The sequence below is a fragment of the Triturus cristatus genome, chromosome 8 (assembly GCF_964204655.1).
Source record: "Triturus cristatus chromosome 8, aTriCri1.1, whole genome shotgun sequence".
Lineage (NCBI taxonomy): Eukaryota > Metazoa > Chordata > Amphibia > Caudata > Salamandridae > Triturus > Triturus cristatus.
This window is the reverse complement of record NC_140591.1, coordinates 1,663,923,837-1,664,212,194: the sequence shown is the minus strand read 5'-3', so window position 1 is coordinate 1,664,212,194 and position 288,358 is coordinate 1,663,923,837. Positions and strand designations below refer to the sequence as shown.

Below are 288,358 nucleotides of genomic sequence, written 5' to 3'. Positions count from 1 at the left end.
AGACCATAACCTCCCCTTTTCTTACATGTGAGTCACACCTAAGGTAGGCCCAAGGTACCCCTGTGGGCAGGGTGCAGTGTATGTGAAAGGTAGGACATGCACTGATGTGTGTGACATGTCCTGGTAGTGAATCACAGTGCATTTCGTTTTTCACTATTGAAAGGCTAGCTTGCCTATAGGAAAGCATGGGAGTTCATTTATAATATCTTTTAAATATAACTTTCCGTTGGGACCAAATAGGAAAATGCAGTTTAGTATGCCTGAAGTCAGAATGTTAATATGCATCTTTTAGTGGGGGTGATTTTTACATTCTGTGTTTGAAAATACCACTTTTAGGAAGTAGGTATTTTCTTGCTTAGCCATCCAGTGTGCCTCTGCTAGGATGTGTATTGACTGTGTGGCTGTGGAGTGACAGGTGCTTGGCATGTGCAGTGGCTGAAGAGAGTCTGAATGAGTCAGGGCTGGGCTGAATAGACCTGGGCTGCATTCAGAGTAGTTAGAGTAGTTGTCACTAGCACCTGAATAGGCCCGGTCTGCATTTAGAGCGGTGGGAGGAGATTTCCCTTTCACCTGAATACACCCTGTCGGCCTTGGACAATGCTGTCTCCGCCTCCTGCTGGGAAACTGGGCCAGAGAGGACCAAACTGCTATGGACTAAGCACAGACATTCCCTGCCTGAGAGGACACAGGATTTTGGCCTAAAAAAAGTGGGGCCTAAACCCTTAAACTTTAGAACTCTAGTGGAACCAAAAGACTTCCAAGAAGAAGAGCTGGGGAACCTGTGAGGAGAGGATACCATTTTGCTGTGTGCTTTGCTGTGTTGGCCTGCAGTGGCTGCTTCTGTCTTGGGCAGTGAACGGACTGGACTGAACTTTTTACAAACTTCTAGGGCTTGAGGTAGAGCTTGCCCCCTGTTCAGAAAGTCTCTGGAACAGCAAAGACTTCAAGCTCTTCTGCCCTCAGCACTGGGGACTGTGTGTTTTGTGCGAAAACAGATGAAAAGCAACCAGACGCCGTCTATGACACTCTGCCGACTTTGTGTCCTGAAGGCACCACAGAGGGCATTGCCGCAATCCCGCACCTCAACCCTGGTCTCACTGACGACGCCATCTGACACCGCCACCGAGCTGCTGCTTGCACCACGACCTGTGGGCACTGCTCTCCGCACCACCTCGCTTCACACTGTCGCCCTGGTATCCCTGACAACACCAATTCACGCTGACATCATCACTGCTGCTTGCACCATGGTTCGAGGGCACCGCTGGTAAGTTACACAATGCACCTTCCTCATCCCGCACTGCAGCCTTGGCCTACCGATGCCGGCGCCATTGACTCCAGTTTGTCAGCCGATGACACGGCTTGAGCAACAACAACACTGCTGCTAGCACTATGACCTGCCACGAGCGACGAGCACCGCATCACTTCGGCACTGCAGCCCTGGTCTCACCGATGCCGCTTGCCGACTTCACTGAGCAGCTGTCGGCACTGCGACCTGAGGGCACCATACGCCACACCGCTGCACTTTGCACCGCAGCCCCAAAGGCTGCTCACACCGGCGCTCCCGACATCAACTGTGAGGAGTTCGATCTGCAACACATGTGACTTCAAGGGCCCGTCTACTCCTGCACCGACTTCCGGAACCGAAACGTGCGGACGCCGTGCTTTCAGAGCTCAACGAGAGGTCGCCGACATCCTGCATTTCTAAAAGTTACTGTTTTGCGGGTCTTCCCAACACCGTAGCTGGCACGCGAAGCTGCGGTCATCCTGAACTGTTTTGGATTTGTTGTTCACAATGCCGTGATATTCCTAGAAGGAGCTATCGACTTCAAGGAACATTATTTCAAGTCTATTTTGATAACTGAAGATTTCTAAGTATGGTATTGTGGATTTTTATCGGTTTTGGTCTTGTTTGAGTATATAAAAATATTGGATATTTTTCTAAACTGGTGTGGTGTCCTTTTGTAGTGCTTACACTGTATTACTGTTGGTTATGTGAAAATGCTTTACACACTGCCTCTAAGATAAGCCTGACTGCTCGTGCCAAGCTACAAAGAGGGTGAGCAGGGGTTATTTTAGGAGTGTAACTTCCTTATCCTGACTAGAAGGAAGGGTCTGTATTTGGACAAATGTGCAAACCCTTGCCAACTAGAGACCCCCATTTCTAACAATAACTCGATTTATTGGTGAATAAAGAACAAACGTAGTGTGAATCTGTGCCACCTGGTGCATTTTTGGTCATGCCCAGACTTTCTCAAAGGGAATATATAGTTACTCATTCCCAAGAATAGAATTTGTGTTGAAAACATGGCCTTCATTGATGGTGTGTCTTGTTACAGATTTTACACCAGCCATTGTGACCTGATTTGAATGCACTTCAATCAATCAATCTGGGGAATTGTAAGCGTGCTAATCACCCGTGTGGGTCTCAAGGTGCTGTGGGGGTAGAAGTCGCAGTTCGGTTCAGTCGGAGCCAGGTCTTCAGTTTCTTCCTGAAGATGTTCAGGGAGGGGGCACGTCTGATGTCAATCGGGAGCCCGTTCCAGGTCTTGGCCATGAGGTAGGAGAAGGCTTTGTGGATGCGCTGGATTTCAGCGAGGGCGAGGTTGGCGGATCGGAGGTTTCTCTTGGGGACGTGGATGGAGATCTTCTCATTGAGGTATTGGGGTCTGGCATTGTGGAGGCACTTGGAGGCGTGGGTGAGTATCCTGAAAGTGAGTCTCTTCTCTACGGGGAGCCAGTGGAGGTTGTGCAGGTGTTGTGTGATGTGTTTGTGTCAATAGATGCCGAGGATGAGTCTGGCTGCAGTGTAGAAGCCCATGTTTACACCAGAACATGGGCTTCTATGGGAATTCTCAAGGGCATATTATCAAGCCCATTATCGCCGCTTTAGCAGCAGTTTTCTGCCGCCAAAGCGGGGATAATTGTAACGCCATGCTTGATAATATACCCCTATTTTGCTTGATTTGTTTAATGGGTAGTCCTGAGCTCAGTCAGAGCACATTGATCATAGGTGACTTCATCAGTTTGAGTCTGTGAGTCACCCTGCCCAGACTCTACTGGCGCTATGTGTGCCCCAGACCACACTGATTTGCCCCACCAGGCCATTTGTGGGTCGTCACCCCCTGTAGGCCCTCTGTGCTCCCACCCCTACAGCTCTTGTGGGGCAACATCCTCCCCTCCTGCTGGAAAAACTATGTGCCACACTGCGCACTACAGTCCCTCTGCATGTCACCCACCTGATGCTGCTCTGTGTCTCTCACCCCTCTTTAGCACTTTCTGTTTTGCCTGCCTGCACCACCAGCCTTTCTTTGTGCCTCTATCAATTTTCAATGCCTCCTTATACCCTACTGCCTGCAGTCCTTGTCAGTTGCCCTTCCTCAACTTTCCTCCAAAAATGTGCATCTTTACCGTTCACAACCCGCTGGAGTGCTCCCACTGCATCGCTAAATACTTATAAGGTCCCAAAGGGAAGACCGATTGCATTGCAAATGCTTGTTTATATTTTTAGCAACTGCCTCTATTTAGCTGACTTCATGAAAAATGTAAACTTACAGAGATGGGTAACCCAGTTTATCTGAAACACAATTTTTTTATGAGATACATGAATGTTTTGATGTATCCCAAGCGAGTGAGCGGATAGCACCCAGGTAAATTAGTGCCCATGCCACATTTCTTGAATTCTTTAGTATGTGTCTTTTAGATTAGCGATAAATGTGGATATATATATATATATATATATTACCTATAGTTAGGACCAAGTTTCCATAGGAAGAGCATTTTTTGTTTTGCTTATAACTTTGGCGTCGTTTGATGAACCTTCATGAAATTTTCAAAACTAATTTTCTGTTCATAGCAGCTCCTATGTGGGAAGTTTGGGGGTGATTCGTCAAGGGGGCCCGAGAAAAAAGGGGGTCCCAAAACGTGTTTTCTCCATGTAAATTTCCATAGGAAACTTTAGACAAGGCTACAGACCGAACGGGTGAACGGAATTACCCCAAATTTGGCAGGGAGAAGGGTCTTGGTCTAGAAAGCACTCTTTTGTTTATTTGGTGTAAATCTGTTCAGTAGTTTTTGAGAAATATCGAAATTTACAGATATCGATATTTGGGAATTCTGCCATCTGATTGGCTGAGGTGTTACGAGCACACTTGCTGCTTATTGGTTGGGAGCGCTGCGAGCGGTTGCAACTAGGAAGTGTTGGCCGCCATTTTGTGATTCCGTCGAAGCAAGTAAGGGGAAAAATGGGCGAAAAAAGTAGGAAAGAGGACGGTAGCAGCACTGTAACCTTTGTGGGGGTGTTTAGGGTGTGCTTTAGAGGGGATGCGAGGTGAACTACTCATAGCTACCGGTCTGAAAGTGCTGGATACGGAAATTAAGTGAGGTATTGTTTAGAGTCTGATGCTGCTAAGGTGAGCTGGTGCAGGAGTCGGGGATGAAAGGGTGAGCCTAAACTGTGTGTCTTATGGTGTGAAGTCATGTGACCTGGCCGCTGTGCCACACCGTCTAAGTAGTGTCAGTAATATATTATACGTAGTAGGAGGAAGTTTTGTTTGGAACACGGTAATATGTATATGGTGCTTAGGTGGTGTTATACAGGGAGTGCGAAGGTAAATCAATAGGGTATTTGTAAAGTGCAAACTACACAGAAAACGATAATTGATTCGAAGATAAGAAGCATTGGGTACTAAAAACTAGGGTGCATATTAGTTGCGTGAAAAAGCATGTTTGTCGTTGGTTAATAAAGAGCAGTCTAAACGTGGAGTACATTCAATAGGATGAAATGTGCAAAGCTCAACCCTACGTGCTAATTGCATTTGGAAGGTACATTTGGAACTTAAAACAATGGTGAACTTTTAACCCGCAGGTGCTGATAAATGTTCGAGAATATGCTGAAAAAAAACCCATTATGTTTAAAAAAATCATGAACTTTTAACCTGCAGGTGTCATAGAATGTTCCGGAAAGTGTGGTGATAAAATAGGTTGAACTTCTGACCTGTATGTGGCGTGGAATATTTCAGATGGAAAATTCAAAAATAACCAATGGAGATAAGTTTTGGAATGTCAATGAAGGAATGAAGTATTCTGATTTGTTCTTTACATGTATTTATATGTGGAGCGACAGGGAAATTGTGCCATTTCTGGTTCCATTCTTGATGAAAGCGGTGCATTACATGTACTGTGTGACAAAGAAAGAATTGCATGCGTGTGTGACACTTGAAATCTGCATACCAACTACAAAGGTGAGGTACAAATGAACAAGGTGTGTTATGTGTTCTGTAGTGTACTAGTAGAAGTATTTGAGGTGATATTTTTAAGTTTGAAAGTATTTTTTATTTTAAAATAATATCCTGTTAGTAAAGTGTGGTGTTTCATATTGGTTATAAAATATGCATAAAGTTTGACCTGTTGTTACATAAGTACTTTATATATGTTTAGGAATTTTTCACAAAGAAGAAATGTAGTTTGTCATCTTTAAAGGACTGTATGGTTTTGAAAATGAGGTACAGCGTTAATTTGGATTTGTTAATGTATTCAGGCGAGATAAACAAAATGTCCCACGTTTACAAATTATACTTTTTGTGGAAGTAGTGGGGAAGGAGGGGGGGAAGGAGATGTATGTGTTATTAAGTTAAAAGCGATAAAACCAAAGCCAGAAATGTTATGTGGACAGGTTGTGGTCTCATTTTTGACAGTGAGAGGTAGATTTGAATATAAGTCTAGGGGCCATATTATCAAGGAACGGCAATAACATTATCGGCGTTTTAGCTGCAGGAAACTGCCGCTAAAGCTGCGATAATGGGCTTGATAATATGCCCTTGTGAATTCCCATAGAAGCCCAGGTTCTGGTGTGAACCTGGGCTTCTATGGGAATTCACAAGGGCATATTATCAAGCTCTTTATCGCCGCTTTAGCGGCAGTTTCCTGCCGCTAAAGCGGCGATAATGTTATTGCCGTTCCTTGATAATATGGCCCCCTGTAGGTTGTTGTAGTGTGAGGCCGTCTACAGAGTTTGGAGATTACATGGTGAGGAGATGGAGATAGTAAAAGTGATATGTTCCTTTTATATGTGCGCATAGTTTGAATCATTTGAATATAGGTTGAGATATAATATGAACATGGTTTCTGGTTTGCATTTGGGTATAGTTAATAGTTTTAGATGTTTGTGACTAATGAATAATAAAAAGGTAGATATACTAAAATATATGGTAGTAAACGTATTAATTATTGTCTGTTCTTATGAAATAGAAGTGGTTAGGGAGTGTTTCTTTAGAAGAGATGTTTTATAAATGTGTGAGAGATAAAAAAGAAATGAAAATGTTCGGTATATTTTCTGTATGACTTTCTTGACATTAGTAAACTAAATGTGATTATAAGTGACACTAATTGTCAGGCTGTGTCCCTGTGCTGAATATACGTAGGTGTTTAAGTGATCCGGGTTTTACCGGTGCTCAGTTTCACAATCTCTTTTGAGACAATCGTCAATTTTTTCATTCAATTTAATGTCCTTAATATACACACAGTAAAGGGACGGTATATCAAAAGTTTGCGAATTAGAACTTTGTTTACTCTCCCCATCCTCTGCTATACACTGTATAGATTGTTTAAACGACTTTATTAACATACAGATGTATAGCTAGTAAAGGTGGTGTAGTGCCACTGGGCCCATTTATAAACCGTGCTATGGGATGGTTTATGTTTTACCCTCCAATTTGCATGTTTGAATACTTTTTGCTGATAAGTGTTCCGGCAGACACCTGTTAAACTTAAGCCCGTGTATGAGTATACTGGCACTACTAGGAATGTTGGGGGTTTCTGTTTGATTTCATACGGTTAAGTAATGGCGGGGGTGGGGTGGGGTAGGTGGGTATGTTGGTGATTAAAACACAGACTTTAGTAACGTGCAGATGTCTAGCTACTAAAGGTGATGTAGTACCACTGGGACCATTTATAAAGCGCCCTATGGCATGGTATATGTTTTACCCGCAAATTTGCATGTTTTAATACGATTTGCTGATGAGTGTTTCGGGAGATATCTGTTGAAATTAGGCCTCTGTATGGCTATAGTGGTGCTTCCAGGTTTGCTGGGGCTCTTTGTTTTATTGCGTAAAGTTAAGCAAGGGCGGGTGTGGAGGTGGTGTAGTGGTACTGGGACTATTTATAAACCGCCTTATGGTATGGTGTATGTTTTACTTGGAAAATTGCAAGTTTCAATACCTTTTGCTGATAAGCGTTCCGGCAGACACCTGTTGAAATTAAGGTTATGTATAGCTATAGTGGCGCTAACGGGAGTGCTCAGGCTTGTTGTTTTTGATTTCGTAAGGCTAAGCAAGGGAAGGGGTGGGGGTGGGAGAGATTGCTGATTATAACCCAGACATTTGTAACATGCATATGTGTAGCTAATAAAGGTGATGTAGTACCACTGGGTCAATTTATAAAGCACCATATGGCATGGTATATGTTTTATCTGGAAATTTGCATGTTTTAATACCTTTTGTTGCTGGGCGTTCTGGCAGAGACTTGTTCAAATTATGACAGTGTATTGCTATAGTGGCTCTACCAGGTTTGCTGGGGTCTTTCTTTGATTTCGTAAGGTTAAGCAAGAATTGGGATGAGGGTGGTGTAGTGGCACTGGTCCCATTTATGAAGCGGTTTATGGTATGGTATACGTTTTTCTCGCAAATTTGCATGTTTTAATACCTTTTGGTGATGATTGTTCCAGCAGAAAGCTACGCAAATCACACAACATTTCTGTGGATAACAAATCTTCTTTGTGAGAAGGTGGCCTGATATATGTTGCCCACTAGTTCTTGTGGGCACCTTGTATAAGTCCAAACAACCCCTTATGGTGATACGTTAAAGACAACCTTTATTGAAAGCTATCCTAGTGGTAGCTATGGAGAGCAGCCTTCCGGCTAAGTCTTGAAGGAATGTAAAGCAACTTGTTTTACCAGTCTATAATCTCTTGAATGATCAAATGAAAAGACAACCACACCAGGTATATATTTAAAATATATTTATTTAGTTTAAAACACACCCCTCTTGTCTTTTTATGAGACTGGAGTTCGAAGTACTTAGTTTACAAGTCAGCAATTATCAGTAATAGCACAAATACACGTTTGGGCCCTAGGGGCGTACCAAACCATATACCAAAAAAGTGGTATAAGAACCACGACTTGAATAGACACTAGACCCAAGGTAGTGACACAGAGGACCCACGGGGACTGTATGCAGTGTGTAAATTCAACCGCGAGTTCCTGTTAGCTTCGATGGGCAATGTCGCGGTTGGAAATTTAAAGATTAGGGACACTTCTAATTGAGTCAGGACCAAACCCTTTTGGACTTAAGAAGTTCTAGGGCTAGCATCCACGAAAGCACCAGAGTACTCGACTTACCTCACCCAGGGAAGCCGGGTGCATAGGTGTCTTTTGGTGTCGGGTCGCGTTGTCGATTTCAATGGGAGCCTGCAAAGAACTGCTGCTGCCGTGAAGAGAAGTGTCCGCAGAGACCAAGCCTGGATCTGGGATGGAAGGAACATGAAAGCAGAGGGGACAGAGTCTGGGTCACTTGCCAGTGACCTAGGGCAGGATGGACCAATGCCCACAGATGTCGGGTGCTTTAGGTGAGTTGATGGGTGTCTTGACTCTTCAGCCACGAGGTGCAGGAGGTGTTGAGGAAGTCCATGAGCCGGATTCGAGCTGTCCCATGAAGTCTGTCGAGTGCTGCGGTATCTGTGACTAGAATGGACCCGCCAAGCCTTGGCAACGGCAAGTCACTGGAATTTAGAGAAAGGACTGCGGTGCAGACCAACAAGGTCTGAGGGACTCACCCAGCGAGGGTAAGTCAGGGCACATCTGGAGCAACCAGGAAAGCCCAAGCAGAAAAGGAGTTGCCTTCGTGGGGACCTGCTAGTCAACGGGTTAGTGATCGCGAAGGAGCCTCAAGCGGTCGCACTTGAAGCTGCCCCATGGATCACTCGTGGAGTAGAGGCCAACAATCTTCGGTGCAGAAGGTGCTCGGGCCTGGGGCTACTCAGAGCCCAAAGCACAACTTTGAGGAGGACCAGGAAGATAGTGTTGCTGCAAAAGTTCACGGTGTCTAGGGGTCACGGTTTCACATCACCCACAATAGCCACGGGCCTCAGCTTTGCTGTGGACTCAGGGTAGCCTCGGGGAAGTCTGGAAATCCCCCTCTGGTGATGCAAAGACTTCAGCATTCACCGGGAGCTTCAGCGATGCAGACCGGTCAGTTGCTTCTTTGGTGCCTGCCATGCAGGAGAGTCACTCCTTGACCCCAAGGGAGATTTCTTCCATCTTCTAATCGTGATAGAAAGTCGAAGGTCCAGGATATATGATGCAGAGTTTCGTCCAGGGTAATCTAAAGTCCTAGGGACTGGATTCCTATACTTATAGTAGGTTTAGGGGATGGACTAACTCTAAGGCCCCACCTATGGGTGGGCCTGGAAAGAGGGGTGGTTACACCCATTTCCTTTGTCCTGTTTCGTGCCAGAGCAGGGGCAGGTAGCCCCTGCAACCGGTTTGAACTGGGCTATGCACAGGGACAGAAAACGTGCCCCCAGTGCAGGACTCCAAAGCACCAGACAGTGCTCCCGCCCAGACCCAATACACATCTGCCTGTCTGGGGAGGTGGTCACACCTCCCTTCGACAGGAAACCTATTGTCCAGGCCTCCCCTGCCGGAGTTTCGGTCAGCAGCAGGAGTCCAGACCCGTGTCCGTGGCAGTGGCATCCATTTTGTGATACCTGGGCTCAGGAAAGTCCTACCGGGTTTAGCCAGTGTGAACATGTCTATCCCTCTAGAAGGGTGGAATGCTACCCCCGCCACCAGAACTGGCGGGGGGTAGTATTCCAAAGCGTTTGACACAAAACACGACATGTTTTGATGCAGCCATTCCAAAGTTAGCATTTACCGCGAGGTTATAATGCACTTAAGAGTATATGGTATGGCTGTATCACAGAACAGCCATAAGGAAGTATTTCCGAAAGCTGCAGAGGGGCTCAGCTCATGCTTGGGCACCCTCTCACACAAAACCAAGCACTCTGCCTTCAAGATTGTCAAGGCCTGCCATAGGAGTGGCTTATAGGTTTATATGTGTCTGTATATAGGTGTGGATATAGGTAGCCTATACCACTGTAAGGGGTGGAAGCACACCCTTACCCAGGCTGCAGTAGCAGACCTGTGGTGCCATTTTGGAGTGATTCCCAGGGGTGGCATAATATATGCTGCAGCCCCTCGTAGGCCTCTGAAGTACCTATGCCCTAGGTACATAGTATACTATATACTAGGGGCTTATAAGGCACTCCAGAATCCAATTAGATATGTACCTAATGTACATGGAAACCATTTTAGAGAGAAAGCAGCTAGGCTGTGGTCCTGATTAGCAGGGCCACAGCCAGACTAAGGTCGAAAAACAGTGAAACACCAGCAAAAAATGGGGGTACCCATATGAAGCAGATCCTATTCTCCTACATTCGTGCTGATAGACACTGTTGCACTGTGGTAGAAGGCTGCCAGCATTGATTGCAAATTATGAAACTTGGTGCTATTGTACATTTAAATGGAAGCTTGGATCATTTCTTTGATACTATGGTGCAGTGAGGGCTTTAAGTGGGGAAAAAACTGGGGGTGCTCTAAAAGGGGCAGGGCAAACCTGTTAAAGGGGTGTGGGCTATCCAAGTAGGGGCATGGACTACATGAAGATAACGAGCATTGTGTGCTTAAGAAAATCCCCTCGAATTATCCTACGTTCGGGAAACACGCTCTTTAAAGGATTGCCCTTCCTCCTACAACGTGGCTCACGTAGCATGATGTCTCCACTTCTCAGTAGTGAGCAAAATGAGCATGCACACATCGATGTGCATGCTCTGACTACAGTGCAATAAAAAAAAAAGAAAAATTGACTATCTTTGCGAGGGCCGAAAATAGAGCCAGATAGAGACCCGTTTCGAGTTTTTCTGAAAATAACTGCCGGTGCTCAGAGCCGGCCCACTTAAAGCCCTGCATCCATTCATCCTAAGCACTGCACCATCCAACCATCTTTCAATTCATTCAGACATTCCTACCTACATACATACATAAATCTGTCCCTGCAGTTATTCTAAGTATCTATCAGCCCACTCGCCTATAGTAAGCACTGCGCCATCCATCCAGTTATAGGTCCATATATTAATACATACATCTGTCCCAGAACCAATCCTCTGCATCTATCAGCCCACCCGTGTATCCTCTGTACTGGCCCATGCATCCATTTATCCTTCCATTCATCCATATATCCATCCATCCATCCATCTAGCTATCCCTTCATCCATCTGGCCATCCACCCAGTTGTCCTTTATTCAACTATCCGTCCTTATTTCGTACACTCTCCACCGCCGATCCTAAACACTGTCTATTATACTCATCCACCCAGCCTCTTAAGGGGCCGAAAAGGCTGGCGATAATCATTGAGAGGCAGATGAAGTTTCTGATAAAGAACAAGAAAGCTTGGAGTTGCTCTTTGTGGACCAGAGTTCACCACCCTTCTCTGGTGGTGTTTTAAACAAAGGTTGATGTAGGGAAAGAAATATAAAGCAGCTTTTCAGTGTAAGACGTTAATTTAGAAAGATAACGGGTTATATATTCAAGAATGGCGAAAAACATTGTTACCGCGTTAGCAGCAGGAAACTGCCGCTAAAGCGCCGATAATGGGCTTGATAATATGCCCTTGTCAATTCCCATAGCTGGCCAGGTTGTGGTGTGAAGCTGGGCTTCTATGGGAATTCACAAGGGCATATTATCAAGCTCATTATCGCCACTTTAGCGGCAGTTTCCTGCCACTAAATCGGCGATAAGTTTAATGCCGTTCTTGATAATATGCCCCTTAGTGAGCCAGGCAAAGCGTGTGTTTTTGTAGCTCTACAACAACACCATGTGAAAGGTGAGAGCAGGGTTGTGTTGGAGTTGGCTGCGTTTGGTCGTCTCCAAAGGCGCAACCAGAGCGAAATTTGGGGGGAGGCTAGTTCTTTCAGCAATAGGCAGAGTGGGACTGCAGGGGCTCTAAAAAGGGTTGGAAAAAAACAGAGCATCATTTACTAGCAAATAGTCTTTTGAAGACCTGTGAAGTACTCGGGTGTGGCTCTGTGTGTGCTATTAGGAAGCTGTCTCAGGGAGTCCGGGGCAATGGGCGTTGTGCGCCTGGTGGTGTCTCTGCTAATCATGCCACGATGATGTTGCTCCTGCACTGCAAAAAGAGAAGGGAAATCGTGAGAGAAAATAGCTCTCTTTAAATGATTTATTTTCTCCTACAACGCGACTCACCTGGCATGATGTCTCCACTTTTTAGTAGTGAGCAATGTGCATGGTCTCACTGTCTCACTACAGTCCAATAAAAAAAAAACAACAGACTACCTTTGCGAGGCCCGAAAATAGAGCCCCGAAGAGATCCGTTTCGAGGCCCCCGAAAATAAACTGCCGGTGCTCAGACTCCCTCCCCTCCAATTAAAGCTTTGGGTGCAGTGTTATGTTTGCGAAGTTGTAGATAAAATTGCTAGGCTAATAATGGTAATTTTTCTGTGTGCCGTTTGGTTGGTAATATCATTCTAAGTATATAGATTACAATTCTTTAAAATATTATCTATAAAGTTGTCTGCGGTGGGTTGCAGAGGGAGTGTGTGGGTTGGTGGGGTGTGGTGGAGAGGTGAAAAGTATGAGGTAGTGCAGTTACATGTAAATTGTAAAGGTGTATGTAAATAATTAAATAAATACTTGCTGTATGTTCTATGGCACTAACCGTCATCCTACTGCTCCCCTGTCCTGCTCCATCACGTTGCAGCACTGCCTCTGGAGGCCGTCAGTAGAATTTATATAATTGTATGTTATTATTGTAATATATTGAACTGATGTAAAAAAGAAATGAATCTATTTTTTTTTTTCAGGATAAAAATTTGAAAATGCCTAGCAGAACTGAGAAAAAAAGTCAAGAAAAGAAGCATTTATATTTGTAGAAAAGGAAAGATTTTGAATTACAAACAAATGAGAGCACTACACAGTTTCTTCTGGTAAAAAAACTAGACAATTTCTGAAAAAAATATTACGAACATTTAATGAAAATAACATCACACAAAGGAAAAAGAAGAATTTTTCAAGTAAGGAGAAGGAGACTTCAATTTCAAATACAAGGAAAAGAAAAGATGATAAAGAAACAGTATCTGTTACCCGTAGACAAAAACAATTTCAAGAAATTCGTCAGAGACTTTTATCGAACTAGAGTGATTCAGAATTTAATGAGAACATGCTGCAAATATAAAAAGAAAGTGCCGCAATTCAAACAGTAGCAGCATATCGAAAGTATTGTGGATACTGCCTTTACTTTAAAACAGAAGTTATTCATTGTGATTTTGAAGTGGATCAAAGTATTAGATAAAGTGTTGAAAGAGGAAAGTAGAAGAAAAAGACTTGTGAACAGAACCAACTTTTGCAAAATCTTTAGTGGACATTGGAAACATACTTCTAGTAGTGAGCCTTTTTTTTATTGAGGAAAGTTACTTCCAGGAAAATAGTTTCCCATTTGCAGTTGATACTGGAGGTCATTACGAAGTTCAGGATGGTTGTTCCCTTCCAAAAGAGGAATTGGTTGGTAAAAGTGCAGAAGAGTTAATAGTTGAAGAAGCGCAAGGGAAACGTACACAAGCTCCTGTGTATAAGTGGGGTTGTAGCAGTATTTGTAGTATTCAACAGGAATCTATTGATATAATGCGAAATTTGCTACGAGAATATACACAAAAAGTATTAAACAGAAGATTGAGTTGTTGCAAGGACTAGATCCATGTAATGTAAAAAAATATACTGAGAAACATGGGCATTCTCTGGCTTGTCTTTCAAGAAAAGTGTTTAAAAGTGTTTTTCATCACTTGAGGATGTTAGCAGTACACCATTCAGAAATGTGGAAGTTTGTAAGGAAACTGTACTATGTAAAAAGTCCTGCATTATGTTTAAGTGAACTGAATACAGCTCTTTTATATTATTCTTTATCAGATGTTCAAAAAAAGTGTGATGATATTGAAATGCGATATTTTGGTTCAGAAGAGCAGTCAATAGAAAGTGAAAGTTTGACAATTACAGATGTTGAAGGAGATGAGATAGTGATTAGCACTGATGAGTTTGAAGAAGAAATTGGAAGGTTTAATGTAGTGTGCTCTGAAATACCAAACTATATTTGTGTTTGTTGTCGACATACTCATTATTAAAGCAAACTAGGAATGTTGATTTGTATTTGAAAAGTGAAAAGAAGAACAATAGCAAGTGGGAAGAATTCGCAACTTACTTGTTGGTGGAAGTTCGATTTGAGTTAGGTAGTGATCAACGTATATGTAAATATTGTTACAACAAATTAGAAGAGAACAAAATGCCTGCTAGAGCAGTACATAATAACTTAGAATTAGTAGCTATTTGGAGGAACTGGCAGAATTCAACACATATGAGGCGGTTCTAATTCAATCTGTTCATCCTTTTCAAACTATAATTCGGATGGAGCCTAAAACAGGTAAACTGCCACCAACAGACTTGCAAAGAGGGCTGAAAGGAAGAGTGGTGTACTTACCTTTGGTTTTTAAGAAAAATATTGAAACTATTGCTGGAGAAAAAGAGGAAAATGAGACAGTAGTCATTCTAGTAAATGGTGTACCAACAAAGAGTCAGAAATTATGGCAAGAATTTGTGGATGTTAATAAAGTTGAAAAGGCTACCTTATATCTTATAGAGAACAATATTTATTACAAAACTGTAAATGTGGATGAACAGGTAATAAGTTTAGAAGATGAATGTGAAATTTCAAGTGGTCAAATAGAGAAAGTTGACAAGTCAAGGATTGAAGAGATTTATGAACATTACACAATATGTCCTTTGCATTCAAAAGAAGTAATAGGAAGCAGCATTGAGTAATTTCAAAGGAAAAAAGCACAGGGAACTCCAATGAGTGTATGGGAGAAGAGATTGGAAGCTTGTTGTTTTCCACAGCTGTTTCCTACTGGAGAAGGTGGACGATATGAAGACCGACCTGTATGGATTCCAGCTTCAGAATATCGGTCAGCAAGATTATATTCTGAAGATCCTAGATTTCGACAGTGCATCCCATAAATATTTCACCTTTTGTTTGAAAGTGATTTATCTTCTCTGTCGTATGCAGTGAACCCCATACTTAAAACTGAAGTTCATCAATCACTTCTTTCTGCGAAAGAATTTGTGGAGAAAGTTGAAAAAGCAGATGAAAATTTTGAAGCACAGTTAATCAATTTGATGGCATGTCAACGTGGAACAAATGAGTATTGGTATCGTCGTCATGGAGAACTCAAGTGTATGTTACGGAACTTAGGTACACCAACATGGTGTGTCACACTTAGCTGTGCAGAGTATGCATGGGAAGATTTGATTGAGCTTCTAAGAGAAGTGAATTCCAATATTAAAAATGTTGAAATAAAGTCTCCTGGTGAACTGTGTACATTGGATCCTGTAAATGTGTGCAGATATTTTAATCATAGGTTTCAAGCTATGATGTCTTTTATCTGCAATAAAAAGAATCCACCTCTTGGAGAAGTTACCGATTTTTTTTGGAGAAAGGAGTACCAAGGAAGAGGTGCACCTCATATACATATGCTACTATGGGTCAAGGATGCACCTAAATTTGGAACTGATTCTGATGAAACAGTATTGTCTTTCATCGAACAGTATGTGACATGTGAGATTCTGAGAGAAGAAGGAGATAGAAGCTTGAGACAGCAAGTTTTACGTTTCCAAAGTCACCGTTGTGGAAAGTACTGCAGAAGAAAATACAAGTCTAAAGGAAAATTTTACACCAAATGTCGGTTTGGTTTTCCACATCCAGTCATTTGTAAAGGAAGAGTAAATTCTTTTTTTCTTCTGTAAGGCACACAATAACTCGGAAATCTCCAAAGAATACCTACAACTTAAAAAGAATAGAAGTGTCAAAGTATATCAATGACCACAATCCAGTCATTTTAAAAATGTGGAATGCGAACATGGACATCCAGTATGTTGCAGATAACTCAATTGCTGTTGCTCGTTATGTTACATCGTACATGACAAAATCAGAAAAAACAGAGATGAAACAAATGTGGCAAGAAATTGCCCAAGAGAAAAGCGTTAGCAAAAAATTGTACAGCTTTACTTTGAAAATGCTTTCCCACCGAGAAATTGGATCCTATGAATGTTCAGACTGCTTCTGCTCTTCAAGTTTATATTCAAAGTCTCGAGGAATCATCTGGGTAAGTTTAGGTCTTGCCTGCTCACGGAATAGAGTGTTGAACTCATTAGAAGAAATTTAATACTTAGCAGCAAATGAAGCAGACAGTACAGACATTCTTAAAACTAATATGTTGGACACATACTATCCGAAAAGGAGTCGACATCTGGAACAGCTATGTCTGTATGAAGTACTTCAACATTACAGCTTCAAAAGAAATGTTAAACAGAATTTAAAAGAAGGAAAATATGCAGTAGTTGGATGTCATGGTTGTTTAGTAAAACATGCAAAGGGTAATCTTATAAACCACAAGAAACTCAGTTGTGAAACTCCAGATAAGCGAGAATTTGAGTATTTACCACTTCTCCTTCTCTTTAAACCATGGTGTAGCGAAAGTGAATTACTTGGAGACTTTGACTGCTATGAAGATTCTTTTTACCCCTTGCGTGCGCATGACGGAACCACGCCGTCATGAGCCACGGGCGGCGTGTGCTCATGACGGCGTGGTTCTGTCATGCTGTGGCCGCTCCGCCCACGCATCACTGATTCCCCGCCTGTGCGGGCAAAATAACGAGTGGGCGGAGTCGTGACGGAACCACGCGGTCATGAGCACAGCTCACCTGTGACTCATGACGGCGTGGTTCCATCACGAGCATGGCGGCGCCACGCTCACCCCGCACCCCCCCAGCGCCGCAGCGGAATTTGCGCCGCGGTGAAGGGGTTAATACATGTAAAGATAGCGTTGCATGTACAATTTTCCCTACATATTTAAAAATGTTGAATGATGAAGTTGAACAAGAAAAGACTATTACAGCTGAAATAGCTTATGAAAGTTCTCAAGATAGTCAAAGTAGTGGTCAATGTAGTCAAGATACTCTTGGACAACCAATACTGGAAAATGAAGCAGTGTTTGTTATGCATGAAGACGAAATTGCAATGCAACAAGCAAGCAAGGAGAATATTACATTGGAAAAGTTAGAAGAGCAACTAAATGCTGAATGGAAAGAAATATATGTACAAGCGAGAGAACAGATAGAACAAGGTTTGTTGCATGAAAAAAAGAATGTGTTAGTTCATCTTTTAAATGCAAATACAACAGTAGATGGACAGAATGCAGAACAATATCATACATTCACCCCAGCACAGAGATCTGGGCCTAAATCCATCGTTTGTTTTCTCACCATGCTGTTCCAGTTTGAACCCAGCCATATGCAAATCAGTCTTGACCCTGTGCCGCATGGGAACAGTACAGCCCGAACTGCCAAACCAGGTCCTCCCTGGACTGGAAACAAGCATCCTAGGACCGGTTATAGGGTTCCACTTCTCTTCAGCCAGGATAGCTTGATTCCAGTGGCATGGAGAGCACGGGACCCACATCTGAGCATACCCTTCCCACTCGGGGTGACAAATGCAAAAACAACAGTAGATGGACAAAATGCAGAACAATGTCATACATTGACCCCAGTACGGTGATCTGGGCCTAAATCCATTGTTTTTTTGCTCACCATGCCGTTCCAGTTTGAACCCAGCCGCATGCAAATCAGTCTTGACCCTGTGCCTCATGGGAACTGTCCAGCACGAACTGCCAAGCCAGGTTCTCCCTGGACTAGAAACAAGCATCCTAGGACCGGTTTCGAGGTTTCACCCCTCTTCAGCCAGGATAGCTTGATTCCAGTGGCATGGAGAGCATGGGACACACATCTGGGCATACCCTTCCCACTCAGGGTGACAAATGCAAAAACAACAGTAGATGGACAGAATGCAGATCAATGTCATATATTCACCCCAGTACAGAGATCTGGGCCTAAATCCATCGTTTTTTTGCTCACCATGCTGTTCCAGTTTGAACCCAGCCATATGCAAATCAGTCTTGACCCTGTGCCTCATGGGAACAGTCCAGCCTGAACTGCCAAGCCTGTTCCTCCCTGGACTGAAAACAAGCATCCTAGGACCGGTTTCGGGGTTCCACCCCTCTTCAGCCAGGATAGCTGAAACCCCGAAACCGGTCCTAGGATGCTAGATTCTGGTCCAGGGAAGACATGGCTTGGCAGTTCGGGCTGGACTGTTCCCATGAGGCACAGGGTCAAGACTGTTTTGCATATGGCCATGTCTGAACTTGGGTGGCGTGGTGAGCAAAATAACGATGGATTAAACCCAGATCTGTGACTGGGAGTGAATGTTTTGCCAATGTGCAACATTCCATCTATCACCTTGTGTGTTTTGCTGTTCATCTTTTAAACCTCTTCTGATGTACATCAGTGGTCAAGCTGGGACAGGGAAAAGTTTTTTGATTAAAGTTTTGACCAGTTGTCTTAAAAAAACTACTGGTCACATTCATGATCTGGGGTAACAGCTCCAACTGGATTAGCTGCACACAATGTTAAAGGATTTACTTTGCATAGATTACTAATGTTACCAGTTGAGCATGATAGTAAATTACAATATCAGAAGTTGTCTGGAGAAGCTTCTCATGAAGTGTCAAGAGTGCTAAAGAAAATGAAACTAATAATTATTGATGAGGTGAGCATGGTCTCAAACTTAATGCTTGCTTTTGTACACTTAAGATTGCAGCAGGTATTAAAAACAGATTATGACGTTCTCTTATTAGGAAAACATTTAATTGTATTTGGAGATCTGCTACAAATAACACCTGTAAAAGGAGAACCAGTGTTCAAAACTCTTCTACATGAAGACACAAATAAATCTCTGGGAAGTATTGGAAATGTGAGTCTGTGGTTAAATTGTGAATATAAAGAACTCACTCAGAACATGCGACAAGCAAGAGATGAAGATTATGGAAATATTCTAAAAGATGTAAGAATTGGTATTCTAAGCAAACATGGTAAAGAAGCTTTTCAAAGTTGTCTACCAAAGAACTTGTTTACAAATGAAAACACACCAGCAGAAGTAATGTACAAGAAAATGAAAGAAAGAAGTCTATAGTTTGCTTAATGCCTACAGTGGAAGAGTGTTATACATTTAATAGAGAGCTTATGAAATTGGAAAATGAAGACATAGTTCACATTGAAGCTATTGATAAAATCGAGCATCAAGGAATAACAATTCTTCTTTCAGAAAAACTACAGACTAAATTGGATTCTTTGGAAAAGTCTGTATCAAAAACTGCAGGCTTAGAATTTTTTTAGATGTATGTTTAAACTGTCGGGTAATTTTGAGGCGTAATCTGAATGTAGAAAAAGGTTTAGTGAATGGAGCAATGGGGAAAGTTGTTGATTTTGTGAAATATCAAAATAGAAATGGAATTGAATTCTTGAAAGTTAAATTTGATCAGATTACAGAGGTAAGACAGAATGCGCATTGTGCTGTACGTTTTTTGTTTGTAAAAGACTTGTATGTTCGTAGAAAACTGTTTCCCTTCTGTTTAGCATATGCAATAACTATTCATAAATCTCAAGGTTTAAGTGCAGATAATGCTTTGATAAATGTAGGAAGAACTGTGTTTAAAGAGGGAATGGTATATGTTACATTATCTCGAGTTAGAATGTTGTCTGGTTTGTATTTAATTGATTTTGATGAGAACAAGGTTAGTGCTGATGTTAATTGTGTAAGAGAATATCATTGGTTGAGAAGGCTTTATAGTCCAAGTTTAGGTGAATATCCTATTTATGAGAAACGTGTTGTATGTTCAAAACGCTAACATGGTGAAGAATCAACTATGGTTGGAAAGCAGAAACAAAAACAAGAGAAAAGAAAAGATGTAAAGAAGCAGAAAACACAAACAAGTGATGATGTTGTCGGATTCCAATTATAAAATGCTTATGGTGTCATCTGCTATGGTAATGTTATTCTAAACGTCATATTTTATCTTGAAGATGTTTATTGTGAAATTATGGAAAGTCAGGAAAAAAGATTATGTTCGGCATTTTATACTTTATATCAAGAATTGAGAACTGATAGAAGTAAGATCCATTCTGCTTCTGGTATTCGCCAACTGTTGGATATATGTACTGGATCTTTAACATGCAGTGCTAATATACAACAAGATGCACAACAATTTCTGATGGTTATGCTTGGAGTACTAGAAGAGGAAGGAATTCAGATTGAGAATTTATTTGGACGCAGATACAAATGGGAACATAAATGTGAACAGTGTTCGATAACTTCAAGCACTATAGTTGACAGAGAACGATTTCTATATTTGACAATACCTGACTGTAAATCTGTACCATTTTCCAAATTACTAAAAGAAGCAGATCACAAGATGATCTGTTCTTGTTGTAGATCAACAATGCTATCTACATTATGCCTACAAAGCTATGGAAAATATTTGATTATAATGCTACAACGCTATATTCCAAATGGAAGAAAAGTAGAAACCAAAATTAAAAATGTTGTTGCTAGTCAAGTATCTATTTCTGGAAGAACTTTTGCAACAGTTGCTATTGTTTTCTATGCTGGAATACTACCGCAAGTGGACATTATACAGTTTATTTAAAGTGTAATAATGGTTGGAGTCACTGCAACGATACACACTTGGAAATGAAACCGAGATTGCCTTATGAATTACCCAACTCATACTTGATATTTCTGAAACAAAGATTTTAGATACACCAGTCGGCTTTGTGGGAAGGTGTAAAGATAGTTTAAGGAATTCATACTGGATGCTTTCAAAGTGAAATTTTTGATACATTATTTGGTGTATTGGGAAAATGTTCACAGAAACTACGAAGTAAAGATAAGATTTGAAGATTGGAAATAGTATTGGATGTGTTATTTGTGTTGATTTTGCATGATATTTGTGAGCATTAGGGATTTGGGTTTTTTAACAATCTAGTTGATTGTTTTTTTTCCTGCTGTTTATGATGAAACTACTCTAACATCACTGTGAATAGTGAAGTTAAGTAGTAGCGGATGACAGCAAAAAACGGAGAACATTTGTTTTCTGAATGTTAAATTATTTTGTATTATTTAAAAACTCACTGTAATTTGTGAAATATATTACATTACATAGTAGTTTTGCAGTTTATTTTATGTAGTTGAAAAGTTAGAAAAAACAGTAGTAATGACAAATAGCACAATAGTAGTTCGATATTTAAAAAACCTGTGAAATTCACTGAAAAAAACTATAGGTTTTCCAGACGTTATAGTTAGAAATTAGCATTTAAAAAACTTAGAAATTCACTGAAAAAGCCATAGGTTTCAGGGACGTTATAGTTAGAAATTAGCATTTAAAAAACCTTTGAAATTCACTGAAAAAACCATAGGTTTCAGGCACATTATAGTTAGAAATTAGCATTTAAAAAACCTTAGAAATTCACTGAAAAAACCATAGGTTTCAGGGACGTTATAGTTAGAAATTAGAATTAAAAAAACCTTAGAAATTCACTGAAAAAACCATAGGTTTCAGAGACATTATAGTTAGTTGGACATTTGACTCATATAAAACCAGAGAAATTCGCCTGTTATATTTAGTTGAGCTAACTATGACTCACGCGCTCGCCATGCACTGCTGATGATGTCACATATTACATCACTCATGGCATGGTCAGTGACATCACTCATGACATCATTGATGACATCTCAAATGGCATCATCCACATAATAGTCTGACACATCTCTTCACACTCTAATATAACCTTTAATACACCCACTCTAAAATACAGACTACCATTTTCGAAAGCATAGACACACCAATACCAGATACTAGATACCCATCCATTGATTCCTATCTATATTGTGAGCTGGACATACACTGATACAGTCACTCATACATGCTGTCACTCATCATTACATCAGTATAATATCCACTCATACACCTGTACATACATTCACACAGTGCTACTGATCCATAGAATTACTCACACATCTACTCAGTCATGCCAAAAATCCATCACACACCCATGTACTCACCTATGCAGATATATACACACCACCTGACTTATTTATACACACACCACTTCCCTTATTTATATAGATAGTATCACATACTTACTCTCTTATACAATCACTAATACAAGTACACATTTGTGTATGTAGACACTCTTGCAATCACTCTCTCTCACATAAAGTCAATTATACACCCCAACACTGACATATACTGTCTAAAAACATATATAGTTACTCACATATATACAACTGAGATATCAATTCAATAATCAACACACCTGCACACACAGTTAGCTACCCATTCAGCTCTTCCGAAATGCAGATTTGAATGTATAGAACCAGTGAAACAGCTATTCAGACATGTATGCACAGAGTCAGACACCCCCCTCCCACCCTGATAGACACTCAGACACCCATACAGATACTCATACAATCAATAACCCATATAGACACTGATGTAGCTACTCACCAACCCATGCGCCTGCTTACACACCAACTGAGAGACTAATAGAGACATTCACACAGTTTAGTCACTGATCCATGCATTCAGTAACATACGTTCAATCAGTGACTTATAGAGTCAGTCATGCATCTACTAAATAATCCATTCAGGCACTTATACATCGACTCATTCTTCAATAGACCTTGGCATAGATATATAAGAAAAATATTTACAGTTTACAGAAAAACACATTCACTGGAGGATGTCATCAGTGATGTCATCAGTGATGTAATTTGAGATGTCATCAGTGATGTCATGAGTAATGTCACTGACCATGTCATGAGTGATGTAATATGTGACGTCATCAGCAGTGCATTGCGAGCGCGCGAGTTATAGTTAGCTCAACTAACTATAACAGGCGAATTTCTCTGGTTTTATATGAGTCAAATGTCCAACTAACTATAATGTCTCTGAAACCTATGGTTTTTCAGTGAATTTCTAAGGTTTTTTAAATGCTAATTTCTAACTATAACGTCCCTGAAACCTATGTTTTTTTCAGTGAATTTCTAAGGTTTTTTAAATGCTAATTTCTAACTATAACATGCCTGAAACCTATGTTTTTTTCAGTGAATATATATATATATATATTATCTACTGGCGGTCGCCAGTAGATAGTTATAGTTAGGACCGTGTTTCCATAGGAAATCCGCATCATTCTATTTGGAATAGCTTTGGCGCCGATTGACGAATCCTCGCGAAATTTTCAAAATAGGTGGGGCGCTCCGCTCCGCTTGTATCCTAAAAGTCTCGGGGGGATTCGTCAAGCGGGGGCTGAGAAAAAAGGGGGGTCCCAAAACGCGTTTTTCCCATGCAATTTTCCATAGGGACCTTTAATCCAAGGTACAGCCCAAATGGCTGAACAGAATTACTTTAAATTTGGCAAAGAGGTAGTCCTCAGGTCAGGGATGTGCCTTTTGCATATCTGGTGTCAATCCGTTCAGTAGTTCCTGAGAAAATCAAAAGTAAATTCATATATATATCTGGGCGGAGCCTAACCACACATCTCATCGTGAGATCTGATTGGCTGTCAGCACTTCATCCAAGAAGTGTTGGCAGCCATCTTGGGACCAATATACATGATAGCACATCATTAAAAAGCCTTGCAGTTAATAGAAGATTTTAAGACTTTAGTTACATTATAAATCATTTGTTGATGGTACCATACTCATTTTAGGAATTGTGGTGTGTTCTAAGGTGATTTTACCATATGAAAAAGCCTTCTGCTGTGATATCATGAATCATGTTTGAGAGAAAACTATTTTCTCATGCTTTTCCCACAGAGGTTTGGAAGGTGATCAATAAGCTAAACTGAGAGCATATTTTCTGTAAATTCACATTATCTTTCTCAGTCATTGGAGAATGAAGTCTGACATTCTCAGTAAAACATGTACATCCAACAAGGGCAGAGACTGTCAGTTGATTCCTTTGTGTTCTACTGCAGCTTCCCAGAGTGTTCTAAAGAACAACTAGAGCGCTAACAATCCTACTTATGACAAAAGTATGGCACACCTGAAGCCATCTTGGTTGGAATAAAGTGGTAACTCTTAAAACATTTAATTTAAAAAGGAACAAAATGAGGGGGTTCATTTTGCCACAGAAAGTATGATTAGTGCTGCAGAAAGAAAAATTAGGGCACATTTTGAGTGACTTCTCAAATCATCTTCTATTTCATTAAAACATTCTGACATGCAGACTGAAACATGCACTTTCAATACCAGCAGCAGACTTCCCTGGTGAGCAGTAGCTTTACTACAGTGATCTAATAAGCAACTAGAGTGCTAACATTCTGAATTTATGGCAAATGTGTGACACATCTGAATGCCTTCTTGATGGAATCAAAGTAAAAAACTGAAAGTTTTTCCTACTGAGGAGACTGTAGTAAATGAGGAAATTAGGAAACATCATAACAAATAAGTCTCCCAAAATGACAAAACAGCCCAAATGTAGCCCAAATATCACCGAGATGTAGCCCAAGTATAGCCCAATAACAGAATGTCCCAGAGTGTTCTAACGAACAACTAGAGCGCTAACAGTCTTACTTATGACAAAAGTATGGCACACCTGAAGCCCTCTTGATTGGAATAAAGTGGTAACAGTTAAAACATTTAATTTACAAAGGAACAAACTGAGGGGGTTCATTTTGCCACAGCAATTATGATTAGTGGTGCAGAAAGAAAAATTAGGGCACATTTTGACTTCTCAAATCCTCTTCTATTTCATAAAAAAATTCTGACATGCAGATTGAAACATGCACTTTGAATACCAACAGCAGACTTCCCTGGTGAGCAGCAGCTTTACTACAGTGATCTAATGAGCAACTAGAGTGCTAACATTCAGAATGTATGGCAAATGTGTGACACATCTGAATGCCTTCTTGATGGAACCAAACTAAAAAACTGAAAGTATTTCCTACTGAGGAGACTGCAGTAAATGAGGAAATTTGTAAACTTCATAACAAATAAATCTCCCCAGATGGCCACCAGAGACAAAAGAGCCCAAATGTAGCCCAAATATCACCGAGATGTAGCTCAAGTATAGCCCAATGACAGAATGTCCCAGAGTGTTCTAACGAACAACTAGAGCGCTAACAGTCTTACTTATGACAAAAGTATGGCACACCTGAAGCCATCTTGATTGGAATAAAGTGGTAACAGTTAAAACATTTAATTTACAAAGGAACAAACGGAGGGGGTTCATTTTGCCACAGCAATTATGATTAATGGTGCAAAAAGAAAAATTAGGGCACATTTTGACTTCTCAAATCCTCTTCTATTTCATAAAACAATTCTGACATGCAGATTGAAACATGCACTTTGAATACCAGCAGTAGACTTCCCTGGTGAGCAGTAGCTTTACTACAGTGATCTAATGAGCAACTAGAGTGCTAACATTCAGAATTTATGGCAAATGTGTGACACATCTGAATGCCTTCTTGATGGAACCAAACTAAAAAACTGAAAGTATTTCCTACTGAGGAGACTGCAGTAAATGAGGAAATTTGTAAACTTCATAACAAATAAATCTCCCAAGATGGCCACCAGAGACAAAAGAGCCCAAATGTAGCCCAAATATCACCGAGATGTAGCCCAAGTATAGCCCAATGACAGAATGTCCCAGAGTGTTCTAACGAACAACTAGAGCGCTAACAGTCTTACTTATGACAAAAGTATGGCACACCTGAAGCCATCTTGATTGGAATAAAGTGGTAACACTTAAAACATTTAATTTACAATGGAACAAAATGAGTGGGTTCATTTTCCCATAGAAATTATGAATAGTTCTGCAGAAAGAAAAATTAGGGCACATTTTGACTTCTCAAATTCTCTTCTATTTCATAAAAATATTCTGAGATGCAGACTGAAACATACACTTTAATACCAGCAGCAGACTTCCGTGGTGAGCAGTAGCTTTACTACAGTGATCTAATGAGCAACTGGAGTGCTAACATTCAGAGTTTTAGGCAAATGTGTGACATATCTGAATACCTTCTTGGTGGAATCAAAGTAAAAACCTGAAAGCATTTCCTACTGAGGAGACTGCAGTAAATGAGGAAATTAGGAAACTTCATAACAAATAAATCTCCCAAGATGGCCACCAGAGACAAAAGAGCCCAAATGCAGCACAAATATCACCCAGATGTAGCCCACATGTAGCCCAATGACAGAAGTGTGCAAAACACTTATTTTTTGTGTATTTGCAGTTTTATATAGTGCAGACTTGTCAGGTATTGGAGTGCTTTACATGAGCATTGGTTACATCACACAAGATCAAATTCATTCTGGTTGTAGACATGGGGAGATTAAGTGATTTGACCAGAATCACAGAATGTTGAGCTGAAGCAGAAACTCCAACCTGGTTCCCCAGTTGCAAAGTCTGCAGCTCTGGAAGTAACACCACATCCTCTCCCCTAGGTGCAACATTTAATCAAGTGGTCAACTGGATAAAAAAACATAAAGATTACAAATAATTTAAAAGTTCTTTGTCGCTATTTGAAAACTCAGAAAATATGTCCTCATTTTAGTTTTTTAGAGCACTAACCATAATTTTGATGCAAATAAGACCCTCTCATATATGTAATTTCTAAAGGAAATACTCTAGGTATTACAGTTTTGATTACATCAAGATGACGTCAGGCAATCCACACTTTTGTAATAAATATAGAATGTTAGCAACCTAGTTGTTCATTGGGATACTGTTGAGAGGCAGAGGCCAGGGGCATGGACTCTGAAAATTGAAGGCAGGTAGGAGAGTGCAGAGGCAACAAATTGACCACACTGGGCAGGCAGGAAGGGCAGTGGCAGCACAACAGACTATGGAGGGCAGTGGAAAGGGGGGCAGGGGCAACAAACCAACAATACAGGACTGGCAAGAGAGGCTGTGGCAATATAATAGACCATTGTGGGCAGAATGAAGAGGCAGTGGTAGTACAACCATACATGCCAACAGACCCGTTTCAGCCAGGAAACGTCCAATGTTTTTAAGCTCAAATGGGCTTTACTTGATCTGTCTCCTGTCTACAATCTCCTCTTTTTTAATGTAACTCAAAGGGGAAAATCAATACCCCAGTTTTCTTTAAAAATCTCCCTCTTACCAAGTTCAAAATGTTTGCAAGTATGGTACATTGGATCATGGAAGGAAATGGGGTAGGGACATGGACTCGGATAACAGAGGACAGGAGGGACATGGAGAGGTGCACCAAACTGACCCTACAGGGCAGGCATCAGGGAGTGCAGCACAACAATCCATGGAAAGCAATAGGGAGGGGACAGGACCATGCACATGGACAACAGAGAACAGAGGGGAAAGAGGCAATGGTAGCTAGCTGACCATAATGGACAGACAGGAGAGAAAGCTGCAGCATAACAGACCATAAAGGGCAGTAGGGACGGATCAGGGGCATTACAATGGAACAGGCAAGCCAGGAGGGAGGGAATAGGGTTCTGCACATGGAAAAAGAGGGCTGGGGCAAGGGGGCAGGGCAGGAGCAGCAAGATGACCATGGAGGTCAGGCAGTATGGGCACTAGAAACAAGACACACCATGGAGAGCAACAATGAGACTATGATGTCATACACACAGACCATGGAGGGAAGGTGGGAGGGGGCAGGGGCAGCTAGCTGACCACACAGGGAAGGTGGGAGGGGCCATGGCAGCACAGAAGACCATGCATGGCAAGCAGGAGGGTTAGTGGCAGCACAATGGCTATGATGGGCAAGAAGGAGGGTGCAGGGGCATGCACAAAGGACCATGGAGGATAGAAGGGAGGGTCAGGACCTGGGCACAGACAAGAGAGTTCAGGGGAAGGGGCCTCACAACAGACCACACTGGGCAGGCAGGAGGAGCAGTTGCAGCACAACAGACCAGGGAGGGCAGAAGGGTGTGGCAGTAAAATGGACCATGGAGGACAGGAGGAAGGGGATAGGGGCATGGCATGTGGACAGGCAGGGTGGAGGTGGCAGGGACAGGTTACAGTCATCTGACACTGCTAGGCAGGTGGGAGGGAAGTGGCAGCTCAACAGAACACTCAGAGTAGATAGGAGTGGCAGGTCCATGGGATGGAGCAGGGGCATGCACAAAGACATCGGATGGCAGGGGGAAGGAGAATAGGGGCAGCAAGCTAAGCACAGAGGCTAAGCAGGAGGTCAATGATGGGCCATAGAATTGGGCAATGGAGGGCAGGAGGAGTGGACTGGTACATCATGCTAAATGGAGGGCAGTGGCAGCACATCAGACCATGCATGGCAGGAGGGAGGAGGCTAGTCCATGGATTCAGACAGCAGAGGATAGGGAGGAGGTGGATGGGGCAGCAAGCTAACTGTTCAGAGAAGGCGGGTATTAGGAACTTTATTGTTTTTAAAATGTATGTCTGTGCGAACTACTTAAAATATGAACAAGTATGCAGCATAATCTCACTTTTATTCAGGAAGAAGAGGACGTTTGTGACTGTGACTCTGGGCTCACTTGGCAGAAACACCCCCTGACCCTCCACCCCCCATTGCAAAATGTAATGTCCGTGAAAAGGGTAGGTGGACGCAGTGTTATATAGAACATAGTCCTGAGAGCACGATTGAAAATGAAAACTAGATATAGTATATGGTATAAACTATGCACCAAAAAGTGTGATATAAGATGAACCGGGGCGTGAAATATAATATGCAATACATTGTGCGCAATGACAGATTCATTGGAGAGCGCGAGATAGCACAGGCACTAGCTCGTGCTATGCGATATGCGCCTTGGAGTGTAATATGCACAGGGCAGTGTTGTGTAACCTAACCAGTCTCTAAAATTGTAATATAAAATATGTGCTGGGGAGTGTAACGTTGCATATGCACTGTGACAAAGATATGGATCCCAGATTGTAATATGTATGGCATAGCGCTGTGCGTTATAACATAGGCATCGAGGAAGGCACGTTAGATGGGGCAATATAACCCGTGCGAAGGCAGTGTGGCACGACATATTCACAGGGTGGTGTTACAGTGCACATGGGCTAGAGAGTGTCATAGCATATGCACTAGCTGGTGGAATACAACACAGAGGTGTGAGGCACTCGGCGGGCACTGGTGGGTGTAACACAGCATTGGGCTCAGCCAGGAGCACACTGTGACTCTCAAGTGAGGTTCGTCTCCTTTCCAGAGAGTAAAATAAAAAGTATTACACATCCGGCGGTGGATGTGTGTTTTATTAACCGTGAGGGGGGTTTCTTGCATAGTTTGGTCAAATTTTTGTGGAATCCCCTTTGAATGGCTTGGTGTGCGTGTATATTAAATGTGCCCGTCAATAGCTACCCATGTTTGTATAAATAAACGACAAGGGTGTCTACTTGGAGAGTACCCACCGGCGAGGGCGCCGGGATTAGGCACGGTAGGGCGTCAGACACGTCAGAGCTTCACTAGTGGTGTAAATACATTCCATGTGGATTCATTCTATGCATAGTTGCCTTTTAATGATTATCACGCAAATCGTCATGGTGATAGGTACATACGGTTTATCCAGCATGTCCTAAGTGTTTCTAAAAATATATTTTTTTTTAAAATAATAAAAAACAAAGGCCGGCCCCGGGGGATGGGGTCCCCGGGGCCATAAGTGGCCTGAGGAGGGGGGCAACGCAGCCCCTCCTAAAGAATAAAAAAAATAAAAGGCCTTAACCCGGGGGTTGGGGTCCCCGGGGCCGATTAAGGCCTTGGGAGGGCCAAATTTTTTTTTTTTAAACAAAAAAATTAGTGTGCAGGCCCTGGGGGATGGGGTCCCCAGGGCCAGTACATTAGAAAAAGAAGGGGGGCCACACAGCCCTCCTTCTTAAAAAAATAAATAAAAGACTGGCATCGTGCCGGAGGCCACGCCCCCTCCTAGCAGCACTCTGCAAATGCACCCCCTGGCCAGTTGTAAGTTGGGGAATTAATTCCCCTTCAATAATGAGGGTCCCTGAGGGCCAACTAGCCCAACAGGTATCTCCAGTATGCGCCAGGGAGCTGCATGGCAGACAGGTGTTCTGAGACCACGCCCCTTTTTACACCTCTATGCAACGCAGCTCTGTGGCGCTTACTTTAGGTACTTATAGGGCTAGTTTGACCCTAGGGACCCTTAGGATTCAAGGGGACTTAATCTCTCAACTTAGAACGGCCACAGGGCGCGTTTACACAGTGGTGAAGGGAGGGGACGGGGCCTGAGGTGACATGTGCAAACACGCCCTGTGGCACGTTTTAAGTTGGGGAAATAATTCCCTTTCAATCCTGAGGGACCCTGGGGGCCAACTAGCCCACCAGGGGCTTCCAGTAAGCGCCACTGCTCTGCGTTGCAGAGAGGTGGTGCAGGCCGTGCCCCTTTTTACACCTCTCTGCAATGCAGCTCTGTGGCGCTTACTGGAGGTACCTAGTGGGCTAGTTGGACCCTAGGGACGCTCAGGATTCAAATGAACTTAATCTCCCAACTAAAAACGGCCACAGGGCGTGTTTACACAGTGGTGAAGGGAGGGGACGGGGCCTGAGTTAACGTGTGCAAACACGCCCTGTGGCGTGTTTTAAGTTGGGGAAATAATTCCCCTTCAATCCTGAGTGCCCCTGGGGGCCAACTAGCCCACCAGGTGATTCCAGTAAGCGCCACTGCGCTGCGTTACAGAGAGGTGGTCTAGGCCGTGCCCCTTTTTACATCTCTCTGCAACGCAGCTCTGTGGCGCTTACTGGTGGTACCTAGTGGTCTAGTTGGACCCTAGGGACCCTCAGGATTCAAGGGGACTTAATCTCCCAACTTAAAACAGCCACAGGGCGTGTTTACACAGTGGGGAAGTGAGGGGACGGAGCCTGAGGTGACATGTGCAAACACGCCCTGTGGCGCGTTTTAAGAGGTTGTTTTAATCACCTGCCCTATTATATACTAGGGACTTACAGAGGAGGTCATGCTGATCACAGGGGGACCCCAACGCATAGTGTTACCTAGTGTATGTAGGTGTTTTCATTGTATTCTGAGTGTCTTTTAACATAGCACTGGCTCTAGGACTGGTTAGTCAGACTCAGTTAACACCAGTATCCGTCTGAAAAAGTTGAGGGTACAGGATGATTTTGCAACAAGGCTTCTTTCTGTTCTTCTGTTTGTTCTTTCTGCACGTTATTCTTCTTCCTGCACTTTTCTTCGTCTTTGAGGACTTCTGTTGCTTCTTTCTGCATTTCTTTTTTTTCTTTCTGTGCGTTTTTTCTTCTCTCTTCACATGTCCTATCTCTGTAGCCATAGTTAGAAATTAGCATTTAAAAAACCTTTGAAATTCACTGAAAAAACCATAGGTTTCAGGCACGTTATAGTTAGGAATTAGCATTTAAAAAACCTTAGAAATTCACTGAAAAAACCATAGGTTTCAGGGGAGTTAGCTGGACTTTTCACTCGTACAAAACCAGTGAAATTCCCCCGTTATAGTTAGTTCAGCTAACTATAACTCGCGCGCCCGCAATGCACTGCTGATGACGTCACATATTACATCACTCATGACATGGTCAGTGACATCACTCATGACATCACTGATGCCATCACTGATGACATCTCAAATGACATCACTGATGACATCACTGATGACATCATCCAGTGAATGTGTGTTTTTCTGGAAATTACATATGTTTTATATATGTATATCTCAAGGTCGATGGAAGAATAAATTGGTATATAAGTGTCTAAATGGATGATTTGTTTTTGAAAAATAGATTGTATAACTGACTGATTAAGTGTATCTTAGTGAATACATGGCTTAGTGAGTAATGTTTAAATATGTAAATATCTGTATCAGCTCTCACTTTGTGTATAAGTGGCTGCATGGGTTGGTGAGTAGCTACATGAGTGTCTATATAGGTTATTAGTTGGTTTTTTGAGTTTCAGAATGAGTGTCTGAGTGTCTGTATGGTTCGGTGGGGGTATTACGTAGTGCATAAGTGCATGAATGAGTGACTCACTGTTTGTATGTGTTGAAGACAGCATGTGTGCAGGACTGTATTGGTGGATGAGTGTGTGCATGGGTGTGTTAGTGAGTGAATGACTGTCTCAATAGTGTCTTTATGATTAACTACATATGTTTTAAACTAGTATATGTGACTATTGGTGTATATAAGTGAGTATATGTGAGAGTGAGAGATTGAAAGAGTTCCTGTATGAATAAGTATGTGTTTCTATAAGTGATTGTTTAAAAGACTAAGTATGTGTAAGTTTCTGTAGAAGTAAGTGTGGTGGTGTGTGTATAACTGTATATGCAAGTAAATGGATGTTTGATTCTTTATTAGCATGAGTGACTATGTGTGTGAGTAACTCTATGGATGAGTGGCGTTGTGTAACAGGATGTATAAGTGTATGAGTACATATGATGAGTGAGTACATGTATGAGTGACTGTATAGGACTGTTGGTGAATGAGTGGATGTGTATGTGGATCTTAGAATTACTGAATAGGTTGTTGTAACTGATATTGGTATGTCCATTGTTTTGAAAATTTGAGTTTCTATTTTTGAATGTGTGTATCAAAGGTTATATTAGGGGGAGAGGAGGTCTGCCACTCTATCACAAAGATGATGTCATCAGTGATGTCATTTGAGATGTCATCAGTGATGTCATGAGTGATGTCACTGACCATGTCATGAGTGATGTAATATGTGACGTCATCAGCAGTGCATTGCGGGCGCGCGAGTTATAGTTAGCTGAACTAACTATAACGGGGGAATTTCAATGGTTTTGTACGAGTGAAAAGTCCAGCTAACTCCCCTGAAACCTATGGTTTTTTCAGGGAATTTCTAAGGTTTTTTAAATGCTAATTCCTAACTATAACGTGCCTGAAACCTATGGTTTTTTCAGTGAATATATATATATATATATATATATATATATATATATATGTATTACCTACTGGCGGTCGCCAGTAGGTAGTTATAGTTAGGACCCTGTTTCCATAGGAAATCCGCAACATTCTATTTGGAATAACTTTGGCGCAGGTCGACGAATCCTCGCGAAATTTTCAAAATAGGTGGGGCGCTACGCTCCGCTCCTACCCTGAAAGTCTCGGGGGGATTCGTCAAGCAGGGGCCGAGAAAAAAGGGGGGTCCCAAAACGCGTTTTCCCCATGCATTTTTCCATAGGACCTTTAGACACAGCTACAGCCCGAACGGCTGAACAGAATTACTTGAAATTTGGCAGAGAGGTAGCCATAAGGTCAAGGAAGTGCCTTTTGCAGGTCTGGTGTAAATCTGTTCAGTATTTCCTGAGAAAATAGCATTTAAAAGCATATATATATGTGGGCGGAGCCTAACCACACATCTCATCCTGTGATCTGATTGGCTGTCAGCACTTCATCCAAGAAGTGTTGGCAGCCATCTTGGGACCAATATACATGATAGCACCTCATTAAAAAGCATTGCAGTTAATAGAAGGTTTTAAGACTTTAGTTACATTATAAATCATTTGTTGATGGTACCATGCTCATTTTAGGAATTGTGGTATGTTCTAAGGTGATTTCACCATGTGAAAAAGCCTTCTGCTGGGATATCATGATTGAGAGAAAAATATTTTCTCATGCTTTTACCACAGAGGTTTGGAAGGTGATCTATAGGCTAAACTGAGAGCTTATTTTCTGTAAATTCACATTATCTTTCTCAGTCATGTGAGAATGAAGTCTGACATTCTCAGTAAAACATGTACATCCAACAAGGGCAGAGACTGTCAGTTGATTCCTTTGCGTTCTACTGCAGCTTCCCAGAGTGTTCCAAAGAACTACTAGAGCGCTAACAGTCCTACTTATGATAAACGTATGGCACACCTGAAGCCATCTTGCTTGGATTAAAGTGGTAACTCTTAAAACATTTAATTTAAAAAGGAACAAAATGAGGGGGTTCATTTTTCCATAAAAAGTATGATTAGTGCTGCAGAAAGAAAAATTAGGGCACATTTTGAGTGACTTCTCAAATCCTCTTCTATTTCATTAAAAAATTCTGACATGCAGACTGAAACATGCACTTTCAATACCAACAGCAGTTTTCCCTGGTGAGCAGTAGCTTTACTACAGTGATCTAATGAGCAAAAAGAGTGCTAACATTCTGAATTTATGGCAAATGTGTGACACATCTGAATGCCTTCTTGATGGAATCAAAGTAAAAAACTGAAAGTATTTCCTACTGAGGAGACTACAGTAAATGAGGAAATTATGAAACTTCATAACAAATAAGTCTCCCAAGATGGCCACCAGAGACAAAAGAGCCCAAATGTAGCCCAAATATCACCCAGATGTAGCCCAAGTATAGCCCAATGACAGAATGTCCCAGAATGTTCTTAAAAACAACTAGAGCGCTTACTGTCTTCATTATGACAAAAGTATGGCACACCTGAAGCCATCTTGATTGGAATAAACTGGTAACACTTAAAACATTTAATTTAAAAAGGAACACAATGAGGAGGTTCATTTTGCCATAGAAATTATGATTAATGCTGAAGAAAGAAACTGAGGGCACATTTTGAGTGACTTCTCAAATCCTCTTCTATTTCATTAAAAAATTCTGACATGCAGACTGAAACATGCACTTTTAATACCAGGAGCCGACTTCCATGGTGCAGTAGTTTTACTACAGTGATCTAATGAGCAACTAGAGTGCTAACATTCAGAATTTATGGCAAATGTGTGACATATCTGGATACCTTCATGATGGAATCAAAGTAAAAAACTGAAAGCATTTCCTACTGAGGAGACTGCAGTACATGAGGAAATTAGGAAACTTCATAACAAATAAATCTCCCAAGATGGCCACCGGAGACAAAAGAGCCCAAATGTAGCCCAAAATCACCCAGATGTAGCCCAAATATAGCCCAATGACAGAAGTGTGCAAAACACTTATTATTTTGTGTTTTTGCAGTGTTATATAGTGCAGACTTGTCAGGTATTGGAGTGCTTTACATGAGCATTGGTTACATCACACAAGAACAAATTCATTTTGGTTGTAGACATGGGGAGACTAAGTGATTTGACCAGAATCACAGAATGTCGAGCTGAAGCAGAAACTTCAACCTGGTTCCCCAGTTGCAAAGTCTGCAGTTCTGGAAGTAACACCACATCCTCTCCCCTAAGTGCAACATTTAATCAAGTGGTCAACTGGATAAAAAAACATAAAGATAACAAATAATTTAAAAGTGCTTTGTCGCTATTTGAAAACTCAGAAAATATGTCCTTATTTTAGTCTTTTAGAGCACTAACCATAATTTTGATGCCAATAAGACCCTCTCATATATGTAATTTCTAAAGGAAATGCTCTAGGTATTACAGTTTTGATTACATCAAGATGATGTCAGGCGTTCCACACTTTTGTAATAAATATAGAATGTTAGCAATCTAGTTGTTCATTAGGATACTGTTGAGAGGCAGAGGCCAGGGGCACGGACTCTGAAAATTGAAGGCAGGTAGGAGGGTGCAAAGGCAACAATTTAACCACACTGAGCAGGCAGGAAGGGCCGTGGAAGCACAACAGACTATGGAGGGCAGTGGAAAGGGGGGCAGGGGCAACAAACCAACAATACAGGACTTGCAAGAGAGGCTGTTGGAGGGAAGATCTATTACGGGTCAAGGAAGCTAGGGGCGGTCCCCAGATCCCCGGGAGCCACCACAGAACTGAGCAGGAGAGTGAGTCAGGGACAAAAGGGGCACCTTAATTTGAGCCGGGGTGCCTAGGAACGCTTGCTCCAAAAATGAAGAAAACAGACATATGAGACATGGAATTGGAGGCAGAATACAATGGCAGTTTAATGAGAAGATGCAACTTCAAAGAAACCGCAGAATAGAGACATAAAGTACAAAATAAAGAATCCAGATAATCATACAGCTGTCATAATATTCTCTGTATCTCAATTAATGTACTGACAGAGAGAGAGAGAAAACACATCTATAAATGCATCATGAGAAACAAGTTACACCAAGGAAAATGTTACCTAGGAACACTCACGTTTACTCTTAGAGCAAGCATTCCTGCAATTACAATACAAAATCTTTTAAATGCAAAAGTAAAGAGAACAATGGTTAAACATAACATGACATTTCATATAGGTAAAATAGAATAAGATACTTCAAGCAAAGCAGAGCAAGACATTTTAAGCAAAGGAAGACAAGAGCTCCCAGCTCTTGGGGAAAACCTGCACTGCCTGTTAACCTACATACAGACGGCGAGGTAGTCTGTCGATATCTGTGGGTGCTCCCTTTTTATATCATTTTGTGGGCTCCTTTGCACACTACATCTACCTACGTATGCTACCCAAAAGCTTCGTCTGCAGATTTTACCAGACATTTCGTCATTTACCCACTTAATGCTGACAATGGACTGGGTGAAAAGGTCAGTCTCTCAGGCCAATCGCTTATCGTAAGTTCCATAGAGCAAGCAGAAAATAATGGGTATTGTACGGGAATTCAATATATTCATGTATAAAATCTCCTCAGTTCTCCTAACTTGACGCTCTGCGGTTGCCACTTCCTTAAAAGCGGGAAACCTGCCCAGGAAGCAAGTACCAGTCCAGGATGCAGCCTACTGTATGTCGACAGCTTCAGGGGGATGTTGAACTTTGATACCGAGCACGGAGCACTCGGGTAGGGTGGGGGCTACTAGTTTAGATCAGAAGGCCTCGCAGACCTGCCTTCAGACTGCTATACACTAAAATTGCAGAGCTATGGTCAATTTAACAAAGAGGCCTACATATTGAACAGAAGGGCCTACACAGGGGTTTTATGCTGGCTGAGTGGTAAGGATGTCTCAGGATAATTATATAGCAACACAGGACCCGCTGATCAATTTAATACGGCCTACAAATGCAGCTGGCAGGGCAAGGACAAGGGTCTCATACTTCAGGTGTGGACAGAACGGGTCAGGGGCCCCCTGTGATACAAAATCTACCCTCCTTCAAGGCTGTGGCAATGTAATAGACCATTGTGGGCAGAAGGAAGAGGCAATGGTAGTACAACCATACATGCCAACAGACCCGATTCAGCCAGGAAACGTCCAATGTTTTTAAGCTCAAATGGGCTTTATTTGATCTGTCTCCTGTCTACAATATCCTCTTTTTCAATGTAACTCAAAGGGGAAAATCAATACCCCAGTTTTTTTTTCAAAATCTCCCTCTTACCAAGTTCAAAATGTTCGCAAGTATGGTACATTGGATCATGGAAGGAAATGGGATAGGGACATGGACTTGGATAACAGAGGACAGGAGGGACATGGAGAGGTGCACCAAACTGACCCTGCAGGGCAGGCATCAGGGTTTGCAGCAGCACAATACACCACACAGGGCATGCAGGACGGGAGTGCAGCACAACAATCCATAGAAAGCAAGAGGGAGGGGACAGGACCATGCACATGGACAACAGAGAACAGAGGGGCAAGAGGCAATGGTAGCTAGCTGACCATAATGGACAGACAGGAGAGAAAGCTGCAGCATAACAGACCATAAAGGGCAGGAGGGACGGATCAGGGGCATTACAATGGAACAGACAAGCCAGGAGGGAGGGAGTAGGGCTGGGGGCAAGGGGGCAGGGCAGGAGCAGCAAGATAGCCATGGAGGTCAGGCAGAATGGGCACTAGAAGCAAGACACACCATGAAGAGCAACAGTGAGACTGTGATGGCATACACACAGACCATGGAGGGAAGGTGGGAGGGGGTCAGGGGCAGCTAACTGACCACACAGGGAAGGTGGGAGGGGCCATGGCAGCACAGAAGACCATGCATGGCAAGTGGGAGGGTTAGTGGCAGCACAATGGCTATGATGGGGAAGAAGGAGGGTGGAGGGGCATGCACAAAGGACGATGGAGGATAGAAGGGAGGGTCAGGACCTGTGCACAGACAAGAAAGTTCAGGGGAAGGGACCTCACAACAGACCACACGGGGCAGGCAGGAGGAGCAGTTGCAGCACAACAGACCAGGGAGGGCAGAAGGGTGTGGCAGTACAATGGACCATGTAGGACAGGAGGAAGAGGATAGGGGCATGGCATGTGGACAGGCAGGGTGGAGGTGGCAGGGACAGGTTACAGTCATCTGACAATGCTAGGCAGGTGGGAGGGGAGTGGCAGCTCAACAGAGCACTCAGAGTAGATAGGAGTGGCAGGTCCATGGGACATGGTGGGCAAAAAGGATGGAGCAGGGGCATGCACAAAGACATCGGAGGGCAGGGGGAAGGAGAATAGGGGCAGCAAGCTAAGCACAGAGTTTAAGCAGGAGGTCAATGATGGGGCAAAGAATTGGGCAATGGAGGGCAGGAGGAGTGGACTGGTACATCATACTAAATTGAGGGCAGTGGCAGCACATCAGACCATGCATGGCAGGAGGGAGGAGGCTAGTCCATGGATTCACACAACAGAGGATAGGGAGGAAGGGGATGGGGCAGCAAGCTAACTGTTCAGAGAAGGCGGGATTAGGAACTTTTTTGTTTTTAAAACATTGTGTCTGTGCGAACTACTTAAAACATGAACAAGTATGCAGCATAATCTCACTTTTATTCAGGAAGAAGAGGACGTTTGTGACTGTGACTCCGGGCTCACTTGGCAGAAACACCCCCTGACCCTCCACCCCCTATCGCAAAATGTAATGCCCGTGAAAAGGGTAGGTGAACACAGTGTTATATAGAACATAGTCCTGAGAGCATGATTGAAAATGAAAACTAGATATAGTGTATGGTATAAACTATGCACCAAAAAGTGTGATATAATATGAACCGGGCGTGAAATATAATATGCAATACATTGTGCGCAATTACAGATTCATTGGAGAGCGCGAGATAGCACAGGCACTAGCGCGTGCTATGCGATATGCGCCTTGGAGTGTAATATGCACAGGGCAGTGTTGTGTAACCTAACTAGTCTCTAAAGTTGTAATATAAAATATGTGCTGGGGAGTGTAACGTTGCATATGCACTGTGACAAAGATATGGATCCCAGATTGTAATATGTATGGCATAGCACTGTGCGTTATAACATAGGCATCGAGAAAGGCACGTTAGATGGGGCAATATAACCCGTGCGAAGACAAGTGTGGCATGACATATTCACGGGGTGGTGTTACAGTGCACATGGGCTAGAGAGTGTCATAGCATATGCACTAGCTAGTGGAATACAACACCGAGGTGTGTGGCACTCGGCAGGCAATGGTGGCTGTAACACAGCATTGGGCTCTGTCAGGAGCACGCTGTGACTCTCAAGTGATGTTCGTCCCCTTTCCAGAGAGTAAAATAAAAAGTATTACACATCTGGCAGTGGATGTGTGTTTTATTAACCGTGAGGGGGGTTTCTTGCATAGTTTTGGTCGAATTTTTGTCGAATCCCCTTTGAATGGCTTGGTGTGCATGTGTATTAAATGTGCCCGTCAATAGCTACCCATGTTTGTATAAATAAACGACAAGGGTGTCTACCAGGATTAGGCACGGTAGGGCATCAGACATGTCAGAGCTTCACTAGTGGTGTAAATACATTCCACGTGGATTCATTGCATGCATAGTCGCCTTTTAATGAATATCACGCAAATCGTCATGGTGATAGGTACGTACGGTTTGTCCAGCATGTCCTAGGTGTGTCTATAAATATATATTTTTTAAAAATAATAAAAAACAGTGGCCGGCCCTGGGGATTGGGGTCAAAAAAATATAATTAGGAGACTGGCCCTGGGGGATGGGGTCATCAGGGCCAATAAATTAGAATAAGAAGGGGAACCAAACAGCCCCCCTTCTTAAAAAACTAAAATAAATAAAAGACTGGCATTGTGCCGGAGGCCATGCCCCCTCCGTGCAGCACTCTGCAAACGCGCCCCCAACAGGCATCTCCAGTATGCGCCAGGGAGCTGCGCTGCAGCCAGGTGTTCTGAGGCCAAGCCCCTTTTTACACCTCTCTGCAACGCAGCTCTGTGGCGCTTACTGGAGGTACCTAGTGGTCTAGTTTGACCCTAGGGACCCTTAGGATTCAGGGGGACTTAATCTCTCAACTTAGAACAGCCACAGGGCGCGTTTACACAGTGGTGAAGGGAGGGGACGGGGCCTGAGGTGACGTGTGCAAACACGCACTATGGCACGTTTTAAATTGGGGATATAATTTCCCTTCAATACTGAGGGCCCCTGGGGGCTAACTAGCCCACCAAATGCTTCCAGTAAGCGCCACTGAGCTGCATTGCAGAGAGGTGGTCCAGGCCGTGCCACTTTTTACACCTCTCTGCAACGCAGCTCTGTGGCACTTACTGGAGGTACCTACTGGGCTAGTTGGACCCTAGGGACCCTCAGGATTCAAATGAACTTAATCTCCCAACTAAAAATGGACACAGGGCGTGTTTACACAGTGGTGAAGGGAGGGGACGGGGCCTGAGTTAACGTGTGCAAAAACGCCTTGTGGCCTGTTTTAAGAGGTAGTTTTAATCCCCATGCCCTATTATACCCTAGGGGCTTACAGAGGAGGTCATGCTAATCACAGGGGGACCCCAACGCATAATGTTCCCTAATGTATGTAGGTGTTTTCACTGTATTCTAAGTGTCTTTTAACATAGCACTGGCTCTAGGACTGGTTAGTCAGACTCAGTTACCACCAGTATCCGTCTGAAAAAGTTGAGGGTACAGGATGATTTTGCAACAAGGCTTCTTTCTGCTCTTCTTTTTGTTCTTTCTGCACGTTATCCTTCTTCCTGCACTTATCTTCGTATTTGAGGACTTCTGTTGCTTCTTTCTGCACTTCTTTTGTTTCTTTCTGTGCATTTTTTCTTCTTTCTTCACATGTCCTATCTCTGTAGGCATAGTTAGAAATTAGCATTTAAAAAACCTTTGAAATTCACAGAAAAAACCATAGGTTTCAGGCACGTTATAGTTAGGAATTAGCATTTAAAAAACCTCAGAAATTCACTGAAAAAACCATAGGTTTCAGGGGTGTTATAGTTAGCTGGACTTTTCACTTGTACAAAACCATTGAAATTCCCCCGTTATAGTTAGTTCAGCTAACTATAACTCGCGCGCCCGCAATGCACTGCTGATGACGTCACATATTACATCACTCATGACATGGTCAGTGACATCACTCATGACATCACTGATGACATCTCAAATGACATCACTGATGACATCACTGATGACATCATCCTTGTGATAGAGTGGCAGACCTCCTCTCACCCTAATATAACCTTTGATACACACATTCAAAAATAGAGACTAAAATTTTCAAAACAATGGACATACCAATACCAGTTACAACAACCTCTTCAGTAATTCTAAGATCCACATACACATCCACTCATTCACCAACAGTCCTATACAGTCACTCATACATGTACTCACTCATCATATGTACTCATACACCTATACATCCTGTTACACAATGCCACTCATCCATAGAGTTACTCACACACATAGTCACTCATGCTAATAAAGAATCAAACATACATTTACTTGCATATACAGTTATACACACACCACCATACTTACTTCTACGGAAACTTACACATACTTAGTCTTTTAAACAATCACTTATAGAAACACATACTTATTCATACAGGAACTCTTTCAATCTCTCACTCTCACATATACTCACATATATACACCAATAGTCACATATACTAGTTTAAAACATATGTAGTTACTCATAAAGACACTATTGAGACAGTCATTCACTCACTAACACACCCATACACACACTCATCCACCCATACAGTCCTGCACACATGCTGTGTTCAACACATACAAACAGTGAGTCACTCATTCATGCACCTATGCACTACGTAATACCCCCCACCGAACCATGCAGACACTCAGACTGATACTCAAAAAACCAACTAATAACCTATATAGACACCCATGTAGCTACTCACCAACCCATGCAGCCACTTATACACAAAGTGAGAGACTGATACAGATATTTACATATTTAAACATTACTCACTAAGCCATGTATTCACTATGATACACTTAATCAGTCAGTTACACAATCAATTTTTCAAAAATAAATCATCCATTTAGACACTTATATACCCATTTATTCTTCCATCGACCTTGAGATATACATATATAAAACATATTTAATTTTCAGAAAAACACACATTCACTGGATGATGTCATCAGTGATGTCATCAGTGATGTCATTTGAGATGTCATCAGTGATGTCATGAGTGATGTCACTGACCATGTCATGAGTGATGTAATATGTGACGTCATCAGCAGTGCATTGCGGGCGCGCGAGTTATAGTTAGCTGAACTAACTATAACGGGGGAATTTCAATGGTTTTGTACAAGTGAAAAGTCCAGCTAACTATAACACCCCTGAAACCTATGGTTTTTTCAGTGAATATATATATATATATATATAGTCACTGAAAAAAACCATAGGTTTCTGACATGTTATAGTTAGTAGTTAGCATTTAAAAAACCTTAGAAATTCACTGAAAAAACCATAGGTTTCAGGGCTGTTACAGTTAGCTGGACATTTCACTCGTACAAAACCATTGAAATTCCTCCGTTATAGTTAGTTGTACTCATTATAACTCGCAAGCCCGCAATCCACTGCTGATGATGTCACATATTACATCATTCATGACATGGTCAGTGACATCACTGATGACATCACTGATGACATCTCAAATGACATCACTGATGACATCATCCAGTGAATGTGGTTTGGTTCGTTAGTTAAATACGTATTATATATGAAGCAATCTGCATTGAAGAATGGGTGGATATATAAATATAAATATCTAGATGGAGGATTTAGTAGCAGTGTGATTGACTGTTTACTTGACTAATTTATAGTGTCTCACTAAATATATTTAAGGCTCCCTGTTTTCCGTTTTTACTGATTTTTACAGATAAATACAGACAGAAAACATTTATTTTTTTGTCTGTATTTATTTTTAAATGTGGATAAAAACAGAAATTGGGGTGCTTTTTGAGTAATTCTAAACACTGTTTGCCATGACTGCCAGGCCAATAGATGCGTGGATTGATCGATAAGGGGGTTAAAAAAGAAAGGAATTTTAGTAAAGAGGCTTTAACAGCAGTAGTTATGCACAAGGTTGATACTGAAATTAGCATATTTTCATATATTGCACTGATTTATCTTCTGCGGGTGTTCACAGCACTGAAACCTGGCACACATTCAAGCAAGAGCGCATATTTATCGGTTAAATAAATGTGGAAATATACTAATTTCAGCTTAATTTTTCCACGAAACCCAAAATAAATATGGATAAATACAGATAAAAGTAGCAAAAAATAAATATGGATAAAAACAGACGGAAATGGCAAAAAAATAAATACCATAAAACCGGGAGCCCTAAATATATTGCATAGTTACTAAACTGTGTGAATATCTGTATCACTTTGTCAGTTGTTGTGTAAACTGCTGTACCAGTTGGTTACTAGCTATGTGAAAGTCTATATGAGTTATTGATTAGTTAACTGAGTATTTGTATGGGAGAGTGAATGTGTGTGTGGTTCGGTGGGGGGTGTGTGACTGCCAAAAGATGTGTGAATAGATGATTCAATATGGGATATGAGGTATACATAAGACTCAGTGATTGTATGAGTGACTGTATGGATAACAGTATACTTGTAATAGTGATTTTATAACACACTAAGTATGAGTTACTATCTATATGAATAAATGAAGTGGTGTTTGTATAAGTGTGTAGCTGAGTAAATGTAAGTATGATTCATTGTTTGCATAAATGAGTAGGATGACTGCATAAGTGAATAGGATGTGTGCTGGAGTGTAATGTCGATATAGGTGTATAAGTATATTTGATAGTGTTCTATTGATCATTGACAGCATGTATGAGTAAATCTATAGGTAAGTGATTAGATGTGTGAGTAGATCTAGGAATCACTCAGTGGGTTTTTAGAAACTTGTATTGGTGTGTCAATGGATTCAAATATGGTACTCTGCATTTTACAGTGAGTGATGAAAGGTTATACTAGTGTATGATGAGGTGTATCTGATTGTCACGAGGATGATGTCATCAGTGATGTCATCAGTGATGTCATTTGAGATGTCATCAGTGATGTCATCAGTGATGTCACTGACCATGTCATGAATGATGTAATATGTGACATCATCAGCAGTGGATTGCTGGCGCGCGAGTTATAGCGAGTACAACTAACTACAACAGAGGATATCAATGGTTTTGTAGAGTGAAATGTCCAGCTAACTATAACAGCCCTGAAACCTATGGTTTTTTCAGTGAATATATAGATATATATTACCTACTGGCGGCCGCCTGTACGTAGTTATAGTTAAGACTTAGTTTCCATAGAAAAAGCGTTGGTTGACGAATCTTCGCGAAATTCTCAAAACTAATGGGGCACTCTGGTCAGCTCCTGTCTTGAAAGTTTTGGGGTGATACGTCAAGTGGGGGCCTAGAAAAAAGGGGTGTCTCAAAACATGTTTTTCCCATGTTAATTTCCATAAGAATTTTGGAACAGGCTACAGCCCGAACTGCTGAATTGAATTACACTAAATTTGGCAAAAAGGTCTATCTTGTTTCAGAAAGCGATTTTTTTTTAAATGGTGTAGATCCGTTCAGTAGTTCCGGAGAAATTCAAAAAATAAAAATGTCGATATCTGAGCACCGAGGAGGAGTCACAAATCCTCACGAGCTTCATTCTTATTGGCTGCCAACACTCTAAACCAGAGTGTGTTGGCAGCCATTTTGTGACTTGGTACCGAGTCACAAGAAAAAAGGTGAAAAAAGATGTAAATCAAGAAAAGGGGGCAGGGTAGAAACAAGGGACCCCCTAGGCCTGCTTAGGGGGTCCCACATGGAACCACAGGGCAAAAGAAAGCATTTTTGTTTATAATTTTGGCCGAATTTGCGGTAGGCTTTGTTTGTTTTAAGCCCCTGGGTGGACCAGGTCCTAGTGGAAATTATTGATTGTGGTGCACAGCCCCAGGCGCCGCCACCACCCTGGGGCTTTTTGTTAAAAAATGCATGGGGGTGCTCCTGCCCCCCCCAGCAGCCCCAAGGACGCCACCTCCCCGGGTCTTTTTGTTCAAAAATTTATGGTGGGCTCATGCCTCCCTGCAGTCCCGGTGACCACCACCTTCCCGGGTCTTTTTGTTAAAAAATGCATGTGAGGCTCATGCCCCCCCACAGCCCCGGGGACCCCCACCTCCCCAGGTCTTTTTGTTAAAAAATGCATGGTGGCTCCTGCCCCCCATGCTACCCCAGGGACTGCCACCACCCCGGGGCATTAGTAATTATGTGTGGATGGGCCTCGTGGGCCCCCAAGCCCCGGGGACCTCCACCTCCCCGGGGCTTCCGTCATTAATTGTGGGGGCCTCGCGGGCCCACCATGCCCCGGGGTCCACCACCTCCCCGGGGCTATGCACATGTAGGGAGGGGGGCCTCGCTGCCCCCCTTCTGGAGCCCTCTATGGCCCTGGGGACCGCCAACCCCAGGACTGGCTCCTGCAATGTCTTTGATAATCTTCAACATAAGCATAGGTAGGGCAAAAAAAAAGACATTGGAGAAAAAGACAACCGTATTTTCAAAGAAGAAACAAGAGAAAATACATTAAATCCCTAATCCCATTGGAGACAGACCATATCCTATTGAATATTTGCCGGGACAGATGGCTTCGAGCTTTAACTAATGCCATCTCCATTTCATAAATTTCCCTTAACAATATCCAAAATTCATTAATACTTGGACTCTTACTTTGAATACAAGAGCGGGTAACACAAAGTCGTGCACAGGCTGAAATAGAAGCAAAAGGTTTCGTAAGACGACCCAACTCATAAAATATTCCTAATATCAACTCTTTCCCAGAGATAAGAGAAGGGTTATCATATCCAGCTCAGATCTCCAGAGCAAGAGATATATTGGACCAGAATTCCTTCAACATTGGACATGCAGACAACATATGATTTAGATCTGCAGCATATTCTTGACATTTCGGGCAAAATAATTTATCCGTGATGACATTGTTACTCCATTTTGAAATTCGCTCTGGTGTATAATATAGCTTTATAGCCCGCCGTAGCGGGCTATATCGACTATTAAAGGCCTGCTGCAGCGTTAAAGGCCCGAGCCAAAGACTTTAATAGCCGGTATAGCCCTGCTACAAGGGCTGTAAGGCTATTAGAACATTCTGCCACTAGAGGGCAGAATGTTCTAACAAATTAAACAAAGCCATCAGGGAGCGCGAGGGGAGTGAAATCCCCTCAGGCTCCCTGAAGCCTTTGTTCACAGCCAGAGCTGTGAACAAAGAAGCATTGGAATGTTGGAGCTCATTATAAGCCCGGAGCTACTCCATTGTTTTCAATGGAGCTCCCAACATTCCAATGTTCTAATAAAACATGAATATGGTTAAATATTGCTGCCGTTTCAAATTGACTGAATTTACGGCTGAGTCAATAGTTTCTAAGGATTCCTGTATCTCTTCTACAGTTATGTTACAATTAAAAATCCTACTAAGTTTAGCAGCAATTTGTAGACCGTCATCGCTTACGACGGCTATAAGCTTTTGGTAAATTTTGTCTATAATCCCCTGTCCGGTAGTATTGAAAAAAATTTCAGATGGACTATTCAGCTCTAATAACCCCCGTCCGCGAATAAAGTAATCCCTCACCTGTAGATACTTAAAAAAGTGAGTATGCAAAAGACCAAATTTTTCTTTCAATGATGTAAAAGATCTAAATTCCTGCCCGTCATATAATTGACCCAACCACATCATGCCTTGACCTTGCCATTCCTGCATGAAACGGTCATCAATCAATCAATCACATAATTTGTAAAGCGCACTATATACCCGGTAGGGTTTCAAGGTGCTGGGGGGGTGGTGCTGTTACTGGTCGAAGAGCCAGGTCTTGAGTTGTCTCCTGAAAGTCAGCAGGTCTTCGGTTTGTCGCAGGTCGAGGGGGAGGGTGTTCCAGGTCTTGGCGGCGCGATGGGAGAAGGATCTGCCTCCAGAAGTGGTTCTCCGGATGCATGGGACCGTGGCCAGGTTGTGGTCAGTGGAGTGGAGTTTCCTGTTGGGTACGTAGAAGGAGAGTCGACTGTTGAGATAGGCTGGGCCGGTTTTGTGGAGTGCCTTGTGTGCGTGGATCAGGAGCTTGAAGGAGATTCTTTTGTCGACGGGGAGTCAGTGCAGGTTCCTCAGGTGGGGGTGATGTGGTCGCGGCGCGAGACGTCGAGGATCAGGTGTGCGGAGGCATTCTGGATTCTCTGTAGTCTGCTGATCAGCTTGGACGGGGCTCAGGCGTTTCCATAGTCGAGTCTGCTTCTGACTAGGGCCTGGGTGACTGTTTTCCTTGTGTTAGTCGGGATCCATCTGTAGATCTTGCGGAGCATGTGGAGGGTGTTGAAACAGGTGGAGGAGACTGCGTTGACTTGTTTGGTCATGGAGAGTTTCGAGTCGAGGATGACTCCCAGGTTGCGTGCGTGGTCGGTGGGGGCCGGGGGGGACCCCAGTGATGTGGGCCACCAAGATTCGTCCCATGTGGAGGGGTTGGATCCGAGGATGAGGATTTCCGTCTTGTCTGTGTTCAGTTTGAGGCGGGTGTCCTCCATACAGTCGGTAACGGCCTTCATTCCCTGGTGGAGGTTGGATTTGGTGGTGAGGGGGTCCTTTGTGAGGGAGAGGATCAGCTGAGTGTCTTCAGCGTAGGAGATTATGTTAAGGTCATGCTGTCGGGTGATGCGTGCTACTGGTGCCATGTAGATGTTGAACAGTGTCGGGCTGAGGGAGGATCCTTGAGAGATGCCACAGATGATCTTGGAGGCCTCGGATCGGAATGGGGGGAGGCAGACTCTCTGAGTTCTGCTGGAGAGGAAAGAGGTGGTCCAGTCCAGGGCCTTGTTTCGGATCCCTGTGTCGTCGAGGTGCGTGCGTAGTGTGCGGTGGCAGACGGTGTCGAAGGCGTTGGAGAGGTCCAGGAGGATGAGGGCCACTGTCTCGCCATTGTCTAGCAGGATCCTGATGTTGTCTTTGGCGGCGATGAGGGCGGTCTCAGTGCTGTGGTTGCTGAGTAATCCTGATTGGGACGGGTCTAGGATGTTGTTGTCTTCGAGGTGCCAGGTGAGCTGGGTGTTTACTATCTTCTCGATGACCTTTGCTGGGAACGGAAGCAAGGAGATGGCCGGAAGTTCTTGAGGTCGCTCAGGTCTGCCTTGGGTTTCTTCAGTAGGGCGTTGATCTCTGCGTGCTTCCAGTTCTCAGGGAAGGTGGTGGGCTCGAAGGAGAGGTTGATGATTTTGTGCAGGTGGGGTGCGATGGACTTGCTGGCTTTGTTGAAGATGTGGTGCTGGAGGGGGTCGGATGGGGAACCGGAGTAGATTGTTCCCATGGTCTTGATTGTGTCCTCGATGCTCACGTCGACCCAGGTTGTCGCGGTGGGGTGCGGTGGGTTTGGTGCGGTGCGGTCGGCAAGGGTCGTCCGGGGTCTGAAGCTGTCATGGATGTCGATGATTTTCCGGTGGAAGAAGGTGGCGAGGGAGTCGCACAGGGCTTGCGAAGGTGGGATGTCGTTGGCGTTGGAGCTGGGGTTGGAGAGTTCCTTCACGATGGTGAAGAGCTCCTTGCTGTTGTGTGTGTTGTTGTCAAGGCGGTCTGTGAAGGAGGTTCTTTTGGCGGTCCTGATGGGGTGGTGGTGGTTGCGGATGGCGTCTTTGTGGGCAGTGCGGCTGTCTGGCGTCTTGTCGCTGTGCCATGTGTTTTCCAGTTTCCGGCAGGTGCGTTTGGAGTTGAGGAGTTCTGGGGTGAACCAGCTGACTCTTCTGCTGGTGTCTCTGTTGGTGGGGTTTTTCAGCGGAGCGACGGTGTTGGCGCAGTCGTTCATCCAGCGTTCGAGGGCGAGTGCACCTTCATCCGGGTTGGTTGGGGTCGTCGGGGGTTGAGTGCGAGGCTTGTCTGTAGTTGTTCTTCGGTGATTTTGCCCCAGCAGCGGTGGGGGGTTCTTTATTGTGCGGTGGTGTGTGGGTGGTTTTCGGAAAGAGAAGTGGATGCACTGGTGGTCTGTCCAGGTGAGTTCAGAGGCGTGGCTGAAGGTGACATGGGGGCTTGAGAAGATGACATCTGGCATGTGGCCGGCACTGTGGGTCGGCGTCGTGACAAGCTGTTTCAGTCCGAGGCTGGTGAGATTGTCGATCAGGGTGGAGGAGTTGCTGTCGTTGTTGTTCTCCAGGTGAAAGTTCAGGTCTCCGAGGAGGATGTTGTCGGTGGAGGTCAGCGCGTGTGTGCTGATGAGGTCGGCGATGGAGTCGCAGAATTGAGGCCGGGGTCCTGGCGGTCTGTAGACGAGGGTGCCTCTTTGGGTCCGTGTTGATCTGGAAGTGCATGTGTTCGCCGGTGCTGAGGGTGTCGTTGGTGTTTGTTGAGATATTGATGGTGTTTTTGTGGACGATGGCGATTCCTCCTCCGGCCCTGTTGGTGCGGTCTCTGCGGGTGATCTTGTACCCGTCTGGGATGGCTATGGCGATGTCTGGCGAGGAGGCTTCGTTCATCCAGGTCTCGGTCAGGAAGGCGACGTCCGGTGATGTGGTGTCGAGTAGGTCCCAGAGTTCGACGGCTTGTTTGTGTGCTGAGCGGGTGTTGATCAGGATGCATCTAAGCTGGTTGGCTTCCATTGTGGTGGGTGTCTTGGCGCTTTCGTGGCAGGAGAAGCTGCAGTTCCGGCAGGTGAAGGGGCCGTGGGTGCGCCTCAGGGCGGCCTTGCAGCAGGTGTGAGTTCTTCCTGGGTTGAGAGCGATGAGGGTCTTGGCGTCATAGCGGAGGCGGTCTTCTTGGCAGGTGCAGGGGCCAGGGGTACAGGCGCTGGGCGCGGTCCAGGTGTGGACGGGTGCAGGCGGGCTTGCCTTAGGCACACCTTCGGCATGCCAGTGGCGCGGCCGCAAAGCGGCCGCCATATATGGGGAGGTGGGGAGGGAGGAGCAGCTGGGAGGCGGGAGGTGAGGGACGGGTGTGACGAAACGGGCACGGAGGGGGCGGGGCCACAGGGGAGGCAGTGGCGGGGACGGAGGACGGGAGACCGGTGCGGGGCACAGAGGAGCAAAAGGGGTACAAAATACAAAGGGGCACAGAGCAAAGCGGTGAGCAAAATACAAAATATAAAATACAAAGGGGCACAGAGCAGAGCGGCGAGCAAAATACAAAATACAAAATACAAGGGGCACAGAGCAGAGCGGCGAGCAGGGGGCAGGGGGCACGAAGCAAAGCGGCGAGCAAAATACAAAATACAAGGGGCACAGAGCAGAGCAGCGAGCGGGGGGCAGGGGGCCCAGACAGATGCAGGAACAAGGCAACAGGCAGCAAATGAAAACAATGAAAACGAACCTAAAGGCCACCACTGGCCACCAGGGATGAGGCGCAAGTGGAAGCCTGCGGGTGGAGGAGGGCCTCGAATTCACCTGCGGCGACAGCAGCGAACAGCGACAGCGGGGTGCAGGCAGAGCTGCAGCGGGGGGGCGACCTACCAGGAGGTCAAGGGTCATGCAATATACTAGGGAGCATGGTTTTCCCCTACACGACAACATATGCATGCAAGTCCTGTATTGCATACATTTTTCGTATTTCACGCCAAATGTTAGTAACATCCCTAATTACCTTGAATCTTACTCGCTTGTAATAGTTAGGGCCGAGTGTTTTGTACAATAAAAACCCAATACTTTGACCTTCAGCCAGTTGGTAGAGAAGCCAACTGTCGTCCTTTAGAAGCCCACTAATTAGGCTCTGTATTCGCCCAGTAAATGCAGCCCAAAAGTATAGTCTAAAGTCTGTGAGTTTAAAACCGCCTTTCTTATACGGTAAATTTAAATAGCGAATAGGTCTCCTGGCTCGCCGGAACCCCCAGACAAAACTACCGACGGCACTATCCAAACATTTTTATAAAGTTAATGGAACTTTCAATGGGATTGTGCGTAAATAATACAAAAACTTCGAAAGAACATTCATTTTGATAATGTTGCATCTCCCATATATACTGAGGGGTAGCTATTGCCAACTGCGCAATTTTGTCACTACCTTCGTCAATAGTGGTTCATAATTTAATGCAATAATATCCTTAATTTGACTACTAAGACAAACTCCTAAATAAACTGCCGTATTTGTGACCCCTAAAACAAGAGGGGGCCTCTCAAGTTGAAAATTCAGTATTGTCTGTGTCTTAATAAGATTTAGTTTATAGCCAGAGAAGTGACCAAATCGCTGTGCTACGTAAGTAATTGCACCTAAAGCATTAACTGGTGTTGTCGAGAAAACAGCGATATCGTCCGCGTACGCAGTTAGTTTTAGGTCCGTCACATTTAAATTAACTGGAGAGATATCAGTATTCAGTAATAAATGTTTGATAAAAGACTCAATGTAGATAGCAAACAATAACGGGGAGAGAGGACACCCCTGTCGCATACCCCTTTGGACCGAAAAAAAGGAAGAGGAATGCCCATTAAGCTTAACAGCAGCTTTTGGGTTCTTATTTAATTTCTGTATCGCCGAAATAAACCTTTGACCGAGGCCCATTGAAGACATTGTGACCCATAAGTTACCCCAGGTCACTCGATCAAAGGCCTTCTCGGCGTCCAACATCAGCATTCCAAGCTGCAAACCTAATTCACCTGAAACATCAAATGCAGCAATCTCTGTGTTGATATGTGCTGCAGTATCTCTTCCGGGAACGAAACCATGTTGTTGCTTTGCTTTGACACTAATAAATGTATCACTGGAGCCAATCTTAAAGCGATTGTAGGAGAGTAGGATCTGCTTCATATGTTTACCCCCACTTTTTGCTGGTGTTTCACTGTTTTTCGACTTTACTCTGGCTGGGACCCTGCTATTCAGGGCCCCAGCCTAGCTGCTTCCTCTCTAAATTGATTGCATGTACTTTAGGTACACTCCAGATTGGATTCTGGGGTACCCTTGTGAGGCCCTAGTATATGGTATACTATATACCCAGGGCATAGGTACCCCAGAGGCCTACCAGGGGCTGAAGCATGTATTGTGCCACCCCTGGAAATGCTACAACAAACAAGGCCCAATCTGATGGTATGGTAATTCGTTAAGAACTTTGTGAATGGGAATGAGAGGTATTATTTTTCCTTCTTCTATACCACTCTCCATCAATTACATATGCGAGAGTGGTCCCAAACTCACAAGACACCGTAAATAAATAAAAACCACAAGAACCATATCCAAAGTCAACAGTCACTGTGTTCACAATTTTTGTTTCACAAGGTAGCAACCTATGATGATAAACGTGGCATAACTGGCGATACTTAACCACCAAAGCCCGCTTTGGTGTTGCTCACGTGAGGTGCTACCCTGTTTTGCATTGATTTGAGTGGGGAGCGACCCAATCTTGTTTTCTTCCCCATGGAGCTCCTTGTTGATTTGACCCACCCCTGGAAAGCCATACAAAATGACACCACAGGTCTGCTACTGCAGCCTGGGTAAGGTGGTGCATGCACCCCTTACTGAGGTATAGGTTCACTATACCTCACCTATTACTGCACATAGAAACCTATCAGTCACCCCTAGGGCAGGCCTTATCAATCCTGAAGGCAGGGTGCTTGGTTATATGTGAGAGGGTGCCCAGGCATGAGCTGAGCCCCTCTGCAGCCTTCGGAATCTCTTCTCCGGGGTTGTCAGTGATGCAGCCTGACCATATACTCTTAAGTGCATTATAACCCAACGGTAAATGCTAACTTTGGACTGGCTGCACGGAAACATGTCGTGTTTGGTGTCAAACACCTTGGAATCATACCCCCACACCAGTAACTAGTGTGGGAGTATGATCCCACCCTTCTAGAGGGAGATACATGGCAGTACTGGTATACCCGGTAGAAATCTAATAGAGCCCTGGCATCACAAAATGGATGCTGCAGCCACAGACACGGGTCTGGCCTCCTGCTGCTGAAACTCTGGCAGGGGAGGCCTGGACAATAGGTTTCCTGTCACAGGGAGGTGTAACCACCTCCCAGAGAGGCTTATGTGTATTGGGGCTGGGTGGGAGCACTCTCTGAGTGTTTTGAAGCCCTGCACTGGGGGCACATTTGGTGTCCCTGTGCATAGTCCAGAACTTTAGATATCCCTGGATGAAACTCTGAAGCTGAATCCTGGAACTTCGACACTCTACTAACGACTAGAGGACTGAAGTAATCTCCCTTGAGGTCAAGGAGTGACTGCTCTGCTAGTCAGGCACCAATGAAGAATTTTGCTGGTCTGCATCTCTGAAGCTCCTGCCAGACTCTGAAGTATTTGCAGCCCAGGAAGAGGATTTCCAGACATCTCAGAGGCCGTCCCGAGTCCCCAGTAAAGCTGAGACCCACAGCCCTTGTGAGTAGCGTGCAACCGGAACTCCTGGACACCGTGCACTTTTGCAAGTGCATTGACTTCTCGACATCTCTTGAAGTCATGCTTGGGCTCACTTGTAGACCCCCACCTCGAGCACAGAATCCTCTGAAGATTGTTGGCCTAGTCACCCTGAGTGACCCGTGGACTGCCATTTTGTGTTTCGTCTCAAGGTATTTTTGCGATCCCTGGTCCGTCTACTGGTGGGTCCCTGAGGGGGTTACTTTGAATTTCCTTGGGCTTCCCTGGTTGCTCCAGATGTGCCCCGACTCCCTACCAAGTTGTGAGTCCCATAGACATTGCTGGTCTGCACCAAAGCATCTCTCTTGTTTCTGTGTGGGTTGCTGTTGCCAAGGCTTGTTGTGTCCAGTCCGGGCACCGATGCTGCAGCACTCGACATCCTTCATGGGACAGCTTGAATCCAGCTCCTGGTCATCCTCGACGCCTCCTGGTCCTCATGGCTGAAGAGTCAAGCTTCACCTTCTTCAGCTGAAATCACCCGACATCGGTGGGCATCTGCCTATCGTCTTCCTGGTCACTGGCTAGTGACCCAGACTCTGTCCCCTCTGCTTTCAGGTTTTTCTCATCTTCGATCCAGGCTTGGATCTCTTCGGACACTTCGCATCTTCCCAGCAGCAGCACTTCTTCACCAGCTCCCATTGAATTCGACAATGCGACCCGACACCAAAAGACACCTATGCACCCGGCTTCCCTGGGTGAGGTAACACGAGTACTCCGGTGCTCTCATGGGTGCTAGCCCTAGAACTTCCTAAGTCCAAAAGGGTTTGGTCCTGAATCAATTCTAAGTGTCCCTAATCTTTAAAAATCGAACCGCGACTTTCCCCATAGAAGCTAACGGGAGCTCACGGCTGTGTTCACACACTGCACACGGCCCCCGTGGTTCCCCTGTGTCATACCTTGGGTGGTTCCTTGGGTTCCCAGCGAATCTACAGGCTCTAGGCCTTGTGTCTAGTTAAGTCGTGGTTCTTATACCACTATTTTAGTATATGGTTTGGCTCGCCCCTAGGGCCTGACGTGTATTTGTGCTATTTTACTGTAATATTTGAAGTGTAACTTATGTGTTTTGACCTCTAGTCTCATAAAGAAACTAGGAGGGTGTGTTTAGTAATAAGTACACATATTTTATATATATATACCTGTGTGGATGTCTTTCATTTAGGCACTCAAGAGATTATAGACTGGTAAAACAAGCTGCTTTACATTCCTTCAAGACTTAGCCTGAAGGCTGCTCTCCATAGCTACCACTAGGATAGCTTTTAATAAAGGTTGTCTTTAACCTATAACCAATAAGGTGTTGTTTGGACTGGTACAGGATGCCCACTATAACTAGTGGACAGCATATACCAGGCCAACTTCTCACAGCGAGGATTTTGCAAAAAGGTTTTGCATCAGCATTTATCAACCCTATCGGCCGATAAGAGCTCATATTGTCTATGGGTACCCCTTTTTCGGGAAAGCAGCAATATTAGTTACATTGCATTTCTGCAACTTTCCTGCCTGTTTCTGTACCTCTGTTACTTTTTTCCGCAATTTTCTTGCTCTTTTTGCACCCTTCACGCCTCTTTTAGCACCTCTTTTACTTCTTTCTGCACTTCTCTTCCTTTTTTCAGCATCCCTCCTGCCTCTTTCTGTATGTCCCTTGCCTCTTTGTGTACCTCTCCCACCTTTTTATGTACCCCTCTTGCATATTTTTACACCTATTGGTTCTTTCTGCACTGCTGTTGATTCTTTCTGCACCTCACTTGCCTCTTTCTGCACTTCTTTTGCTTCTTTCTACACCTCTGTTGCTTCTTTCAGCAATTCTCTTGCCTCTTTCTGCACTTCTTGTGCCTCTTTGTTCACCCCTCTTGCCTCTTTCTGCACCTGACTTGCTTCTTTCTGCCCCCCTCCTGCCTCTTTCTGCTCCCCTCTCCCCCTCTTTCTGTACCTCTCTTGTTTCTTTCTGCATCTTTCCTTCACCTCTCTTGCCTCTTTCTGTACCTCTGTTGCTTTTTTCTGCACTTCTCTTGCTCTTTCTGCACCCTTCGCGCCTCTTTCAGCACCTCTGTTGTTCTTTCTGCACTTCTCTTCCTTCTTCCTGTACCCCTCCTGCCTCTTTCTGTACCTCTCTTGCCTCTTTGTGCATCTCTCCTACCTTTTTCTGTACCCCTCTTACCTGTTTTTGCACCTCTATTGTTTTTTTTTGCACTGCTCTTGCTTCTTTTCGTACCTCACTTGCCTCTTTTTGCACTTCTCTTGCTTCTTTCTACACCTCTGTTGCTTCTTTCAGCAACTCTCTTGCCTCTTTGTGTACTTCTCTTCCTTCTTTCTGCACCCCTTCTGCCTCTTTCTGCATCTCTGTTACCTCTTTGTGTACCTCTCTTACCTCTTTCTGCACTTCACTTGCTTCTTTCTGCAACTCTGACTTAGAGGTAGTTTTAATCCCCCAACCCTATTATGTACTAGGGCCTTACAGGGGAGGTCATGCCAAACACAGGTGTAACCCAACTAAGCCTGGGCGTTGAACTACGCTCCGTTCGCGGAGCTTGCGAAGTTTAGGTAACTTCGCGCTTCGCGTAGAGCGCGAAGTTGCAGATTGCTACGCAATCTAGCGCGTAGCGTAGTAAATTTGCTTCCTCGCGTGCTCAATATTCATTCTCGCGCGCGCGGTAACGTCTTACCTTGATTCTGCGATTGCCAACTTGCTTTTCTGTCTGTTTGCGAGAGCCACGAGATTTGTACTATGGCTGCCCAAGCCCGCGAGAGTGTGCGACCCCGAACACGTCATTGGTGCGCGCGAGCTGACTTCCGGCGGCTGTTTTGGTAAGATCGCGATCCCGAACATGGAAAAACTGCAATCTGGCAAAGAATATCTCGCGAGCTTCATAAAACCTTCTCTAAAATGATCATTTTGCTCAGAAAACTCCTCAGATTGTGATCTTGCTGTAGTCTTTTGTGTAAGAAAGAGTCCTTTAATTTTTTTAACTCTTTTTTTTCAAGAGGAAGGAAGTGCCCCTGAGTCTACAACTTCCTGTTCCTGTCCAGCAGGCTCCTCCCACGTGCTTTGTGCATGTGTTGTTCACTTTCATTTGGATTTGGAGCTGGAAGGATCACTTTTTGTGTCTGTCTGCTGCATCATACCATTTTTTTGGATTTATTTGAGGAATTTTTGATTTGAGATTTAATTTACTACAAGTAAGTTGGAGAATTGGTGTGTTTGTTTCATTGGGGCTTGTTTGTACCTACATTTTTCTGGGATTTTTATTGTTTTTAAAAATTATTCTTGTGGTGGGTGGCCTGTACTACTTTCAATAGGGGCCTAGTTGTTTTTCTCTGCAATTTCAGCCAGTAGGGTACCCATGGGTCCATGTTTTGTGGTGTCTGTAGAATTTCTACATCATGTAGGGCATGGATGGCATAGGATTGAAATGCTAAACGTGGCTGTGGTGTATTTCACTGTTGGTGTGTGTGTGTGATTTACCTTTGTTGGATGTGTGTGCTTGTGGCCTAGTAGTCTTCCACTAGGCCCAGAGGTAGTCAGCCTCCAACCTGTGGTGCGTGATTTAAATGTACAGTTGATGTTGTCTGGTGTTTTTCCTTTACTCCATGGATGGCTTTGGATTTTATTGCAAAAGGTGTGTTTGGGGTGCAATAGCATTTTTTGGGTGTGTGCTAAACAAATTGGGCTATTTTGGCCTGCATGTAAGGCAAGGGATTCAGCTCGCGAACTTTCGGTAACTCTGCACAGCGCGACAACGCGGACTTACAGTTTTCGTCATTTTTGCGCTCGCAATATGCGTGTTCGCGCACACGAGAAAGCCTTTTTGTACAGTTCGCGATCCCGAACACGCAGCTTTTGCAATCTGGCAAACAATATCTCGCGAGCAACATAGACCCTTCTCGAAAATGCTTTTTTGTGCATTTCTGCACAAAAAACTCCTCAGGCTGTCATTGAGCTGTAGGTTTGGAGCAGGGAGAAGCTGTTATTTGTCTGGAAAACATTTTTATGAGAGGGATTAAGTTCCACAGACACTACAACTTACTCTTCCTGTGCTTTGCTATCACTTTTTGTGTGTAATTGTGGTGGGTGGGCTGAGCATGTGTGTGGCGGCCATTTTAGGAAGGCATGCATTGTGCCTTTGCCATAGGCGTCCATTGACTGTCTCCCATTTCTTGTGGTTGTTGTGGGTGTGTGGCGGCCATTTTGTGAAGCCATCCAAGCAGTGTGCTTGCTTTTGCCATCCGGTTCCAAGCTTGTGGCCTAGTAGTCTTCCACTAGGCCCAGAGGTAGTCAGCCTCCAACCTGTGGTGCGTGATTTAAATGTACAGTTGGTGTTGTCTGGTGTTTTTCCTTTACTCCATGGATGGCTTTGGATTTTATTGCAAAAGGTGTGTTTGGGGTGCAATAGCATTTTTTGGGTGTGTGCTAAACAAATTGGGCTATTTTGGCCTGCATGTAAGGCAAGGGATTCAGCTCGCGAACTTTCGGTAACTCTGCACAGCGCGACAACGCGGACTTACAGTTTTCGTCATTTTTGCGCTCGCAATATGCGTGTTCGCGCACGTGAGAAAGCCTTTTTGTACAGTTCGCGATCCCGAACACGCAGCTTTTGCAATCTGGCAAACAATATCTCGCGAGCAACATAGACCCTTCTCGAAAACACTTTTTTGTGCATTTCTGCACAAAAAACTCCTCTGGCTGTCATTGAGCTGTAGGTTTGGAGCAGGGAGAAGCTGTTATTTGTCTGGAAAACATTTTTATGAGAGGGATTACGTTCCACAGACACTACAACTTCCTCTTCCTGTCCTTTGCAATCACTTTTTGTGTGTTATTGTGGTGGGTGGGCTGAGCATGTGTGTGGCGGCCATTTTAGGAAGGCATGCATTGTGCCTTTGCCATAGGCGTCCATTGACTGTCTCCCATTTCTTGTGGTTGTTGTGGGTGTGTGGCGGCCATTTTGTGAAGCCATCCAAGCAGTGTGCTTGCTTTTGCCATCCGGTTCCAAGCTTGTGGCCTAGTAGTCTTCCAATAGGCCCAGAGGTAGTCAGCCTCCAACCTGTGGTGCGTGATTTAAATGTACAGTTGGTGTTGTCTGGTGTTTTTCCTTTACTCCATGGATGGCTTTGGATTTTATTCTTCCATCAACCACTTGGTCTGTTCCCAACAGAAAACTAAAAACCACAAAGTGTTATGTATCCGAAGAGGTATATATTTTTTGAAAGACTTGGGTTACGGTTTAAAACGTTACAAATAGGTCGATTTATATATATTCGACATTATCCACCACTGGGGTGTAGTAATCATATGCAGTAGAATACCTTTGCAAGCTAACGGGGGGTGGCACAGTAAGGAACCCTCCACTGCAATATGGCAGCCCTTTTTTACACTACGCGAACTCCCTGATGAGAACGGGATCTCTGTAGGCAGGTCACGTGGTGAACGTAACTGCGTTCTTAAACCGGGAAACACAATAAGCGCGTTGTTGCTGGGCTGAGTAAACGCCAGACACGGACGCTTTCAGGGTGAGGCTCGACTTATGTCATTTAACTTGGGGCATTCGGCACGACAACATTTAAAGATAGGAACCTGGGCAACCGCAGTTGGAGCGGGAGGATTTAACGCGTATGGGTCAGGTACGAACTCCATAAAAGGTAATCCACTGTAAGGGGTCACAGCTTACCGAACAGGATGCTAAACACGAGGAAGTTTCAAGGAAGGACTTAGATGCTGGGTAGACACCTAACGGGACGGGGACACACCAGCATTACTTATCGATGACACCACTCAGGGTAGGCATCTGATACAGGCAGTCATACAATCGTTGTTGTACATTATATATTCCAGACTCACGATTGGAGTTGAACAAGCGGAGCCTTGAATGCATATACACAGCCACAAGGACTCAAGGGTAAAGGTATGCCCATGGTGGGCAATATCCCGGTAAATATGATATGGTGTGATTCAGAATGCAATACATAGGATACCAGTCCCGTGGTAAACCGGTTGCCAACGAAGCCTGTCCTGTGTTGTTATGTTTGTTTTCTTTTGTCTCCAACAGAATTGTTTTTAATTGACAAACAGAGGTGCAGGGTGAAATGAACAGACACCACGCCCTGAAGAAGTTGCCGTGAGTTTTTGTCCAGTGGCAATGAAACATGTCGGCATTTTAAACATGAGCAATCACGCAGCTTAGAATAAAAAACGCAAGCCAGCGTGATCTAGCTCAAAATTGCGATATCATTGTATATCACTATGGGGTTCAATATGGTGCACATACTATAGCACAGTTCTCTTTTCTTTAACCACATACCCTAGCACTTGTACAGTCAATTATTGTTTTTCCTACACACATTTCTTGCTTTTGGAGTGTTGGTAGCTGATGATGAGATCTTGAGGTAGCAGGCGAGTACCATCCTGCTTAACCCTCCTTGGTGTTGCTACCGTGAGGCACCAACACTCCCGTTCACTCTTTTTTCATCACGTTTGGGTGTTGGAGACATAAGTTTTTAGACGCATTGATAGTCATCCTGCCTTACCTCGTACACAAAATATTTGTCTATCCTATTCTTTTCCTAAGTGAGCTACACCGACGAATAGCATAGATGAAACAATCGCTTGCTTTATAGATTGTCTAAAATGTATGACAACAGGTACGGATGTATGAATTACTCGCTCACAGTGTGAACAGGTCCTTTTGTATACAATGCATTGTGCCTTTGCCATAGGCGTCCAAACTTGTGGCCTAGTCGTACAGTAGGCCCAGGGGTACAACTCAGCAATCATCACGGCGGGTTTTTGTTCCTTGCTATTCTTCTTCCTAAGTGTACACAGTACAAATACAACAGGATCCCTGGCCTTGTCAGTCTCTTAATGGCTGGCTATACTGTTGATGTTGTTCACTGACTTCATGAAATTTAATAATTGTGATGACCACCCACGAGACACTAATAAGTTATATATTATATTATGGATCTTTTGACTGATGTTCTTCTGGCTTTTTTGCTTTTAGGTGCACAAAAGACAGAGGTGTGTCATCATCATCCACTGTTGTGGTGCCAGACCGACGTCCTGCTGCTGTAGTGTACACAACGTGACGTGTCAGTGACCTGACCAGGCATCTCTGCAACTTGTGCAACTGAGTGCTGTTTTGACATCTGTTGAAGATGCCCCCAAAGAAAGCAGGTAGCAGGTCCTCCGGTACCAAGAAAGTTGCCATGGAGAAGAAGGAACAGAAGAAGAAGGAAGTGTCACTTAAGTCTGGTGTGCCTCCCAAAACCATTTTTGGTTCACCAAAAATGAGGCCTGCAGCAGCGGTGTCGGGGGGGCAAGCTGGGGGCAGCACCTCCACATCAGTGGGCCCAACCCACCAACCCATGCCCAAGCAGATGAGTGTGGAAGAGGTAACCAGCCTTATGGTAGAAAGCAGTGATGCTGAGCCTGAACTAAACTTATCGCTATCTCAAAGTAGTACACAATCAACGCAGGAGGGAACATCATCAACACAGCAGATAAGTGGTCAACAGCCGCAGCCACCGCCCGCAATAGTAGCTGTTCCTCCCGAAGTAGGGGCAGTTCAGGAAATTGAGCCTCATGCAGAGGAAGAAGAGGAAGCCACTCCTTTAGAAGTTGCATTGGCTTTTAAATCCCCAGCAAGGAAAAGGAGGGTTAGTACATCAAGTTCTTCACCAAGCCCCCTTTCTGATGATCTAGATGTCACTTGGAAGCCACAAACTGAGTCTGAGAGGGAAACACATCACAAGAGCAGGCATGGGAAAAGGAAGGTTCCAGAAAGCCTTACACTTATGGATGTTGATGTAGAAGAGCAGGTTGATGATGATGATGATGATGATGAGCCAGTCATCACAAACATCACTCCCGGGCCTGAGGAGATGGAGAGCAACATTTTTACATTATCCAAAATGGATGCGAGGGATGTAGCACGCATACCTCCAACACAGGTAACACCAACACGACCTCCAGCTTCCATATTTACATTAGCAAAGGGCCGGCAGCGTCCTACATCCAGCACAACAAGCTCCACCTCAGCAGAAGTAGGTAGCGGTCCTGCACAGAGTCAAATTCAACACACACCCTCCAGTTCATCCGGCATTGGAAGTGGGAGTGGCACCTCCAGCAGGAGACAAAAGTTAAGCTCCCCAGTGTGGGACTACTTTACGGTTAGCCCAAAGGAGGAGAACATTGCTGTATGCTCCGTTTGTCATTCCTGTGTTAGCCGTGGAAAGCTTGGTACAAACTATGGTACCGGAGGCCAAATGACCCATCTGAAAAAACACCACGCAATCCAGTGGGAGGAGCACCTTAGGCTCATCAAAACTGGAACCATTGCTGTTGGGCAAAAACGAGTAGAAAGTCCGCTCACGGTGGAACAGGAAGAAGAGGGAGACATTCTCTGTGCTAGTGGTACACAAAGTAGCCCTGTCCCCAGCACTGCAGTGGTAACGCCCACATCCTCAGCCACATCTCATTGGCACAAGAGTAAGAGCCAGCCTGAGACACCAAGGAGTACTGCTGGCCCAAAAAGTGCGACGTCGACCACAGGAAGGAATACCATGCAGCCTACCATTCTTAGCATGTTTAGTAGGCCGGAGGGGCAGTACAAACGCAATCACCCAATAGCACGTTTGTACAATGCTAAGCTGGCAAAAATGTTAGCACTGGACCTTCTCCCTTTTTCTTTTGTTGAAGGGGTGGGTTTTCTTGAGTTTGTGACCACCATCTGCCCAAAATGGAAAGTTCCCAGCCGCTACTATTTTGCAAGAGTTGCTGTTCCAGCACTACATCACGACGTGCCGGAATTGCTTGGAAAAGCCTTAAAAAAGAGTGCTGTTCAGAGTATACACCTGACAACAGACATGTGGACCAGTTGCCAAGCCACTGATTACATGTGCATCACTGCACACTGGGTCTCTTTTTTGGGTGTTAAAGATAAGATATCTGACGGCGTTGTTGACACCGCTGAGATTTTTAAAGACACTCGCAAACATGCAACTGTAGCCATGTTTGCAATGGAGAAATCTCATACTGCTGCTAACATTTTGGATGAGTTTAACAGCAAGGTGTTTGAGTGGCTGCGACCAAGAGGTCTTACCATTGGTTTTGTTGCCACGGACAATGGCAGTAATGTAGTTCGGGCCATGAAAGATGGTGGGTATTTCAGGGTGCCATGTTTGGCACACTGCATTAACATTGTTGTGCAAGACTTTCTGAAAAATGAAAGCAAAGTCAGCAGCTTACTGACCACCTGCAGAAGAATATGCACACATTTCAAACATTCTTTTAAAGCCCGGAAGGAGCTGAGGGTGATTCAACGTGAGCATAAAATGCCAGTCAAAGCACTCATCCAAGAGGTGCCAACACGTTGGAACTCAACGTATTACATGCTTGAGCGTCTGTTTGAGCAGTACATACCACTTAATGCTTATGTCATGAAAAGGTCAGGGGATCCTACAGTGAAAGGCATGAGAGTTGAGATGGCCCAATGGGACCTTGTCAAAAGCCTGACAGAGATGCTACTTCCTTTTGAGGTCTTCACCCGTGAAGTGAGCCGGGAGGACTGTACTATGGGCCAAGCTATCCCATTGTTGTACATGCTAGAGCAAGAGCTGAAGGAGGTGGCAGAAATGTACGCAGGTGTGGATGACAAAGTAGACGCACATTCTTTGGCAGACACCTTATCCGCTCGCTTATCTCACAATACAAGGATTCAAAATAACATTCTGTCAGATCCACATTACATTACTGCCTCAATTTTGGATCCACGTTACAAATTATTGCTGCGCAGTAATGAAGTCATTCCTTTTTCAGAAGTGAATGTTGCCCAGTACAAAACTTTGATAGCTGAGGAAGCCACTGAGTTTGAAAACGAAAGGATCTTCATTAAAGGCCCGCCCCTCCAGGGCAGAAAAAGTACTGCAGGACACCCAGAACAAAGTTCTACTTCAGAAGCCAAGAGCAGTGCATTTGCCTCCCAGCAGTCAACACTGCCAGCAGCAATAACATCAACAGCACCAACAGGATCATCAGGCACATTTACAAAAACGGCAGGTGATTGGTTTCTACGGAAAGGGTATTGCACATCAATGACTGATGCAAAGGCAAAAGAGGCCCAGGAAATTGGAGCACCCCTGAACATTGAGCGGATGGTTCAGGCCTATCTAGATGACACAACAGAGGTCTACATGGAGCAAAGCCCATTGGTGTATTGGTATGGGAAAAGAAGCCAATGGCCAGTGCTCAGCAGGCTGGCGATAAAATATGTGGCTTGCCCTGTTGCAAGTGTCTCTTCAGAGCGTGTTTTCAGTGCTGCTGGTGCCATTGTTACTGTCAAAAGGACCAGTCTCTCGCCCAAAAGTGTTGAGAGGTTAACCATGATCAAAATGAATCAACACTTTATACCACCGGAGTACAAAATACGTGAATCACAGGAGGAAGAGGAGAGTGACTTTGATGACATAAGTAGTGGATTGTTAGATGTACTGCTGTCCGAACCACCAGAGTTTGAGGACGAGCTCCTCTTCCCTGACAACTAGGCTTTCAAATTGTTCTCCCTTCCTTTATTTGTGTGTGACTGTGTGTATCTGTTTTTCTGGTTCAAAATCTACATTCACAACAAAGCCATCAACAGTCTCCTCTTTTTATTTCCCTATTGGAGTTGCACGTCTGTGCATAACTGTCCACTCCACTCCTCAGGGTCCTGCTCCATGTTCCTTACTCTCCCTAAGTACATTTCAAGCAAGTCAGACATTGGATGGAGATGGAGAATAGTACAATACAAGTTGCCTCTAACAGTCCCTCCATAAGAAGTGAAACTCATCACTGACTGGCAGAAGGCTAGGCAGGCATCAGATCAGACAGCCAAAGAGAACACCAAGACAGGTAATGAGTGATTATTGTGAATGATGGTGGCATGCATTGCATTGGATGCTGGCTGACTACGAAGAATTGTGCATGCCATGAAGTAGAACTATACTAGTTTATCGACAAAGTACAAGTGACTCAGGTGTGGTGACAGTTAATGTTTCCTTGTTGTTTAATAATGACCACATTGTACTCCTACCACTGCAGGTGCCGGCAAATATCCGTTGCAATTTGGTAATATGGAATATATTATAAACTTAATCAGTCACTACAGACTGAGTTGGTGTTGGAGAATACGTACCACACGGTCACCATCATTGAGGATGCTGAGCATAGTATCTTTGCACACAGTCAGTTGGATTGGAGAAAATTTATGGAATAACTGCGTTTCATGGGCTGACATAAAAGGTAAAAAGTTTGAACAAGAACCACAGCAGACCTAGGCTAGATGTCCGTGTAGTGGTGTGGACTGGAGTAGAGTGTAGTGGTATGACGGACTGTGGCGCATTGATTTAGTCACTTCATTGGGAAAATTCTAGGTTGCTGCAGTGCATTTGACATTTCTCTGGCTCGGTCAAAATGTAAGTAAGGGGTAGGGTGCCTGGCCTGTGCCGCGGTTCTCCTGTTCTGTGGCTGTGCTGGCTCCTGAATCCTGTCCCGTTGTTGTTGTACCTTAATGCTGTAGAGTAGACACACTATGTAGCCTATCCAAGCTGCCTCAGTCTGAAAGTGTTCTCTCCAGAGTGTTGTCTTGCACTCCACTGTAATTGAGTTTATTGTTGTAAAGGCTGTAATTTTTCAATACCCCGTTTGTTTTTCCATCTACACTTACAGGCCGGCCTTTACCCTGTGCTACAGTGGGAGAAACGACTCACACGTACCTTACCAATCCGCATCAGGCGTTTCATGGGCTGACATAAAAGGTAAAAAGTTTGAACAAGAACCACAGCAGACCTAGGCTAGATGTCCGTGTAGTGGTGTGGACTGGAGTAGAGTGTAGTGGTATGACGGACAGTGGCGCATTGATTTAGTCACTTCATTGGGAAAATTCTAGGTTGCTGCAGTGCATTTGACATTTCTCTGGCTCGGTCAAAATGTAAGTAAGGGGTAGGGTGCCTGGCCTGTGCCGCGGTTCTCCTGTTCTGTGGCTGTGCTGGCTCCTGAATCCTATCCCGTTGTTGTTGTACCTTAATGCTGTAGAGTAGACACACTATGTAGCCTATCCAAGCTGCCTCAGTCTGAAAGTGTTCTCTCCAGAGTGTTGTCTTGCACTCCACTGTAATTGAGTTTATTGTTGTAAAGGCTGTAATTTTTCAATACCCCGTTTGTTTTTCCATCTACACTTACAGGCCGGCCTTTACCCTGTGCTACAGTGGGAGAAACGACTCACACGTACCTTACCAATCCGCATCAGGCGTTTCATGGGCTGACATAAAAGGTAAAAAGTTTGAACAAGAACCACAGCAGACCTAGGCTAGATGTCCGTGTAGTGGTGTGGACTGGAGTAGAGTGTAGTGGTATGACGGACAGTGGCGCATTGATTTAGTCACTTCATTGGGAAAATTCTAGGTTGCTGCAGTGCATTTGACATTTCTCTGGCTCGGTCAAAATGTAAGTAAGGGGTAGGGTGCCTGGCATGTGCCGCGGTTCTCCTGTTCTGTGGCTGTGCTGGCTCCTGAATCCTGTCCCGTTGTTGTTGTACCTTAATGCTGTAGAGTAGACACACTATGTAGCCTATCCAAGCTGCCTCAGTCTGAAAGTGTTCTCTCCAGAGTGTTGTCTTGCACTCCACTGTAATTGAGTTTATTGTTGTAAAGGCTGTAATTTTTCAATACCCCGTTTGTTTTTCCATCTACACTTACAGGCCGGCCTTTACCCTGTGCTACAGTGGGAGAAACGACTCACACGTACCTTACCAATCCGCATCAGGCGTTTCATGGGCTGACATAAAAGGTAAAAAGTTTGAACAAGAACCACAGCAGACCTAGGCTAGATGTCCGTGTAGTGGTGTGGACTGGAGTAGAGTGTAGTGGTATGACGGACAGTGGCGCATTGATTTAGTCACTTCATTGGGAAAATTCTAGGTTGCTGCAGTGCATTTGACATTTCTCTGGCTCGGTCAAAATGTAAGTAAGGGGTAGGGTGCCTGGCCTGTGCCGCGGTTCTCCTGTTCTGTGGCTGTGCTGGCTCCTGAATCCTGTCCCGTTGTTGTTGTACCTTAATGCTGTAGAGTAGACACACTATGTAGCCTATCCAAGCTGCCTCAGTCTGAAAGTGTTCTCTCCAGAGTGTTGTCTTGCACTCCACTGTAATTGAGTTTATTGTTGTAAAGGCTGTCATTTTTCAATACCCCGTTTGTTTTAACATCTACACCAAAAAGGCCGGCCTTTACCCTGTGCTACAGTGGGAGAAACGACTCACACGTACCTTACCAATCCGCATCAGGCGTTTCATGGGCTGACATAAAAGGTAAAAAGTTTGAACAAGAACCACAGCAGACCTAGGCTAGATGTCCGTGTAGTGGTGTGGACTGGAGTAGAGTGTAGTGGTATGACGGACAGTGGCGCATTGATTTAGTCACTTCATTGGGAAAATTCTAGGTTGCTGCAGTGCATTTGACATTTCTCTGGCTCGGTCAAAATGTAAGTAAGGGGTAGGGTGCCTGGCCTGTGCCGCGGTTCTCCTGTTCTGTGGCTGTGCTGGCTCCTGAATCCTGTCCCGTTGTTGTTGTACCTTAATGCTGTAGAGTAGACACACTATGTAGCCTATCCAAGCTGCCTCAGTCTGAAAGTGTTCTCTCCAGAGTGTTGTCTTGCACTCCACTGTAATTGAGTTTATTGTTGTAAAGGCTGTAATTTTTCAATACCCCGTTTGTTTTTCCATCTACACTTACAGGCCGGCCTTTACCCTGTGCTACAGTGGGAGAAACGACTCACACGTACCTTACCAATCCGCATCAGGCGTTTCATGGGCTGACATAAAAGGTAAAAAGTTTGAACAAGAACCACAGCAGACCTAGGCTAGATGTCCGTGTAGTGGTGTGGACTGGAGTAGAGTGTAGTGGTATGACGGACAGTGGCGCATTGATTTAGTCACTTCATTGGGAAAATTCTAGGTTGCTGCAGTGCATTTGACATTTCTCTGGCTCGGTCAAAATGTAAGTAAGGGGTAGGGTGCCTGGCCTGTGCCGCGGTTCTCCTGTTCTGTGGCTGTGCTGGCTCCTGAATCCTGTCCCGTTGTTGTTGTACCTTAATGCTGTAGAGTAGACACACTATGTAGCCTATCCAAGCTGCCTCAGTCTGAAAGTGTTCTCTCCAGAGTGTTGTCTTGCACTCCACTGTAATTGAGTTTATTGTTGTAAAGGCTGTAATTTTTCAATACCCCGTTTGTTTTTCCATCTACACTTACAGGCCGGCCTTTACCCTGTGCTACAGTGGGAGAAACGACTCACACGTACCTTACCAATCCGCATCAGGCGTTTCATGGGCTGACATAAAAGGTAAAAAGTTTGAACAAGAACCACAGCAGACCTAGGCTAGATGTCCGTGTAGTGGTGTGGACTGGAGTAGAGTGTAGTGGTATGACGGACAGTGGCGCATTGATTTAGTCACTTCATTGGGAAAATTCTAGGTTGCTGCAGTGCATTTGACATTTCTCTGGCTCGGTCAAAATGTAAGTAAGGGGTAGGGTGCCTGGCCTGTGCCGCGGTTCTCCTGTTCTGTGGCTGTGCTGGCTCCTGAATCCTGTCCCGTTGTTGTTGTACCTTAATGCTGTAGAGTAGACACACTATGTAGCCCATCCAAGCTGCCTCAGTCTGAAAGTGTTCTCTCCAGAGTGTTGTCTTGCACTCCACTGTAATTGAGTTTATTGTTGTAAAGGCTGTAATTTTTCAATACCCCGTTTGTTTTTCCATCTACACTTACAGGCCGGCCTTTACCCTGTGCTACAGTGGGAGAAACGACTCACACGTACCTTACCAATCCGCATCAGGCGTTTCATGGGCTGACATAAAAGGTAAAAAGTTTGAACAAGAACCACAGCAGACCTAGGCTAGATGTCCGTGTAGTGGTGTGGACTGGAGTAGAGTGTAGTGGTATGACGGACAGTGGCGCATTGATTTAGTCACTTCATTGGGAAAATTCTAGGTTGCTGCAGTGCATTTGACATTTCTCTGGCTCGGTCAAAATGTAAGTAAGGGGTAGGGTGCCTGGCCTGTGCCACGGTTCTCCTGTTCTGTGGCTGTGCTGGCTCCTGAATCCTGTCCCGTTGTTGTTGTACCTTAATGCTGTAGAGTAGACACACTATGTAGCCCATCCAAGCTGCCTCAGTCTGAAAGTGTTCTCTCCAGAGTGTTGTCTTGCACTCCACTGTAATTGAGTTTATTGTTGTAAAGGCTGTAATTTTTCAATACCCCGTTTGTTTTTCCATCTACACTTACAGGCCGGCCTTTACCCTATGCTACAGTGGGAGAAACGACTCACACGTACCTTACCAATCCGCATCAGGCAGGCAGTGATACCCAAGATTGATGTGCGGAGTGTCCATGGAAGGGAGGACCAAGAAGAATGACGAGAATGATGCAACTCCTCATTTGGACCAGGATAATACAGTAACTTTAGTATCATCATTCGTCTTTACATTTATTTGCTTGCTTTTTTCTCTTTAATCATTACGACTGTGTGTTGTGGTTTGTTTGTTAATTGATCCAACTTTTTTTTAGTTTCCTTAGCTAGCTTGAAAAATAAAAGTAAGCCTGGTACAGCATGTAATTGGGTTCGGTCTGAGCTCTGAGGGCGTCAGACAGGCAAGGCAAATTTCAATTTCGTCCCTGACTGTACTGTATCATTGGGTCATAGTAGTTATAGTACAACTCATTATCATTAACCATCAAGTTATCCTCCTCAGCATGCATGCATTTGCTTTCTCTCACTTCATACTTTGATTTCTTTGATAATGGATCATGGTCGTCTTACAAAATTGTGTTTTACTTTTGTTGTGTCCATGCATATTGTCTGTTTTTCTTTCTCAAACCTTTCCCAAATCCCCACTTCCCATCCAATCATCAATCCCTAACCCTCTTCCCCCGGGCTGTGTGATTTATATTGAGGTGTGATGTGATGACTATGTACACCAATTGATCACACGCTTGCTGGGGCAGATGTGGTGAAAGCAACACTAATTGAATTTCAACTAAGGCAGGGCAAGGATCTTCTTCTGCTTGACCACCCATGCTGTAGTTTACTTTGTGTTCTGTTCCACTCCTCCTCCCAGAGTCTCAGTCAAGTGACTTTCTCTTTCTTTTTTCAAACGCTATTGCCAGTGTCTACTACTACCACCACTATAATGGCATCTACTCCGTCAATTTGGGAAACCAACCATGCAGCCATCACTGTGCCGAACTTCACCATCAATCACAGGTAAGATAAGTTTGGTGGGAGGTATGGACTAGGAGGAGAGACTGACAGTACTATGACAATTAAAAATAACTCAGTGAGGGGTACTGCATCTATCGGTTTGTGTGTTACAAAATCGGCAGATCTTTTAAATCAAACACTGGCTGTGGGCATGCAGCAGCACGGAAACAAAGTAAACAACCATGTAACTTACATTGAATTCGGAAAACTGTAACCCACCACAAAAAACATTAACATCGTATAAATAAATAGTAAGTATATTTTTAATGTCCCCTAACAAAAATAAACTATCCCGCTCTGACCTAACCCACCCCCCTTCCTAACCCCAACGAAACGAAACGAAAGTCCAAAGTCCCAATGTCCGTAGAAATCCCCAACGCCCACAAACCCACCCACCAACAAAAGGAATTAAAAAAGGGGCAAACGACGAGGTCCTCTATTGTCGGCGGGCCTTAAGATGTTTGTCCACCAGGATCTTTACCCGCTCCTCCATGTTCTCCTCCCAGCGGGCCATCCGGCGGAGCAGCTGGCGGCGAAATGCCCTAAAGTTGCTTCCAGGGTGGGGGGCAGCAAGGAAATAGAGGCGCGGCGGCGGGCGAATGCCGGACCACGGCGCCGTGAAAGTGGAGGCCGGGCATGACTGGGGCCCGGGGCATTGGAGGAGGCTGCAGCTGCAGCCGCCTCCTCCTCATCCTCCTCCTGAGCCACCAGCCGGCGATAATGCTCGCAGATGGCCTCCAGTTTCCGGCGCCGGGCCCTATCGGCCAACTCCTTCCTTGATGGTTTAGTGGAAGGAGTATCATCTATATCAAGAAAGAAAAAGAACATGTTGGAGCCAATACTCTTAGCAAAACAGGAACACTAAAATCATTCAACACATAGTGTCACAGTATCACTAGCAAGCACAGTTCATAACATTTGGGATTTGGTGCTGGGGTAAGTATCTCTAATCCTACTTCCTTGGACTCTAACATTTGTGACCGTTTCAGACATTATTTATAAATATAATCGTACTATGTATGTACTCCGGTGCACCAGTCGTGCTGTTCTTATCTGTAGTTTAGCCCAATTACATAACCTTGTTGTAGGCGGCATGCCAGGTCCATCAGCTAAGCTTGCACCCAAGAGAAACAGATATGAGCCACATGATGCAGACTCACGTTAGTTTTATTTACTACTACTGTCTGCAGGTGGGGAAGCTCATCTTTTTGTCTGACGCCTTACGGCCGTTGGCACTGGTCATACTCTGTTACATGAGGGCAAATGGCATGCACAATTTCACTTACACCCTGCCATGGGTACTACAAAAAGGCTGATTATTTATTTATCGGATCCAACGATCATTGCTTATATTCATATTATAGATGCTGCTAGTGCTAATACGATATACGACATCAGGTCGGTAGCGGTCGGTGGTGGGAGTGCTGCCGGTCGGTGACGTGGGAAGGTGCAGGGTGGGGATAGTAAACGATGGATTAAGGACATTCACAGGTAATTAAAGAATACATTAAAAAAAACATTGCTGCACACAGTAGCACACACTGCATCGCATTCGGCGGTGCAGTGCGCACCTTGAAAATAGTTTTATTTATTTCTATGTTGATTACCTGTATTTGGCCGTAACAGTAATACACAGTTTACTCGCCAGTGCCACCCACCCGTCCCCTCCCCATGTCACCGCCCGCCAACAATCCCACCACCAACCGCTACTGCAGAGGGTACTTTGCTTTCATTGATTGTGTAACCAATATACATAAACATTAAACAACAGATAGGCCACCCTTTGCAGGCTGGCAGCCCCAATCGAAAATACATTAATAATAATAGGTAGGGAGTGGTCCCCAGAGTGGGAGGAAGGGGTTTCCGCTTGATAATATATGACGTGCTTGCAAACTACTGCAAGTGTACTGTATGCTCATAATACTACCTTGATTCCTCTAGGCTTTGCTACTGTCGCGCAGTTTCTGTTACATTTTCTTCAAAGTAAGAATCTCCAGTGACACTTTCCACCTATACTGTCTCTTGGTGATAGTACATCCAGGCATACATCCATTAAAGTAAACGTCTATCCTTTTGTATATATCTCTTAACAAACCTTAGTTGGTTTCACCAACAAACACCCATGCTTCTGCTCCTTCCTTCCTTGCCTTGGCTTTGAGTTTGAACCAAAAACACCGCTGATTCTTGCTATCTAGTACTATCCACCCATACTGTGTCGCCCACCCAGGCAGGCATTCTTTCACCTTCCACCCATCCTTCAACAACCCATGCATCTGATCTTATTACTATCAGACTCCTATACATGCTTCCAACAACATATCCTTCTCTGCCGGTCAGTCATATTGTTTATCTCGCCCGTCCTTTCACCCTTAGTGCTTTCCCTCTATGTTCAACACATCCATGAAGGTCATCTGATCTGAGTTTGTCTTCTCCATAAAACATTCACAGCTGATTTTGGAGTCAAATAGAAGAGGCCATTGGTTACTCTGCTCACGCTGGTAATGCTACGTAAAGGGTGTCTTCTTCAACCGTTGTATAAAGTCGCACAGTACAGTGAAATAGTGAACACAGTTCCATCTAGCTGTAATGTCAAGAAGTAATGAATATAACTTACCGCCGCCGGCCACTGCTGCTGGATCCCCCCTGGGCCCTGTGTCTCCTGCAGGTGCCGCCAGTTCGCCTGCTCCCTCCGGAATGGCCGCATCGCTGGCCCCGACGGCACTGGTGGATGGTAGTGTGCCTAGAAAAAAGCATCACAAATTTTTTAGATGCCTGTAAACCTCCCCCTATTTTAAGTGTTCACTTGGAACATTGAAAAAAAAGTTCATGCGATGCAACATACATCAGCACTAGACAGTAAGTACAGTCAGTAGACAGACACTAGTAGGATATGGTTCCACTTCCTAGGGTCATCTAGTCCTACTCTACTCTTTTGAAAGTTAGCCTGAGCCATGAGTAACCCTTTTAGATTCATCATGTCGACTACTACTCTTTTGGTGCATATTATACCTGCCAGCTTATTGACATGTGCAGTAGATGCCTTTAAGGCCGCTTGACTGTTGCGTACAAGTGAAGAGGTCGAAAAAAAACCAACATATTGACTTTGTGTAGTTTATATTGCTTAGCCATCACACATACATGTTACACTTTTTGGCATGACTGCAAAATGCTAGCATCATTCACCAGTATACTATCCAACGGCTAACTCGCAGCGTTTTTCTCATATATCATAGGCGGAAGATTCCCTTCTACAAACCAGAGATTTACAGAGCATATTGGATGCAAGATGATGTAACCAGTATTTCTATGTTCTACGGTGAGGGATCTTCCAGAATTATAAAGATCTTGGCTCTTGTTCTTGTTGTCAATCATGCACTTGTAAATGTTTACTGTTTTAATGTTAGGCTTTTTGCTGGCTTATTGACTATGGCTGTCGTAAATTAAATTTCATCTTAACGATGTACAGAGTTTGATACTTGTTTCAAATAAACCTTTTGAACTTACACATAGACTCTGTGGTATTTAGTGTGGTGGAGTGGACTTACACAAGTGTGTGAGCAAAATGGTGTTTGTTATTATGTTCTGGGTTGTCTCTGTCTCAGTCATCATCAACATTGTGTATCGTCTTCGTGGGGGGGTCGGGAGTGGGACCCTAATGTGAGACACTATAGCTAGTCTGTTAGGGGATCCTGGGTTCTTCGGACTGAGGTGTGATCAGTAAGATCCAACCTCCCATCAGCACCATCCTATTTTGTTGTGCATAGTTCTGTATGTGGCTCTGCAGAATCCTAGACAATAGTAGTATCATGTTCTATCCGATCAAAAATACTAGTCAAATATCTGGTTGGGCATTTTGTTTGTGGTAATTGTCAAAGTCTCAACATTGAGAAGACTTGAAGAGGACAACCCAAAGGACAGGACCCAGTGGCTAGAGCTATTGGTCAATCAGAGTTTTATTGTTGCAAAGAAAACCTTCTATTAAAGAGTGGGCAACTGTGCAAGCTTCGCTACACACAAAGTAATAATAGTAATAGTAGTAGTAGTATTAGTAGCACAGAGAGTCATAGCAGAGGGAGTTAGAAGCAACTTCGAGGCAGGGATAAACAGAATTAGTAAACAGATAGTCAAGGTCAAAGAAGTAAGCTTTTGTAAAAAAGAGATTCAGAAAGTGGAACCATAATTTAGAGTTTGGGAAAAAAAGATGCAGTAACATAACATTTAGGGAAATATAAATGTCAATCTAACCAATGGAGGACTTACTGGGGCCAGCTGCAGGAGCCTCAGTAGAGGAGAGGTCCTGGGGTTCCCCCGCCGACTCCGACCCCGTCTTCTTGCCCCTGGGTGGTTATGATGATCATGTAAAATATAATAAGGAAAGAGACCAACATTAAGGAGTGCTGTGAGAAAAATAATAAATCATTTGGAAAAACAATAAGTCAAAGAACATTTTAGGAAACAACAAGTGCAATAAAATTGACCTATCTAATCAGATGGATCGACTACTGGCTGCTTCCTAGTGCATTTACGGATCGTCTACTTATTTATGAACACTCCCGTGTTCCTTGATCATTCTGATTCCAAATACTAACAAAGCCTAGTAAGTACCACCTGACCTACATCACCTATTCCAGACGGGCCAATTGTTCACTAAGTCTGCACTTCAATTTTTTTCAGCCATCAAATGCATAGATGAGATGGAGGACACATGCATAGTTGCATACATTAGTGCATACATCCAACAAATTATGGGTTGGTTGCATAATGCTGATCTAGTTCTGCTACTGACTGACCATGCTAAGCCTACCACTCACTAAACAAAGTACAAAAGGTTCGACGGAGGACTGGGGTAAGCAGCACTCAGTGACAGAGGATGCGTCACGCAGACCGCATAAAACAATTAGTAACTACTACTAACAAACTAAACCTAGTATCCAATATCCATCCACCACTATTTCACAGTAGGACAATGAAAGGACTAGAGTCTCTCTAGCAAATCGCATTACCTAACTTCAGTTCTGTAAAGTAAACTCTTACATAATCAGCATCAGCACAAGCTAGCGCAAACTACGTTGCAAACAAGTAAGAGTACCACCGTGCACCTGGGTCCTTAAATCAAAGAACATTTTGCTTTTTGGAACGTAATTTACCAGCAACGCTTGGCACACAGCAGTAATCTTGTTGTTCATCTAATTTAATATACACAATCAGTTACTCACCAAGCCCGATGACCTCGACACCTAGCAGGTCCAACAGGTCCTGCTCCCGGTCCAGGATGTCGGACCACCGGTGAGCTAGCTGGTTGTGGGTGCGCCGGATCCCAGTGCACCGGAACACGGCCCGGCGCACCATCGCCCACCGACGGTGCCGCTCCTGGGTAGCGTACCCGGAGCCGGGCCTGCCGCCTGCTGCCAAGGTCAAGGGGAGGAGGCGCTGGATGAAGAAAACAAGAGCCGCCACCTCCTCCTCCCCAAACAGTTGCCGGGCCTGCACCCCTGCAGGACGCATTCTGCCGCAAGGCAGGCGGCGCGTCTCTGCGCCTGCAGGTCCCTTGCCCTTGGGACTTGGTGTGCCCTTGGACATGGTTCTGGGGTGGGTGGGAGGCGGAAAAGAAAAGTCCGAAGGGGAAAAAAAGTTAGGGGGAAGAAGATAGAAAGAACTTTATAAAAGTAACAAAAACACAGTAAAAGTAGAAATAAAATGCAAAATATAAACTGAGGCAAACAGAGAGATAGATAATAACTAAAAAAAGTCAGGAAAAAGGCTTTAAAGACAAAGGATTGCTATGATAAAGGGAGGATACAAAAGTAGGCCCAGAAACATGGCATAGAGTGAAAAACAAGATGGCCGCGCCCATTTGCGACCGCGTGGGTAAGTTCGCGCGATATTTCTCGCGAACATGTACTATTTATCGCGAACAAGTAAAATGCGCTCCCGAACACGTCAATGCACATCGCGAACACGCTATCCGCGACCCGGAACAGGAAATAAGGCATCGCGAGCGGGCGGGACTATAGAAAAACAAGATGGCCGCGCCCATTGGCGACCGCATGGGTAAGATCGCGAGATATATCCCCCGAGCATGCAAACAGTTCCCCGAACATGCTTACCGCGCTCGCGAACAAGAAAAAGCCATCGCGAACAGGTTGCCACAAGCAACTACGCAAGCTCGCGAAGCTTCGCGAAGGTCGCGTAGTGCAATGACATCTTCGCGAAGCTTCGCGAAGCGCGACTACGCGAACTACGCCCAGGGTTAAACCCAACCCATAGTGTACTCTAGTGTATGTAGGTATTTTCACTATATTCTAAGGGGCAGATTTACAATAACTGGCGCATCCCTGCATATCAGCAGGGATGCGCCAGTTATTGTGCGCCACAGCTCCGCCACAGTGGATGCGCCGCATTTACAAAGCGGCACACCATGGGGCAAAAACGGCACAGATGCGTGACGCATCTGTGCCGTAAAAGTGGCGTATTGCTGGAGTTGCAGTGCAAGCACGACGCAGTTCCATCAATGCTCTGGGGGGGCCCTATCTTGTTAATGCTGCGTCAATCCTTACGCCTGCTTCAGGCAGGCGCAGTGTTTTGACGCAGCATGGGCCTAAAAGTGACTGAGTGAAATCTTGCAGATTTCACTCGGCCACTTTTAGGAGGCGTTCCTGCGCCAGAATGCCCCCCCCTGCGCAGGAACGCCTACATGTGGCGCAGGGCTTTACAACATGACGCATCTCCCAGATGCGTCACGTTGTAAGTACCCCGCTCCATGGCCCAGGATTTGCGCCGCCGCTGCTTCACAAAAGTGACGCAACGGCGGCATAAATGAGGCGCAAGGGGCTTGTAAATCTGCCCCTAAGTGTCTTTCAGCATAGCACTGGCTCCAGGCCCGGTTAGTCAGAGTGAGTTACCACCAGTACCAGTCAGCAAAAAGTTGGGGGCACAGGATGACTTTGCAACAAGGCCTCTTTCTGCACCTCTGTTGATTGTTTTTGCATATCTCTTGCTTCTTTCTGCACCTTGCTTCCTCTTTCCGGAATTCTGTTGCCCTTTCTGCATTTCTCTTGCTTCTTTCTGTGACTTTCTTCCTCTTCCTGCACTTAGAAATTAGCATTTAAAATACCTTAGAAATTCACTGAAAAAACCAAAGGTTTCATGGATGTTATGGTTAGAAATTAGCGTTAGAAAAACCTTTCAAATTCACTGAAAAAAACATAGGTTTCAGGGACATTAAAGTAAGAAATTAGCATTTAAAAAACCTTAGAAATGCACGGAAAAAACCACAGGTTTTCAGGGACATTATACTAAGTTGGACATTTCACCCATACAAAACCAGAGAAATTCAGCTGTTATAGTTAGTAGAGCTAACTATAACTTGACCCCGTAATGCACTGCTAATGAAGTCACATATTACAACATTCATGACATGGTCGGTGACATCACTGATGACATCTCAAATTACACAACTGGTGACATCACTGATGACATCATCCACATGATAATCTCATGCACCTCCTACTACCCTAATATAATCTTTGATACACCCACTCTAAAATACAGAGTACCATTTTCGCAACCATAGACACACCAATACCAGTTACTACATACCCACTCACTGATTCCTAGATCTACACACACATCCACTAATTCACCTATACAGCAGTCACTCATACATTCAGTCACTCATCAATACAGCACTATCATATGCATTCATACACCTATTTAGACACTCACACATCACCATTCATCCATAGAGTTACTCACACACCTAGTCAGTTATGCAAAGAATCAGTCACACTCCCATTTGCTCACTTATACAGTTATATATACACCACCTCACTTATTCATACATATACTGACACATACTTACTCTCTTATACAATCACTGATATACGCACACACTCATCCATAAAGCCACTCTCACAATCACTCACTCTCACGTATAGTCATTTACAAACTCCAACACTCACAGATACTACTTTTCACACATGTAGTTACTCACACATGTACCACTGAGACATCCATTCAATCACTAACACACCCATACACACACTCACTCACCCATACAGCCCTTCACACATACACTCTTGAACACATACACCCAGTGAATCACCCACTCACACATCCATGCACAGAGTCATACGCCCGACCCACCCACACAGACACTCAGGCACCCATACAGATACTCAGACAACCAATCAATAACCCATATAGATACTCATGTAGCTACTCACCAACCCATGCAGCCGCTTAGACACCAACTAACAGACTGACACAGACACTCACACAGTTTAGTCACTAACCCAACCCATGCATTCAGTAACAGACGTTTAATCACTCACTTATACAGTCAGTCAAACGCCTACTAAATCATCCATTCAGACACTTATACACCCACTCATTCTTAAATACACCTTGGCATATATATATATAAAACATATTTGAAATTTACAGAAACACACTGTTATTGGATAATGTCATCAGTGATGTCATTTGAGATGTCATCAGTGATGTCATCAGTGATGTCATTGACCATGTCATGAATGATGTAATATGTGACATTATCAGCAGTGCATTGCGGGGGCGCGAGTTATAGTTAGCTTAACTAACTATAATGGCTGAATTTCTCTGGTTTTGTACGAGTGAAATGTCCAAGTAAATATATCGTCCCTGAAACCTGTGTTTTTTTCAGTGAATTCCTAAGGTTTTTTAAATGCTAATTTCTATTTCTAACTATAGCGTCCCTTGTACCTATGTTTTTTTCTGTGAATATTATCTACTGGCGGTCGCCAGTAGATAGTTATAGTTAGGACCGAGTTTCCATAGGAAATCTGAAAATTCTATTTTGAATAACTTTGGCGCCTTTTGACGAATCCTCGTGAAATTTTCAAAACTAATGGGGCGCTCCGCTCAGCTCCTACCCTGAAAGTCTCGGGGTGATTCGTCAAGCGGGGGCTGAGAAAAAAGGGGGGTCCCAAAACGCGTTTTCCCTATGCATTTTCCCATAGGACCTTTAGTCGAAGGTACAGCCCGAACGGCTGAACAGAATAACTTGAAATTTGGCAAAGAGGTAGTCCTCAGGTCAGGGATGTGCCTTTTTCATATATGGAGTCAATCTTTTCAGTAGATCCTGAGAAAATGGCAGTTAAAAGTACATAAATATCTATAGGCGCGCACGGTGCGCGCACCTTAACGTGCGCAAGCGTAATTCTGATTGGTGGTTAGATGTCAGTCAATGTTCGAATCGGTCGAAATCAGGAAGTGTCAGCCGCCATTTTGTGTGTTTTGTGTCTGACAGTGAAAGAGAAAGGTGGAGAACGTGAAAAGGGGGCAGGGTAGAGAGTTCCTGACCCCCTAGTCTTTGTCAGGGGGTCCCTGAAGGACCCCGAAGGGTGAAAAAAACATTTTATTTTTTTTTCAAAAAATCGCGGGGTGCGCGCACGGTGAAAAACCTTAAAAAAAAATATATATATATATATATTTATAAAAAATATAATAAAACATACATAACTTAGCATTTAAAAAACCTTACAAATTCACTTAAAAAACCATAGGTTTCACACACGTTATAGTTAGGAATTAGCATTTAAAAAACCTTGCAAATTCACTTAAAAAACCATAGGTTTCACACATGTTATAGTTATCTGGACATTTCACTCGTAAAAAACCAATGAAATTCCCCCGTTATAGTTAGTTCAGATAACTATAACTCGCGTGCCCGCAATCCACTGCTCATGACGTCACATATTACATCACTCATGACATGGTCAGTGGCATCACTCATGACATCACTGATGACATCATCCTTGTGATAGAGTGGCAGTCGCACGAGTTTTAGTTATCTGAACTAACTATAACGGGGGAATTTCATTGTTTTTTTACGAGTGAAATGTCCAGCTAATTATAACATGTGTGAAACCTATGGTTTTTTAAGTGAATATATATATATATATATATATATATATCCAACATTCCTCTCCGTAGGAAAAAGTAATGGGTCACACTCATGGGTAGGTCATATTACCATTTTACTTTCAGTCAACAACGTTTATTTAAACCGAGAGACAACACCAGCACGTTTTGGAACCGCTGAGACCGAAAGGCATTGGTGTTGTTGTCTCCGGTTTAAATGAACTGTGTTGACCGAAAGTAAAATGCTAATACGACCTACCCATGAGTGCGACCCATTTCTTTTTCCTACGGAGAAGAGTGTTGGATGTATAATGGCGGGGCTTGGCCGTGGGGTTTCACACTAGCCAAGAGTGCCGAAACAGTCAGCCAAAAAGAGACAAATGGTGAATGATTATATATATAGGGTCCTCACCCACAGGTACCACCCATGGCTTGCTTCATCATTGGACCCTCACTCAGACACCTAGTGTGAGTGAGTGGGCTTGATACATTTGTAAGCAGAGCTCTTCTAAGTGAAAGTGCAGTGAGTGAAATGTGCCTCTAAATCCTATATTGTTGACTTTGTATTCTGTAGGGTCTAGGGCAAGATTAACAAGCAATGAGATGTCATTTGGATGCAGTGTTCCAGGACATCTAAAAGGTCGACATGTTTCAGCCGTATCTCTGCCCATGGAGGGTCAATCTGCTTTCCTCAGGCCCTAATATAACCCTGAATTTGTTGGTTACATATCAATTGTTTGTGCCATTAATTGTTTAGAAAAACATGCATGCAAAATACCGACCATCCTCCAAGGACCTTTTCCTGGTATGGCATCGGGTGGAAAGAGAAAAGTATATATCACAAATGCTACTCCTTATTATGCATCTCATTCAGAGTACAACATCCTTTCAAAGTGCAGGGAAAAATATGCAACACACGTGAGATAACCTTCAATCATTGATTGTATGACTCGGTATGGAATGTACATATAGGCACACAGAAACACACAGAAGGTGTACAATTAAACACTGAACAGGTGAGAAACAGTAAGACACTCATCCATGGTGTTCGATTAGATCTGCCTACATGGCTTGTTTGCTAAGCATACGTCATACCGTACTGCAGGGGAGGAATGTCCCTGTGGTCAAACACTGAAATAAGAAATTCATAAAGTCGTGTTATTAGATCGTTGAAGACCCCATCCATCCAGTAAAAAAGGGGAGGGGACAAGAGAGCATTTCTTACTTTGTCAAGGGAGCGCATCCGCTTGCACGACTTGTGCTTCCCTGCGTGCCTGGATGTTACTGACTTGTGGCAGTTGTCGTGAAGATAAACGTTATTACCCGGGTCATGTGGTTAGTTAGCCATTGTTATCATACTGAAAATTGAATGTGTGTTTATTTTCGTGTAGGGATTAGACCTCACCACTGTGCTGTTTGCTCCCGTTGATATCAGTGCTTCTTTCTCTTATTATGTAAGTGCCCCTTGACAGGGAAGAGGTCTTCGGAAAATCAAGTCCTCTGTCGCGAGCAGGGCTGCACCCAATAACAAGCAATGTCTTGTGCGAGATTGAATTGTCTGTGTCATGTGGGTCATGGTTTCATTGTTCCTGCATACTCTCCTGTGATGATACCTTATTAAATGGTGTTAATAAGGTTCATTTTATGAATAGTGAGCTATGAGCTCCTAAGGTTCTTTTTTTATTATTATTAGACATGAATTTCACTGATTGAGTAGGCGACCCGCGTCGGGGGAGAGGACGTCGGGCTACTGAGTCCCCTATCCCACGTAAGGCTACATGCTTAATACCCAGCCCTGTTTTAAAGCAGCTTCAGCCAGGTACAGTATAATTCCTGTACCTCCCAAGGCTGCTTATTTCTTGTGAACCATTGATGACCTGCCTTTTCCCAAGTCATCCATGTGATGAGAGAGTAAAGGGAGGGGTCATTTATACATTCTTTTTGACTGTGTAAGCAACTTACTACAATAATCACAACACATTGTATTGTGCTGTGATTACTGTTGAAACACTGGGGCAGATTTATGTTGCACTTGCGGCACTTTTGCGCCGCCGTTGCGTCACTTTTGTGACGCAGCAGCGGCGCAAATCCTGCGCCATGGTGCGGGGCATTTACAAACGTGACGCATCTCCCAGATGCGTCACGTTGTAAAGCCCTGCGCCACATGTAGGCGTTCCAGGGCAGGTGGGGGCGTTCCGGCGCAGGAACGCCTCCTAAAAGTGGCTGAGTGAAATCTACAAGATTTCACTCAGTCACTTTTAGGCCCATGCTGCGTCAAAACCCTGCGCCTGCTTGAAGCAGGCGTAAGGATTGACGCAGCATTGTACAGATAGGGCCCCCCAGATCATTGCTGGAGCTGCGTTGCGCTTGCGACGCAACTCCAGCAATGCGCCACTTTTCGGCACAGATGCGGCACGCATCTGTGCCGTTTTTGCCCCATGGTGCGCCGCATTATAAATGCGGCGCATCCATGGTGGCGCAGCTGTGGCGCATAATAACTGGCGCATCCCTGCTGATATGCAGGGATGCGCCAGTCGTCATAAATCTGCCCCACTGTATTTTGTAAATACAAATGTGTAATATGATAACCTCACAGTCATGAGACTCAACTCATGACCCTTCGATGTCACTCACATGCTGAGCATACTTGTGTGCAGTGTATCTGCTTATAGCATATCTGCCATGTCTGCAGAGTAAAGCTTTCACTATGAGCTCCGCTGTAAACTGCGGCTGGGAATCGGACACCCCCCCAACAACAGGCAGCACCCCAACCCAGGCCTCATCTCATCAACCTGCAGGACAGACAGTGACAGACCCTCCAAACGGCCAGCAATGTAAGTTTAAAACTCTACGGGCTTATTTACAAGCCCCTTGCCCCACCAGTGCGTCCCTTAATATACATGATGCATATGCATCCTGTTCCCAAGGAGACCGGAGTAGGTGTACAGGCGGGCGTGCACCTTGATGAATGTTTGAGAATAGGGGCTCGCCCCACCCAGGACCAAAAAAATTGTGAAATTCTCATGACTTAAGTACATTCTAGCAGTGGACCCTTAATATACGGTTAGTCCACAGCCTGCATAGCACACCTTAGAGTGTGTGCTAAAAATGCAAATACACTTGGTATAATTTTTACCACTCACATTTCCACCTTTTTATCACAACTTTATGTGGGTCCTGAAGAAATGCTTACAATTTTTTTTATAGAAGGCTGAAACATGTAGACCAAAAGGATAATTAAGACCAAATCTCTAGTCTAAATACATTATTTGCTTTCTGTTTTTAATATACCCTGGGCCGCTGGGAAGAAATAAATATCAGTAAGAATCCCCAGAGGTATTTTTAACTCACACCACTTCATCACACTCACAAAAGGAAGAACAAAACGCTCTACTGTAACCAGGTGTCGCAGCACAGCTGGGTATGATTTGGCTACTCAGCTGGGAACCCGATGATGAAGCATGACACCAACTAGGTTTGTGTGTGAGGGTTCTTCTAGCAAACGTTAGTGGTGCCTGGAACTACAGCATTATACAGCTATCTAGCTTGGGTCCGTCTAAGTTGTTTTACCCTACAATGTACAAAGTAGGATCTGCTTTTATGGTTACCCTCACTTTTTGCCTGGTGCTAAGCTGTTTTTGACTAGTCTTACTGGGATCCTGCTCATCAGGACACCAGTCTCTCTGCTTGCTCCCTTAAATTGTCATCGTCAGTACTTAAGTACATCCCAGTTTGGATACTGAGGTACCCTTATAAGTCCCTAGCATATGGTACTAAGGTACCCAGGGCATAGGTACCCAGGAGGTCCCCCATGGGCTGAAGCATGTATTATGCCACCCATGAGAGACCATTCAAACTGTAACTACAGGCCTGCCATTGCAGCCTGTGTAAGCTGGTGCTAGCACCACTTACTAAAGATATAGGTTTCCTGTATCTAGGGTCACTGCACTTCAAACCTATAAGTCACCCCTATAGCAGGCCTTTGCCATCCTTAAGGCAGGGTGCTTGGTTCTAAGTGTGACGGTGCCACTGCATGAGCAGGACTCCCCTACAGCCTACGGAGTCCATTCTCCAAGGTTGTAAGTGAAGCAGCCATATGCGATATAGAGGGGCACCGTGTAATTAAGCGATTACCATCTCGAAACTGGCTGCAGCAAATCCTATCATTTTTGGTATCAAACATGTTGGAATCATACCCCCACAGCTACGGTGTGGGGGTAAGATTCCAAGCAATGGAAGAGTCCTATGTTAGGCTCTCCATGTCCCCGGTACCAGTCTTCCAGATCCGAACAGCAAAAAATAGTTGCTGCCGACCAGAGGCACGATTCTGCTTTCCTGCTGCTGAGCCAAGCTCGAGCAGGGGAAAGCAGAACAATAGGCAAGCTGTGTCAGACGCCACTTATTCTTCTACTGTCTGGGCACTTTGAACTTTGCTAGACTTTGTTTTGGATCGACTTTGTTTACCTTCCAGTCTGCTTCATTGTCTGTGCTTGTGCACCATATAGGAACCTTCCAAGGCCTGTGGGAATCAAAGACACCAGAAGGAATCTCTCTCAAAGTGAAGGAGTCACTTCCATGCATTCAACCAGTCTGCTGATCCTGACCTCCTCCAGACTCCGAAAGGTTCTGCAACACAGGTTGGGGTTCTCTACAGCTCCCAAGGCCTGCCCGGCTCTCTCATCAAGTTTGAGGCCAGTCTCCCTCATGGGGGCTGCAATAACCGAACCCCTGTGCACCGCGTCAACTTGCAGTTGCAAAGGCTTGTTGGCTTCCTTACAAGAAGATCTTCGGGCTCCAAGTAGCCCCAACCTCGAGCATCTCCAGGGAATGGAATCTTTGGCCACACAGCATCGTGTGAATTGTGGCCTGCATCTTTTGTTGAGCTGCTTGTGGTCCTCTGGCGACTCTAGTGCCTCCGGCCTGTGGCTCCTGTTGAGGGTCACCTTTACCTCTGTTGGGCTCCCCTGATTGCTTGGGCCTGCCCTGACCCTCCTGCTTGTGGTGAGTCCCCTGGACCTTGCTGGTCCCAACACTGCACCTTCTTCGATTTCTGAATGGGTTGCATTTGCCAAAGCTTGTTGGTGCTCTGCAATCGACATCCGACATGGGACAGCTCATGCACGGCTTCTGGTCTTCCTCAGCATCGCCTGGTCCTCACAGCTGCAGAGTAAAGGTCTTCGTCAACTCTCATGCAACTCCCGACATTGGTGGGCATTCGTCTTCCAGATCTCCTAGTCACTCTTGAGTGACATAGAATCTGTCCCCTCTGCTTGCAGGTACCTCTCAATGAGAATACACATTCGGATTTCACCGGACACTTTTTTCTTCGTCAGCAGCTGCCCTTTCCTGAAGTCTTCCATTGGGTTTGATGGCGGTTTCTGACACCACTTCACACCTATGCACACGGCTTCCCTGGTGTAGCTAATGTGGGTCCTAGGGTATCCACGGGTGGGGTAGAACTCCAACCTTCTGTCTTCCACAGGGTTCACTGGGAAAGGTCCTTAATCTTTAAAAAAGCAACTGCGACTTACACGTTGACTTGTACAGAGAACGTTGTTGTGTTCCCACACTGCACACAATCTCCATGGGGTTCCTAGTTACTCACCTTGGGTGGTTTCTGGGGGGCCCAGCACTGCTATGTCCTCTAGACCTTGTCTTGATCCGAGTTGTGGTTCTTATTCCACTTTCTTAGAATATGGTTTGGTCCCCCCTGGGGTCCACTGTGTATTTTGTGCCATTTACTGTGATTGCTATGCAAAGTATTGTGTGCATTGTGTATATCTCTGGGTAGGGTATATCTAAACGTATTAGAGAGTATTAAATAATAAATACATATTTTTATAAATACCTTCTGTGGTTCTTTTTCACCTAAACAATACATATAAGATTATGTTCTGGTAAAACAAGCTGCTTTACACTCCTTCTGGACTAAGCCTGAAGGCTTCTCTCTACAGCTACCACTTAGAGAGTTTTCTATGGTTGACTAAGAATCTCAAATCACTATAAGGGTTGTCTGGACTGGTGCAGTGTGTCCACTTACATAATTGTACATCCTATACCAGGCCAGCTTCTCACAGTACAGATAAGAAGTTATAAGACTTTTGTGTCTGTAAGTAAAAATTCAGCCTCCCAGTGAGTTTAGTGGATTACCCATTCTGCTTTGATGACGTGATAAGTAGCCCCGGGGTGAAGAGCCATTCTGGGACGAGAGGGTTCTGCTGCATAGGAATGCCAGAGCAAGGGGGAGGGTTGTAAACCATGATCTTCAATAGAAGGAGAAGAGAGGCAGAAGAAGTCAGTTTAATTTACACCCCTACCCTCTGAACCCAGCCAGGAGGCAGGCTTAAGGAAGGAATGTGCAGATGCCAGGGGGAGGGAGAATATGGAGATGAGCCATCCCTGAGGGTGGTTTAGCAAGCTTTTGCCGCTCTGCTGAGACTTCAGCTATATTGAATTTCGATGAAATGGTGCTTTCTGGGAGACTATTGTGCCACCCTTTGCAGGAAATGGTCCTGCTCTGGGGTGCTGTACCAGCACCTCATTGGACAGGAGTGCCCTAATGTGTGACCCCAAAGAACAAGAAAAAGTATCTGAGAGGGGCAGTGCATCTCAGCTCTGCAGCTTGAAACTAAGAGAAGAAGGATTGCCAAGCTGGAAACTTGATTTCCACAATCAGGCCCTGCACTCTGAAAAGACTGCGCCTGCGTCATTATCTGGAACTACAGCACTTTGGATGTACCTTGCTTCAAGAGGAATAAAGAGAGGACGCCAAGATGATAACTTGATTTGCACCATCAGGCCTTCCATTCTGACTAAATGTGCCTGTTTCATTATCTGGAACTACACCCCTTTGGATGTACCTTGTTTCAAGCGGAATAAACAGTGGGCTACCTGCAAGCTACAGGTTATCAGAGCTCACCTGCATCAACTCCACCAAGAGTCCTCCACCTGGAGTGTGTCCAGTGGACTTTTAAGGGTGTTGTCCAGGGGCATTGTAGGAAGTGTGGTCCCAACCTTTCAAGGACCATCTTAGAAATTCCAGACCCTGGATTGTGTTTGGACACTTTAGACCCTCAAGAGGAACTTCAGGAAGAATTTCCAGAAGTTTGGGAAAGTTTGGTGAACTTTTGTGAAAAAGCTCCAGAGGGTGAACAGACTCTCACAGAAAGGCAATCCGGTGAACCTTCACCTCATCTGGCCTGCTGGAAGATGCTGCTTGACGTCTGGTGAGAAATCCACCAGAAAGGTTTCTAAGTGTAAAGGTAAAATCTTGACCGGGCCTCCCTCTTAGTGTTTCGACCAGGGCTCCATCGCGGTCGACCTCAAACTTTGACTCCGGTCAGAGGTGGCCAAATGTCCAGAAGTGGCACTATTGGTTTCTAAGCACTAGACAGTTTTTAATCTTGAATAAATCATATCCCTAGTTACCTACAGTGGACTGTTTTCATTTTGGTGTAATTTTAAAGATAAAAATATTTCCTATTTTTATTAATTGGTATTGGATTTTTATTGTGTCTCGTGTCTTAATTATTTACAGACTTGGTGTTTTTAAATGCTTTACATACCTGTCTCTGAAGTTAAGCCTGCCTGCTCGCAGCCAAGCTACCAAGGGTTGAGCATGGGAATACTTTTCTGAGACCTATTCTGAGCCCTAAACTGTGTTAGTGTCCTTATTGCCAGTGGCAGATGCATATTTTCCACTGCTAATAACCCACTTTCCATCACCGGCCCATCGCCAAATGCCTGAATGTCCGTCTCCCCAATCCGACTCTGTACCTGGGGCTGTGGAACAACCCGGACTGAACCATGCTGCTGGGGGTTCTGGTCTGCAAGCGTTTATGAGCTTTTCCCTGCCTGTACCTTAACAGCACCTGGAAGCAGCTGTGGCAATTCAATCAATCAATCAGGATTTATAAAGTCCTGACAGTCAAATGCTATTAAAGAAATACATAAGAGAATGTCTTCATGCCACAGTGAAGGCTATATCTTTGGCATATAATCACAACCATGTCTTTTTGCCACATATCCAGGATCATGTCTTGGTGGTAAGAAAGACCAGGGTAGAGTCAGAAACAGACACGCGGCTCGAGCTTTCTCTGGCTCGCCCTTCTCTACCGCAGAGTCAGAAACAGGCACGCGACTTGAGCTTTTTCTGGCTCACCCACCTCAACCGCAATGTCAGAAACAGACACGAGGCTCAAGCTTTCTCTGTCTCTCCCACCTCTACCGCAGAGTAAAAAACATACACCTGGCTCGAGCTTTCCCTGGCTGGCCCACCTCTACCACAGAGTTAGAAACAGACATGCGACTCGAGCTTTCTCTGGCTCACCCACCTCTACAGCTGAGTCAGAAACATGCTGAGTCCGAAACAGACATGCAGCTCGAGCTTTCCTTGGCTCGCCCACCTTTACGGCAGAGTCAGAAACAGACATGGGGCTTGAGTTTCTCTAGCTCGCCCACCTCTATAGCAGAGTCAGAAACAGACACACGGATCAAGCTTACTCTGGCTCGCTCACCTCTACAGCAGAGTCAGAAACAGACACGCAGCTCAAACTTTCTCTTGCTCGCCCATCTCTATGGCAGAGTCAGAAACAGCTTTCTCTGGTTCGCCCACCTCTACAGTCACTGGTGCGAAGGACATTGCACTGAGTTGCAGGCACCTTGATGCCGTGGTTTTTATTAACTTTTGATCAGTTTGAGCTTGTAACGTTTTTTTTTTTTGCTTTTTTAAATTGCGGAAATCTGCAGATTATGCAGCACATAATGGATTATGTGGGCCCGACCACAAAATCGCATAATTCCAAGGGGCCGGCCTAAGGGGCATGTTTTTTTTTTAAATTCTAAGGGCATAACGTAGGTCCCAGGGTGTCTTGTTTTGGAGGGGGGCCCCACACCCTCTAAGCCATGCCATTTTATGTCTTGCAGAAAGCGTGCAAGATGTAATGGTCAGAGCTCCTGTTTTTCTGACTCTCTGCCGGAAACCCACCCACAGGAGTGGCCTGCGGGGTAAATAAATGGAAGCGCTCGTTCGGGGGCGGTACTTCCGACATGAGCCCAGTGTGTGTGTTGTGCCTTATTTCTTTTCCCGTGCCTACGTGCCCCTAGGCCAAGACAGGCCTTGGCCCACAGGAGCACCGGGTATCACACTGGCGATGAGGAGGGCCATGACCCTCGCAATCACCAACCGCCCACTCTGCCTGCCGTGGCCGAGCGCTGCAGTCCTGGTTCTGAACCGCAACTCCACGAGTTGCCTGATGCTGCGCTCGTGCTCGCACTCCGCCCCGTGGGTGAGTGAGCCCCACAGCGCTGCTAATTGCCGAATTTCAGGGAGAGCCTCATGCTGCCATGCGCCCATCCACCTACAGCACCACCATGCGCGTGCAGAGTGCAGAGGCCATGCCCCGCCAACAACAACCAACCCTCACCGACACTGCGGTGTACAGCGTCACCACCACTACACCACGATAGCCCACAAAGACCAAGGGCCTAGTGACTGCACCACAACTGCCCGCAAGTGAGATGGGAGACAATGGCCCAGCCCCAGCACCGGTCCATTTCTCTTTCCAGTATGCAGCCTCAGGAGTGTTACCGCCGTTCAGTGAGCTGGAAGACCCGGCGACTGCATCCCCCAGATGGAAGATCTGGATCGAACGCCTCAACAATTACTACGTCGCGACCAGAGAGACCGACGAGGAGGTAAAAAGGTCACTGCTCCTACACTATGCCGGGGATGAGATCTTCAAGCTCTTCAAGCACCTACCGAACACAGGGGCGGCAACAGAGTATGGTGCAGCAGTCACCACACTAGACGCTCATTTCGACCCCCAACTTAACCCAGATTTTGATCGTTTCAAACTGCGTCAGGCCCGCCAGACAGAAGGGGAGTCGATGGACGCATTTTACGCCCACTTGCGAGAACTCGCCAGCATGTGTACAGATGATGATCAACCGAAAGAAATCAGAGCACAGCTCATCCAAGGATGTAGAGACAAGACGCTGAGAGGCCTCATCCTACGTCAACCGAAGATCATGTTAGAAGACATCCTTATACTGGTGACGTCCCACGACCTGTCAGCAGCCAGGGTAAACGAGATGGACCAGGCCCTCACCAAACCCCAAGGGCGGCCAGAGATGATCAAAACAGAGTAGGCTGATGCCCTCAGAACGAAGCCTCGAACGGACACATGCGGATACTGCGGTCACGAACCACATGCCACGAAAGACTGTCCCGCTCAGTGGAAGACCTGTACCAATTGCGGGATCCCCAACCATTTTGCCACCGTGTGTCGAAGAAGAAACCGGGGCCGGGACACCAGAGGCCAAAGACCACCATCGCGGGTAATACGGCAGCTATATGTGGCGGAGGCAGCGCCATCGGAGGAGACGCCGAGAACCAGCCGGAGGTATCAGGGGCCGATTGATTCATCATCGGAGGAAGATGACGGAGAGGTATACTTAATATACTTTGCACAAGAACTCAAGCAGCGCCAAAGGCCACAGCCTACTTGCATGATCCAGGTCGCAGGCACAGAAGTAAAAGCAGTTATCGACACTGGAGCGTCGGTAAACGTAATGGGCCTCCAACAGTATCGACGCCTACGACCATGCCCACCAGTCACCCCATCACGAACCAGAATATACCCATATGGGGCTGATACCCCCTACCGTTGAAAGGGAAAATATCGGTCCCAATCAAGGCAGATGACCTAGAAGTCACGGCGACAATCCATGTGATCGACAGAGAAGCGGACACCCTACTGAGCAGCCACACGGCAGAGGATCTGGGCCTAGTCTCGTTTGCCAGATGTGTCCAAACCCATCAGGTAGAAGAACTGCTTGACCAATTTCCCGAACTATTCCAAGGGCTTGGTTGCATCAAGTGTGACCCCATCAAGTTACACATCGACAAGACAATTAACCCAGTTGTCCCATGCCACAGAAGAGTGCCGTTCCATCTGAGGCCACTGGTGGAGAAAGAACTGGAAATCCTGGAGGAACAAGGAGTGATCAAAAAAGTCTCCGGACCGACGCCCTGGGTATCCCCGATGGTCATCGTGGAGAAGCCGAAGCAGCCAGGGGCGATACGCCTCTGCATCAACATGAGGCTACCCAACAAAGCCTTCAAAAGCGAGCACCACATTACGCCAACAATGGATGACATCATTGCGGATGTCAACGGGTCGAGGTGGTTCTCTAAAATTGACCTAAACGCAGGATACCACCAGCTGCCATTGTCCGAAGAAAGCCGCTACGTCACTACCTTCAGCACCCACCTCAGACTGAGGAGGTACAAACGATTACATTTCAGAATATCCTCGGCGGCATAAGTGTTCCAGAACACAATACGGGAGATCCTGTCAGACCTATCAGGGGTATTAAACGTCAGCGACGATTTCCTGATTCATTCAGCAACCGCGGCTGAGCACCACAAGCATCTCCGGGGCACGCTGAAGCACCTGAGCGAGCATGGGGTGACGCTTCATAGAGGGAAGTGCCAGTTCTTCCAACCGCCCCTCGAGTTCTTTGGGTACGCGTTCAACCAAGAAGGCATCCAGGTGGATTTGAGGAAGTCGCATGCCATCAAAACGCCCCTGCTCCAACGACACCGACCGAAGTAAGGAGTTTCCTAGGGATGGCTACCTACTGCGGGAGGTTCATCCCAAGCCTGGTAACTGTGAGAAGTTGGCTTGGTATATGCTGTACACTAGTTAGAGTGGGCACGCTGTACTAGTCCAAACAACCCCTTATTGGTTATAGGTTAAAGACAACCTTTACCGAAAGCTATCCTAGTGGTAGCTATGGAGAGCAGCCTTCAGGCTAAGTCTTGAAGGAATGTAAAGCAGCTTGTTTTATCAGTCTATAATCTCTTGAGTGCCTAAATGAATGATAACCACACCAGGTATACATATAAAATATATGTATGTATTTCTAAACACACCCTCCTAGACTCTTTATGAGGTTAAAGGTCAAAACACATAAGTTACACTTCAAATGGGACAGTAATAAGCACAAATACACGTCAGGCCTTAGGGGTTAGCCAAACCATATACTAAGATAGTGGTATAAGAACCATGACTTACCTAGACACAAGGCCTAGAGCCTGTAGAATCGCCCAGACCCCAAGGAACCACCCAAGGTAGTGACACAGGGCACCCACGGGGGTACTCTTGTTACATCACCCAGGGAAGCCGGGTGCATAGGTGTCAAATGGTGTTGGGTCGCATCGTCGATTTCAATGGGTGCTGGCAAAGAAGTGCTGCTGCCGGGATGATGCGAAGTGTCCAAAGAGATCCAAGCCTGGATCGAAGATGAGAAGAATCTGAAAGCAGAAGGGACAGAGTCTGTGTCACTAGCCAGTGACCAGGAAGGCGATAGGCGGATGCCCACCGATGTCGGGTGATTTCAGGTGAAGAAGGTGAAGCTTGACTCTTCAGCCACGAGGACCAGGAGGCGTCGAGGATGACCAGGAGCTGGATTCGAGCTGTCCCACAAAGGATGTCAAGTGCTGCAGCGTCGGTGCCCGGATTGGACACAACAAGCCTTGGCAACAGCAACCCATGCAGAAACAAGAAAGATGCTTCGGTGAAGACCAGCAAGGTCTGTGGGACTCACCACTTGGTAGAGAGTCGGGGCAGAGTTGGGAAAGCACAAGGAAATTCAAAGTTACCCCCTCAGGGACCCACCAGTCAACGGACCAGGGATCGCGAAGGGACCTCGAGATGAAACACAAAATGGTGGCCCAAGGGTCACTCGGGGTGACTAGGCTGACAATCTTCGTTGGATTCTGTACTCGATGTGGGCGCTACGAATGAGCCCAAGCACGACTTCAGGAGACGTCAAGAAGTCAATGCACTTGCAAAAGTGCACGGTGACCAGGAGTTCCGGTTCCACGCTACTTACGAGGGCTGCGGGTCTGAACTTTGCTGGGGACTCAGGTCGGCCTCTGAGATGTCTGGAAATCCTCTTCCTGGGCTGCAAATACTTCAGAGTCAGGCGGGAGCTTCAGAAATGCAGACTGGCAAATTGATTTGTTGGTGCCTGCCAAGCAGAGGAGTCACTCCTTGACCCCAAGGGAGATTTCTTCAGTCCTCTAGTCGAGTAGAGTAGTGCATCGAAGTTCCAGGATTCAGCTTCAGAGTTTCGTCCGGGGATATCTAAAGTTCTGGTTACAGAGGTTCCTTACTTATACCTAAGGAAGGGGTTGGACTAGCTCTGGGGACCCACCTATGGGAGGGTTTGGAAAGAAGGGTGGCTACACCCATTTCTTTTGTCCAGTTTCGTGCCAGAGCAGAACTGGTTTGAGCTGGACTATGCACAGGGAAACCAAATGTGCCCCCAGTGCAGGACTTCAAAACACTCAGAGAGTGCTCCCAGGCAGCTCCAATACACATAAGCCTGTCTGGGAGGTGGTTACACCTCCCTGTGACAGGAAACCTATTGTCCAGGCCTCCCCTGCCAGAGTTTTGGTCAGCAGCAGGAGGCCAGACCAGTGTCTGTGGCTGCAGCATCCATTTTGTGATGCCAGGGCTCTATTAAGTTTCTACCGGGTATACCAGTGGGTACATGTCTCTCCCTCTAGAAGGGTGAAATTCTACCCCAGCCGCCAGAATTGGTGGGGGGGGGTAGGATTCCAAAGTGTTTGACACCAAACACGACATGTTTCCGTGCAGCCATCCCAAAGTTAGCATTTACCGCGAGGTTATAATGCACTTAAGAGTATATGGTCAGGCTGCACTACAAACAGCATCAGAGAAGGGTCTCTGAATGCTGCAGAGGGGCTCTGCTCATGCAGGGGCACCCTCTCACATAAGAACCAAGCACTCTGCCTTCAGGATTGATAAGGCCTGCCATAGGAGTGACTTATAGGTTTATATGTGTGTATATATGTAGTGATATAGGTAACCTATATCACAGTAAGGGGTGCATGCACCACCTTACCCAGGCTGCAGAAGCAGACCTGTGGTGTCATTTTGGGTGGCTTTCCAGGGGTGGCATAATACATGCTTCAGCACCTGGTAGGCCTCTGGGGTACCTATGCCCTGGGTACATAGTGTACAATATACGAGGGACTCACAAGGGTACCTCAGGATCCAATCTGTGGTGTACCTAAAGTACATGCAATCCATTTTAAGGAGAAAGCAGATAGACTGGGGCCCTGAATAGCAGGATCCCAGTCCAACTAAGTCAAAAACCAGCAAAACACCAGGAAAAAAGTGGGGGCAACCATGCAGTCAGATTCTACCTTCCAACAGCAACCCGCGCTGAACTCGGACAGACACCCAGTGGTAATGGAGCCAGAAAGAAGAAGAGGCGTTCCAAGGGATAAAGGATGCACTCCTGGAAGAACCCACGCTTACATATTTCGACCCAGCCAAAAAGACCGAAGTGCATGTTGGCGCAAGCCCGGTGGGGCTAGGAGCAGTGCTGGCACAGGAACAAGAACCAGGCACGTGGGCAGCACTATAGTTCGCCAGCAGGTCCCTCACCCCCACCGAGGCAAGGTACGCTCAGATTTAGCGGGAGGCACTCGCCATAAAGTGGATCTGTAGCAATTTACATCTGGATCTGACCGGACAGCCCGTCACTGTGGTCACCGACCATCAGCCCCTCGTTCCCCTCTTCAAAGGGTCGGCTCCTAATCCACCCCTGGATCGAGCAATGGACAGTGCAGCTACAGTTCTATGAGATGGAGGTTGTGTACAAAGAATCCCGCTGACTTCCTGTCCAGACATCCAGTACCGCAGGAAATAAAAGAAGACTGGGAAGATACCGAACAGTATGTCCACATGGTGTCTATAGCCACGTGCCCCCAAGCCATGACCCACGACGACATCAAGGAAGCCGCCACTGCTGACACTGTGCAACCAAACCCTCCGAGCAGTCCAGGAAGGGTCGGGGACAGACTACCTACAACAAGTGAACTCCTGGGCCCCGGAAGATAGAGAATGTCTGACAAAAATTAGGAGCGAACTCAGCGCCACAGGAGATGGGATACTGTTAAGAGGATCACGGCTGGTCATACCTCAAGCATTGAAGCACTGAGCAACCCAACTAGCTCATGGAGGCCATCAAGGAGTGACAAAAATGAAGGCATGAATGAGGGTAAAAGTCTGGTTCCCAGAGCTCGAGCAAATGGTTGAAGACCTTGTCTGCCCGTTGTACCAACTGACTAGCGCCCCGGAGAGGCCGACCCCGGTGATCACCGAAGCGTGTACCGACCTGTGGTCCAAAGTGAGCATGGACTTTGGGAGTTTCACCAGAGGAAGACATACGCTGGTGATCGTTGATGCATTCTCAAAGTATCCCCTCGTGGAGCCGGTGGCATCACCCGCTTTCACCCATGTGAGCCCCGTCCTGGAGAAAGTGTTTGCCATGTTTGGTTTTCCCCACGAGATCTGAACTGACAATGGGCTGCTGTTTCAAGGTTCGGAGTTCACCCCTTTTCTGAGACAGCGAGGAATACTCCACCGCCGCCTCACGCCTCAACGGCCACAGGCAAACAGCGAAGTCGAAAGGTTTATGCACACCTTGAACAAAATATTCCGCATTGCCGTGCTGGAGCAGGCTGACCTATAGAAGCGACTTCACAAATTTCTGAGAGAGTATAGCAGCACCCCACACTGCACCACGCAGAGAAGCCCCTGGTTGCTGATGCTACAAGGCCCGAGGAGAGACCTGATCCCTACCTGTCCAAGGTGGACATCCTCACCTCTGGAGGCTCAGGCAGCACCAGACCAGGCGGGAGCGACTGACTATGAGAGCCAGTGCTCAACGCCGCGCAGTCCAACGGATACTCCGGCTAGGCGCAACCGTCATTCTCAGAGATCCCCGGCCAGGAGGAAAATTCAAGATGAACTATGAACCTGGCACCTGGACGGTAGTTACCAGCAATGGGACCACGGTAACTGCAAAGAAAGGAGGTGAAGAGGTTTCCAGAAACATCTCTTGGTTCAAAGAGATCCCCATGGAGTCCTCGAAGGAGCCAATCGAAGGTCACCCAGGTATCTCAGCAAGCCCAGCTCAAGAGACCTCAGGCGGAGAATCATGGAGTGGAAGCACCTCGCCGCTCCCCTGTCTGCCTCCAAGCAGAATGCCACCCAAGGATACGCACCAAAGAAGCCATTCTCAGAGGTACAACCTGCGGCCCAATCCTCGCCCCAACTAATGGCTACGAGACTTTGCCTGCTGATGCAGCAGAGGCTGACGCCTTCAGACTGTGTGCAGGTACCCCGAACTGTACGCATGTCCCCGAGACTGTTTAGATTTTGTTTTCAAGGACTGAGTTGGGAAGGGATGTAATGGGCAGCGCTCCTGTGTTTCTGGCTCACTGCCGGAAACCCACCCCCACTTCATCCGCAGGCCAGGCGTGGCCTGCGGGGTAAATAAATGGAAGCGCTCGCTCGGGGGCGGTACTTCCAACACGAGCCCAGTGTGTGTGTTGTGCCTTATTTCTTTTACCGTGCCTACGTGCCCCTAGGCCAAGACAGGCCTTGCCCCACAGGAGCACCGGGCATCACACAAGGCATGCAGTGGCATGGAATAAGAAACAGTTAAACACTCAGGAAAGCCACTCTGTTTTCCTGAGCAGACTCTGCAGTGAACAGAGCCCCAACCGTTCAGGGGCCCTCGTTGAGCCCATTCTGCAGGGGGCCCATCATTTTGCTTTACACCACTGTTTAATTCTATATCTTGTTTCTGAACAGCAGGGGCATGTTTTGTCGTTTTTGTATCCATCTTGTAAGTGTGGTGACAATCTCTCAGTGCCTTTGTTGGAAAGGCTTCCTGCGCCTTCCCCTCGCCCTGTTATTTCCTCATTCTCGAGAACAGGGCAGTTTTACAGGACACATTTCGAGAGTGAAGCAAGCCCTGGACGGTCCGGCCCTGGGAGGGAACAAAGGCCCGGGCAGCAAATTATAAAGGGCCTCATTAGCAAAGAAGAAAGCTGAGAAGCATCCAATATGCAAATCGGGATAGTTTTGAACTTGCAAAGACTCGCCTTGGACGAGTTTTTATTAAGTTTATTCGACTGCATTGAAGGTGCAGCGGGCTGCAGGCGATGTTTCTTTTAATTTCAGGGAAATCAACAGTAAACACTGGCCAGCAGACCATAAAACTGGCCCTCAAACGGACAAAAACCGGACACGACCTGCCTGACTGTCCTATGGGCCAGTCTGACCATGGCAGGCTGGGGAGGACTCCAGAGGCCTCTCGGTGCCAGCCCAGGAGGGGCAGAGAGGGGGCGCTGATTGTTGTCGTGAGCGGCCCCCACATGCGGGTTCCTCGTCACTGGAATGTACATTTTGCTGGAAGAAGAGGCCGCGCCGGGGTCAGGGGTCCGGGCAGAGGCTGTAAAACAAGTTCTTCGCTCGCGCAGTCTAACTTCCTCCTGTTCAGCCCAAATAAGGCGGACCGGGGTGAAGCCTGCAGCCCCCACTCCTTCCGCAGATAACATCTCAGCCTCCTCCTATTAAAGCCGGCCTGCTCCACCCTGTCCACCACTGCATTCCCAGCAGCTCACCAGCACTCTCCACCGTTCACTCTGTAGCGCCTCTCCGCGCCGCGCAGCACTATCCACTCACTGCGCGCCCTCTTCACACTGCCCGGCACTGCACACCTGCGACTTCACTCTCCACACCCCAAGAGGTGAGGCCGAGGAGACGCAGACCGAGGGGACCCAGAGGAGGCCTGAAGCCCTGCCTGCCGGCACCAGGCGCCGCTTCTTCTGCACACGCACGGTGAGTGCACCTATTTCTAAGTAGAAGGGCCGTTTATTTCAGATCTGCAGAGTCTATTGCTGGCCCGTAGTTGGAGGTAGAGTGACTGCTCCCCGCCCCAGTCTGCACTGTGTGACCTGAGAGACACGCGTGACAGGGGTGCGCCCCCTGCCAGGTGCATTGCATCGTTCTGGCTTCTGTACACAATGTGCCCTCTTCAGTCTGTGCCATTCGTGTGACACCATCCCAGTCAGCGCACTGCCCGCCCTGCAGGCACAACGGCGAGGGAGGAGGTCTGTGCCAGGACAGGTGCAGATACGGAATGTGTGTGTGTGCCAGGTGTGTGACCTGCCCCCCAGTGTTTGCAGACCCAGGGAAGGTGTGTGTGGGCCAGCTGTGTGACACCAGTGTGTGCAGACATACGGAAAGTGTGTATGTTTGGCAGGAGTGTGCCCCCCAGTGTGTGCAGACACTGGAAAGGTGTGTATGTGTATGTGTCAAGTGTGTGCCCCCAGTGTGTGAAGACATCCTGAAAGGTTGTATGTGTGGCAGGAGTGTGCCCTCCAGTGCGTGCAGACATAGGGATGGTGTGTGTGTGCCAGGTGTGTGCCCTTCCTACTGTGTGCAGACACAGGGAATGTGTGTGTGCCAAGTGTGGGGGAACAACCTTTACAACGCAACTTTTACAACGCACTACACTTACAACGCATTTTTTACAACGCACAATCCATTACAACGCATGACATTACAACGCAGGACACTACAACGCATTTTTAAAAACTACCTTTACAACGCATTCCATTACAACGCATACTACCATTACAACGCATACCATTACAACGCATAATATAGTAATATACTATCCAACACTTACCCTACTGTTGCACCCCCTGGAGTTAGAATAGTAATTTTTACCCCTATACTATCCAACACTTACCCTACTGTTGCACCCCCTGGAGTTAGAATAGTAATTTTTACCCCTATACTATCCAACACTTTCCCTACTGTTGCACCCCCTGGAGTTAGAATAGTAATTTTTACCCCTATACTATCCAACACTTACCCTACTGTTGCACCCCCTGGAGTTAGAATAGTAATTTTTACACCTATACTATCCAACACTTTCCCTACTGTTGCACCCCCTGGAGTTAGAATAGTAATTTTTACCCCTATACTATCCAACACTTACCCTACTGTTGCACCCCCTGGAGTTAGAATAGTAATTTTTACCCCTATACTATCCAACACTTACCCTACTGTTGCACCCCCTGGAGTTAGAATAGTAATTTTTACCCCTATACTATCCAACACTTACCCTACTGTAGCACCCCCTGGAGTTAGAATAGTAATTTTTACCCCTATACTATCCAACACTTACCCTACTGTTGCACCCCCTGGAGTTAGAATAGTAATTTTTACCCCTATACTATCCAACACTTACCCTACTGTTGCACCCCCTGGAGTTAGAATAGTCATTTTTACCCCTATACTATCCAACACTTACCCTACTGTTGCACCCCCTGGAGTTAGAATAGTAATTTTTACCCCTATACTATCCAACACTTACCCTACTGTTGCACCCCCTGGGGTTAGAATAGTAATTTTTACCCCTATACTATCCAACACTTACCCTACTGTTGCACCCCCTGGAGTTAGAATAGTAATTTTTACCCCTATACTACCCAACACTTACCCTACTGTTGCACCCCCTGGAGTTAGAATAGTAATTTTTACCCCTATACTATCCACCACTTACCCTACTGTTGCACCCCCTGGAGTTAGATTAGTAATTTTTAACCCTATACTATCTAATACTTACCTTAAATGTACTTTAATATTATGTGTTGTAATGGTATGCGTTGTAAAGGTAGTATGCGTTGTAATGGATATGCGTTGTAAAGGTAGTTTTTAAAAATGCGTTGTAGTGTCCTGCGTTGTAATGTCATGCGTTGTAATGGATTGTGCGTTGTAAAAAATGCGTTGTAAAGGTATGCGTTGTAATAGCATGCGTTGTAACGTCATACATCCGCCAAGTGTGTGACCCCCCAATGTGTGCAGACTTAGAGAAGGTGTGTGTGTGGGTGCGCCAGGTGTGTGACCCCCCCAGTGTATTCAGACACAGGGAGGGGATTTCTGTGCCAGGTGTGTGACTCCCCTCCCAATGTGTGCAGACATAAGGAAGGCAAGTGTGTTCCAGCTGTGTGAACCTCCAGTATGTGCAGATGCAGGGAGAGGATTTCTGTGCCAACCATTTTTGTGGCCTCCCCCCAATGTCTGCAGACACAGGGGGTTATCTGTGCCACATGTGTAACCACCCAATGTATGTAGGCATAGAAAGGGGATTTTTGTGCAAGGTGCCACCCTGCTCCTACTGTATGGAGATTCAGGAATGGCATTTGTGTGCCAGGAGTGTGCCCCCTGTGTGCAGAGACACATAGTGTGTATGCCAGATGGGTGTCCATCCAAGTGTGTGCAGGTACAGAGAGTGTATGTGTGTGTGTGTGAGGTATGTGACCCCACTCAGTGCATCCAGACACAGGGAGAGGGTCTCTGTGCCAGTTGTTTGACCACCCTGTGTGTGCAGACACAGAGAGCTGTTTGTGGCAAATTGTATGGTAATTGCATTTATATAGCGCTTACTAGCCCTAATGAGGCATCAAAGTGCTTTTTCGGTGAAACCAAAAAAGGATTAGGGGTAAATTAGTCTAGGGAAATATGAAATTAATTTGAGCGGTGGACATGTTAGTCTGTTATTTTTATTGAAAAGGATAGTGGAGGGATGGAAGAGGGAAGGGTTTACATTTATGTAGCACTTGCTACCCCTGATGAGGTTTTGGAGCACTTTTGGCGCGTAGCACGCTACTCTGCAACCCAAAAGGGATTAGGGTTGAATTATTGTAGGGAGATATGAAATTAATTTGTTTTGAGAGGTGGACATGTTAGTCTGGTATTTGAATTGAAAAGGAATAATAGAGTGATAAAAGAGGGAAGGGTCTATTTTTTGGGGGGGAAATCATAGCAGTAAGAGGGGGTTTGGATTGAGTAAAGGGGAGGTGGAGGGGGAAGAGTCAGAGGGAAGGGTTTAGAAAGGCTTGTTTTGGAGATCTGAATAGTAAAAGAGGTACGAGACGATGCAAGAAGGGGTAGTGGATGGGAGAGTCTAGAAAGGGGTAGTTTGGGGATCATAGTAGTGGTATCGGGTTTGGGATGAATGAGAGGGCAGAGGTAGAGGATATATTGAGAGATGTATAGCGTGAGAAATAGGGTAGTGCATTGGAAAGAGTAGTAGAATGAGGTTTGAGATGAGCCAGTGTGGATGTAGAGGATTTATTGCAAGAGATATAGGGTGGTGCATCTGATATGCTGAATTAGAAGCGATGTAATAAATATAAAGATCACATAAGTACATGGTACGTATATAAATATAAAAAAGGTAATATATGTAGATTAAAGTTGCATTTAATAAACTCTGATTTTCCAGTGTTTCTGTACTTTAAATTATTTTTATATTTTTTATTTTTTGTAATTGAACAGTGACGGAATTGTAGATAAATAGTTATGATAAAAGATTTACTTATTTATGCAGTCACTTATATACATGGTAAACATAGACTACTGTAACTATAGTGGTACTAAAGTAACATGAACATTTGTTAAGCAGAACTAACAAATATCTACATCTTTAAAGGCCTAATTATTATAGACGTTTAGACAAAGCAGTACACATATGTAGGTACACATCTATAGTCCAAATAAATGCTGATATACAGAGGGATATTCTGTATATTTATGTTAGAGTGTGGTGGTTATGTGGGGACGAGCCAACTCTTGAGTCGTCTTCTGAAGATAAGGTGGTCGTCTGTGGATCTTCTGTTTGAGGGTAAAGAGTTCCATAGTTTGGCTGCCTGAACAGAGAATGTGCCACCCATGGTTTTTGTTCTTGTATGGTTGGATTTTGAGGCGAGGTGCCACTCTAGAGCGAAGGTTCCTTTGTTGAATATATTTTGTGAAACTGTTTGATCAGTGCTGGTAATGAGTTCATGTAGATGTTAAAAAGCATGGGTGAGATGATAGAGCCTTGAGGGACCCCTGCTTTTGTGAAGTACGGTTTGGAAGAGAAATTGGGGGTTAGGCTGATATAAGTTCTGTTGTGAAGGTGTGATGGGATCCAGTCTAGAGCAGTCCCCTCTATGCCGGCTTTATAGAGTTTTTGTGTCAAGAGCGTCATGGTCAACTGTGTCAAAGGCAGCCGAGAGGTCCAAGAGAAGTAGTGCAGCAAACCTGTTGCGGGCAACTGTGTTCTTCAGGTCATCCCAGAAGGCATCAAGGGCACGTTCTGCGCCTCTTCCTGGAAGAAATCCCATTTGGAAATCTGAAAGTATGGCATTATCTTCAATGAATTGTGACATCTGGGCAAATGCTGCTCTTTCTATCAGTTGGCCCAGGAAAGGTCCATTTGTAGTTGTATGGGTCAGCGGGTCCAGGTTTGTTTTCTTTAATAATCAGCATATGTATGCCTTTTTTAGTTCGTCTGGAAATATTCTCATACTTAAGGAATTGTTGATGATTCTTCTTACTGGTGTGGCAGCAGAGGTTATTAGAAGAATGTTCTTGAAGGTTTGCGGTAGACACGGGTCAGAAGGGCTGCCGGCAGGCCTGATTGCTTTGACCAGGTCCATAAATTAATTGTGTGAAATTTGTTGGAAGGAATGAAGAGGTTGAGTTAGAATATTCTTGGATTGTTGTTTGGGAAAAAGGTTGGGGCTGGTGGTTTGTCTTTGTTTTAAATATGAGTCCAATGTGTCCGTTTTGGCTGTGTAATGATTTGTCAGTTTGTCTGTGAAATCTTGAGTAATGGGTGTGAGCTTCTTCTTGATAAATTAGTGAGAATTTGATAGAATTCTTTATTTGCACATTTAGCATTTTGAATTCTGTCTGATAAAGTATCTTTTTAATTCTTTTTTTTATACTTGACTTGTATAATCTGTTAAGTTACTGTAGGTGACGTTTGCCTTGAATGGTGTTTGTTTTGAGCCAGGCACGTTGCAGCTTTCTAATTTGTTGTTTTATCCATTTTAGCTCTGTATTTCTCCAAAGTGCCTGTTTTATTTTGTTCTGTTGTGTCGCTTTTACTGCTATTAGGATATCCAAAGCTTTTTGTAGCCACTCATAGAGTTTTTGAACGGATGTTATTGTGTCTAGATGTGTACTGGATGCTATCCTTGTTTCTAATTGTTCAGAACTGAGTTTGTTCCACAGTCGATAGGTGGATGCACGTAAGGTGGTTTTATTTATATGTATATATGGTTTAATATAAATAATATTGTAAAAATCACCCCAGAATGTGCAGAAAGGGAATGTCTGTGCCAGGTGTGCGGCCCCCAGTGTGAGGTGTACGGACACAGGGATGGGATTTCTGTGCCACTTGTGTTAAATCCCCCTGTGACTGTGCTGACAGAGAGAGTGGATTTCTGTGCCAGGCGCGTGACCCTCAGTGTATGCAGACACAGGGAGGGTGTGTGTTTGTGTGTGTCTCATGGAGTATGCGCAGGCAAAGGGATCACATTTATGGGCCAGGTGTGTGATCTTGCAGTGTGTGCAGAGACAGGGAGTGTTTGTGTGTGTGCCAGGTGTTTATTTTACCCAGTGTGTCCAAACGCAGACAAAGTATGTGTTTATCAAGTGTGTGACCCCCCTGTGTGCAGACAAAGGGAGGGGAATTCTGTTCAGGTGTGTGACCCACCCACCCTCAGTGTGTACAGACATAGGGAGGGGCATTTATACATACACTATGAGGAGTCAGTGCTGGTCAGAAACAACAGGGGGGAGCGATTTGCCAGATATTGTGTTTGTTCACATTCTAATGATAATTATCAACATTATTAAACAAGCTACTTACCGTCTGTAACTCTCTTTCTGTTAGAGACTCTATTTAGCTGCACATTCCTTACCTTTTTAATATTCTCCAGGCTTCAGGCTGGATCTAGACACATTTTAGCAGCACCTCTGTGTGCAAGTAGATGGCTCCTTGCGGCTCCGCGCTGATGTCGCTCCGGAAAATATGTATGGAGCCTACATAGGCACTAATCCCACATTTTGATGTAAGTTGCTGTTGAGACTGTCTGCGCCCCCGGACACTGAGCTCCAAAAGCAAATTGATGTGACAAGTGTGCAGATTCCTAGACTTGGGATCTTATTAATGGACGGTGGGCAACCACAGAATGGTGGAGGATGGGAGAGTCAGTGAGATCTCTGTGGCTAGACAGAGTCTCTACCAAACAGAGTGTTACAAAGATGAGTAACTTGTTCTTCTGGTTGAGACTTCAAGCCACAGACTTTTCTTCAGTTGAATAGACACCATAGCTGTACCTATTTGCAGGTGGGTCTGTGACGGCTTCAATCCAGAACGTTGTGCAGGATATAGCAGGTAAAATGCCCCTCTTGGTACACCTGACTATCCAGGCAAATGTTTAGGAGAGAGACCCCCTGCAATAACACTGTGGTAGCAGCTTTGACCCTATTAGAATGAACATGCAGATCTTCTGGAGCCTGTATTCTTTGCCAGAGCATAGTAGATCTTAATGCAGAGCATTGTGCGACATAAGATGTGTTTCTCCTACACAGCCTTGCCTTTTTTCACTTCAGCAAAGCCACAAAGAGCTGATATGATGTATGTAGAGCTCAGCACTGTCTTGGGGTTCAAGCAATGCAGTGAGGCAGAGCATAAAATGCAGGCAAGGTTATATTTTAAACTACGTGGAAAATGACGTTGCAACTTTAGTGAACAAATATGCCAGTGTCCGCATAAAGACTGTGTTTGGGAAGAAAGTGGAGTATGATGGGTTGACACAGAAAGCATGAAGCTTACTCCCATCCCTCAACTATTTTCTGGCACTAAGGAACACTTTCATTGAGGGAGAACAGTGGCAAGGAACAGCTGTGAAGTGGCTCAAATGGAGTGCACATCAGAAAAAGTAGGACCAAGTTAAAGTTTCACAGTTGCAAGATAAAGGGAGATGGAGGAAAGAAATGCTGTAACCCTTTCAAACATTTCATAACACCTGGACACTTAAACAAAGACGGCTGATCCAGCAACCTCAAAAAGGCCGAAAGAGTCGAAAGGTATTCTTTTGCTGGGCCAAGAGCAGGGCCTTGCAGGGCTAAGGACGGAATAAGCATCATAGCGTCAGATAATGTAGACTGGAGGGGGCTCTCTTCCAAGTTCCGCATCAAGCTGCATATTCGTCCCAGCGAAAGGCGTAAACAATTTTCGTCGAGGGACAACTGGTAACCAAGACAACTGGTAACCAAAACATCAACAACCACCGGAGGAAGGCTGAAGGTGTTCAGCTCTCGCTGCTCAATCTTCAAGCATGAAGGTAGAGATTGTGAAGGCCTTGGTGCAAAAGCCTGCTATGTTGCTTTTGACTGCAAGTCTTCCTGTAGGGATCAGCTGATCGAAGAACAGACGTTCTAGCCCATGAGCTCTGGATACCACACTCTGTGCCCAAACTGAGGCCACTAGGATGACTTGGGTCCGGTTGATCCTGCTGTTCTTGAAAACTCAGGGCAGGAGTGGTTTTGCCCAGAGAGGCATCTAGGAGTCCACAGTTCCACTCAAAGCGGAATGCATCTCCAAGTGCGAGATGCCTGGGAAACTCTTAACGCGGAGATGTACTGACATTGTGCATTATCGGCGATGGCAAACAGATCAAGGCAAGATTCTCCCCATTTGAGGAAGAGACCTTACTGCCACTCGAGATCCACTAGACATCGATGGCTGTCCTTATCCACCCTAGTATTCAATGATGTTGCTAGATGGTTCACTATCATGAAAATTCCTTGGTGGTCCTGCCATTTCCAGAGACGCAAGGTTCCCCCAGGACAGGGTCCAGGGCCGGCTTTAGGGCGGTGCGACCGGTGCCACCGCACCGGGTGCTGGCTTCCTGGGGGCGCCATGTTTGAAAGTTTATTATGCTTTTGAAGCACCTGCTGCAGTGTTTCTTTCCCCCGGCAATTACCAGGCCTCACAAAGATGTCAAGATAACTCGCGTGATTAATTATCTTCCTGGAGAGAGATCAGCATTTTGTAAAGTTGAGGTTTTGACTTTAAGGTGAAGTTAAGTCAGAGGGTTAATATGCCTGCTGCAAAGAACGTGTACCGGGTAGATTACAGAGTGGGTATGATGTAAACATATCAGCAGGTTACTGCTTTCAAAAGAGACATCCTTTTGTTAATTGCAATTTATAACTTAAAGTCCTATTATAGGATAGTGAGCTATTAGCTTTCATCCTAGAACTGCATACACACTGCAAAGTATACATTATTAGAGCAAACGTTTGGCTCATGATTCCAATAAAGTATCGGTCATGGCCTTGTTAAAAGGCAAGAGGGTCTCAGTGGTAAATTTGCCTTAACGGAATCATGTAGGAAGGTGGATATCTGACTATGGTTACCCCCAACTTTTAGCCTAGTGTCTAGCTGGTTTTTCGACTTAGTTGGCCTGAGATCCTGCCATTCAGGGTCTCAGGCTGTCTGCTCTCCCTTTAAAATGGACTCCATGTACCCTAGGTACATACACAATTGGTAAGGATCACCTTATTGGACCCTGTACAGTGTACCCTAGGTACCCAGGGCATAGGTGTACCCTAGGCCTCCCAGGGGCTGCAACATGTATTATGCCACCCCTGGTCTGGCCTTCCAATCAGACACAACTGGCTGATCACTCAGCTGGGGCAAGGTCGTGTAATCACCCCTTGCTTAGATATAGTATACCTATATCTACCCTTATATATAGACACATGTGTACCTATCAGCCACTCCTATGGCAGGCCTTAACAATCCTGGAGGCAGAGTGCTTGGTAACATGTGAGATTGTGCTCTAGCATGAGCTCAGCCTGTCTGCAGCTTTCGGAACCATGTCCTTATAGCTGTTCTATGATATAGCCTACCATATACTCTTAAAGTACCTTATAATCTTAAACGGTTATGGTAACTATGGTTTGGCTTTATCAAAACATGTCGTGTAAGGTGTCTAACACTTTGGAATAATACCCCCATACCATTTCTGGTGATGAGGATATTATTCCTCCCTTCTAGAGGGAGAGAAATGTTAAAATCCTACTTTGCTGTTTAACTCTCACCAAAGCCTCAGCATCACAAAATGGATGCTGCTGCCACAGACACGAGTCTGACTTCCTGCTGCTGGGAGCCCTCCCAGCCAGGGAGGCCTGGACAATAGGTTTCCTGTATTGGGGCAGGGAGGGCTGAAAGGAATGAGACATGCCTGGGGCACACAAGGTGCTCCATGCATAGTCTAGTTCAAACCGATGCTGGTGCACTCCAGCCCCAGCTCTGGCGCGAAACTGGACAAAGGAAAGGGTGTGTAGCCACTCCCCTTCCTGGTCCCACCCATAGGAGGGACCTTGCAGGTAGCCCAGCCCACTAGCCCAGTATATTAGTAGCTAGTTGGGCCCTGCTAAATTAGATTATCCTGAACCTGCAACTTGAACAGAAACTCTGGACCTTCGACGAAAGAAGAAGACTGAAGAATCTCCCTTGTGGCCAAGGAGTGGCTACCCTGTGCAAACAGGCACCATCAAGAGACTACCCTTTGCTTTGCTGAAGTCTACGAGGGACCGACTGCAGAGCCCGACCAGAGCCTTGACTTCCAGACTTCTCCGACCCTGATCCACATCCACAGCCGAGCTGAGATCCGTGGAGGCGACGAGAGACGTGGGACCGGCTACCTGGGAAAAGTGGCGAGTATATTCCAGCGCAGCTTCTGAGGTACCCTCGAAGTTGTGCACCGGGGATTGAGAAGCCCCAACCCCAAGCACCATCTGCACCGAAGATCAGCCCCCCACACTCCACGAGTTCTGCGTGGGGCCCTTCTGCATTTTCCTGCTTGCCGCGTCTGTCCGGTTGCTTGCCCGTTGGCTAGCAGCCTTTGTGACGACACACCTTCAAATCTTCACTGCTGGTTTGGCTCCTCCAGACTGGCTCCCGCTCCTCTGCAAAAGAGAAGCACCCCAGATCTTCCTGGTCTGCACCAGAAGCAAGTCCTCCATTCTTCGTGGGTTCCGCTTGCCAAGGCTTGGTGAGTCCTAGTTCAACTTCGACGCCGCCGACAGCAAAAGCCTTCGTGGGACAGCTCGCCTCCTGGTCCTGGTCGTCCTCGACATCTCCTGGTACCCATGGCTGCTGCGACAAGCTTCACCCTTCACCTGCAATCTTCATGACATCGCCTGGTTCCTTCCTGGTTCCACGTGGTCACTGGCTAGTGACCTTGACTCTGTCCCTTCTGCTTGCAGGTACCCTTCCTTCTTGATCCCGGCCTTGGGATCCACCGGACACTCTGCACTGACTGCCCGTCAGCAACTTTCCTTCAGGCATCCATAGAAGTCCACAACGAAACCTGACGCAAGTTCACACCTATGCACCCGCAGCCTGTGGGCTAGGTAACTTGGGTACTTCGGTGCTCACAAGGGTAGTGACTATCCTAGGGTCTAGTTTCCGAGTCTCGACTTTCTAGTTGCTTCAGAAGTGTCCTAAAACTGCTTATTTCAGAACTGTACTATTTCTATCGATTATACGCATTACGCGTGAGTGTTTCCACTCTGCACCTGAATCCCGTGGGCCTCCCACTTCCTAACTGTTGGTAGCGTAGTGTAGCCCCAGCGATTCCCTAGGCCTAGGCCTATCCTATTTCCGTGACAGTGGTCCTTATACCACTTCTTTAGTATATGGTTTGCGTGGCCCCTAGGGCCTAACTGTATTACTTACCTGTGTGACTTAATGTATGCTTAAATAAGACTGTGTTGTACTTACCTCGAATCTCATAAAGAGTGCTGAGGGTTTGACTAGAATAAATACACTTTATTTTATATATATATATCTGTTGTGGTGTCCTTTCATTTGGTATTCAAGGGATTATATATGGTATCACAGCTGGCTTCACATGCCATTCAGAGTTTAGCCTAAGACTGCTCTTGTCCATGCTACCACTAGGATAGCTGGTCTATAAGGTTGACTTTACAACCAATCACCATAAGGGTTGTTTGGACTGATATAAGGTGTACACTAGAACTAGTGACATCATACATCAGGCCAACTTCTCACAAATCACTCCTGTAAGAGCACATGTATTGACCTCCTAGGTGGGGAGCTGGTGGCGAAGGACTTTGGCTGCCCTGCGTATAATGATGGTGTAAGAGGCACATTTCCTCAGTGGCAGGACCTGGGGGCGAGATGAGCCTGGATTCGGGAGATATATCTAGACCACTAGTGTCCTGCAGGTCTTCATACCAGTTCTCTTTGGTATTTGAATGACTAGTTGCATTACCCACTTCATAATCATTATCCAAAAGTGGGGCCTCAACATCGGCTGAATGTGGCTTTAAGTGGAGGTTGGTGCAGATCCAACTCAGAGTCAGAAAAAGCAATGGGGACTTTGTTGTCTGGTGTTGATGGAGCAGACATTGGCACTGATGTTCCAGGAACAGAAATGTATCTTGATGCCAGAGGTAATGGCAGCACTGGAGAAAAAGACAGTCCTGTAGGATGGTCAGAGGGTCCAACTGGCACCAAGGGCAAATCGACCAGGGGTATTGCAGGAGGAGGACCACAGACATCCTTGAGGCCGGAAGGCACACTAGAGGGAGACGGTTGGGAACTGAGGGGCTGGAGCCTGGCCTCTGAAAACTCTCAGATCTGTCACAGATGGCACCAGAAACTCAGGTTGCACCGCAACAAGTTATGGGATAGGCTTCGACATCGTTCGACTTCAAGAGCGAGAAATATAATGCTGCCTCCATGCATGTATGAATGTGAGTGGACATAAGGGACCGATTCCCACTTGGATTTTTTGTGTTTTTTCTTCAACTTTCCTGAGGATTTCAATCTGGATGAAGACCAACCCTTGAAGTGACTACTACAATCCCTCCACCTGGAGCAGGTCCGAGACCAAACTTTTGCCTTGGACTGGTCTCGTCATGTGTCTTCCTGTGCTTGGTGATGTAGAGTGTCTCCTCATGGTCTCAGATTGTATTTGGATTTATTGGTGCACAGTCGCTGTCGGCCTTGGAGTATTGGCTTGACCCCTGGTACCACAGTCAAACCTAATGGGGGTGTGTCACAGGCGTTTGTTTACAAGAATCTCTACAAGGTTCAAATCTGTAGTTTTGGGAGGTGACATTTCCTTGGCACACTGTGTTAGATTTTTGAGGTAAAAGGGAGTACCTGAGAGACAAGTGCTACCTCTTGACCTCTGTCAGGTGGCATGAAAAAAAGAACTCCCATCAGTGTAGGAGAGTAGGATCTGTTTCTTAGTCTGGCTGTGGCCCTGCTAATCAGGACCCCAGCCTAGCTGCTTCATCTCTAAAATGGTTTCCATGTACATTAGGTACAAATCTAATTGGATTCTGGAGGGCCTTATAAGCCCCTAGTATATGGTATACTATGTACTTAGGGCATAGGTACCTCAGAGGCCTACCAGGGGCTGAAGCATGTATTATTCCACCCCTGGGAAGCACTCCAAAATGGCACCACAGGTCTGCTACAGCTGCCTGGGTAAGGGTGTGCTTGCACCCCTTACAGTGGTATAGGCTACCTATATCACTACCATTGCACACACATATAAAACCTATAAGTCACTCCTATGGCATGCCTTAACAATCCTGAAGGCAGAGTGCTTGGCTTTTGTGTGATAGGGTGCCCCTGCATGAGCAGAGCCCCTCTGCAGCATTCGGAGTACCTCCTCTGATGCTGTTTGTGGTGCAGCCTGATCATATACTCTTAAGTGCATTATAACCTCGCGGTAAATGCTAACTTTGTGATGGCTGCACGGAAACATGTCGTGTTTGGTGTCAAACGCTTTGGAAAACTACCCCCCCCCACGCCAGTTCTGGCGGTGGGGGTAGCATTCCTCCCTTCTAAAGGGAGAGACATGTTCACACTGGTCTAACCCGGTAGGACTTTCTAAAGCCCTGGCATCACAAAATGGATGCCTCTGCCACAGACACGGGTCTGGCTTCCTGCTGCTGACCGAAACTCTGGCAGGGGAGGCCTGGACAATAGGTTTCCTGTCCTGGGGAGGTGTAACCACCTCCCCAGACAGGCAGATGTGCATTGGGGCTGGGCGGGAGCACTCTCTGGTGCTTTGAAGTCCTGCACTGGGGGCACACTTGGTGTCCCTGTGCATAGTCCAGTTCAAACCGGTTGCAGGGGCTACCTGCCCCTGCTCTGGTGTGAAACTGGACAAAGGAAATGGGTGTAACCACCCCTCTTTCCAAACCCTCCCATAGGTGGGTCCCTAGAGTATGTCCAACCCCCAAACTTTGTATAAGTATGGGAACCCAGTCCTTGCAACTTTAGATTACCCTGGACGAAACTCTGCAATATATATCCTGGACCTTCGACGTTCTACTTTGCTTAGAAGACTGAAGAAATCTCCCTTGGGGTCAAGGAGTGACTCCCCTGCTTGGCAGGCACCAAAGAAGCAACTGACCGATCTGCATCGCTGAAGCTCCTGCCGGATGCCAAAGTCTTTGCATCACTAGAGGTGGATTTCCGGACTTCCCCGAGGCTACCCTGAGTCCACAGCAAAGCTGAGGCCCATGGCTATCGTGGGTGATGTGGAACCATGACCCCTGGACACCGTGAACTTTTGCAACACCATCATCTTCCTGGTCTTCCTCGAAGTTGTGCTTTGAGCTCCGAGTAGCCCCAGCCTTGAGCATCTCCTGCACCAAATATTTCTGGCCTCCACTCCACGAGTGACCCGTGGGCCAGTTTCCAGTGCAACCGCTCGAGGCTCCTTCACGATCGCTAGCCTGTTGGCTAGTAGGTCCCCACGAAGGCAACTCATCTTCTGATTGGGCTTTCTTGGTTGCACCAGACGTGCCCTGACTTACCCTCGCTGGGTGAGTCCCCCAGACCTTGCTGGTCTGCACCGCCGTCCTTTCTCTGATTCCAAGTGACTTGCCGTTGCCAAGGCTTGTTGAGTCAAATCTCGTCACCGACACCTCAGCACACGACAGACTTCGTGAGAAAGCTTGAATCCAGCTCCTGGTCATTATCGGCAACTCCTGGACCTGGTGGCTGAAGAGTCAAGACACCCGTCAACTAACCTGAAGCACCCGACATCTGTGGGGATTGGTCTATCGTGCCCTTGGTCACTGGTAAGTGACCCAGACTCTGTCCCCTCTGCTTTCAGGTTCCTTCCATCCTAGATCCAGGCTTGGATCACTTCGGACACTTCTCCTCTTCACGGCAGCAGCACTTCTTCGCCAGCTTACATTGAAATTGACGACGCGACCCGACACCAAAAGACACCTATGCACCCGGCTTCCCTGGATGAGGTAACACGAGTACTCCGGTGCTCCCGTGGGTGTTAGCCCTAGAACTTCCTAAGTCCAAAAGGGTTTAGTCCTTACTCAATTCTAAGTGTCCCTAATCTTTAAATTTCCAACCGCGTTATTGCTCATAAAAGCTAACGGGAACCCGCGGCTGTGTTTACACACTGCACACGGCCCCCGTGGGTCCCCTGTGTCACTACCTTGGGTGGTTCCTTGGGGTCCCAGCGATTCTACAGGCTCTAGGCCTTGTGTCTAGTTCTGTCGTGGTTCTTATACCACTTTATTAGTATATGGTTTGGTACGCCTCTAGGGCCCAAACATGTATTTGTGCTATTACTGTTGATCGCTAACTTGTAAATTAAGTACTTCGAGCTCCAGTCTCATAAAGAGACTAGAGGGGTGTGTTTTGTCTTAAATACATATATTTTAAATATATACCTGGTGTGGTTGTCCTTTCATTTGGTCATTCAAGACATTATAGACTGGTAAAACAAGCTGCTTTACATTCCTTCAAGACTTAGCCTGAAGGCTGCTCTCCATACCTACCACTAGGATAGCTTTCAATAAAGGTTGTCTTTAACCAATTCACCATAAGGGGTTGTTTGGACTGATACAGGGTGCCCACTATAACTAGTGGACAGCATATATCAGGCCAACTTCTCCCAATCAGCACGTGGGAGTGTCACCTATATAGGCTCTGCATGTCATTTCTGGACTGGAACTGAGTCTGGGTGGAGCTGCATGGTGCCACCTACTGGTACGCAGAGGAACTGATGAAAAGGATCCAGTATGAGGCCTTGGGAATATTTTAAAAACGGGGGAGTCCGTAGCTAGAAGTCTCTGTCAAAAATTATTATTAGTAGTAGTAGATGTAGTAGTATTGCTGGGGTTGGACACATATTATTAGTAGTGTCTTGGTGTTATAGTTTGCCATTATTTGTATGGCTATTACATGCAGTAATAATATTTATGCTGTCAGCATTCCAATGATGACACTGTTGGTCACCATGATTATTACTATCATCATCTATTATGATTATTAAGATAATCACTAAGTGTGTTCGAAAGTTGATTACTGTTGTTGTATTCTGTTGTATTGTGTTGACATTTATATACCATAGTCCTACTGTGTGCGAGCTAAAAGAACTCTGGATTGACGAGTGAGAAGCTACTCCATATGAGTCATAGGCTTGACAAGGTCAGGTATTAGAGCGACTTTCATCAGGTTCTGCAGCTCCATCAACTTGGCTGTAGTTTAACCTCGCTGGGGAAGAGGTGTGGGGCAGCGGCCAGGGCGGCTGACTCTGGAACACAGGGGCTCACGGTTCGATCCCAAGCAGCAGGTTAGCCCAGCACCCTGTGACTCTGGGCAATAGCTTGCTTAATCTTTCCGACTGCCCTCACCGCCGGGACACCTTACCTGAGGTAGCTGTGCGCTTTACAAATGCTGATATTTTTAGGTCTCCCCTAGGCAGCGCGCATGTGCTGCTCTAGGAGATGATCTTTAGAAAGTGGTTGGGCTTGTGCTAGCATCCACCTTGCGGAAGCGAGCAGCGGCACGTGCTAATTGAAAACAGATGGCTCTCGCGCCGCCGCTGCTTGCTCCCGCAAGGTGGATGCCAGCACAAGCACGAGTGCTTGAAAACAGCTGTTTATTTCACTAGTAGTTTTTTAGGTCTCGCCTAGGCAGCGCGCATGCGCTGCCTAGGAGATGACCTTCGGAAATTGGTCAGCTTTTTTCAAGCACTCGTGCTTGTGCTGGCATCCACCTTGGGGGAGCGAGCAGCGTCGTGCGCGCTAATTGAAAACAGATGGCTCTCGCACCCCCGCTGCTCGCTCCCGCAAGGTGGATGCCAGCACAAGCACGAGTGCTTGAAAACAGCTGTTTTGCATTTGCCTGCTTTTCTTGCCATCGCTTTGCCGTTGCTCTTCTTTGTTCACAGCGCTGCTTTCAGTTCTAATGTAGAGTAGTAGAGGTGAGTGCAGTGCTTTAACCCAAAGCATGGTCGTGCACCTTTATTTATTCATTAAAGGCACTGTTTTCAATTTAACCTTGCCTTTATTTGTTCAGAATCTGCTCCGCTTTCAGAGCTGGGCACCACACTTTAACACACGCACCTTTTCTTCTGCACAACGCCGTGCAACTCCTCCCTTGTTGGTTGCTTCATGTTCCAGAGTTTCTAGCACGCAGCAGAAGGGCTCCGTATCGCTCCACATTGGATGTTTGCAGAAGGGCCTGTGTCAAGGGCTGGTCGGAAATCCACGGTTGTTTTGGAAGTGCAGGGTTGTTATTTCACACCCTGCACCCCTCCGAGGTTGCAGCTCTTTTTGATTTTGTTTAATCAAAATTAGTTAAGCTTAGCTTCCAGTGCCGTCACTTAATCTTCCTCTGCCGTATTCCACCACAACCTCGCTCCTCCCACAACACTGATTGCCCGCCCCTACCACCCTTCCGAGATCGCTGCTTTGAAATGATTCCTTCTGCCTTAGTTTACTGTGTGTTTTAATTATCACTGAAAACATTAGGATCACCTTGCATGTCTCCTCTCCACACCCTGTGCTCATACTCAATTTCTTTTAGCCAATACATTCCTGCTTCATAGCCTCTACACCACCCTCCCCCCTTTCATCGCTCCTCCCTCTACGTGCTGTGTGTTTATTCAGATAGGCACTGTTTTCACTTTAAGCTTGCCTTTATTTGTTCAGAATCTGCTCCACTCTCAGAGCTGGGCACCACACTTTAACACGCTCACCTTTTCTTCTGCATAACACCGTGCAAATCCTTCCTTGTTGGTTGCTTCATGTTCCAGAGTTTTTAGCACACTGCAGCAGGACTCCGTATCACTCCACGTTAGATGTTTGCAGAGGGGCCTGTGGCAAGGGCTGGTCGGAAATCCAAGGTTGTTTTGGAAGAGCAGGGTTGTTATTTCACACCCTCCACCCCTCCGAGGTTGCAGCTCTTTTTTTTTTGTTTAATCAAAATTAATTAAGCTTAGTTTCCAGTGTGGTCACTTAATCTTCACTGCTGCTCATTTTGTACGCTTAAAACAAAGCACTGTTATCAGCATATTAGCTTGTTTTTGCCAGAGCTTGCCCCTCCCCCCCCCCCCCCCCCCCGGCTCACTTGAGGCCCCCCCTAGGGGGAACCGCCCCCAGATGGAAGACACCTGCTCCAAGAGCTCTGCCAGCTGCCAATATTATGGAATTCAACGATCAGCGACAGGAGTCTTGACACAGAGACCTTTTAAAGTTCTTGATAATGAGCAACATTGAGAAGTCACCCCCTCGAGGCTGAGGCTCACCAGAGTGTCATATGGATATTCCAGATCTAGAGGTTCATCCCCTCTGGTAATAGGATCATTTTGTGTCATGCTGGCAGTTTACAGCCTCTTGGTCTCAGTGCCACAACAAAACAATTGCCTACCCTACACACAAGAAACACTGAAGGGGCCTCAGTCATTCCTGTAGCATCGTGCCAGCCCAGGTACTCTCCAGTAACCATGCCACACATGGAGAGTGGTTGTACACATCTTTATTTCGCTGCTTGTAAGTCAGAACTCAACATTCCAAGCCTGCTTGAACTCATCTCTTCAACGCATACATCACAGGCCTACGGTGTACCGTGGGAACAAAAAGAGTTCCAGCGTTCCTTTTTTTAGAAAACACTACAATACACACCCCATAATCCCCGTAGATGTATCTCATCACTGTTGTCGAAGCAACAGAGGTACAATATAGACTTCCGGAGCAATTTTGGTAGTAAGTGTTAGCTTTATTTGAATGGATGAGTGGATGAAAGGTTGATCAGATGGATGGATGGAGACTGGACGTATGCCGTGATGGGTGCTCCGATGGATGGACAGATGGATGAGACAGACAATGAGATGCAGCAAGCAGTCTAAAAAGCAGTACAAAGAAATAACATGGGAAACTACTACTGAAGAGGTAGGAAGATTCAGATATATTTGTCAGAGAGAGAAATAGAGATAGACGGAACAGAGAAAAAACTGAAGGGGCTAGAGAGATCCAGGTAGAGAGAAACAGAGAGATAGAGGAGAAGGAGAGGAAATGAGAGCTCAACAGAGAGGTAAATAAAGAGGGGACAATGTTAACTTGGAGGAGAGAGAGAAAAAATTAGAGACAGGGAAGAGAATGAGTAATAGAGGCACTCTACTAAGCAGGGACACAAGGCCCCACAGCCCCGCTGTGCCTCGGGGGAGGAAGGTGGAGTTTGGTGACTTCCCCATCCAATAGTGGGCCTCTCATTCAGATCTGCCTTTTTAAAGCTAATGTAAAAAGATTAAAGGCGGCTGTCAATGGTAAGTACTCCATGAACAGAATGCAAAGCTCTTTGCGCTGGAGCCATTTCTATTGTGCAGTGGAGAAAAAAAACACATTTTGTTACTTTCGTTTTCAAGAAATATAGGTTATATTTTTGGAGAAAACATATTTTTATTGTATTTCTGAACTTTTAGAGGTTGCTGATTGTCCTCGTTCTCTTTGGTGAAGTGTTCCAAGAAGGGGCTTGCGCCTATGCAGGGTTTTCAGCAAGAAGGGATGATGAGGAGTGCTTCTTCTTTAGGTGCAGAACCCATGTTTGCACATTACAAAATTGGTCACTTCCCTGCATCAAGTCTGCTGCACACAATGAGACAACTTCAATCTCAGTAGATCTATCTCTCCACAATGCACCACTGGTCTACAGTGGTCGGGTGTGACAGGCAGCTTACTCTCCTGTGATGAGGCTGGATTGGCCCAGAACTAGGGGCGGGAAGTAAACTCCACTCTGCCGACGGAGTTTGTGGAGTTTTGCCATAAACTGCAGCGTGACAGAGTTTTTCTCATGCGTGGCTTGCCAATAGTAAGTTGCGAGTGCAAGCAAGAAAAAACAAGCACTAGAAACCCCCCCCGGCAAGATTTCTCCACGTGAGCCATCCCGGCAGTTCGTGACTGCTCATGCTGAGAAAGTTATCGCTCGCCTTGCAAAAGCTGCCACTCAGTATAAAAGGACCTCGGTTGGTAGAAAGAAGCAGTGCCCTGTGGCACTCTGCCGTTTGCACTGATTTTTCAGCGTTGAGCAAGCTCCTGATGCTGAAAATCAGAGCAAGCACCACGACGGACCAGAATTTCACAGCTCCATGAACTCCAAGAATCTTGCATATGGGCATATTATCAAGCCAGGCGATAAAATTATCGCTGCTTTAGCGGCAGAAAACTGCACCTTGTTGGAGCATAAAATTCAGTTTTGTTCTGTAGGATTAAAGGCCCACGATGGTGTAGAGCCTTGTGTGCATGGCTGAGCAGCTTAAATCTTGCTCGTTGGCGCATGGGTAATCAATGGAGCGGTTTCATGCACTCGGATGCTGAGCTGAGTCTGCTTTTGTTGCACACCAGCTTGGCAGCAGAATTTTGTACCACCTGCAGGCGCGTGAAGAGATAATCCACCATGCCTACAAACAAAACATATACTGTGGGATTGGTGGCAGACTGGTTACGTGCACCCCCACCTGGTATGTTAGCCTGCCTGTATGAGCCACTATAATCTCTTCTTACCAAGGAGACAATAGATTCTGGCAACCTCAGAATATGACAACCCCAATTCCTCAGAATCGTGGAAACAATATACTACCTTTATCTCAGTCACTCGTACTCACTTAGTTTGTCTCAGAGATACACAGAATAAACATACTGGGCGCTTCTCAAAAAGAATTTATTGAGCAGTTATTATTCTAGTGTAGAATAGATGAGCTGTAACAACCATTCGACAGTAGCAGAGATATATGATTAGCAGTACTACGAAAGTAAAGCGATGGTACAGTTCTACCATTTTGCAGTAATCATGAATATATACAAGTACATGAAATACATGATAATCAGTGCATACTCCTATGATGTCTGTCTAACTAGATGTACCTAAATGTACCTAGCATCTGTGTAGGTGTTATGCCAAGAATTCCTCTAGGATGTAGTCAACCCCATTACCTGAGAATGAGAGAATTTGGAACCCCATCCTGGTCTCGAGTCGGACACCCCACGAGGGATGTTAAACAACTGCAAGCTGGAGTGTCTGCATGCAGGAACCTCAGCGTCTCTGGTCAGTGTGTCAGCCGAGAAGTCTTCGTCTCCTCTATTCTTCTAAGCAAGATGTGATGTATATCTACTCATAGGTCTCCCCAGGGGTCCTACCTTGCTGTGTTACTGTGTCGGCCTAAAGGATGACTTTGGGCCTGAACTTTATACAGAGATATTATACAGGAGATGGTGGTCCTGCTGTGCTTCCAAGAAACCTCATGCATAATGTATGAGATTCGAACTAAGGAGAAACCTGCAGTCTGAATGCAGTGTTGTATCTAGGTAAAAGGTCAGTCCCTGAAAAACGTTATGTATGTAATGTAGGCAAGAATATTGGTGAAAGGTTGCAATGTTACCTGCGCCTATATAGGATACCTACATGGAATATAACACTGCTATCCTTCTGAATCCAAATAACTGACTAACCTATCCACCATTCAAATTACTTTCACATTTCACTATACTAATTCAACACTAATCCTTTATGGGTTTCGGAGTAGCGTGCTACTCGCCAAAAATGCGCTTTGATGCCTCGTCAGGGGTAGTAAGTGCTATATAAATGCAATTGCAATACACTACAATAGAGTGGACACAGGCAGATGTCCAGAGTAGGGTCACAAATCTAGGGAAAGGACCAGAGGTCTGTCAGGAATGAGCAAACCAAACGACAGCCAAGGGACACAATGGAGGAGGGGATTGAAGATATACAAGAACTGGATGAGTCACATCTGGAGTGAGTCAGAGGACAAAGAGGAGTTGGCATTTTCAAGGAACACAGGCAAGAGAGACAGAAGGAATGTGGTGTCTGCCATGTTGGTGCCTCAGAGAGCAAAGACGAGAAGTGTTGTAGAGAGGGCCAAGGGTCAAAATGGCAGTGGGTAAGCTTTGGTAAAATAAGTGTGTAGGAGACTGGCTTAGTATTTGGTGCACACACATTTAAGTGATGCACCTTGCACTAATCCAGGCAACCCTTACGGTGATTTTAGTGGTCTTTGATAACCATAGAAAGCTCTCAGAGTGGTAGCTGGTGAGAGCAGCCTTCAGGCATATCTTGAAGGAGTGCTAAGCAGCTTGTTTTACCAGTTTAATCTGCAGTGTAAATTAAATGAAAAAGAACCACACAGTGTTTATATAAAAATACTTGTATTTATTACACAACACTCACTAACACATTTGTATATCTCCTACCCGGAGATATCAACACAATAAACAATACACAAGAATACTTCAAATGCAATCAGGTAAGTAGCACAACATACAGTGGTCTACAGGGGGAGGCCAAATCATATACTAAAGACATGAAATGCAAACGAGAATGTGACTTGTACCAGAAGTCCCAGAGGATCTGGAGGCACAAGGAACCACCCAAGGTAAGTACCCATGAACCCCATGGATGCTGTGTGCAGAGTGGGAACACAGCTGTGTGCCCAATGGAAAGCCATGGAGAAGTTGTGTTGCAGTTTGGAAGAAGAAGGGCCTTTCCCAGATGACCCCTCAGAATTCCCTTGGAGGACAGAAGGTGGGAGAGCCACGCAACCTGTGGATGCCCATGGAACCAGGTTACCTACACCAGGGAAGCCAGGTGCATATGGGGGGGAGAAACTTTGGAAACCTCCTTAGACGACAATGGAAGACTTTGAAGAAAGTGCCTCTGGAAAAGTTCAGGAACGAGTCGGTGGGATATAACGGTGGACTCTGGAGTTGAAGAACCTGCAAGAAGAGGAGTCTATGCCACTCGGAGGTGACCAGAAGGCATGAAGAGAAAATGCCCACCGATGTCGGGAAGTTCCGGGTCGACGTGACCTTGTTGCTTCCCATGTGAGAAATAGGTAATGCTAAGGAGGACCAGGAGAGGTGCCCAAGCTGTCCCTCGTTGGAAGTCGTTGACTATGTGGGCAGTGTCCGGCAGGAGCATTCACAAGCCTTGGTAGCCGCTACTGCTGTGGAAGACGAAGAGGGAGCAACATTGGGACCAGCAAGGTCCAAGGGAAACACCAACAACAGGAGAGTCAGAGCAAGTCCCAAGCAAGCAGGGGAGCATACTGAAGCAGTAGATGACCCTCAGGGGGACCCACAGACCGAAAACATAGGAGTCGCAAGAATACCTCGAGCAGCTCACCAAAGATGAAGGCCCACGGTGCAGAGGATGCGGTGAGAATGCTGATCTTGGCAGAAAAGATGCTGGAGGCTGGATCTTCTAGAAGCCCAAAGATCTCTGGAGTGCACAGCCAAAAAGCCTTGGCAATGGCAAGTCAATGCGGTGCACAGGGGTTCGGTCCCAGCGCTTTTGACTTGGGATACTGTCCTCAAAATTGCAGGCAGGACAGGTCACACCTGGAGGAGTTGCAGAACAACCACCTGCGTTGCTGAGCCTTGGGTAGTCTGTAGGACGACAGTAGCAGCAGACTGGTCGGCTTCATTGCAGTCACTGCAGATACAGGAGAGTGACTCCTTCAGTCCAAGGGAGATTTTTTTGGGCGTCCTTGATGCCCACAGGTCTGTTGAAGGACCTGGTAGAAGCACAGATGACAAAGAAGACTTGATGAACAGCGAGACCAGGAGTAGCAGGTGTCTTCCTTGGTGCGGTCTCGGTTCCAGTCGAAGTCCAACGATGTCCAAGTGTCCAGACGATCGAAGAGCAACGTAGTTTCAGGGTTGAGTCTTGCCCACTACAAATCTCAGGGCTCACCCACAGGTAAGCCCTTAAGTACCCTTAGGACAGGTTTGGAACAACTCGGGGGTCACCACCAGAGAAGGGGCTAGACAGAGGGGAGGATACTCCCATATCCTTTGTCCAGTTTCGCACCAGAGCAGGAGCCAAGGGCTCTCTGAACTGGTTCAAACTGGACTATGCAAGGAGGGCACCAAATGTGCCCTTCAAAGCAGTCTAGTGTTGTGGGCAAGCACCCCCACCCCAGCCCAATACACTATGTCCTGTCTGGGAGGTAGTCACACCTCCCTGTGACAGGAAACCTAGTGTTCTTCCTTCCCCTGCTTAAGCTTGCCTCAGCAGCTGGAGGGCAGAATTTTGTCTGTGGTCGGCAGCAGCACTAGCTTGCTGGCAGACCCTGAAAGGCTGTCACTGGGAGTACGAGGGGTCCCTTAAGGAGGCCCTAGTACATGGAATAATACTTCCAACACTGGAATCGGTGCTGGGGTATGATTCCAACATGTTTGATACCAAACATGAGCGTGTTATAATGACTGATGTCCACTATATAAATTAAAATGGCTGAGCACACTTACAAAGCCCGGAGAATTGACTTTGGGGTTTCTAGGGGTGTCCTGCTCATGCTGGGGCACCCTCACACTTATAACCAATTTCCCTGCCCTCAGGACTGAAGAGTCTGCCATAGGGTTGACTTATAGTTTTTAAGTGTGAGGAAACTTATATCTCTTCTGAGAGGTGCAAGCAATTTAAGTGGACTCCCATGGGTGGCATAATACATACTGCAGCCCATGAAAGCCCCTGGTGTATCTATGCCCTGGGTACCTTTGTACTATATGCGTGGGACTTATAAAGGTACACCAGTAGCCAATTGTGGAGATACCAAAGTCCTTACCATGGTCAATTTCGGGGAGAAAGGACAGTTGCTGGAGTCCTGATTAGCAGGATCCTAGCAGACTAGGTCTAAAACACACTGACACCAAGCAAAAAATGGGGGTAACAATGTACTTGGGGAAAAACAGAATTCTGGCTATTTTTAAAGTTTTCCTGCAAAAGTAAAATCTGGGTTAGAACTTACTCCACAGGTGAATATCAGATTTAACACTAGGCATTACTTTTTTTTGCCACGAGTAATGCTAAAAGAAAGTGAATGGAAAATTGCTTCCTCCATTACAGGCTTCAGCCTCAAGGAACAGAAATGCTAATGAAAGCGTAGTAAGGGGTTGTGGGTGGGGAGAATGAAGGCCACGTGTACAAAGCGACCGAATAGAGATTCCCAAATTGCGAATGGTCGCGAATCGCAATTTGGGTATCGACAGTAGGTATGTATGAAAGTACATGCTTAATATTTAACAACTTGTTATTTATTTTGTTTGGTATTCAGGAAGTGGCATTTTGTGATTCCCTAAATTGGGAATGAGCTTGGAAATAGCGTTCCTCGCTTTTGGCACTGAGTGATGACATCAAAACCAGGAAGCAGTGCTCAGGTTAAAATTGAAGAGAACTGGCGTGGAGTGGTGCGGTCTCACCAGACAACAACTTACCTTTCCACTCCCATCCCTCGAAATTTGAGATGGGCTGATGGTCAAGGTATATTATTGGGCCTCTTGCATGATGAGAGGTTTTTAAAGAATAGAGACTGAATGTGGTAATGAATTTCAGTTAAGACCACGTGATTTTTATAGAATTACACAACTGTGACATTGGTCACGTCTTTTGGAAGTGAGTTTGGGAGAAAGCAGAGAACTAGCCAAGATAGAAGGTACTTTTCAGCAAGGGGAGAGGGTGTGGGCCATCACAAGATTGTACAGAGTCTTTAAACAAACCCATCCTTTATAAGCACTCCCATGTGTGCAGAAGTGGTCAGAGGATATGGATTTAGACAAATTCCTGAGAGCTCTTGGATAGTAATCTGCGAAGGGTTGATATATTCTCTGTTTGTCTCATATATTAAAAAAAACACATAAAATAATGCTCAGATGGTGCTAGACACCGACCTGCTTAAGTGCAATGTATGGTGGTTCAAATACTAGTTGGCGGGGGTGCGATGGGATAGAGACATTAATGTATATGTGGTGGATGTGCAATAGTGTGCAAGGTTTTATGTCTAATTCTTGCAGACGGTTAATGAGCTACCATGGACTCTTTGGTGGTTTTGTTGGGGGAGGTAGATGACGAGTTGTTCTCTTCTAACAGCTGTCGCTAGCAAAAGGGAAGCTTATAACACAGTTATTGTTAGCGGCTAGATTGACAGTGGCCGACAAGTGGAAAGGCCCCAACTTTCCAGTATTGGACCAGTGGTGCAATAGACCTGGACTATTTACACCATGGAAGGGTGACAGCCGACTTGCGTAACAGGGTGGACCCATAAGAACTGACTGTGAGAAGTTGGCCTGATATATGCTGTGCACTAGTTCTTATGGGCACCTTGTATCAGTCCAAACAACCCCTTTTGGTGAATGGTTAAAGAAAACCTTATATGAAAGCTATCCTAGTGGTAGCTATGGAGAGCAGCCTTCAGGCTAAGTCTTGAAGGAATGTAAAGCAGCTTGTTTTACCCGTCTATAATCTCTTGAATGATCAAATGAAAAGACAACCACACCAGGTATATATTCAAAATATATGTATTTAAGGTTAAACACACCCCCCAAGTCTCTTTATGAGACTGGAGTTCGAAGTACTAAAGTTACAAGTGATCAAGCATCAGTAAAAGCACAAATACACGTTTGGGCCCTAGGGGCGTACAAAACCATATACTAAAAAAGTGGTATAAGAACCACGACTGGAATAGGCACCAGGCCTATTGCCTCTAGAATCGCTGGCACCCCAAGGAACCACCCAAGGTAGTGACACAGAGGACCCACGGGAGCTGTATGCAGTGTGGAAACACAACCGCGGGATCCTATTATCTTCTATGGGCAATGTCGCGGTTGGAATTTTAAAGATTAGGGACACTTCTAATCGAGTCAGGACCAAATCCTTTTGGACTTAAGAAGTTCTAGGGCTAGCACCCACAAGGGCACCGGAGTACTCGAGTTACCTCACCCAGGGAAGCCTGGTGCATAGGTGTCTTTTGGTGTTGGGTCGCGTCGGCGATTTCAATGTAAGCCTGCAAAGAACTGCTGCTTCCGTGAAGAGGAGAAGTGTCCGAAGAGATCCAAGCCTGGATCTAGGATGTAAGGAACCTGAAAGCAGAGGGGACAGAGTCTGGGTCACTTGCCAGTGACCTAGGGCAGGATGGACCAATGCCCAGATGTCGGGTGCTTCAGGTGAGTTGGGGTGTATTGACTCTTCAGCCACGAGGTCCAGAAGGCGTCAACGAAGTCCATGAGCCAGATTTGAGCTGTACCATGAAGTCTGTCGAGGGCTGCGGTGTCGACGACCAGAATGGACCCAACAAGCCTTGGCAACGGCAAGTCACAGGAATGCAGAGAAAGGACTGCGGTGCAGACCAGCAAGGTCTGAGAGACTCACCCAGCAAGGGTAAGTCAGGGCACATCTGGAGCAACCAGGAACGCCCAATTAGAAAAGGAGTTGCCTTCGTGGGGACCTGTTAGCCAACAGGCTAGTGATCGCGAAGGAGCCTTGAGTGGTCGCACTTGGAGCTGGCCCATGGGTCACTCGTGGAGTGGAGGCCAACAATCCTCAGTGCAGGAGGTGCTCAAGGCTGGGGCTACTTGGAGCCCAAAGCACAACTTCGAGGATGACCAGGAAGATAGTGTTGCTGCAAAAGTTCACGGTGTCCAGGGGTCACGGTTCCACGTCATCCACGATAGCCATGGGCCTCAGTTTTGCTGTGGACTTAGAGTAGCCTCGGAGAAGTCTGGAAATACACCTCTGGGGATGCAGAGACTTCAGCGTCCGTCGGGAGCTTCAGAATTGCAGACCGGACAGTTGCTTCTTAGGTGCCTGCCAAGCAGGGGAGTCACTCCTTGACCCCAAGGGAAATTTCTTCCGTCTTCTAGTCGTGATAGAAAGTTTAAGGATGTATGTTGCAGAGGTTTGTCCAGGGTAATCTAAAGTCCTAGGGACTGGATTCCTAAACTTATACTAAGTTTAGGGGATGGACTAACTCTAAGGCCCCACCTATGGGTGGGCCTGGGGTGGGGGTGGTTACACCCCTTCCCCTTTGTCCAGTTTCGCACCAGAGCAGGGGCTGAGTGCCCCTGCAACCGGTTTGAACTGGGCTATGTGCAGGGACACCTTGTGTGCCCCAGGCAGTGTCTCAAAAGCATTCTCTGAATGCATCCACCCTGCCCCAATACACATCTGCCTGTCTGGGGAGGTGGTTACACCTCCCTGTGACAGGAAACCCATTGTCCAGGCCTCCCCTGCTGGAGTTTCCCTCAGCAGCAGAAGGCCAGACCCGTGTCTGTGGCATCCGTTTTGTGATGCCAGGGCTTTGGAAAGTTTTAACCGGGTTTGCCAGTGTGAACATGTCTCTTCCTCTAAAAGGGTGGAATGCTACCCCTGCCACCAGGACTGGGGGGGGGGGGGGGGGGGTAGTATTCCAAAGCGTTTGACACCAAACACGACATGTTTTGCCATTCAAAAGTTAGCATTTACCGCGAGGTTATAATGCACTTAAGAGTATATGGTATGGTTGTATTACAGAACAGCCATAAGGAAGTATTTCTGAATGCTGCAGAGGGGCTCAGTTCATGCTTGGGCACCCTCTCAAATAAAACCAAGCACTCTGCCTTCAGGATTGTCAAGGCCTGCCATAGGAGTGGCTTATAGGTTTACATGTGTCTGTATTGGGTAGTGATATAGGTAGCCTATACCACAGTAAGGGGTGCAAGCACACCCTTACCCAGGCTGCAGTAGCAGACCTGTGGTGTCATTTTGGAGTGCTTCCCAGGGGTGGCATAATACATGCTTCAGCCCCTGGTAGGCCTCTGAAGGTACCTATGCCCTAGGTACAAGGTATACCATATACTAGGGGGTTATAAGGCACTCCAGAATCCAATTAGATATGTACCTAATGTACATGGAAACCATTTTAGAGAGGAAGCAGCTAGGCTGTGGTCCTGATTAGCAGGGCCACAGCCAGACTAAGGTAAAAAAAACAGTGAAACACCAGCAAAAAGTGGGGGTACCCATGTGAAGCAGATCCTACTCTCCTACACTGACTTGGACACATTTCCACAGATATCATAAGAACCAGGCACTTGGCAGGGTTAGCGAATCCCAGTTAAGGGGCTTGCGTTACCTTGCGTGATGCCCGTACAACACAAGCCATTAGTAAATCTTGTTATAACATGAAGAACACGTTTAAAAATTCAACTGCATAAACCCTTCGGCCAGAGTGTGGCTGCGAAGGAAACTCAGGCCCAGTTTCTCAAAGGTTTAGCATCAGAATAGCGTTACTTTTTCAACGCAAACCCAACGCTAAACCTGTTTTGGGATTCACAAACCAACGCAAATTTGTGTTTGCATTAGTTTGTATGTAAAAGTCAATGCAAAGCAGCTTGAAAGTGCTGCTTTGCGTTACATGGGTGGTACATGGGCATTCCCACGCAACCAGCCATGCGTTTTGATGCAAAACTGTATTTACTAACATCAGTAGACAGGGTTTAGCATCAACAATTAAGGCAGCTGAAAAGCAGGAGTAAAATGGAGATATTTGACTTTGCATGCGTGCTGCACTATCCAGCCCACATAAAAAGCAGGAAAAGGTTTTTCACTTGTCTAGCCCTAGCATTAGGGAAAGGGTATGATAGAGCCAGGTCTCTGTGAATATGGCGCTCTCCCGCTCTCTCCCTGCGGCGCAACGCAGCGCAGCCTCTTTGGGGGCTGCGCTGCGCTGCCTGTCAGCTTTCTGAATCTGGGCTTCCGAGTTTTTAAGAGAGGCTCGCCTAGTACCATCATCAAGAAAGCATGACGTTTTCAATGTCCTGTCTGACCACAGAAGAATTACCCAGGGGAGCAAACTCCCCCCCTCCCGTCCTGCCCCCCCCTTTCCTTCCTTCTCCCGGTCCACGTCACACTCGTCTGTCCCTGTCTCAGACCATTGGTCAGTGACTTAGTTTAGATTCAATAGATTTTTTCTTTCATTTTTGAACAGCTGCAGAGTGATTTATTCCAGAATGCATTTCAGGCAAGGTTTTGTTTATCTAACCCACAAATATTGTTCTCAGCTGTTCCTGCACCTCACGGCAAACCCGGCACAAAAGCAGCATTCACAATAGTGACAAATGACGCTCATGGGACCGGGTCTTCTGTGCGCAGTCACAGAGGCAGCGAGTGCCCTTCACTGTAAATGTAAATGTATGGATACTTGTATAGCACACGACTACCCGGAGGTCTCTCGGCCCTTGTACGAATACCGCTGTGGAACCCATCCTGGCTTTCCATGTGAGGCGTCCACTCCTGGGTACCCCCAAGGTGAAGGCCAGGCATCCTTAGCGTTGTGGGGGCCGTTGTGGAGATTAAGCAAGCTATTGCCCAGAGTTGCAGAGTGGGACTCCATGATTAGAATGGCACCGAGGCGAGAATTATCAGGTCCGTGGAATTTTTGAGCCCAAGCCCCGCCGAGGCGGGGAATTGAACCCTGGTCCCGGGCTAGGCCTCTGCATCAGGGTCTGCCGCTCTAATCATTGAGCCACACTTCTCCACTGTCCACCCACTGACATAAACAAGAACTGTTACTATCGAGTCACCCCCCGCCCCCCTCTCAAAAGGAAGAGGGCGGCAACAAACAATAAACTAAATTATACAAGCCAAACTAACGGTGAAGCCAAATCAAAAGCACATCTGTTGCTAAAGGAGGAAATGAGCTTACATCGTCAGCCATTACACTCTGACCTCGAGCCGCGTGACGTCATCACCGCCTCCTCGCACGCGCCCCCTCGCGCTGTCCGTGCTTTGCTGACTCTGCATCTGAGTCGGCAAATTTACTTCATAGCAGATAAAAGAATTGTAAATAAGATTAAAGATGTACAGCGAATATTCTAACCTCGCTTAAATGGATCGATTTTAATAAGCACCATCTTTTACTCGGATGTGCTCCACTTTAGTCAGTGTTTATTACTCCGAGATTCCAATTGTAATTAATGTCAGGCCTCAATGTTCTACTAACGAACATATGGCCCCTGACCCCACAGGGCAGGTTATTCGGGGCACAGAGAGTATGCATCAGTAACGTATGACGGGCGTCTAAACAGGCGCGCCCTGCCTGAACCCCACAGACACAGAACGCGCCCTCGAGCGGGGTCCGCAATCTCCAAAGGGAGCTTTGGGCGGCTGCTGTTCAACCACGCCCACACAGGGCATCTGGAAACCAGCACTGCCGAACACAACCGTGGTGGCGCTTTACAGCGGTTGTTGTCTCTTTAATGCAACCTGTATAGCGATAAAGACATGTAAGTGGAGGCGAGCAGTGTGAAAAATCATAATGTAAGCATTGGAATGAGAAGTATAAAAAAGTAACCCTAAGGCAGGGATGATCACTCACGGCATGGAAACAAGGGCTGAGAAAACACCAAAGGAGAAGATGCTGGTGAGTGAGTCTGCGCTTTGGGAAGGCTACAGACTTGTAGTAAACCATGTCAAACACTGTAGCACCATCATGGCAACAGACCCCCCCCCCCCACGGCAAGAATTCCCGCAAATGAAACACACCACACAAGATATATTTGGGAAAAAACTGCTGCAGGTTTATTACATACAACGTTATGTAATCTGGTGGGTTAGCTTACGTGCGATCCAAGGACAGGCAGCCTTCTCGCCACCTGCCCGCCTGATGAGCCCAGCAGCACCGTGGCGAACCACTTAATACTGCACCTATTGGTGATCCCCTTCCCGGATCACCTGACCACCCTAGGTCCATTATACTCACGCCCTTCTGGGCGGAACAGAGCTAGGCAAGCCCCCGGTTGCTCAGGCCCACAACCACCCGAAGGACTACGGGGTGCCGACATAGAATCCGTGAACCTCACATGGTGCTCCTGGGGTTCGGCTCTGGCACCACGTGTGCCGCGCAGCGGTACCGTTCTGTACCCATATGCATCCAGATCGCCCTGTAACTCCGCCACAGCCCCGGAGGCAGCCAACCGTCGCTGCCAGGGTCCACCACCAACTGCTCTAGTCTATCACCTGCAACCATTGTGTGCTAGTGCTTCCTCCAAGTCTAGCAGGAACAGGTCCATCCCTACCGGAGTGAGGTGTACCCCGTCAGACTCGAAGTAACCTTTGACCCTTTCCTGAATCATTTTGTGTCTGAAAAATCCCAGGCCCCTCTGCTGAGTGAACTTGCGCATGGAGCTGTTCACCCGTTTCCTGGACCGCTCCACCGCCTCGCCAGACTTAGCACCCTGCCACACCCTCCGCGGCAAAATCTCTGACCACCAGAGCTCGTACTGACCCAGGCGTTTGTTAAGTTCCCCCAGGTCAGTCTTCTTGGAATGCAGGATCAGGGTCCTCCCCAATGCAGTTAAGTCAATGCCCCCCAGGTGGATCACCCAAAAATTAGGCGGGGCATCCAGCGTGGCTAACGAATGCTCCAGTCTGTTCATGAGGCTGCACCATCTCATCCCTGGGAAACCCAACCACTCAAACTTAGTCTGAGAGAAGCGCCGCATCCTTTTCCTAATCGATGCCCAACGGGCCAACCGGGAGATGGCAGAGTGCCCAATGACCCACACATGTGACCCTGAAGAAACAAAGGACACGATTCAACTCAAAAGTTTATTACCAAACAGTAAAACATTGCACTACAACCACCAAACCATAAACAAGTGGCACACACACTGCAAGATACAGTCCTAAACACAAAGCAGGCCCCCTCAGGGGCGGATGTATCGCTTATAACACCGAGACTCCCAGCGCCCCACTTTCATGACCTGTGACGGTTCCAGGCCTGCTGAGAATGCCGTGGTGGCCGCCCCAATCCGGACGGAGAGGCTAGAATATTTTTTATCATTCCGTAGAAGGCTGGCCTTAGACAGGCAAGCACCCATTACCCTGTCTACCTGGAAGATTGTTAGGGGGACAAGGTCTGCGTGAATCAATAAGTAGCCCGGTGCTGCGGGGCAAAGAGAAACGAACTCCCGGACCCTGGCGACCGGGCAGTATTTGGGTTCTCCTAACGGCAGTAGCACCACCCCTACCCCATTTCCATTCTGATCTGTCTTTGACCTTCTGAGGTGGATCGTGAGCTCATCCAACAACCGGATGTCCGCTCTGCCCAGGGCGTCCCCTGACCGGTCAGATTTGGACCGAGCCACTAACTCGCTGATCCTGAAAGCACCAAAGAATGCTAAGCAAAAGGAAGCGGCAAAGAGGGACGCCTCGTAAGGAGAGTGGGTGACCCCTCCCAGGACATCTATCATGGCCTGCAGGATGGGAAAGGTGATGGGGGACCTGTTGTCTGGTACCCGGGGCTCTTCCCTAGCCCACCCCTTTAGCGCCGCCCTGATGGCAAAGGACTTGGTAGGGTCCTGTCCTCCTCTAAGCTTTGCGTCGTGGCTAACCGCCGCTAGGTGACCACAGACCCAGGAGTGACTCTTTCCCTGTCTCTTAGCCCACACCACGAAGGCCTGAACCTTGCCCTCAACGGGTACACCGGCCAGGCCTAAGACAGCAGTCACGTTGTTGAAGCAGGTAAGGCTCGCCAGGTACCGCTTCCTGGTGCCGGAGGCCAGGGCCCGTTCCCCCATGGCCCATAGCTGTTTTTCAACTCCAAGATCCTCCACAGGGTTGCGGGGAAGGGTGTCATCTCCACTCTCGCCTGCGGCCAGGCCTCTCGAAATCGGAGCCACTGAAAATGAGAGAGAGCGCCAGCCGCAACATTCTTAACCCCCTCGATATGTCGAGCCCTACACTCCAAGTTGCAGCGCAGGCTCCCTCTGGCGAGCTCCCTGAGCAGGCAGAGCACCAGCGGGCACTTGGCGGTCTGCCCATAGGTAGCCTGCACGACCGCCATATTGTCCGACCAGAAAAGGACCTTCCTATTGGACAAGATGGCAGGCCACAAGTGGAGGGATATGATGATAGGGAATAGTTCCAAAACAGTGATTTTGGAAGTGATGCCGTGCTTGCGCCACGCGTTGGGCCATTCCTGTGCGCACCATTCCTCACCCAGGATTGCCCCAAAGCCCTCCCCCCCCCCGAGAGGCGTCCGTGAACAAACTGAGCTCTGGACTGTCAACTCAGGGGGCCCTCCAGATAACCGTCCCATTGAAGTGCAGCAGGAACTCCCCCCACATGACCAAGTCCTTCTTCAGGCCTGCACTCAACCTGACCAGGTGGTGTTTCCTAGACACGTTAGCTGTGGCCCTGGCTAATCTCCTGGCGAACACCCGCCCCACTGGGATGACTCAAGCTGCAAAGTTTAATTTGCCTAAGAGGCTTTGGATGACACCCAGGGAAGCCTTGTCTTTCCCCAGCTGCGACTGGATGTCCTGCCGCAAAGCCTGTACCTTCTCCGCAGGGAGCCTAGACACGCCCGTCACAGTGTCAAGCTCGATGCCCAAAAAGGTGAGAACCTGCGCAGGACCATCCGTCTTACCAGGTGCTAACGGCACCCCTAGGTGTCTGGCCAGGTCCTGGAAACATTGAAGCCCCCTGCTACACTCCTGTGTTCCCGCACTCCCAAGGAACAAAAAATCATCCAGGTAGTGGGTCACCCCTTCTACGCTGAACCTAGCTGAGAGGGCCCACTGCAGGAATGAGCTGAAGGCTTCAAAGTAGGCACACGAGACCGCACACTCCATCGGCATGCACCTGTCGTAGAAGAATTCACCTAGCCACTTGAACCCAAGGAGGTGCTGGCTCTCAGGGTGGACCGGTAGAAGGCGGAAAGTGGACTCAATATCGGCCTTGGCTAACCACGCTCCCCTGCCCGCCCTCCGGACCATATCTACTGCCATGTCGAGCGAACAGTAGGAGACCGAGCACGAATCCTCCTCAAGCCAGTGGTTCACTGAATCCCCATCCGGGTAGGACAAGTGCTGGATCAGCCTGAACACCCCTGGCTCCTTCTTCGGGACCACACCCAAGGGAGAGACAACAAAGTTCAGAAGGGGGGGTGCCGGAAGGGCCCCACCACCCTCCCCAGTGCCGCTTCCTTCTCAATCTTAGCCCCTACTACATCGGGATTGTCCCTGGCTGACCTGAGGTTTTCTGCATCCCTGTTGACCAGGGGGCCCAGGTAGGGAATTCTGAAGCCCTCCACAAATCGCTGGACCAGTGACAGTCTGTCCTTCGCATTGGGGTACTCCCTAAGTAGTGGTAGCAGGTTGGCGGTGACCACGGGGGACGGGCCCTTGGCCAGGGGCACACCCAGTGAGGGAACTGGGAGGTTGCAAGTTGGCCTGATCTGAGGGAGGGGGGGGGGGCGAGAGGGCCCGGCAAGAAGACCCCGGACCCCGGGCCTACTTGTCTTGTCTGGCAGGCATGGAGGCGTGTTCGTGCTTGTCGCAGGGGGTGGCCGAGTGGGGGGAACCGCACTTGCTGCAGGTGTGAGAGAATCTACAAGGCCTTGCCCCAGGAGCAAGACCCAGCGTTAAAAAGCCTACACGTGCCATTGAAGGCTCTCCTGGGTCCCTGCTTCTGTCCACCACCCCAGCCTTCTCGAAAGGGCTGCTTGAACTGCCCCTTCCTGTCCTGCCTCTGGCCCTTGCTCAACTCTCCCTTCTTCATGGTGGAGCTAGGCTTCTCCTCAGCCTCAACCCTGCCCTTGCCCATGTGCTGGACCCAAAGTCGCACCTGCAGCTGGTCCCACCCTAGTTCGGGACAGATGGCCATCTTCTTCCTAAACTCACAATCGTACCTGTACCATCCCATCTCGCCGTTCGTCTCCGCCTCATTGGTGATGATGCCAGCGTAATGGAACAGCCCCGGCCCCTGATGTGGGTACCGTTCCAAGACAACGGCTGCCAAGTTGGCAAAGGCCTGTCCCCACCTTTTGATATTTTTCTCAGGCCAAGCTTGGAAGCGAACCTTATTGTCCTCCTCCTTACCACTCATTTTCCTTGTATAAACCCCTTCTGCCCCGTGCATCAATAGTGTGAAGATGTCAATGAATTCCTTCCTCCAAATCCCCTCCTTGGCCGCCAGGGGCACCTCCCACGCTAATGAGCATCGGCCGGACAGCAGGGGGGCCAGCGTGACTAGCGGCACGGGGGCAGGGAGAGCAGGAAGCAGAGCCGTGGGGAGGAGGGGGGGGGTGCCTGGCGCCGAGGACGCAGGCAGAGGAGTGGTGTTGGCGGCAGGGATCGCGGGGGGATCGCATGGTGCTGCGGGCGGGATGACTGGCTCAGCTCGTGTCTTGCCGCCTAACTCGCGGGAGGTCCCCCCAAGCGGGGAGGGGAGAGTGCTTGATGGCCCCGGCTCATGTGCGGGCCCTGGGACTCCTTATTGCATGCTGCTCTGCGGCAGCACTGGTCAACGGCTGCCCCCCCACAACCACCCTAAATATTCGTGACTGAAGGGGCACGTGGTGCCTGCCCAGGGGGTGCTGGGCTAGCTACCCCAACTCCACCATTCGCTGTATTGCTGTTGTTGAACGCCTGGAGACCAGCTCTGACCTCTGACATAAAGTTTGCTAGCGTGTCCGTGAGCTTACCCAGGTCGTCACGGGTGGCAAAGTTCATAGGCGGCGCTGCGTTGATCAAGGAGCCCACTGGTCCGGCTGCGGGGGGCAGGGGAGTGTCGGCCAGTGGCACAGCCACAGTCCGCACTGTGCTTGTGGTGTGGCTCCTGGCTACCAGCAGTTCAGCTAGAAAGTCCTTAACTGTGGGCCTGCGGGCCCTCTTAGATCTGGTAGGACCGTTCTCCTCGGCGGCTTCCTGACCAGTGCATGGGGGAGACATCATCGAGAAAAGCGGGGGGGATCCCTGGCTATTCATTAGGAAGGATCTGCGACTGCCGGCCTGGAAAAGAAAATGAGCTGTAAGCCAAGACCTAACTGCTGGTGATGGCTCCGCTTCCCAGACTTCCATTACGCCGCTCGGTCCCACACCCTATCTCCCTACTTACTTCCTGTGGTCGCTACTCTCCTCCTGCCGATGCTCGTGACGTCATGTGGTCTGGGATGGGACTTGCTGAACCCTGTGAGGGGAGGATGGTAGAATTGTTAACCAATGGACCAGGAGGACTTATGGCCGCTGGCACGGCGCAGTCCCTGCCTTCCCATCATAACACTCTCCCCCTTGGAGCAGGTGCTGCCGTGAGGGCCCCCCCACACCTGGCCTCCTAGGCGGAAGACTCCGCCATGCGTTACCTCGAAAGCACCTCCGCCGGCGACTGGTGCTTTACCCTGATCTTCTGCGAGATGTCTGGGAAGCGCGGGGCGAGGCTGTAAAACAAAGCAAGCGGCGTGGGGGGCGGTAGTGGCTGTCACCACCTGACATGGGCTCCATGGGGGGAGTACAAAGGTAAACATGGCCACGTTGGCGCACAGACCCTGGCCAGATGGCGACACCCCCGCCGTGGACTGCTGCAGGAGGCGCTCCTGCCCCTTCATGTTCCTTGTGTGTTCCAGGCGGATCCTGGTCGGGGCGAAGAAAGGGGGGGCAGGCGTCCACTCTTACTCCTAGCATAAAGACACAGATAGATTAGTACATTCACACATGCCACTGTCCCAGGGGCAACGGTGTAATTTGCCGTATTCTGAGCAACCACCATGGCCCCACACCCTTCCTATCGCCAGCTCCGCCCTACAGCATGAGGAACCCCGGAGCTCCCCTGATCCCGTATTCACGACGAAGTAGGCATGCAGAGAGCATTACTTCCGTGGGTCCTTGATTCTACCTTTTTGACCCACCGGAGATGCGCTCTCGCGGCGGTCGCCCCCATGTCTCTACTGGGTGGCACCGCAGGCTGATGGTAACCAGACGCAAAGTGCACGCACCAGAATTGCATACCCGATGCAACCTCCCTCCCGGCGCTGCTCCGCCCGGGCTATAGCCAAGCTGCTGCCGCCGACCCCAGGCTCCAAGCATCCCCGGTGACCTACTGGTGGGTCCCACCTTCCAGTAGTAGATCCCTAGCCTGCGCTCTGCCCTGCACACTGGAGGCCTAGAGTGTCCAGGGTGGACGCCTTATACAATGGCCGCGCAGGTCGAGCAGCCGCCCCACGCCGTCCCCGGGGTGTGAACAGCCCGCCGAGCACCAGGACTCCAGGGAGGGAGGGGGCAGAGGGCAGAGAGCCGGTCCGGAGGCCGGCCCCAACCGCCCCCAGGGCCTCTCTGACGACGACAAGCCCCACAGGACACAAGGAAGGGCCAGGTGAGCACGAGCCCCAAGAGTTACAGTGGGAGCGACTCCGGCATGGGGCTAGCGACCCGGACACTGCGTCCAGGCCTCCCTCCCACCCCCGAGTCGGGCCTCTGAGCCTGCGGGCCCAGTCCGCAGGCCGGGCCCCAGATCCTCACAGTGCGGGGAGGGGGGGGGCACAAAGGAAGCCGGGGCCGCAGCACCCAGCAGTGGCCGGAATGGGGGGGGGATAACAGGTCACCGGGGCCAGCCAGAGGGCGAAAGGATTTGTGTGCTGTGCACATATTCTTTTGTTTAAAGCCAGCATAACGCTTGAAATTACACTTTTCAACCGCCGTAGCTCGTGAGGCCACCTCCTCTTCTGCTGGGCAAGGCCGGGAGGCTGCTCAAGTTGGGCGCCGCCAAAAGTTGCTACCCACCACGAGGCACATCTCGGGGGAACACCCGCTCGAGCGGTGCCCGCCACTGACCCCCGCCCGACCCCAAGGGCAGAAAGCCCGCTACCCCCCGGGCCCCCGGCAGCCAGCCAGCCTAAGCTGGGCCGCCCTGCGGTGCTGCACCCCAGATGGGGTGCTCAGGCATGGGGGGAACAACAAGCACTCACTGCGAAAATAACAGCGTGTTGGAGGCGAGGTGTCCGCGGCGCGTCCGGTGCGAGAAAGAGGCCGAGGAGGGTGTGGGGGATACCTATGTACCCCTCACCCCACCTCATGCACCGGACGTGACGCGGGACACCCGCGACCCAAGGGGGACTCCTCCCTAGGCCAAGCTCCCCCCAATGAAAAGGGGGGGAGGAGACCGGAGTGGGGGGTGGATGCCCGATGCCACTACAAGGCCGCCCTCCTGAGTGGCCCACTATGGATTCACCCCGCATGGAACACATATGTGGGTGTCTTACATACATTCGAAAAGTGCTGTAATATCAGATTATTTCTTCTAAGGACGAGCTCTCAGGTTGGACGTTGGTAATAGAGAGCAGGTCATCACTATCCCCTTCCCGAAGCACGGTTGTCCACCCTAACAAGCATTTGCAATGCAATAGGTCTCGCATTTGCGAGAGTTTGAGCTATTGGCATTGTAAATAACAATGCCTTTAATTTAGGTGTTGATTTTCAAATCATAAATAAAAGGCATTGTCATTTACAATGCCAATTGATTAAACCCTCGCAAATGCGAGACCTATTGCACTGCAAATACTTGTTTATATGGATGGGATGGTGAATCCCAAAGCAGCAAAGAGAGGGATTGTGAAGTTTGTGGTAGAGGGGATTGAGCCATCGGGAACTTTAGCACCTGGTTCACTGGGAGAACTCAAATATTCGAGTTGTAGAATGGCTTTGGGGATTGTCTGCAGAATCTCAATCATATAATTTGGAAAATAATGGTGAACTTATATTTGAGGAAGAGCTGTGGTCTGCAGGGTAAAGTTGCCAACTTTGGTATATGGACAACCAGGCTCGAGTCCTGATTTTGGCACAAACCCTGTGGTGCTGACAAAACTCCTTAATGTACCTAAAATAGAAATGAAGTATGGTTCTGCAAGGTTCGCGCTATTAAAGAGCACAGCATGAAACAAAAGATTAACGTAAGCCAGGGCAACAAGGGCTAACCAAAGTGTCTGGATGGCACAGAAGCATACACACTGGCAGCGTTTAAATATGCGTAAAGTACAATGTGGAAACAAGAATAGCCAGTAACGCGATTTTCTACGTGTTGTGGGGTTTGTCATTGTAAGATCACCCAAAATGAAAAACTGTTGACCAATATTTTACAGAGGAGGGCATATATTAAATATTTGAGGAAATACTTTCCAGAAACAAATGGATTAATTAGTTGCTTGCTGTGTTACATTATTATTTTCAAGTAGATCGCTTTACCTGAGATCCCGCAGTGTGTCAATAGCTTCCCCCTTTGTAATGTAATCACCGGACCGACGTTCTCTTAATTCCTAACATGAGCGGATACGTTTTCAAGTTCAAAGCTGGCAGATGTATTTTAGACGGAAAAGTGGCAAATTAATGTCAAAATAATGCCCAACAAGCAATGGTTAGAAAGCGCCATTTTGTTGGAAAGTACCCAGAGTCAAAGTTACACTATGAAATGTTTGTGATGCGAACTTTTTTTCATCCAAAAAGTTTCTCGCAGTTCTTAGCGCTTCCTCGCCCTGACTCTGCCCTGTGCTCAGGCGCTATCAAGCCCACTGACTGTCACATTAATCCCAAGTGAATAGCCGTGCCCGCAAAGACATTCTGACCGACTGGTGATAACTTCATTCACATTGATAATGATCTTAAAATAAAGCGCTTCTTTATACGCCTCGGCCGCTTCTATGTGCTGTAAAGAATAGCTGATACTCTTCCACGAAGCAATGGGTCTCAATTTACAGACCTTGGGAGACAGAACTGGCCCTCTGCGGTTCCGGCGACAGATCATCGGCGGACTGTATCTCAAGAAGCTCTGTCCTCTGTTCTTCCAAGGCAGGCTCCCCGTCGGTTTCCGGGGTCTGCTCGGGTACTTCAGGGGTTGCACCCCTCTTGTCTCCGGCCCCCCTGGTGCCCTTCAGCAGTGCAGCGCTCCTGCTCAGCACCTCATTGGTCAGGTTTTCGCAGCGCTGCCTCTCCAGATCTTGGTTCAGGTCGGACAGGTCCCCGACCCTCATCCGCTCGGACACTTTCCTCCTCGAGCCGCGTAGCGCCTCGCACAGACGGACGCACTTTTGGAGCTTGGTCTTCCCTGTCAGGGGGGGATTGCTCTCGAGCTCGCGCTGGGGGTGTGGCATAAGGGGTCACAGTTGTGGAGGGGCATCAGGGCTGCTGACAGTATGAACAGCCCCCCCTTCAGGGGTGCACTGGCCCAGCCATCGACCGTTTCGCCCCCCATCCCGAACCTCTCCGGTACCTAGCTACACACTGCTTATTGAAATACGAAAAGGGCAGGCACTCGCGAGAGGACTCGCGCCCTCTGCTTTTGGTTACACGCAGTTAACAAGCCCGCGAGTGGTGCGCGCGCATGCCACAGCGAGACTTCTGGTTTCAATTATCGCGCCCGTGTCTGGGCAAGATAATTGAAACCACATGGCGGCCGTGCGGGTAACCACAACCAATAGGCCGTGGGCAGAGCAATGCGCCCACCTTTGGCCAATTGCGTGCTGTCTTTGTTAAAAAGACGCACGCAAAGGCCAATAGCATGGGACAAAACATAGAGCACACGCACGAGCGTGTGCGAGTGTCAGATGAAATTTTAAAAGCCCTTACATAAAGTCTTCGTCAGAACAGCGCAAGTGCTGTTACAGGCTCGACCTAATAAATGATGCACGGCCTTTATAGTTGGGGCTGCATCTGAGTCAAGAGGCACTTTTTGGGATGTAGGCACGTAATATGTGCGGTTAATTAATCGGTTCTAAAGCAAAAATACTTCTCAAGTAGTAAACAAAAGTGCATGACAGTCTACTGACATATCAAAATGTATTATATATCAATAGCTGCAGAGGAAACGGCAGAAGTGAGGCGGCCACTACGGCCTACCCTTGGCCTAGTTATGCAGTTGCAACAAGGGGCCCACGGCACCCTAAGTAAGGCTGCCTCTGCCTACTCAACCAAAGCAGTCCTGAATTCCTTGCTTGTATTGGTGTTCATATAGCTCCATTGCCGCCGGGGGTGTGTCGTGTTTTAGGAAAGACTCTTCCACATAGCCCAGCCTTTAATTCCCTTGTTGAGCGGGAGAAGGAGGGAGGGCAGAAGAAGTCCTAGACATGGCGGACGTGGAGGGAAAACAAGTGCACAGATACCATTCATTCCGGAGCAGATCAGGTGACACCCAATGTCGGAGCAATAAAATAAAACAAGGTGCTAGTAACTCACCATCGATACCGATATGAGGAGGGCGGAAAGAAGTCCGGAGTCGGTAAAAGTTTCCTGGGAGGAGAAGCTCAGTGGGCTGGTGCCTTGCAGCTAGGGTGACCAACTGGCATGGGTGCAAATTCAGGACGGTGAGTGTAAAAATTCAGGACAAAGGGTCAAAATTCAGGACAAAAATTCAGGACAAAAGGTAAGTTTTACAGACACATCAGAGAAGGTCACTCAATAGTATATAAGTAAGCCCATCCATATCCAAACATATTCAACAATTTGCAAACCTATCCACCAAGTATACTTCCATCCATCATTTCACTCATCCATCCCTCCATCCACCCTTTCACCCTATCCATCGGTACACGCATCCATCCACTATTCCACCCATCCATCCATTCACTCATCCTTTCACTTACTCATCCATCCACTCAGTCACTCATCCTTCCACCCATTCACCCTTTCAGTCATCCATGCATCCGCCCTTTCTCTCTCCATCGACCCTTTCACTTAGCCATCCTTCCTTTCACCCATCCATCTACTCATCCACTCAATAATCCATCCATTGACCCTACCACTCACCCATCCTTTCTCTCATCCATCCACCCTTTCACTCCTTCACTTATCTATCCATCCTTTTGTCCAACTCCCCTTGGCATTGATAGCCCCATGTCTGAGTTCCACTGTAAGGTCCATTCCTTGTAGGGAGATGGACCACATCAAAGAGTTTACATTTTTTACCTTTCATCTGCATTAGCCCTCTGAGAGGTCTGTGGTCAGTTTGGATTGGGAAGTGAGTCCCAAACAGGTTGGGTCTCAGCTTCTTCAGGGACCAAACCACAGAAAAGGCCTTCCTCTCGATGGCACTCTAACGCTGTTGCCTGAGGAGTAGCCTCCTGCTTATAAAAGCAACAGGTTGGTCTTGGCCATCATCATTGGTCTGGGATAGGACCACTCCTATTCCTAGCTCATAGGCACCAGTCTGCACAATGAACTGCTGGAAGTAGTCTGAAGCTTTGAGAATAGGTGTTGAGCATATTGCCTCTTTCAGGGTGTCAAAAGCCTTTTTACAGCTAACTGCCCAGTTCACTTTCTTTGGCATCTTCTTGGAGGTGAGGTCTGTGAGGGGAGCCCCAATTGATCCATACATACCTTCACAAACCTCCTGTAATACCCAGTCAAGCCAGGGAATGCCCTGACTTTGGTCTGGGTTGTTGGAGCTTCCTAGTCCAGAATTACCTGGTTCTTGGGTTTTAAGGGTTGCACTTGGCATCCATCTACAAGGAAGCCCAAGTATACAACCGTTCCCTGCCCTATCTGGCACTTGGATACCTTGATAGTTAGCCCTTCTGATTTCAGGGCCTGTAAATCCTTCCCCAGGTGGACCAGGTGATCCTGCGCGGAGGAGCTAAAGACAGCACTATCCTCTAGATATGCTGCACTAAAGGTCTCCAACCCAGCAAGGACTTGATTCACCAACCATTGGAAGGTGGCAGGTGCATTCTTTAAACCAAAGGGCATAACATTAAACTGATAATGCCAATCAGGTTTGGAGAATGCTGTTTTTTCTTTGGCTCCTGGGGCCATGCCAAACTGCCAGTACCCTGCAGCGAAGTCAAAGGTGCTGAGAAACTGGGCTACCTCTAGCTTGCCTATCAGCTAATCAGTCCTGGTTATGGGGTGAGCATCTATCTTAGTGACAGCTTTGAGTCCCACTTAGTCCAAACAAAACCTCATCTCTCTTTTTCCACCCTAGGGGTAAGGTTTGGGTGCTAAGATTGCTGGGCTGGCCCAGGGGTTTTCAAAGGGATCAATAACCCCTAATTCAAGCATCTTGCCTGCTTCATCCTTAATTTGGTCAGACTGACAATAGATTTTTGTTTTGCCAGCAAGCTGTCCCCAGTGTCCACATCATGGGTACACCAGTGTGTCTGTCCAGGGGTTACGGAGAAGAACCCAGCAAACTGTTGCAGAACATGCCTAAAATCAGCCTGTTGTTTGGGAGTGAGGGTTCTTGAGTAGATAACTCCATCAACTGACCCATCTTTTGGACTGTAAGAGAGGAGGTCAGGGAGAGGTTCACTGTCTGTCTTCTGATACTCATCAGTGACCTACAGCATGGACACATCACCCCTGTCACAAAAAGTTTTAGGCGGTTTACATGGATCACCCTCTCGGGATGCCTGCTAGAGCCCAGGTCTACCAAGGAGGTGACCACACTTTTCTTTCCAAAGATATGGTAAGACCACTTCATCTGTCCTAGAGAGTCCTTGGTGCCACAGATTTCCAAACCCACTTCTTTTGACCTGGTTGGAACTCCACCTGTGCAGCGTTTTGGTCATATCACAGCTTCTGGAGCTATTGGCTGGCCTCAAGATGTTTGGATGCCTTTTTCATGTACTCTGCCATCTTGGAGCAGAGGCCTAAAACATACTCTACCACATCTTGCTTAGGTTAGTGGAGAGGCCTCTCCCAATCTTCTTTTACAAGAGCAAGTAGTCCCCTCACAGACTGCCCAAACGGAAGTTTAAAGGGGAAAACCCTACTCCCTTCTATGGCACTTCTCTGTAAGTGAGAAGAAAGCATGGCAAGAGGACATCCCATCTCCTTTTGAGTTTTTCAGGGGGGCCCATGATCATGCCTTTCAAAGTCTTATTGACTCTCTTAACAAGGCCACTGGTTTGTGGGTGGTAATGTGTAGTGAATTTTTAGTTCACTCCACACTCATCGCACATTTGTTTCAGGTATGCAGACATGAAGTTCGTACCTCTGTCTGACACCACCTCCTTAGGTAACCCTACCCTGGTAAAGACACCCATGAGGGCTTTGGCTATTGCAGGGGTGGTAGTAGACCTAAGGGGAATTGCCTCAGGATACCTGGTAGCATGATAATACCAGTATGTATTGATTTCCTGATGCTGAGGGTGGTTCTAGTGGACACACTATGTCCACACCAACCCTTTCAAAGGGAACCCCTAGTGCTGGAATTAAGGGGGCAGGTGGGTGTCCACCTGCTTTGCTACTGGCCTGACAGGTGACATGTGAACTGACAAACTCCTTTACTTTCTGGGACGTTTTGGGCCAATAGAAATGACTGACAAGCATTTTCCATGTCTTGGTCTGGCCCAGATGCCCAGCCAGGGGGATGCCATTGGCCAATGTGAGTAGAAACTCTCTGTACAGCAGAGGCATTACCACTCCCCTAGTGGCACCAGGTTTGAGGTCTCTGGCCTCAGTATACAGGAGTCCCTCCTTCCAGTTGTTCTGGTGGGAGCCCTTTTGGTTGGCAGCAGCTTGCTGTCGCTGGCCTTGAAGAGTTAGACAGCAAGCTGTCCAAGGCACAGCTGTTCCCTGGAGGGTCTCCCTGGGCCCAGGAGGTCAACCTGATAAAGCCCAAGTCCCATGGGCTCAGTTACCTCTTCAGGTGACAAGTCATCTCCCAGAGCAGAGGGATCCTGAGCTTTTTGCTGGTTAAAAGCTGGTCCCCCAGTCTTCTTGCCTTTCCTCTTGAAAGGTTGGGCCATCCTTTCAGGTCCCAATACTTCTTGTTTACCCTGTGCTCGAGTTTGTGCTCTTGTCTTCACACACACTATCTCAGGGATTTGCAGCATGGCTGCATGGGTTTTTCGTTCTACCTCAGCCCATGCTGAAGTCCCCAGGTCATTTCCAAGCAGACAGGCAGCTAGAAGCTTTGGAGAGATCACTACCTGCTGCAGGCCAGAACCCGCCTCCCCAGTCTAAGGTCAACATAGCCATGGCATAGACTGTAGTGACTCTGTCAGCATTGGTGACTGGGTAGGTTTTTCCAGTCAGATATTGTCCTTGCGAAACCAGTGTATCCCTCTCCATGGTGCCACTGGCAGCTGTATACCCCAGGGATTCTATCATAGTCCCATTCAGTAAGGGGTACTGCACATACTTTTTTAAGTTAGGGGTCAGACCGCTAATCTGGCTAACTCTCCCTCCCCTTCAGAACCTAGAACAGTGTGGACCCTGATTTGCTCTGGGCACACTGCTGATTCCAGCTGGAGATTTGCCACACCAGTGGCGGTAGACTAGGGGTCTTCTTGTTGGGACAGACAGATTCTCCAGTTTGGTGTCCAAACTTCTTACAGGTGCAACACCAGGCCTTCAAGGGATCAATATCTTTACCATTATACCCACCAGTGGGCTGGGAAGACTTCTGGGACCCTCCCTCCTGAACAGCATTTTGGGAGCCCTTAAAAGACTCTTGGTTTTTGTCTATGGGAGATCACCCCTTTCCTTTGGGGAGATTTTGTAACCCCTTTCTTTTGTTCACCCCCAGAGGAAGTTTTGGTCATCTTAGTCTTGACCCAGTGGTCTGCCTTCTTTCACAGTTCTTGGGGAGAAATTAGACCTAGGTCCCCAAGATACTGTTGCAACATTTTATTTGTGCAATTACTTAACATATGTCCTTTCATCAACAGATTATAAAGCCCAACATAGTCATGGATCTTACTTCCAATTGACCAACCATCTAGTGTTTTTACTGAGTTGTCTATGAAGTCAACCCAGGACTGGCTCAGGATTTTGTGCCCCCCCCTGGAATCTAATCTGATACTCCTCAGTTGTAAGTCCAAAGCCCATAATAAGGGTACCCTTCATAAGATCATAGGACTCAGCATCTGCCCCAGGAAGGGTCAGAAGTCTGTCTCCGTAGTTACTAGAGGACAGTCCCAAAATAAGACTTTTCAGTGTAACTTCCTCACCTGCCTCATTCCACAGGCCCTCTCAAAGGCTGTGAACCCTTTTGTGATGTCATCCCCTCCCTCATATTTGGGGACAATATCTTTGGGGGTCTTAGGGTCATAAGGACTTTTCTTTTTCCTAGGTTTTAAGGTGCTGCCACCATTGATGGGAGCTAAGCCCAACTCTGCCCATTCTTTTTCTAGAGGTAGGTGTCTGGACTCTAGGTAAAGTCTTTTGGTCCACCTTGATAGAAGGGTATCCTCTTCATTGGGGCTGTCCTCAATGATGTCACCTCCACCTGTGTAGTGTCTAGGTGCTGTGAGTACTACCCTTAAAGCCAGGTGCTCAAGGACCTTGCTCTCCCTATTTAGTGAGGGAGGTTGTGGGTTGTCCTGCCCATAACTAACATCCTTTTCTGAGTGGGGATCTCCCCTCTCAGAAAGGTGGGCCCTTGCATATTCCACCAAGAACTCCTGGAGCTTGACCTTGGAGGCACAGGAGCCCATGGAAATATTTTCAAGTCTATACAGGGACCTTATCTCACTCATCTTCAGCTAGAGATAAGGGGTAAGGGTAAGTTCCTCAACCCTGTCTTGTGTATCAGTCATTATTTCACTAATAGTGGAGACCTTTTTATAAGAGGTCTAAAAACTTCTAAAATACTTTTCCCCCTCACTACAGTAAGATGTTATTTAGAAGAAATGCTAAAGGGGCTTAGCCAAGGCCCTAACAGACTTTTAAAAATTGAAAAATAATTGTCAATTCAAAAATCAGAATCTAAACACAATTTTAGGAGTTTTGTTGTGTGATCAGGTGTTGGCTGAGTAGTCCAACAAATGCAAAGCAGTAGACCCCCTCACTGATCCACCAATATAAGATGTCAGCTCTGTATATACTATACTTAAAGAGATGTATAGCGTGCACAGACTCCAGCTAGAGTCCAAAGGTATGGCAGATGTTGAAGTAGATAATACCTTACTCTCAATTTAATGGTAGGTGGCCTGAGCAGTTAGGCTTATCAGAGGGTAGTGTGAATGCATTTGGTGTATATACTTGTTGGACTTGGCCCTTTTTGCAGGGTCATCACTGAATGTTGTGCCTTCCTCCCGTATTCTTTTGACCTGTTGTTGGCTGTTTTATGAGTCTGGACACTTTACCACTGCTGATCAGTGCTAAAGTACATTTCCTCTCCCTATTGTTAAATTGATGTACTTATTAGTGACTCCATGATTGGGTTATTTGATTTACCTTTCAGACCCTAGTACAGTGCACCATGTGTGCCCAGGGCTTGCAAGTCAAATGCTGCTGGTGGGCTTGCAGCACTGGTTGTGCCACCCATAGAAGCAGCTTTGTAAAGTGTGTCTCAGGTCTGCCATTGCAGAGCCTATATGCAGTCTGGTACTGCCATGCTGACTGACCAAATGCACCCACATGCCAGTCCCTAAACCTTCCCCTTTCTTCATATCAGACACCCCTATGATAGGCCCAATGGCAGGGTGCATTGTAAGTATAAGGTAGGACATGCCCTGAAGTGTGTGGGATGTCCTAATAGTGAATTACAGCCATTTTCGCTTTTCACTATTGCAAGGCTACTTGTTCCTCATAGACCAGAATGGGCAGTTTGAATATTACATCTTATAACCCTAACTGACTCAGGGAACATGGTAGAAATTCGAATTTAGTATGCCTGAACTCAGAATGATAAAATACATATTTTAGTGAAGTTGGTTTTAACATTCTGTGTTTGAAAATACCACTTTTAGAAAGTAGGTATTTTCTTGCTTAACTGTCCAAGCCTGCCTCTGCTAGGTTGTGTATTGTGTGTCTGGTTCTGTGAGTGACAGAGGCTGGGGATTCCAGGGGAGAGGGTGAGTCAGCACAGGGCTGAATAGGGAGATCTGCATGTAGATGAGTGGGAGGAGGTGCACCTGGGACCTGAATAGGGCTGTGCCTTCCCTCCACAACGCTGGCTCCACCTGTGGTGCGTCTGGTGTCTCTGCCCTTCACTCAGAAAGGGAAGAAGGAGTCTTGCCAACAAAGTGCTCCAGGACTGACCAGAACTGGTTTGAACTAGTCAAAGGCTTCTCTGCCTTCAGAGAACAAAGAGAAAAGTAGTATAAATATGTGGACCCAGACCCCAAGACTTTAGATCACTTCTGGAACAACAACAAGAAACCTCTGCCAAGGAGAAGAACCAAAGGAAGCTGTAGTAGTTGGACTGCTCGCCTGCCAGTGTGCTGTGTTGTTGGGTTGGCCTGCAGTGGTGTCTTCATTGCCAAGGAGAGGAGAAGGAACTTTTACAGAACTTTAATCATCTTGCAGAATATTTCTCCAAGGGCTTGAACTTGTGCTTGCCTCCTACTGAAGTCTCAGGGACAACAGACTTCACCACCAGCTCCCCTCTGAATTTCCTTGTTGGGAATTCTATCTGCAGGAGCCTGCGTGTCGCTGGGAGCTGGAAGCACGACGCAACGAGAAGAAACGTGTCGCCGCCACAGCTGTAGTCATCGCATCGCCTGAGAAGCGTGCCGCCGCCGCATCTCCCAGAAGCGTGCCTTCGTTGCAGCTGTCTGCTGTCACATCACCGTAGAAGCATGTCGCAACCGTGAGGGTCGCTGTCACATCATCAGAGAAGCGTTTCGCAGGGCCTGTTGCGACTCCAAAGTACAGAGTCGCCACAAGGCTGCCAGGGCGCGTTGCATCGTCTCAACGTCGTCGCATCAAGGGAGCCATCTTATCGCATCGCACCGGATTGTCGTATTGCATCGAGGCGCCATCTTGCTGCATCGCAACTGAGCTGTAGCACGAGAATCTACGCATCACCTCCTCTCCTGTGAGGATCAAGACGCATCCCCTACTCTGCGCAAGCATTGAGGTGCGACGCATCATCTCCCCCGAAGCAAGGAACCAACGCATCTCCAATGCTGCAAGCCTTTTGTTTATTTTGCGTTACACATCCAGGTACTTTTGTGAGAACTCTGTCTCATTTACCAACAACTTGAACTAAGCTAATTCTACCATCTTTAAGTCAATTTTAAGTACAGTATTGTGGATTTTTGTCATTTGTGGTCTTGTGTTCAACCTATATAAAGAATACTCATTTTTATAAAACCTGTGTGGTGTCCATATGTAGTGATTTCACTGTATTACTGTATGTGTTCACAAATGCTTTACACACTGCCTCTGAGATAAGCCTGTCTGCTCGTGCCAAGCTACCACGGGAGTGAGCAGGGGTTATCCAGTAGTGTAATCCCCTTTCCCTGACTTAGAAGCAAGGGTCCCTATTTAGTCAAAGATGCCTACCTCTGCCAACTAGAGACCCCCAGTTCTAACAATACTCATACAAGGCGTAAACACATACTCAATGACTGACAAAAAGGTAATGGTTGTAGAAAAATATTACCTTAGTTTACTTTTATTTCTATGAACCAAGTTGAACTCATTTGCAATATTCTCAGATTACTGGCAATAGGTTTGTAAAGTATCAATCAATAATTTAGATGTGCAAGAAACACGTTTTAGTGTTGGAAATATTTTCGGGCTTGTCAATCAGAAACAGTAACACTGGGTACGTGAAACAGGTAGACAGTTGGGTACAACAGTTAGAAGGCAATGCAATCCTAAGGAAGGAAGAGCTTTGTTTTGCATCAGCAGATAAGTACACAACTTACTTTTCTAGTCGCCAGGGTTTTAAAAAAAATCTGTCATCTGCATACAACATGAGGTGCTTTGCAGGAGACACATTAACCTTCTACACTACTTTGATTCAGATCTGCGACTACACATAAACCGAGATCTCTCCAACAAATGTTTTAACCTCCAGAGTTCTCCCCAACTATTATTCCCTGATATTTACTGGGCACCTCTGCAGATGCCTTAACCCCAGAAAATGCAGACTTTGCAACCAATGAAACATAACAGATATACTACCATGTGTATTATGACATTTAACAAATTTTGCTTTAGACTTGTTCTGAAAGTGGCCTCGCCGGGTCGCCTGTCCTTGCCCGATCACACTAAGGTACTCATTTATGCACAGGGAAACATGCATATTAAAACTGTATACATAATTAATGGGAACTTATACATTTGATCTTTGCAGTGAAGTGGCATGGAGTATTGTACATTAGCAACAGACTAAGAATATTTGGGGCTTGAGACCCCCTGAAAATTACGTTTTAGCAACAGACCTGCAACATGGGAAAGCGCGGAAAAGAAATTAAACACAAGAGAATATTTCACATTTTCCTAGCCAACAATTGCCTCTTTTTCAGATAAGTTGAACAGGGTCATCTCGGTCTTTAAAAATCTGCTGCCCCTATCGCTACGCCCATTGCAGTGAATTTGTGCTTGGCCGCCCCTTCCCGATTGCCAGGCAGAGATCCCCATCTCCTGGGCCCCCTCCCCCTTAGAATGAGATTGCATTGGCATTTGGAATTGGCACCTGTGGGGGGTCGCAACGTTAAGCGAGAGGCCGCGGAGGCGTCCCACCCAAAGTGATTCCACAGCCACGACTGCAACGTACCTCTTTGACAGATTGCGTAGAGCGCATCCTGCCTTACTGGCTGGACCAACTGTTACGTGCCAACCCGATGGGCATGGCCCGTGGCGGCATCAAGGACCATGCTCACCTCTTTTGCTGCCACTGCCTAGTGCCTGCCCAAGCTACTTCCACATTAGTAGCTGGCCTTCTGTGCGCTCCCTGATTGGGATGGGACTTGCACCACCTACTGCCTGGTGTCCCTGATCTGGTTAACTTCCTCCCTATCTGTGGCATACTGCCATTGCATCTCAGCCTCCACCCAAGTCCACGTTGAGCTATGCTAGTGACTGGCAGCGCCGGCGACCCTGTTCTGCTGCGCTAACGTTTACATATATAATTAATGTCCTACCTTGCTCCGCTGCTCCACACCAGAAACTTGTGGACTCTCTTCACTGCAGGCTAGGCTCCGGTTTCTCGGTCAGACTGACACTCAACCGTGGAGCCACAGCAGCACACAGGCCAGGTCAGGCGGCCAGCCCAGCCCAGGCCTAGTGCACGCCGTCTCCGAGCCCGACTCCGCGTGGGTGGGGTGAGGGGTCAGGTGAGCGTGCTACTCCAAGTCTCCACTCCGTCGTCCATCCAGGCAGCGAGTGAGACTCTGAAGTCTGGCCATTCCGAGACTCGGGGACCTCAGCGGGACAATAAGGAATATTAAACCATCAGGACAGCCAGGAGGAGGACTGTGTCTCGCAGGCTCGCAGCAATCAAATAACCAACAGAGCGGGCCGCGATGACACAGTCCAGCGAGTCCGGTCCACCACCGTCAGTCAGCAGCAGGGACCTGCACGCCGCCGAATCCGATAAAGAGAAAGAGCGGGAGTGCGTATGCATTTGAGAGCACTGCGCGCCGCGGGGGCTGGCCAAGAATGATGCCCATGGCCGTCATTGGTAGCGCTTTTGCACGCTACAAGATTGAGGGCCCTGGGGACCCACAATTCGGCCCGCGACACACTTGGAGAGCTCAACAATATGAAAAGCAATCAGCAAACAGGTTTTTTTTCAGTGCTAGGGCAGGTGCAGTAATTACTGGTGGAGACACAGTGGGCCTGACTTACTAACCTTTCACGCAACGCAGTGTAGCAAGGCAACTTGCTGTGCTGCGCTGCATGAAAGGAAGGCAGCAGAAATGCACCATATATACTAAGATATGGCACACACCTGCTCTCTCATAGTGCTGGCAGACTTCAGACAGCCTAGCACCAGTCCCGGCACCCTTGCACTGTTACAAGGAGTATTGTTTTTCCGCAGGAAGGTATACCTTCCCACACCAAACAATCTCTCTAGGCATTTTCCTCTTTCTATGTGCGCTGCAGGTTGCAGCACACAGAGTAAGAGGAATTGGCAAAGAGGAAAAAATATTTTTCTCTGCGTAGCGATTTCACGCAATCCCAGGTTTATGAACCTTTGTAAATGTGGGATTGCATGAAATCCATGGGGGACACATGGGAACGCCCATGGAACACCTCCCAGAATGAAGTGTAACTCTAGCAGCACAAACCGCTATATTGCGGTACTTTTATTTCACAAAGCCACGCAAGGCGACGCAAATCACCCATTGCGCGGCTTTGAAAATATTTACTAGCATTTTACGTCATGGCTGCACCACGAAAGGGATGGAAATATTCGTAAATCTGGCCCAGTGTGTGTTAGATTGCTGAGCTGGAGAGACCCCGCGCCGGCTTGAGCCCTGGTCCTTTGTTCAGATCAGGTCCATTGGTGCTGCTGGCGACAGTGGAAGGCTCATTTCTGTCGACCTCTCTCTGCAGCAGTTGGTATGGGGATCACGTGGTAATGTAGCTAAGTTTAGCTGAGAAGTATAGGAGGGTTGGGATTTCCTGGAAGTGGGTTCCAAGTCACCAGTTCTCTCAAATGTTTAGATCCAGTCACCCTGCAGCCTGCCGTGTGGCCCGCAGCGCTCTCCTCTCACCCTCCTTCTATTGAACATTTATCCAACCTCTCTCTGAGCTGATGAGATCTTTCGGAGGTGTGGCATTGTCCTATGCGGATGACACACAGCTCATCTTCAGGTTGGACAGACAGACTTTACATTAAAGCCGCCACTTTTGTGTGTTGTGCTGACTTGAGACCTTGTGGAGAGCTAAAGTTGTCTTTAGTCAGATGGAGAAACCGAAATCCTTTTATGGCCAGTGCTGAGAAACCTCTCTGAGGTCATCCTTGCTCTTATTAATTCTTGTCATGATTGGTTCATTGACTCATTCATTCATTCATTGGTGCCCAAGATGTGCACGGTCTGCTTTGTTTATGCATAATATGTGCGCACCTTTATTTTGGTATTCCACAACAGGCATGGCTTTATATAACATTCTGAATGCTCTTTACCAGCTGTTTATCATGAGCACGGGAAAGAAGAAGGGCCCTTTTCATTTATTTTGTGTTCTGTGGTATATTTGGTTTTCTCATAGCATTCAGTGTTTTTAGAAGTATTTTTGTGAATGCATCAAAGCAGGAATTGCAGCTGTTGCAGGAGCACCTCTGGTCTGGCAGTCCCTAATAGCCATTTCTGGGCTGCATGTCTCTATGCTGAGGTCTTCCTGGTGCTGGGAAGCTGAGGGCTTCTGAACTCAGGGCATGCGCAGTGAGAGGCTGAGATCCTCCTCTCAGGTGAGCAGGCCATTGCAAGCTGCCTGCAGACTGGGCCGGTACTCACCGAAGGCATGAGCCTGGGGTCTTTGCCGCACCAGCACATGTGTCACCCCTGGGAGCTTGCTGAAGTGGAATCCCGCCCCCTACCCTGCCCGTGGCAGCTGGAGGACCATCAGTGAAAGATTGACACACTGCAAACATCTGGGTACAGAGATGGCACTGAGGTTGCTGTGAGTGAGAGCAAGGAGGGAATTATCCAGTGTGAGAGACAGAGCACCGAAGAAACAAAGGTCCCAGACATCTCTCAGAGCTGAAGTTGATGTTATCAGAACATTTCACATGCAAAAACAACAATTGATGGACAGAATGCAGAACAGTGTCATACATTCACCCCAGTACAGAGATCTGGGCCTAAATCCATCGTTTTTTTGCTCACCATGCCGTTCCAGTTTGAACCAAGCCATATGCTGAGAACATTTCACTGCAGAGTTACCCCAGAAACGGAGTTTGTAATGTTCCCTCAGAAGGGACACATTTGGTTTTACAAAAGGGATATGAATATATACAAACATATTTCCTCTATACATAGTGTATTTACTCAAAGAACAACACATTTCTGATATTTAAAGATGATTACTATTAATTCTGTTTATTGTTTATATATTTTCAGAAACAAGAACCGCTTTGAAATGACCCTCAGTGAATCCTACGAAGCCTTGACACAAGGTGTTGACACTTTGGACTTTACAGGAAGTGCTGTTCCATGTGACCTCCTCCTGATCGGGGATAAGGCCTTCCCTCTGTTGGTGAGCGACTCTGGCCAAGTCCTCATCGCAGCTTCTCACTACGGCAAGGGCCGGATTGTGGCCATCGCTCATGAGGTCTACTTCTATAGCCAAAAGTTCTCACAGTTCCTCCTCAACGCTGTCCATTGGCTGAAACCCTCCGCAGATGCTCTGGTTGGTGTCCAGTCTACCTTTGACTCCCTGGTGAAGACCTTCTCTGATCATGGCATCAAGGTGCAGTCCACTGGTGGGTTTCTGGAATCCTTTGGCGTGTATTGCATGGACGCTTATAATGCCAATCAAAAGAATGAGCTTATTGCATTCGTGAAGAACGGAGGTGGTCTCCTCATCGCAGGTCAAGCCTGGAATTGGGCCTACAAACACAGTACAGAAAAAGTCTGTTTTGAATTTCCTGGAAACCAAGTGATCAATGTATCCGGCATCTATTTCACATCCAACTATGGTGAGAGGGGAGTTTTCTCAATCTCCAAAGAAGTCCCCATTTGCCCATTGCTTGTCCGGTGAGTGAAAACAAGGTCAAACATAAACTGTGGTGATTAAAACTGAATCAGTGATACAGTTCCACTTTCCTACATACATAGGGTACCAACTCAGAATGTGCATGGAAGGGCCACCCAAAACACATCCCTTCTGAATACTGAATCAGAATCCAATTCTAAACATATTTTAGCAATTTGGAAAACGTATTACATAAGAAAAAAGTTTTTTTGCATTTGGAAAACCCTCTGATTTGCAGATTGGAAGGGTATGCAAATACTAAAACCCTTTTTTACCTTTGTACAAAATAAACAAATACAGGCACTCTGTCTAGGCTGAGAAGTCTTGGTACACGTGAAAATCAAAATCAGTGCCAAGAACATAGTGGCACATTACACTTATGTCCATGTTTATCACTATTAGTGAATAACAGTATATAATTGTTCACTAATAATGTAATACAAAATGTTGCAGCAGGATCTGCAACAATGCCTGCAGCTGAGGTAAGTAAAGAACATTTTACGTTGTGTGTGTTCTTTTGGGTCAGAGTGTGTTATTGTGAGAGTGACAATGTCATATGTGTGAGCTTGTGTATCTGAGTGAGCATGTAGGAGTGAAAGTAAGTGAGAGTCACTGACAGGTAGCAAGTGAGAATGAGTGAGACTGGCTGTCAGAAACTTTGTATGAGTGAGTGAGAGTAAGAGTGACTTCAAGTGAATTAGAGTGGATCATTGAGAATGAATAAGAATGAACATAAGGGAGTGTTGGAGAGTGAGTGACAATGAATGAAAGTGAGGGACAAGTGAGTGAGAATGAGTGCAAATAAGTTGGAATGAGTAAGAGTTTAGGCGCTGGAGAAACTCATTAAGTGATAATAAGAGTGTGAGTGAATGCAAGTGACAGTGAGTGAATGCATGAGTGAGAGTGAGTGTGATTATGGAACAGCGAGTAAGATGAGTACAAGTGAGTGTGAAGAAGTAAATGAGTGAGTCAGTAAGAATGAGCAAGACTGAATGAGAAAGAATGAGTGGGTGATAATGTGTGAGTGTAAGAGAACATGAATAAGTGCATGTGAGTGAGTCGGAGTGGGACTGAGTGTAATTGAGGGGAAAGATAGTTTGTGAGTGAGTAAGTGAGAATGAATGATAGTGAGTGTAGTTGAATGTAAGTGAGATTTATTGTGTGCTATGCTTGGGAGTCTCTCATTTACCCCTGGTATCCGAAAGGTAATTCTTGGCTTATATGGGCTCCCATGGCAAAATACTGGGACTGGCACACTGCAGGCAATTCTTTGCATGACAGGCACCTGAATGAATGAATGAATGAATGAGACAAGCGTGTAAAGCACATCAATTGCTCCAACCGGAGTGTTCCAGCGCTGAGTTCATAGAAGGAAGCAAGGACCCGAGTCTCCCATCAGAGCAGCAGGGTCTCTAAAACGGAACTTCTGGAAATGAATTCCTCAGACTGAGAGCCAGAAATGAAAAGGCTCTACCACCAGCTTTCAGTTTATGCACCCTAGGAATGCATAAAAGGGTTTGGCTCGCCGGTAGCCAATGTTGAGCTTTCAAACCCTGTCAATTCGATTTTCACTTAGGAATATTTTGTGCACGACAAGCAGCCGCATTCTGAACCCATTGTAATCTATTGGTCAGCTCCTGCGATTCTCCAAGGAAAAGGACATTGACATAGTCCAGTTTTGATGTAATTAGTGCACAGACAATGTATTTGTTTTAATTTCTTTCCTGTGACAAAATGCTGGGACTGGCATACCAGAGGGAGTTTGTTTTTTTAGGTCTCGCCTAGGCAGCGCTTGCGCTGTCTCGTTGAGACATGCAGTATACACTATAGCTTGGAAGCTTCGTGGAAGCTCCGCCCACTCTCCGCCCATCATCTTCATTGGCTTGTGTCTTAAATGCTGCCTTCCGATTGGTTGTAGGCATGTTAGTCCCTCCTTATGATGGACATGTCCTCATTTGTGTCCTTCCACAGCTATTGGCTCCTTTACTCACAGACTACTTTTTTCCGTGCCTCCCCACCCTCCTTCTTGCAGTTCGATGTCTTCTCGCCCCCCTCCCTTCATGATATGTCACCCGCACGCATTCCCTTGTTCTCATTATGCCTCCCAACCCTCCCTCAGTCCTATGCCTTCTCGCTCGCGGGCCGCCCCCCCCCTTGTGTCTTCAGATGCTTTATTCTTTAGAGCCATGACGTAGTGCTTTAAGTTTAAATTGCCGGCGGACCTCCCCCCCACCCCGCAGGACGACACCATGCACATCGGCACCCACAGCTGCCCAAAAAATAGAAAGCCCAGCTAATTCCGGCTTCTTTGACATAGTAATTGGACAGAAAGTGAAACGTCCAAATCTCATGGTGCCCATCGTACCCCTAAGATTCTACCGAGTTTGGCAGATTTTGACTGGAACTGAATGGGAAACGTTCCCTTTTCAAAATGTCCGCCACTGGTTGCAGGGTTTTCAAGAAGCCTAAATAACTCCATTTACAGCGCTCATTAAGGACACCATCCAAAAATGGCCCACTACAGGCGCGGCTTTCAGTCAAAATCACAGCCAATCCATGGCCTCCTTTGAAGTTCACAATCTAAACACTGTAACCGTCGAAATCTTCTGTTCCCGCCATTCCATCTCCTGCCAGCATTCAACAGAATTGTGCAGCCGGACCTGGTCCTTCGCCTGGAGATATATTGGAATTATCGGCCTATGTGGTGATGGTACCGGCCGCTCGTCACTAGGGGCAAGGGCTCCCAGTGGAATTTTAAGTTTCACCAGTTCTGGGTTTGCGGGCGATCCACTCTAAAACCTTACCAGGTCAGTCTGCACGAGAGACGCATTTCCACTGAGTGATCCGTATCACCACCTCATCAAGGCTGGGCACTTACTTGCCCGGACTAACCACTTACCTTGCCTGTCCTTTCTTCGTAATGGCAATGTGACGGCTTCGATCTTTTTGCTGCCCACAACACCGGGTTCATCTCGCCACCTCAAAGCACTTAAAGGCGATAATACCGTTGCCAGCTCTTCAGTCTTCATCCACGTCTGTCAGACTTCTGAAAGATGCCTTCAACAAAACTGCCTATGAGGTACGGACACACAGAGGGCCATACCGATGTCTGCTTTGATGACTCGGGGAGCTGCATTGCCACCTTTGGGAGTGACGGCGATGTTAGAATCTGGCAGTCTGTCAGTGTGGGTGAAAGGCCCTACGCTTTGGCTTTAAAGAATAGAAAAATGATGACCGCAGTTTCCAACAACACTGTCCAAATTCATACGTTCCTGCCTTCCCCTACTCACTGTTTTTCAGGTTGTTGAGAGATGTGTTGCTTGTTGGGGGAAGGTTGTTGTAGGTTATTTTGGTAGTAGAACTGGTGTATGTCACCAGGGGATTGGTCACAGGGAGATGCGTATGTTCCATCTTCCAGTCCGTATGTGTGTGCATTTGTCTCGGGTACCTATTAATCTTGGTTCCTCCCGCGCCTGTTCTCCTGTACCTATTGCCTGATCAGACACCCATCCCCTTGATTTTATCTGCCGTTGACTCCCATCCACTACCTGGATTTGTAAATCAGTGCCTATCAGAAGCCTATCTTCACCTGTGTGCTGACTCTTTACCTACTTGTGAATGCACTTGCCCTCCATGGTCAGATACCCATCTCCTGCCTTTGTGCTAATTTCCTGCTATCTGGCCCCTGGCTTTGTACAAACACTTATCGATCCATTTTTGCACGAGACGCCGATTTTCTGCATGCACTTGTATATCTCTGCAAACGCATAATTTATTTACTGTCTTCATTTCTGCGACCCCCGTCCTAAAGTCCCCCCACATATGGAGATGCAGACCTCTTTAGATCTCTATTGTTTCTGCAGCGATCTGTGCCTCACTGCTTCAGTCCCAGCTTCTAGCATATCTGCATTTAAAGATTAAATTTGAACTGGCACGTTTTTGGGGCATTGGATGACCCACAGCACAAAATTGCATAATGTATTCATTTTTTCCAAAGTCATTTATATTCTCAGACTCATTGCAATTGGAAAGAGGCACATCACACTCTGCATGTGGGCTGTGGGCCCACATAAAATGCCTCTTTGCCACTTGAAATGTGTTAAAGAAAACCAAGGGTGGAAAAAGAAGTTCTAAATTACAGCTGTTAAAGTTCGAAAAGAGACAAAAGTTGTATCTAGGACAAATAAAATTACCTTGATTATGAAATGTATTTGTTGCAGGCGATTCAGTGTCGCAAACGTGTTGGGCGCTGCTTCGTTTGGACAGCCTCTTAGGAGTTTGCCGCCCGCTGTACTTATTTTCCTCTGTTTGTATAAATTCAGTTTTCAAGACCGAGTACTAAAGAAAGGTTTGAAACTGAAAATAATGGTAAAGGATGGCCTTTTCGTAAACTTTTAATTTTTTTAATTTTTATTTTTTACTGAAACCGTGATAGCTGAATTGATACAGAAAGTTATCTTATCCCAATGAAATTCAAAGTCAAACTTGGAGAAATTGTGGTCAACTGTAGAGAAAGTACAGTTTCTCATAAACTTAAAAAGATGTGTAAGTAACCCAATGAAAAGATTCGGGGTTCAACCTGACTGTGCCATGACGGGTGTAAGTAGCTCGTCCGCTAAGTTGTGTTGCTTCGTGTTGTGGTACGTTTAGTCCGTTGTCTGTAATGGAAAAAGTACACTACACAAGTAGCAAAAAGTTAATTAAAATCTGGGCCTGGAAGAAATTCTTGGACCTGTTCTGAGTCCAAGTGAGCTTTACTTGCAAACGTGAATAAAGACATGAAAAGGTGGTGCCTGCCAGAGGTGGCCTCCCTGAAGACGCTGGCTTCATGTGCCCTGGTCATGTAGGTGCTGGTTTGCTATCCAGTCATGAACTTTCTTTTCATGGGTTACGTTGGAGAACGTGATTAAATAGTTGCCTGGCAGCATTAAAAATAATTTATTGTGTGCAGGTTTTATACTTGATCAATTCTGGAGCATTGTGCTGGTTTTCTGTGGAGCACAGCATGACACAAGTGTTCTACTAGAAAGCATCGTGTTATTGATAACTGGGGCAAATACCTGCACCGGTGATCTATTCAGAAACAAGGTTTAAAGGGTAAGTTGAGCATGCTATTTGTAGGACTCATTGTCATGTTGCAGTGGAACACAGTAGGAGATGCATTGCTTAATTGGAAGCACTGATGTTAAAGTGGAGGACTAAATTTACCTGGGTGACTTATCAAGTAATGTTGCGTCACAACATACCACTATTTTTTTTCTTTTACAGCGCTACCCATCCTCATGCAGGGTGTCTGAGCGCTTTACACCATGCGTAAGCATTATACATTGACAATAAATCATAAGTGTGTAAATCAATGTACAGGCTGTGTTATGTGATACAGTGAGGGTTACAAAGTATAGGAGTCACATGCCGTTCATAGCTCACTGTGCTATATTAGAAGGATTAAAATTTATGAACTGCAAGTAACAAAGGTATTTGTGTCAAAAGCACTAACCCAGTTACCTAGCTACATAAAATAAAAAAATGTCCTCTGCATGTTTCATAGTGTGCTTTGCAGAAGACACATTAACCTTCTATTGCTACTTTGATTAAAATGCGGCAAATGCGTTAACCTCCAGAGTTATCTTACCATTATTATTGCCAGAGATTTACTGGCACACAAAGATCTCTGCAGCAGGTTCCTTAACCTCATACAGTATTTAAAAGGTAGAGTTTATAACCAATTAAGCAGAATAGATTGACTGCCACATTTCCCTTTGCTGCCAATTTCTTTGTAGCAGAGTTTCAAAAAAACATAAATTCATAAACTGAGGCACAGATTTTTTCGGGTTGTGTTTTTTTCTCACAACAGCAATGCACAATCTCACTTGTTAAATCTCAGAATGCGCTCAAATGTACTTGTGATTGATCTGCTAAACATAGGTCTGAGGTATTAAGATCTGATGTCACCTCTTGTGATGTCACTTTCTGTGAGGTCACGGGCTTTTGATGTTTCTTCCTGTGGTGCCACTTGCTCCCAGCCAGGACACTTGAACCAAAGAAGGCCTGATAGCCCCTTACCCTCGGCCTGTGTCTTGGGACAGCTGGAATTTTAAATAAGAAAGACCCCCCTCCCTGACTGCACATTGCTGCTCAGAAATAAAGCAACTTTTCATAGAGCTTCGTTAGGCTACCTAGTGGCTTCTAAGTGCCTTTATTCCCCACTTGGTTCAGCTATTACCTCCCTCTATGACCCATTGATTTCCCATTTTTCTATTCGAGTTTATCGCTGTAAAGCCAACTAGACATTCAGGTTATTGTACTTTTAATTCTACCTTTCTAGCCAACACATTCCTTTTGTTTTTCAGATATCGGGCCAGACTGGTCGATCCCCTGTAGTTTCACAGATGATTTTCCTCTGCAGACACAAACATTTAACCCACCTCCCTTTGTAATTTTTCCAGCCTTGCATTTTATAATGTCCTAGAAAATTGAGCCTGGTTTTGTCCTTTCTTTATTTGGCTCTTTAACAAAAACAGCATGGCCGTTTTAGAGCACTGTTTCCCTTCCCCACATCCCGGTGCAGCCACTACTGGCTCCCAGCTGCAGACAATGTGCTGCATGACTAATTACTTATAAGGCCTCAAACGCGAGACCGATTGCATTGCAAATGCTTGTTGGGATAGTTGGCATCCATTGTAAATTATTGGTACAGGCATAAAAGGGGTAATTTTAGTATAAGGTGCACCTCTGGATAAATTCTGGTGCTGACATACTTTAGAAAACTCTTGGCAAAAAGTTGGTAGCACATTTGAGGTAATTCTTCCTCATAAGGGAGGGCAAGCATGGCATATGAGTGATCTATGACAAAATGGTGGCCTTGACATACTAGAGGTAATGTTTGACCTATGGATCATTCATGGTAAATGCAAGGCATTTATAGCAAAATTCCAGCAAGAACATATTGAAGGAATTTTTGGCATAATGTGCATTAATTACAAATTGCTGAGCCTAGCACAATGGAAGATTTTTTCGATGCCTATGGGCAAACATAGCACATTTTGGATAAATATTTGGATCACTTATTGGTGATGCGTCAGGTTGAATTGGTCTGACATATCATAAAAGGACTTTGATATTTAACGAGTGCCCTTTCAGAGCCTATAGATCTTTAGCAAATTATGTGAAAATTGTGCTTCAAAATGCACTGTTTGACCCTATCTTCTCAAAATGTTATCAGGGGGAAAATCCCCATGTGAACACTGCTAGATGACAGGTAGCTTATTTGTTTCGCACATTTGCGACAATTCAGAGCACGTATTATGCCCCACCACTTTTAAAGATCACGTCAGCACTTCATTATATGTGGTGTCTACAATAGACATTTGTTTGTTTTGAAATTTGAACGAAGTTCGCCACAAGTTGGCAGGGTATGCTCAGACGTGAGTCCCTTGCTAACTTTGCTACTGGATTCAAGCAAGCCTGGCTGAAGACGGCTGAAATGCCAGAAACCAGTCCTAGGAAGCTTGTTTCCGGTCCAGAGAAAGCATGGCTTGGCAGTTCGGGCTGGACTGTTCCCATGAGGCACAGGGTCAGACTGATTTGCATATGGCCATGTCTGAACTGGGTTGGCAGAGTGGGCTAAAGAACGGTGATGGATCAAACCCAGATCTGCTGACTGGGTGTTAGTGTTTGATTGGTTCTGATGCTCCGTCCATCACCACCCCCTTTTGTACCGCTTTGTTCGCCACAAGTTGGGAGGGTATGCTCAGACGTGAGTCCCTTGCTAACTTTGCCACTGGATTCAAGCAAGCCTGGCTGATGATGGCTTAAATGCCAGAAACCGGTCCTAGGAAGCTTGTTTCCGGTCCAGGGAAGGCATGGCTTGGCAGTTCTGGCTGGACTGTTCCCATGAGGCACAGGGTCAGACTGATTTGCATATCTGAACTGGGGTGGCAGAGTGGGCTAAAGAACGGTGATGAATCAAACCCAGATCTGTTGACTGGGTGTGAGTGTTTGATTGGTTCTGATGCTCCGTCCATCACCACCCCCTTCTGTACCGCTTTGTTCGCCACAAGTTGGGAGGGTATGCTCAGACGTGAGTCCCTTGCTAACTTTGCCACTGGATTCAAGCAAGCCTGGCTGAAGACGGCTGAAATGCCAGAAACCGGTCCTAGGAAGCTTTTTTCCGGTCCAGGGAAGGCATGGCTTGGCAGTTCGAGCTGGACTGTTCCCATGAGGTACATGGTCAGACTGATTTGCATATCTGAACTGGGGTGGCAGAGTGGGCTAAAGAACGGTGATGAATGAAACCCAGATCTGTTGACTGGGTGTGAGTGTTTGATTGGTTGTGATGCTCCGTCCATCACCACCCCCTTTTGTACCGCTTTGTTCGCCACAAGTTGGCAGGGTATGCTCAGACGTGAGTCCCTTGCTAACTTTGCCACTGGATTCAAGCAAGCCTGGCTGAAGACGGCTGAAATGCCAGGAACCGGTCCTAGGAAGCTTGTTTCCGGTCCAGGGAAGGCATGGCTTGGCAGTTCAGGCTGGACTGTTCCCATGAGGCACAGGGTCAGACTGATTTGCATATGGCCATGTCTGAACTGGGGTGGCAGAGTGGGCTAAAGAACGGTGATGGATCAAACCCAGATCTGTTGACTGGGTGTGAGTGTTTGATTGGTTCTGATGCTCCGTCCATCACCACCCTCTTTTGTACCGCTTTGTTCGCCACAAGTTGGCAGGGTATGCTCAGACGTGAGTCCCTTGCTCACTTTGCCACTGGATACGAGCAAGCCTGGCTGAAGACAGCTGAAATGCCAGAAAACAGTCCTAGGAAGCTTGTTTCCCGTCCAGGGAAGGCATGGCTTGGCAGTTCGGGCTGGACTGTTCCCATGAGGCACAGGGTCAGACTGATTTGCATATCTGAACTGGGGTGGCAGAGTGGGCTAAAGAACGGTGATGAATCAAACCCACATCTGTTGACTGGGTGTGAGTGTTTGATTGGTTCTGATGCTCCGTCCATCACCACCCCCTTTTGTACCGCTTTGTTCGCCACAAGTTGGGAGGGTATGCTCAGACGTAAGTCCCTTGGTAACTTTGCCACTGGATTCAAGCAAGCCTGGCTGAAGACGGCTGAAATGCCAGAAACCGGTCCTAGGAAGCTTGTTTCCGGTCCAGAGAAAGCATGGCTTGGCAGTTCAGGCTGGACTGTTCCCATGAGGCACAGGGTCAGACTGATTTGCAAATGGCCATGTCTGAACTGGGGTGGCAGAGTGGGCTAAAGAACGGTGATGGATCAAACCCAGATCTGTTGACTGGGTGTGAGTGTTTGATTGGTTCTGATGCTCCGTACATCACCACCCTCTTTTGTACCGCTTTGTTCGCCACAAGTTGGCAGGGTATGCTCAGACGTGAGTCCCTTGCTCACTTTGCCACTGGATTCAAGCAAGCCTGGCTGAAGATGGCTGAAATGCCAGAAGCCGGTCCTAGGAAGCTTGTTTCCGGTCCAGGGAAGGCATGGCTTGGCAGTTCGAGCTGGACTGTTCCCATGAGGTACATGGTCAGACTGATTTTCATATGGCCATGTCTGAGCTGGGGTGGCAGAGTGGGCTAAAGAACGGTGATGGATCAAACCCAGATCTGTTGACTGGGTGTGAGTGTTTGATTGGTTCTCATGCTCCGTCCATCACCACCCCCTTTTGTACCGCTTTGTTCGCCACAAGTTGGCAGGGAATGCTCAGATGTGAGTCCCTTGCTCACTTTGCCACTAGATTCAAGCACGCCTGTTTGAAGACGGCTGAAATGCCAGAAACCGGTCCTAGGAAGCTTGTTTCTGGTCCAGGGAAGGCATGGCTTGGCAGTTCGGGCTGGACTGTTCCCATGAGGCACAGGGTCAGACTGATTTGCATATCTGAACTGGGGTGGCAGAGTGGGCTAAAGAACGGTGATGAATCAAACCCAGATCTGTTGACTGGGTGTGAGTGTTTGATTGGTTCTGATGCTCCGTCCATCACCACCCCCTTTTGTACCGCTTTGTTCGCCACAGGTTGGCAGGGTATGCTCAGACATGAGTCCCTTGCTAACTTTGCCACTGGATTCAAGCAAGCCTGGCTGAAGACGGCTGAAATGCCAGAAACCGGTCCTAGGAAGCTTGTTTCCGGTCCAGGGAAGGCATGGCTTGGCAGTTCCGGCTGGACTATTCCCATGAGGCACAGGGTCAGACTGATTTGCATATGGCCATGTCTGAACTAGGGTGGCAGAGTGGGCTAAAGAACGGTGATCGATCAAACCCAGATCTGTTGACTGGGTGTGAGTGTTTGATTGGTTCTGATGCTCCGTCCATCACCACCCCCTTTTGTACCGCTTTGTTCGCCACAAGTTGGCAGGGTATGCTCAGACGTGAGTCCCTTGCTCACTTTGCCACTGGATTCAAGCAAGCCTGGCTGAAGATGGCTGAAATGCCAGAAGCCGGTCCTAGGAATCTTGTTTCCGGTCCAGGGAAGGCATGGCTTGGCAGTTCGAGCTGGACTGTTCCCATGAGGTACATGGTCAGACTGATTTTCATATGGCCATGTCTGAGCTGGGGTGGCAGAGTGGGCTAAAGAACGGTGATGGATCAAACCCAGATCTGTTGACTGGGTGTGAGTGTTTGATTGGTTCTCATGCTCCGTCCATCACCACCCCCTTTTGTACCGCTTTGTTCGCCACAAGTTGGCAGGGAATGCTCAGATGTGAGTCCCTTGCTCACTTTGCCACTAGATTCAAGCAAGCGGGAGCCGCTGCGCCTTCGGCTTTTGCCTGTGAGGGGAAGACAGTACTTCATTGCCCAGGAGGCTGTGTGCTGCTCAATCTCCCTCACCTGTGCAGCTCGTCTGGGGCTACAAAACATCTTGCCGCTCCCACTTCGCGGGACGCGCGCGAGCGCGCGCCGGGCCCGTTTGAGCCCGTTCGAGTCTGGAGTAGGCTGGGCCGGGCCCACTCTCTTTCATGTGCTCCAGCACAAGTTCCCTGGACCTGCTGCGGTAAGATCCACCACTTTTATTTTGAATCAGGTAGCTGCACTTGTTTGCCTGTGAAATGCCTCCAGTGGGCAGCAAGGATAAAAAATGGACTAAAGGTGGGAGCGTAATGGGAACTCTAGATCAATTTATCACGCGAGCCTCCAGTGTTCTAGCGCGTGAAATAGCGGATACAGAACGATGGCTGTCCACTGAGCCAATATTTACAAAACGTTCCTCCCTGGGTCCCATTATGAACGCACGTATGCCAATCCCTTGTTTTGACGATGAAAGGACCGCTGGTACATCTGATACGGATCTCTGTGTGGTAGTATCACCAACCGCCACAACTTTGGGGGACGGTCCCAATAGCCATGCCCAAGATGAAGGTGGGCTGGATGGGATAACTCAAGAAAAAGCGATGAACACCGCAACTAGGTCGAAGTCGATTCCGATACCTACCACCCCCACGGGAAGTAAGAAAATATCAAAAAATGTGGTTGCTGCCAAGAAGAAAAACTGTAAAGGTGGCCAGCTTAAGAAAAACAACTCTAAAAACTCTAAAACACCAAGGTGTGATGGGGGAAGAATGACATCTCGGGAATTGACTATGGAGACCGCAGGGTTTGTGGAGAGTGTGGGGACCCAGACTGAGCCTATTGCAGTATGTCCGGTGAATCTCATGGAGCCAGAGGCTCCAGTTCCAACATTTAATGATGCACTCTTGGAAAAACTAGGGGGCTTAATTACTGGCTGCTTGTCACCACTTATTAAGAGATTGGCAAATATTGAAGAACAATTGGAAATGATTGCTAATACTGCTGCTCAAAACTGTGGGGGTGTGGGAAGGAAGAGTCATTTCAATTCTGAATCAATGCCCCAAATACCATCTCCTCCAACTGTTGATTGTCCTTCTACTTCAAATGATGCAATCAATCCGGAGAGATTGCGGCCATCGGCTATGGTCCGAACAAATTATCCAGCCGGGGGGGGGGGGGGGTACCATTAAAGTATGCAGGCTCAGCTATGATAAACACTAGCGGTGGCAGTGACCAGCACCGCCAACTTCCACCTCGCCCTGAAACTACCCGTCACCCTGCTGTATCACCCCGCAGCAATAACAAAATACCGCTTGCAAGAGTTGATTTACCCCCTGAATCTAATCCGTATGTAGTTGTTTTGACTGGTGTACCACATTTGGGGAATGATACTGAGGAGTCATACCCATCACTTAAGAACAAGGTTAAGTTCTGGCTCAATAAGTATAGACCATTGCCATCACACGTAACCAGTGAAGAATTGTTTGTCAGGAGGGTAGCATGGGTGGGCCATAAGATAAAGGACACTAGGGGGGATTGTATTTTGATTAATTTTAGGAATACTTGGCTGGTGAATTATGTTTGTGGATGGGGCCAGTCTAGGTCTGTGGAAGGCATTGAGTCCCACCCATTGTCCTATTTCTATCCCACCACTCAATTGCAACCTAATGCGGGATCTGATCGGGCTATTGATGCTGTAGGGACAGTGATAGGTGGTATATATAGCAGAGGGAGACACTGCGAACCACCCCCTAATACAGCTTTTAGTCAGAACAATAGATACAGTCCTCTGGATTTGGTTGACTGACTGTATTTTGGGAGCTTGCAACTACCAATTGCAGCTGAAAATATAGTTGGGTATGAAAAGAAGGGTGGCTTAGGGAATATTGGTATTTGCAACCAGAATCTTGTAGGGAGTGGTAGAATTACCACTAGGGGTAGCCTAGCCAGTGGGACTTTGACTGCTACTACCAGTGGCCAACCTCTGATTGTCAAATCGAGAAAAGGGGCAACTGATGTAACTCTGGCACCGCTTTTTCTGGTGCCACAAACAAATAGCGAGCCCAAAAGTGGGGAGATAGCCGGTGGGGCAACTATGAGTCCACACCACGCATGTAGTATTAGTCAGGAACCAGGCACCAGGGCCTCAGATCACAGTGAAGGGAAAAGAAACGTTGCGGAGTGTTTGGATCGCGTCCACCCAGAGGTTCTTAGTGTTCTAGCCACCAGCCCTAATAACAACAGTAATACCCACACTACCATCCATGCCGCAGATACTAGTTTCCATACCAATGAGTCGGTAACATCCTGCCCAGTGGATGGGGCACATAGTAAACCGCACTGCAGTAGGCTTGCCTCAGCGCAGGTGTTGCGAAGGAGTGTGGGTGGAAACTTGGAAAAACTTAGAATTCTCTCATGGAATGTCGCGGGCTTAACCAGTAAGATGATGAGTGTTGAATGGGGTTCCGTTGTGGATGACTGTGATGTTTGTTTGTTCCAAGAGACCTGGGCCCGCACGGAGCAGCATCGGGTGGGTTTCGCTTCATTTTCTGTACCAGCAGTGTGGGGTGGGCGAGGTCGCCCCTTGGGGAGTTTAACCATCTGGATTGGTTCCCACTTGGGATGTACGTGCAAAATACTAAATCCAGGCTCTGTGGATATCCAGTGTGTTGTTCTTGTCTTCCCAGATGATTACAGGATAGCACTAATTAATGTATACTCTCGTCCTGTTGGTGTAGCTAAAGAGTCCAAAGTTATAGAGGACCTGACTACTTTTATTTCAACTGTATCAAGTAACATCCATGTATTGCTGGGAGGTGACCTGAACTGCCAATATGAGCCCTTGGTAGGCTTTAATGATACTGACCATATGGAAGAAGACCTTTATGGGGTCATACCTATGGCGCAGGCAAACCCGGTGAAAGTCTGGACACCTTTAGCAATACAGATAATGGCGTTGACTTTAACCCACTCTCTACGAGCGTGCAATGGTCGCTTTTCCTCTGATATCCCTGCAAAATTGACGTACAATAAATTTGGGCAAATGTCTCTCCTTGATTATATCATGGTAGAAGTTAGGTCATGGTCGAGAATTCTAGATTTTGCGGATGTTCCTAGAATTGATAGTGACCACAATGCCCTGATTCTGGACATGGCATTACCTAATGTCAGCAAGATTGGTGCATTCCCTTCTGAATATAATTCAGGCGATTTAACTCTAGCAAATGATAGGCGCAGAGTTAAATGGCAGCTATTGCTGGAAAACCCTGGTAAAATTAAAAAACTCTACAGCTTGGCTATTCCAATTTTAGAAGATCTTGCAGTTCTTGTTGATTCATCGTTGCCTGCAGATTTTTATGGTCAGCTGGAGGCTTTCCACAAGCGATTAGTTACCAATATGGCTGAAATAGTCAATCCCTTGGTTCCCAAGAAGGGGAAGAGGGCCCTTCCTAGTTTGTGGTATAACACTGCATGTAGGAAGGCTGAAAAGGAACTACTGTCGGCTGTAAAAGCAAACAACCGGGATGAAATTAAAGTTAGAAGGACAGACTATAAAGTATTAACCAAGGCTGCGAGGGTAGAATGGGAGCACGAAAAGTGGTCTTTGTTAGCAGTGGTGCTAGACACTAAAGACTTTCGCAAATTTTGGTCCATAATTAACACCGGCAGTAGTGAACAAAACCCAGCTAATAACTCTAACTTAGCGGCAGATGTCTGGGAAAATCACTTCCAGGCTCTGTATTCTCTTGAGGTTTTGCCAGGTCACCCGGAATTATTTATGATTCCATCTATTGCAAATATGCAGTGCGAGGTGACCGAGTTTACGGTTGAGGAGGTTTGCAATGTTATTGCTAAACTCCCCTCGGGAAAGGCACCTGGTCTCGATAAATTACCGGGCGATCTTTTTAAGCATGAACCCAAAGTCTAGGGTCCTTACCTTCAGATTTTGTTTAACGCGGTCCTAGGTGGTATGCCGGTACCATGCACATGGATGGGTGCAGAGATAGTGCCTATATATAAAAAGGGTTCTCCTCTCCTACCCTCTAATTATAGACCTATAAGTCTAATTGATGTCTCCCAGAAATTATTTGCAAGACTCATCCTGGATCGTCTTCAATTGTGGATGGAGGAGTTTGCAATTTTAAGTCCTTACCAGGCCGGGTTTCGGGCGAACACCTCCACCGTGGACCAGATTTTCCGATTACTACTATTATATTGGAAAACGGTGAAAATAGAGGGTGGCAGCCTCTATATGGTGTTCGTGGATCTCCGAGCAGCCTTTGATCTTGTGCCACGGGGTAAGCTCTGGTCTGTACTCCTCGAGATGGGCATCCCCATTGATTTATTAGAGGTCCTGATGAGATTACATGAGGCAAATTATGCCCAGGTTAGATGCGGGAAGAATGGTTCTCTGTCGTCACGGTTCCCGGTTGGCAGGGGGGTAAGACAGGGATGTGTGCTTGCACCGACCCTGTTCTGCCTCTTTGTCAACGGGGTTATTGCGCATCTCAATTCAGTGCAGGACAACGACGCTCCCAAGCTGGCTGGCAATAGAGTGCCTGCTGTCATGTTCGCTGATGATGCCCTTTTACTATCTAAGACACCCACGGGTATCCAGCGAACACTTGATAGCTTTGAAGAATTCTGCACTCTCCGGGGTCTTGAGATAAATATTCTCAAGACTAAATATATGATTTTTAATCCGCCCCGTTCTACACGCCCGAACCCTAAACTGGGGGACACAAGACTTGAAAGGGTAGCTGTTTTTGATTATCTGGGAGTCACTGTTAATGAAAATTTGACGTGGGGACACCAGATAACTAAGACACAACTTAAACTCGCTCAACTTTCTGGGGGAATCATCAAATTGTTAAGCAAGTCTTCTAGTAAACTAATTGGTCCTCCGTTGGAAGTCTACAAGGCACAAGCCAGGGGGTCTTGTATGTATGGGGCTGAGCTTTAGGGACATTCTAATAGGCTTGCTATTACAAAGGTTGGGAATAAATTTCTGCGGCAGCTGATCGGACTTCCATCGAGCACCCCGCTTTTACCGTTGAGGCTTGACCTAGGGATTAGGTCAATCGACGACGAGCTTGCATTAAAACCCCTTAGGTTTTGGCGCCGGCTCTGGGTGACCCGAGAGCTGACCAGCTACAGACAGGAACTAAAAGAAATATTGTCCTTCTCTGGAGCTCAAAAAATCCCTTGGGTCATCTACATTAAGAATGAACTGACGAGTATTGGTGTTCCTGCCTTGTGGGCGGATCCAGAAAGTCAATGTAAATTAATTTCACGCCAAATGCTAGTAGCTATTTTTCGCTCTAAAAAAAAAATGGCCGCTCAATATAATCCCTCCTCTGGTTCGGCCATTTGTTCTTTTTTATCTGTGAAGGATTGTTATCTTTTTGAGCCTTTTTTGGACGTTATATACCCCATCTTAGCCAGAAAATTGTATGTTCAGTATAGGCATGGTGTTCTCCGTCTCCGGGCCTCTACTTGTAAGTGGGCACTTATAGCACCAATGAATTTCCCAGCCTGTGAGTATGAGAAAGAAACGGAGACTCACGTCTTTTTTTTCTGTCTGGCTTATGTTAAATCTAGGAGATATTGGCTGCTGCCCCTATGCAAAAATATGGGGTTTCGTTATTGTTTGCAAGCGCTAAGAATACTGAAGTCTGACACATCCGTATTTGCTGTCTCCCAATTTTTAACAGCTATGTGGCACAAGCGTAGAAATTTTGTTTAATTAACTATATTGCTGGTTATTAATATCGATTGGACTATTACTGTGTATTTATATTGGTGGTAACTCAATGCTAGTTTTTAATCTTTTTTACTTTTTTATTTATTGTTTTAACTTTTCTTGATTTTATGATCCTTTTTTAATGTTTTGTCTCCCTGTGCTACCTAGGTATTCTATGTATGAATTCCAGAATGCACTGATTGAATTAATTAAGTTGATTGTGATTTACGACATGTGTTCTTTATGCTATGTGCACACTTTTTATGGTCATTGTGTACCGAAATAAAAGTTTTTTGATGATGATGAATAGAAAACATCATCAGCCCTTTGGTTTTCAACTGAGCTTGCAACTTTTAGGAGACACTGCAAAGAGTGGGACTGTTAATGGAGGAAGGCATATTTGGAGAAGCCTAAGAATATATTTTAGTGAGAATAAAAGACTTTTAAGAGATCTTTTGGATAGCAAAAATAAAAAAAATTATCAGAGAGGATTTTAGCAGCTGCCGTTTCTTTGTGCGAAATGTTTAAAATTGTGAAAGATCTTTGTCTCCCCTCCTTTTCATAAGAAGGTATAAATGGTTCAGAGAAAGTGTGTGAATCCTTTTCAGCCTCCTTTGATGACAAGATAAATATTGTCACACTTAAATTTGGGGGACATGAATAGGAAGAAGAACAAGACCTTAACCCACTAATATTCCCCTAGATTACCAAGCTTTTAACATTTGAAGACTGAACTGGTGAATGCCTCTATTTCAGCTATTAAATCTGGATCACCATTGGACCTTTATTCAGCCTCTTGCTCTCATATTGTTGAAGATGTTTTTGCTCCAATAATAAGGAACTTATGTAATGCTTCCCTTAAAACTTCAATATATGGTCAGAAATGGAAGGATGCTTAAATCCATCCAATACTAAAGAAACCCTGTAGACCCTCAGCAATTGAGCAATTGATGGCCCATTTCTTGACTTCCCTTCTCAGTGAAAATTCAACTTTAACTGTATATTGATCACATCCTGGATCAGACCCAAGCAGGTTTCCATCCCATTCATAGGTACTGGCCTTTTGGCAGTACTTGATGATCTAAGAATGCACTAGGATAAGGGTAACAGTGCTACTTTGGTGATATTGGATCTCAGAGCTGCCTTCGATACAGAATCTCATACAATCATGATATACAGACTGCGGACAATTAATATTAAGAGGGGTAGCACTCTAACTGCTTATTTGCTTTCCTTTCGATCGACCCAAACCCAGACAATTAATATATCATTTGTTCTATACACTCTGCATAGACCTTTAAGGTGAGCCAATGGTCTGTTTCTTAAGCAGGAGAGGCTCCTCCGCTAAGGCAGGGGAGGGTCGCCCCACTGCTCTATGAGCAGTTGAAACAGGAAAGATAAAATGATAATAATGAACGTAATCATTTAATGTTTTGGGTCGTGGCTCAGCTGGTTAGGGGCAGGGCTGGATGTCACAAAAACATAGGGAGGAGAGATGGCGCTCTCTTAAGTGCGCTTGACGGTTTGGCCGGCTGTCTTGGGCCAGCCAAACAGTCATGGTACTTTGCATGTTCTCCACAGGCTGCATTGCACAGCGTGGGTGGAGAACATGCCCAGGCCCCCAGTCCCAGTCCCTGTCTGAGCGTCTAATCACAGAGCTCAGACAAATCACAACACTGCTTTAATGCAGGGGAGGCTGGAGCCTGGGTGCTTCCTATTTCCTTCCTGCTCCTTGAGTGATGAAGAGGACCGAGAGGCTGCGGCTGGCGTGCATGTAAGTGGTATTTGTTTCCTTGTTTTCCATTACCAACCCACCCCTCTGCCTCGCCACACCCGTTAAGTAGTTTCCGCCACTGTTTACTCAAGTTAATTATAAGTGTAGGGACAGGAGGGAGTTCTCCTTTTTGGTACCTATGCTTTTGGAATAGCATCCCCTTATACCGGCATGGCAAACCTAGCCACTCGAAGTTCTGTAAAAGCTTGAAAATCTGGCTATTTTATTAAGCTTGACTTTTCAATTGGAGCCAGGTCACCTGCTCGAAATGGAGTCTCTAGCTGGAAAAGGTATGCTCCCTGACCAAGTAGGGACCACCACTCTAGTCAGGGTAAGCTAGATGCACAGTAAAAGATAACTTGTGCTCACCCTCTGATAGCTTGGCACAGAGCAGTCAGGCTTATCTAAAGAGTCAATGTATAAAGTATTTGTGTAACACTCACACAGTAACACAATGAAAACACCACAAAAGCACTTCACAGTGGTTTAGAAAAATAGACAATAATTTAATGAACAAAAATCCAATAAGTAGAAGTAGCTATGAATTTTTAAAGAAATTGATTTGAAACAATGAGTGCCAATGGGGGTTATCTGGTTGCGCTGGGCCAGGTAAAAGTCAACAGTTCAACCTGACTGTGATGAAGAGCACGCCGGGGACAAGAGCCATGCAGGCCCAATGAACAGAGTACCTTGATGCTGGTTGCCAAAGCGAGATGCGAGGTGCAGACGAGTGATGTGTTGAGCCCGCAGTTGACGTAACGCGTCGATCTTCTCCACGCAGTGTGACAATGCATTGGATCCACAAATGAAGCACCAAGATGCGTTGGTTCTGAAGTGTAATGCGCAGGGGTGGTTTCTTGCTTAGGGCAGCAGGGCTCCACTCCCGCTTCAATTTCTGCCTCAATAGCTATCGCGTACTTCTTTTTACAAATGTTTAATTCATGAAACCTTCAAAGATATGAACTTTGGTCTGCGCAAGGGTCAGGCAAAAACAGGCACTTTCTGTAGGCACATGTTCAAGAGTACATATACCGGCCGTCACAGGATTTATAGTGATTACCTGACTTCAGCCCTGGCCCCAGTGGCCTACTACTCTGTAAGGCACTGCCCCCAATGACGCACAGCAGTCTCGCTGACAGAATACAGCTTGGGCGCTTTAAGCATAAGCACTGGGTTCAGCGAGGGTGCACTGTGTACCACTGCACCCCACCTATGGGTTACATAGGGTCAACCTGAGGGATGACATATATGTAATAAAAGGGGAGTTTAAGTCTTGCCAAGTCGAAGTGGCAGTGAACTGCACACACAGCTCTGCAGTGACAGGCCTGAGACAGGATTGAAAGGCTACTTGTGTATGTGGCACAATCAGCGCTGCAGACCCACTAGTACCATTTAATTTACAGGCCCTGGGTTCATGGTATACCACTGCACAAGCGACTTACTAGTAAATTAAATATGCCAATTGTGTATACACCAGTGTTACCATGTTTAGGGGACAAGCACATGAACTTTAGCACGGGTCAGTAGTGCTAAAGTGCTCAGAGTCCTAAGGGCAACAAAAATATCAGCAAAAACAGGAGGTAAGCAGGAGAAACAGTTTAGGGGAAGACTATCCTAAGGATGACAGTTCTAATAGCATCCTTTTTGGGTATTTGTCACACTTTGAAAATGTGTATCATCATAATCAGTGTTGAGGGGTAAAATTATAGACATTCAAGGACTTCGAAAAGGGAAGGGGTTCTCAAAGGTTATCTGAAGGCTGTGAGTTTTGGGGTCTAGCAGTGAAACGTGTCAAGATAGGTCACTTTCTTGGCCAAGACATTGAATTGATCACGTACACCTGGGGGATGTACCACAGGCTAAATGTGTTAGCTGGTTGGCGATATATGCTAAGGTTTTTTTAGTTAAAGCAACCCACTGGTCTGTATTTGTATCACATAGTCAATCACTGATTATGGTCAGTTCTAGCTAGTAATAAGATGTTGATTACATTGCCACCAGGAGAGGGCGCCTAATTGCCTTCAGTTGTCTCTTTCCTGGGGTGAGGTAGTCAGCAATCACCTGTCATCTAGCCCAGCCTCACTGTAGCCCTCCTACTGCCTGTACTCTAGTGGCTGCGCTGTGCAGACTAGAGTGACAATTTAAAAATGCATCATTGGTTGACGACCACTTACCCTCTATCAGGCAGCATGATTGCCTTTGACTGCCATACATGGGCATTATGTTCATGGAATATGTGCTTGTGACATTAATTAATAGCAGTCATAATACATAATACATATCTGGAGGTGTGCCGGCTTATTTATCATTGACTTACATATGTTAAAGAAATGAGAATCAAAACACAAGAATACATTGTGCTGCATCCATTGTGGATATTTTGACCACACTCAAGCCGATAGATCTTAACAATTGACCTGCTCCTGTCTGGCTGCTGTATGTGGTTGCCTCCCCATGAGCATCCTGCTGAACATCTGTCCAAATTTGATGTTGATTTATGTTATTGGATATCATAATACTGCTTATTATCTAACTAATTCAAATACATATATTTTGGTTTGACCATGCCCTACTTATGTGTTGCTAAGCAACTTATTATGCAACAAAATATTTCATTGGAGTGGTGCACACTCTGTCCAAGGCATCTTTGGGACTTAGCCTCTCTCATTGATAGCTCAGAATTAGTTAGGCAATAATTTCTGGGGTGGAGCACACTGATTATGTTTATTGTTAAAAATGTTGTCTCTTTGTTGACATTAGTGCACAATCAGCAAACTGTTTATGAGTTATTACTTTGCCTAACATTTTATTGCGTAAGCCAATTGCTTAAACCATGTTTTTTGAGACTATCTAAAACATTATGGATAATCGAGCAACCACCAAAGCATATACCCAAGAAGAGGCTTTAGAAATATATGGTTTAATACAAGAAACCAAGACTTTTAATGCACAGACTGGATCTATAACACAACAGTTAAAGCAACCAGAGTATTTGACACGGCGTGAACCTAATCAACGATTGCATGCTTTCACGCTTATTCAATACAACAAGGTAAAAAGGATCCCTCGGGGTCTTAGACTAGATATTAAGCCCATGTTGTTCAGACTACAATATAATCGAGCATTAATGGAGAAGTGGTTTGCGATCTTAAATAAATGCTCAATAGATTTGATACTTCTATTAATTGAAGAACTGTTGCGAACCATCCATGGCCTGGAAGAAGAAATTGACAGTGTGAAATGCGATTTATCTAGCCGAATGGACCCAGAGAATCGGCAAAACACATTGGAGGAATTAGACCACAAACTTGATACATATGGCAAGGAATTACAAGAGACTAAACTAAGAAAATTTAAACGCAACTTTATTGACTACAATCTGAACAAGACGTACATCTGGGCGGAGGTGTACGCTCAAAGAAGGTTTACCAGAAAACCAAATACCTCATCTGAAGAAAGCGTAGTGACTGACCAAGGCACAAAAATATCATGAGTTCCGGTCAAAATCACATTACCAAGACAGAGTACTTCGCAAAGCACATCAATAGGCACTGCAAACCCAAATAATAATAATTCCTCTACTCACTCACTTTTTTATCCAAGACTCTGCATTCCAGATTACCGCCCGATCCACCACAGGACAAGTCACAGACAACCGCAATAAAAACCGCTGAGGAAAAGGACAGAGAATGTTTTTTAAAAACCTGAGGTGCCAGACCAAAACCTAGTGATTCATATTTCATCCAATCAGCTTTCCAACAAGCAAATAAGGGGATCTCATTCGTTCCTACTTACTACTCTACAATTTTAGAAAGTGAAGTGTTGCTTTTTAAATTTATGAGGATCCTGAGATTAAGAATTTTTTTTGAGAACGCAGACCATCACAGAAGCTCCTGAAAAATTGATTTTAAAACCTAAAAGCGCTTAGCAGGCACCTGTCTCGCCCAAAACCTTGGATACATTTGAATTCCTTGTGAAAAAAGATTGTTCCGCTCTGAATTACAAGAGGAAAAGGAGATGCAACTTGAGTAGAGCTGAATATAGCACATTACAGCTGTTAGCATGCAACACAGATATTGCATTCCAGAAAGTGGTAAAGGGAGCGCATTCATGATGATGGATGTAACATTTTATATTGCCAAAATTGTGAAACATGTTGGAGACAAAGCTACCCACTGGCAATTGGACATAGATCCCAGGGTTGAAATAGCAGTTCTTCTCAATAAAGTGTTGAAGAAAGCAGCTGAAATGGACTGGATCGATGATTCCACTAAATATTTTTTGACAACCAGATTTCCTCACCGACCAAGACTGTACAAACTACAGAACATTCATAATAGCTTGACTGAGCCCCCATTCCGGCCTATCATTTCCGGTTGTGGGTTAATTTTTGAACCATTAGGCCAATATTTAGATGGTTACCTACAACCTATTGTACAATCTTGGAGTACGTACATTCAAGATACTACCAACTTTCGGAGACGCCTGGAGGTACTTCCACCAAGAGGGGATGAAGAATGGTTCTTGTGTACCACAGATGTCGTGTCTTTGTATACTTAAATCATTCACTCTGAGGGATTGAAGGCTATAGAATGGGCACTACTACACCATCCAAACATAGTAGTAGATAAGGTATTCCTGATGGAACTTCTTCACCTATGCCTTCATCATAGCTATTTTGAATGGAACAGTGAGTATTTTCTTCAGTTGAGCGGAACATCTATGGTCTTTGCGGGAGCACCAGCAAACGCAAACATTTACTTGGCCAAGTTTGAACATGATTACATACTTACCAACAGACAATGGACAGACAACTTACTCTTTTTCTTTTGGCACATAGATTACATTTTTTAGTATGGAAGAACAGCATTTTCATTTTGGAAGACAGCATCGATAATTGAACACCATGAATTCCAGAATCCAGTTCACACACACCATCAGTAAAACTTGTGTGTCATTTTTCAATGTATGGATTGAGCTTCTTGAAACTGGGTTAAAAAAAACAAGGGAGTACCAAAAACCAACCAACAGAAATAATGCTTTGTTATTCCAAAGCTTCCATCCTTCCAGTTTGATCAATAATGTACCCTACTCTCAATTTCTCAGAATCATGCGTATATCATCTGACACAGCAAACTGCATAACAGCTTTGAATGATCAAAAAGAAAATTCCAGACTAAGAGGTTATCCTCCTAAACTTTTGGAAAAACATGAGAAACAAGTTAAGTATTTATGTCAAAATTCTCAACTCAATCAAAGGAGATTAAAAAATAATTACAGACGTTGGAAGTTACTGCAACAGGAGCCAGATTTTAAGGGTCTGTTCGAACAAAAACTTTTATTTGCATATAGCAGATCAAGAAACATCAAAGAAGTCTTATCTTCTAAGAAAATCCTTAAAGCAAACACGTGCGTGGGCACCAGGAAATCCTTTAATTGCACCCATTGTAATAATGTGATTACTGGTAATAGTATGGTTCACCCCAGAACAGATAAAAAAATCTCCCTGAACCACTCAGCAGATCACAAAACAAGCTATGTTATATACGCCATCAAATGTCCTTGCGGATTGTTATATTTAGGGAAAAGGAAAAGGAAAATAAAAACGACACTGACTAAGCACAAAAGTAGAATCTGCATGCAAAATGCAAAGTCACATTTGGCAGTACACTGGGTGGGACATATGCATTCCATCGCATAATTGATATTCCAGGTTATAGAGGTCCTGGACAACTACTCTGGCAGGGATGATTCCAAAATCTTATCCCAAAAGGAGATTTACTGGATAAGTAGACTGAACACAATGGATCCCCAGGGTTTGAATGATAAATTAGATATGGGGTGTTTTCTTTAGCACCACTTTGCAATATTTTGACAATCTTGTTTAAGATTATCTGTACTTTAATCAGGCACCAGATGTTAGTACGCCAGACTACTTTTAGGAGCAGATATAATGAGGATTCTGCCACATGCTTTGCAAAATGCCTGCTATCTTTTATTTAAATGTATTTTGTGGATTTTATTTATTAGAGATGAGTTCATTAGATTACAAATCACCCTCATAGAATAGGCATGACGTTATGTACTACCAAGTTCCATGTCTCCTTAAGACTATTGTACTTTAATTCAGTGCACGATGATAGCATGTACGGCTGCCTAATACTGATAATGGTGGAGGATATTGTGGGAATGCTTGCACGGTTCAGATAATTTTCCTCCTTTAAGATGTCCTGTGAACAAAAAAAATCTTCAGTATTACATGATGACATGTACCACCACGTTTTATGTAACATAGTCATTTGTTTGAGGGGGGTGGGAGAAGTGTCTTTATTCATAGCATTACATGATGACATGTATTACCCTGTTTTATGTAACAGTCATTTGTTTGAGGGGACAAGTGTTTTTATTCACATTGTGTATTTCCTCTCTTTTTCAGCTCTTTATTTTTGGTGCATCTTTTATTTTGTTCACGGGTGAGTTCATATGGTTAAAGGGAATGTTCACTGATCAAAACAGAAGAGCTTGATACTTCACATTCAGTTTGAAACCCTTCTAATATGGCGCCCATTGTTCCACGCACTGAGCACTACAAGTGGGTGTACACAAATCGTTTTATCGTTTCCACGCCGCTCTAGTGCTCATAACTGCTGGTGGACCCAGAGTTCACCCACACATGTTTTTTAGCGTCTGTTGTTGCATGTGGTTTCATTAAAGAATGGGATCGTCATAAAGTAAGTGCGACCGGCAGATGTTGTCAGTCAAAATTGTTAAATAGATTGTGATGTTCCGCGTCTCCCTTTTTTAGGTCTCGCCTAGCGGTGAGATCTATTGTCATCAAGGAGACTTCGGAAGGGGACTTGAAACCCCGCCCATCTTTCCCATTGGCCGGCATCATTATTTATGTTAAACGCTGGCCTCCGATTGGAAATGAGGCTTCTTGGTGAACGCCCTGTCTCCTTCTCGGCCACGCCATCTGGACTGGATCGTGTGCTGGCGGCGTGAAATGGTCTCCTTCAATTAGGTTGGTGAGCACTTTGTTTTTATTTGCAGCGCATTCGCTTTCATTTTAGCGGCCGTGCTTGTTTTTTTCTAATTATTATTTTTTTTCACATTGATGGCAGACGGCAGTCATTTCTCAATCAAAACAGGAATGGGTAAAGCAAAAGCTCCGGCTCTCAGTATACCATAAAAGCTGCTTTCCACAACACACCCCGGCCGTTCCTCGTGGGAAGTCCAGGCTGGGAGGGGCGCGTGCGGCTCTGTGTTCGCCTCACGCCAGGCGGATATGTATCTGCCACCGTGTCACTGCAGGCTTCGACGGCTGGGCCTCCCGCAAAACACTTTTTCCACTTCTTCATAGAACTGCGGAGAGCCGTTCATTTGGAAGGCTGCCACTACGGAGAAATAACAGCCCTGCAAGCCCCCTGTTGTTGGTAAGTGAAACCTGCCATGAATGAATGAATATTAAATTTATAAAGCGCTAACTTAGCCCAAGGACATCAAGGCGCTGCAGAGGACTAACGTACAACCAAATAAGATGCTCACTCTAAAGTCTGTGTAAATAGCCAGGTTTTCAGGGCCTTGCGGAAAAGAGAGTGTGACACAAGACCCGATAAACCATCGGGAAGAGAGTTCCGCAGCCTAGCAGCCACAGTGGAAAAGGCTCTGCCTCCCCATCTAACCTTTCTATACTTGGGGACTACCAGCAAGTTCTTGCTGGCCGACCTAAGCTGCTTGGTCGGGACATAGCGCTGAAACATCGCTTTAATGACATCAGGGCCTAAGTCATAATAGGCATTATGGGTCAGGCAAAGTACGACGAGCAATATTTGCTTGTTTTTCTATAACAGCAGTCACGACTTATGTTATACAGCTTCCAACATGCAAAAGGAGTGGCATGACGCGAGGGGCCATCGCGTAGCTGAAACATTTTATGTGTTTTTACCAAACACACACATGCTTTATCTTTAACACCGTGCCTGCTTTTTTTTAAAAAACATTTTATTTTACCCAGAATGCATTCAGCGCTATATTTATAACACGGGTGCACACCAGAAGCTTGGGTAAACAAACTTGTTGAAGCCATGCCGCCTTTCTTTTGCCAGGCGCGGCATGTGCCTTGAAGCTGTTTTTGCTTCCCCACTCCTGCTTTGCATTATGAGCCCTCCCCCTCCCTCTGAGCATAAACTGAGCCTTTCTCAATCAAGCGGCAACGCTTTCTCATTCCTCCTCCCACAGCCATTCCCTGGTCTGCCCGTCCCCCTCCATGAATGAATGAATGAATGAGTTTATTTATAGAGCGCTACTTTCACTCCAAGGAGCAATTTGGCGCTACACCCCCCCCCCCCACCCGCACGGGTCCCGTGGGCGCCTACACTCGCCTTTACTTCAGGGAGCTAGAGTTAATCGCAATTGTAATGATACTACTCTGCTAGATTTGAAACAGATTAACCTAGCATTTGAGTCGGGGACTTACTTAAGTCCAGCAGTTAACAAGAACCATTCTTCAAACGAACGACATCTAGATAAACCTATAGAAATCGTACAATCGTTCGTAGTTCATGCACTTTGGACTTTGTCGCTGGAGGCCTGGTGTCATTTGCAATCAAACTGTATCTTAGTCTGGTTTGTGCAATTGTGGACTTCTATATCCACTGCAGGGACTCGTGTTTAGCCCAATGCCCACAGGTGGGAATCCTGGAAGACCCACTCACCTTTCATCCTTCCGAGGTCGATAACAAGAGCCCCGTTGAGTTGGGTAGAAATACCATTTGATATTTAGCACTAAACATTGGTTAAACATGTGCTTTACAAATACCTGTTATCTTATTTTATATCATTTTGTCAGGTTATGTGATGATTAGTGCACATGGAGTTCTAATTCACATAAAAGCAAGGTCCAGTGATCTCAACGAAAAGCCATTACCTACAAGTAGGGGTGATGAGCTGTTTAACCCCGACCCCATGGTCCCCGCCCCACTGGTGACAAAACAGATTAGAAGGCTTGGGGTCCCTGGCATTGAAGGAAACGGAGCACATTGGTGCCGTGTTTAATTTTACCAGTAAGGTGGCATAGGCCCCCGTGCCTGAGAAGCCTCGCCCACAGCCTGGCGCATCGGCTACTGATACCGGACTCAACTCTTGCTAAAAGTAGAACCCAGCCCAACAGCTCTGGCATGTGTACCCAAGGCACGCTCAGGTACAGCCTGCCAGCATTTCTGCTACCGTGGCGCACTATTATTAGCGGGGCCTAAGGCCAGTGTGTGCCTGTGCTAATGCCATTGATTAGAGTTAGTCAAACACGCTAATCACTGACTTTCGTTCACCGTCACTTATTAATAATGTATACAAATCAGCATATTTGTGTCTAATTGTCATTAGCGCCTTAAGCTTAGAAGAAGTGTCATGGGCCCTATTTGCAGCACAGAAAATGCACTCTTGCAACCCCCCTCCTCCCCCCTCCCAGTTGGCTAACAAGAAACCTTGCTGATTGGGAGTCAAACATCTGTGCCCAGGTGCCACTGAACCTGCTGCACTAACAATGGTTACCTCCCTCACCTGAGCCGTTTTTGCTAGATCTTTTTTCCTGCCAACTAGATATTACCTCATATTCTGACATAGTAAATGCCAAGGAATGTTTCAGAATAAATAACACGAGTCCCACAGTGTAGGGTCGAGTTAATGAACCAACCTGCCACCCCTCGCTCTCATGCCTTGCAGAGCGCGCGCACCCAATTCGGATTGCTCATTGGGCATAATGTAGCAGGTCCTGAGCAGAAGGGGTTAAATCCATGGTACAGCGCAAGAAAGCCTCCTTGCACCAAAGGTCTTGCATTTACACAAATTTGAGCTAGTGCTTTTTAGGTCTCGCTAGAGTCAGCGCATGCGCTGCTCTCGCGAGAAATTTAGTAGGTGGTTGAAAAGTGCTACCGAGGCCAGCCACCAGCTTGCTATTACGCGCACAAGCACGCACGATGTGCACATCACTTTTTCACGTTGCGTGCGCTCGTGCGCACAACTTGCGTCACCACTCGGGTTTTTTTGTAATTTTTTATTTCATTTCGCGGCCGCCCAGCGTTACTTTTACGGCCGCGCGCCCAATGCTTGTGCTTTATGTGGTCCTTAAACTGCAGTTAAAATCTGCAGTTAGAATATTTACACCTGTCTATTCTCTCCAAGAAGTCAAGCGTAGTGTCTGACATGATTCTGGCTTAATGACTAAATGGACACATGGACTCACGGATCAGCGTGTCGTGTGCCGAGCTCCATGCTGACACAGTTACCCACTCTGGCCAGCCGCTGGCTTTGTTCCATCACTCTACTTCATGGAGGAACTTTGAAGCACATGGGCCCCGTAAACATCAAAGTAAAATTTTCAGTCGCGCCCCGCTCACCAAACACAGAGCGTTCCTAGGCGCTGCACAGGTTACACAATTCGCACTGTGCTCCTTCGCTCCGACACTCCGCGGCTTCTGCACTCGGGTGGGCATGAGCTTTTATTTTCCATCTTGTCAGTTTGGTTTCCTTCCCATTCTAACTTTCTTGCGTTCTTTTGCTGCTATCATCACCGTGATATTTTGTGCTTTTTCATTGATTTTGTGCTACAATTTGGATGGCTGCACAATGGTAAATCAAACAAATACAGAATAAATAAGCAATAACATCGCCATTAAGCTTTTTCTTTTGAAGAACGTTAACATATGAAAAGAATCCGCAAAGATGTTAGTAAAAAAAATGCAAAACAAACTTATACACAGGATAACTGTGTTTGAGTCTTGACCGCATTACTGAAAATAAGGCAAAGTAAATTACAACCCTTTGACAAGCGCTAAGTGCACACTCTGCTAACCTTTCTTATACTTAAGCAGACATGCTACGTCAGTCTTTGTAACTGAAGTAAAACTGCAACAGCGGCCTGAAGAATGAACCCATTTAAGTACTGAAATAGGTGCACAGTGACGGACCTTAAGTGTTGCACTTCTATCTATATGTAGCCAAACACAACCTCTGCAGCCCAACAACAAATGACATTTCTATTTCAGCATATGCTGAACTAGAATTCTGTCAATTTTACACCTCCCCTACAGACATGATTTGTACTGCTCAGTTCATTTGGCCAAAGCATAGCAAAAGTAACCCATGCTCACATTTGATCATATTGTGCCTCCTCCAAAAACACCCACAGACAGCATGAAAAGACAGTAATATTGTTGCACAGGAGCCTTTTGATGCCTTGGTTTATCATTAGCAATCCCCCTGTCACATGGTGGTTATCCCCACAAAAGAATTGACTGTTGACTAAATCCAAAAGCATATAACTAGGCTTAGCCAATAGGTCTCGCCTTTGGGGCCTTGTAAGTTTTTAGCCATGCAACAGTTAATGTTGTTGCACCAAGGATATTGTGCTGCATAACTAAATACTTATAAGGTCCCAAAAGCGAGACCTATTGGCTATGCCAATGCTTGTTATTTATGTTTTTAGAAACCAAAACATCAATAAAAGGCATTGGCATTTACAATGGCAATAGCTCAAAATCATGTACTTGAGAGACCGATTGCATTGTAAATGCTTGTTTTACAGTGGATTACAAGACTGGCTCATATAGACTAAGGGAATTTTCATGTTCAGGCCCCTTAAGGAATTGTTTACCGACTCTTCTTCCGTGCTCGAGGTAGGACCTGGAGCATCACCAAAGTTTGGCCAGTTCTGCGGGTTCAGGAAGTTGGCAGCGGGTTGCGTTCACAGTGAAGCGGTATGAGCATCCTTCTCCATAGAAGTTCGTAGTCAGCACGAGTTTCTATTCCATAGACCGGATCCATCCACTCCGGATCACCAACCGACCCCTGCCCTCACCACGTCTTCAACAAGGCCGACGCTGTCATCGCACCCCACCTGCGAGACATCATCAACACATCCTTCAACACCGCCACCTTCCCTGAGAGCTGGAAGCACGCCGAACTCAGCGCTCTACTCAAAAAACCAACAGCGGACCCCACCGAACTCAAGAACTACCGCCCCATCTCGCTCCTCCCGTTTCCAGCCAAAGTCATCGAGAAGACCGTCAACAAGCAGATGGCCGCCTTCCTCGAGACGAATGGATCCCTCGACCCTTCACAGTCCGGCTTCCGAGCCAATCACAGCACCGAGACCGCCCTCATCGCCGCCACCGATGACATCCGAGCCCTGATGGACAACGGAGAAACAGCGGCCCTCATCCTCCTAGACCTCTCCGCGGCATTCGACACTGTCTGCCACCGCACCCTAGTACAGCGCCTCAGCAACGTCGGAATCCAGGACAAGGCGCTGGAATGGATCATCTCCTTCCTCGACAGAAGAACTCAGAGAGTCCGCCTACCACCGTACAAGTCAGAGGCCTCCGAAGTCATCTGCGGCGTCCCTCAAGGATCCTCTCTGAGCCCCACCCTCTTCAAGGTCTACATGAGCCCCCTCGCGGCCATCGCACGCCAACACAACCTCAGCATAATCTCCTACGCCGACGACACCCAGCTGATCCTCTCCCTGACCAACGACCCCGCCACCGCCAGAGCCAACCTACACGAAGGGATGAAAGAGGTAGCCGAGTGGATGACGACCAGCCGCCTGAAACTGAACTCTGACAAGACGGAGGTCCTCATCCTGGGCTCTTCCCCCTCCGCCTGGGACGACTCCTGGTGGCCTCCCGCCCTGGGCACCGCACCCAAACCGACAGACCATGCAGGCAACCTGGGCTTCATCCTGGACTCCTCCCTCTCCATGACCAGGCAAGTCAACAACGTCTCCTCGGCGTGCTTCAACATCCTACGCATGCTACGGAAGATCTTCTGGTGGATCCCCACCGAGACCAGGAAGACCGTCACCCAGGCCCTCGTCACCAGCCGACTGGACTACGGCAACGCCCTCTACGCCGGTACCACCGCCAAGCTCCAGAAGAGACTCCAGCGGATCCAGAACGCCTCAGCCAGACTCATCCTCGACATCCCACGAACCAGCCACATCTCCGGACATCTGAGAGACCTTCACTGTCTCCCCGTCAACAAAAGAATCACCTTCCGCCTCCTCACCCACGCACACAAAGCCCTACACGACCAAGGCCCGAGCTACCTCAACAGCCGCATCAACTTCTACGCTCCCAAACGCCACCTCCAATCAGCCAACCACGCCCTCGCCGCCGTCCCCCGCATCCGAAGAGCGACTACAGGAGGAAGGTCCTTCTCCTACCTGGCCGCCAAGACCTGGAACTCCCTCCCGGCCGACCTGCGCCTGACCCAAGACCACCTCTCCTTCAGGAAGAAGCTGAAGACCTGGCTGTTCGAGCAGTAGCGGCACCCCCCCTCCCCCAGCGCCTTGAGACCCTACGGGTATGTAGCGCGCTCTATAAGTGTCTTTGATTGATTGATTGATAGACGATAAGTTTGTAACGTCACCAACCGGCCCTCGAGATCCTCCCTGAATGAAGTCACAGGTCACATTCTGAGCATTTTGATGGCATGTGTCTGTCGTGTTCCATTTGGGAAGCGCGCCAGGCGTAGAGTTTGCATTAATGGAAGGGTAGCATCTCTTATTTGACCACGATCACTGGTTTGCGAGATAGTCATGTCTTGCGAGCATTTTCAGCAATGCATGGATTGTAAATTTATGGTGTATTGGATTACTTGCCCAATCCACATACCATTCATTCAGCACAAATTCTATTTTGCTCCTTTCTTTCATTGGGTTTGGTCTATCCTTCCATCTTCTCCTTAAACCGCCACCACATCTGGAATGAACTAAGTACCTGACAGGATTGAGTGCACTTTTCACATCTGTACATTGAAGTTTACTTTATGTTTTTTCTAGAGGCCCCTGACAAAGCGACAGAGTGTCCGGAAATGCACTGGGCATCCGTTACTGCAATGCGGACTGAACGCGTCTGTTGTAAAACTTGGATTTTTTTGCAAGAAGTCCAAATTTGATGTTGATTTATGTATTGGATATCATGAAATTGCTGATCATCTAACTAATTCAAATAAATATATTTTGGTTTGACCATGCCATACTTATGTGTTGCTAAGCAACCTACTGTGTAACAAAATATTTCATTGGAGTTGTGCACACCCTGTCCAGGTCCACTCTGGGTCTTGGCCTCTCTCATTGGACATCTGTCCCTTAGCAGTGGAGCTCTCCACAATTAGTTAATGAAAGGGAGAGTGGTAGCACTGCACAAATGATCCAGTCCTAACTTTTGACCCATATATATTGCAAAGATAGAGTCCACCACTTCGCTCCTGTTGGGGATCTTTATAGCAGCATCTTTGGCTCCCTGACCTTTACCCTTGAGAAACCTTCATCCAAAGGTAGGCAGTGTTCTTTCAGTCTAAATCTCTTCATGTGAATGATGTCACTCAGAGGGCCTCATTTACAATACATTTAATAAGTGCTAAATGTATTGTCAGTTAAAATCTTCTTTAATGATACAATTGGATATTACATTTCTATTCTGAACATGCCAGTTGGCATGAAAGTTTGCATTTTCTTGTCCCAACTAAATGCGCCTTTCTGCCAGTGTCCTATGTCACATGGCAGTCAATGGCTGTGCTGTTGGGGTTGGTGTATTGCTTCCAGACAGTGAGACAAAGCAAGCCTAGGTATGATGGCAGAGGCTCTTGCTGCCAGGTTGGCTGAGGAGGAGTAGCTCCCTGCCCTGACTTGATTTCATAGACCTCTGCTTGCAGCACACACAAAGGAACCTGATACTAGGTCTGTCTTGCCTTTTGTCACTCTAGTCTGTTTAGAGCCCGGGCCAGGGGAAGGGGAAGAACTTACCAGAACCAGTTTGGAGGGTCAGTTAGGGGATTCACCAGCACAAAGGTTGGCAAATGTATAAAAGTTGGACCTTCAGAACTATTTATCAGAACAGTCCTGGAGGTGTGGAAGATTCAGAAGGACAACTGCCATGCGGGCAGAAGAACCTCCCTGTTCCTGTAAGGACTTATTTGATGTTTCAAGAAGGAAGACTGGACCCGCTTGCCTTGAACCCAGGCTACCACGCAACACTCCAAGAGTAAGTAGTCTGACCTCTTGTGTGAGCTAAAGGGACACAACTAACTTCCACAGGACTCCCTGCAACTAACCAGCACCAACTGGGTGTGCCTGGGCCCTGCTGCTGGCCACTGACTCCATGTCCACCTCCTAATCCTCTGGGTAATGCCCCTTCTGCTATGCTGTGGCATCTTGCACTCTGAGTAGCCACTTCAAAGGCTCTGAGAGCTATGTGAATGTCCACATTTGTGGCCCACATTCAGCTCTCTCTCCTTGCAGAGCTTCTTCAGCTTTCTCACCTTGACCTTGTCAATGTTGCTTAGCTCTAACTCCATTGCAGCAAGAAAGATGTGAGGCAGGGACTACATTTGGCCAATCATGGAAAATTTTAAAAGAATTCAATTCAAATGTCAGATTAGTATTTGGGATTTTCTGTTTTGCATAAATCGCTAAGTGGCACTGAACACACACAAGTACTTGAGCCCACCACTGCCAACAATGTTAGAAATGTGGTCATTAGTGGAGCGAGGTAAGAAGCCCAAAGAGTCGCTCCCAGTCATCTGGTTGTGCTAGAGCGGGAATAGTAGCAAGTTCACACCAACCGCCATGGAGCGTGTTACAGGCACCACATTAGTCACACTGAAAAAGTTACCTTCTCAAAGTCTGGCGTAAAGAGTCCAGTTTAAGTTAGATGAGGCTGCTGGGAGAGCATTGCGAATGTTTGTCGCTGTAGCACAAAGAGTAGACTGGGCATTGGAGATGGTTGCCCCTGTAGCATGAATATCTGGTCGGGACTCACGGGCAGTTATTAGTGAAGGTTTGTGTTGACGGTCACCTCTGGCTTTTGTTGCTGCAGTGTGAATCTCTTCATTGTTGGATTTCGCTGTAGCACTAGGAATCGGGGTCACCAAAGCCGTTGTGGATGGCAGCGTCTCGGCATGAATGGGTCTATTCGTGGTCACAAAGAACTCAAAACATCAGGATTTCTCCTTTACTTCACAGGAGGAGTTCCACTGATTCCAGTCAAGAGTCTAGGACCTGGGGAGACACCTCTTGGGGCCAGGAACTCACTCCAGCCGAGGCTAGCAGGACCTGGGCAGGTCCAGTTGCAGCAGGTGAGCTGGGCTGTTACAGGGAGGCCTCTGGAGCTTGGTGAGTCCCTGTAGCACACAACAGGAGTTTAGCCAACTGACTTTTGAGTCAGTCAGGTTAGCCTGGGATGAAAAGAGCTGGCCCAGTCTTCCTTCTCAGAGAGCAGCACAGGCCTCAAGCAGTAGGGCAGTTCTGTGGGAAACAAGACAGGCCTCAAGCAGTAGGGTAGTACTCTGGTAGCAGCAGGGCAGTCCTCTGGGTATAAAGGCAGGCCTCAAGCAACACGGCACTCTTCTAACAATTGAAGACTGAACTGTTGAAAGCCTCTATTTCAGCTATTAAATCTGGATCACCATTGGACCCTTACTTAGCCTCTTGCTCTCAGATTGTTGATGTTTTCGCTCCAATGATAAGGAACTTATGTAATGCTTCCCTTTGTGTGTGTGCTAGAGACAGCTCTTTGAAGTGCAAGTGGGGCAGAGAACAGCTACAACCCGAGCCATCCTGGATGGCCTATCCTTCCAACTACTAGTCTTCCTTTCTCTCACTGTCTGAGAGAAATACACAAAGCCCAGCAGCTAAACCATTCACAGTCATGTGACGAGAACACTGGCAGCAGGCAAGAAATGGTAAGCACAAGAAAATGCAGACTTTTTAAAAGTGGAGTTTTCAGAATTGGGTTTTAAATTACAATTCATTAGAGTCCAAATTTGACAGGCCAATTTTACCATGATTTGGTGAGAGAGCACAAGCACTTTAGCACTGTTTAGCAGTGACAACGTGCACAGAGTCCTAATGTCAAAAAAACGGAATTAAGAAACTGGATGGGTGAAGGCAAAAGGTTTGAGGGTGACCCTGCATAGAGGGCCAAGTCCAACAAATCCCGTGTGGAATGAGTGTGGGATTACATACCAGATCTCCACACCATTCCATACCCAAATAAATGGGATGGTTTAAAGATAGAACAAGACCCTAACGGCTATGATTATGGGTCTGCCAGAACCAACGATGCATAAGTGTGATGCCCTCTTGCCATGCCTTATTTTTGTTTACAAGAAAGTGTCTCAGAAGTATGAGGAGTTTCCTTCTTTCAACTTCTGTTTGGTCACCCTATGCGTGGACCTCTCAGTCTTGTCAAGGAAGGCCAAGTGCAAGCTCCCAGGAAGGCTCCTCTGGATGTGGTGTTTGGACAATATATTGAGTTTAAAATTTCAGAGAGCAGAAATACTGGAAAAAATATTGTGTTTGAAAAATGTCATGGTACATAATTTTGTTGTCAAGAATATTGTCTTCAAGAACATTGTTGTTTTTAAAGTCAGTTTCAGTAATTTAGTTGGAACAAATATTGATTATTAACTAACTTAAAGTGTTTCAGCTAATATCATAATTTTAGGTGTTAGTATTGTTGGTATTATTATTATTTATTTTATGCAATATAGTTTTTAATTTTAAGTGATTTAGTTATTATTATTATTATTTATTTATTTTGAAACATTTTATATGGCACAATTGTGACCCTTGCAGGTATCAGAGTTCTTTACAAGTGTACAAAGGCAAAAACATATAAAACAATAAGCATAGTCTATAGATATACAGGACAAGGGGACAGTATGCTTGTAGAAAGGAATTCTGAAGGTCTATTTTAGAAATGTGTTAATAAATAAAAGTTTGACTTCTTTCTTGTAAGATGTGGTTGGAGAGATTATTCTTATTTCGGGAGGAAGGGAGTTCCAAATTCTCGGGGCGATGCCAGTGAAATCTCTATTGTTGGTTTTCTTTGTGAAGAATCTCTGTAGTTTCAGCAGTAAGGTTCTGGAGCTTCAAGAGGGTCTTGGGCCTCCAGAAAGCACACGCTTCTTAGCGAAATAGCTTGTGTGAGTAATGCATGCAAATATTAGGTGAATTTTTGCTTCATAGTGGAGCCAGTTGAGGGGTTTCAAGTTGGGGGTGATGTGATTGTTTTTTTTCCTGTGATGAGTGTTGCAGCAGAGGTAAGGGAGACCCTTAATGGGGTGTTGTGGATCTGGGCTGGCCAGAGAGGGTTGCACTTCCATAGTCCAATCAGGGAATCCTGAGGGCTGGCACAGCAGGCTTGAAGTTGTTTTGAGGGAGGAAGGGTTTAATGTTCTTAATATGTTCATTTGGAGGTTTGCTCCTTTAGTGGCAGCACTAATGTGCTTCTGCATGTTAAAGTTTTGGTCGAGAGCTATTCCCAGTGATCTTGCTGAATCAATAATTTGTGGTATGCAATTGAATGCTGTGAGTTGCTTCATCCATTCATTAATAGTCAAAGTCAAAAAGGTCTTTATTTTGATTATAAAAATCATAAAAGACAAACGTATCTACAACTTAAAATGGCTTGGAGAAACTTGTTTCAAAGATTTTCTGATGCTACCACAGCCATATAGACTTGATTTTTCCTTTTGAAAACCACAGAGATATAAACATAAAATAGTAAAAGCAATAGTACACAAGAATCACAATGTTAAAATACATGGTAGTAAAACATAAAAATATGATATGAATATATAAAATTCATTAAAAAAAAAAGAACGGGGACGGTATAACAAACATGAACTTCCTATCCTGTTTACAATTAACAATTGTATGAATCCCATATTTTCAACAAGAAACATCAAGAGGATCTCTTCCCAGTTAAAAGTTGCCAAGGCGTAAACACATACTAAATCTACAGTACTGAACTGTAGTGACAAAAAACCACATACAGAGTGCCTGGAACAATTTGTGGGTCCTCAACTTCTTGGTTCGAATGATCCACATCCACCTTAACCCCTTCCATGCTGCGCGAATTCCGCCGCTGTGCTGACGGTTTCTTGCCCGGGCGTGGTCATGACGGAACGGTTCCGTCATGAGCACAGCTCAACCGTGGCTCATGACGGAACCGTTCCGTCATGAGCACCGAAGGGGTTAAGAATTTTGCTTCGGCTATCACAATGCGTTCCTGGGTATTTGTGTTTAAAATCCTAAGTGCCTCCATGTGCCCAGATTCGAACAGATGGTTAGAGCCATTTATTTCAATTGATTTATAAACTGGGCATACAAACAAAATATGTGCCAATGACTCCGTTTGGGATAAACATGAGAAACATTTATCATCCGCATGGCTGCGCCAACCACTGGTAAGTGCTTTTATGGGAAGTGAACCTACCCTAAACTGATGGTACAACTTCCTATCATGCGGTCTTGTGATGAGGTCCCAGTAGGTTTTTAACTTAGTCTCATGTTTAAACTCCAAGAAGTCTCTTGCCATTGTAGGCCCCGAAAGGGATGTAAGACGCTTTCGTCCGCGCCTGGACCGCGACCAGTGCCAGACCCCCTGGTCCTCGCCGTCGCCAGCACACCCGCTACACTCACGATGCCCCAACCCTCCTCGCACTCAACGCCGAATGAAACACCGCCTGCTACCGAGCCACCCCGAGACGCACTCACGGACCCTTCACCTGCCTAGCCTGCCGCTTCACCGGCCTCCGTACAGGCATCGCACCAGCCAAACCGAGCCCTAGCAACAATCATCTGATGTGCATCCTGCTCAACACCCGCTCCATCCACAGACATGCCGTCGAACTCTGGAACCTCCTCGACTCGACTTCACCAGACATCGCCTTCCTCACGGAAACCTGGATGAACGCCTCCTCAGCGCCCGACGTAGCCATCGCCATGCCGGACGGCTACAAGATCACCAGGAGGGACCGCGTCAACCAGACGGGAGGAGGCATCGCCATCGTCCACAAGAACACCATCTGCATCACGACCAACTCCGATGACACCTTCGCCTCCGCCGAACACCTCCACTTCCAGGTACACATCGACCCCAAGACCACGCTCAAAGGCACCCTCGTCTACAGACCACCGGGACCACGCACACAATTCAGCGAAGACATCACTGACCTCGTCAGCCCGCACGCCATCAACTCCACCGACTACATCCTCCTGGGAGACCTCAACTTCCACCTGGAGAACAACAAAGATCGCAACATCACCGCAATGCTGGACACCCTTGCCAACCTCAGACTCAAGCAACTGGTAACCACCCCCACCCACTACGCCGGCCACACGCTTGACCCAGTCTTCTCTTCTAGCAAGTACGTCGCCTTCAGCCACTCCACCAAACTCCAATGGACTGACCACAGCTGCGTCCACTTCAGCTTCAGAAAGACAACGACCCGCCACCACCCACAACAGGCCCCTCGCAGGAGCTGGAACAAAATCACCGACGACCAGCTCACCGCCGCCCTCAACTGGAACCCCCCGCCAGCTCAACGGACCCCAACGAAGCCGCCAATAAACTCACACAGTGGATCACACACTGCGCAGACGTCCTCGCACCACTCAAGAACGCTCCCAGCAGACAAGGCAGCAAGAAAGCCTCCTGGTTCACCGACGAACTCAACACCTCCAAGAAATCTGCCGCTCCCTGGAAAACACCTGGCGCTCCAACCAGACCACAGACAACATGTCGGCCCTCAAACACGCCACCCGCAAACACCACCATCTGATCCGCGCCACGAAGAAGACAGCCTTCAAGGAACGCTTGGACAACAACACCCACAACAGCAAGGAACTCTTCAACATCGTCACCGAGCTCTCCAACCCCGACGCCGGAAACAATGACATCACTCCCTCGCAAGACCTCTGCAACTCACTCGCCGCCTTCTTCCACGACAAGATCACCAACATATACAGCAGCTTCGGCCCACCAACCACGAACCCCACCACCGCACCGATGCTCTCCACCGCCACCCTCCGCACCTGGACCCTGGTCAGCATCGAAGACACAACCCGCACGATGAACACTATCCACTCCGGATCCCCCACGGACCCCTGTCCACATCTTCAACAAGGCCGACCGCATCATCGCACCTCACCTCCGCGACATCATCAACGCCTCCTTCAACACCGCCACCTTCCCAGAATGCTGGAAACACGCCGAGATCACCGCCCTACTGAAGAAACCATCAGCAGACCCCACCGATCTCAAGAACTTCCGCCCCATCTCGCTCCTCCCGTTTCATGCCAAAGTCATCGAGAAGACCGTCAACAGACAGCTTGCCGCCTTCCTCGAGACAAACGGATCCCTCGACCACTCGCAGTCCGGCTTCCGAGCCAACCACAGCACGGAGACCGCCCTCATCGCAGCCACAGATGACATCAGATCCCTACTGGACAACGGAGAAACAGCGGCCCTCATCCTCCTGGACCTCTCCGCGGCGTTCGACACCGTCTGCCACCGCACCCTGGTACAACGCCTGAACAACACCGGAATCCAGGAGAAGGCCCTGGAGTGGATCATCTCGTTCCTCGCCGGAAGAACCCAGAGAGTCCGCCTCCCCCCGTTCCGGTCAGCGTCCACCGAAGTCATCTGCGGCGTTCCTCAGGGGTCATCGCTCAGCCCCACCCTCTTCAACGTCTACATGAGCCCCCTCGCAGCCATCGCACGCCAACACTACCCCAAGATCATCACCTACGCCGATGACACCCAGCTGATTCTCTCCCTCACCAACGACCCGGACACCGCCAGAGCCAGCCTACACGAAGTGATGAAAGACGTCGCCGAATGGATGAAGAACAGCCGCTTGAAACTGAACTCAGACAAGACGGAGGTCCTCATCCTGGGATCATCACCCTCTGCCTGGGACGACTCCTGGTGGCCCCCTGCCCTGGGCGCCACCCCCAAGCCAACAGACCACGCACGCAACCTGGGCTTCATCCTGGACTCCTCCCTCTCGATGACCAGACAAGTCAACGCTGTCGCGTCTTCATGCTTCAACACCCTGCGCATGCTTCGAAAGATCTTCCAGTGGATCCCCACCGAGACCAGGAAGACGGTCACCCAGGCCCTCATCACCAGCCGGCTGGACTACGGGAACGCCCTCTACGCCGGCACCACCGCCAAACTCCAGATGAAACTCCAACGAATCCAGAACGCCTCAGCACGACTCGTGATGGACATCCCCCGACACAGCCACATCACCGGACACCTGAGAGACCTGCACTGGCTCCCCGTCAACAAGAGGATCACGTTCAGACTCCTCTACCACGCACACGAGGCCCTCCACGACCTGGGCCCCAAGCTCCTCAACAACCGCCTGACCTTCCACAAACCCACCCGTCAGCTCCGCTCCGCCAGCCTCGCCCTCGCCGCCGTACCTCGCATCCGAAGAGCCACCGCAGGAGGAAGATCCTTCTCCTACCTGGCAGCAAAGACTTGGAACTCCCTCCCCATTCACCTCCGGACAACCCAGGACCATCTCGCATTCAGGAAGCAACTCAAGACCTGGCTGTTCGAGCAGTGACGCCTTGAGACCCTCCGCGCGCTATACAAATGCCAATGATTGATTGATTGATTGGTTATCACCAGGTTCCAATATGCTGCCTTAAAATCCTTTTTTGGTGGAAAAGTGTTGTCAGCGGGTTCCTCCCACAAATGGCTCATCCCCATATTAGTCAGGGTAGATTTTATATTACTTAGCGAAGAAATTGTACTTAAGTAACCCAGAGCCCTTACTTCAAGAAGAGCTTTGGCATACAAGGATAGCTCGGGTGTAATCCAAAGCCTTCTCCAGAATGCTATTGGCCTAAAGCGTGCTAAATCCACTATGCTTTGACAGCCCAGTCCAGGTATAAGGGTAAGAGTGGGGTCGACTGTGGGAGGCCTATCATACCTCTTACAAATGTATTTTGTGCTAATGCCAAGGGTGTTAGATCCTCAAAACCCCAAAGTTCAGCACCATATAGTATTAAGGTACTGATTTTGGAATTATACATTTTAAGAGCAGGGACAATGGGCTTGGTCTGTGAACGCCTATGTTCTTTTTCAATACACCAGCTAACTGTGCATGTTTAAGGGCCAGCATATCAATCTGGGGCTTCCAGTTAAGTTTCCTACCTAGTGTTATCCCCAGGTATGTAAATACATCAGTCTGCTCCAAGGGGACGTTAGCCATATACACTCTCCCTTTTATGGCTTGATGTTTATGGAGCACCATGAATTTTGTTTTGTCCACATTTATCTCTAACTCATGGTCACAGCAAAACACCTGTTGGGTCTTAGATAATATCAAAGTATCATCCGCGAACATAAGCAGGGGTATCTTCATACCAGCTAATGTTGTAGCATCGGTTGGGTGGGTGTGAAAGTACTGAACCACCCTGTTAATAAATAAAGAAAACAGGGTTGGTGCTAGTACGCACCATTGCCGTACCCCCTTGGAAATGGGAAACCTGTCCGTTACGTTCCCCTCTGTTCCCCAGCACACCTGTGCATAGTTAGAGTCATGTAATTTTACTAAAATAGTCAGCAGTTCTAGGGGCATCCCTATATCCGCAAAGACTCTCCACATTTTGGTAAGGAGGACTAAATCAAAAGCGGATTTAAGATCTATAAATGCCGCATAGATTGAGCCCCCTCCAATAATGACTACCCGTCAATAAATGAGCACAAACCTAAAGACCCGGTAGATGGTGCTAGTGTGTGGTCGAAACCCCGCCTGCAGTGGTGTCAGGATATCTACCCAGGCCTGTACTCGACCTAAACTAACCTGGCAACAACCTTCTGGATAGAATCTACAAGGCTAATTGGCCTATAGTTGCCAGGTAGTGAGCGGTCTCCCTTTTTAGGTCTCGTGCCTAGCGTTGCAGTGTGTAGCAGTGCTCGCGCAGTGAGAGACCTCATGTAGGGGGTTTCAAAACTGACCTAGGAATCACACACGCTTGTGCGTGTGCTTTTCCTTTTGGCCCACACTATTGGCCTTTGCATGCGTTTTTTTGACAAACACAGCACGCAATTGGCCAAAGGCGGGCGCATGGCCTATTGGTGTTGGTTACCCGCACTGCAACCATGTGGGTTCAATTAACGTGCCCAGACATGGGCACGATAATTGAAACCACATGTCTCGCTGTGGCGCGTGTGCGCACCACTCGCGATCAATTTCACTGCCGCTGCCGCTTGTTTGCTTTCCCAGCGGCATTGTCACGGGCCTCTTGTTCTCAATGAAAGGACGTATGGACATATCAGGTGCAGAGCAATACACAGCTTGTTATATGTTGTCTTCTCACCAAAGAAAAAGAGTGAGAGTGAGAGACAATAACACACAGAGTCACTACAGAAGCACATACACACAAATACAGACCAAAAAAAAAAACTTGCATCAGAGCCATAATGCAAGCAAAAATAAACCTCCCCACTCCCAAAACACACTCCATTGTTTTGTAGGAAAAACAGTTCCAATTGGTGTGGAGAGGGTCCTTCAGGATCTGGTGCGCTGCACCTCTTGCACTATTGACAGCTACGCCGGTGACTCACATGCGCCAGGTTACACTTGCGCATAGGTACTACGCATGCAGACACACACTTAGGGTCATAGACCCTGCAGTTGCCTTTGGATTCCTGGCCATGTTACTGCTACACACTGAACATTATTGTTACCTGGAAGGGGGATGCGTAGAAGGGTCCGCAGGAAATTGACCATCACCAGAGGCAGCAGCAGGGAGCTCAACTCTCTCTACACCTTCTGAGGCAGCAAGAAAAACCTAGCTCGGGAGTGCAGGGGACAGAGAGCGCGAGCGGGTAAACTAAACCCTACCAACGGGGGCAAACTGAATGCGACCCGTAAACTACAATAGTTAACCGCTGACACCCACCCGAGACCGGAACTAGGAGAGTGAGTGGGCGAGTGAATTAGTGAACGTGGCCACAAATCACCGTAGTTAGTTATGATGTTGTGACTGTGTCACTTGGCCGCCATCTCTCGCTCAGCAGGCAGGGTCCCTCAGTTTATGGTTGTTATCGCCCGATGCCCTCCTTTATGAGGGTCCATAAATTGTGTCTAATGACTCCGGAGCAGCTTTATGACATAAAGTGTATGATGTGCCAGCTAATTATCAGAGCAATTAGGGAGCAGGTAAACACGCCAGGGCCGGCAGTGTGTGGTAACAGGAGGCTGGCCCGCCGCACTCCAAAGGTTACCAACATCCCCGGGAGGCTCACCATTCACAGGCTGCGCCAGACACTTGTCCGACGCAGTTTGGAAAACCGAAGCAAACATATATATGAAAACCACCGACAGTCAATAATCGTTTACTGCCGACCCAACCTTAAAGAGAAATTCTGCATAGGAAACAAGTAAAGCTTACGGAAAAAAGTCTTGCAAATCAGTCTTGACAAACAGTCAGCACCCCATTTTGTGAGGAAATATACGTTAATGTTTCTTGAACCCAAAAGAACACCAACCGTTGCTCTCTTCATGCGCTCGAAAATGTTACGCAGGAGTTTGCTAATTTGGCTAGTCAGTAAAGATAATCTTAAAGATAATCCAACCTCGGTTTTACAAGGCTGACCTCCTCTCTCCTAGGCACAGACCAGGCCCCAAATTAGATAGCCCATTTGTTGTTGCCCTTATTAATACATAATTTCATTGGGTACATATCAGCACTTCATTAGTAAAAGAAAAAGTGCTGGACCCAAAGCTCTTCATCAAAAGCTTTCCGTGGTGGCTCCTGATTGTCAGGGCGACCGAATACCAATGTTGTCTGGTGTTGATTTCACCTCATGCCTCTTCCTTACCCTCCTTACCCATTCATTTCACTATTGCAGGTTGTTTTTAAATCAAGATATTTAGTTTAAAAAAAAAGGCCCAAAAGGTAGTATTACCAGATTTTAACATGTATTTGCAATGCAATAGGTCTCGCATTTACGCGAGTTTGAGCTATTGACATTACAAAGAGCAATGCCTTTTTTTTTGTTTTTGTTTTTAAAACATAAATAAAAGGCATTGTGATTTACAATGCCAATAGCTTAAACTCGCATAAATGCGAGACCTATTGCATTGTAAATGCTTGTTATTCATAGGTAGAATTTCGGCTCCTGCCCATGTATCGGGAATGGGAGCCCCTCTGGCTATTGCGTTAGCCAGTATTTTTATGTAGGTTACCGAATGTTCCTTATCATGCAAGAACAGGTCCTCCGGTATACTATCGGGACCTGGGGCCCTGCCTCTCGGAATTGATCGTAATACAGATTCAACCTCTAGGCTGGAAAAACATAGGGTAGTAGTTATAGTGGGCAATTAAAATAAATAGTCGCTACAGGTATTTGCAGCGAACTGAGCCTCATAATGTGAAACCCACTTTTCAGGGGCAACGTAGTTAGTTGGTATCCAAGTTTGTTCACCACTACCCCATTTTACAAGCTGCCAGAATTGAACCATATTTTGCCCTTTGCTGGCTTCAACAGGTCCTGCTATCGAGACTCATCCCAATCCTTCTTAGCTTGTTGTTGGATTAACTAATACCTGACCCTTGCCCTTTTGATGTCACCCATTATTTTCGATCTAATAGCCCTTGATAATAACTTGTATGCCTCTCTACAAGATTTGTTGTACCAGGAAGCTGCCCTTACGCACAGAGTTTTCTTGCGTTTATTAGTTTTAATAAAAAAATTGTTTAGTTCCTTAAACAGTTCATTATGAACCTGTGTGACAGCAAAATGAACGTCCTCCTGGGAAATGCAATTATTAAGAGTGGTTATCGACCGGGCAACCATTACTTTCATCATATGCAAATCACCGTCTTTGTCGATAATCCTAGCCCACTTAACTCTTCGCATATTATTTGTGAGGAGAGCCTCTGCAGTTGCGTTATCAACAGCCCTAATATTAGTTTTGGAAAAACCTGGCACATGCAGTAGTAGTACCAGTGGGTCATGATCGCTTTCGACACGCTCCTGCACCGTCATGTCCAATAGGGATTCCCAAAATTCGACTTTGAGAAATATATAATCAATGCGACTGCTTCTCAGCCCATTGTTAAAAGTGTGTGCTCCATTTCTATCCGACAGTGACCTCCCATTGGCTGCCCTCAGTCCCCTTTCCAGCGACAGCCCTTTTAGCTGTAGTGCGGCCTCTGTCCATTTTTTAATGGGACATAAATCTAATTGTGGGATATTCCACTGTGCGTCCTCCTCTGCACTTAATTTACCATCGTCATAATCCAATGGCTCAAAAGAACTGTTAAAATCACCTGCTATTATCAGCTTACAGCTTCCCCGTAGACTTCCTAAAAAACTATCCAGTAACGTAACTACATTTGATCCCCTACCACCCGGCAACCCTCTTGCGTAAACGTTGACAATTAGGACGTCAGGTTCCTGCGCCATCCGGATCCGTACGGCCATGATATCCTGACTATCGACATGGACCTCTTCCACTCAGTATCCTGCCTGCTGTCTAACCCAGCAAGTGAGACCACCAATGGGTCTACCTTTAAGTCCCCCCAGTGCCACTTTTGAAAAGTTTAAAAAACCTAGGTGATGAATATACTGGGAGGTAGTTTTAGAGTATAGCCCCGCAATATTCCAAGAGACTATGGACATGTGTGGATTTAAATGCCCTTTAGATATAAATCTGTTATTGACTGGGTTGTTAGCTACTTGGTCAATATCCAAAGCTATCATGTGGGGGATACTAGATGATATTGTGGTTATTTCAAGTTTTTTTTAGTTAGATCTTTCTCCCCCGCCCTGTTACTAATTTCCTCCTCTATTCGACATGCACCCCCATTCGTGCCTAGACTACAGATGGTAATGGCTTTCTCCTTTGAAGCAACCCTGGGTTTAATAGTTTCAGCTGGATCAACGGTAGACATTCCTGGATGAGACCCTAGCTGACCCTTAATACACCAATTATCTTTTAACAGAGGGGTTGTCGAAAGTCCAAGTCAATCTATGTCTTCCAAGGAGGCGAGGGTTTCAAAACGGTTACTTGTGGCAACCAGATAGTTAATTTGACCATATACTTGTGGAGCCCCCCTACACTTGTTGGTCCTAAGCCCTCTAATTGATTGATAGAAAAAACCCAGAGGGACGATATTAATATCTTCCGCCTGAGTAAAATGATTCCCTGCGCTTTCCAGTATGTGCTGGACCAAACCTGGCGAACTGAAGCTTAAAACCACACAGTCTCCAGGAAGAGACTTAGGTGATTTCCCAACCCAGGGTACTCTATGGACCATTTTGAATTCAATGAATAGATGATCTTTTATACCAGTCTTATTACTCAACAAGTGCAGGGCCTTGTTTCTCAGCGTTGACCAGTGCTCCTGAGCATTATGAGAGAGCACTGGAACATTTGCCAACACAACTGTGTACGGTGTGGCTTGCGGGGGAAGATGTAAGTACGTGTGGGGATTCAGAGTGCGAGCGTCACATGGGCGAGTGGACCGAGTACTAGCACCACTCGTCCCTTGCTGCAATATTGACGGTTGGGACATGCCCCCTGGGCCTGAATCTACTTGTTAAAATACATCCGGGCGGCCACTATTAATGGTGGAGGGCGGGTTGCGCTAACTAAGGGTCCATCTAGCCACGGGTTTTCACTTCTCCTCGCAAGTAGTGTCGCTTTTCCACATCCCCTCTGCCCATTGGATTCAGTTGCAGTGTTACCAGAGATATCTTGCTCTATTTCATTGAGTCTGTCTTTGATTGAAATCAGCTTCTTTAATAAGGGATCTATCAAAGCTGACATTTCCTGTTCTATCCGAGAACGAAACTCATCGACATTAAACTTTGAGAGTGGATCAGTAATATCAACTATAGAGCGAGTGTGTGTTGGCATGCTCACTGGTTGCTGACTACCATAATTTCCGTTACCTACAATCTTTCGTTTGGCTACTCTAGGACGTTGAGATTTAGGCTTCTGTGGCCCACAACCTTTCCTTTTGTTTAGTGGTGGTTCGCCACCAGTAGCCCGACCAGACATCTGTCCCCTGGTAGTAACAGAAGAAATACCAGTGGAAGTAGCCGGGCTAACGGTTGACTCAGGGTCCATCTGTGTTAGGGGAAGTTGGGTGGGATGCAATATAATATCATGAGGAGGTTTTTGCAGAGAATGCGAGGGAGATACCAAAGTGGCAAGGGTACCAGTAATTGGTGGTTCTAACCACTCACTACGTTTCATGTATTAGGGCTGATTCGGCCCGAGAAAGAAAAGCGTTGAGTGTGCCCACGACCCCTAGTCCCCCTCCCACCTTGCACTTGTTCATATCACCCGGCTCTACACAATAACAACAGACTTAAAAGAACAATAACATAGATTTTAAAGTTTCATGCAACGGAAGCTTACAAATCACATGTTGGAGAGGGGGCCCAGCCCTGCCTCTTCCTGACTCAGACGGGCCCGCCCTTGGCCTGGGCTTCGCCCGGCACATCCCGCGCTGCGGGGGAGAGTCTGCGCTTTATGCGTGAAGTTAGATCTCTGCCTCCCCCTCGTCAGCAACACCTGGGAGTGTTCGCGTTGCACCCTGGGACATGAAGTTCCCACCAGGGAGTAGGGTCGTCGGTAGATGGAGGAAAATAACAGCGTTGGTCACAAATTACCCTGGGACTGCGGTCCCACCAGAGTAGAGCGTCGAGACAACAGGAGAACGAGCAGCAGCCTTAGCTCATGGGGGGGGATATTAGTAATATATAGTTTTGTAGCTGGTTGCTGGGCTAGTTGGGGGAAAAGGTGGGGTGTTCTACAAAGTAAATATATTTTAGTGTTTTATTATTAAATATTTTACATTGATTATTAATTATGGAAGTCTATTAATTGTTATATTATATTTTGAACTAGTACGTTTTATTTTAGTTTCAGGCTATTGGGTTTGTAGGGGTACAGGGTGGGAAGTTAATTAAGTTGTAAATAATTTAAACACATTGTTAATTCGTTTTTAATTATTAATCAATTATTTAATGTATTTTTAATTAATTAAATAATTTATAGTGATTCATTTAAGTTATATTTTAGTTGTGGGCTGATGGGTTTGTGGGGAAGTTAAAATTAAATGTATTTTAACTGTAGCTATTATTTTGCTAATTGAATAATATATGATCATTAGTTATGTAAATTAATTATTTCTGAATTATTGTGTAATTTGTGTACTGTTTTATTTCTTTTAGGACCTGATTATGAGTCTGGCGGTCCACAGACTGCCAGGCTCACGGTGGCGTGTCAGTGGTGGTCCGGCTACCACCGCACTAGCAATCCACCCACCCTAATACAACTAGGGCGGTCGGACCTGCATTGAACCACCACAATCGGCAGGGATCAGGGATCCCTGGTGGTGGTGCGGCGATGTGAAGGTCAAAATATTCTTGGTTATGTCCTGAGGCATGACCAGGCAGTACGACTTTCCTCACTGCCAGTGGTATCATGGAGATTCTTCATCCATGAAAAGACTGGGGTTAAGGAAAGAAAGGGGGTCCTACAGGGCACGGGGTGCATGCAGGGTGGCACATGTTGTGCCCGCCTGTATTTCTGCACCCCCAGTTCCTGCACAGGAACAAATGCCGACATGGTGCATTTCTTCCTTTGCAGTAACGTGTGCTGGCGGTCCTGCGGCAGGTGCTGTTTCAGGCTCACAATGAGCCTTTTAAACAGCACCGCACCAGGACTGCCACGCCACCCGCTTGCCAGACCACAAAAAACCTGTAATCTGGCTGACAGGCAACAGAAAGTCGTGGCGGTGCGGGAGCGTAGTGGTGGCGTGCCGCCGGCTCCTGCACCACAAAAACTCAGAATCAGGCCCTTAATGTGTGTTTTATTTTTAAATGTTTATTACACATGTATTTTTAATACTGTATTATTTGTTTTAGGGGAGTAGGATGGGAAGAAAAAATTATATGATTTGTATATTAATTGATATTTATTAAACTTGGGTGGAACTCATGCAGTTTAACTCCACGGAATTCCATGGAATTACAATAAAACTGCGTGAGACTGTATTGAAATCTGCGACCAGGCGGAAATAGGCATGTCACGCAGCTTGTGCTGTGATTTAGTGATGAGAGCTCGTTTGGCATTGAAACATCAGCACGAACAGCACCTTGCGTTGCCCCAGAGGGCGCAGCTTTTCAATTTGATTTTCTACCGACGTTGCAGAATTTATGACCGTGCACAGTCGTGACCTTATTAGATAAATCTAGCCGAATTCCCTCCTAATGACCAATAATTGCACTAGATGACGCCAAATTACAGTTTTTGAGCCATGCACCTCCCACATGGCGGATGGGGAAATTTGGCCAAAATTCCACTAATTCCGTCGGCAGGGCGGAATAATTACCCACCCCTAATATTTATATGTCATTTATTAATTGATAATTATGTATATTTTTTATATTTATTATTATTATTTATTTCAATAATTTAGTTATTGGTGAGCGTTTGTTAAATTTTGTTTGTGAAATGATATTTGTTATTTGAATTGCTATTTTATTGGTCATTACGGAAGTTGATATTATTATATGTAATTTTCTTTTTTCCTTTTTTCTTTTTCAATTCATGTATTATCCATATTTCTATATACTGAAATATAATCAGGTTTTATATAAAAAGTTGAAACTTTTTCATTAAATAATAGGACTTTTATTCATATATGTAATCTTTTGAAGACAAAAACTTTCCCTAATGTTGCTTATAGTGAGGTTGGAATAGTAACTTTAACCCTTCCGAAACCCAACAATTTCTCTATTGTTGTTTAGACTGGAGTGGGAATATTAAATCTAACTCCTCGATAGTCCAACACTTTGCCTATTGTTGTTTAAACTGGTGTGGGAATATTAAATCTAGCCCCTTGGTAGTCTAACACTTTCCCTTTTGTTGTTTACATTGGAGAGGGAATCGTAACACTTTTCCCAATATTCGTAAAATACGATTTATATTATAATTTGATTGATTTTTTAAAATATTTAATATTGTTTGTGGTTTTTTTTATGTTTATATTATCTTCAGTAAATGTGTTATTTAACCCCTTCAGTGCCCGCCCCTTTCCCCGCCCTGTGCCGGCCGTTGTATTAGCGGGCGGGGTCTATGACGAGCTGGACTCGTCATGGGCACAGCGCCACCGCGGCCCATGACGAGTCCAGCTCGTCATGGGCACTGAAGGGGTTAAGAGTTTAGGGGCATATTTACAATAACTGGCACATCCCTGCATATCAGCAGGGATGCGCAAGTTATTGTGCGGCATAGCTCCTCCACCATGGATGCGCCACATTTACAATGCGGCGCACCATGGGGCAAAAACGGCACAGAAGCGTGACGCATCTGTGCCGTAAAAGTGCCGCATTGCTGGAGTTGCGTCGCAAGTATGACGCAGCTCCAGCAATGCTCTGGGGGGCCCTATCTTGTTAATTCTGCGTCAATCCTTACGCCTGATTCAGGCAGGTGCAGGGTTTTGACGCAGCATGGGCCTAAAAGTGACTGAGTGAAATCTTGTAGATTTCACTCAGACACTTTTAGGAGGCGTTCCTGCGCCGGAATGCTCCCCCCTGCGCAGGAACGCCTACATGTGGCGCAGGGCTTTACAACATGACGCATCTCCCAGATGCGTCACGTTGTAAGTACCCCGCACCATGCCGCAGGATTTGCGCTGCCGCTGCGTCACAAAAGTGACGCAACGGCGGCGTACATGAGGCACACGGAGCTTGTAAATCTGCCCCTTAATATTTTACTATTTTCTATATTGATGAAATAATAAAATATTTTGTTAATTGACTTGTTTTTTTCTTTTATCCTGAATTTTACTTGTGTTTATATTATATGTGCATGTGTATTAACATATATGCTTATTAAAGTATTAAATACAAATAATGAAAAAATATATATTAAAAAGTAAAATTAATATAATTTATAATAAGTAATACGTATATTTAATTTCATGTCATATTATATTTAGAGATGTATATTTATATATAAATTCACTGAAAGAAACAAAGGTTACAGGGACATTATACTTAAGCTCAGATTTCACTCATACAAAACCAATGAAATTCAGCAGTTATTGTTACCTGAGCTAACTATAACTTACGACCCACAATGCACTGCTTATGGCCTCATATATTATATGACTCATTACATGGTCAGTGACATCACTGATGGCGTATCAAATTACATCACTGATGACATCATTCAGTGATTATGAGTGTTAAAGATATATACTAAGATACTACAAAAGTTAAATGAGTATAGCTTATGTACTAATAAAGAGTGATACTATTTGTAACACATATTATGTGAGTGGCTGTGTGACTGTGTGTATCTATGTGTGAGTAAGTGTATGAGTGGCTCTATGGACGTTTGAGTGGTTGTATGGGTGAGTGAGTGAGTAGCTGTATGGGTGAGTGAGTAATTGTGTTTGTGGCTGTGTGGGTGAGCGAGTGGGTGTGTTAGTGGTGTATGGGTGAGGGAGTAGATATGTGAGAGGTTGTATAGGTGAGTGATGGGGTATGTGAGTGGCTGTATGGATAAGGTGAGTGGGTGCATACGTGCTGTATGGGTGAGTGAGTGGCTGTATGGCTGTGTGGGTGAATGTGAGAGTAGCTGTATGGGTCAGTATGTGCTTGTGTCAGTGACTGTATAGTTGAGTGAGTACATGTGTTAGTAAAAGTATGAGTAAGTGAGTGGGTATGTGAGTAACTGTATGGGTGAGTGAGTGACTGTATGAGTGACTGTATGGGTGAGTGAGCACATGTTAGAGCAGCTGTATGGGTGACTGACATTGTGTGAGTTGCTGTATGGGTGCATGAGGGGTGTGTTAGTGCCTGCATGTCTATATGAATAGATGTGGGGGTGGCTGTAATGGTGAGTGAGTAGGTGCATGAGTGGCTGTATTGGTGAGTTAGTGGTTGTATGAGTAGCTGTATGAGCAAGTGGATATGTGAGTGGCTTTATGAATATGTGAGTGGGGGTGTGAGTACTTGTATAATCTGTGAATGGGTTTGTGAGTGGTTGTGTGGGAGTGGATGTGTATGAGGTTGTATAGGGGTGTGAGTTGTTCGGTGGATGATGTAATCAGTGATGTCATTTGAGATGTCATCAGTGATGTCATCAGTGATGTCACTGACAAGGTAATGAGTGATATAATATGTGAGTATATAAGCAGCGCATTGCTGGGGCTTAAGTTATAGTTAGCTCAGGTAACATCCCTTTAACCTTTGTTTTTTTTCAGTGATTTTCTACATTTTTTAAAATTCAGTTTCCTAATTATAACGTCCCTGTAACCTTTTTTTATAGTAAATTTCCATGTTTAAAAAAAATTCTATTTCCTGGCTGTTACATCCCTATAACCTTTGCTTATTGAGTGACCTGTAACCTTTGAGAGTGAGTGTGTGAGTGAGTGCATGAGTGTCTCAGTGGGTGTGTGAGTGAGTGTTTCAAAGGGTCTGTTAGTGGGTGTGTGAGTGGGTCTGGGAGTGGCTGCATAAGTGTCTCACTGGGTATGTGAGTATGTGGCTGAGTCTCTGAGTGGGTCTGTGAGTGGGTGCATGAGTGTGTGAGTCGGTCTGTTAGTGAGTGCATGTGTGTCTGAGTAGTCAATGAGTGAGTGTATGAACATCTGAGTGGGTCTGTGAGTGAGTATGTGAGTCCTGAGTGGGTCTGTGAGTGGGTAGATGAGTCTCTGAGTGGGTCTGTGAGTGAATGCATGAGTGTTTTTGAGTGGGCACATGACTCTATCAGTGGGTATGTGAGTGGATTAATGCATCACTGAGCGGGTCTGTGACTGGGTGTGTCAGTGTCTGAGTGGGACTGTGAGTAGGTGAATAAGTCTTTAAGTGGGTCTTTAAGTGGATGTGTGATTTTCTAAGTGGGTGTGTGAGTAGGTGTGTCAGTCTCTGAGTGGGTCAGTGAGTAGGTGTGTCAGTCTCTGAGTGGGTCTGTGTGTGGGTGTGTGAGTCTCCTAGTGGGTCTGTGAGTGGGTGAATGAGTGCCTGCGTGTGTTATCAGCTGATCTGTGAAGTATGTGATTTTTAAAGTTGATTAAACTCAGGCCCCTGCACCAAATGGGCTGCAGGGGCATGTGTTACACTCCTAACTATTCTCCACTGCTCCAACCAGGACTACATTCTGTGGCTCTCTAGTTACAGACACAGACCTCTGCTTTGCATTAACTTATAGAGATTTCATAAAGTACGATAGTCCATTTTCCACAGATAAACCTAATCAATCCGGGGCTGCCATTCATTAAACAGGGTAGGGGACCTTGCAGCCCCACTCCCCAAGCTATTTTCAGTCCAGGACCCAATCCCCTTTGCCCGGCCTTAAACAAATGGAGAGGGGGGCTTCATAATAAATAGAAATTAAAGGGTAGAAGGGCAGTATGACCCTTCTCCCCAGGCCGTTTTAAGCCCCAAGGACCTCATCCCCGGGGGCCCGGCCTTAAAAATGATTTATTTCTAATAGGGGAGAGGTCCCCCTAAAATCAGCCCAGGGACCCCATACCCTGGGGCCCGGCCATTATCCAATGGGTAGAGGGGGCACATGGCCCCTCTCTGTCGGCTGATTTAGGCCTCAGGGACCCAATCCCCTGGGCCCCTGCCATATTCCTGGATGCCCTCAGGGCACCCAGTGTGCTATGGGACCATGGGAAAGCCTCAAGGCCCCCTTTCCCTGCTGGCTCCCTGCTTACTGCAGGAGCCAGCATTGCTCTCACAGACAGGGAGCTGCTAAACATGCAGCTTCCTGTCTGTGAGAGCAATCCTTTCATCTGTTTCCTTGCCCGCTTAACAGTGGAATGAGGGGTTCCAGAGGCTCCCCTATTTCTTTGTAGCTAACTTGTGGGAGGTGGTGGTGCCCAGTGTCCTGGGGGCTCCGTGCATCCCCCCCGTAATACAATCATAAGCCCCCAGGAAGTGGTGGTCCCCGGGGTACAAAAATGCTGTGGGAGGGGGGCCCATAGCTTGGTTATAGTTTTGAAATCTGACCATAATCAGATATCATGTGACCTGCAAAAAAAGAGATTTGAGGGGTTCATAATATTTCCCATTGTACCTATTGAAGGACCACAATCATTTCAATCATTCTTCTTTGAACATCTTTTCAGACAAAACTCTGTGCTTATCTTCTATCATTCGCAAGGAATTTTAAAACCGGAAATATGTCACTTTTTGTAACATAGTTATTGTGCAAGACACTCTTTCATATTTACAAAGAGAGGAAAAGGTACTCTGTGCACTTTTTATACTCCATGTAAATTCAACCTCATTATGCACACCACTTTGTGTTGAAAGGGTGTTCTATAAGTGTTGTTGTGCATGATTGCACTGAATACTCATAGAACAAGACACATGTCTAGATTTATCATAAATCATAAATCTCGATATGTGTGTGAATGCTGCACCATTCTAAAATTGGTGTAGGAAAGCACAACAAGGAGAATTATTGTCATTTCTCCACATTTTTATATCTTCAATGCATGCTACAATACATTGAAGGAGAAAAATAACTTAACTGATTGTTTTTGTACACAAAGGTGTGTCTTCCTGCACAAAAACAAACAGCACATGACACAGATATCCTTGCACTATGGTGCAAGGGTGCCTGTGTCACCACATGGCTGCAGTTTAAGCAGCCATGCAGAGAGAAGCATAGATTTGCAACATATTTATGTACATATGTTGCATCCCTGTGCTTTGGAGTACTACAGCACACTGCTGTTAAAGAGCTTACTGTGTGATGCTGCAGCACTTCCTCATAGTTCTGCACTTATACATTCACCATACGCTACTAATGCATTCATTCAGTCAATTACATACTACACATACATTCATCTAAACTTTCACACACTAACAAAGAAATTTAGCTCTTTTTTTAAACCAGGAAAGTTAGTTCTTAGAAGAACTTTTTTTTTTCTTCTTTCTTCTTTTATATTTTATTTTTGGTTTTTCTAACAATTTTTTGATTTTTTTGGTTTTTCTGGAAAAAAAAACGAAAAACAAATCAGGAGGAACCAAACAATGAACTTCAGGGAACAAAAAAAACCAAACAAAATAAACTAGCAAAAGTGACTTTCTTGACGGCGGCAGATCAGATCGATCGACTGCTCACCGTAGCACAAAGTCGCTTTGCACTTAGTGCAGAGCACTTTTAAATATTGAAATTGAGGACGGATGTCCAAGTTTTTGGCTGATGGATGCACTCTTGAAGTGCTCAGCTGCGATGAGGTGGAAGATGCAGGAGCAGGAGTGTTTCTCATCCGTTTGCACTCTTCTCATTCAAGATTGTTCGGATGAAGGGTCCTTAGGTGCTTCATCATACTTGCCGTGCCATACGAGTATTTCTTGTTAGGATCCCCTCGCGACAGCACTCTTTTGCAAATCTTGCACGTGACCAAGGTGGCATTGGTCTTCGTTTGCCCCTCGGGAAAATTAAAAAATTTCCACACCACTGAAGAAAACCATGGTGTGAGAGGTGCTTCCTCCAAAAATTCTTCCTCAGATGTATGAGGAGATGCAGGTGATGCCTGCTGCCCTGTAGCCATTGTTAGGACAAAAAAGTTAGAGCTAAGTGTTATCTTAGTCCCAAAAATCTTCCTGTCTGCAAAGAAATGCTCCTCCAAAGAAGGTGAAAGAAGAATGATTGAATTGGGTGGGGTCTTTCAGGAAGTGTAATGAACCAATCAAATCTCTTTTATTGCAGGTCACATGGGATCCGCGCACCCTGCGCTTACGCATCACGCACCCAGCGCGCATCCGCGAAGTTGAATTAAGAAAGAAATATAGGATTAGATGTAAAAATATATTACTTTTAAGACTAGTTTAGAGCTTGTCTTCAATGAATATTCACATTAAATACATATATATGTTTTTTTAATGTTAAATATTTCGCGGAATCCGCGCACCTACCGCGTCATAGATGCAGATGACGCATCGCGGAAGCGCGTAAACGTAGCGTTACGTACATCGAACGTGTCGCGTATAGGCTGGGAGTCGCGTACCAGTCGCATTGCGATCGCGCACTAAACACGTACCCAACGCATACCATGCGCGGATGCTATCGCGTAGGAATCGAGAACGGTGCGCATAGGGTGCGCGGATCCAAAAACATGGGAAAAAATATATAAAATAAAGTTTTGAACATATAGTTAAAAAAATATCTTTAAAAATATAAAAAACTATGTTTGAAAAACTCAATAAAAACAAATAATATTTTTTAATTTTGAAAAGATTTAAATGAAAAAATAGGTTAAAAAATAGTGTTAAAAAAGAATTTCAAAAAAACATAATTAATGTAATTGACACACTGAATTTGAAAAATATAGAAATCCTATGAAAATCATTAAACATGATATCTTTAGAGATAAGTTATAGATAGGAATTAGCATTTAAAAAGCCTTTGAAATTCACTGAAAAAACCATAGTTTTCATGCACGTTATAGTTAGGAATTGGCCTTTTCAATAACCCATATAGACACTCATATAGCTATTCACAAAACCATGCAGCCACTTATACACCAACACACAGACACATACAGACATTCACACAGTTTAGTCACTAGTCTGCAGTAAGATACATTTAATGACACACTTATAGAGTCAGTTACGCACCTAGAAAATCATCCATTCACACACTTGTACACCCACTCATTCTTCAACAGGCCTTTCCCTATATATAGTAAACATATTACAACTTTACAGAAACACATACTCACTGGATGACGTCATCAGTGATGTCATCAGTGATGTCATTTGAGATGTCATCAATGATGTCATCAGTGATGTCACTGACCATGTCATGAGTGATGTAATATGTGACATCATCAGCAGTGCATTGCGGGGGCGCGAGTTATAGTTAGCTGAACTAACTATAACAGGGGAATTTCTAGGGTTTTGTACGAGGGAAATGTCCAGCTAACTATAACGCCCCTGAAACCTATGGTTTTTTCAGTGAGTTTCTAAGTTTTTTTAAATGCCAATTCCTAACTATAACGCCCCTGAAACCTTTGGTTTTTCAGTGAATATATATATATGTAGTTATAAATATTTGCTATTTCGGAAAAACGGAAAAGGCGCTATAACCGTGAAAAATAGTTTTCAAAAGGTTTCAAAATACATCAGAAATGGGTCCTCTCCTGCAGAATTATATTCCAGAGTCCGGTGATTTCAAATGTTCTGCCACCTGAGATGACACTACGCAATTTAGGAATATTAAGCAGACGCAGTTCTCCGCACTCTCCAGTCTCAGTGCTCAGAGACGTTATTAGACCAAACCACTGAACAAATGTCTGTTTTCTGACCCATTCGACGTGTGCGCGAACTGGTTTGACAGCACACTTCAGGTTCCATTCCTGCAGTGGTGGGTGCATGCTTAAGGTTCTCGCAGCCGGCCTGAAGCATCTGGTGGATTTCTTCGGCTCACACCCTGCCAAATATGTTTCCGGCGAGGCTCGTCGGGAAGCCGATCTTCACTGTGGAAGTGACGCCTTTGGGTGACTCGGAGGTCACCGGTGTGAAGTCTAGCCGATCTCATGGAGGTTTTGACTTGGGCAGCGTGGCTGTATAGCCCCTGTGCGGAGCTCTGGTCTGAAATCAGCAGCGTACACTGTCCCCCTACTCCGCCCCTTACAGTCCAAGAGGTGTGTAGTGTTACGCTCTAGTGGTTAGCGCCTCAGGGCATGCTGGGAAGGGGCGTGGCTTAGCGCGCGAGGAGCGCGAAAGCCACAGAGAGCGCGAACAAAGTTGCGAATGGGTCTGTTCCCGGCGCTCGGTTCCACCTGCATAAATAAACAAATATTTGCATAAACCATCGACGGTGTCCTGGTTGATTGGGTAGAAACTAACCTTTACAAATGGCGACGAGATCGGGATGAGGCCTGCAAAGAACCCAGGCACCACGTGAGGAAACCGAGTACGGCAGAGGCACACAGTCACCCCGTGACACAGGGACAGCAGCCGGGAGTGTCACCGGCAGCCAGAGGGCGCAGAGCGCAGCAGCAACGACGAGCAGGGCGGCCAGATACAGGGAAGGAGTGAGAGCCACAGAGGGAGACCACAAGCACAGGAGGCCTGGCCGGGTAAGAGGAAGCAGCATACCGACCGGCACAGGGCGCACCTAGCGAAGGGGCCACACCTAGGGAGAAGCATCACAGGGCTGCACAGAGGTCGACTGCACCGCTGCGTCCCGAGCGGCATAGGAGGCAGGAGGCAGGATAGAGGTGACGGCACAACACAGGGGCCTACAGCAGCGACCCAGGGCCCACCGGGGAAGACAACGACAGACCTGGCGACCCCAGGGCCATCGCAGAGGGGGCAAGACAGCCTTTCGCCCATGCTAACAAGCGACTCGGGAGGGAGACAAGCTCCAGGGAGCCCTCCGGGGGCAGACAACAGGAGAAGTGCGGCCCACGAAGAGAGGGGCAGGATGTGCGCGCAAACAACGTCCCTCACCAACTTGGTGCCCTTCCTGCCTAAAAGAGGAGACCCGGCGATGCCCTGGGAGGACTGGAAACGGTATTTCCTGAACTATATTGAAGCCCTAGAGGAAGAGAGCGAAGGGGAGTTCTCAAGTTCTAGGAAAAAGAAGATACTACTACACAACCTAGGCCCGGAGGGCATCAGGGTATACAATAGTTTGGTGAAGGAGACCCATCCAGCACCGGACACAGAAGTGTTTCAACATGCGCTGGAAGACTTAGACGCTCACTACAGGCCAGTGGTGTGCACGGCCATTGACAGATGCAACTTCTTCCAGAGAAAACAGAACAAGGGAGAATTGGTAGATGAGTACGTCGCGGCGCTACAGATGATGGCGGTAACCTGCAAATTCGGCGCACTTCACGACGAGCTTGTCAGCGATCAGATTATCATGCACACCACCAACACGGCCATACAGGAGAATCTGTGGGTCAATGGGGATGCTCCGCTAAAGGAAGTGGTAGCGTTAGTGAAGAAGGCTGAACTCTCTAAACGGTGTGCAGAAGCGACCAAAAGAGAGGGCAACGACCACACACCAGTCTGCAAAATAACAGATGGGGACAGACCAGACGCTGCGAAACAGCAGACTTCCAGCGGCATGAGGTATCAAAGGAGGTTCCCGCAGAGGACCATGAAGAACCAGAAGCCACTAGAAGAGCGGAAGAGTAGATGCTACAGGTGCGGCAGCCAATCACACCAAAGCAATGACAAAGTTTGCCCCGCGTTTCTAGCCAAGTGTGCCTAATGCAAAATAATGGGGCACTACGAAAAGGGGTGCAGGCGCAAGCTCGGCAGGGGAGATGTGAAGTACGTGGCACAAGACCCAGAGGGGGGTGAAGCGCCCCAAGTAGAAGAAGACAAAGAAGACGAGGTCTTGTGCATCGACGATCAAGTGCTGGGAGTGAATTGCACACGGACCAAGAAACCAGCGCTACAGATGAAGATTGGCGGGGTACAAGTGCACATAGTGGCAGACTCAGGCTCCCCATACACGATCGTCCAGAGGGCAGTATGGGAAAGTGAATTTGGTTCCAAAGTCGGGGACAAACTACTACCCACTGACATTCATCCGGTCACGTTCACTGGAGAGCCCATACCCATGGTAGGGTATCGCAAGTTAATGTTCGAGTTCAAAGGACGCAGAGCAGAAGGGAAGCTGTACGTGGCAGAGAAAGGACCCTCCGTACTGGGGTAGATGGATCAAGGGAACTTGGGTATACAGCTCAACCCAGGAGGCTCCAAACAAGTACTGCTAATAGAAACTAAGCAACAGAAAGAAGAGGGCAAGTGGATGGAAGAGTATCCCGAGGTGTTCAAGGGAACCATTGGGAAGATGGCAAAATTCACACACAAAATACGACTCAAGGAAGGAGCTAAACCAGTGAGTCACAAAGCCCGTAATATTCCCTTCAGATGCAGGGAGGCAGTTCAGGAAGAATTGAAGCGGTTGGAAGCAAACGGAGTCATAGAGGCGATCGAGAGCGCTGAATGGTTGGCGCCATTGGTGGTAGCCCAGAAACAAAACGGGAAGGTGAGACTATGGGGCATATTTATAATAACTGACGCATTCCTGCATATCAGCAGGGATGCGCCAGTTATTTTGCGCCCCAGCTCCGCCATCATGGATGCGCCGCATTTATAATGCGGCGCACCATGGGGCAAAAACGGCACAGATGCGTCACGCATCTGTGCCGTAAAAGTGGCGCATTGCTGGAGTTGCGTCGCAAGCGCAACGCAGCTCCAGCAAGGCTCGGGGGTGCCCTATCTGCACAATGCTGCGTCAATCCTTACGCCTGCTTCAAGCAGGCGCAGGGTTTTGACGCAGCATGGGCTCAAAAGTGACTGAGTGAAATCTTGTAGATTTCACTCAGCCACTTTTAGGAGGCGTTCCTGCGCCGGAACGCCCCCACCTGCCCTGGAACGCCTACATGTGGCGCAGGGCTTTACAACGTGACGCATCTCCCAGATGCGTCACGTTATAAATACCCCGCACCATGGCGCAGGATTTGCGCCGCTGCTGTGTCACAAAAGTGACGCAACGGGGGCGCAAAAGTGGCGCAAGTGCAACATAAATCTGCCCCTATGTGTGGACCTGAGGGAGCTCAATAAGAACATTCTAGTGGACAAATTCCCTCTACCCAGGATAAATGAAATGTTGGCGATGACCAAGGGAGTCTAGTGGCTTTCCACCACAGACCTCACCTCAGCGTATCACCAAATTGCATTGCATGCCACCTGCAATCATCTGACGTCATTCATCGCGCCCTTCGGGTGTTACAAATTCCTCAGGATGCCCTTCGGCCTAGCATCCGCAGAGGCGGTTTTCCAAAAACTGATGCATAGGTTGTTCCAAACAGTGGAAGGGGTCCAGTACTTCCAGGACAACATCCTAGTGATGGGGAAATCCCAGGAACATCACGACAAGAAACTACACACGGTGCTGGCGATCCTAGCCCAAAATGGACTCACAGCGGAATGGCAAAAGTGCAAGTTCGGGGTCAAGTCGGTGACCTACCTGGGCCACGAGATCAGAGGAAGGGGCATAGAACCGAAAAGAGCAAACATGGCAGCCATAAAGGACGCACCCACTCCGACGAGGAAGGAAGATGTTCGCTCCTTCTTGGGCATGGCTGAATTCTACAGCAAGTTTGTCCCGCACTTCGCGACCAAAACGCACAACATACGACAACTCCTGAAGGAAAAAAATGTGTTCAGGTGAACACAGGAGGAGCAAAACGAATTTGAGAGCGTAAAACAAGACATCTGCACAGCCATTCCCCTGGAAGGGTTCGATCTAGAATCATTGTCCATACTGACTATGGATGCCAGTGACAAGGGCCTGGGGGCGGTCCTGATGCAGAAAGCCCGAGGCGGAGAGGTCACCACCGTCAGCTTCACTTCAAGAGCTCTAGCGGCGAACGCGGAAAAATTCAGCGTCATAGAGAAGGAGATGCTAGCGACGGTGTGGGCGATGGAACGCTTCAGGCAGTACCTGTGGGGCGAGAAGTTTCTGCTCCGTACCGACCACAAGCCTCTGGTGAAAGTATTGACCTCGAGCGGGCATGCGCATGCGACGCCTCGCATTGCAAGGATGAGCTTGAGACTGTTGGACTATGTGTATGACGTGGAGTACATCCCCGGGTCCAGAAACAAGGTGGCGGATTTCTTGAGCAGGGCAGCTGCCATGGAACCCGCAGGAGATAGAGAACCGTCGGAATGGGAAGAGTACGTGGTAGCAGTTACGCAGGACCATGAAGGGGCTGTCAGCATACAGGAATGGGAAGAGGCGTACACAGCGGACAAGACCACAAACACAGTGAAAGGCTATGTGACACATGGGTGGCCCGACAAAAGGCACCTGGATAGCGAACTGAGGAAGTACTGGGAAGTCCCAGAAGACCTGTCCATTGGAGACAATCCTGTGTTTCTATTGAGAGGGGACAAGGTGGTCCCTCCGACCTCTATGGTAAACCATCTCCTAACAATCCTACATGAGGGACATCTGGGCATCATGAAAACTAAGGCGAGAGCGAAGCAGGCATACTGGTGGCCAGCCATGGATGCTCAAGTAGAAAGACACGTCAGGACATGTGAACAATGCAACAGGGCGGACAAGACGCAAACTCTGCTGCGTCCACCACTGGGGAAATTCACAGGGATGACAAGTCCCTGGAAAATGCTGTCAGTGGACATCCTAGGTCCAGTCCTGAATGCGGAGGGAGTACCCAAGTACCTCATTGTGGCCGTGGACAGATACTCGAAATGGCCAGAGGTAGATGTGTGTGAAAGTGCCGACACAGAGACGGTGTTAGCATTCCTCACGGCCACGTTCCTGAGAGAAGGAATACCCAAGGTAATAACGTGTGACAATGGCCCACAATTTGTTTCAGAGAAATGGAACGCCTTCATGTCCAGGAATGGAATCTACCACCCGGCGGGAAATGGACTGGCCGAAAGATTTAATCGAGTGATAATGGGATCCATACAGGCGGCTATCAGTGCAGGGCTGCAGTGGGAGAAGGAACTCCAACGCATGCTCTGGGCGTACCGCATCACTCCGACCAGCACAGGGTACAGCCCATTCAAGATATTAAGGGGACGAGAACCCTTTACAAAGGACAATGTCACGTGGAAACACTTTACGGTACAGAGAAAATGGTCGCCGGCAGTGGTAAGGCGTAACCTGGACAAAGCTCAGGCAATATATACAGAATACTATAACAAACGCCGGAATACCAAAGGGGTGACCCTGGAGAACGGAGAGTGGGTAAGAGTAAAACAAGCCACGCTGAAAAGAAAAAGAGAAAGTAAATTCAGCCCGCCGCTGCAGGTCATAGAAACATACACCAGGTCAGCCTTGTTGAGCGACGGGAAGGTATGGTCGCAGGACAGAATGGCGAAATGCAATAGAATTGTGAAATGGGAAGTCCCGGAGGACGGAAGAACACTGGGCCCCATGACTGAGGGTGTGCCGGAAAGGAAGGAGAGTCAAGCCGAGGATGAACCAAACCCAACGTCTCCCGGGAAAAGGAGGGAGAGCCAAAGCCAATGGACTTTAGGAAAAAGTGCAATAGATCGCTTCACGGAGGCTGAGAATCCGGTGCAAGAAGAAGAAGAACAAGGACAGGGTGCATCCGGGGGAGAATCCCTGGCTAGAGAGGAAGAGGTGGTTCCGGAGAAAAGACAGAACTGTACAAGATCGGGCAGAGAGGTCAGATGCCAAGAAGGTTTGAGGACTATGATACGCAAACCAAGTAGGACTGAACAAAAGGGGGGCCACCGGGGTGTTGTTGTTCATAGACATTAAAAGGGGGAGATATGTCGTGTTACGCTCTAGTGGTTAGCGCCCCAGGGCATGCTGGGAAGGGGCGTGGCTTAGCGCGCGAGGAGCGCAAAAGCCAGAGATAGCGCGAACGAAGTTGCGAATGGGTGTGTTCCCGGCGCTCGGTTCCACCTGCATAAATAAACAAATATTTGAATAAACCATCGACGGTGTCCTGGTTGATTGGGTAGAAACTAACCTTTACAAGGTGCAGGGCTACTCCGCCCCTTACAGTCCGAGAGGTGCAGGGCATGCCAGGCGACGTCCTTCCCTGAGCGGAGCGAGGCCTGTACATTGTTGTACAATCCAGGCTTGGGCGTGGACGTTGAACGGAAATGACCGCAGCCTCTCGGGACTTTGAGTGGCAGCTTGGCAGACGCATGAGCGCCATGGGACATGACAATATAGTGTCAGCCACCTGCGGGAATGCGTTGGCACGTCGGGCGCCCTATAGTTTATTTGTGACTGACACGGACAGCCAAGCAAATTGATCTGACTTGGCTCTTACAACCAAAACACAAACGGACCCATTCTAAGATATAAAACAGGCAACAGTCATAAAAAGAATTATGCGGACATGAAATCCTTCTCGGTGTTTCAGCTACATTCGATTCTATTACTGAAGTTAGTGGTATTTGTTGGAAGTAATAACTTGTCTAAACATGAAACATTCAAGAATGCCCACAGGCCCCTAGGATGTTGCCATAAATTACTAAAAATGTCTGTTTGTCATGGTCTCTATCTATATAGCCTATATTTTTATTAAATGTTAAGCAAGATGTTTTATTATTAACCAAGTATAATTGAGGCTTTTGTAAAGCACGCCTCTTGTACAGTTTCTTCAATCTGCTTTCATACTGGATGGTTAAGGAAAGTAATACATCGTGAAGTGCAGCGCTGGGACGTGGATCACTCAGTTTAGTCAAGCGGGGAGGTTGGGACTTCCGTCCCGGAGTGCACACTGTGCAGTTCGGAGACTGTGGGGTCTCAATCCCGCTCTCGTCTGTTTAACCCAAAGATTAGTGATTTGTGTTCAGCTATTCAGTTATTGTTATTCAATGAGTGTTAGTATACGGAGTTGAATGAATATACTAATCACACCTTAAATGAAACTGACACCATATACTCACACTCGTATCTATGAGCGTAGTCATGAAAGTTAAAGGTGTGCCTTTGTGAGTAGTTCACGAACACTGATCAAACACAGTGACAGAACATACCCGTCTGAAATTAGGCTGAACTTGCAAGTGTCTCCTTGCGAAGCAACAAACTCTGTGCGGGTCTTCGAGCCCGGAGCCCGCAGTAATATTAACATAAAATAGCATTTCCGAGCAATCCAAACTCATACATGATTTTGTTGGGATATATGTTAACATTCCATCTGTCCCATATTCCTAGGTTCTATACTTCATATTTGATAAATTTGCAATATCTGTTATTTGTAATGCATTTATCTGATCATTTTTATATAATAACTTTGACATCTTTTTATCCCAATCCAGTAGTTCTTTGTTAGATAGTCCTTTTTAGGTCTCGCCTGACCCAGCGCTTGCGCTGGTCTGGCGAGACTTTAAGTAAGGGCTTCTAAAAATGCTACCGCCGGCCACAGCTTGCAGTGCATGTGCGTGGGCGTGCGCTTGAGCAGAGGCGCCATATGGCGCGATTACTGCTGCGCACGCGCACCACTCGCGCACATGCACTGCAAGCTGTGGCAGGCAGTAGCATTTTTCCCCCGCGATCACTTTCACTTTGGCCCCGTGGTTAACTTCCTTGTTCAGTGAGGCAGCGCCATGCGAGGGGGACTCCCGGGGGACAGCTCCTGCTTTACACATGTTCGGGGGACGTACTCGTAGCCCAGCTCCGGGAAGAGAATCTCTAGACTTTATGCTGAAGTGTAATATTCAGCTGTCAGTGCCGCGCTGTGCACGGAATGCTGCTCTCATTGCTCCCTAACTCGCCATCCCTCACTTCACCGGTGCCTCTCGTAACAGGCAGGTCTATGAACTAGTGCTCACTGGGGGTCGCTCTTGAAAGTTTATGTTGTGAGAAGGCTAACAGTGGCGCAGATACCCTCTGAGCATAATTGGAGTTTACTTTCGCCACCCATGGATCCTCTACACCAGCATGGAACCCCCATTCCTTCCCAGCGCACTGTCTCGAGGCCCCCAACTGACTCGGGAATCGCCGCTGACTGGATCAAGAAAGTTCCAGCACTCTGAGCATGTGCTTGGAGGGAGCTGGCCTCGCCCTCTTCTGACCATTGCTGAAGTACTTGGAATGGGGTTTGCAGGGATCCCTTTGCCTTCAAGAGACTGCATGCATTCCACATGCATGTAATGTGCTGAACTTCTGTAGTTGACTTTGGGGGATGCCTACGTCGGGGCACATCTCGCCATGTACCTCCTTATAAATAAATAAATAAATGCTGACTTTCAATAGCCTTCTCTGCAACTTACTGGGCATTTCCCTCACCCTCTGGTTCACGCTGCTGCTGGTCTTCATCATCGTGCCCGCCATCTTTGGCGTTTCCTTTGGCATCCGCATAATTTACATGAAATCCCTGCTCAAGATCTTCCAGGTAAGTGTATTTTTCTCTCCTTGTTTTTAAAACCAATACTTGGTCCGTCAACGTTTTGTTCAATGATTCTCCTGTGCATAAAATACAAACATGTCATCACTTTCCAACACTGTGTGAGTTCCGAGGAACACCGGCCACATGGGAGGGGAGGGATAAGGGCATGTGTGGAAGGCTGTGTTCTGATTGGCCAGGGGAGAAGATATGGTGTTTCAGTGTCAGAGGTGAATGTTCCTCTGCCAGGAATTGACTGAGGACGAGAGGCTTGTGGAAGATTATTTGTTCCGTGCCATGCAGTCATGCTGAATTCGAGGATTGATTTCACACCTTGCTGGGTATATGGAATGTAACTGTAGATGCTCTAGCAAACCTCTGCTCCTTCCCGCTTAGTTTCTAGCATGTCTCTCTCTCTAGTCATGCACTGTCTTCATCTCTGCAGACAGATACTCTCTATTGAAGTCAACCACGCACTGTCTCTTTGACATGTGAGGCCCTGATGTTCTTGGATGGGCGGGCATAAGTGGTGGAGGATGTGTCACCACGCAGACACTCTTAACAGTCACATTGCCTTCATGTTGACAAACAAATACTTCGATACGTCTTTGTGAAGACCAGTGGTTCTTAACCTTTTACTTCTGGGACCCCACTTATTCATTACTTGAATCCGGGGACCCCCCACTGAATCATTATTGAAAAGTCATCCATTTACAAAACAGCCCATGAAGCCCAAAGCACCACTGCACGTGAAACTATTTTGCCCACTCCTGTTAGTCAGTAGGCCGAGGTTGTAACAGGTGGAGGTGCCTGTAGCCAGCTGCACAAGTTGTGTGTCAGACATATGAACTGCTGCTAAAGGGTGGACCAATGCTGCATTGAGACAGAAAGCATGTACAGCAGCCTATGCTGTTATATCAGCCTGCCCTGTCTGCTTGATCAACTGAGTGGCCTTCATCCCCAGTCTACTGGTCGCCTCCAGAGAAAACAAGTATTTGCAATGCAATAGGTCTCGCATTCGCGAGATTTGAGCTATTGGCATTGTAAATGGCAAAGCGTTTTATTATGTGTTTAAAAAACCTGCAATGATAAAAGGCATTGTCATTTACAATACCAATAGGTCAAACATTTGAAAATGCGAGACCTATTGCATTGCAAATGCTTGTTTAGATGTAGAGGTCTTTGTCCACAATCAACAAATCGAGACCAGATTACACCGCAAAGACACTGCGGGAAACAGCACATTACACGCTACCAGCTACCATCCACAACATCTCATACATAGTATACCATATGGAAAAATATTGAGGATGAGACGCATGTGTAGCACAGATGCAGATCTGTTAATTGCACAAAAAGAGAGTAAGGAACGTTTTTGGGCTAGGGGCTACAAAGAGGAGATAATTGATAATGCAATAAAAAAAGCCAACAAAGTGGACAGGTTGGCATTGATATCCAAAACTGCCCCAGAAGTAATGAAGTCAACACAAATTCCAAATGAGGCGACTAGACTTACATTAACATACAACAAACAACACAAAGCAATACGCAAAATAATCAACAAAAATTGGATGGTAGTGCGCAGTGACCCAATAATAGGCAAAGATCTCCCACAACACCCGAACATTACATTTAGAAAAGCAGGCTCCATGAAGGATGCCCTTGTTAGAAGCAGCCCCGAGATTAGCCCCACAACGATTCTATAAATGCAATAATTGTAGATACAGGGTCAACAAAACTGTTTACAATATCCCCTTCAGAACTGAGCCTCTTAAAATAATAAACTTTTAACATGCCTCACAGAGTTTGTGATCTACGTGTTGGAGTGCTCTTGTGGGTTGTAGTATGTGGGTAGTACGAAATTACAGGCCCACAAGAGAATACTGCAACACATGAGAGCAATCACAAACTCTGATCCAACCTACTCAGTGGCACGTCACTTTAGGGAGTTTCATGACAATAATTTCGACCATCTTAAATATTTTTTGATTGACACCATTCCAAGCTCAAGTAGAGGGGGTAATCGTGAAGCTAATCTTTGACAACTTGAGACTAAATATATTATCCGGTTGGACACCAAGACACCTAATGGCCATAACGCCAATTAGGACTTTTATACATGTCTGTAGTTAACAAATTTACAGAACTGTAATTCCCCAGAATATAATCACTATTAATGAGATATAGACTTCCTTTCCCATAGATTTGCAACATGCTGCCATACCATTATGCTATCAAAAATGAAAATCTTTTTTAGTACTAATTCAAAAGAAATTTTTAACACAATCTTTCTATCATATATTTATATCAATTTCACATTTGCACTTTACGCACTTTTTCACTTTTTAGGTCTCGGCTGTCGAAAGCAGCGCATGCGCTGCCCTCGGCATTCGAGAGCTTCTTGGAATCAATTCAGATTCCGAAGCTCTCGGAGGCGGAGTTGAAGCCCCGCCCATCTTTCTAATTGGTTCTCGTCATATTGCATGCAAAACGTAGGCTTCTCATTGTAAAGGAGGCTTCTTAGTCCATCCTTGTTGCCGCCTAGTCTCCTTTCTCTCTCTGCTTCATTTGTCCCCACGCACTTTTTTCTTCTCACTCAGCTTTGGCAAAGGCAGCCGCATGTTTAGTTTCACATTGCGCTTTCACATAAAGTGAAAGCGCGATGCCGCATGTTTAGTTTCACATTGCGCTTTCACATAAAGTGAAAGCGCGATGCAAAAGTAAACACGCGGCTGCCCACCAGCGCCATGGTCTCCGGGTTCGTGTTTGGTGCCTTTGCATTGCAGCATTTCAACTGCAGGATGGAGGTTTTTTCCACTTGCTGGAGGAAGAAAGGATTGTGCTGTGGAAGAAAGTGTTAATGTTTAAAGACAGGTTAAAAAACTAACTTTGCATTTGCAAACAGTCCCCACTTAAAGACATTGGCAGCATGGTTGCTTTAAAGGGAACCAATAAAGTTTCAACCTGCTGCTGACTTTCGTGGTAAATGGATACACCTGTTTGTGAAAGCACTCTGGGAGAAAACCAAACCGAGTAGTAAATCACGAGGCAAGGTGAAAAGGCTGCACTCGTGAACAAGCCTCTTTTGGAGGAGAAGCGCGTTGGGTGTTATTGTTCCTGCCAGCTTTCTACACGTAATAAAAGCATTTTTTCCAGCCTTCAGCCTGGTATCAGTGTTCTCTCTTGTAAGGCAAGGTGGGTGGTGTTTGCAATATTCACGGGAGGCACCGGTCCTGTAGCACTGACCCCCCCTGGCTTATTCACCGGCGCAACTTTGGATGGAATATATTTGATTGTGTGTGTTTATATAAGTACATATTTATATATAGTAATAGATGTGTGAAATGCATTCACTTTACATTAGATTATTTTATATATCATACTCTTTAACATTTCCTACTTTAATATATATATATATATATATATAAAACTACATTTTCATGTGTTTTGGGAAGATATTGATGTCAATTATATTTTTTTAGTATTTTTAACATTTTGATTTTAAGTATAGAAACACAATAATTTGTTAAACAACATTTTTGACACAATGATATTCTTTACCACAATTTGTTATGTTATGTTATAAAAAATGAATTAGGTGCACATATACCGTAAGGTGTCTTGGTGCTGAATATTGCACCATTGAACCCAGGATGTAGTGAGCTACATGTTGAGACTCAAGTCTCAGATGAAGCTCTTCTGGAAAGAAGCTCCTGAGAATCGGAAAGCCAGCCATAAAGTGTTGAAGCACTGGTATGACAAGACGGCCACCCTGGTGGAGTACCACCAACCTGGCCGAAAAGTGTCAGTTAGGAAACCTATGGAGCCACGGGCCTTAAAGGACCAGTAGACTGGGGCCAATGAGGTCAAGGAATGGAAGGGTGAGGTCACCTGCTATCTCCAGTTCTACTGATTGGATTGTTCTTTTTCTGGTATCATTTTATTTATTAAAATTTGCTATATTTTTCTAAGTTGGTTTGGGATTTTTCCTCCTATGTTATTTTTCCACTATATTACTATTTGCGTGCTGCATGAATACACTTCACATTGCGTCTAAGTTTAGCCCAACTGCATTATGCCAAGCTACTAGAGGGTTAAGCACAGGTTAATTTAGTGACTTTTGTGGTTCACCCTGACAAGGATTGTGGTTATTGCCTGAGTGGGGCTTCCACCTCCCTCAACCAATAACATAATGTATTAGAATTATATTGTTGTTTTTCGTTATTGCATGCACTCAGATGATTGAGTTATTGTTTTTACTTAGTGCACACTCTAAAGTGGTTGTCTTGTTTTCCCTAAGTGCATGGTCTCAGATGATTGTCTTGTTGTTTTTGCTTAGTACCCACTCTCAAATGATTGTCATGTTTTCCCTAAGTACATGCACTCAGATCATTGTGTAGTTGTTTTTCCTTGGTGCACACTGTCAGATTATTGTCTTATTTTCCACAGTGCACGCTCGCAAATGATTGTCTGGTTATTTTCCCTCAGTACATGCTCTCAGATGATTGTTTAGTTGTTACCCTCAGTACTTGTTGTTTTCGCTTGCTGCACAATCTCAGATGATTGTCAGGCTGTTTTCCATTAGGGCACACACTCATATGATTGACTTGTTTTCCAGACATGGGATTGACTTCATCCAAGATTTAAGAAGCCTTCTAGCTGGAGTTACAGATTTGAACATTGAAAATGAAGGACAGCCTTCCCCGCTCCTGGTCCATGGGATTCTGGCCTTCCCTGTTGGACTTGATGATTCTCATCAGTCATTTCTGGCTGCTGCGTACTATGGCAAAGGACGAGTTGTTGTTGCAACACATGAGCGCCAGCTGAACACACCTTACCTTAAAACGTTTTTACTTAACGCTATCTCCTGGCTGGATGCAGGGAGGCAGGGGAAAATTGGCATTGAAAACAGCTTGAAGGGACTCAATGATCTTCTCAATGAGAACAAGGTGCCAAGTGGAATTTCTGATCTGATCCCAAGTCTTAGTGTCTACTGCTGTGACTCATACACTGAAGATAAGGCACAGAAAATCCACGAGTTTGTGGCTGAAGGAGGTGGCTTGCTTATTGGAGGCCAGGCCTGGTGGTGGGCCTCGCAGCATCCAGGCCAATATGCTGTAGCAGACTATCCTGGCAATAAAATACTGAATACATTTGGAATCAGCATTCTGGGCAAATACTTCAGGGCTGGCACTTACAAACCTATGAAGCCTGAAGATGTGACACAGGTGTACCACTTTCGTAGAGCTCTTTCCAGGTTCCTGCAAGATCACAGTGAAAAGAAGGATACAAAGCCATCTTCATTACTTTGGCTCCAAAACCTGGGGCAAGACTGTGCTCAGTTTTTGAAGCTGTCAGCAGAAGGTTCTGCAGCGGTCTTCTCTATTCACCAAATGTTGAAGGATCTGCTGCGTCGCACTGGGATTCCAACAGTGAGTAAAGACAAGCCGATTCAAAACAACTCAAATGAATCTATTATGATCCAGCTGGCGACATCTCTTTATGATCGATACCCCGATTTTTCCGATGTCATCCTAACCATCGATGCAAAGAACCAAGGTATGGGCAAATTTGTTGTATCATTGTCATATAACTGGCTTACTATTCTTGTGTAACAAGATGGTTGTTTAGGATCTTAAATGTATAGGAAGCTAGATAATTATACTCACATACTGGACATGGGGCCTTTGTTAGAGCTTGGCGGATGTGAATAAACAGCCAAAAATTGGTGGTGTATTTTCCTCTCATGAAATTCCATCTGCCTTATTTAAAGTTTGTTGAAATTGAGGTTGGACATCTGTGTGCCACCTTTGCCACGTACCAACACCTCTGTTGTTGGAATAACATATGTCTTTTGACGAATGGACAGATTTACAGTTCAATATCTGTCACTGTCACCATGCAGATAATACTCCACACTGGTAATGAAGGGGAAAACTTACAAATAGCCCTTCTTCCCATACTCACACTCCAACAATAACACAGGCAAAATATCCCTGCAGCTGCAAAATGTTGGAATTGTTGTTTTTTTTTTAAATGCTGTCAACCAAATGGCTCTTGGAATTCAAATTTAAAGGAAGCTCACAGGAAAGTAGTTTTTCTAATTTATCTTTTTACATTTAAAGTAAAATTCACCTAAAGAAATATGTTAATTTTTCCTGCCAATAGTTTTCACTGTACAGGAGTAACATGATGTACATATAAATGTTTTAGATGCTCTTATTATTTTTTAAAGAAACTAAATTGTAATAAGACAGATGGGACACCATCTGTCAAACTCTAAATTAGGCCCTAAATGTTTTAATGAAATCACATAAAACTTGTTATATGTATAATACCCATACATTCGGAATGTAGAGAATATAATAAATAAAATATGTGGGGAATGTAGTTTTTTATATGGTGTGATTGCGAAACCTCTCCGTGTAACAAACTCACAAATCCATCTTGGGTCCAGTCAGGCTCATTTGTAAAATGTTTGCTCAACCCTGGGTAGTTTTGGTTTTGAGCAGTCAGGCTTCAACAAAGGAACAAGTGCAAAGCGTTTAGAAGTATAAAAACAATCGAATGAGAAAGAAACATGACACAAAATAAATCAGACACCAATTTATAAACTTATAGCTTATTTTAATTAGTTTTTAGACAACAAAATCTGGCAGACGGTTCCGGAACTATAAATATTTAAGCACATTTTATATACCAGCTTTTCATTCAAATTGCAAATAAGCATTGGCAATTAGAACAGTTAGTGGTTACGATGAGAAATTTTGTAAACTTCTATAAAGTTGCGGTAGGGTACTCCGGCACTTTGGGCAACCTACTCCAGAAATGAGCAAGTCACAGAGGTCAATAAGGATTAGTAGAACAGGCACCTTGCAGTCACAGCAGTCTCCAATCCATTTCCAGACTGAAAGGTCAAACTGCCATAGACTTCAATGGAGTGGTCCTGATGCAAGAGATACAGTATTATGAAGATGCTACAGGATGCTGAGGATATTGATCCCATAACAGACCCTTTTTGGGGCTACTCCTTGGTCACGGTGGGGAGACCTTGGCTACAGGGACCAACATCCCTCAATGCAACACAAACTATTCAAAAACATGGTGGATCATACTACCAGAAAATGATAATCAACCAACCAAAATTATCTTGTTTATAGTAACAGCTATGTTTCCAGTCCTGACTTTTAAACAAACATTGCCATTTGGTCCCCATCTATGATGTGACAATTCAATTGCAATGTTTTATCTCATTGAATAATTCACAATAACATCCTTCTCACTCCAGTGGGTATATCATCATAATTACAGGACAAATACATGTATGCTAATCTTCACCAGTTATTTATAAGCATCATCTGTCACCCAAGTGGATACACTTTGCCTATTGTAGAGTGCCAAAGGTCTGGATGTAACCAAGTTATTTACCCATTGGAAGCAAAGATCATAAACATGATAACATTGATTTCTAGTGCAATATTGCTGGTATGATGCATGTCCTGTAGAAACTAGACAGTCCTAATAATCTGTGGTCTTTGAGTGGGTGCAGAAGCCTGAGTAGGTCTGTGAGTGTGTGTAAGAATGTCTGAGGGGATGTGTGAATGGCTGACTGGGTCAGTGAGTGGGTACATGAGTGTGAATGGGTTTGTGATTGAGTGGGCCAGTGTCAGAGTGGGTCTGTGAGTGGGTGTGTGGGTCTATGGAAGGGTTTGTGAGTCACTGTGTGAATCTCTGTGTTGGTCTGTGAGTGGGTGCATCAGTGATTACAGTTTTGTCTGTGAAGTGTTTTGTGTGTGCGGGAGGTATGTGCAGTGATATATTATTGTTTTTCCGAATTTGTTTGTATTTTTATTTTGGGAGTAGCACACCTGTCGCAATCCGTCACAGAGGTGTTGCAATTCCAGCGTGATTTTGATGTAGCTGAAACGAGTATATGAGTATATGGAGACATTTAAGGTTTAGTTTAAGATATGAGGAATTGTAAGAAACTAATAAAACTAGTATAATGTGAAAGAAAAAACATTTTAAGAGCGTTTTGGTACTTTTTATGGCATCGCACACAGTGCCAGCTATGCCGATTTTTTTAAAGTAATAAAATACTTAAAAAAATACTTACATAGACATCTTTAAAGTTTTATTTAAAGTAAGAGGGTTACTAATACAAACTAGTGTAATTAAAGTGGAAATACATTTTAAAGTTAATTTTTAACTATTTTGAGGATTCGTGATGGGGCGCAAAATAAGCGCAAAGGCATCGCGCAAAGGCATCGCGCACCCCATGTCACTCAGAAACAAATGGATTTCATTGGTTAAAAAGCATTGCATTAATATTACAGTGGACCATACCCATCTCTTCTATGTTTTGAGTCTGTGAAGGTATTTTACAGAGCTCTCGCCCAGATCCCAATTTTGCATTTATTTTGGTTTTAATTTATGAGGAAAATGGTGTCTGCTCCAGTACAACCACCTGAGGAGAACCAGAGCAGATCTTCAAATGAAGAGGAGCCAACACCTCCAAAGATTAGTATTGTGTGTGAATTTTTTACAATCCCTACCGAAGGAAAAAAAAGTAAACGCTCGTAAGGTGACTTGTACACTATGGAACAAAGTTCTGTCTCGTGGGTCCAACTGCAAATACTCTTGCGAAACCACGAGCATGTTGAAGCATCTACTGACCATCCATTCAACACAATTATCAAGAGAGTTTATGGAAAAAGAGAAGAGGGATAACCCAACAGTTTCTGTGGATGATGCTCAGCCTAGTACATTGCAAACACAAGGAGATGGTGGACGGAGCACTGAAACTTTTCAGCTACTCACCCACAGTCACAGATCTGGGATGAATCCATCATCGTTCTTTAGTTCACTTTGCCACCCCAGTTCAGACATAGGTATATGCAAACCAGTCTTGACCCTGTGCCTCATGGGAACAGTCCAGCCCGAACTGGCAAGCCATGTCTTCCCTGGGCCATAAACAAGCATCCTGGGACCGATTTCGGGCTCAGAGCCCTCATCAGCCAGGCTAGCTAGCCTAGTACATTGACAGGTGTGAGTCATGCTAGCCCTGTTCCATCCTGGGTCCCAGAATTTGCAGCTGTTGGACAATTTTGCTAAAGATGTCACACTATTTTCACAATGGGAGAACAGTCCATCCCTGCACTTGTGTGCATGTATGGCTAAGTGAGTGGGTACTTGAGTGACTTAATAGGTAAGTAAGAGGGTGCGTGAGTGGTTGCATAGGTGAGTGAGTGACTGTGTGAATAACTCAATGGAAGAGTGAGGGACTGTGTGAGTGGCTGTGTGAATGACTGTATTGTTTATTGACTGGCTGCATCAGTCCCAATATGATTGAGTGAGTGAAAAGGTGCATGAGTGTGTTCATGGGTGAGGGAGTGGTTCATAAGTGCCTATATGGGCTACTGAATTGGTGTGTCAGTGGTTTATGAGTGAGTGTGTATGTGAATAACTGTATGGGTGAGTGAGTGGCTGTGTGAGTGGGTGTATGTGTGAGTGTGTTATAGTGTGACTGGTATATGGATGAGTAAGATGTATATTAGTGACTTTATAGGTGAGTGAGCAGGTGTTCAGTGGTTGTATCGATGTATAAATGGTAAGATGGTGTGCTTGTGGTTGTATGAGTGAGTGACAGGTTGCATGAGTGAGTGTATGGATAAAGAATAGATGCATGAGTGAGTACCTACATGAATGAGTTAGAATCAGTTACCAGAGGTCATAAAAGTGGCAATGAACTGCATGGGAGTTTCCTAGGATCTCTACCTGGTGATAGAAACTGTTGGGAAGTGATATCTATTGTTTATTTTACATGAACACACAATGCATTGCTATGTCAAATAAATATGTCTGTAACAGTAGACGTATGTTGATACATCTAAACACATATCACTCCAAGCCCTGTTGTAAGAGAAAAAGAATACAAATATCAGTTAGATTCCGTTTTACAAAATTCAAGAAACGTAATAGTATACATAACTCATGCTGTAACAGTATATCACAATAAAGTAAGCATATATATATTTTTTTCGATTTTACTTTTCTCAGCTTTCATACTATTACACTATAAACGATGTACTGTCTGAAGCTTCATCATTGAACAGTGGGCAAAAACAATTGTACGCATTGTAGTAAAAAAAACGTATCTACTCAGTACAACTTTCTAAATAAGTGACACTATGCATAGCACTCAATCAAATTTGTTAAACTGTTGTTTTACCTACACTTACTACAGTAATGTAGAGAAATGTATTTTCAAATGTTTCCCTTTATTATTATACCTAGTGCATAACTACTCATAAATGTAATCCACACTTGAGTTCTGGAGATCCTTTTCAAAATATGAACCCAAGTAGGCCAAGTAATATGTTGAACAATGATTAGTCAAGTAGATAAAATACGTCAAATTACTTTTTATCCAGAAATACTTCATAGACGTTTGGTTGAAGACACAAGAGATGACAAATGTAAGGCTTGAAAGGTTGTGCTGGTATAAATTGAAGATTGCTGTGATTCCATTGTCTGTATTGTGTCATTGAGTTCCATTTCAGTGTGGTACTAAAGAGCGTACTGTTCACATGGTACATTAACTCCTTCCTATAATGCAAAAGCATCATTGAACATTGGACAACATTTTGTAGACATCACCCCTAATAGGCCGAATGCTGTCTAAAACATTGGCGATCCCTATACAAGAAAGACCGTGTATTATTTTTCCAAAAAATACTCCTTAGAACTTTGGTTAAAGAAATAAGAGGTGTGAATTTTGTAGTTTGAAAGGTTATTTACATTTCAATTTAAGGTTGCTGTTATTTTATTCCTTACAAACACTTGCAGTCTTTAAATAAGCATTGTAGTGCCCAAACGTTATGTTAACTCCTTCATGAAAGATAACAGCTAAAGTACTATAAGTTCATCCTGAAATTGATACTTGTGTACCTATAAAGTTTGAAATTTTGCTTTCCAGTTTAGATCAATTGGCTCTGCATCGTTGTATCATTAAAATAGAATATTTCCCAATTCTTTGTACATGAAATGTAGACATTAGATTGGACCTACAATTTGGACATATATATTTTGATTTGTGTTTTTAATCAGTCTGCCAAAAAGGCACAGTTTTGCTATCTGGTAGTGTTAAATGCATAAATTGTTCAGTTTTTATTTCTGTGGAGAATGTAAATGAGCTGTCTTCACAGTCTATTGAGAACATTATTTGCATAGCAGTTGACACCTGAACTGTTTTCCAACTGATATCCTCCAAAATGTTCCTCATCTTCCTATATTTTACCTTCTAACTTGTGCTGGTTTGTTTTGTTGACTGTTTCATAAGCTTCCGCTTTGGACTGATTACCCGTTTCTCATAAATAGGGTACGAACCTAAATGAGGAGCGTATAGACTTCCTAAGCAATTGCACTCTCTGATACAGCTTACATTAGCTCTAACTTTCTTATCATCAAAATCAATTAAAAACAAACTGGTCAATGTTCTAACTCAGAATAATGCCTCATAAGACATGCCTTCTTTAAATATTGTACTTCCAATATTAATAAAGGCTGCATCTACACTGACACCTTGAGATTTGTGGATAGTTACAGCATATGCTTTAGAGATTGGGAACCTTTGTAGTCTCACATATAAGTCCTTTACAAACAAACAACGCACAATACACTGAATAATCTTCTTCATGTTATCAACCTGTGGCATGAAGAAGATTTTCGAATGAGAGTGCCATCCTTCCCCTTATAACATTGGCCGCTTGTTTCACCTGCATGCACTAATGTGTTCTCTTGAAGGTAGCTTTCTTCATTAAGGAAAGGCTCAGTAGGATGGCATGTCCAAGATGGTGGCTGAGACAGACGCACATTAAAGAGCTCTGTGCAAGGCCCGCTAAAGATTCTGTCACCTTCTTTTCCTTCCTGGTCCTAGAACATTCAAAGTGTCAACGCCTGACCTGTGCAGACTCCTGCTTCCAACACCAGTTGCACTGCGCTTGTGGGTTACCGGATTGGGCATGCAGGCCTAGATTTGTGAGACGTGCTCCAATCCTGCAGCCTCGCCCGCTCCAAGCAGCCCGCCCATGGCCTGTGCCCCGTCCTGAGACGAACCCCGGGCTGCTGTGCCAGAGTGATGTGATCGTTGCCCGTCCCAACCTCTGCTCAGGTCAGACACTGCACCGGGTTCCTCTTGGACCTGTGGAGGATACCTCCAACATTGCTGGCCCCTGCCTCATTGAGTCCCGCACTACACTGGACTGTGCTTGGCTCATTGGGACACAGTGAGGCTGGAGCCGCACTCCAGCACTACTGGCCAAGGACCTTTACACACGCCGCCCTGGCTCCCACTGCAGAGACCTGAGGGCCCTCCCTAGTCCCATTTTTCCTTCCGACTACGGAAGTGATGTACAAGCACACTGCATAGTACCCTGGGACCACTGGTCTGAAAACGATACGGGCATAGGCCAGAGCAGATGCTGACTCTGTCTGCGATTATTCCCGACAGATATAGATGGCAAACTGGACTCATATTGGTGACTAATAATTATCATACTTGCATGACATACTACGCAGGAGCAGGGGGAGGTCTGTTACCGGAGCTATCACACAGTATCTGCTGCAGTGTGCCCTGTGTGGACCATCTCACAGAGGGCACCTTAACTCCTCAGGGTTGACCCCCAAGCAATTAATTTGTCGTTCTTTCCTTACTCTTTGTGCCTTCTACCCCAACTCGATGGCCTAAGCTGCAGCATCCTTCAAAAGCAGTGACTTGACTTGGCACCCAGGAACTGGGACAGTGAATGAAAAGATCCCAGTGTGAATAATACGCAGGTTCCTGACTGATTTGATCTGTCATGCTGCTTTTTGCCCTCACAGGGCACTCTGCATCAGTAATAGTTTTCCTAGTTATTCCTCATCAGCTACTATTTCGACACTGCAGCACCCGACTACAATGCGCCTTACAGGATGGTGAAGACCACACCAGTCAGGGCCCAGGCCCGGCCGAATGAAAGCACGGGACCGAAGAATGTCCGACATTCAATACTATTGCTGGCAAGGCACTGGTGATCACAATATCGGACCACTCCAGCTGATTTGACAAACTCCTCTTGGCTGTTCTGGTCATCGAATCCGCTCTGAGATCGAAGCTGGATTCACTGTGCATCGAGGTAGGGCATCTTCATGAAAACTCCGAATCTACACTGGCCACCCTCAGGCCCATGGTACTAGACTCTAACAAGCGCCTTTGGGCCATGCAAGAGGAGGTGAAGTACTTGTGTGACTGCATCGAAACCCAAGAAGGGAGATTGAGGAGAAACAATGTGCACATAGTGGGCCTCCCTGAGCAAGCAGAGGGCCCAAATATAGAACTCTATTTAGAGGACTGGATTGTCGACGCAATCCTGAAGGGCAAACAATCCTTTTTCTTCTAAGTGAAAAGGGTCCATAGGGTCCCAGGGAGGCCGCCTCCGTCACATCAGGTGATGGAATGCTTGTTCAACTACCATGACAGAGATCACATAGTGCAGGCGACGAGAGCTAGGGGTCCGTGGACTGTCCAGAACATCCTGGTACATATCTACCCAGACTAAATCCTGGAGGTTCAGAGATGCAGGTCTTGCGTCCACCCATGGGGACTAGACTGACTCCCCCGTGGCAAACAAGGAGGCAATGCAGGACACAATCCAAACGCCACCCGAAGGGCTCCACCAAAGAGGAAGCAGCGAGTGAAAGGTACTGGGCAGAGAAAGATGTAGAGAGGAATGTAACAACCCTTTCTCCCTCGGCCTCAGAGGCAGAGAACCAACGTGCTGACTCCTCAATGCTGTCTGGCTCCCAGATTGCAGCGGTGCTGGGTGATGGCCCCACAGTCACCCATCAAACATCTGAGGTCCTGATGTGATGATTTTTTAACAGGTTTGATGGGGACATTATTGAATTGCTGAGTAAGTTATATTGTTGGGGACACACTATCACCTCATTGACTTTGTGGACCAGGTTACAAGAGGTGCTGTCTGTCATGTGACCTTTACCATTCTTTCTGCATTAGCCACCCAAACACACTGAAATTCTGTCACTGACACTTTTCTTGAACTGTTATTACTGTGCTAAAGGCCAGCCGCCCATTGCCTTACTGGCCTGGGAGTGGGAGTTGGGAATTAATGTTGTTCCGTTTCATTTGCTCAAAAAGGGGGCCTTGCATTTATCCACAGCGGGAGATCTTGCATGCTGTATATGTGAGTGGATTTCAGTGGTGGGTGCGGAATATGTTGTTGTTGCTGACAGGGCTACTACTACTGATTACAATAGTATGGCTTTGACAATAAGTGGACAGGACACCCCAACATTGCTACTGACTTGGAATGTTAGTGGCTTAGTGGGGTACTCCAAACACTATTGGGTATACCAATACATTCGTAGGCCATAGATCACTATAGCACTCCAGATCAGTACACCCCTGTCATAGCTAGAGTATGTGGTCCACACCAGAGTCCCCTTTCACCGCCTACTCATTGAATCCAGACCCTGGTGGGGACCACATACTCTAGCTATGTCAGGGGTGCACTGATCTGGATGATCTATGGCACACCACTTGAGGTCCTGCACACACGTGTCAACATAGAGGGCTGGTATGTAATATTAGAGGGACTGTTGGACGGCCTCCCGATATCGCTGGTGTCACTGTATGCCCCCAATACCAACCAGTCTTCCTTCCTGCAGTCCCTGATTCCGGCATTACTGCAGAACACATTGGCGCCAGTTTATTGGGGTGGCAGACTTTAATTACACCCCCAATTTGGACAACGGCCCGTGTGAAGACCGAGTCAGTAATATCGTATCCCTTTACCATTGAATGGGGCACCCAACAATGTTGCCCCCATCACTAATTATTTTTGCGCTTGCAACTGAGCCACTTGCCTACACTAGGCAGCAGGCGTCGGACTGGGGAATAAGGGCATGCAATCAATGGCACGTTGTACACGGACGATGCGCTGATGTACTTGTATGCAAAGGTCTTACCCAAACTTATGGTGATGCTGGAATGATTTTGGTGGGTATCTGGTCTGAAGTTAAACTGAGGTAAAACTCTCCTATTCCCCAGGACCTCACTGACTCCTGAGCAATGGAGGGTCCTACCCCATACGCCACTCCCCTGGTCTTGTGACTCTTCTCTTTTAAATACTTGGGCGTCCGGGTGTACCACTCAACTAAGGACTTACTAGATGGGAATTTGGGCAAAGTAATACCCAACGCTCAATCCTCACAAGCATTCTGGATGGAGTTGCCACTATCACCCCTGGGCCACATAGCCATTTCAAAAATGCTGCTCCTGCCCAGGTTTTTTTTTTTTTACTGCCCTCCCTCTCCTGTTGCTTCAGAAATTCTTCCAGACCTTAAGTCATTACGGGTTGCCCTCATATGGGGTAAGGGTAGAAATGAGTATCTCTTGTAATATTATATTCCCCACTGTCTGATGGTGGACTGGGCACCCGTAACTATGAGCATTACTACGCAGCCGCGCAGTTACGATGGCATATACGCTGGCTGGCTGGCCATAATGTTGTGGAGCTGGGACACTGGGCAACTGAACTATACCCAACTGCTGTGCTGGAATGGTTGCTGGGCTCAGAGTATATAATCCCTAAGAGACCAGGTAACATCTTAATGTCCACGACTCATTTTTATTTGTCTCTTTACTTACACAAGAAATGCCCCTTCCCTCCCTATGCCCCCAAACTACTTCTTTGGGTGATGCCAGGTTGTGTTGCTCTAGGCCCTCAACCAGAAGCTGTGGACTGGACTGAGGCAGGTGTCACCACATGGGGGTACTTGTTCACCTACTTGATTATGTGCACTTTTGAGAGCTTGGTGGATGATCATGGGATCCGACCCGGGTCCTTTCTTTTGTTTGCATCTCTCACACATCAATTACACTAGATATGGGGCAAGACACACCATGAACCTGTGACATCCAGGTTACTTCAGTCACTACACGTACACGGCACCTCTCATTGTTCCATAACAATGCTATACAATTCAATACCACAGGATAGTGAGGTCCCCCTTGTGGCACTCAGGGCTTACTGGGATGATGCACTTTCAACAACACTAACTGACAAACAATGGGTGCAATGTCTGGGACTCCCGAAAATTATCTCTGTAAATGCTAGGCTCAAGTGCACCCAATTTAATTATCTCCACCTCACAAACCTTACCCCCCACAGAATTGCACAGATGTACCCTGGGTCCCTGGTTATTTGCCCCCACTGCCATGACACTGAGGCCACATTCATGCACATGGTATGGTAGTGCCCGCGGTTGGCAACATGATCGGAGGCTACAGGCAGGGTGGTCGCGCTGGATGGCCTGCACTTTTTGTTGGGGTTCACCTCACGCATGGCAAAAAGTAAGTCCCTAAATAAATTATTGGATTTGGCGATGGTGACGGCCAAGCGGAGGATAGCTATGTGCTGGAAAATGCACTTAGCCCCCCTCACTCAGTTATGGTTTGCTGACCTATGCAGAGCCCTCATAGCCGAATTGGAGATCTCTCAGGGAAACGTACCAGCCCACACAATAATACTCAATCCCCCAACTGGAAAACTTACCTCACTGTAATTGAAACTAAACTGGCAAATTCCCCTATGTGACCGCTGGATTTATATTAGGCCGTCACATAAACAGGAATGGGCTGGTGTCTTGGATCTTACTGTCACCCTACCATACTTTTTGGCCCTCTTGCCCCCCCAACACCACCACCCCCACGTATGATGGAATCATGATCCAGCAGCGCTCCAGCGCTCTCACATTACAATCTTCACCCCGTGCAAGCATAGCCTTGATCCGTAGTAACCCACTTGGAAAATGAGAGACTCAAGATGAACACAAAGGCACTTACCCCTCATCAGTTGTTGTTAGAAATATTTCTTGTTGTGCATCGTAATAACTGCAATCTCTACTGGATTGCTCATTTTGCCAAATGTGTAGTGGAATACAATATACTGTATTACCTTTGTATTCAAGCATCTAGTCCTGTTGCCACTGCATTATACATTGCTCTGAGGCTATAAGTCATTGTTTACCCGCACTGTGTACGAAGTTTTGAATGTTCTTCAGAAAATCAATAAAGAAATATAAAAAAAGAAAGAATGACTCAGTACTCGAAGTATGTTTTCAATTGCACTGAATATTTTTCAAAAATTAGTTCTATTAACCACTCTTTTTTTCTGGCTTTTCCTCTTCATAAAGGAAACTGTTTTATCCAGTGTTCTCATTCTGTTTACTATTAAGATAAATGGCTAACGCTTCAAGGCAAATGCTGTATCTATTACATCTTCTATGTGTCCTTTTTGCTTGTAAGCTGCTATTCTTCTCTTAATGCACTTTATAGTTCCTTACAAATTTTGTATTACCCTACTTCTAAACATTATTTTTCTTATGTCTTTGTATTGTTTCTGCCTTACTGTTACATTACTTATTTTTTTAGAACTATTTCCACTTTCAACATGTATTACTGATTTTTGCTCCTGACTTCTTGGTAAAGCTACTTTTGTATTCACATAATTTTCGTACATTTTTCATTCTTCTTAATTCTGTTTTAAGAAAATATGTATTTGTCTTACCAGCAGATTTCTTTTCCTTTGTACATTCTGTGCACCATCATGTTTTTTGTGAGGTGTTTGGACGTAGTACTCTTTCTTTTGTGCTTTTCTCCTCTGCTCCTTTTATGTCATCTTAAATTCTTCTCTTTGAACACTAGTAGATATCTGAAAACTAAATACAGTTTTCATTTTAAAACTCCATAAGTCAAGAAACTAAATACTGGCATAATTCATGATATTACTGTTCCATACCATTCCAGAGATATAAACGGTAACGGCTCTATTCCCTGAGAAAATATTTGTCTTTTTTTGTAACTATATACCACCCTGTCCTATTCTTTTTATACATAGTTATATGAGTTCCAGTATAGGTAGGAGACTGACTCTGTAACTGGACATATGGGTCAGTAAGCGCAAATGTAACTCAATCAAACTTCAAACAACATATCTTATCTTTTAAGCTCATAGGTTCCTGTCCTGTGGCCTACCCACAGCCTATCTAAGGAGTGACTTGTATGTAGTACGAAAGTAGCTTAAAGCTTACCAACATATTTTGAGTGACAACTTGCTCTAGCAGGAAAATTATGTATACACGATGTACTGTAGCAGGCCCAAGACTTGTTTAAAGGCCTAGTTTTCTGGATGAATGACTTTTTTAGTGTCAGTTCTTTCGTACATATCTACATGAGTGTCTCTGTGCCTATATGGGTGTATCCTTGGGTATGTAAGTAAGTATGCTGATATATGTCTGGGTCTCTTACTGTGAGAAGTTGGCCTGGTATATGATGTTCACTAGTTAAAGTGACCACCTTGTACCATGCCAAGCAACCCTTATGGTGTGGTTGTAAGTCAACCTTTTCGGACTAGCTGCCTTAGTGGTAGCGTAGGCTAAGCAGTCTTTGAGGCTAAACTCGTTAAAGCGTGTTAAGCAGGCTGTTTTACCAAATGCAACCCCCCTTTATACCAATGAAAGGACACCACACAGATATATATTGAAAATATATATGTATTTATTTCTCAAAGTAGCCCCTAGACTCTTTATGAGCACGGGAGCACAAATCGTTAAACAAGACAACGTTATAATATACAGAAGTGGCACTTTATATGGATGGGCCCTGGTGGCCACTCAAACCATATACTAAAATAGTGGCATAAGTACCACGAACAGGAAAGTGAAAAGGCCTAGGGCCTCTTGAATTGCTGGGCCTACAAGGAGCTAACTTCAGTTAGTGACCAGGAGGTCCACGGGTCGTGTGTGCAGTGAGGAAAGTTACACGCGGGCTCCCATAGGTTTTCAATGGGTGCGTAAAAGTTACAAAGTTACTGCAGAAAGGGTCTTCTGGATGGACTACGATCTTAAGATTCAAAACACAGACACTAGAGATGATTCTCTACACTTGGGCACCGGAGTGCCAGCTTTACCTCACCCACAGGAAGCGGGTGCATAGGTCTCGAAGTGCGTCGGGTTTCTTCTATCGATACAATGGAGCCTGATGACAAAGATGCTGCAGGCGGTCGGTCCAGAAGAGATGCGTTGGATCCAAGGGTGGATCGGAGTTGTAGAAGACCTAAAAGCAGAGGGGACAGTGTTCACAGTCACTAGCCAGTGACCGGCGTGGCACCAGGTAGGTACCAGGCGATGTCGGGTGCAAACAGGTGTAGCTTGTCTCCACAGCCACTTGGTCCCTGAAGGTCGACGACGTCCAGGAGTTGAGTCACGAGCTGTCCCACGCAGGCTCTCGCTGTCGGCGGTGTCGGCGACTCGAAAGAAGCAAACAAGCCTTGGCAAAGGCAGGAGTCGTGGAAAGAGAGGAAAGCTGATTGTTCTGACCAGCAAGGTCAGAGGGGCTGATCTTTTGGAGAGCAGCTAGGGCCAGTCTGGAGCAACCAGACCAGCGTCGTTGATTTCAAGTTTCGTCGCCAAAATGGCCACTAGCCAACGGGCCAGGGACCGGGCAGGCGCGTCGAGATGCAAAGTGCTGAGGGGCCCCACGCAGATCGTGGAGATGCTGGAGGGCTCACCTTTGGTGCAGATGTTAAATGACATACTTGGTGGCATCACTAATAACGTCTTGTAAGATGTTGGGCTATTAGGATGCGAGTCCTTCTCAATTAATAAGCACCCAATTGTCTTTTTACTAGGTATGGCGACATCAATCGGGACAATGATTTCAATGGTAAACATTGCATTGTTCCATTGTTCATTATTAACTTCATCCTTTGCCTCAGACCTTCCATTTACTTTAGTCAGGCTTGTACAGTAGTGATAGGACCAACCACAAGGTAACCTGTCCTCTCGAGCTCATGTACAAAGCACAGGCTCAGGAAGCTTTGAATTAATGAGAAGCCTGAGAGGGCTCATGGTTAGATGTCCTGAGGAGACTTAGGGAGCCTCTTTAATAAAAGCATTCGGTTCTTGCAGCTCCCCAACATCCACTGAAACACTAGTGATGCTCCTGCCCCTTCTTGTGGCACCACAGCAATAACTCTTCCCAATTTGAACCAGTGCATGGGCCATTATACTGCACTGCTTCTAGGAGCGGTAAATAACTAATGAAGCTACAATCATATGACAACCGCTCAGAGATTGAGGCCCCTCCTAAAGGCAAACGTGGTTCTGAAATATCTTTAGTCTTTATTATGAGGGAGTCACAAATGATTTCCTGTGTCTATTTGTACTCATAGCACATTTTATATGTAGATCGAAGACAATTTCTCTAAATTGACTGTGAAGCCTAACTGGAATGCAATCAAAATATTGTGGTCTATGATGTTCTGGCTTTGATGAAGCACATTCTTTTTTACCATCCAGTCATCCTTGTAGCAGCCTTGTGGCATGTAAATGATCACACCACACACAGAGCTTGGTATTTCATGCCTTTATTCCTTAGCGTGTAACTGTTAACTGAACATTCTACATCATGAATTCTATCAACCACACCCAAGCACTTACGTTAATGTTCTGTGGAGTCCATCCAGAACCCAGAGTCCCGCCATCTCTAACTCGCAAAATGCTACATTCCTGACATAGGTACACACACATGCTTTTTACCCTTAGGAGCACCCCCACTACTGTTAGACACTTTATAGACCAGAAGTGCCTGTCTTTAATGTTTGCCAATAATTGCCACAAATTTTTGGTTCTCTTGGATTCATTAGGATGTGGAAATATGCATTGTCCTTTTTTCATCATTGGGATAACATCTTGCTACATTGTCATCTTAAAGTTTACTGTCTTGGCCTTTTTATTCACTGGCCATAAGGTGAGAATGTGTCTTAAAGTCTTTTGCTTGGTTAGTATACTAAAATTAACCAAGTATCACTGATTGAGGAATTTTTTCGCTATTTTCCTTGTAAGGCAGATACTCCCTCCTTGTTCATGTTACTTTTTGGTTCTGATGTTCTGGGGTTGTGATATGAAATCTGCACAGGCTCCTTAGCTGAGGATTGCAAGGGTCATCTAGTCTCAGGCATTCTGCAGCCAGGTTGGTGCAGTCAGGAAAGGTATCATGTGCTACTTAGTTTCTGTTGTAGAGTCTTTTGAGATCTGTCACATACCTTCTTCTCTGCTATGAAATGTCTGCCTCTGGGGATGCTGTTGCCATGTCAAACGTGAATAACGCTGTCCATACTGAGGCTGTTGTTCCACATACAGTCTATCAGTGTGTTGCATCCAAAAGCATAGACCACATGGTAGAAGCCTTGCAGTGGGAGTCCCCTGCAAACAAAATCACAGATTGTTAGCACAAGAAAATAAGGAACAAGATAGAACATGACTCCTGGTATAATGTTGACTCTGGCACAATGGTGGTAATTGCTGGGATATTGTGGGCATCTTTGAGGGTAGCCCTGGCATAATGGGCATTTGTGGCTGTACCAGCTGAATCCCGGGTGCACCGGGATTCAGCTGGTACAGCCACAAATGCCCAATATGCCAGGGCCAGAGTCAACATTATACCAGGAGTGGGCACAGCGCATCAGCACACACAAGTATGCATGCACCTATGCAACAAGATGTCTAAAAATACAGAGATCTTTTGCAAAATGTATTACTCTCCCTACAGTTCCCATGCATTACCCAAATTTCACTCCTCCTGCTCCTGGCTCTTAGATCTTACCACATGACAAACCATGGCTGCGTGATTGACCGCAAAGAGCATGTAATACAGCCTGCAACAATCCATTTTGCACATGGTGCTCACATCTCCATCAGTAATCCACACACAAGTGTTGTCCACTATTTCATACTGGATCTGGATGTGAACAGTTTATCTTGATGCACAAATGCTGAATATACAATCTTCAATCCGTGTGTGGTATTATACATTTTATCGCAATGTTTCTTTAACCATGTCTCCGTTCTTGCAGGATCCACAGCTTGGAGAAGCACAGGTCTTTACCTCCACCCTCTGCAGAATGCAACCATTGTATTCCCACCAGCTGCCATCGGAGCAGATCTGCAGGTAAGACACTAATTATAACGGAAATAAATATCCTTAACGTTTCCTCTGTTCCATTATGTCTATCAAGAATATATTCTGTCATTAATGGGGCCAAGATAAATGATGAACAATAAGGAGTTTGGTGACCAGCCCACAACACTGCTGTGAACATTACATTGAGAACAGAGCTCTAGATTCAAATTGCTGCATGAAGATCAGCAGAGCTACCATAAGGTGTGGCCTGCTTGGTGTACCCCACTCAAGTCCGTTCATATGCAAAAATCCATACCCCATTCCAATAACTAATTGAAATTCCTTGCTAAAGAGGTGATGCCAAGCTATTACGATACGTGTGTGGTCTGCAGTACCCCCATTTATGTAAATTCATACACACAGGAAGCAACAGCCTATTTCTACAAAATATTGAAACCTCCTCGCCAAAGATACACTTCCATAGTTCTATTGTGTGTTTTCTTCTGTACTCACAATCAATCAGTTCATACACAATAGATACACAATCTATTGCCACACAATGACTGAACCTCCTCACCAAAGATGTGCCTCCATGCTACTGTGTGGTTTTCTGTATCACCATTTATGTCAGTTTATCCACATGGAAGCAATCCTCAATTGCCACTTAATAGCAAAACCTCCTCATCAATGATTTGCTTCCACGTTACTGTAATGTGTGTGTGGTCTGCTGTACCTCACTCATGTCATGCAAAGGTGAAACTCGCCCCAATCCCGTACTATAATGGAAATGTGTCACCAAATATGTGCTTCTACACTTCTATGGTATATGTGTGGTCTACTGTATCCCCAATCATGTCAATTCACACACAGGAAGCATGCCCATTCCCATACAATAACTCAACCTAGTTGACAAAGAGATTCTTTACCACTTCTAAAGTATGTATACTCCCACTCTTGTGAGTTCATACACAAGGGAGGCACACCCCAGTCCCATACAATAACTCATGTTCCTCGCTAAAAATGTGCTTCCAAGCTATTATAGCATGCATGTGGTCTGCTGTACCTCCCCTCATATCAATCCATGTACTGGGGAAGTACATCTCATTTCTACACAATAATGTAACCTCCACACCAAAGATGTGCTTCCACATTTCTAGAATATGTGTGTGGTCTGCTGTACCCCCAATCAGGTCAGTTCATATACAAGAGAAGAATGACTTGTTTCACAAAATAACGGGATCTTTATCTCCCAAGACACTATTCCTTGCTCACATTCGTGTGTGTTTGGCTGCTGGACCCCTGCTCATGTTGATTGATGAAATGTTATCCACATGATATTGCTGAACAATGACAGCGCTTCTTTGTAGAGTCCATCAATGCAACAATAATCTACGTGGTCCGCTGTTTCTCACTTGTGTTAATTTGGTGTAAATGGTAACCATTCTCTATTCCTGCTTGCTGACTCCACCTCCTCACCTCTAGGTCCAGATTGGATGCCATTCTGATAACCTAAGTGATGCGGAGGAGTTCTGTCGCCCACCAGTGGTCATCAAGCTTTACCAGGTTAAGAGTGAGAAGATGACAATCTCCAACCTGTGGGGTGGTCTCATCTATATCCTGGTGCCTACTGGATGCCAGCTTGGATTTATGCAAGTCACCATACAAGGGGCAGTGCGTGCACCCTTCTATAAACATGGTGGGTAGACTGTGCTATTAGAATTAAAGGGTCATTGAATAAAATACAAAGTTTTTCTTCTCACCCCATTATTGAGTAATTAATTAGTGGTACATGAGTACTTTCTAAGTTTTCAGAAATATATCGAAAGAGATGTTCTGCATGTAAATGAATCAAGTTAAGAATTTGAAGTTTGTCTTAGTGTGTTTTTTCTTTACATAAGATCATTACTTATTTGGCCATGTGATTGCTCTGTTCTGATTGAAAATTCTTCCCTCAAGCAAATCCTGCCACTCAGGAGTATTTGTGTGAGATCAACTTATATAAAATGCCTGGTGTTTATGTTCAATCTAGGTTTACAAGTCACATAATGTTTCATTCTGCTACAGGAGAAACCACTGAGTCTGCCTGGCTGGACACTGTCCGGCACTACTCTGCCCCTTGGGCAGAGTTTGCCACTGAGAACATTATCCTCACCGTCCCTGCGGAGAACGCCCGCCTGGTTAAGAACCCTGGTGCCCTGATGTCCACATGGGACCGCATCATGGCAGCTATTGCAGAGCTAGCTGCCATCCCATCCTTTTTGAGGCCGGAGAGAATTGTGGCAGATGTCCAAATATCAGCTGGTAAGAACTGCACCCTGGCATTCACTGGCTGGCACTGCCAAAGGTAGGGCCAGGTTGTCCTACACAGGAAGGCCAGAATAGTGTCCACGCACAGTGCACTTCGACTATTCAATTGAGCATATTCCTCTTTTCTCCTGCAGACACAGAACATTCACTGATTCAAAGTTGACTTGGTAAATTATGATTAGAAGAGCAGCACTAACAGATTCATCAGATTTAAGTTGAAAATGTATTTGCAATAAAAAATAAGGTGTCATTTCAGCTCACAAGAGCAGGCATTAATTCCTCCTCAAGAGAGTAGGAGGAATCACAAGTTTGAGATGTTTTCAAAACTCATTTAATTTAGAAAATGAACAATTCTCTAAATGATAGAATACAGTAATATCTACAATTATCTTGTCAAATATCTTTAGGGAAATAAATATTAGTATTTGAACTTGTAGCTTGGACTAGCTGTTCACACAGATCTTCTCCTTCGTACTGCTGTAGTCTCTCAGTTGCATATACACCATCCACGCTTTAAATTTCACTACCTGAGTTTCCACCCTGATTCCAGCCTCTTCTATTCATTGCAGAGCCTTACATCTAGTTCCATGGCCCCTTATTCTCAGCACCCTATGTACCTCCCACTCTATGTAACAGCTTCAAAAATGTAATAATCATTTCTACTATCAGTTAAGATTCAGCTGCCTTTTAAATAGATGCCAAGACTTTAATGTGCTTGGATAGTGGCCACAGAAGGACATAATTTGTCCAAAGGTCTGGTGAATCCTCTTTCCCAAAACCAGCTTCCTCAATTTCTAGAAGGCATTAAGTGGGGAGAGGATGTAGCCTAATGGCTAGGGCGGTTGATCTCAAAGCTGGGGAACCAGGTTCAAGTCTCGAAAATGACACTCAACATCCTGTGATTCTGGGCAAATCACTTAATCTCCCTGTGCCTATCAAAAATGAATGTGTCCTTGTGTAACACGACTGGTGCTCATATAAAGCGCTCTGATGCCTGATACATTTGGGTCAAGTTCGCACTATATCAAAAAGTGAATGTCTTTGCTACACACAGCTTTAGAGATTTGCTTCTGAGGCTGAAGATTGATGATCCTAAGTGAGAAGGGTTTGTGGGACAGACATGTCCATGATGTTCTTTCTTTAGGTTTCAAGAGGTCACTCAAGCGACTAAGCTGTAATGCAATCAGACGTATATTTTGAAACTTTGTTCATGAGGGCATCAGATTGACACATCTTCTTGATGTGTGAAAATGCCAGGCTCATACAGTCCTTTGTGCCATATTGAGAACTAAGTCTTGCGGTTGAATCTTGCCGAAGCAGGGCTTCCTCTAGAAGGCTATGAGTGATTTCAGTTAGGGTGCTGCAGTGATACAGCTTGGTGGTCACAGCATTGTGTGGATTGGTTTGATGTCAACATCGTGGAAAAAGTTTTGCATGTTTCTGATCTGTGTCACATCATGCACCCCATCTTGCGTGTGTTCAATTACAGCTACAAGGCCAAGGAGCTTACACTGAGTCCAACAATCCAAAGCATGCCTTAGACTGTTGAAGCAGGAGAAAGTGGTGGGCAAGTGATAGTCTGTCACTTGTGACAGCAAAGTCTGGGCTCTCTGCAGACTCTAAGGAAAAACACAGCAACCTCAGATTATTGTATAAGCTCAAAATTAGTTTGCATGTGTCTACTGCGGGTTGTGTTAATTGGTTCTTCTGTCTTCTCATTGCAGGCTGGATGCACTCTGGCTATCCTGTTATGTGTCATTTGCAATCAGTAAAAGACCTCATAGACCTGGAGCACATTAAAAGTGTTGGTACATGGGGTCCCCTCCATGAGTTGGGGCACAATCAGCAATGCTGGGGCTGGAACATCGCACCTAATACTTCAGAGGCCACCTGCAACCTGTGGTCTGTCTACATAAGCGAAAAGGTGTTGGGGATCACAAGAAGCAAAGCTCATGAGGCCCTTCAGCCAGCAGCCCGAACGGAAGCCATAAAGAAATACATCAGGAATGGGGCCAAGCTGGAGGATTGGACTGTCTGGACGGCTCTGGAGACATATCTTCAGGTGAGCTTTGGGGTAATATGAGGCATACTGTGTACAATGAGAGTGACTGCGATATGTTTGCATGACTATAAAGGGCAGAATTAACATAGATTTATATTATCAAGTCTCCAGAATAATCTTCTTGGTAAACGTATGCATTCAGACTATTCCACACACTGACACCTCAGTCACAGTTCCCCATCTACAAAATGGCTACTTTCACTTCTGCACAAATAGGACCTTCAATACTAAAAACATAACACAGTGCTCCCCCTCAGAAATTGAACAGATTACACAGACAATGACCTGAAGAAGGAACTTATTCAGCACTTTGTGAGAAGACAGAGATAGTATAGAATGAGCCAATTGTTTCAGATAAGCATTGTGAAAACCTTTTTTAAGAATAATATTCTGGGGATCTGAGTGGATATATCAGATAATATGAAGGTGCCATCTTTTACTTGGGTCGACTCCCCAGATCCTATCTTTATTGTATTTGGCAATTTTAAGCCCATAACAAGCAAGTAAAGCTGCTGTCCTACTCGGAGCCTCAAACATCTTATCCAAGTACTGCACAGCCAACACAGTAAAGGTTCACTTCTCTATGCTTGACCTGGGGATAGAAACTATTCTAAATATGTCTCTACAACAAGCTGTGGTCCTCAGTGTTCTACAACATGCTGTAAGAACTGTGGTACTGAAGAAAACATTGGCCAAGCCAATGGATCCAGCAATTTACAGACCTACTTTTAACCCCTGCGGTATACTTATGCACTTCAGAATTGACTATCACTTCATGCAGTTATGGAGTCTTAGCCTCATGTCCAAACCAGTCCAAGCAGCCATGCCTACTACAGATGCAGCCTCTGGGGGCAACTCAGAGATTACATAGGAAATGTTACTGAAGGAACTCACACCTATCACAACCTTTATGGGTTCTGTCTTTGAGGATACAGCATACACAGCTACCAAAGAGAGGTCATTAAGAGCAGATCTGGCATTCTTCTGAAAGAGATCGGATTCTGTTGACAGAAGAAGACCACTTGGACCAATGTCCCAAGAACGGGACCTAGACCAAGAATGATGGCTTCTACATAGACAAACTGTTGATTTAGAAGGCAAAAACAGGTTGAACAACATCTGAATTATGGGTATCTTGGAGGGCCTTAAGGCAGGGAACATATTTTAATTGACGTCAGAGGAGGGACACGCATTGATGCACTATGAGCAAGAGGAGAAAGATGTTTGTGTATTGGCATGCTAGCTGAATCAGAGGGAGGGGCATTCTGCCATACCTGGCATATTTTATAACTCAGCTATTCTTTTTTACACAGCCATTTGACATAAGACTTTTGCATCTTAATTACATCTCTCAAGATGAATTGCCTTTCTTATTAAAGATAACCCCTCCTTTTCTTGTCTAAGAAAGGAAGAACCATGCTGGAAGGAGAGATTAGTTTAAAATGAAATTGAATTGGAGATTTCAGATGAGCCCTATAGTCAAGCGCCGGGTAATGTGGGACTCCTGTTGAATTTTATAGACTCAACCAGTCCTGAAATGCACAATTTTTCTTCCAGATATTCAAGCACAAGAGAGGGATAGAATCTGTAGAGAGATCAACAAAGCACTGTAAAGTCTCATACATAAAACTGGCAGAGACCCATTACTATTCTCCAGCTACAAGTCCCTAACTTTAAGAAATGACAAGTGGAAGGTATTGGGAAAGCTTGTAACAAACCGACTGAGGAAGACCCGTCCGCCCAAATTGAATGTGGATGTTTTCTTTTTGACTCCTTCTCTAATGGCATTACAACGAGGCAAGGGTGCCCACTCATCTCTTTGATATTCTTGCATGCACTCAAACGGGCGGCTGCCATTAGACACAATATGAACATGCAGGGAGCAAATAGTGAATACAGCAGCAGGATGCTCCAAACCTTTACTTTATGCAGATGATAATGTACTTGCCCCTGGGGAACTCTGGGTCAACAGTACTCTCCCTGATTTCTAATTTTTCCCCCATTTTCTGGATATAAAATAAATTGGGATGAGAGCGATTTCCAGCTCCTTCGCAGAGGTACAATGAGAGTGACTGCAGAAGGTTAGGGCTTTCGTTTCTTACTATCAAAGCTAAAATCCTCCTAGTGAATAAGGGTATAGACGGAATGGCGACTGATAACCAGTAAACTCTCATAACCCAAATGGAGAATGACTATGCCGAGTTGTCCTCACTCCAATTTTCCCTACAGGGATTGAATCCAAGTAATTAATATTGTAGAGGCAGCCAAGCACAGATATATGTTGAGCATGCAACCTATCACCTACCCAAAATGATTATTTCTACTGATTAACAAGGGAATTAGAACTCCCCATGTTGCATGCTGCCACCCCTTCCAGAGACCTCCAATAACCTGACTTTTGTGGATATCATCTGATACACCAACTAGCAAAAATTGCTCTATGGCCTTTGATGATCATAATCTGTTGTATGTCAGAACCACGCAGGCGTTAATCACGCGTTCAAAATAACAAATGCATTACAACTCTGTGCAACAGTAGGGAAAGTATTGGACTTAAAGTCCAACATCAATCCCTATGTTATGGCAAGTCGTTGTAATGACTTGTGAGGTGAAGGAATGCATTGTAAAGATGCATTTATGGTTCGGACTACGATGTTAGGGCCCAGCGTGGTTCGAGCCGGGTTGTAAAGGCTGTTTTCCATCAAAATCCTCTGATGTGGGCAAGAATGGAACAGAAATATGTGCAAGACTCCCCAGGATATGGCCCACTATGTAATGAAGATCCCACTGGTGATTTTGACTTACCCTGAGCAGTCATGGGCAGTGGCTCACAGGAAATAAAAAATATTTAAAAATGTAGATGTTGGTGCAGGACTGTGAAGAAAATGCTGATATAATGTAGGAAAGTGCCCCTTTTTGCATGGGCACCCTGGGTTCCTGCCAATCAGGTTACCAAGGCCTATGTTATTTCCCTAAAACTGTACTGTGTACCCCCAAATTAACACCTTCCTGGCTACATGCAAGTCCCTTGTAAAAGGTACCCTAGGTACCAAGGGTCCTGTGACTAAAGAAGGCCTTTAAGGGCAGCAGCACTTATTGTGCCACCCTTGGAGGTCCTGTACCTTAACACACACCTGCTGCCATTGCAGGCTGAGTGTTTTGGTGCAGAGAAAAGTGTGCCATGCCTACAACCCACTGCCTATGGCATAGGTCAGCCACATCCCTAGCTGGTTGCACTGTGCCACTGGTGAGGGTACAGGTACAGGAGCCCTCTATCCCTATGGTGTCTAAGTCTCTTCTTAAACTTGCTGGTGCAACAACTAGTACCAGACACAAGCCGCGACAGCCATACTTGCAGAATTTGCAATAATTTGAACAATGTCCTCCAGTTCATCCTTTGTATTCCATTGTATTCCAATTTTAACATGGTTACCAAGTTTTGCGCAGAGTCTGCGTGATTCCACACTTTCACTGCTACAAAAATGCCCATCCAGTGCCTCAGCACCAACTCAGCATCACTCGGGACCACCCAGCATCAGTCAGCACCACCCCAGCATCACTAAACACCACATCAGCATCACTCAAAACCACCTCAACATCGCTAAGCACCACCTCAGCATTACACAACATCACCTTAATATCACTATGCACCACGTCACTATCACTCAGCACCATCAAGCACCACCTTCCACAAAAACACCACCACCTCTGTATCAAACAGTATTATTTTGTAGCAGCACCACGCATATCACAAGGAAATGAAGCAGGTTACCAACCTTGAGTTTAGTTGTTGCTTAAAGTGCATCAATTTGTTTTATTAGTGAAGAAATATGTTTTTACTATGCAATTATTTAAAAACACATTCTGATCACATAAGAATATATTCACATATTTATAATATATGTATACAGAAAAACTTTGTTCCTAAAAATGTTATACCAGCTGCTGTTACCCTGTGTTTATACCATCCCAATACTTCTGTTCAATTCACTGCCAGTTTAATTTGATACCCTATTATTAGTTTTGTACATATGTACCCTGCAGTTTAGTTGTACAAAATAACACTTTAAATAAGTTCTTCTCAATATAGTTCTATAATATGCCTAATAAATGTGTTAAAGCTTCCGCCCATGATAATGAAAAGCATGAGTAAAAACTTATAATGTCCCAAAAGCGAGACCTATTGGCTCTGCCAATGCTTGTTATATAGGTTTATGTTCTATAATTAGCTCCAACACACAACACTGAGTGCTGAGTTAGGGTCATCAGATTCATGCCTTGTACTTTTCTTATCTTCCAGCTGCAGGAAGGCTTTGGTTGGGCTCCCTTCATCCAGCTCTTCTCCGACTACCAGAAAATTACTAACATCATAGATGAAAACACCTACAAGATGAACCTCTGGGCAGAATTGTTCTCCAAACAAGTGAAGAAAAATTTGGTGCCGTTCTTCAAGATGTGGGGCTGGCCGATTAATGAGAGTACCACCCAAAAAGTGTCTTCGCTGCCGGAGTGGGTGGAGAATCCAATGAAGAACTTTGTATGAAGGCAGCGATTATGGAGACACATGGTCCGCCCCGGAATGCTCAGCATATTCTAAATAATCGCTTGAAGATGTGAACATGGTTTTCACACACTTCTCCGAAGCATGGATCATGATTCACTTGATTGCATACATTCTGATTATGTAGATATGTAAGGTAGCTTAATCTGTATTGTGAAGTAAGATCTTTAACAGTGGTGCAAGAGAAAGGAATGTCCAAGTAAATACTGTATGTGTGCTATGTTTGTATCCAGGTCTGCAAAGTGTGGTGGCTGAGGCACCAATGTTGGTCAATACAACATCTTTATATGCACAGTGCTCGCTCAGTGTAAGTGCACACTCACTCACAGCCTTTGCGCTTATAGAGCCAGCATGATGAGCAAGCGGCTCAATTAATGCATTATACCTGGGAGTCTCAATGAACATGAGAAGCGTTTGTGCACACTGGTTTCCTTCAGGACCCAAGAGACATCTCAATAGATCCAGAACCAAGCCTCCAGGGTTTGCCATTAACATTCACCTCCACTGAAAGCATGTATTGCTAGTGCAAGACTCACTGTGAGACACAGAGCAACCTAGCAGCAGAATATTTGTTCATGCCCAGTATTTCTTGCCACAACTCCCCACCCCCCTCCCACTCACAGGGGAAAAAGAATGACACTCGAGTATCAAATCTTCTGGGATAATCTCATGAACATTCTCTTTGGGGAAAGAGGCACCAGGAGAAATTTCTAGTATCTTCAAGTACGTCGCCCAATAGGTGGTCATGGTTCCCCCTAGTACTGCTACCATATTGAAGTGGACTGGGCAGCGAATAGTGTATAGTGGGACATATATACATAGAGGTGCTGTTCTCCCTGATATTGCTCGTGCTGTGAGGTGTACTAGGCAGCATGTAACCTATAGTGGGTACAGACATATATACATGTGTATGTTACTCAAGTGTACTAAGCAGCGGGTAGTGTATATAATATGTGTAGCCATACAGAGGGATGTTATCCCCTTGCAGTGGTCTAGACTGCATGTAGTATATGTTCTTCCCTGTAGGATTGCTCACATGTTGATGTGGGTAGGCAGTGGGTTGTGTAGTACAACAGTACATATCTTATTAAAGGGGTGGTATGTGATTTCTATTTTGTTCTGATGTTTTGCCTACAGTTGAATGTATTCTTACTGTGTGGCGAGCTGAATACATTTAAAGTTTTATAACTATTTGTATCCCAGGATGTTCCTTTTTGACAGCTGGTATATTGGTAATGGGATGTATAATATTGCTAGATTCATGCTGCTGGGTTTAGAGGGAGGTCCATTACAGATGAGACATAAGACACTCACCTTGAGGGAGGTACCTTCTTTAGTTCATGCTTGGTCCTTAGTTGCAGCTTCACGTCTATACTCCTGTCAGAGCTTCATCCTCCCTCCAGCAGCAGCACCTCCTTGGGCTTCCACCCAGCAGACACTCAGCATCATTCACTCACATCATCATTCACTATCACTATTTCAGACACTCAGCTTGAGGGAGGTATCTTCTTTAGTTCATGCTTGGTCCTTAGTTGCAGATTCACGTCTATACTCCTGTCAGAGCTTCATCCTCCCTCCAGCAGCAGCACCTCCTTGGGCTTCCACCCAGCAGACACTCAGCATCATTCACTCACATCATCATTCACTATCACTATTTCAGACACAAGCTTGCTTGCCCAGGGAACAGGGGCACACAAGATGGTAGAGATGTTTTACGCGCGCTTTATGGATCTTAACATCATCATCATCATCATATAATCTTTATTTCGATCACTTAAGATCATAAAAGACATTTGCAAATAGAAACACTCAACCCAGCCAATTGAGGGTGACAAACATGATTGGATATAAAATATGTAAAAAATATACATTATTCTGTTAAAAAGATACTAAAATTCATATTAGTTAAAAAAAAGAAAAGACATAAAACTAATTTCCAATAACGGTCCGTACTACTAATTAATGTAAAACCCAAGGAAGTACAATCATTAATACGCATAATTATTCAGGATGAGTAAATGGCAAGTATATGCAAATTCTTACTGCAATGTATATTAGGTCGGGATATATAAAAGGGAAAGAGATCTCCGGCATGTTACAGAGAGCAACTCAATATCTATGCCATAGGGTGCCGGCAACACAATATTAACCTGTCCACTCCTATATCTTTGATCTTCTTGTACAACCGTTGTTTTTGATGGGCTTATTAACCTTTAACATTTTTACATGAATTAGCCACATCCAACTTAGGAATTTAGCAACTGCTATTACACACGGTACTTCTGTATTGGTTAATAAGATTCTCATGGCAATAACGCTACTCCTACACCCATATTTCTACATAGTGGCTGCAACCATTTTCTCCGCGGTGTCCGATACGCTGGGCAAACAAGTAAAATATGCGGATACGTCTCCTCACCCTCTAAACATAGCTTGCACATACAGTCATTTTCTATATGCCATATACATGTGAATGCATTTACAGGTAACAAACCTGCCCGGATTTGAAAATATAGGCGTCTGTCCCTAGGTTTGGTGATAGTATCCCTAAAATGCTCATAGAGAGGGCGGGGTTTAAACTCTAAAGATTTGCCTGTCAGGGAAGTGGACTCTGGGGTAAGTAGACTGTTCCTCTCCACCATGGATCTTAACATATAAAATAAAGAATTCATTGATTGATTTTCAAGGTCATGACTTGTACCTTTCTTGAGCTACGTCCTATTTCAGCCTGCGATACAAGTGTCCTCCCCTCTGGGTATTCCAAATGTTTTGATGTATTTTTCCCAATGTAACACCCTAGCTGGATATAACAAATTAAACATCTGATTAACAAATACATTGAGCCCTGGGAAAAAGTTAAGTGTTTCTCCAGGTAACCTTGAGTCTTCTCTGCACAGAGTCCTGGAAGCCTATCATCAGTGCAGTCTCTAAATATCCACACTGGAGCTGGTGTATTGGAAGTAAGTCATTGGCCTGAACCCCTTCCCCACTTGTCCAGCCTGGAGTTTTGGGGGCATATTTACAAGAGAATGGCGGAGTGCGACTTTAAGCCTAAATTGCTAATACCGCATTCCGCCATTATGAAAACCCAGGGACGCGCCGTATTTACAAGAATATGGTGCACCTCAGTGTTTCTCCAAGCGCAGGTGCAAAATTGAGCTGCCTAGCACCAACGCAGGCACCCTTGCACCAGAGTGCAAGCGTGCCTGCGTTGCAGGCAATGATTGTTCATGTGCAGGAAGGTGTCCCTTCCCGCACATAAACAATCAGTAAAGGCGATTTATAAATTCTATGTGTGCTGCTTTATGCAACACACATAAGAGTTGCAACTCGTCATTTATTTTAATGATTGTTTATGTGCAGGACGTGACACCTTCTTGTACATGAACATTCATTAGTGGCGTTTTGCTGTTTCTATGCGTGCTGCAGGATGTAGGACACACAAAAATAGCAAAAAGGAGGAGAAACGAATAATTTCTCCTCGTTTCACAAGGTTGAGGCCAGGTTTTATTTTTGGCACTGCCTCCTATTTACTTTCCCCTGTCAATAGGGAACAGCTTCAAAATCAATGGGTGTTGCGACGGAATGCCCACAGCAATGCCCATTGCCCGCCCATTTCACGCTAAGTGCTGTCTGAAATGGGGCCTTATTCACAAGGCAACGTTAGGCCACGTTAAGTGGCTTAACACTGCCTTGTAAATAAGGCGAAAGGGTTATCGCCAGCAGAACGTCACAAAAAGTGATGTTCTGGTGGCGATAATCTCATGTAAATATGTCCCTTGGTCTTTCTTTCCTAGTCACTAGAAATAACTTTATGAATTTTATGTATGTATGCCAGGACTGCCCCACTCCTACAATTTAACTCATTTGGCTCCAGTACGCTACTAGCATTTTTAGCAAACTCTTTGTGATATTTTAGTTACACAGTTTTAACATTATTATTCTTTTTGTCCCATTTTCTGCTGTAGCTCTTGACCAGATACCCTTCAGTGTTCAGGATTGACGCAGCATTGTGCAGATAGGGCCCCCCAGTGCATTGCTGGAGCTGCGTTGCACTTGTGACGCAACTCCAGCAATGCGCCACTTTTACGGCACAGATGCGTGACGCATCTGTGCCGTTTTTGCCCCATGGTGCGCCGCATTAGAAATGCGGCGCATCTATGGTGGCCGAGCTGGGGCGCAAAATAACTGGCGCATCCCTGCTGATATGCAGGGATGCGTCAGTTATTATAAATATGCCCCATACATTTTTGTACCCTTTACATATAGTGCAATGCAGTATTATGTCCAGGAGACAATTCCCGGCTTGTCCAGCACAGGACTAGCCGTTCTACCATACAATTATGCTCCTTCTCTCCTTCTCATTCTCCTCGCCATTGTCTGCCATTTTGACTGTGCTTTTATATTCGATTTTAGATTAATTCATGATCTGTCTGCTTTTAGTGTTTTTAGCTTTGGAATTGATTGCTGATGAGATTCAAATGTGGTTGTTCTTGCTGTTTTTTTTATTCCTCTGCACTATATATGACTTATGTACTTTTATGTTTGTAAAAAATATATAAAACTATATAACAAATGACAAATCTAATTAACAAATAAATAGAGGATGCTCTTACTGCTTTTTTGTTTTTGTGCACTGTATATGTCTTATGTACATTTATGGTTGTAGAAAATATATAAAACGAGAAATCAAACGACACATCTAATTAATGAATAAATGGAGCAGTGAAAAAAAGTTTGTGTTTAATCAGAAACTTTAAGGGTCATGTTGTTTGAACAGTTTTCTTTAGAAAGGTGAAATCACTGACAAGTTCTCCCCACAAAGAGAGCATGTTTATTGCTGCATGGCCTATGGCTCTCCTGTTCCAGAAGGCCTTCTTACTTGAGACTCAATGGAGCCTGTGTCTCTCACCTTTGCTTGTGTCACAGTGGAGCAGGGCTCTCTGAGGCACTCATGTGGGGCAGAACCTTGCTGCCATTTCAGTCTAGCAGGGCTCTCTTCAATGCCAGCAGAGCAAGGCTTCTCTCCCATCCCAGTGGGGCTTCTGGGTGGAGCTAGGTCCTCCCTCTTTTCTCAGAGGGAGAGGGCTTGTTCTCTTGATTCCAGCAAAGCAGGGCTATTTCTCCCATCAAGAAGATCAAAACTGCATCAGACCCCTTTCAGGGACGACTGGGCAGGCAATGGCTACTGGGTCACAATCATCCGAGTTGAGTTTGATTGCCACTGATGTGCCAGGGCCCATCATACTGTGACTCTGCAAACTGGGCCAAGTATAACCCCTTCGACATTTGACTCTCTGAGGTAGCGAAGGCGAGACGTCATGTGCTTCACTGGGAAGTAGGGTGAGGTTTCTTGAGCTCAGAAATCAACAATCAACCATCAAACCCAATAAAGTGAATGTCCAGCTCATTGCATTTCTTTGTAAGAAAGAAGGTACTTTAATCACACAGTTTTACTCAATACCACATACTTTAATAGTAAGATACTCAATTAGTGTCTCTGAGCGCTACCATACATGGACACTACATTAATCCTGCTCCCTCACTGTCTGCTCTCAGTGTTCTCCTCAATCAATCAATCAATCAATCAATCAGGGAATTGTAAGCACGCTACTCACCCGTGAGGGTCTCAAGGCGCTGAGGGGGTGGGGTCCCCAGATCTGTTTAGCCGAAGAGCCAGGTCTTGAGGGTCTTTCTGAAGGTGTTCAGGGAGGGGGCGTGTCTGATGTCTTCCGGCAGCTCATTCTAGATTTTGCCTTTAATGTGAGAGACTGATCTACCGCCTGCTCTGGGTCTGTGGATGCTCGGGGTTTTGCCAGTGCGAGGATGGAAGATCAGAGGTTTCTTTTGGGCTCATGGAAGTTGATTCTGTCGTTGAGGTATTTGGGTCCATTGTTGTGTAGGCATTTGTAGGCGTGAGTGAGGATTTTGAACGTGACTCTTTTCTCTATGGGGAGTCAGTGGAAACTTCGTAGGTGTTGGCTGATGTGTTCGTCTAGGGGGATGCCAAGGACAAGTCTAACAGCGGTGTTCTGTATTGTCTGGAGTTTGCAGAGTAGGGACTTGTTGATGCCAGCGTAGAGTGCGTTTCCATAGTCCAGTTTGCTGGTGATGAGTGCATGGATAACTGCCTTCCTTGACTCTGGGGGGATCCACTTGAAGGTCTTGCGGAGGATGCAAAGGGTGTTTAAGCAGCTGGAGCTGACGGTGTTGACCTGTTGGTTCATGGTGGGTGATGAGTCGAGTACAATGCGGAGGTTCGTGGAATGGTCTTAGGGGGTAGGTGGGCTTCCGAGGGTGGTCGGCCACCAGGTGCTGTCCCATGCAGAAGGAGCGGTACCGAGGACGAGGACTTCTGTCTTCCCCGGCGTTGAGCTTCAGGCAGCTGTTGGTCACCCAGACTGTGAAGTCTTGCATTCCTTTCTGGAAGTTGAGTTTGGCAGTGGTAGGGTCTTTGGTGAGGGAGAGGATGAGCTGGGTGTCATCAGCGTAGGATACGATGTTGAGGCTGTGTTGTCGTACGATGTCTGCAAGGGGGATCATGTAGATGTTGAAGAGGGTGGGGCTCAGTGATGAACGCTGTGGGACTCCGCAGGTGATTTTCGTGGGGTCGGAGAGGAATGGTGGGAGTCTGATCCTTTTGCTTCTTCTGATGAGGAATGATCGGATCCAGTCCAGGGCTGTTCCTTGTATGCCTGTGTCGTGTAGTCTGGCAATTAGTGTGCAGTGGGAGACAGTATCGAAGGCCACTGATAGGTCGACTAGGATGAGGGCTACGGAGTGGCCTCGGTCCAGAAGGGTTCAGATGTCGTCTGTGGCAGTGAGTAGGGAGGTCTCTGTGCTGTGGTTGCTTCGGAATCCGGATTAGGACAGGTTGATGATGGTGTTCTCTTCAATGAATCGTGTCAGTTTCCTGTTGACTGTTTTCTCTGCAACTTTGGCTGCGAAGGGGAGAAGTGAGATGGGCCGATAGTTCTTGAGGTCGGTGGGGTCAGCTGTGGGCTTCTTGAGAATGGGGTCTGACTTCTGCGAGCTTCCAGTCATCTGGGAAGGTGCCTGTTTTGAAGGTGGTGTTGATGGTGCGTTGTAGTTCGGTTGCAATGATGGCCGAGGCTCTGTGGTAGATGTGAGGGGGGCAGGGGTTAGTGGGGGCCCCCGAGTGGATGCTTTTCATGGCCGTGGCGATGTCTTCGGCCGTGATCGGTGTCCTGTTGGAGATGGTGGGCTGGCTGGTGTTTCTGGGGGGGCGGAGGGTCGTCTGTGGCACCTGGTGGATGGTTGATGAAGTTGTCGTAGAGGTTTTTGATCTTGAGTTGGAAATAGGTTCCAAGCTTGTCGCAGAGGTCTTGGGATGGGGTGATGTCTGTGGCTTCACTGCATGGGTTGGTCAATTCTTGATTGACACTGAAAAGTTCCTTGGAGTTGGTGGAGTTGGCCAGTATTTTGTTGTGGATGAAGTTCCTCTTGGTGGCTCTGATCTGGTTGTGGTACTCCGTCATGGCGTCCTTGTAGGTGGTGTGGTTTGTGGTTGTCTTGGTGTTCCTCCGGTTCTTCTCCAGGCATCTGCTGGTGCGTCTGGCTTCTTGGAGAATGGTGGTGAACCAGGCGGGTTTTCTGGGGCGTTGTCTGTCGGGGTTGTGTAGTGGGGCAAGCTCATCTGTGCAATTGGAGATCCAGGTGTGGAGTTCTCTGGCTGTGTCATTTGCGTTGGGTGCCCAGGTGTGGTTGTCTCGGGTGATGGTGGAGTTAAGTTGCTCGTCGGTAACCTTGCTCCAGTTCCTTCGTGGTGGGTGTGGGGCTGGTTTGGGTGCCTTGGGTTTATTGATGGCGAAGTGTACGCAGTGGTTGTCAGACCATGGCGGCTGCGTTGTGTGGCTGAATTGGATGCTGTTTCCTACCATGAAGATGGGGTCGAGGGATGCGTCCTGCTCTGTGGGTCGACGTGTTGATGAGTTGTTTAAGTCTGATGCTGGTGAGGTTGTCATGAAGGAGAGTGGAGTTGGGGTTGCTAGGGTTGTCGAGGTGAAAGTTCAGGTCTCCAATGAGTATGTAGTTTGTTGAGGCTCATGCGTGGGGTGCGATGAAGTCGGTGATGGTGGTGGCGAAGGGGGGTCTGTAGACGAGGGTTCCTCGGAGTGTGGCTTTGGGGTGGTCTGTATCTTGGAAGAGCAGGTGTTCTGCAGCAGGGAAGTTTTCGCTGGAGGTGGTGAGGCAAAGGGTGCTCTTGTGGGTGATGGCGAGGCCCCCTCCTGGATGGTTGGGGCAGGCTTTCCTTTGGATCTTGAATCCATCTGGGATGGCAGTGCTGATGTCGAGGGCGGAGGATGCATTGGTTCAGATCTCTGTGAAGGTGATGTCAGGCGAGAGAGAGTCGAGTAGGTTCCAGATTTCCATGGCGTGTTTGTATACGGAGCGTACATTGAGGAGCATGCATTTTAGGGTGTCGCCGATGCTGGCGTCAGCGGTGTTGGAGGCTGAGGTGGCAGTGAGGGTCTGGCAGGAGAACTGGCCGTGGGTTGTGTTCGGCAAGGCCTGTTGGCATTCTCTAAGTCTTCCAGGGTTGAGTGCGAGGAGGGTGGTGGTGTCATAGCGATGGGTAGTGGGAGGTCCAGGGTTCCTGGAGCTGTCGCGGTCGGGTCTCAGATGGGCTTGCCTTTGGCGCGCCTTTGGCTGCCATTAAGTAGGGGAGGTGGAAGGGAGGAGAGGCTGGGAGGTGGGAGCAAGGGAATTCTGGAGGGCAATTCCGTGGGGGAGGGGCCGCAGGGGCAGTAGCGGCGAAAGGCGAAAGGAACAGATGGGCATGAGAAAATAAAAACAGTGGTGGAATTAGAGCAAGACACAGATGGGCACAATAACAGTGGGACAACAGGGAAAAATTAAGAAGAAAAAAATGGCTGAGAAAGGTTACGTGGTTGCAGGCAGTCGTGTCCAAGTTGGAGTGGGCAGCAGGCGCAGGAGCGGGCAGCAGCCTCAAACTTCCCAAGGCGGAGGTCGGGTTCTGGAGGCAAGAGACGCCACAGCAGAGCTGCCGGGAGAGAGTGGACCTAGACCGAGGGTCCTGGGATCCCCATTCTCCAAGGACAATCAGGTATAGCATGAATTTGGCTAAGGTGCGGTGCAGTCTCAATCGCCCACAGTTCACAAGATTAAGGGTGGGCGTAGTTCGCGAAGTAGCACTTCGCGAAGCTACGCAAAGTGAAGTTCGCACTACGCGAGCTACGCGTAGCACTTCGCGAACTGCGAAGTAACATGTTCGCACTGTGCAAGATGTTGTTTTCAATGATTGCACAGTGCGGACAAGCAACCGGCACTGTGCAATCATTGAAAATGGCATCTTGCACAGTGCGAGCTGTAGTTTTCTGCTGCTCGAGTAGATTTTTACTCGAGCTGCAGCTTTCTCAACGCGAACTGGTAGTTTCTCATCGCGAGCGGTCGCGAGCATACGCGACCCCTCGCAATGAGAAACCTGACCTTCTCGCGTTGGGAATCTCGCCGGGAGGTTTATTTTCCATGCTCGCGATCGCGAACAAGGAAAAAGTCTCGCCAGGATGTCATTTTGCTTGCTCGCGGTCGCCAACTTGACGTTGAGGACCGCGAGCAAGCAAAAAATGACCGCAGCACTACGCAACACTACGCTACGCGTGTTCGCACTGTGCTACGTGCAGTTCGCGTAGCGCGAAGTAGCGCGAACTTCGCAAACTACGCGAGCGTAGCGTAGTGCTTCGCCCAGGCCTACACAAGATGCGTCCAGTCTGTTTGTCTTTACCCTTCATGGATAGAAGAGTCTCACAAGTTCGTTTGGCTGCTGCTTTGCACTCCAAGAGGTTCTCATGTGGGATTGTGGAAAGCTGCAGAGAACTGACCATTTTTTTTTGCAGGCTCTCCAGCGTAGGTCACATTCTGCAGCGCATCTGCCCATTCCTCTTCTTCTGTTTCGAGCACCAGGTCCTGGGATGTTGGATGAGGACACAGCTGTGACAGCCTGGATGGTTCAGGTCATAATTAGCAGTCCTCCCAACAATAGGTAGGTGCAATAGGTAGGTGCAGTCCCGGAGGGGGGAAGGTTTGTCTGTAATCTGCATTTGCAGCCCATGTACAGGCTGACTGTCCCACTGATCAGCTCTGACTGGGCCCTCTTTAATTTGGCAGTTGCAGCCTCACTCAGGCCATTTTCAAATCAACAGTTGCGGCACCAACTGGGCCTTCAACACTCACATAATTGCAGTCCCAACTAGGTCATCGGCAACCATGCAATCACAGTATTGCATTTCGTGTCAATCATACAAATTGTATTTTTCGTGCTCTGCTAATCCCCCATGGGGTACCAGGGCACTCTGCTGCGGGTCTCAGTTAAAGAACCAAGTCTTGAGTCCTTTTCTGAAGAGGTTAAGCAAGGGTGAGGTGCGTAGGTGGAGAGGGAGAGAGGGAGAGTTTTCAGGCTTTGGCTGCGAGGTGAGAAAACAAGCGTCCTGCAGTGCGGCTACCACAGATGTGTCTCGTCTGTGCGAGAGCGAGGTGTGCGGAGCACAAGTTTCTGGTGGGTTGGTGGAAAGTCAGGTGGTGGTTCATGTAGTGCGGTCCAATGTTGTGGATGGCTTTGTATGCATGGGTCAGGGGTTTGAACTGGCAGCTTTTGTGGCCCAGGGAACCAATAGAGGTTTCTGTGGTGTTGGGTGAAGTGTGTTCTCTTGGGCAGGTTGAGGTCCAGTCTGGCTGCTATGTTGTTTATCATCTGGAGTCTTTGCATCTAGATCTGTGCCCGCATAAACTGCTTTGCCGTTTTCAAGTTGGCTAGTGATGAGGGCCTCTTTCACAGTTTGTCTGGTGCTGGCTGGGAGCATCTGAAGATTCATCAGAGCATGCGGATGGTGTTGAAGCAAGCAGATGCGACGACGTTGACTTGGCGACTCATTGAGAGTTCTCTATCTAGAATGATGCTGAGTTTGCGTGCATGGTTTTTTGGCTTGGGGGTGGGACTGAGCTCCGTCGGCCGCCATGAGTCGTTCCAGAGGTTGTTGTGTCTGCTGAAGATAAGGACTTTCTTCTTGTCTTTGTTTAGTTTGAGATAGTTGTCTTTCACCCATGTTGCTACGTTCTTCATGCAGTTGTGGAAGCTGGTCTTTGTCTGGGTGGGTTTTCCTGAGAGTGAAAGGACGAGTTGGGTGTCATCGGCGTAGGAGATGATGTTGATGTTATGTGCTCTGACAATGTCTGACAGTGGTGTCATGTAGATGATGAAGAGGGTTGGGCTGAGGGATGAGCCTCTGGGTACTCCACACATGGTGTGCTTAGTGTTCGAGGTGAAGGGGAGAGTTGGACTCTCTGATCCGTCCTGTGAGGAAGGACACCATCCAACTGAGTGCATCGTCTGTTGTTTCAATCTGCCAAAAACGATGGATGGAGAATCTGGCGGTCCCACTGGCACCAGGGTTCTCCCAGGTTGCTCTCACACAGTGTGCTTCTTCTTGGCACACCATAGCCACTGGGAATTTATTAGACCTTGATCTTTCGTGAACACTTTCTCCTTCTGCAGGGCCAGACAGACTCCTTCCCACTCTCAACAAGCCGGTAGGTTTCTAGGCACTTCAGAGAAGGCACACTGCTCTTCTAGCAAGAAATTCAGAATTGACAATATCTTCCGTCACCTACTGGAGACTGGCAGGCACTATCCCTGGTTGCACAGCATCCCTCTGAGTACTCTGAAGAGCAAGGGTGCAGCCAGAAAATGAAAATACACCCACTTTGAACCAAAGCTCTTATGGCACCAAGCAAGTGAAACAAGCCATTGTGGCCCTCCCCACAAAAACACTTTTGTCTTTTCTATTCAAGCATCTATCCATTCATCCTTTCATCCTTCCATCCGCCTGCTGATATCCACTGTTTCACCTTTACATTCTGTCATCCATTCACTCTTTCCTCAATCAGTCAATCTTTCACCATGTCATCTGTCCACCCATATCTAAACCAATCAATTAATCTCAAAACTGATTCATCAAACCTGTTAGACCTGGCACCATTGGCGTGGGTCTCCCTTCCATTTATTTTTTTTTGCTGTTGCCTCCTGTCTTTTTACTATGTTTTTGCTAGTCTAGATACTTTGGGTACTTTGCCACTGCTATTCAGTGCCAAAGTGCAAGTGCTCCCTATTGTAAATTGTGTAATGGATTAGTGACTCCATGATTGGCTTATTTGATTTACTTGTCGGACCCTAGTACAGTGCACCATGTGTGCCTAGGGCCTGTAAATCAAATGCTGCTGGTTTGCTTGCAGCACTGGTTGTGCCACCCACAGAAGCAGCTTGTAAAATATGGCTCAGGCCTGCCATTTCAGAGGCTGTGTGCAGCCTGGGGCTGCCATGTCGACTTGGCAAGTGCACACACTTGCCAGCCCCTAAGCCTTCCCTTTTATACATGTTGGTCACCCCTAAGGTAGGCCCAGGGTACCCCCCCCCGGGCAGGATGCATTGTGTGTAAAAGGTAGAACATGCCCTGATGTGTGTGGCATGTCCTGATAGTGAATTACGTGTTTCACTATTGCAAGGCTACCTGTTCCCATAGGCCAGAATGGGCAGTATATAATCCTAATTGACCCAGGGAACTAGGTGGAAATCCGAGTTTAGTATGCCTGAATTCAGAATGTTAAAATACATCTTTTAGTGAGGGTGATTTTTACATTCTGTGTTTGAAAATACCACTTTTAAAAAGTAGGTATTTTCTTGCCTAACCATCCAGCATGCCTCTGCTAGGCTTGTGTATTCCATGTCTGGTTTGCGAGTGACAGGGGGCTGGAGAGGGCTTTTGCTCCAGCAGTCTTATGGGTCAGGGCTGGGCTGAATAGCACCTGCATTGAATAGAGAGTAGGGGTGGAGATTTCCTTTCACTGACCTGAGCCCTCATAGAATAGAGAATAGGGGGAGGAGATTTCCTTTCAGCTACCTGGGCCAGGTCTGCTCTCAGACAATGCTGTCTCCACCTCCTGCCAGGAAGCTGTACAGAACTGGTTTTGGCTTGGCACAGGAACCCTCTGCCTTCAGAGGACAAATAATTTACTGGTATAAATATTGGGGCCCAGAACTTTAGATCACTTCTGGGAATCAAGAAGAACCTTTGCCAAGGAGACGAACCAAGGAAGGTGAGATTGCCCCTGTGCTGTTTTGCTATTTCTGGGGTTGGCATGCAGTGGTTACTTTATTTGCCAAGGAAAGGGTAAGAGAACTTTTGTGAACTTTTCATAATCTTTTTTTTTTTTAATTCTTTTTATTAACAATGCTCATGAGACCATACAGCTTCACACAATTGTAATTTAGTATAGTGGGACACATCACAAAATTGACATCGTAGTTATCAATAGGGAACAACAAGGACAATAAACCATCCCCAATCTCTCTACCCTTCTGAGATTGCACCACTTTCTCTGTACCTGCGCCAGGGTGTCCACACTTTCTCCCACTTTTTAGTGCACCCCTTAATTTTATACACTATTTCCTCTGCCCTTTGGCACCAGTCAAGGTCGCGTTGCCATTCATCCCATCGCAAGGGTGACTGCACCCCCCACCCTCTAGCAATATTTCGTTTTGCCACCCCCGCTGCCAGGGCCAACCAGAGTTCCATGTATCTAGACCAGTCAGTGTCTCCCTTCACCATCAATAATAGCCACTTTGGGTCCATCGGCACCATCCCTCCCACCACCCTGGACATGGTATCGGTGACTCTCGTCCAATAGGGGATGATCTCCGGACACTCCCAAAATATATGAAAGAAAATGCCCTCCTGTCCACAGCCCCTAACACAGAACTCCGATGGACTCCTGCCCCATGCGTAGAGGTGTGTGTGGGGTTAATAGGTGCGGTGGAGGATTTTCAGCTGCTCTAATCTGAACCATGCATGGATTGCAACCTCTCTAGGACTCTGCAGCTCATCCTGCCAGTCGTTGTCATATAGACTACCTAAATCTTTGGCCCAAGCTGCTCTGAGAGTGACCAGAGGGTCAGGCACATTGTTTATTAATTTCCGGTAGATTGTAGACGTGGGCTTTTCCACTATGGGGTCAAGCAAAAGCCTATCCTCCATAGGAGAATAATCCGGGATAGTATTGCCACTCTGTATATGGGAACATAGGGCATGTATGAGTCTCAGGTAATGGTATCTTTGGGACTGCTGTAAGTTGTATTCTCTTTGGAGGTATTCAAAGGAACGAGGGGAATCCCCCCTCTAGACATCACCCAAGTACTCAATGCCAATCAGCCTCCACCCCTTGAAGCCCATCAAAGTAGTTACTTCCCACAGTCTCTCACCCAGCCACAGTGGTGTTTTCCGAGTTAACGTATCTACCCAGCCTAGGAGTTTGTTTGCCTCCTTCCAGCACTGTAGCACCACCCTAGTATGCTCCGGCCACATTGCCCATGGCCTTCGGGCATAAAGAAGGGGTTCACAATTACCCCCAGGCATGACCATCCTATCCACCCTGTAAGCCGGCTCATTACTATCTGTATACACCCAATCGTTGATCACTTGGAGCTGCGATGTCCAATAGCATAGTTTAACATCCAGGAGCGCTAGTCCACCATCGTAGACTCCCCGGAGAAGCTTGTGAATCGCGGTCCTAGGGGACCATCCGTCCCACAGCAGGGTCCGCATCGCCTGCGATATGCGTTTAAAAACACTCAAGGGGGACCGGATAAGGTGTGTTCTGTAGAATGTAGAGGAGCCTCGGCAACGTAAGCATTTTAAATACAGCCGCCTAACCCATGAGAGAAAGTGGGAGGGTACGCCAGTGGTTGACGTCGGCACTCAGGCGACTCAGCTGGGGTTCGAGATTTCTATTGAAAAACTCCTCCTTGTCGCGCATGACATAGATGCCTAAATATTTGTATCCTTCAGTAACTACCTGTGCCGAGCACGGAGATGGGATCCGAGGGGGGAGACCCGACAGTGGGAAAACCACAGATCTCGACCAGTTAATGGTATAGCCAGAGTAGCTACCAAAGAGCTCAAAAATGTGGAGCATTTGGGCTATTGAGTAGTATGGCCGTGCCAAATAGAGAATGACATCATCGGCGTAGAGGGAGATACTCCTTTCCCACCCCTCCACTGCCGCTAGTCCCCAGATCGAGGGATCCCTTCTGCTCCAGTGAGCCAATGGTTCTAAAGCGAGAGCAAAGAGGAGAGGAGACAGGGGGCAACCCTGCCTGGTACCTCTCCATAAGGAGAAGGCCCTCAACACCACCCCATTAACTTGCACTCGGGCAGTTGGTTTTTCATATAGGAGGCATATCCAACTGCAGAAGACCGGCCTAAAGCCCAACCTTTTGGAGCACCATGAACAGATAGAGCCATTCTATACTATCAAAGGCCATTGAAGCGTCTAGCGCCATCAGTGCCGTCTGAGTATCCCCAACATCTTCAGTAATGTATAGCACTCAGTAAAGTCTGCGCAGATTATTGCGGGTACTTCTACGGGGCATAAACCCGGATTGGTCAACGTTTACCAAATCCGTGATGACAGAAATCAATCTATCCACCAGGATTTTGGCCAGGACCTTGGCTTCCACATTGATCAGAGATATTGGATGATGTGAGGTACACTGGTCCGTAGGTTTCCCTGCCTTATGATCACTACAATCACAGCCTCCCTTTGATCAGGAGGGAGCTAGCCGAGCTCGCGTGCCTCATTAAACATCTTGAGGAGGGGGGGCTGTTATTATTGTAGTTTGTCTCTTGTAGATCTCTATTTGAAGCCCATTGGGCCCGGAGGCTTTCCACGATTGCAAGGAGTTGAGGGCCATACTAAGCTCATCTACCGTAAAATCTGCCTCAAGCCATTCGCTCGTCTCTGCGGACAACGTGGGCAGGGCAAAGTCACGTAAAAATTCCTCACAGTCTTTCTCCATTCTCGTGCAGACCAGGGAGTAAACTCGCTCAAAATGCATCTCAAAGGCCTCTGCCACGTCCGTGCTGGATGCGCAGACAGAGCCAGATGCACCATTAACCTCCCACGAGCGTTCCCTGTCTCGGCTCTCCAGCCATGCTAATAGTTTCAGTGCTTTGTCACCCACATCGTAAATCTGATCCTGTGTGGCTAGGGCTTGGGCCCAAGCCTCCCCCTCAGCCAGAGCCCTAAGATCCCTCTGTTTCAGCAGCAGTCTATGACAAAGGTCCACCGAGGGGGTATTCACATAATCCCTCTCCATTTGTTCAATCTCGAGTTCTAGCGTCCGGATCTGGAGGGACTCTTCTTTCTTCTGCGCCCCAATCAGCTCCTGGGATAATCCCCTCAACACGGTCTAATAGGCCTCCCACAGTGTGATTTTGGGACTCCATAGACCACTAGTTCTCCTCAAAATATAACTTAGAGCCCTCCCTCAGTGTTCCCCCAATTGCTGGATTCCGAAGGCGCCAAGGATCTATCCTCGGTAATGCCACCCTATTGACAACCGGACCTCGAACTGTGGTACAAACAGGGGAGGGGTCAGAAATCCCTCTAGCCAAATGCTTAGTGTCAGTAAAATCTCCCATCTGGTCAATGCGGGTAAAGAAGTAATCATTCCTAGAGGAGGATCCATGTTGGGCCGAATAAGACGTGTACTGTCGAAGGGAAGGGTTGTGCGCCCTCCACAAGTCACACAGTCCCAAAGCTGTGACAAAATCCGACAAGCCCCGTTCAACCTGCCTACTCGTCTGGGAACTGGACTGGTCAAGCTCCGAATTCAGGGCTGCATTCATATCCTCACCAATAAGGAGAACTCCAGAAGGGAGATCCGTCAGAAACAAACTTAACTTGGTAAAGAATTTAGAGTATAGGCCTGGGGATAAATAGCAGGAACAAAATACAATAGGTGCCCCTCCCACCTGCCCGCCACCGCCGCAAAGCAGCCCGCTTCATCTACCCACGTGCCGGAAATAACTATGGCCAGGGTGGTGCGTACAAGGATTCCCACCCCTTGGGACCCAGAGGTGAACCCTGAATGAGCCACCAATTTATAGCCAAACCTATCCAGGGCTTTACACCTATTCCCTCGGAGAAGTGACTCTTGAAGCAGAACCACATCCGGGGAGTCCCTCTTCAAATGTTGTAATACCAGTGTGCGTTTAATTTTGTTTCCTAGCCCATTTACGTTCCAAGTCCATACCTATATTTTGACTGGATCACCCATCGTTCCTGTGAGTGTACAACACTTTAGGATAGGCTGTCGTCCTCGCAGTGTCCCCCAGATCAATCCCTGAACCTTGATGATGAGTGTGGTCTCGAGCAAATATCCCTACCCCCCATACTGAAATAATCCAAATGCCCAACTCCCCCTTCCCTGCCTCCCTGCCAGGTGAGATCCCAACCTCCCACCATTCCCACTTGCAGAGTGCCTGTTGCCCCAACAATACTAGATAAAACATTTGTGAGGAACCGTGGACTCGCAGTCAGCAGGAAGATTCATAAATCAAATAACGAAAGACCCCTGTCCACCATGCAAACCTTAAGACTGCTCCCCGGTAACCGGCCACCCAGACCACCCAAAAAACAATTATGCGGGACCTCAAGTTTGCAACCAGCACAAAGAAGCATGCAGTCCCCCACCACTCAGTTCAAAATGACATTCCCAGTGGCAAGTCATGCGGCCAGTCCAACCATCTCAACTGGATCAGGACCATCAAATTAGGCGAGCTGCGCTGCGGCCGAGTCAAAGGTAAGGCGCAGGCTCTCCCGGCTGGAGAGTGACACTGCACCTATGTCCCAACGCAGAGCAACATAGCCCTTCCAAAACACATATCGAAGGACTGACCACAGCCCCGCAACACCTATAGAGTCCCAGAGTCACTTATCTGGCCGCTGGTCTTGCGTCAGGCTGCCAGGGGATCGCCCATCCCCACCTTCGTTCTCCTCGCCATTCTGTGCTGGTCCGAGGAGCAGATGTCTGCCACTACGATCAACGGTACGCCATCCCTCCAGGAAGTCACCTGCATCCGTCGGTGTGTCAAAGAAGTAGGCCTTCCCACGATCAAGGATCTTGAGTTTGGCCGGGAAGAGCATTATGTATTTGACAATCTGCTCCCTGAGGGCCCTCTTCACTCCATCGAAAGAATGTCGCTGCCGCTGGGCATGGAGCGTAAAGTCTGGAAAAAAGCAGATGGTGGCATTATCCAGTTGGAGATCACCATGCGTGCGTGCCTCCTGCAGGATCGAATCCCTGTCCCTGTAGTTCAGGATACGGACGATGATAGTGCGGGGAGGAGCCCCCGGTTTGGGCTTACCTCCCAGAGCCCTGTGGGCCCATTCTACCGAGAAGATGTTGGACAGGCGTTTGGGTTTCAGATGATTTAGCATCAAGTCTTCCATGAAACAGTCCATTGACGGGCCCTCCATTCCCTCCAGTACCCCGGCCACGCAGATGTTGTTGTGCTGAGTTCTGCCTTCCTGGTCCTCCAGTGTGGCGTGGATGTCTGCCTGGTTTTTGGTGAGAAAGGCAACCTGTTCCTCGAGACGCTTAGTTTTGGACTGCAGAGTCCCAAAGCCCGCCTCTGCCGTGAAGACCTTTTCAGACATTTTTCGAAAATCCGCACGTAGGAGGTTCACTTCTTCAGTGACAGAGCCAAGTTTGGGTTCCAATGATCCCCAAAAGTCTCTGATGGCCCTCATGATGTCTTTCAGCAAGGGGTATTTGTCGATCTGATTAGACAAGCTGGGTCCCGTTACTTTATTACGACCAATGGCAGATTTAGAGAGGCAGCACCAGCTACCCTGCCATACCGAATCGGGTCACAGAGGCACTTAAACCCCCACAGCACCGTTAAACCTCGGGTACCCCCAGGTCTCTGTCAGCAGCTGGACTCTCCGGGAGCAGATCACTTCCACGAGACGTGGCATTCCACTCTCGTGCTAGACCCAAGGCTCCACACATTAGCCTCCGAGGAAGAACAATGCAGGAGTAGGGCTCACCGAGGCATGCCCCACCAAACCGGCCCCTCGTCAGCACCTCACCTCGCCTGCGGATGGTTCCGTTACCTCTTCAGACAGCGGGCTCGCAGGGGGATAGATCAATTCCTCAGGCCTCACACCCTACGACAATAACCGTTTTCCTGTCCGTTGCACTCCTCTTCCCAAGGAAGGGCACCCAGCTGACACGTGCAGCTCATCAGGTAATCCAAGGCCCAGGCGGCCATCTGGTGTTACCGAATCCCCGTGTGCAGCCCTACCCAGTCTGCGTCAAAGGACAGGTGGGATCCACTCAGTCCCTATCACATCGGGCCTCACGGGGGGCACTAGGGCTCAGAGGAGTCTGCTTTAACTAGCAGGACGTATCTATTCACAATGTCCAGATCCGCCGCTAGCACTGTCATGGGACCGGAGACACGTTGCCGCTCCGGGCCGCAACTCCGCTAACACGCAACACCCTTCAGGGCCGCACGGTGGCCAGGTCTTCCACACAGCAGCGCCCTCCTCTCGCAGAACGGCTGTTCTCCGCACTCTCACCGCCTCGGGGGCCAGTCAGCACCCGCACCTTTAGGTAGCGATGGGCGCCAGGGGGAAGAGCGAGGGCCCGTACTGACTGGCCGTGGGTGGACACCATCTTGCTGCTTGTGATCACCGAACCCTCCGTTCCACTCTGCCTCTCACCGGCGCTTCGATAGGGCCGATACACGCAACACTTAGCCACCGCTGCACTCCGGTACACTTCAGGCACTCTGGGTGATCCGCCGATGAACGGATAATGACGGATTTAGGGGCTTAAAAGCCGACCACTCGAGCAGCTCGGTTAGAGTGTGGCCATCTTCCGCGGCTGCAAGCGACGCCCTCCCAACTTTTCATAATCTTGAAGAAGAATCTCCAAGGGCTTGAAGTGTGCTTGCCTCCTGCCTGAAGTCTCAGGGATACAAGACTTCACCACCAGCTCCCCTGAATTCCCTTGCTGGGGATTCTACCTGCAGAGAGGTGCCTACTGTTGTTTGGGCCCTCTGAGAAGACTGCGTGTCGCTGAGAGCTGAGAGCTGAGAGCTGAAAGCGCGATGCAATGAGGAGAAGCGCGTCGCCGCCGCAGCAGTTGCCGTCGCATCACCGAAGAAGTGTGCCGCCGCAGCTGTTTGCCGTTGCATCACCGACGAAGCGTGTCGCATCACTGGAGAAGCGTGTCACCGCCGCAGAGGTCGCCATCGCATCACCGGAGAAGCGTGTCGCAGGGCCTGTCGCAGCTCAGAAGTTACCGAGTTTGCCGCACGGCAGTCGGCGTGCACGCATCGCACCCAACGTTGTCTCATCGCATCAAAGACTCCATTTTGTTGCATCGCATCGAGGTCCCATCTTGTCGCATCATAACCGTAACGCAGTAAGAAACCGACGCATAACCTCCTCTCCGGTAAGGAACTAACGCATCATCTCCCCTGCGCTGCAGTAAGGAACCGACGCATCACCTCCCCCGAAGCAAGGAACCGACTCATCACCATGACCTTCCCTGCGACCCTTTTGTTTGTTTTGTGTGACGCATCAGAGCTACTTTGAGAGTAAAGTGTTGCATTTACCATCTACTTTGAACTAAGCTATTTTCTACCATTTTAAAGTCTATTTTTGATTACAGTATTATGGATTTTTGTCGTTTGGTCTTGTGTTAAGTCTAGTAAAGATTCCTTATTTTTCTAAACTGGTGTGGTGTCCAATTGCAATGTTTTCACTGTATTACTGTATGTGTTCACAAATGCTTTACACACTGCCTCTAAGATAAGCATGTCTGCTTGTGCCAAGCTACCAAGGGGGTGAGCAGGGGTTATCTAGGGGTTATCTAGGAGTGTATCCCCCTTACTCTGACCAGAAGCAAGGATCCCTATTTGGACAAAGGTACCTACCTCTGTCAACTAGAGACCCCCATTTCTAACAAAACCCATTCATCCATTATTCATCTACCTTTTAATTCATCCTTTCACCCATCCATCCATCCTTTCCCTCCACCATCAATCTTTCACTCATCCAGCCATCCTTTCACTCACTCATCTATCCATCCTTTCTCTCATTGATGCATCCACCTTTTTACCTATCCATCCAATCTACCCTCAAATTTCACTCATCCATCTATTCTCTCACACATCCATCAATACATCCATCCTTTCACTCATCCATCCATCTATCCACTCATTCATTCATCCATCCACCCTTTCACATATGCATCCATTCACCCTTTAACTCATCCATCCATCCATCCACCCTCCCCTTCACTCATCCATCTATTCTTTCACTCATCCATCCTTACATCCTTCCTTTCACGCATTCATCCATCCAGGTATCCATTCACCCTTTCACTCACCCATCCATTCTTCCTTTTATTCACTTACCCACCACCATTTCACACTAATTATGAGTGTTTGCCTGCTGAGTTGAAGACTCTGCTGTAGATGCTTAAGGAGGGGTGGGCGTTTTTCACTGCGCCCCTGCTGTAGACCCGCCCTTCCTTGGTGATAGAGGGCTTGAAGGTGGAATACCAAGGGGCATAGTGGGACACAACTTTATAAGCCACAGGCAAGCACAAGATGTGGGTCTACTGTCTGAAACTGTACCAGTTTTGGGTTGGTTATCCTTTTAGGAGTCCTTTCCAGGTAGTTCTCCAGACACACACTTTGTGCAAAGTGATGCTCCTCACAACAGGGACCTCTCCTTCCTGGAGCACCCCAAACAGAGGCACAAAGAGGAATAGGCTTTCTGCACATCAGCCCTGCTGAATGAGTAACCATGAAATGAGAATAGGGCAGGACTCACCTAAAACGTCTTCTCTGTTCCCAACAGAGTCTGCAGCCCCACTCCTCACGCTACAATCCACCAAATGGTAGCACTCGGGAAGACTAATCAGAATATCATTGCTAATTAAAAATGTCCTCAGAACCTTGCTTGATTGGGCCTGGGGGCCTCTACTCCAGTGACTCAGATGAAAAAGATCTGGTGACAATATTAATTCTTTCAACACAATATGCTGCCACCACTGCTCTGTGTGCTGTACCTAAGCCAGGAGCAGAGGTTTACTGTCAACAATAAGGGCACACATGGTGATCCTCTGCAGGTCACAGGACAGGTCTTAGATTAGCAGGATGCCAGGGCCAAAATTAAAACTCAGGATATCAGATATGCACACAAATGGGTACTCAGGGCAGTCAAGCACACCAATGTACCAAGGAGTGGGCATTCTCATCCCAAGACTCTAGGGGTAATTTACTAACATTGCCAAAGTGGGCCACTGTGATAATATAATTGCTACTGTACCGATTTAAGATATTAAAAGCTGTTGCACCAATTGCGCTGAGCGCCCATGTGCTGATCGAAATCAGTGACTCTGTGTGCCAAAGGGGCTGACTTGAAGATTTTACTGTTGCTGCACCAATCTGGCCGTCTTCCTGTGTGTGATCAAAGTCCGTGACCCCGTATACCAGAGGGGGCTGCCGTGAAGATATAATTGCTGCTGCACTGATTGTTCTGTCCACCCATGTGCTGGTCAAAATCAGTTACCTTGTATGCTGGAGGAGGCAGCCATGAAGATATTCACTGCCACATCGAATAGGCCATCTGCCATTTTGCTTCTTAATAGTTGGTGAACCTGTATACCAGAGGGGGATGCCGTAAATAGCAAAGGTCATTGTTCTGGTGTCCCATATGGCAAGAGGGAGGGATATGGCTGGGTACAGCTCATAACCATGAAGAGAAGCGGTTTATGACCCAAGACCCATGTGCCCGGAGCCCCCAGAAGCCCCGGAAGCCAGGTGACTGCCCCATACCTGCCAGCAGAATCAGAGGAACTAACCACATCATCCCAGGATGGCCATGGATGACCAGCCACCTTACCTGTAGCGATGAACACTTCTGAGCGTCTTCCTTATTGCAACTAGGGGTGGGCGAAAAGTTTCGCTCCGCCGGCAGAGTTTGTGGAGTTTTGCCCTCTCCTTGCTCTGCTTGGAGTGTGGAGTTCCGCAAAACTCCGTCAACCGTGGCATGGCAGAGATTTTCCTCATGCATGGCTCGCCAACATTAAGTTGCCAAGTGTGACTTTGGGTCACCTAGCACGTTTTTTGAGTGCTAGAACGCCTCCAGGTCACTACTATTCACATTGAGAAAGCTGCCACTCGCGGTGAGAAAGCTGCAGCTTGAGTAAAAAATCTACTCACGCTGCAGGAAAGAAGCAGGACCCTCTGGCGCACCTCGTAGTGCTATTTGTGCTGATATTAAACTGTGGAACCAGCTACCGCTGCTAAAAATAAGTGTGAGCTGTGTGAAGTGCCAAAACCCCCCAGCTTGCGGAACTTCACGGAATCTCACAGAGTTTTTAGGTAACTCTGTGGAATTCCATGGAGTGAAACTCTGTGAGTTCTGCCCACCCATAATTGCAAAAACCAGCAGGAGGGTCGGAAAGCTGAGCGGGAACCTGCTGTGCCTCATAGCTCTGCAGCACTGGAACAGTTTGACCTGTGGAAAGCCAGAGTGGAACTTATAAGACTCATAGCAGGGCCCAACCTGAATGTTACCTGTATTAAATGAGGAATTACGACTGCCAGTAGACTGGAAAGTGGGACTCAGGAACCTGCCAGGACTCCAGTGTGCCGGCCTTAGGAGGACTTTGTATATTGTTTATGTATTTCATATCTACCTTTGGTTTCATAGAAAAAAGTACTACTATTATCAAAAAAGCGAGTATCTGGCTAGGCATTGATTTATTGGAGTTGCTTAATGTACTTTGAGTCTTGAGCCTATGTTCACCCTGGACCTATCCCCCCCCTCAAGAAGCCCTGGACTGCTCACCCTGCACTATCACTGAGAGTCAAGTACTGAAAGGGTTCTTGCCTCAGGACCCATAGCAGGTCCTGCCCACGAACATCAGAAGTAAAACACCTTAACCACCACTGTTCAGCCCAGTTGTTCCTGCTTGCCCCCTTGCCCTCAGAAAGGTATTCTGATAGCTAGGAACAACCTTAATTTCCAGTTTTGTTTTATTGTCCCATGAGTGTAAATATTTTGGGGCCTATTGACAAGACCATTGCACCACCGGTGCATCACTTTTTTTAACGCACCAGCAGCGTAGACCCATGCCTACGAGGCGACGCAAAGCCTCTCTGCGTGGCGTTTTATGGCCTCATAGATATGGAGTGAGGCAGCGCAGCACAGGTCGCTGCGTTACCTTACCTTAAAGAGGCATTCCACGGGCGCTGCGGTGAATGTTTTCACACAACTCCTTTGGATTTTGACACATTCCCAGAATTACAAGGACTTGTGTACCCGTATATACATCAAAAGCCTACGCCTCCCCAGGGGAGGCCTAACGAGGAGAAATAACTTTATTTCTCCTCGTTTTCTTCTCTTTCTATGTGTGCTGCATTCTGCATTATACATAGAAGGAGGAAAACACCTTGATGGATTGCTTTTGTGCAAGAAGGTGTCCCTTCCTGTAAAACAAAACAATCATTCCTATGACACAGACACACTTGCACCATGGTACAAGGGTGTCTGCATTGGTGCAAGACAGATTGTGCACCAGCGCAGTGGAATAGGACAGGAATGCACCTTATCCCATAGGTACTGCGCATTCCTGTCCTTTTCTTGATGCAGGGCAGAGCCTCAAAGTGACTTGCTGCACCGCTGTGCATCAAAAACTGGTAAAGGAGGCCCCTAGTCTCTAATAAGGAGGCCCCCAGTCTCTAATAAGGAGGCCCCCTAGTCTCTAATAAGGAGGCCCCCTAGTCTCGAATAAGGAGGCCCCTAGTCTCTAATAAGGAGGCCCTCAAATAAGGAGGCCACTAGTCTCTAATAAGGAGGCCCGCAGTCTCTAATAAGGAGGCCCCCTAGTCTCTAATAAGGAGGCCCCCTAGTCTCGAATAAGGAGGCCCCTAGTCTCTAATAAGGAGGCCCTCTAATAAGGAGGCCCCCAGTCTCTAATAAGGAGGCCCCCAGTCTCTAATAAGGAGGCCCCCAGTCTCTAATAAGGAGGCCCCTAGTCTCTAATAAGGAGGCCCCCAGTCTCTAATAGGGAGGCCCCCAGTCTCTAATAAAGAGGCCCCTAGTCTCTAATAAGGAGGCCCCCAGTCTCTAATAAGGAGGCCCCTAGTCTCTAATAAGGAGGCCCCCAGTCTCTAATAAGAAGGCCCCTAGTCTCTAATAAGGAGGCCCCTAGTCTCTAATAAGGAGACCCCCAGTCTCTAATAAGGAGGCCCCCAGTCTCTAATAAAGAGGCCCCTAGTCTCTAATAAGGAGGCCCCTAGTCTCTAATAATGAGGCCCCTAGTCTCTAATAAGGAGGCCTCCAGTCTCTAATAAGAAGGCCCCTAGTCTCTAATAAGGAGACCCCCAGTCTCTAATAAGGAGGCCCCCAGTCTCTAATAAAGAGGCCCCTAGTCTCTAATAAGGAGGCCCCTAGTCTCTAATAATGAGGCCCCTAGTCTCTAATAAGGAGGCCTCCAGTCTCTAATAAGAAGGCCCCTAGTCTCTAATAAGGAGGCCCCTAGTCTCTAATAAGGAGGCCCCTAGTCTCTAATAAGGAGGCCCCTAGTCTCTAATATGTTTGTTTGCGGTGTATATTGGATAGCTGTGTATGTTTTCATATGATTATTTTCAAAAAATGTGGGAGTAGGGAATTTGTAAAAAGGCTTAACCTGTTCAGTGTAATGTGTCCTGAGGTTAAGAAACCTCTTGAAGCTTGTTTGGAGTTTGTAACGAAGCACACTACTGCATGAAATCCACTGCCAATCCTTCAACCTGATCATTCACATCCAAGGAAAATCACACTAAGCGACTATACTGACCACTCTATCTAGGTGGCACACCTGAACACCAAGGTAGGGTGAACACACCTAGATAGGGAGCGATATCATTGATATCATATGTGATGTGGATGTCAAAACATGATAGCACTGTAGGATCTTTTTGTGAGTCTCCATAATCCTTGCTGCAAAGAGTACAGGGCGACTCGCATACCCCTGAGGCAATCTTGTATAAGTGAAGTGAAAATGGACGAATGAAAAAGAGCTTCAATACTGGAATTCAGGCACTATATTTTGAGCATTACTCTTCCTTTCCGAACGTTGGACACGAGACAGCAAAAGACAGCAAAAGACACACAATGATGGATAGAATGCAGAAAAACATTCACCCCAGTCATAGCTTGAATCCAGTGGCACAGTGAGCCCGGGACCCACGTCTGGACATACCCGGCGCACTTAGGGCGAGAAAGCAAAAGACTTTCAATGATGGACAGAATGAAGAACAAATCAAAACATTCACCCCCAGTCAAGAGATCTGGGTTAAATCCATCGTTCTTTTGCTCACCATGCCACCCCCGTTTAAACTTAGCCATATGCAAATCAGTCTTGACCCTGTCCCTCATGATAACAGTCCAGCCCGAACTGCCAAGCCAGGTCCTCCCAGGACCGTAAACAAGCATACTAGGTCCTGTTTTGGGGTTTCACCCCTCATCTGCCAGTCTATATTGAATCCAGTGTCCAACTGAGCCCGAAACCCACGTCTGGGCATACCCATTGCATTTAGGGAGAGAAAGCAAAAGACACACAATGGTGGACAAAATGCAGAACAAATCAAAACATTCACCCCCAGTCAAGAGATCTGAGTTAAATCATTGTTCTTTTGTTCCATATGTCACTCCAGTTGAGACCCATCCATAGGCAAATCAGATTGACCCTGTTCCTCATGAGAACACACCAGCCTGAACTGCCAGGGCATGTGCACCCTCAACCGGAAACAAGCATCCTGGGACCAGTTTCGGGGTTTCACCCTTCATGAGCCAGGCTAGCTTGACTCCATTTGCATGGAGAGCACGGGACCCACGTCTGGGCACACCCATCCCACCCGTGGTGACAAATGCAAAAAGAACAATTGATGGACAGAATGCTGCACAATGTCAAACATTCACCACAGTACAGAGATCTGGACCTGGATTTAGGCCCAGATCTCTGTACTGGGGTGAATGTTTGACATTGTGCAGCGTTATGTCCATCAATTGTTCTTATTTCTTTTTGCATTGGACATGAGACATCGGATGTGAGATGCGAGTCAGACGTGAGCTGGACGGAGGTGCTGAGTGGGCAGAGCCAGGGTCGGCACTAGGCATGGGCAGTGTGGGCAGCTGCCCAGGGCCTGGCACTCAGCTGAAAAACAGGAGGCCCGCTTCACTGTGAAAGGCCACACTTTCACATTTCGCCCAACTGCTCCTCCAGGGCCCCCTTACCCACACAATCACATTACAAATGTGAGATGTCTTGACTTGCTGGTTAGGATATGGCGGCATTCCTGGGGGTGCAGGGTGGGAGGAAGGAGCAAACAGATAGGGGCTGGTACAGCTGCTGTGTAAGCAAATATGTTGGCTCACAGTGTCAAGGGCGGGGCATCGCCTCTGTTAAGTACCGGCCATTCTAGGCGCCCTTGTGGCATTTTGTTGCTAGGTGACAGAAGGCCCCTTTGTTTCCAGGACCAGCATGACCCAGGTAAGGAGAGGTGGGTGAGGAAAGGAGGGAGCAGCCAGATCAACTGGCTCTTGTAAGCTTTGCATCACCCATAGCAAAGATTGCTTTGATGTGAATGCGCATTTAAAATGTATGTAGAACTGCAGGTGAAAGAGCCGTGCTGTGCAAAATGCCTCGAGGCCCAGGGGCGGGGCCCCCCTTCCCTGGGCCTCGAAGCGCTGGAGCAAGCTGTAAGGTCTAGGTGTGAGGGCCCCCTTCCCTGGGCCTTGTACCCATTACTCCCTCTTTTCTCTCCTTTCATTTATTTGTTCCTCCGTGAAATTGATCCAAAAAAGAAAAACACTTTGCTGGAAATGTCTTTTTGAGACATTTTTCTATTGCAAAGTACAGCCGCGGGACAGAGAGAAATAAAAGTTTCAAAATGTGAAAAATAACGAAATAAAGCCAGACAGAGTGGGTCGCAAAGTGGCCAGACTGATTTTATTCACACTCAAAACACATTAGCGCTACTTTACAGAGTTTGCCAGTGAAGCGCTACTTTTATTTTCTCGTCTTTCTTTGAACAACATTGTTTTCCCTGGGTGGGGAAGTGCACCATCCCTGGTTAATCGGTGGATTGGAAAATAAAATGCATACCGCGGCTGTGTTCGCGGATGAGGTCTTTTTAAACCATACTACTTAGTTTTGTAAAGATATAAGTAATGGACATTGAAATGGGTCCCTTCTGGGACCTGTAGTCATGTCCTTAACTTTTCAGGCGAAAGGACTCACTGATTTCTGAATGATTTGTGCAAAAGCGTTAAGGTAAACATGTTGTTCCTTCTGACATTTCACATGTGTTACTTATCCCTGAATTCCCTATGAGTGTTTGCTTTTACCAAAATGTTGTTAATTTTTTTTAGGCAGCTTATTACTCTTGTTTAGTGCGTAGTTTGAACTGAGTCGCATCCAGGTGATTATAGCGGGGCACAATTGTGTTGTAGATGAAGGCAGTGTGAGTTTCTCTCAGTAGGATGTGGCACTATCGTCAGAGCTGACAAATTTGGGACTGGGGAACCAGGTTCAGCCTTCATGACCAGTCTCCCAGACCACTCTCCTGAGGGAGCACATTCCCGTGCTAGGCCTCAGAAGGCCACGCAAGACTTTAGAAGCCCTGGTGTCTTAGCACCAGCAGGTGGACCATAGCGGTGGCAAGTGTGGGTTAACCTTGAAGGTCTGTCCACCACAATCCATACTGAGGTTCACCTCCAGTCTTGCGGACAGGCCTATGAAGCAGCATATCCTAGAGCAGCAGTGATCCTGTCACTGAGGTGTCGGGACCCTTGAGAAGGGCTGGCTCTAGGGCGTCCGACCAATGAAATCGCACCGGGCACTGACTTCAGGTGGTTGCGTCATGTTTGGAAGTATATTATGTTTTTAAAAGCACTTGCTGCCTCCTTCCTGGCCTCCAGCAATTTTCGGCAACAATAAAAATGTCATGATAAGTCCAGTGATTAATGTTCTTCTTAGAGAGAGATGGAGTTTTGGCAAGTTGAAATTTTGACTTGTGAAAAGGTAGCTCAGAGAGTTAATGTGCTTGCTGCAAAGAACATGTACCATGCAGATCACAAAGTGCACATAATGTAAATAGGTCAGTGGGTTACTGCTTTGGCAGTGAGATCCTTTTGTTACTTGCAGTTTATAAGTCAAAAATCTTAACATAGAACAGTGAGCTATTGACTGTCATCTTGGAGCTGGATGCAAACTGCCAGGTATAAATTACAGCATTATGGTTATTTCCCCAGTCTTTGATTATCCTAATGTTGTAAAAAGGGTTCATTAGTATAGAAATCAATTCCGGTTATTTAAGAGAACCCCTAACCATGATATTACGTTCTAAATTCTTAGTTTGTGTTTCTCCAGACCAATCACCATTAAACTATACTGCCTACTAATATGAATGTCATGTGACTCCTACACCTTGTAGTCCTTTGTCTTATGCAACATTTCCTATAAGGTGATTTTCATACGTATGATTGATTGTCTCTGTGTAATGTGTGTGATGTAAAGTGCCCTGACATGCTACACTGGTATCAGTGGCGCTGTAAATCAAATTAAATGCATCTGAGCGAGAATGTGGTTACGGAGACTTGAGGGGCGCTGTTGAGGGAATCCGTAGCAGAGGGAGTCATTGGGGGGCACCAACAAACATTGTCGCACAGGGCTCCCCCAGGGCTAGAGCTGGCCATTACCACTTCCCACAGTTCAACACCAAATCAAAAACATTGATTTGAAAACCCCTACAATCTGCAGCATACCTTCAAGTCAATGTATGATTTAGTTGTGGTTTTGGTGGTTCAAAGTCTTTTTTTAAATGTATGTACAATCTTTATTTGTTTGCAATGGTGTCTTGTATTTTTGTAATATATGTGTTGTGTTTTTGCACTTAATATAATTCTGGCGAGTAAAGAGCATGTGCGTGTGGGATACTGGTGAGTGTATTTACATTAAGACAACTTACTAAGTATTAATGTCATTCTAAGGTGGCACAATAATGGCACGGAAAGATAACAGAGCCTTTTGAAATTTGTGGTTATATCCATGAGTGAGGGTTTTTCTCTTGTTTAATTTTATATTTTGAATGATCCCACCCCTCATTACCTCAACAGGATCTCTCCCTTTTATGAGACAGAACTGGAATTTTTATCATGCACTCATCTGGAAACAATCATGGACTCTGGAAACATGGAGTAAAAAATATCCATCTTTTTGAGACCTGCACCTAGCTTTTCCGTCCAATGTGACAAATGTAATCCATTTAATACACTTTTAAAATATATGGACTTATTTCATTTGCATATTTATACTTTTGTCCATGTTACTGAAATCCATATTAGGTCTCTTCAGTGATGGCAAATAAGATTAATAGTCCTGCGATGTCACTTTCTGTGATGTCGTTTCTTGTGATGTTAAATGCAAATTAGAGGGGCCTCACATCTTTCCTCTCACCGGGTCCCCAGAATTTCTAGGACTGGCCCTGGGTGGAGCGGAGTGTAATAGAACTTTTGAAGTGCTGTGCACAGAGTGCTGGGGGCTGCCTGAGTGCTTGGCCCTCCGAGTGCTGGGGGGCTGCCTGAGTGCTTGGCTCTCCAAGTGCTGGGGGCTACCTGAGTGCTTGGCTCTCCAAGTGCTGGTGGCTGCCTGAGCGCTGGGTTCTCCGAGTGCTGGGGGGCTGCCCGAGTGCTGGGTTCTCCGAGTGCTGGGGGGCTCCCTGAGTGCTTGGCTCTCCCGAGTGCTGGGGGGCTGCCTGAGTACTTGGCTCTCCGAGTGCTGGGGGGCTGCCTGAGTGCTTGGCTCTCTGAGTGCTGGGGGCTGACTGAGTGCTTGGCTCTCCGAGTGCTGGGGGACTGCCTGAGTGCTGGGCTGACTGAGTGCTGGGGCTGACTGAGTGCTTGGCTCTCAGAGTGCTGGAGGGCTGCCTGAGTGCTTGGCTCTCGGAGTGCTGGGGGGCTGCCTCAGTGCTCGGCTCTCCGAGTGCTGGGGGCTGACTGAGTGCTTGGCTCTCCGAGTGCTGGGGGGCTGCCTGAGTGCTGGGCTCTCTGAATGCTGGGTTTGCCTGACCTCTGTCCTTTGAGTTTGCAAGAGGACGGAGACCTGAGCCTTTGTGTTTTGCCTCCCATGGAGGTACAATGTAAAGCCGCAGCCTAGGGCGGTGGGAGGAGTGAGTGAGCCATCAGCCTGACATGACATCCTGGTTTGCACTCCAAGCATCCAGATTTCAGGGAGGCCCACCAGCACCCGCATCCTCCATTCCTCACTCCGCGTACCTGCGGTAAGGAGACAAGGCAGCCTCAGGTCGACCTAAGGTCCGCATAGCAACAGCGGCAGTAGCAGCGTAAGCTCAGTGCCAAGACAAGAAGGGACCAGAGGAGAGCAGCCCTGAGGCCAAACATCATGGAAGTTATGGAATTGGAAGTATTGATTTGAGAAAGCTTGCTTTACCCCCCGTGCACCCTGAATACCCTGAGCAGGGCAGTACACCTGACCAGATCATGATAGGGCAGCCACTGGTGGTGCAGGTGACACAGGTGACAGGTCAGATGAGGGGGGCTGCGACAGGCAATGGCCTAGAGAAGAGAAAGTCAGCCCCAGCCCCTCCATCTGCTGGCACAAAGAGCACTATCCACAGGTACCTCACAATGGTAAGGGTTGACTAGGAAAACTCCTCAGCGGGCACCATCTGCCAGCCAAAGCAAAACAATTAACTACCCCACAACATTTTTCTCCACTTCTGAAACACCTACAATAATGGAGATAGTGGTAGGATTGGAAGCTTCTAACAGCAAAATCGCAGAAATCCCCCTCAATTCAAGCACACCCTTGGGGGCCATAGAGGTCACAGAGCTTTCTTCAATGGCGATCAAAGGAGACATGAGCCCAGGGACCCCCCATCATGACCATATACAGACTGACCAAGTAGACGACTTTAAAGGGGCGTGCTCTACTGAGGAGGCAGGACATAGTGGCCCAGGTTCATCAATCCACTAAACACCAGTTTGACAACTCACAGTTCATGGAAATTGAGAGATACAATTGGGAATGCACCGCCCCGCTAGACTACTCTGAGGGGGCACGGTGGGCCTGGCACAAATCCTACAATTCCCATGAGCTGTGTTTCGCTGGCCCCTTGGGTGGGGGTCTCTCAGCTTTTAAACTTTGGAATCCTGTAAATACACACATTGGAACCACCTGGAGTGGGGAACTCCGTAAGTACAGAGGGGGCCGAGCCCAGAGAGCATCTGGTTCCACACAACTAGGGGCAAGCCCCCCTGCAATGCATTTAAAGCTGTGATGATGTATCTGATTCCATTATAAACACCATCCATTCCTCTTTGTTAGGAGCGGTCAAGGCTCTCACCTGGCAGTCACACAAACCAGGCCTCCGAGTGGAGCTCATACAGATGCTCGCCCATAGACTACTGACGCTCGACAGAAACTGGACATATGCTCAACCAGGAATTAGACTCCTGGGTGAACTGTGATGTTCCACAGATGAAAGGAGCCATTGAGTAAGGTAAAAATACGCTGCGTTTATTATTCTAACCCCATCCAACGATGAAGTCGCTGCAACTGTCACTTCACGGAATTCCCATAGCGAGTACGTCGTGGAAGTTCCAAGCGTGACGTCATTATACATCATCACACTTCTTCCTTATTATACAAAGAAATGTAACAAAATGAAAGCAACAACAAAAGAAGCTAACAGTAAAGAAAGACTAAGAAAAGACAAGTGCATTTTTTTTTTTTTTAAAACAGTAGACCAACTCAAACTATAAAATCTTTGAGATAAGCCGGTCTCTTGATCACTCTAGTACTACGTCTATGCGTAGGAAACATTCTTCCAGAAGAACTAAACGAACATTGCCTAGCAGAATTACCTCCAACTGTGAGAGGTCTAGACCTGGAACAGAAAAGAGGATTAGATATTTTACGTATAACAGATACTCTGTTTTTGTTCCAAATACGACCATCATGAGTCTTGACAGCATTTTTAAAACATTTGATGACTTGTAACTCTTTTGTGAACTTGGACCAATCTGCACATCCTTTGGGAGCGCTGATCTTTACAAAATCACCAACACCAACTCTCACCTCCCTCACACACTTACGAGAGTCAAAATCCTCCTTTCTCTTCCATTGAGAAATTACCTCTTTCTCCCTCCACAAACCAGGGGAATTATCTACACAACCCTTGCTCCAATTCATCCACCCAGGACACACAAGTGTGGAAGGAGATCTACCTTTGAATAATTCAAAAGGTAATTTCCCCGTAGAACTATGAGGAGAGAATCTATAACCCTGAAGTTTTTTTGACAACTCTTTTTTCCAGTCCAAACCATTCGCTCTGGCTAGTTGAATGCCCTCCTTTAAAGTTCTGACCACCCTTTCAATTGCACCATTAGTCTGAGGATAATACAGAGAAGATTTTTTATGGACAATTCCACATTTTTTTAGGAACAACTCTGTTTCTTGAGAACAAAACTGCACACCATTATCCGTGAGCAGAAATCTTGGAAAACTTTCTCTCAAAAATATATTCTCCAGAAACTTAACAATTGCTGAAGACGAGATATCCTGTACCAAAGAAACCTCAACCCAACGGGAATACAAATCTAAAAGCACAATTACATAAGGTGTGGCATTCTCACCCCTAGTAGGTCCAAGAATATCCATGGCAACTTCTTCCCAAGGATAACTAGGTAACGATCTACACACCATAGGAGGTTGACTAGTTTTGAGACCTTTATCAGAAACTGAGCATTCTACGCAATCTCTAATCAAACACTCTACATCATGATCAAGTGTAGGCCACCAAAAGTCCTTTCTGAGCCTAGCTTTGGTTTTAACAATGCCCATATGTCCTTCATGGACCAAACTTAAAATTCTCTTTCTCAGATTTTCAGGTGGGATTAATCTTGTGCCCCTCAACAAAAAACCTCTGTCAACCGCTAATTCATTCCATATCTTTTCCCAACATCCACAAAATTCCTTAAATTGGGAACTACAGGTTGACCCAGAAACAACAATGTCCCTAATCTTAACCAGAGTGATATGCTTAGTCAAGTCTTCCAACCACTCTTCCTCGCTAATGGATCCCTCTGTTACTTCACATACACACACACCTTCTTCTAGATCTTGATCTTCATAACAATCATAGTGGACACGATCTAGATCAACCAGTCTGGAAAGACAATCTGCTGAGAAATTTCCAACCCCAGGTACATATTGAACAGTGAAGGAGAAATCTTGCAGTCCTACAACCCATCTCCTTATGCGTGATGAAATGGAATCAAGACCTTTTTTTGCAAAAACCTCCACCAAAGGTTTATGGTCTGACTGAACAGAAAACTGAATACCCCAAAGAAATTGCTTAAACCTCATGATAGACAAGAAAACAGCCAATGACTCTCACTCAATTACAGAATCATTACGTTCAGAATCCCTAAGAGCTCTAAAGATACAAGCAATTAAATTCTCCTTTCCATTCTTAGTCTGAATAAGTAGGGCACCTAAACCTTTTCCACTCGCATCACACACAACTTTTGTATCATAGGATGCTTGAAACGATTGTAGGGAAGGAGCATTGTTTAAATCTTTTTTCACATTGACAAATTCTTGACCACACTCATTACTCCACACAAATTCCGTATCTTTCTTTAACAGTTTCCTCATTTGATACGTTTTGCTTGCAAAGTCTCTTATAAAACGACTATAGTATTCCACCATACCCAAAAAAGATGAGAGTTCCTCTTTTGTTGTAGGTTCTTTCAATGATTTGATAGTATCAACCAGTTCTTTCTTCGGCTGAATACCAGAAGCAGTAATTTTATAGCTCAAATAATTCACTTCGTTGACTCCAAATTTACACTTCTCAGCCTTAAGCGTAAGACCAGGGTCCTGAAGTCTTTGCAAGACCTGACAAACGCGTCGATTATGCTCTAAGTCATTTTCTGCAAAAATGATAATGTCATCTTGGTAACATTTCACCCCTTGTTGACCTTTGAGAATCAAAGACATTGCTCTCTGAAAAACTGGAGCCGCAGAAATTAACCCAAAAGGCATTCTTTTAAAGCGAAAATTGAAAAAAAGGAGTCGTATGGCTGTCAAGTCTTGTGAATTCTCATGCAGTTCCACCTGATGATAAGCTGACATCAGATCTAATGTACTGAAAACCTTAGCATCCGAGAAAGTGGTGATCATCTCTTCAATGTTGGGAAGTGGAAATTTGTCAACTACGATTTCTTTATTTAACGCCCTCAAATCCACACAAAGACGAATGTCACCATTGCCCTTGCGTGCGACAACAATAGGAGCCAACCAATTTGTAGCCTCAACTTCTTCTATTACACCTCCATCTACCAATTTCTTCAGCTCATTCTCAACTGCTGTTTGAAGGTGAATGGGAATCCTTCTTACTTTGGCTACTACAGGAACAGCATGATCTCTAAGCTTGATCTTGTGTTTGTAACCAACAAGTTTCCCAAGTTTATTCTGAAACAAACTCTTAAATTCTCTGACAAAAATATTATTAGATTGCTCAACATGATTGGCTTTTATTCGGATGTTAGCTGACACCCAACTCCTTTTGATGAACCCAACCCAAAAGATCATCTCCCTTGCAAGATACATAAACTTTGCCAGAAGTGATCCTCCCACAAACACCAATCTTAGCAGTGAAATAACCCAACATGTCAATTTTGCTCCCTCCACACCCTCCAGGTTGAATATCCATTTCACAGAGAGATATATTATCTGGAAATAAATTACCAAGTGTATTCTTCAAAATAATAGTAATGCGAGAACAAGAATCAAATTTCATTATGATCTCCTTCCCATCAATACTAACCATCTCAGAAGGGAAAGCTTTCCCATCCTGACCAACTTGCAATAATATCTCCTGACAAGACTCTTTCTCTCTGTTTTTATAAATCCTCTTATTCCTGTTCCTGCAACATCTACCAAAATGTCCCTTCAATCCACAAAAATTACAAGATTGTGACAAAGCCGGAGAGGATTTATCATTAGCTCTATGTCCATTGTAACCACATCTGAAACAAGTGACATTCTGACTATACTCTTTATCCTTTACCCCTCTTTCTTCAATTGATTGTTTGGCATTCAACTCACTCTGAGTTTTGACACCACTAGACTTAATCACGTGAACTTCAGAAGTGTCTTCCTTTCCTGTAGAATTAGAACTAACAGCTTCATTCTCTACCTTAAGTTCACTTACACATTTCAACATGTGCTCAACTTGTTTTGCAATAATGATAACCTCTTCCAAGGGAGGATCATCTTTCATCCAAAGTTCCTCTCTAATTTTTTCACTGTTGCAGCGAAGTAAAAACTGATCTCTAATTCTTTCCTCTAACAACCCACCAAATTTGCATTTGGAAGCTAATTTCCTCAGCGAAGTTATATAATCCTCAACTGACTCTTCTTTTCCCTGACATCTTAATCCGAAATGATACCTTTCTAAAATTGTACTTACACGTGGCAAGTAATGTTGGTCTAACTTTGTCATTGCAATTTCGTATTCATTTAAATCACGTGCGAAAACATGGGAAAGATCAGGTAAGTTCTCCAAAACATCCTGCCCCTCTGCTCCTAAACAGTGTAACAATAATGCATGTTTTCTCTCTGCACTAAGATTAGTGCCACACACACGTGCATAGTTGCTAAAAACTTTTTTTCCATTTTGACCATTCTATAGCAGGTTCACCAGGAGAGGTTCACCAGGAGAGGAAAGAAAGAAAGGAACAGATATAACATTCTGCATCTTCCAACTTCAAGAAAAGTAAGAAAGGGAGAAGAAAAAAAAAACCTAAAATCTGACGACTACTAAAACTATACTATAGAATCATCTTTTGCAATGAAAACATTACAATTTTTAACACTCTTATTAATAAAGATGCAAGAAAATTACTCAGTTTCACCATACAATGTTGAACTATGTTCAACCATATAACTGCCAATATAATATTTATGATATCCTACAACTCTATTAAAGGTTCCTGAAATCCTTTATATCCGTAAGTATTTTTATTTTGTGTCAGTTCTTAATCTGTTCCTTCTAGTACTTAATCCAATCTAAACAGTTCACTCGTGTAGCGCTCTAGTTGTTTTCTTTTCCAACTTCCTTCAACCACGAAAGAGCCTGCGCCCGACACGTAACTACGGAGAGAGAAGAGTTGTTCCTCCCGAAGTGTGCATAAACCCAGGTTAGAGGGAGAAGAGTCGTTCCTCAAAACACGTCAGTATAAAAAATAAAAAAAATCATACCTGAGTGCGGTGAAATACCTGCTACGCAACACCAACAACTTCCGAGTACGAAGTTATCGACTGCCGTCGATCTTGAATGCGATCAAATACTCTCGTTGATGTCATAACCACATATATCCAATGATCAGGTACAACTGAAACCAGGAGCGCTTCAACACACGTCCATAGCTCCTCACAGCTCTGTTCGGCTGGAGACTCCCCTATTTTGATTGAAGATTGGTAAACGAAGCAACGCCTTGTTGGGGTACTACCGGAACACCGAAGATAAGCATCCCATCCTCGTCTGCCAAATGTGATGTTCCACAGATGAAAGGAGCCAGTGAGTAAGGTAAAAATACGCTGCGTTTATTATTCTAACCCCATCCAACAACGAAGTCGCTGCAACTGTCACTTCACGGAATTCCCACAGCGAGTACGTCGTGGGAGTTCCAAGCGTGACATCATTATACATCATCACATGAACCCACACAAGGGCGGAGATGGGGCGGTGACGACGCCATAATAGATAGGTTAGCTCCTCTATCCCCTGGGGCTGGGCCTACAGTTGACTCCGAGGACAGGCAGACAGTGGGATTGAGTCCTGGCTGCGAAAATGTGCTGAGGCCTCTCAGGTTTGGGGTGTGCAGGTCCCGGAGTGGATTACCGGGCCTTGGCCCACTTCTCTGCAACCGATGTTCTTCTCACATTCTGTGACAAGACTTTGCATTTTAAATGTATATTAATATTACCTTATACCATATGGTCCTTAAAGTGCGACTATAACCCCATCCCTTGTTTGTGTTTGTTTGCACCTGCCTGCACAACGTATGCTAAGAATTGTAAAGCCAGGAAACGGGGGCCGTGTTAATATTGTGCTGTATTCTTATAATCCTTAAAATGTCAATAAACAAAAGTGTTAATGATGAGTTAGCTACTCTGCTGGAGCTGCTGACAACTCTAGTGAATCGTCTAAAAACCACACAGTCCAGAACTAGACTTGGCCGAGACACTCCTCTAGGAGACAGTCACACAAAGGAGGAGGCCCTGCAACACGCAGGCAATGAAACTATGCAGGCCCCTCTGGGGGTCGGGCTCACACAGATCTGGACCTGCAGAGCAGCCCAAAAACCAAACTACTCATAGCGCCATCAAAGAAAGGGGCAAATAGCAAGGGAACTCAAAGCGTCATTAGTGGGAATTTACAGAATGCACCCCTAGTGCCCACTGGTCAACTGGACAACCACAACATAAATACTGAGGGCAGCGAGAACTCGCAAACAGACCCACAACTGGAACTGAATAGAGCAAGCGCCGCCATGAGTGCAGCAGGTATGCCGACGACAAGCGAGGGGATACGAATGACAACCGACCTCCAGTAACGGAGAATACTCAAAGACCCCCATCATGATGAGAAAAGAAGAAACTGCGGAAGTCCACGAAAAGTAATAAGAGAACCAAAAAGCAAATTCACAACAGTCAAAACAGAAAGTATAGCGAATGGCAAAGACCAAATACCGTACTGAATCAGAAAGGGCAATACGATGATAGCAGAGGAGAGGAGGTGGGCACTGACCCAATCTTTCACTTGAAGCCAACTCCAAAGGAGACCCCCAAACAGACTCCACATGAAGATCAGCACATAAATGCCCCTGGAGCCGCCCTTGCACAAACAAGCACCAATCTGATGCCTCATACAAAGGTACAAGAAAAGGAGAATCAAAACCAGTGTAGACATGGGTTCAGCCAATGTCCATCCCAGAAGTTGTTGCCATTAACACCCAGGGCAGCGCCCCTAAGTTCTCCCTGTACTGAGGACCAAAAACAGCAGTCTGTGCAGATGTGGGTAAGTGATCATCAACCAATAATAATAAGGATGGTGGAACAAGAGCATCAAAGCGCCCGACACACAAGGGAGGCCGCCTGGCAGGGATGGGTGAAAACCAACAAGGACCCATATTTCACCCCCCGCCCCCCGTAACTGACGAAGGAGAGGATGGACATCGACACACTCCAACAACAGCAACGCTGATCTCTACCCTAGAATACAACTCAAGAGGACTTTGGGATACCTGGAAAAAGCAGAACTTCATCCTCTGTTGAAGCTCATGAGCTGCTTCACGACACTAAGGGGGATATTTACAGGACAGTGGCGAAGCGTGTCAGAAAGCCAAGAAAGCTAACAACTCGCTCCGTCATTTCAGAAACGCAGGGCTGCATGCTATTTACAAGAATATGGTGCAGCCGTGCGCTTCCCCCTGCGCTGGCGATACATTTAGCTGCCCCAGTGCCAACGCAGGCACCCTTGCATCATAGTGAGCGGAGTGATAGTTTATGTGCAGGAAGGTGTCCCTTCCTGCACATAAATAATCTTTAAATGGTGTTTTGTTTCTATGTGTGCTGCTTAATGGACATAGACCTTGCCAAACGACATTTTAAAAAAAGGATTATTTATTTGCAGGCAGGGACACCTTTCTGCACATAAACAATCAATGACCTTTTACTG

General features: G+C 46.1%; 1 protein-coding gene across 1 annotated transcript; it reads left to right on the top strand.

The window, feature by feature from the left end:
• Nucleotides 1-97,184: 97,184 nt before the first annotated feature.
• LOC146808517 (TRPM8 channel-associated factor homolog) lies at nucleotides 97,185-253,248 on the top strand. The gene is made up of 8 exons (XM_085623590.1): nucleotides 97,185-97,315; nucleotides 150,988-151,623; nucleotides 222,298-223,238; nucleotides 239,657-239,751; nucleotides 241,186-241,399; nucleotides 241,768-242,004; nucleotides 243,735-244,072; nucleotides 248,373-253,248. Exons 2-8 carry the CDS (start codon nucleotides 151,007-151,009, stop codon nucleotides 248,613-248,615), a joined length of 2,685 nt encoding a protein of 894 aa, XP_085479716.1. The 5' UTR covers nucleotides 97,185-97,315; nucleotides 150,988-151,006; the 3' UTR covers nucleotides 248,616-253,248.
• The last annotated feature ends 35,110 nt before the right edge of the window (nucleotides 253,249-288,358 follow it).

Coding starts and splice junctions, on each gene's coding strand:
- LOC146808517 (XM_085623590.1), top strand. CDS start 151,007: ATGACCCTCAGTGAATCCTACGAAGCCTTGACACAAGGTGTTGACACT. Junction 223,239..239,656: donor CATCGATGCAAAGAACCAAG/GTATGGGCAAAT, acceptor CCGTTCTTGCAG/GATCCACAGCTTGGAGAAGC. Junction 241,400..241,767: donor TGCACCCTTCTATAAACATG/GTGGGTAGACTG, acceptor ATTCTGCTACAG/GAGAAACCACTGAGTCTGCC.